General features: G+C 35.3%; 1 protein-coding gene across 5 annotated transcripts; it reads right to left on the bottom strand.

The window, feature by feature from the left end:
• Positions 1–12,405: 12,405 nt before the first annotated feature.
• LOC120767891 (CUGBP Elav-like family member 2) lies at positions 12,406–194,097 on the bottom strand. Of its 5 annotated transcripts, XM_040094217.1 has the most exons (10): positions 193,909–194,097; positions 174,260–175,661; positions 152,791–153,140; positions 149,623–149,705; positions 133,712–133,760; positions 37,248–37,426; positions 27,306–27,813; positions 17,602–18,039; positions 13,554–13,700; positions 13,168–13,439 (listed from the first exon to the last, which is right to left on the bottom strand). In XM_040094217.1, exons 2-10 carry the CDS (start codon positions 174,976–174,978, stop codon positions 13,168–13,170), a joined length of 2,745 nt encoding a protein of 914 aa, XP_039950151.1. In that variant the 5' UTR covers positions 174,979–175,661; positions 193,909–194,097. The 5 variants fall into 5 exon arrangements, with proteins under 5 accessions (XP_039950153.1, XP_039950152.1, XP_039950154.1 ...); XM_040094219.1 differs by lacking the exon at positions 17,602–18,039 and having other exon boundaries at positions 12,406–13,439; XM_040094218.1 differs by lacking the exon at positions 193,909–194,097 and having other exon boundaries at positions 12,406–13,439; positions 174,260–174,978.
• Positions 194,098–234,036: the final 39,939 nt, after the last annotated feature.

Raw genomic sequence — 234,036 nt, 5'->3', positions numbered from 1 at the left:
CTTAAATGTATATTATGGTTCCCACAAGGGTCAAATTTGAACATAAACGATAACAGTTGTAGTGAAATGGGTTCAAAAATCAGATTTTTAAAAAGTTGCTTCCTACAAGTATATCCACGCCTATTTTCAATACAAAGCCGACAGCGAGTGCACGTTCGGAACTCGCTGATTAATGTTTAGTATGTATTCTACCGAACGAAGGCTTCCAAAACATAAGGCCTATCAGAACAATTGGCTTGTAAGTGCCAAAGCTTTAACTTAACTTTTTCAATACTTTTTGGCGCACCCTGTATTGTTTCGAGAAGACAAGACTAGAAAATAATATTGGAGATGAGTTTTTAATTCGCATTACAGCTTTCAAAGTAAATAAATACGTTAATTAAAACTTTACCATAAATGCGAGAGGATTAAATTCAAGAAGTTTCTGCAATAAGTTTGCCACTACATTTCACATTTTTCATTTAAATGCAAGAATAAAGAATTAAACTGAAATTTGCTGAAAAAGGTGTGTGAGTTAACAAATAGTAACTTTGTACCGAATTTTGCAGTATTAGAAATTCTAAAATTTGAACCAAGCTATGATCACTTTAACATATGCACATGTAGGTATATATACCACTCGTGTTTAAAAAATACATACTTACATTTATGTATTTAACAAGTCATACTTCTACACATTATAGTATATTTTCTGTTTTTTGTTCTTCCCTCTCCTTCCCCTCACATATGCGCTTTTCAATTTCCAAATTCCATTGTGTTTCGACATTATGCAGCCTGTCAGCCATTGTTAGTGGCAACTTTTTTGAAAATTCACCCTTTCATTATTGAAACTTAAACTTTGTTGTTACTGTAAAATAGTTGGCCAGATTAAAAATCCCACCGACAGTGCTTTATTTCCTCCCCCCCAACAGAAAGTGGCAACGTTTGTTCATTGTGCAACATTCGGGGCAGCATATGAGTGGAAAGAAATTTTATATACATACATATGCTCATATGTATGTGTGTATCAAAAACGCTCACTTATGTGAGATTATTGTATGTGGTGGTGCTGGTTGTTGCATTCGAATATATTCATTGTTATTAAATTCTGCAGAAGGTGTGTGCTTTCATTTCTATTTAGTTTTCCAGTTCGGTAATTAAGGAAAATGAAATAACTAAAGAACTCGGAGTGGCGGAGTATTTTCAATATAGTAAATGTTGTATGTGCCAGGTATAAATGCAAGAAATATACACACACACATATTTACTCGTAGTAATTATTATTTGAAAACTTTTCACTAGATTCAATATTTTTTAGTAATTCGGAAACTCGGCCAAAAGGCACTTCGAATGCAGGAACTATACAATGGCGAGTAAATATGCGTTTTATGAAAATTCTGTTTAAAACATTTTTCATTATACGTTGAAAGCGATATCTTGATTAACGAACTTGTAGGGAAAACATTAGGTAATATTGGAACATTACAATGGCAACCGAGTAAATTAATAACAGTTGAGCGTGAGCGGGTAAAGAAATCCACAAATTGGTGCAAAGGTTTGGTAAATTCAGAAATTACTGCTATTTTTATACCGGGAAAAGGGTTTATTAAGTTTGTCTTTCACGAAATTTGGTACAGATTATTGTCAAAGGTGATGGTAAAATCTTTGCAGAAAATTCTTATATTGGACCACTATAGCTATCATACAAAATTGACGATCAAAATCAATGTCCTTTTATAACCTTTTTATGCTATAAAAAATGCACCTGAAAATAGTTGTTATAGCTTGGGTTCAGCGGATGTACATTTTTTTGCTTATTTTATTACCAAACTTTTTGCATTTGCATTTTCAACCCTTCGTTTCTAATTCGCCGAAATTCGCTTGGAAACTATGGACTAAATATCAAGTCGCTCTGTGAGATTTCGTATAAGAGAAGAGTTTTTCAAAAACTGGAGTGTTCTCTGGTTCAAAATTATCATAGGTTGACGGATCTTACTTTGACAGAATGCCACGTAAGCCACAATTTAAATTTGTGAAGTTTATGGAGCCGATACAGTATGAGTTCATGTAGCACAACGATGGTTCGCTCGCTTCCGTTCTGGAAATTTCGATTTACACTGATGAAATAAAGTCTCTAGAGGAAAAATGGCAAAAAGTGGTCGACCAAAATAATACATATTTGTATATTTATTTATTAGTTGAAGTTTGATTAGAAATTCGAAAAGACTTTTCGACTAACTAATATTAGCTATGCCACTGATACTGGCTTTGCCGGAAAGTAATAGGACTGAGTCGATTTAAAAAAATTATTGAAGGAATCGTTACAATTCTTTAAACTCTTTCAAAATAGGCACCTTCTGCGTCGATGCAGCGTTGCCAGCGTGATTTCCTAGCGTTGAAGGCGTCACGGAAGGCATTTTCCGGTATAACTTTGAGAGCCGAGGTGCCTGCTGCTTGGATCCCCTCTGTTGTCTCAAAATGCTTGCCTTTCAGCAGCCTTTTCTCGGGATCATACTCAAAGATCCATGACTCATCAAAAATTGGCGGTCACTTTCACACATGCTCAAAATTTCTTGGCACACTTCCACTCGTAGCAATTTCTGGTCGTCAGTGAACACTTTTGGTACCATCTTCGCGGACACCTTGCGCATATTCAAGTGCTCCATCACAATATCATAAGTGACACATTTTGACAAATTTGACATCTGCGCAGTTAAACGACTACTTAGTCGACGGTATGAATTCAAAACTTTGCGCACACGAGTCACATTGTCGGTGTTTGTCGAAGTTGCAAGCCTCCCAACACGGTCTTCTTCAGCGACCTCTTCCCGGTCCGCCAAAAAGGCCTGATGCCACCAAACTACACCATTTCTTGTTATAGCAACATCTGGGTAAGTGTCTATTTGCTCATATCAAATGTCTCTGAAGCAGATTTACCGAGTTTCAGACAGAATTTAATCGTGTACCTCTGCTCTAACGACGGTTTACACCACTCACAGAAACACGTCGGAAAATATTTGTCCTGACTTTCCAGGTGCTGGGAGACAACTGACCAGCCGCTCGTTCGTTAGCTAGGAACACCCCCACCGAATCCAGTCGTTGCGCGTACGCTCCGAAGTCGGGCGCGGCGGAAGAAAATCAGTCCTTTTACTTTCTGGACAAGTCCTGTATTAAGGCAGATAATATCTTCTAAGCCACTTCGCTAAGTTCATCAAAAGTGTATCTACCGAGATATTTTAATCTCACCTTGAAGACTCTCCTACCTCCATACAACATAGGCAAAGAGCGTCCGACAAAATATTTAGCCGCACTGCGTGTGAACATATTGTGCAGTGTCCAGTGAGCACACCTACCATTATGGCGATACTGAATTTGCTAAGGGTCAGAAGTTCGAAAGACCTTTTTCGGTTTTTTCGGGGCTAGAAAGCTTTCGCAGCCGCACAAATTATGGTTGTTGGCTAGTCGAGGTCACGGTGGGTGCATAGGTCCAGCGCAAAAACGCAAGACGATATCGGAAAGCCGACTCGCTTTCAATCGGAAAACATTATACCTTGAAAGTTTCTTAAAAAGAATGTCAAAAATGTACCAACTATATCATCAATATTATTTCAATTGCCGTCGGTTACAAATGTAGATCATTTTATTTTACTTATTCTTTATCTATTGCAGTGGTGTTACAGGGTCTAATCCGATCCGGTTTTAAGTCGTTTACAGTCAAAGACTGTAAAGTTGGAAGTATTATTCGCAAATATTTGCAGGTGATCTATGCCGAAAAACCGATCATTTTTACGTTTACTTTGTACTTATATAGCCACGAACGTATCCTCCTTCATAGTGTTAGCTATCTACTCCGATGCTGACTGTGCGCTCGGGAATGGTAGAAGGAATACTTCTTACCTCTGGTATCGAATAATTTAGTGATTAGACTGGTTTGGCCCCAGTGGTTGTACAGGAAACTGTAAGGCTGCTGAGCCGCAATTACTGCAGAATCAAAACGTGTAGGAGCTCCGTTGGCTTCTTGTGGTTTACTACTGCACTGTTGGGCCTGAGTTCAGCTCAGCAAGCGTTGGTCAAATATCAGCAGCTGTCTGGTCACAAGCTCCTTCTGGACTACGATCGGTCAGACAACTCTTTGCTCTTTACAAAGTTCACCTTTAAATGGTTGTATGAGTTCTAACTGGAAACTGTTTGATCGAGATTCATGCGGTAAGAATGACCATCTTACCGGTTGTCAGCTGCTTTAACTGTTTGGCAGAAAATGGGATGAAAAGATCTAAAACTTCCCTCTCGAATTGCCAGATCAATTCAATAAATTTCATAAATTCAGAGACTCAGGTGAAAAAGCGAAAATATAAATCAAGCACTTGTGTAGATTTGTGATAGGTTAAGGTCGCTTTGTTGTTGGTTAATATCCAAATACAGAATTTTTCTTCTGGCTTCAGAAATAATTGACACTACAGTCTAAGTGTGATCCTTCCGCTGAGCCCAAATCTAACCTAACCTTACATAGCCTCAATAAGGAATAATTCGCTTAAAAGACATCACCATTTGCCGTTTTTAATTTAACAAGAAAGTTCAAAGAGAGGGAAATACAGAAAAAGATCGCAGATTTTGCAGCTACTTTTGGAATGGAATGGTTAGAAAGCCCATGTTTACTGAATACATTTTTTCCATATGTTTCGAAATATTGTTATGAATAATTAAATATTGGTTAAAACCCTCTGAAAAGAAAACAAAATGAGGAGATTTTAGTAAAATATATCGAAGTATGCCGTCGCTTAGATTTTCACCTGGTCCTTGCGCTGTCACTTGAAAATCAAGATCTGCAAACATATGTGGGTGTCTCCTATAAATTTTTATTATGCTCTGATTTCCATATCGACATTTTTTTTATAACTGCATATTGCATTGTTGTTGCTCCTTTAGCTACAAATAATAAAAAATAAAATTCCTAAAAGAATTATATAAACTGTTGGCTTTAAAACACCACAATCAAATACACATGCATCTGTTATGCACTGCCACAAAACACGTTGGGTTTTCACAACCACACATAAAATACCGTTACTTGATGCTTTCTGTAAATTTGATTTACTAATAATATCAACTCCAACGAAATGTCTGTGCGGCATCCGCGAAATCAGTTTACTCGCAGGATACACAGAATATTTTTTTATATACTGTATATTTTTTATATACTGCTGTTACTAAAGTTTTTTGCTCTCCTTCAGCGTTACGCCTTCGTTTGCTGCACTTCCACCTGTAGTTGGTGGCACTTGCCACCCACCGTTGTAGACGTGCGAGTTTCGTTTGTCGTGTTCATCCGCTACAATGTTGACGTTACAGCTGTGCAGATCATGATTGCTTGCCGTTATCCTTAAAGTCATAAATCAGGCAACGGTTGTCCGTCTACTGGCGCAACAATAACGCCAACAACAACACAACCAAAGGGGCGCTGCGGCAGTAGGCCGCCAATGTTTGCTATCAACACATGAAATATTTAAACAGCAAAGCTGCGCGCTCCCTCTTAGCCGCTTTACCATGATCCGCAACCAAGCCCTCATATGTACCAACGTCCTCGCCAATCCGCCCCTCAATTCCAACCAATTGCAGTGTTTGGCAACAATTTTAATGCTTTTTTTCGCGTTTCCTTTGGTTTGAGGTGTCAAAGGTGTGTTATTGTTGCCGAAAATGCTGAAATAGTTGCAAATATTGTTGCAACACTTCGTTGTTTTTATGTCGGATTTTCGGTTTCAATAGCCATGTTGTGCTATACGAGTATATGCTTTTCATATATGTATTTCTTATTTTATTTGTTTCGATTTGTTGCAACAGCCGCTGTGTGCCGTGCCTGTAGCGCGGCCAAAGCCAGCGTATCCATCGCCGTGGCGCGGCTCGCGTTGGTGCCAGTGCCGCGGGTGATTTTCTGTTGTCGGTGTGAAAACATAAATTGGCAAGTAATTTCTTTTCACTGCTTCACTCTTATTTGTTTTCACTTTTATAGCCTGCAACTATATTCTTCGGGTTTTCCTGTTAACAGGCACAGTGGCTTAATCAGTCATATGAAGGGAAAGTAATCTGGCTTGGAGCCCAAAGCAGAGAACGACGGAAATAAAGTTTTCCAGTTACTGCTTGTTATTTATTTATAAAGTCTCAATGCAGCTATATACTGAAGCTTACTTATGAATTCTAGGAATTTTATGATTTTTTTCTTAAAATATTATTGCACTTTGGATTTTCTTATATTTAGTAACAATATTAAAACTCAAATAATTGTTATATTAAGTTCTAATGCATGTAATAAATAACATAATTATTTTTTTATGTTTATTTTTCTAAATTTTTACATAATTTTTTTGCTGAGACCAATTTTCTAAACGAAATTTTCCGTGGTTTCTGTCTCTCACGCCACACAGTCCAACGCTTGCAATTTTGTTTGCATTTAGTGTATACATATTTGTTGCACTAACAAACAATGTACGTCTCGATCCAAACAGTGACTTTTTATTAATTTTTATTTTCTCTTTAATATTTAGGTTTATAGTTACTTGCAATATTTCATTTTAGATTAACTATAGTTTGGTTTTTTTCATTATCTTAGCCTCTCTTAAAATGTGTTGTATTGTTAAGCAATTTCCGGTGCATGTAGAAATCGTAGCATATTTTTAGGCTGCACAATACCGCTATTTTCAAATTACTTATAAACTTTATTCGCATTATCAAGAATTGTCAAGTGTTCTTACCAATTATGTACATATATGAAAACTGTTAATTTTTTATCATTAGCTTGATATCGAGGTACCTCAAAAGGCTCGCGGGTGGTTGTCTACGCACACGCTGTACATCTTGTCTTTTGACAAATGGAAAATCCCTAACCCAAGTGTACCTAAATGTGGTTACTTCCAAATAAAACTGAGCTAGTTTTATCTACAAGAGATATAAAATTTCTGATATTACTCTCGCGGGGTTGGATTGGCTTGATAGGATGCTCTCATGGCGGCCAAACATCGTGAGTACAAAGTAGGAAGGGTTATTCGCCTTATTCTGTTATAGAGGAGCAATTGGCATGAGATTCCAACCTGAAGTAATATTCTGGTTCTATGAAACCGTCGATAGTATTTCATGGGGTCGTGGTCTGTAGCTAAGCAGTTGGAATGGCTTCAAAGATGGGTCTTCATCGGTAACTGTGGTACACTAAGGGCAACCTCAATAATGGTACTCAATGCCATTCTACACGTTGCATCTGTAGACATTGCTAGTAGGTGCTTGACGGCGAAATCTTCTATTATACTAAGGGAAGCTCGGTACGTGAGTGGCTCTGGACAGGAACATACTAAAAATTTCCCACTATTTCGATTGCATTTCTTACAATTTAGATCACTGCATCACGAAACCATCTCCCGACGGTTCTTTCTCAACTAGGAGGGATTTGTGGGTACGGCGAGACCGTCGGGAGTTGAGAGCGAGAGTAAGTTGTGGAGTCTTTTGCTGGCAGCTCGCCATCATATTTATTTTCAAGCTATAAAATCACTGTAGCGCCCTTCAAGCAGAGATGACTGCATTAAAGGTAGCAGTATATGTATCGTACAGCTCCAAAGTTTAGCTTCCTATAGAGAGGTGTATATTCACTTCGATAGCCGTGCGGCTATATTGGTTTTGAGCTCTTTGACTGGTTAGAGCGGAATCGCCAAAAACTGTGAAGGGCCCCTTTAACCCAATTTCATATGATTTGATGTGAGTCGGTATTCCAATGTCTTCTAGTGTTCTGGCGTTGGAATTGGAACCTCCTGTGAGCCCAAGAAGCGTTGGTCCACAACCAGAACATGTGCGACTGCGAGGTTCGTTTGGTTCAGAGTGAACCATAAGAGATCCTCCGAACTACTGGCTCTTAGCAAAGTCAATCTCGTCTCTTTTGTAGGTGTTTTGACTGGACGTTGTCCAAAAGACTCATTCGCGGGGCGGAGAAACTTAGGCAGACATGACTTTGGCAATCCCAGACAAGCTGCTCGGGTTGAAATTAACCGCCTTAATAAATTTGTGGTAAGATCAAAATGCTGCGGCGATATATAAGAATGCGGTGATCCACTTTTAGGAATTTATGGGTGCCATAAAAGACGAATGTCTGTCCAAATGCGATCTATTGACTTTAGGTCGACTCTACGATCTAACCTAACCTGACCTTGATCGCATTTTTAAGATTATATCTTAAGTTCCTATTCTTCTTACGCTCCTATTCTTCGACCTTCGATTAGATCATAAGATACCTTTGAGATATCAATGTTGTTAACTAACAATATAAGCACTTTTTTTTAGAATAGAAGGCAATATTCTGAGAAAAAGACACCAGGGCAGGGTTGAGGATAAAAGGGAAGGTTGGATGGAGAGTTTTCTGTAAGGAGCTCTCCGCCAAGTTTAGCGTTAACCTACCGTACTACTGTAATGTTTTTCAGGCAGAAGTCGTTGCTCTTAAGGTAGCAATAGACGTACATCTACAAAATCTCGGGAAGGTAAGCAAGCATTCACCCCGACAGCAAAGCGTCTGACCTCGCTAATTGTGCGATCAAACTTAGTTAAAGAGTATCCTCACTACAAACAGCAAAAAGATGTGTGTCGATCTTTCTTTTGCGGCACTTTTCCAAGATTTGGCACATGGTGAAAATCAGGTCGATTGTAGATTTTTCAGGTCTAAAGCCACACTGATAAGTTCCAATCAGTTTGTTGACGGTGGGCTTCAGTCTTTCAAACAATACGCTGGATAGGATCTATATATACAAATATATGCGATATTAAGGAGAATTATTCCATGATAATTGGAGCAGATTTCGGGGTCCACTGGTTTGTGGATTGAGCAGAGCAAACTTAAATTCCAATCGTCGGGCATGCTTTCATCCGACCATATTCTACAAAGAAGCTGATTCATGCTCCTTATCAGTACTTCGCCGCCGTATTTATATAGCTCGGCCGGTAATCCATCGGGGTCCGCCGTTTTGTTGTTTTTCAGGCGGATAATCGCTATACGAACTTCTTCATAGTTTTCAGACAACTGCTTATGTAATTAATAATAAAAATTCGCTTTCAATATATTCCCATTAATGCATTTACTAGTTTCTTTATTTTATTAAATAATAATTCAATAATACATTTATTAATATTTAATATTATGCTCTAAAAATAGTTTTCCGTTTTACAGATTTCCACAGAAAAAATAAAATTCTACAAAATTGTAGCGTTTTGTATGTAAGTATGTATATATATATTATATATTAGTATATGCATTCATATTTCACTCGTGAATATGAATCTGTCTGAAGGTTAAACACTTAATTTACCGCTATGTAAATAGTAAGTACACTTTTGATAGCACACATATACACTTATGCGCGTACATATGTATGTATATGTCTGTATGCCTACATTATAAAATTTCTAAGCGCAACAAATTGTTGCACATACATGTATATTTAACGGAAACTAAAAACACTACTAATTTACTACGAATGTTGGCCTAAGACTAAGTCACACAACTAATTTTAATTAAAAATTTGTAAATTTGATTTATGTATGTATGCGTTAAAACAAAGCGTGGCATATTCGGAGATGTTTATATAACATAACTGTATGTATGTATTTGACTCTTTGTAATTACTATGACTCAATTTGTGACCTACAAATTTTATTTTATTTTGTTGCAACTTTTATTTGGTGCGAAAGTTTCATGACTAAGAAGTGCTTGCGCTAAGAGCTTGGCTTAAACTTATTATGCAGTTAACACAAACAAAATTAAAACATATTTTAAATGTAACTGTTTAAAATATATGTGCTTACGGTTAACATTTGTGTTATGTTTACATTGATCCAGCAAGAAAAGCTCTCTTGATCACTGCATGGCTACTAAGAATGTGTGGTGTAATGTGGCAATGTTATTATATATACCGTTATTTGGTTAGCGAGTGGCAAAAGAACGCGCGCTAAAATACGAAAACGCTTTTCAAGGGATAATAGCAACTTAATCATTCATTTTGTACCAAATTAGCATAAAATACTCTGAACTTACTGCTTCTTTTGGTGAGTTTTTAAGCGAGTTGTGCGTTCTTTTGCCAGTCGCTTACTGAGAACTGGTCCTGTGTAAACTATTTTATAAAGATTTTATTTATTTTATTTGTGTAAATGTGCCATGAAATCTTTGCAGAGCTACGAATGTCTCGAGCTTAAGAGAAATGCACCCATTACATTTTGGAAAATATGTTTAATTTATTTTACTTAGAAGGTTACGTAGAAGAGAAGGCAGAATTTTAAGAAAATAAAGTAAATTATAATTTATAAAAATACTAACAAGTTATTGCCTCTAAAGCTGCCGTATAATGGTTGATGAGCTGCCAACTTTTATAGAAATAGTTATAAGAATAATTCACACGACAATTGGGTCTATGTAACCGGAACAGACCGGATTTTTTATTCGGTCAAGGACTATCATTCTCCCGCTACAACAACAACAGCAAAGAAATAAGGAACTTATCATAAAACTTGATTTGGAGTTTGATTAAATTGCTCAACTGACTTCAGAAAAATGCCTAAATTAAAAAAAAATGATACTTGAATTTTTCTTTTTACGAATAAATATTTAATTTGATTCAAATTTGTTATAAAGTTGTGTTAAAAACTATGCAAACTTATTATTTAATAAAAGAACTGAAAAAATTTTAAAATTTTGACACGTTAGGTCCAACAAACTGGTATAAAATATTAATTTAGTTGAGTCGTAACTTTATTTATCGAAAGTATGTTGTGGAGTTTAGATATGTTACAAATGAAGTTCAGAAGTTCTGTCTTTAATTTTCTGAGTTTTTGTTTTTAAGTTGTTAAAATTCTTCCTTGAACACTCATGAGAGCTGCCATTTGCCAATTCTAAGAGAGTGGCGAGGCGAACAAACTTTTGGTATAAATTACTTAAACTGGTAAAAAAAACTTAAGCTGTCAGACCACAGTAATAAGTAAGTCATAGTCTCTATACATATATTTGCGAAAACCTTCACATAAATCACGAGTGAAATTTAAAAGTTCTGTTTTAGTGTTCTAAATCTTTTGACGACAAGGTGACTTCAACGCAAAAATATTGTTCTTTTGGAATGGCCATGTTGGAAGCTGATGTAAGTCCTATTTTGGATACATGGGCTTTATTGACCGCCGAAATACTTTTTTATTACACCAACTCAATTTAATAATCGCACTTATTAATAATAATGGAAACACGTGAAAATAACTAGAAAAAAGAGAAATTTGCTTCTTTCCTATTTTTCGTAGTGGAAGGGCTATCTTTATAGCAATGAAACAAAGTGTAGAGTATTTATGTCTAATTTTTCCAAAGCTCATCAAAAAACTTTTAAAGAAATTAATTTTCAAGCGGCGAAAAGAATTTTTTTAATGAAATTGCGCTTTTTTTTGAGCTATTATTGCGCTTTTCGGCATGTTTCGGAAGTCAGTCAAAACTAAGTAACCGTAAAAATTTACAAACAGTTGTTTTGAAAAAAAATCATAATTATAGCAAATTTGGTCTTGACGCTATTTTTTTACAAAAAGTGGTTAAAAAAAATTATAGCAAATTTGGTATACAAAAAATGGGTTTGGAAAAAAAAATCAAAATTATAGCAAATTTGGTCTTGAGACTGTTTGTCAACAGAAAGTGATTTTGAAAAAAAATCAAAATTAAAGCAAATTTGGTCTGTTTACAAAAAGTGGTTTTGAAAAATATCAATTATAGCAAATTTGGCCTTGAGACTATTTGTTCACAAAAAGTGGTTTTGAAAAAAAGAATCAAAATTATAGCAAATTTGGTCTTGAGAGTAATAGTTAACAAAAAATGGTTTTGAAAATAAGTCAAAATTATGGTAAATTTGGTCTTGAGACTATTTGTTAACAAAAAGTTGTTTTGAAAAAAATCAAAATTATAGCAAATTTGGTTTTGAGGATGTTTGTTTACAAAACGTGATTTTGAAAAAAAAAATCCAAAGAATAACAAATTTCATCTTGAGAACTACAAAAAGTAGATTTGAAAAAAAAATGAATTATAGCAAATTTGTTCTTGAGACTATTTGTTTACAACAAATGGGCTTGGAAAAAAAAAATCAAAATTATAATAAATTTGGTTGAGACTTTTTGTTAACAGAAAGTGATTTTGAAAAATTATAGCAAATTTGGTCTGAGACTATTTGTTTACAAAAAACTGGGTTTGGAAAAAAATCAAAATTATAGCAAATTTGTTCTTGAGACTATTTGTTTACAAAAAATGGGTTTGAAAAAAAAAATTAAAATTATAGCAAATTTGGTCTTGAGACTGTTTGTTAACAGAAAGTGGTTTTGAAAAAAAATCTATTATACCAAATTTGGTCTTGAGACTGTTTGTTAACAGAAAGTGATTTTGAAAAAAAATCAAAATTATAGCAACTTTGGTCTTATAATATCTTAGCTAAAGCGCTGGCATTCCCTAAATCTTTTGTTTTAATTGTTCCAGATCTTTAGTTAGCTGCAGAGCATATGTTTTTTTTTTTTTTTGTTTTGCTTCGAGGCATTGAGAAATTGTGGATCGGTCTATGTGATAGCACTGTTAATAATATATATTTAAATTTGCAAAAAAAGACTTTTGAAAAAAAAAAATATGTTTTAAAACAAATCTAACACAATGAAGGTGTAATTATGGTACATTTAATTACAAGAACAAATTTTTCTTTGTAAATATGGACTTTTGTAAATATTACTATATATACTAGGTATAACAATTGATGCTGAATATATTTGTATAGTTACATTTTACACACAAAAACAAAAATCAACATTTTGGTTTGCCTTTATTTTGCTTTTTAATTTATCCCTAAACAATTCAGCAAATTTGTTTGAATGTAACCATGCTTCAGGTAAGCTACTTCCCTAACACTTTTTGCTTGCTTTGTTTTAGTTTAAGCTCTTTCTTTGGTCTTTATATTTATATATATATGCAATTAGATGTATATATGTATGTATGTGTGCTTTTAAGCACTTTGACTTGAACTTTTATTTTCACTATGAAAATTTGGGGCCTTTGGTTTATTTGTCGCTGCAGGCTATACTCTTTATCTTCTGCTACTTCCGCTTCAACGTCTCATTGATCATCCGCATTGTCACACATTAGCTGCAGGCGACTATGCTTTAGCTGCTTCAATATGGCTTAGCTGCGTCCTTGGAGCGCTTTAGTTGTACTTTCAAGCGTTTGGTGCCGATTTGGAAACCATGCATCGCCTGTATGGCCGCGCCCGCCGACAGCGGATTATCGTAGGATACAAAACCGAAACATTTGGACAGATTAGTTTGCTTGTCGATGAACACTTTGGCGGACAGCACATTGCCGAATGGTAGAAATGTGGATGCGAGATCAGTGTCGGTGAATTCCTGAGGTAGATGGTAAATGAAAAGATTACTGCCATCCGGTCCTGCAGAGAGTTGAACATATATGTATTAGTGTAAGTGCTGGTTTACTTAAAAAATCTTGAAATCTCTCTCGATATAAATTAAATAAATTTCCATATTAATTGGTATCAACTCACCTTCGACTTGTTTCCCAGCGACTCCTGCTGCCGCGGCCTGCAGTGCTGTGGTGGTTAGTGGTGTAGCAGTTGTTGCAAAGGCGGCACCGTTAGTTAAGGGGCTTAGTGTCGGTGCATAGGGTGAGGTAAGGCTTTCTCCACCGGGCCCTAGATAAAATTTTTAGCAAAATAAATTATAAAACAAAATATTACTTAAATGCTTGGAAAATCCAAATGTATATATTTTCATCATTTTTCCGCTCAAAACACGTTGTTTGTTCAGTTTGTATACACGAGCTCACTGATTTCGCAACATATCATCCACAAATGTCTGTTTGAGAAATATCAGAGCTACACAAATTCACGGGACACACAAACATACATAGCTATGTAAAGACATTAACATACACAGGTATACATAGACGTACATATAGCAGTTGACTACAACAATCTGCGCAATAAAAGTAGGAAAACATGCATTGAGGGCGATACATAATTTTCTTGCTGGGTGCGCACGATGCGATACACCTGCTTATGCGCCTACATATTGTCACCTAAAATGCGAAATAACGTAACATCACTCACATAAGTTTATAGGCGAAGGAAAAACAATATAATAGGAACCACTCATACTGAAACAAAATTTGTGTATTGGTTATAAAATGGTTATATATTGGTTACTTATTGGTTATATCTGACGACGGAAGCTGAAAATTTTATGCTACATGTTTGTAATATGATGTAGTGAACCGTAAGCAATAAAAAAATAATTTCGATTTTTTTGACGATACGTTGTTTTGCATTTTAGGTGACGATATGTACTTTATTTTTATGGTAACTAACTATTTTTTAATATTGGTTGCCTAATATCGACCTACAGTTTGGTTTTGTGGGTGGTTATCTGTATGAGTTTATGCACCTTTTTGGTTATATTGAATATGGTTGACAGCAGCAGGTTCGGCCTTTTTGTTGTATGTGAAAAATATTTTTTTTCTCTATAAAAGAATTTATGTAAAGTTTGTAATTCTTTGCTTTGTGTTAGGCAGAATATTTGCTAAAATTTTGTTTACTGTCTGCTTTTTCTTTGTGTTTAACTGTATAACCATATCGCCGTGTATGCATATATGACGCGTAAAGGGTGCTTATTTTTCTTGCCTTTCTTTTCCAAAGTATATGATTTAAAAAAATCTTAATCGTGACAAATGTACTGAATAGAATTCATTGGCATTTTTGGGCACTTAATACAGAAACTCTTAGATTTAAGCAATAAAGGAATTCCTCATCTCAATTTTATATACCAAACTAAAATAAAGTGGCCAGAGAAATAGAGAGAGAGTGCTCCCTTTAATATGAAGAATGTGTGGCCGAAAAATGTATTTTTCTCTTGGAAAATAATTGGTATGCTTAAGGATTTTGTGCATTATTAAAAATTCCTGAAGGAGAAGATTTGGAGCTTTAGAAATCTCAACTCATTAATAAAAATTCCTAAACGTCAATTGGTTAATAAAAATTTCTGAACGGGAAAATTTTCAGATTTAGAGAACTCAACTCGTTAATAAAAATATCTGAACTAGAAAATTTTGGGCTGTAGAGAACTCAACTGGTTAATAAATTTCCTGAACGAGAAGGTATTGCTCTTCAAACTCAATTTACTAAAAAAAATTCCTTACGGAGAAGATTCAGTGCTTTAGAGAACTCAACTCATTAAAAAAATGCTTGGAGGAGAATATTTTGGGCTTTAAGTAACTCAACCCTTTAATAAAATATTCTGACTCAATTCTGATTCTTTATTATTTATACATATATTACTATAGAAATTAAAAGATACAAAATAGCAACTAATTCAACTGTTTCCATAAAACCTTCTGAATAGTAAGATATCTCCAACTATTTCAATACATTTTTGAATGTCGTTGTTTGAAAGAAAAAATTTCGAAAATTATGTAAACTTGAAGCTCTACTTTGGGATTATAGTTATAGTTAATATTTTAATATTTATAACTATATTTTTCACCTCAATCCTGCTAATCTAACCTTACTTTCCCGATCTATCTATTTGATCTCGTCGAAACCTTTCGTTTTTAAATCTGTCGCACTGTTTCAATTCGAAGACAACTAACCTAATTTAAATTAAAACCAGATTACTGCTACATCATCACTCTTCCGAAAGTTTTCTTGTGTGGTCAGATTAAATCCTTACTTAGAGCATTCTTACGATGATCACATGATTAATTTTATCATTTACCTATAATTATTCGGATCATTGGTACTTTTTAAATACATAATTTGGTGCAACTTGTTGACATTGCTGTTATTTTAGAGGTATAATATAGTCCCGTAATATCGAAATATAATATGTTCCGAAACTATTGCCAAGTTACCAAAACTTGACTGATTGTTTTTTAGGAAGTATTTGAGAAACTATTTCGCCAGCGATTTTCTAAACACTTTCACTGAGAACTGGCGAATGAGAATACTTTTAAAATAAGGGTAATAGGTTGAGAACAGAGACCACAGAATTATAATATAGTGTTGAAGTCAACCGGACCCTACTTAGAATAGTTGAAATACAAAAATAAGGCTTTTGTGGGTTATGAAGACCAAATGGGAAATGAGTTAAGTTGAGAAAAAAAGTCACGTCTTTGGGGTGTTATTTTGCTCTCGTAATATTTTACACAGGTATAAGTATAATAGTTATGGTTTATATTTGTATTGCGGCTAAATTACCTTACAACTGATAAAAAAATGACGATATTTTGAATTTGTTTCAGTTGGCACTACCATTTCATGATTATACAAATGAGTTAGGTGCTTGGGAAAAATGATTTCCTGATTTTCAACTTTTAATACTTGCAGACCATACTACTTTGGTCGTGATAACTCAACATGTGTTAGTAGAATGCCCTTTGTTTGATGTATACTATCGGTGTTACTACGTGGACCTCCTTTTCTAAACAAATAATATTATACTATATGTGCCCACAACTAATTGGAGACGCTTATAACATGTTTGAATATTATACTGTTATTGCTTTTATTATTTGGTTGTATGAACGTTATTACACATTTTAAGACATGCAAATGTGCTAAACTCAACCAAGAACAAACAAAAACTAAATTTTCTATAAGATGCAGTGTTAATGAGGAACCCAAATAATAATTTTTCCAACTAAATATTACATGCGGTGCGCAACTAGGAAACGTTAAGAACATTCACGAGTATGAGACGGGAAAGTCATAAAAGCTAAACTCGAATTAAGGCAACGTTGAGTTGTGTTCAAAATATAATAGTTGTCAAAGTTGGGTTTTTTTTTTAAGTTGAGTTGTTTTCAAACTCTAGTTTTTTTCAAAATTTGTTTTTGAAGTTGAGTTGTGTTCAAAGTTGAGTTGTTTTCAAAGTTAAGTAGTGTTCAGAGTTAAATCGTTTTCAAAGTTTAGTAGTGTTCAGAGTTGAATTGTTTTAAAAGTTGAGTTGTTTTAAAAGTTAAGTTGTGTGTAAAATTGAATTGTTTTGATAGTGTGGTTCTATTCAAAATAAAGTTGTTTTAAAAGTTGAGTTGTGTTCAAATTTGAGTTGTTTTAAAAGTTTAGTTGTGTTGAAAATTAAGCTGTTGTCAAAGTTGATATATTGTCAGAGTTGAGTTGTTTTCAAAGTCGGGTTGTATTCGGAGATGAATTGTTTTCAAAGTTCAGTTGTTGTCGAAGTTGAGTTGTTTTCAAAATTGTGTAGTGTTCAGAGTTGAGTTGCTGTCAAAGTTTAGTAGTGCTCAAAGTTGAGTTGTGTTCACAGTTGAGTTGTTGTCAAAGTTGAGTTGTTTTAAAAATAAAGTTGTGTTCAAAGTTTGGTAGTGTTCAAAGTTGAGTTGTGTTAATAATTGCGTAGTTGTCATAGTTGAGTTGTGTTGTTAATTAAGTTGTTTTCAAAATTTCATTTCTCAAAATTGCTTAAATACGAGTTTAGCGTTTTATGCTTGAACTACACACATTATATATATATAATACCATATTATATAAGACTATTCAGTAAATACAGACCCCATTTCCATACTGGCAGTTGACGCATACTTACAAAGATTGGCAGCGGTGGCTCCGGTCAGCTGTGCAGTCATAGTTAGAGGCGATTGTAGTAGATGGGCCATATGCGCTTGCGCCTGCGCCTGATTGCTGGCGCTCAACGCCTGTGCGGGGGCATAAGACAGGCCGTGTATTTGACGTTGTTGCTGTTGTTGGTGTTGACTCTGTTGTTGTTGTGATGAGGGGATGAGGTGACTGTGTGACTGCAGCGCTTGATTGGGTGAATAGTTGTGCGCACCTAGTGCGGCCAGCGTTACCAGGTTCTGCATCGGAATGGATCGAGCTGAGAGTAGTCCATTGCCAACAGTGTTGCTGGGCTGGCCAGACGCATCAGCTGCACCGGCTGTGGCATGGTTGGCGGCGGCGGTGGCGGCGGCGGCAGCGGCCGATAGAGATGCGGTTGTGACACTGTGATCCGGTGGGAAATTTAGTCCTGATATTTCCATTTTATGTGTTTTTTTTTTTGGTTTTTGGTTTATCAAAGGTTTTGTATTTTGGATTTTTGGTTTTTGTTTGAATTTGTTTGTGGTTTTATGATTTTGATATTGATTTAGGTTTTTTTGGTTTTTTGTTTTTATACATGACCACAGAGTCAATCATAGAGACATACCAAAAAATGTTCAACGAATATAAAAATAAACATAGAAGAAAACACACACCCAATTGGATTATTTACATTTACAAAAAAATTATTTTTGCTATTTGCAGTTTAAGTTGTAAAATTTCAAAATTAACAAAATAATATTTCATAAAACAAATACATATAAACATACATACAAAGTGTACGGGTATAAAAAAATCATACAAAAATATATGCTACTTACATAAATAAACTGAGTAATTATAGATTAATGTAAATAATTAATGAAAGTAAAATGCATCAAAATACGCTAGTATCGAGAAAATTACAATAAAAATACAATAAAAATAAATTACAGAAAAATAAACTTTGCGAAAATGCAATGCGGTTAGCAATAACAACAACAAATACAAACTAAACTAAATGAGAACTTCAATGCGAAAATTAAAAGTGCTGCGGCGAAATCGAGACTTTGCGGTAACAACGCGCTTATTAATTTGCGCACCAGCGAATTATTTGTCACGCCAGACGCTCGTCACAGCGTAAGCGTTGTGTGTGTATTAATTAATGACATTATTGTATTAGCGTTTAAGTCAGCGCAATGCATTGTGGTACCACTACGGCGGGTCAGAGTTAATAAATAATATACAAGTATGTATGTATGCACTTATACACAGACGAAATTCAATCTAATTGCATGCTTTAATTGTAGCGAGACATTGAGGATAGAGATTTATGTTTTAAAAGTAATGAAATCATAAGAGAAATGAGAACGAGAAGAGTGGGTGGTCGAGTGGGCGGAGACAGACGATAAGCACGAGAGTGGTGGCGGAAACTGCGCTGCTAATATGACAAAGTATGTATATTGGTGTGAGGGAATAAGTATATACATATATATATATATATATAGTATATACTTATGAAAAAATTTACGAGATTTGTTCGAAAAGTATGATGAACTCTCATATTTCGCATGACACGTGATTTAAACGTCATGTGTTGTTTTTGTATTGAACTTGACCTAATCATCCATGCAGTAAGGAAAGGAAGTAAAGTTGAGAGACAGAAGTCTTGGCATTTATTAAAAAATGTAATGGACATCGATTTCGCATTCTCTAGGAATATCGCATGACGATTTATCTAAACACAGTAAACATCCAAAAGAGTGTATTATGGATGGAAATATGAAATAAATCATTAGCTGACACTCTAGAGATATCAAAGTATAATGAATTGAGCTTCGAGCTTCCCACCACCATCATATTCTACACATCAAACCGCTATTTAGAAGAAAAAAATCAATCATCAATTTTCATTGTGGTGTTTTATACGTGGCGGGTCCAAACCCAGCGCGCACTTTTGGGGAATGATGGTTCGTCTTAATACTTTAGGTCGCCTTCGAACGGATGTTCTTTGGCTACCCAGTGAATAATTGGTCTAAAACCGGAAGTCGTGAGTTTCTGGAGCCATATGTAATATGTAATAGTTTCTGGCCACTACCAAATGAATAGCAATCAGAGAACTTTCCTCACTTGCGTGGACTTCTACAAATGAGTATTATGGCTTATTAGGCGTACCGTATCGTATTTAAGGTGCGTCCAAGTTGTTTAAAAAAATGTAAGAAAGGGCTTTTCTTGAAATTATATTTGAGTATAGCCCTTAGAACCATTTGAGAATATCTTCTGAAGCTCTGAAATCGGTCTATTTATTACTTTTTAGGACACTTTCATATTAAAAGTGATCGTTGGTGGCAATATTTGGGCAGAGGTCGGTAGTTTGTGGCTCGCAATGAAAAAGTTCTGAGTTAGTTTTGAACTATGTAGCGTTTCTTTTTATTGCAAGAAAATTAAATTTTATTTGAGTGGTGTAGAATGTTTTTTGATGCTGAAATATTTGTGGAGGTATCCGTCCAGTATAACCTACATAAGTTAAAAATACTGCTTCGAGTAGGTTATCGAAGATGTGCGCGAAGCTGTCAATTATCTTCGAACCCAGCTATTCAAGATTAGATGAAAATCATGAAAGATGTGAGCAAAGTATGTTTGAAGCATAACAGATTCTCAATTAGATAAATTATTGATGATGAAGAGAGCCGTGATTTTTTTCAGACGACGTTTTGTGCAAGCAGCTTTAGTTTAAACTTAAGTTCAAAATCCTTAATATCGAACAAAAGAATTGAAGTACGAATATCGCGGCGAATGCATGTTGTGAAATGACATTAAAATATTAAATTTAAAAATATATTAAATACATTTTTTTAATTTGAATTTATGAACGTACATTATGCAATTTTTAATTCACCATATTTTTCGAACAAACCTCGTAAGTATTACTCACCACAAAAAAAAAACTTACAAAAAAAAACAGAGCAAATAATTATTTCTGCGTGGCTTATGGTTTAATTGTAATCGCCGCAATTAACTACACACACATATGAATACATACATATACAAAAGAAGTAGAGAAAAAAAGGTGTATACTTTTTTTCCAACAGAGCTGCTTTCAATTACCAAGTGTTTGCCAAAAGTCTGAGTGTAACAACAGTTGGGAGAAATATTTATAATCGGTGTTTCTTTAGTCGACTGCTATAATTGTTTTGTTTGTTTAAATATATCAAATTTATTACGAGATGTATAGCTAACCATAACTTTAAGAGTTATATATTTATTTATTATATAAAAAGATATAATTATAAATATACATACATTAAGAAATATTTTTCAATTTTCAAACTTTTCTAAATCGTTGAAGTTAATTAAAATACATATTTAAACATGTCATCATCTTCTCTCCAAAGCCTACGGCCGTAGGTATAGTATTAATATACAAATAACTTCATTTTTTATTACAGATAAACTAACTAGTTCACGAGACCTCAGTTGTAGGGCAGAGGGAATAGTAAATACACATTTAAAGAGTTCCGAAATTTCGTTTTTTCTTTTGGTAATTTTTTGACAGTAGCAATACACACGAATTGGCCGAAATGTCAATACTAGATCATTGTCGAAGAAAATAATTCAATATATATTTTAAGCAAGTAAGGAAGGGCTAAGTTCGGGTGCAACCGAACATTTTATACTCTTGCAACTTGCAAGCATTAAAGCCAGGGAAACACTATAAGCTGTAAAACCAATCACATAGAGTAAAGTCAGCCGGATGTTCGAAAATCCTGATATTAGTTATATAGCGGCTAGGCTATATTGTTATGAGTAAAACTTGGGCTCTTATTTTCATTGGGTTAACTCACATATTGGCCGATATATGCGGTACAAAGTCACCCGGAAGTTCGAAAATTCTTATATTAGCTATATGTGGGCTAAGGGAAGTATTCATCGGATTCAACCCATTTTTCACACACGGACATACCACTATTAGAGAAGGATTATCTCTTAATTTCAGTTATATCACACATTGACCGTCTTTTTCGATCAAAAGTTAACTACAGGTACCGTTATATGGCGAGTGACCGATTTCTTCCATTTTCACACTGTCAGTAGGAGCTCTTCTAGGAGCTCTTCTTCGAGTTTAGCAAATTTAGTTGTTGTATGTAGTTTTAGGACTCTTTCAGGGATTGTCATCGATCTTGTAAAACGATGGCCCTTAGTAAACCTTAATCTTTATTTTTTGGAAATAGAAAAAAGTCACATGGAGCTCTGTCTGGAGATTATGGAAGTCGGGGCATCCTCACAGTATTGTTTTCGGTCAAAAATTCACAAATAAGCAACGAAATGTAGGCTTTAAACAAACGAAAATCATCAAGCTCATAAAAACGTGTCTAACCTTAGCGACTGCTATAGACAAAATAAAGCAATGAATACTGCTGAAAAAGGAATGGAATCAAGATAATACAAAAATTTTGTCAATTGGACTCTGCGAAAACGCGAAATTTAAAATTCTCGATATTTTTCTGACACATTCGTATTTTTGGGTCCAGAATATTTTAAGGGAAAATTGAATGATATTTGAGGTAAGCAGCAGTAAGTGGAAGAAATCATGACCCCAACATGCCAATATACCAGTCGACTTTTCCCTTGCCTCTATAACTACAGTGAATATTCGAGACATTTTCAAAGATTTCACATAGACAGACAGATGGTGCTGGACGAAGATGAAAGTATAACTCAATGTGTATGTAAAATCATTTCAATAACCACAATCTGAGTGAAATAACGTAAGTTTTATTAATAGAGATGCACCAAATTTTATTTTGACTTTGAGCTCTGGAAACAAAAGTAACACATTTCTATTTATTTCACTTTGACTTTGAGCTCTAGAATCAAAAGTAACACATTTCTATTGTCCATCAAAAATTAAAACTAAATAAGCACATGACATTCTATTTAGTGCAATAACGAGAAATACTAAGAGCCTTCTGATTCCTATAAAAAGAAACAAAATGTTTTGCTGACATTAAAGTTTCTATTTCTTTCGGAAGTACCACACCAATACATAAGCAGTTTGTCGTAAGTATCCTTCAGCCTTATTGTTTCCCATGTGGCCCATACTATCTTCCCTGAAAGCTTTCATACTGCTGTCAAGCTGCAATTTTTTTTTGAAATTTTTAAAATCCTGCCGAGTCGGCACTCAACGCTGTTGACATTTTAAATATTATACATTCAAATAGTCACCTACAAAGCGCTTTCGCAAAGAGTATGGCGAACGAGTGCAAAGCACAATGGGCGTTCTTTGCAGCATTTGTACTTAGTTTGTGCTTGCACTTAAGTTAGTTGCCATGCGAGCAGGGGCCTACAGTCTTAAATACGTTCGGTGTCATTATGGTTGAAGGACAACGCTTCTGCTAAATAAATACATGAGTACACACACATATATTTCTCTTTATATTTATGAATAAGTACATAGTAAAGGAGAATAATTTTTGTTGCACATTCACATATGTACATATACATTTTTTGTGTATTTAAGTGCATGTACAGTTATAAATAAAATTAAATTTATTCTAACACAAAAAATAATTGTAAACATGTCTACAGTCATATCAGCAAAACTCAACACAGTTGTTGCCTTTCAGCTCTCCGACGGTAAATGTTCGTCTCAAACAAAGCGGAGAAAATTGCTTGAAACTGGCCAGTTCTGTGTTGTTGTAGGGGGCCCCAAAAAATGGAAATATGGTTCTAAGTGATTGACGTGACTGTCATGTTGGCGCACATGTAAGTGTGTATGCACATATGATGATCATTATGCGGGTCAGCTTTCGTCACCGGTGGTGGGTGCTGCCATGGACCCACCAAAAATGCTTCTAAGTGAATTTAAACAAAGCAGCTTTAATGCATTATGTATTTGTATCACATGTGTATGTGTTTATGTAAATGCAGTTTTTTTTGTGCTCACATACATACATACACATATTTGCATCAGTTTTATTGTACTGGCAGGTCACAGCGATGTGTGTGTGTTGGTTGCCCGTCAGTGCCTGCACATTTAATCCGATTACAAGTGTGCCGTCCATTATATTTTTTGCGCATATGTACTTGCTGGTGCTTTAAAGCATGTACTTACTAAGCATATACATTAATAATTGTAATTTGTATGTGTGGACGAGTTAATGCCTGCTGGTTTTTGTTAATCCTTGCAAAGCACTCGGAGGTTTTGTCGAAAGTCGAGCTTTTTTTAACTCGCGCTGTGGGCCAAGTAGCGCCAGTGCAAATGGAATTTTTTGAATAATCTTCGCAATTGGAATGAAAAAGATTAAGTATTACAGTTATTAAAAAATTAATAAGCCGGTTACTTAAAAAGAATCTGATATGATTTTTAGCTTTCAAAATGATTTGACGTTAATGACAGCAATGTTCGATTCGTATCTCTTATGCTCGTTATATCGCAACTCACTAAACTGTATTATTGATTTTTGTTCTATTTATTGAATATGCTTGAACATTTATTTTATGCCAATTAATTTTTAGACCACATTTAACAAAAATTATGAAAGCAAATTCTCTATAAATATACCAGTCTAACTTTTTTAGCCAGTTCATATTTATACCAGTTACTAAACTGACTAAATTTTATCAAATATATCGATTTAAACATATTCTTTGAAATTATACCAGTTTTTATCATTTTCATACCATTTCATATATATTATACCAGTTAATTTTTTGCCGTAATTTATCATGTATTTTGCAGATGTATAGATTGAAGCAACTTTTAAATATTTAAATCATTTTATAAAAATTTTATACCCATTTATATCATTTAGTTATTTTATACTAGTTGCCGAATTTGGTCACGCGTACCGCAAAGATATAAATTGCAGCATTTTATATATATTTATACCAGTTTTGTATAGAAAATTTAACTTTATACCAGTTATCTGTTTGACCACTATTCACCAAATATAGCGATTTGAAAACATTTTTATTTTTTAGATATGTATGTAAATAGTTGGAAGAAATATTTTATACCAGTTTAAATATTTTACAGTTTTTTTTATTTTATACCAATTATTTGTTTTGCCGCAATATATCATGTATGTATATCGTCATAAGAATTTCTTCATTAAATTATACCAGTGTATTAATAAATAAAATAAATTGTATTTATAAAAAAATACTTTATACCAGTTATATGTTTGACCCCAATTCATCAAATACAACAATTTGAGGATATCTTGAGTTTAGTTATGTATATTGTTGGAAGAAGTTTTTTATTTAGTTATACCAGTTTTTGTATTTTTTATACCAGTTATCTGTTTGACCACAATTCACCAAATATAGCGATTTGAAAACATCTTATATTAAATGAATATATTTTAGTTACTTTATACTAGTTGTTTTCTCTACTGTTCAAGACGGTTCAAAGAGCTCGTTAGCTTATACAATGGTCTTCTTAGTTTTAACGAGATCACAATTGAACTCCTTTTATTAGCATTCTGAGCTGACTTAGCATTTAAGTTAAGTCTCATAAAAATTAACAACAAGTTCCAAAGTGTATGATAAATAACAAATTATGTTGGATAATCAGGTGAAATGGTGATGGTAGTTTATATGAACAGTTTTTCAAGTCATTCTGATATGAAGGCCTAAAAATTGAGAGCTTCCTCCTAAAAGCGGCCGGTAAAACAATACTCAGTAAAATAACTCTGCTATTTTTTAAGTTTTGTGACTTTGATTGAAAAAACTACAACTTCAAAAAAAGAATTGTGCTGTAACTAGTGAACTTTCGAGGTAACCGAGGAAGAGTTCTCTCTTATTTCAACAATAAATAAGTGAGCGAAAGATTTTCATATCTAAAATCATACCAGAAGACTATTAGAAAGGAAAAGTTTAGTTGAATAAAGTATGCTTCTCTACCTGCTAATAGAAAGAGAGTAAAAATTGAGGTTTGGCACTGCGACCTGCGGCCTATTGTGACCTGCCCTATATCACATATTATCACCAAGGTCCAGCAACCTTAAAAATTCCAGGAGCCGGCTGTGCGCGACTGAGGTGATGTGATCCCAGTACACGTAGAATGAATCTAGAGCCTTGAGCCTGCTTCTGCAAATTGTTGGGCTAACCAGAATTAAGTGCTAATAGACCGGCCTGTTTTTTATAACCCGAAAATATGAATTGAGAGTTTGTAGCTCCGGTTTGAAGTGATGGATATGTCGATCATAAAGGAAGTTACGACGGTTTAGAAGTAGATCTTTCGTGTTATCTTGTGTAGCTCGACAATTTTGTCGGTGTTCAACTGAATATGCAAAATATGAATACACTCTCCAACTCTCTAAAGTTTGACATCCTTGACGGATTCTAAGGGTACGAAGTGATAGATTCGTCAACACAAAGTTGGCGATGCTAAAATAATTAGAAATTATTTGTAGAAACTTGGTTAGCACGATAACTTCTTCGGTGTCCAACTAAATATTCATATTAGAATAACAGTCATAAGTATATATTGCACCTTAGGTCGTGCTCAAGAATACTATAAAAACAGTTAAAAGCATAAATACACTGTGTGGCAGGTCCCTACATATAATATATAGGGTCTCTTAAGGTATACAATTAAAAAATTTTCTAATAAATCACCGAGAATTTTTGGGCATTTGATCCAGCGACTCATCTTAAAATCTTCCTGTCGGCTATATTTTTAAAATTTTTTCCAATATAATAGACATTATCTCGTTAATAACGAGAGAGGTGTTGGTTTGCTGCTGATCGCATGCAGTAGGCTTATTGAACCACATACTTTTGACGGAGTCTAAGAAAATGGCTTAGAAACTCCGAACAATTCTCAATACAAACTTTCACTTTTTGATATCACAATCAATATTTCGTAAATTGAATAGAAATGTCAAACCCAACTGCTTTATATGACAGCTGGTTTGACAGCTCTACCTCTACGAAATTTTATAGCACAAAAACATACACCCTATATTATAGCGTTTGCTCACTTAAATTCCGAAACAAAACTTTTATTGTTGACTGTCAAAATATCACCAACAAAAAATATTCTAGTTTGGCATTAACTAAAACTGTTGTTACACACTTGTGGCAACTGACTTGTTACATTTTGGCAGTTACATGAATTGCAGCTGTTTCATATGGTCGGCGGTTCATCAGTACACACTACACATACATATGTAAGTGATTACAAATACATATGTACATACATATATTGGGAGCTTACAAATCCGCATGTATAACTGTATGCTCATGCATTTGCAGGCTGTGGAGTTATTCACATGTAAATATGTTTGCACTAATAGACTCACATACGAGAAACAACAACAACAACTAAAACAAGTAATCAAGGCACAAACAAAATATAATAAACAACAAAAACTATACAAGTAGAGTGCAAAAAAAAACAAGAAAATAATTTAGTTTCTTCTAGTTAATAGACATAACTTGGAGGGAAAAGGAGGAGACAACGGTAGGGCGAATGTTGTAAATTTTGAGAGAAGACAGCGCTTCGACAACTTCGGCAATCAATGAAGTATGAAAATTAACGAATTTCGAGAAAAAAACTATGTATGTATATGCAAGACTCGCAACGTGACTAAGCTTCCCGCCAAAAGCGCCACTTTTTGGGGTTGGAGAGAAACTGCTTCACATCGCCACCTTCCTATCATAAAGAGTATAGTTGTTTGCTTTGTATGCTAGTCATTTGTCACTCACCTTGTAAATACTGCGCTGGATGTAGACCGAAGGCCTGCAATTGCTGGAATAGGTGTAGCTGTGCGGCCGACGCATTCATGGCATCCGTGGTGGTCAGGTATGGCGATGCTTGCTGCGCTGCTGTGCCGGCGGCCGTTAAAAGTGATGGCGACACTGAGATCGCTGCCGAAGTGGGTACCAAAGCGGAGGCAGGATTAGCGACAGCGGTGGGTTGTGGTGCAGCGGCCACTGCTGCCAATGCTGCCGACATTGAGGAATTTGAGCGCACGCTGGCCGCCGTTAGGGGGCTGGGTACTAGGGTGGCGCCCGAAGCCGGACTGAGGCCGTTGGTAGGCGTCGCAGCCAGACCGGCAATGCTGCCGGTAGAGGGGGTCGTCAGTGCGGTAATGCCGACAAGACTCGCCTGCAGCTGCTGCATTTTCTTTTGGTCCTTCTCCTTCTGTGTGTCGGCGAATTTGACAACGAGCGGCGCCGAACAACCCTCCATGGTGCGGCTTTGATGCAGTGCCTGAAATGGTGTGAAATAATGTGCATGAAAATCTCGTTGTAGTCAAGTGTTAAAATAGGTGTTTGTGTATGTAATACTAAACGCTGACGCGCATAAGGTTTAAATGCAGAAAGTTTTCACATTTTATTTCCGAAGTGCTGAGAAAATATGTTTTTAATTTAACGTCATGGCATAAGCTAAACGCTGGCGTATCTTTCGCAAGTGTCTATTCTATTTCGTGTATTTAAATGCATATTTCAAAGTGTGTGCATTGTCTGGTGCTTTGGTGGCAGAAATTGTCTTAAACGTTACTGCCCCACAGCTGGCGGGTTAACGCGCAGGAAATTTTCCTAATTACTCTTATGCAATGTAAGACAATACTGCAGCAAAGCCTGTGGTGGCCAGGAATTATGGTGACGGTAATTAAAGACCACTGCCGGCACACTGTCTGTGCGGAGAGTTTATTGCAGGCTACGCTAGAAATCGGCAACACGCCGCAACAAGCCCGAAACACTTCGAAGCTCTTAAACCGGCAAAGCGATCACATTACAACCGAGTTGTAGCTGCCACTTGCAGTTGAAGTAAGCATATTTGGTGTAATTAAATGGAGATAAAGAGAGAGGGAGAAAGTGCTTAGACTTTTGCAGTGCTTTTAAATTACTTTAAATATTAAAGTACATACAAGTAGCAGTTGGTAGGAAGTTTAAACACTTAAAAGTAAGCAAATGTCTACTTTGATCGACTGATCCAAGTATAGGAACTTTTTTAATAGCCTGCTTTTGACAGATCACGCGTGAGTCATGCCAAGCTGTCATGTTATATGCAATAACTGAAGTCGATCGACCTTCCCAAGCGATGGGAAAGTTCCAAGAGGATCCGACGTTATCGAGCCAAAATTTATTCAATGTTGAGGCCCGTTCCTGGCTCGATGGTTTGAAAAAAAGGAAAATTGCCGAACGAAGAGCAACTTGAAGAGGTTCATGAGCTACCATTTCATACAAAATACAACGGTTTAGTGTGGTTTGTGGGCCGATGGAATAATACGACCATATTTCTTCAAAAATAATGCCGGTGAGAACGCTCAATGACAAAGCTCGTGCTCTCGGCGATATTTGATTTCGACCACACATCAATGATTTATATAAATATTCATGCACACTGTTAGAGCCTTTCCTCTGGGCATATATAAAGTCTAAGGCCTATGTGGAGAAACCCGCTTCGATTCAGGCCATGGAGCATAATATCACGCATGTCATTCGCCAGTTACCGGTGGAAATGGTCGACTGAGTCGTCGAATATTGAACTTAACGAATGGACCATTCGAGACATAGCCGCGGCCAATATTTGAAAGAGATAACCTTCCAAAAATAAATGCCAAAGAATGTTCATTTGACTGATAATAAACATTCGCCATTAAGTTTGAAGTTTCTGTGTTTGCTTATTTTTTTTATGTAGGGAACCAAGAAATGGATCACCCTTTATAAATGAATTTCTTATTGACGTTTTGCTAGTAAAATGGAGAATGCTGGGCCAATCTTAGGGCACTTTTTCCGAGAGGATTTTTATAAGCGACAGTGATTTAGGGAACCCATGCTATCTGAAACAAGATAAAGGCGAGATTGTTTTGGAATGACATCGATGAAAATCATCTGTGCAAAATTTTGTGGTGACACCTTTTCAAATAACTGGACCTGAGTTTAATCGGTCAGTTTGGCTATTATAAGTAGTAGTTGTCCGTTCTGAACAATTTCTTCGGATATTACAGAGATGCTTTGGATTATAATCTATGCAAAACTTTGTGAAGATACCTTTGTCAACTAAACAAGTTTCCCATATAAGGTCCTGAGTTTGATCGATCAGTTTGTATTGCAGCTATATGTTATAATTGTTCGACATCAGCGATTCTAACAAATATGTAAGCAGCTTCTTGGGGTGAAATAGAAGTGTGAAAAAATTAAGGTCGATGGTGTATAAACGGACATTAGTAAGTCAACTCAGCTTGCACGGTTTTTATCATATATACTTTAAAGGGTCTTCGTCGTTGTCTTTTGAGTGTTACAAATATCGTGGAAACATTAATATACCCTGTTCGGTTATACCCCGAGCAGTTGCAATTATAAGAAAAAAATCGTACATAGTTTACCAGAAAATGGTACTGAGAAGCTACGGTCAAATTCATGGGCATACATGTTATAGTCTCCGTGTACCCTTAGTGTATGATTTTTTGATTTCAAAAATGCAGTTTCGAGAAAACGCGTTTAAAGTATGTAAGCCCTAAAGTGTACTTTTAGGTAAAAAAATGTCGATATTTCATTTGCGAAACCTTGTACTGCTCTAACATTTCAGTCAGATTATGTCACAATATGTTTAAGAAACAGAACTCTTCGGGACCTTAAAGAGCGAATGAGAGCACCTCCAAACTATATAAAAAACATCTATATACTCTTATAAATAATATCTAAAGCTATTCATTAAAAATCGATTCATCTTCATTGAAAACTAAGTATTGAAACTACTTCTACCTTTCACGTTTTTCATCTTTTCTACTTTCAATTTCTCCAAAGTCAACTTAAAGCAAACTTCTCGTAAATTCAATATGAATTTGAAACCCTTGAGAATTTCATTTCCACTATCATTTCTATTTCTATTCCTGTATATGTATTTCTAGGTTATACCTTATCGTACTTTTGAAAATTCCGTATCTTTTTGCAATAAGTCGCGGTTATATTTTTGCAGTAACTGTCAAGATGATTAATTGCACCAACACTAGTGTTGCTTGTACGCTCGTACCTAGAATATTTGCCATGCAATCGTGTGAGGCATCACGAAGCAAGCGGTAGATATGTATGTACATATATACGTATAGTTTTGACAAGGCTGGAGTATGCCCCAGCTTGCAGTCAAACTCGTAGGTATTTGCACAAACATACATGCATTTACAAGAACAGCGGAAGAGGTCAACTAATAGTACATGGGAAATGCAGTAAAATCACAAACTTCCGCTGCAGATGGACATTAAGGGACAATATACATGCAAGTACATACCTACATATTTACATAAATATTTATTCTAATGAGGGAGGCTGTACTTTTCTTGAAAATTTAAAGGGTTGAGGAGTAATTTTCCAAGGAATTATGTGAACACATTATTTATGCAACAATGGGTTTGTAATTATAATTGCTTTAAATTCAAATCTGTATTTAAGACGTTTTGTTTAAAGAGAGTAATTGCTTTCAAAAAAGTGGTGCAATAAGTATGTAGTATAACAGCTGTATATGCGAAAGGTGGTTTCGAAAGACTTCGAGATTGAAAATCTATTGTACATATTTTGTGTTATTTATAGTACTGATTGACTTTAATGCGCCAAGTTTTGTCGATAGAAAACTGGTATAAGTCATAATGTTGCACAAAGGATTTAAAATATCATGGAAAAGCTTATAAAAGTGTTATTGAGTTATTCAGACCAACTGTTCTCGATTCCACAATTCTTGGATGTAAGGTGAAAATTGGTATAAGTCCAATGACTGATTGGTATAAGTCAAATGACTGACATAGAGAAATAGAAATATAATAAAAAAGCTGTGTATTACTTTTATGAATTATTACCAAATTCCTCCGATCCTTTTAACCATGCAGATAAAAAAGTTTGTCCTTGTACGTGAAAAATTGGTATAAGTCAAAATAATGACATAAAAATATACAAAAATAATGGCAAAGCGTATACAATTTTAATGTGATATTTAGCAATAACTGTCTTGGACTCGACAATGCTGACAGATAAACAAGTAGGTTTGGAGATAAAACTTGGTAAAACTCAAAAGTTGAAAAAGTTATTGTATAAAGTCGAGTTGAAAAGTTTATTCCATTAAAATTGTAGGTATTCAGAAATAACCGTCTTCGAGTCGTCAACACTTGGAGTTAACAAAAATTAGCATAAGCCAACGGACTAGCATAGAGAAACAGAAGTAGATTGAGAGTGTAAAGAATTTTGAGCCTGTCATAAATGTATTATGATGGCTAGTGAAACGCTATGGCTCCTGGTTCAATCTTGCAAAAGCTGAACTGCAAGAGCCGGACAGCTGATGGCTGGCTGTTAACACCTCACTTCCTTCCATACCTACACGAACGAAAGATGAACTTTGTTAAAAGCAAATAACCAGTTCTACATCAACAGAATCTCGGAGTTGCTCAGAAGTCGTCGTTCAATGCTTGCAAAGTGCGTGTGAGGTTCATAGGTCCAGTGCTGGTTTTACGGACAGTTCCTTATGAGAAACTCCGGAGAGTTCCTTATAGGAATTTCTCCTCAACCTTTCCTTCTATACTTGACACATCCACGAAAAAGCTCATTACGTCACTCCTTCAGCAATTTCTCCTCATCCACATACAAGTAGAACTACACCTTTAGTGATACTCTCCACTTCTTCCTTCTTATAGCTCATCTGCAGTATTATAAGGCAATCGGTATCTTCCTTAGTATCTCCTCCATATTTGGCCCCCATGAAAGCTTTCGATGAAGAATGGGCTTTAGATGTTTCACCTTATCAACAGATTGAAGGCGTAAGTCTCCGAATGAGGAGAGAGGAACGTCTGGCACTTTATACCTTTTGGTAAATAAGACCATTTCAGTTTTACTTGGGTAAACCGCTTCTATTATTCTAATTGGATACGACGTTCAGGTGCCTTCGGCTACCTCATATGCGGTAGTTAGACAATAGTTTACTTAACTTTTGTGGTGGCGACACATGCCCGCAGGATGGGGCTGACAAATCGAGAAGACTGCAGGAACTGTCTGGTGCAAGGAAATAATGGAGCATTTCTTGTGCACTTGTGCCGCATTTGCAAAACATTCTAAACGATGACTATTCCTCTTGGACTTAGCAAGTGAACTCCATCTGGTATCATAAAGAATCTGGTATCAAAAAGAAAGAAACAAACTGGTCTATGCGTGGCTTATTGGCCTACCAGATTAACCAAACCTAACTTGAATTTAATTCCTAATAAATACAACCAACGATGCTTGCAAACTTCGCTCAGATATTGGATTTCTCTTATGTCATTGCGACCTAAAGAACACAAAACTGCATTATCTTCAAATGCTTATGCGTGTATGTTTACCCGATTTATATGGTTTGAAGGCAAGTGTCAAGCGGAATGCGGCCATGGAAGACAAAAATGTTGCCACATTTGTATTATATGCGCTTTATAATTTGTTGCCATTGGCGGAGATGCAGCAGACGTGTGTACTCAAGTGCAAATAGAGACAAACCCACACACACATACACACAAGCATGGACGTTAATACATAAAATCGATAGGAGCAAGCGATTTTTTCTCCGGCGGCACGGAACGTGCAACACATTTGCGCTATAAATTTAAAAATTCGCGTGAAAAGTTGTAAGCATAGGAAATAAGCAGCGAAACATGCCACAACTCAGTTGCACCGTGGAGTAAAACTTTATTGTGTTGCAGCGTGGAGTTGGCAGGGGTGGCAAGGATAGCGAGGGGCAAAAGCGTCCCAGGATTACGACAATGTGGGGAAGAGACGCACACCAACCCACACATAACCACAAAAAACACCAACAAGCTACACTTTTAACTGTTTATAGTTGGCGCGGCCGGAGTGCTTGCATCCTAGTTGCATTCTACTTCACGTTGCATTTAATATTTATGTGTAATGCTTATCCGTTGCAATTTATTTTCTTGTAGCGCGCCATTGCCGAGCGCGCGCTTGATGCTGTTGACGACGGCGTCGCCGGCAAGGCCTTCCGCCTACCGCACAGCCGATCAAAAGGGCTTATTTTTTATATGCCACATATTTATACAAAATATACATATATACACACACATACATAAATACACAAATATACATATATACACACATACATATATAGACATGATATATATATTTTTTTAAGGATATATGCGCGCTGGCTGCCTGATTAGGGGAGTGCGGTCGTTGCTATGGATTGCATGCAGTGCATATGGCATGCGGTACGTGGCATGTTTTGCGCCATGCAACATCGTATGATTTTGACATTGCTTGCTATTCATGTTGCAGCTTTTGTTATTGTCGCAGCGCTTTAACAATGCAATGTTGCCAGACGTAATCAGCGGAATTTATTGATCTTTATTGTTGTAGTTTATGCGACCGCGTAGTTGCAATGTTGCAAATGGAAAAGGCTTGTCATCGGTGGCTTTGAAAATTTGAGTTTATTTGTGCCGCAGGATCTAGAAGAAAGCTACGCAACTTTGCGCTTATGCTTTCCAGACATATTATGAGGAATTGCTCAAATCTGGCAAGGCTGCTGCAGCTCACTAGTATGAATATTTGTACTCATGCAACATGTTGCACAAAGTATAAGTGATTTTTTTTTTAACCAATGGTGGTTTGTTATAACTTAAACTATTCGAGACGGATGTATACTTGTATATGGATCGAGTTGAGTAAACTTGAGTATCTCAAGTTTAGTGCAGAGCTCTGATGGTAAATAAAAATTTCTTTGATTTGAAATTTGTTGAAAAGTGGGCGTGGCCTCGCTCCTGGTAGATTTATTATGTATAACTCCCAGAGTAGGAAGGTTATACATAACAGATTTTGTGGGAACATTTCGCTATGTGAAGTCGGTTCTTAACCATCTCTTATAAAAAGTTATATTGAAAACTACTAAAAAAATGTTTTTGTAGAAAAAATCGGGTATTTTGGAGAAGTGGGTGGTGCTTTGACCCCTGAGAGGTTTGATATGCATCTAAGCCAAAGTACGATCGTCAAACCACACCGATTTAGTAGGAGCATTTGTCTATCTGAAATCTGTTTTTAACCATGCCCACCATCTACATAAAAGTTGTAATGAAAACTTCTAAAATCACAATTTTATGGTCAAAAGCTTTCATCTATATGTTTCAGTTTGAGAATGATTAAAATCGGACTACAGCCACGCCTATTTCTCATAAGATACCATTAAAAATTCAACCAATTTTGTTTTCAATTGGCAATGGATAAGTCGGACAGCAAATATTTAAGAGTAACTAAAATTTGTTTAAGTGAGTATTAATAGTCGAAGGAGGATGGAGTCATATGTGGAAGTTCACGCAAGTGAGGAAAGTTCTCTGAGCGCCATTCACTTGGAAGAGGCCAGAAACGATTTCTTAAGCAGTGCATGACTTCTGATCTTAGACCAAATATCCTCTGGGTGGTCAAAGAACATCAGTTTGAAGGCGAGCTAAAGTGAGAATGCGAACAATCCCTCCCCAGAGCTTTGCGCTGGGCTTAGAACCCGCCACGTAAAAAACGATCCCAATAAAAGGGAAACAACCTACTCCAATAAAGACGAAAAAGATTAAGGATCGAAATCAGACAATGGCTTTTTAAACTCCTGATAACGAATACATTGACCTCAGTAGCAATGGCTCACATAATACGGAGCATAGTTCTTTAATTTTTACGATATTTTAATAACATCATCATATTTTCTCCCATTTGCGGTCTCTTGCTAAACCTGTATAAAAGCGGTTTGGTACTTCCTCTAGCCCCATATATTTAATTCAATGGCTTCGGAACTTCCGGTTGACTTTGTAAGGTCCATATTCGTCAATATCTAAGCTAGCTTAGAACAATATGGGAATGTTTCATATTCGATATGTTCTAATACAGTTTGACCCCAAAACTGGGTGAAATAGGTTTATGAATTACCTCAGCTTCCATATGCTTAATATTATATATCTATTTTCGACCTATTGGTTGACTATATATATTCTTTATCGTTAAACATTTTCTGATTCAAAAAATAAGTCGTATCGATCCATGAATATCCTCAGCTCCCATATAACTAAAATATTATTTTTTGGTCTTAAACATGACCTTTTCAAGCCCAAGATGCCAATTATATGGACTTCAGTGGCCGTTATAAATATTTCCATGATTCGTAAGATATTTAAATGAAATAACGTGGTAATATATCCCTAAAAATAGTGAGGTCTAGTGATAAGTCTGGATAAAATCGGTTCGATATGCCCCTAGTAGTACCATATACCTAATTTAAGAAGTCCGAAACTTTCGGTTGGCGAGATATAAGTAACCTTAGCAAAATTAAGTGAACGTATTGTCATCGACATGTCGTAGCTCGGTGCTGAAAATTTGTGAAATCGACCCATGAATTATTGCATTTGTATTACCTTATATAATAGTTTTCGAACTTTTAGTTTACTATATATATCGCTTAAAACTTGTGATGTTTTAATCAAGTTAAAAGGAGGTGACATATGTGTTAACAGTTGTATCTCGGACATATTGAGCTTTGGTGCTATATATTGAAAAAATCTATACATAATTATGTTCCACTAACCAAAAAAATATAACCACTATATAACTACTATATAACCACTATATAACCATTATATAACCACTACATATAACCATTATATAACCACTACATAACCATTATATGACCACTATATAACCAATATATTCCATATGAAATAGTTTGCAGTTTAATTTCAAACGAATCGCTATTTCGACGTAAACTGTTATTGAATTCATATACAAAGTATGTTTCGTCTGAGCCTTGCGAATTCCGAATTTACTAATTCTCCGGCTGCATCCGCACTTAGCTCCTCCCTACAATGTTTTATTTAACTTGTTACTTCATGATTTCCCGTTGCAGTTGAGCTGCATTGTGTGTGATTGAAGTAGTTGTTGTTTTATTGCTATTGCCACAGCCACTGCATTTCAGCCAAAATGATACCGTCGCCAATTTGTCAAGTGCCACACACTGAGCGCGCCACGCATAAGTCGTCGGTGGTGGCAAGTACTACATGCATTTTATTTAGCGATTTTGCTGGGTGCTCAGCATTTAACTTTTATTTTCTTGGGTCATTTACCTCACACATTTATGCGCCGCCTGCTGCAGTCGGATGTGCGCGCTTAACGCCTGCCTCCATCGTCCCCCATTCCACTTGATGGCGGCTGGTGTGTGTAGCAGTCGAGATGGTGGCTGAGTAATGCGACAGTCTGCAGCCGTTGGCGGCATTGCGGTATATCCGTGGGGATATGGCAGCGTAAGTGGGCGCTTTATGAGAAATTGCGCAAAACAAAGCGTGTAGTTGATGCAGCACGAAGCACGAGCACGAAATCTTCAAGACGAAAACCAGCAGTTTCCGGCGCTTGCTTGCAAGTGGCAAGTACGTAGCAAAGATTAAGGATACAAAAGTTCGCGGAGACCACTAGAATTGCATGTAGAGGCACACACACACGCACACTAACACTGTTGCAAGTAGAAGGGTATTTAAAAATGCTTGCGCCATAACCAAATCGCGTTCTACTTATGCGCATCGTTGATCGTTGCGGTGCCACCACAAGTGGTTAGTGGCAAGTGGCAAGTGGTGCCGGGCAACTGCGCAACACTCACTTGCTCAGCCAGTCACACACACAAACACATAAATATACACACGTACTTACCTTAATCGCTCCAATGGCATTGTGCTTCGTTGCAAACGTCACAAAAGCGCAACCTTTGCTCTGCCCATTTTGGTCGCGCAACACCGTACACTCCTCGATGGTGCCATGGCCCGTGAACAGCTGCCTCACATCGGCCTCATTATACTTTTTATTCAGCATGCCAACGAAAAGTTTACGCTCTGAAATGAGAAAAACAAAAGCGGAATGTTGAAAAGCTCTGCACAAAAAACAAGGAAAAAAAACGGTTAAAACTATCGCTGCAACGGAGGCTGCAACTCCAAAAAACACGTGTATGTTTTGGTATACTTGCAACATGCCCCAACGTACACATAAATTATATACTTATGCTTTCATATGGCCGAATATAAGCACATAATGTGCAAATTACAAACTCAAACACACCCATACACACACACTCACGAAAAATGAACTTTAAACAAACTACAAAAATAATTTGCTTCGGGAAGTGGTTGACGGACGCTGCTGTAGGGTTAGCCCGTGTAAGCACGCGCAAAAAGTAAAGAAGCAATAAACAGTAAAAAATACAGGAAAAACTGTAGTTTCATTTGCCTCAAAACTTTAATACCCTACACAAATACAAAAAGTTCAGTACAATAGATATATTTTAAACGATCAGTTTGTATGGCAGCTATATGCTATAGTGGTCCGATCCACACAATTTGCTCGGAGATTATACCGTTATCTCGGACAATAATTCAGGCCAAAATTCGTGATCATAATTCGTCAAATAAAAAATTTTTCCATATAAGGATATAATTTTTAAGGGTCAATTTGTATGGGAGCTATATGATATAGTAGTCCGATCTGAACAATTTCTTCAAAACTTATAAAGTTGCTTTAATAAATGACCCACGCCAAATTTCGCGATCATAACTCGTCAAATAAAAAATTTTTCCATAGAAGGCTATAATTTTGAACGGTCAGTTTGTATGGGAGCTATATGATATAGTGATCTGATCAAAATATTTCATACAAAATATTATAACCTATCTTTGCAGAATAACATATACCAAATTTTGCGAAGATATCTCATAAAATAAAGAAGTTTTCCATACGAAAACATGATCTTGAACCTTGAGTTTGTATGACGGCTATATGATATAGTCGTCCGATCTGAACAATTTTTTCGGAGATTACATTATTTACTTACGCAATAATTTGTGCAAAATTTCGGGAAGATAACTTGTCAATCAAAAAACTTTTCCATACAAGAACTTGATTCCGATTGTTCAGTTTGTATGGCAACTATATGATATAGTTATCCGATATCAACCGTTCCAACAAATGAGCAGCTTTTTGATGAGAAAAGGACAGTTGCAAAATTTCAGGTCGATATCTCAAAAAGTGAGAGACTAGATCGTATATATACAAGGACACTGACGGTCAGTAGACGGACATGACTAAATCGACTCATCATGACAAAATCGACACATGTCATCATTCATTATATTTATATATACATTTAATAAGGTCTCCGATATTTCCTTTCGGATGTTACAAACTTTGTGGCAAACTCTATTGAGGGTATAAAATATAAAAAATAAAAAAAAAAAAAACAAAAAAATCATAAAAATATCAAAAAAGTGTTCACCGCGCATAAACCGCAGAAAAGTTGTTTCACCATAATTGCAACAATAATGAATGCACATGAAAGCCATATTTACGAGTATTTATGAGTAGTTGACGCGCACTAGCAGCTGCGCTCCCAAAACCAAGTGTTCATTACTAAAATTACCAAAGCACACACAAACACATACATATACACACACAAATAAATAAGCGAAAGCGCTCAGGTGAAGTGGTTGCGGGGCAGTGTTGCATGCAAGGCAAGTGGTGAAAGCACACCTACAGCACTTTATAGGCAATTATTGCACCGACATTAACTGCAAGACGACTACCAAATGCCAGTGCGCCTGCGCATATGCTACGTAAAACCGGCAAGCTGCTGCACGCTCCAACTGTCGCTTGAGTACGCGCAGCGCTTGAGAACCTGTGGCCGTGGCAACTGTTATATCGACGCTGCTGATGACTGGTGGCTGTTTATATGCGACTTTTTACGCACGTTGAGTTCGACTTATTACAGCTGTTGCTTATATAGTTGCATATAAATACTATATATGTGGTAGTATTTGTAAGCGATTAAGTGCTGTGCGTGCTGCAAGTTGGTTGCAAATTATTTATTTAATGAGGCTAATGAGTGTAATTGCTATTTTCATATAATTTTGAATAATTTCCATAAATCACAATCTAGTCACTTTGATAGACTTAGCGACCAATATACTTGACTAAAGTGAGTGAAAATGAGTGGGGGTGGTTTAATTGGTTGAAAGAGGTTTCAAACTTTGAAAAGTTTCATACTAAAATAACAAAAAAAGTGCCTTCTAAAACTTGTTTAAAGAAACTACAAAAAATTTGTTTCCTCTTGAAGTAAAGTGAAAAAATTCATTAACGTTGTAGAGGCGTCTTAGAGCAACAAAAAGAGGTCCTTCAAGTCGAATATCAACACAAATAAAAAAATCCTTTGAACTTTTAATAAAGCTGGAAATAGAAGAATTGTCAGCCCCTTTTGTACATATATTTTGTATTCTAATGAAAATCCGATTAGTAATTCAGTGAGTAAAAAATCTTCATAGTAAAACATCTTTATTGAGAGTCTGTCAATTGAAGGCCTCAGACTCGTGTTCGACGATTACAGAAAAGTATTTATCAGCGGCGATAGTCCCTCTAAGATAGTGTCATATAATTCTTCACCACTTTAGATCTGTTATAAACTGCATAGAGGGGCCTTTCATATCAAATATTGTGAAAGTATAAGCAAAATTCGCTTTCTTAACTAGAAGAGTTCTAAATAGATGAAAATCTGCAGCCACTTTTTTTAGAAATCAAAATGTAGTCAATATTAGTATAGACTAAGGGAAGGTAAGAGTCAAGTTACTCAAGTTACAGCTTGCATTGACGGACGAACAGACAAACAGTCATCCGTATTTCAAGTCGTCTCGTCATCCTGATTATAATGATTCATGTATTTTGAATGAGAGTTTTTAAACGTAAGTAAAAAGTCTCAAGTTACAACAAATCGTGTTCCAAACTAACAGAAAAGTGATTAGTTCGCTGTAGACATCGTCGTAGAATTCCTTACACACCTACATATATCTTGAAGCGGAAAGGGCAGTCTTCCATGTCAAATTTTGCGATGTTTCTCAAAAAAGTTTGCTAATCAGCAGAATAGAAAAATATAATTCCGAAATTAAAGTAAGCCGCACTTAAATAACAATTGTCTCCTTGCTGGTAGTTTGCGAAGTCTAAAATCTTGAACAGTGGAACAACAACTTGAACAGAGGAATACACTTGGAGGCATCTCAGAAAAAGCTTAACCACTAGAAGAGTTGAAAAAGAAATAAAACTAGTGAAGAGATATAAGCATTTTGAAGTAGAGAACAGAGGACTGGTATCGAAACGGTCAAAAGAGAGCAAAATTATACCAATTTTTTGGAAAGTGACTTCAGAAAAGTCGCTTAGTGAGGTTGGCTAATCAGGCGGAGTTTCTGAGTAAAATTGGAATTGAAATTTCTTGCTGAGGATACAAGTAGAGATAAAAAGTTAATTACCGTTTTTTAACTAATATAAACACATACTTTTGGCTAAAACATCACAGCTGATAACTTATAAGACAACGGCTAACAGGGGAAGAAAAGTTGTTTGTATAGAAAGAGACAGTTGGTTGACGGGTTTGTCATTTGGGATATATTAGTCGTAAAGTAATTGATAACTAGTTTAAAAGTAATTGATAACTAGTCTAAAACAAATTGGTAACTAGTCGTTTTAACTACAAGTTATCATTTATAAAAAGGTAGAGGCATTTTTTTAATACTTTGCTTTGAAAGATCACGCGGGAGTCGTGTCTAGAAGATCCGACGTTTTCGAGCCAAATATATGTTCAACGATGAGGCCCATTTCCAGCTCAATGGATATGTAAAAAAGCAAAATTGCCGTATTTGGGACGAAGATCAATCTGAAGACATTCAAGAGCTGCCATTTCATCTAGAAAAACAAGATATTGGCTGATAAGCACTAGCAATTTTTGTTGGAAGTAGTACATGTATAGCATGACTTAACTTAGAATTCATACTAGTTATAAGGAAATTGGTTGACTATATGCTTTATATAGAATCATTTGGTATATACTCCAACTTTATTGCTTCAAATATTTATTTCATCATTTCTCGTGTACTTAGACTATATTTTCTCACAAAATATACATTTAAGAAGACTACATAAAACAAAAAACCAAAATATCAACTGTACACTCTACACTAAGCGCACCAAGTGCGCCAATATTTGCCCTAAATCTTTATATACGCCAGTCATTTAATTATGCAACTTAAAGTCTTGCGCCAGCTACGCTTCATTGTGTTAGTGGAAATGCGTATAAATTCTCGAAACTTTCGCATTATCACGCCGCAACTTACTTTCGTTAGTTGCACAACAAGGCAACAGCAACAAAGCAGTGTTGCAAGTTGTGTGCGCTTAAGCCAAAGTGCATTGGCAATACTACTCGTTAACAAACACTTCAATAAGAAAAATTTACCCAATAATCTAAGAACGTGTACGACTAACGGTTTATGCCACAACACACACATATACACACAAGCAAGCACAAAGTGCCAAACGAAGTGGTCGTAGACGACACTCGCAATGAAAATAAATTTTATTTCCACAACAATTTTTGCATGCGCACAAGCGGAGCGGGCGGGCTGGGGGCAGCACAAGTGACACACGTCCGAAAACTAACCTCAAATAAATTGTGTGCGCTAAGAAAGCGGCAGCAAGTAGTTGCAGCAGAAACTAAGCAATAAAAAAGCAGAGAGAGTAAGAAAGAAAGAAACGAGCGAGTGCACATATTTGTGTGAGAATAAGCGCCAGTCGTATTTTATAAACAAACAAGCTGCTCTAGAGCAAGACACAAGCACATGAACGCATATATATAATGTATATATAGATATACACAAATATATTTTCATTTATTGTCATATACAATCCAACTAAAGCGTTGAAGGAAAATTTAAGTTTGCTCCAACTGTAAGGTGGCACTCAGCGACGTGATATATGGGTCGAGGGGGTCGCTTGTTGCAAGTTGACAAAGTGAAAAAGTAAACTTTTCAGCTGCAAAACGAAACAATTTCCAATCACTTCCGTTGCTGAGATAAAAGAATTGCATGCGAGTTTATTTACGTACAACTTTTGCAGGAAAAGGCAATACGAAAGCGCGCAGAATGCGTGTAGCCAACGATTTGAGGGTGTATATGTGCGTGTGTGTGTGTGTGTGTGTGAGTAGATATGAGTATATATAAATGCATGTTGTATTAATGTTTCGAGTGACACCGAACCATATCCAACGTTACAAATTGCAATGGCGGTCACACTTGAGAGCTTACAGTTAGAATTCGCAACTGAAATTGCGTTTGTATTGCACAAGTTTCGACCGAACGTGTGATAAAGACACTGAGTCAATGTGTGTGCAGTTAGATAGATGGCAAGATAAATATTTGTTAGTATGTGGATATGTGTATGTATATATGTAAGCCAACAAAGTGTTGCATAAACTTGTGCGCATATTTAAGACAGTGCCACAGCGCGTCGAGCGATACTCAAACAAATGCATGTATGCGTGTTAGAGATGTGCAAACTTTTGTGATGATTCGATTTGCTGCAATTGTGATTTACTTTGCATGTGTTGGGCCGAAGTTTTGTCAACTGCGCTTTACATGGCGTAGACAAATGCGCAGGCAGCAACAGATACATGTATGTATATGTGTGTGCATGTATTGCTATAAATCTATCTTCGTGTATATGTGTAACGAAGGAAATGCAATAAAATGTGCAATTGCAACTGAAAACTGTTGAGTTAAGTCGGTGCTTATGCAACGGCAACTTGCCGGCGCTGCGACTTAGCTGGGGCTTTTGCGCGTCTTCCACAGCCATACCCCCACCCAAATCTCACACCAAAGCCAAGTTTTTGTCTGTAACTTCACTGCGATTGCACTGCGTAGCACTCAGTATACTTTCGGGTACAATAAGTTGCATTTATTGTTCAAGATTAAAGTTCTACGAAATATATCACGTATACGCCCCGGCTTGCCATTTGACTTGTGCACTTAAAAACAAAAGTGTTAAGCTGCTGGGGAAGGCAGCGCAGTTGCTTTATGGCGAGGATTAATTTTTAAATATGCAGATGCTGCCAATTGAGGGAGTAACGGTGTAATACACACATATACATACATACTTTCATACAAAGATTATGGGGTGTGGATTTTTTAAAGCAAAGAAATCGTAGTAGTGGTGAATTTTTTGGAATTTTCTGAGAAATTTTACAAAGTAATTTATAAAATTTTTTAAATAATTAGAAAGCAGAGTTTTTAGCGAACATAAGACCTACTAGCTTTTTTAAAAATATGGGCCTTTTAATGTGAGAAGTTTTGTTTGAAAATTAGGAAAAAAAATCATAGCAAGCAGAGATGTGCGGCATTTTTTTGAATATTCTGAGAAATTTTCCATAGCAATGTATACAGTTTTTTATACCATTTGAAAGCAGAGATTTAAGAAATATAAAGCCGACTAACTTAAAAAAAAAAAAAATAATTTTTAACACGTAAATTTTTGATAGAAAATTAGGATTTTTTGGCTTTTAAGTTCAAATAAGGTTCCTTCCTAATATTTTAAATAAAAAATACAGCGAATTACATAACATATTAAGCTATTTAAGGATTTTGCTTTTTAAAAGATTAAAATGAAAAAAAAAAACAAAAACTTGGATATTGGAATTTAGTTGAATTTTTGAGGTTATTTTAAAACTTTGTACACACACAAGTTGTAGTTTGAAATAAAATATAGTGCATTTGGGCAAAAGAAGTATATTTAAAACAAATTTTGTAATTGAAATTTTTTTATACAAAAAATATTAAAAAACCCAAACAATTTGGTTATATAAATTTTTCGTCTAAATTTTGAGATTATGTTAAAAAGGTGTCAAACGTTACAGGTATTTTCATTACCAGCAACTGTGCCATATTATTTTTTTTTTTGTTGGACTCACAGTTTTGCGGGAAATTAAGCTAAAGCGATTTTAAGCTTTTAAATTTGAATTTTTTTAGGTTAAATAGATTAATATGGTAGGCCAATAAGCCACGCATGGACTAGTTTTGTTCATTTGGATACCAATTGGAGTTCACTTACTAGGTCTATGAGATACCTCCTCTAGTGCTTCATACCGTGGGAACCCAAGATGCTTACACACTTGCTAATGCGGGACAAGTGAACAAGAGATGCTTCATCGTTTCCCTGGTGCTTTGCGCTAGACATTTCCTGCAGTCTTCTCGATCTGTCAGCCACATTTCTGAATTTCTTTTATTTTTTACCGTGTTCAAAGTGTTCTGTGCTGGTCTATTGGCGGGTTAAGGCAGCAAAGATTTTCAAGAATTGTACTTTTTTGGCACAAAGTAGATTTTAGGGTTCTGAAAACTTCATTAGATCGGCAGAATAGTGGGAAACAATTTTTTTTGTTTACCAATTCGCCGTAGCTTGAAAAAAACGAGCCAGTCGGGTGAAAGTTGAATTTTTCAAATCTTGTTATGATGAGCCTTGGAGACTATCGTACATATTTATGTGAAATAAAAACTGTAGATAAACAGAAGAATAGTATGGTATACTATGTAAAAATTTCAAAAAATTTTTGAAAAATTATTGCTAATTTTTTGGTCAAAAACTCAACATTTTTATATATTTTTACATACATTCTTTATAAGTCCGTAATTTTGGAAGCAATTTGTATTTATGTAATAATAAAGCATTATGCTGTTGAAGATGTATTTTTTTATTTCCTTTCAAATAGCAGTAGTTCCAGAATCACTATTGGCAGCGGTGGATCTCTTAAGAAAAGTGTAAAATGCTCAAATATGTGCTTACTAAAGACTTAAAGATAAAAAATCACGCTCTCCCTCCCTAATTCCATAATAAATTATCAAAGTTAGACTATTTTTGCGCACTCTATACCATACTAACCCCTCAAGCACAAAAAATGGCTGACAAAACTGCGCTGCAAGTAAAGTTATGTTCTCAAAAGCAGATACGCTATATGCATATGTCACTACAACAACAACTGCGAGGCGACGCACAAAATTACAGTGAGAAGCGTGTAAGTAAGTAATTTAAAATGCAATGTCAATTTGCAGTAATTGGTGGTGGAATTGTAATTTCATCGTAAAAAAAAATAAAGCGCAAAAAGACGTTGACTTCTGGCATATGTGTGCGTCTGTGTGTTGGTGTGCGAAAATTATAGTGCAAACGGAGCATTGCAAATGTCTCAGCAACTCATATTTGCGCGCACAACTCAGCAGTGCTACTGCAGCCGCCTTGCCTCGCCACACACACCCACATATATATGCATATGCATATGAATCCCCAGTGCCATACGTCTGTGATTGCATAGCTGCGTTTAACTTGAGACATGGTCTGCATGTAGATATATTTATGATATATACCTAGTATATATATACAAATGTGCATTTGTAGCCATGCCTTTGTGCATGCTGCATGCCACACAGGAAGCGAACTTACGCCTGCGAAATTCAAAGTGCTTCCTTGGCTGCTTATAGACATGCATACATGTTTTTGAAGTATATATATATATAAATATGTATATATACATACATATGAAGGTACATATATGCATATATATATATATATACATACATATCTCCGCCTCGTCTGCATGCTTTAATAGCTTTGATACCTGGCCAGGCAACGTCGCTTTGTGTGTGTGTGTGCTTGTGCCGCGCAATAGACATGAAATCGTAAAGAAACTTTTTTGATATGATTCACTTAAATGTCAAAAAGTTATCTCATTAAATTTCGTTATAAGGGCATAATGTGTGAGGTCGCAAAAAACTAAAAAAAAGTAACGAAAATAAAAGTTAAATAAATTCACAAGTGCAGCACTCTAATAGTTTTATGCGCGTATTTAGAGCGACTGTCGGCTTAATATATGCAACATGCCTCACGCACACTTTTGCAATTGTTTGACAGCTTGAATGCTGCAAATGGCTTTGTGAAGCCTTTTTCGCTTTGTGCAGTGCAGGAGTGCGTTTCGCAAAATACTTGCTTTGTATGCAGTTGTCACGTGCTAAGAGGTGTCGCAGTTTGAAAGCGTCGAAAAAAGAGTGAAGTTTTAATTGTCATTGATTGGAGTGATGTTTCATTTATGATGAGGACGCAGAAGAAAAAAATTCACATTCTTCATATTGCCAGTTTTTTTGTTTTAATATGGACTGATATTCTTTTTCCACTTTCAAAATTTAACGACCCACATGGGTGTCAAAATCTTTGACAATAAATTTTTTTTTCAAGAGCTGCTTGTTTGAATTTCTCAAAAATATGACTTGTTGTTTGCTGCAGTGTTGAACTTCGATTGATAAGTGAAGGTCTACATAAAGCATAGTTTCAATGCTGTCCTGTCAGTGACTGACACAGTCAGAAACTCGAAGAAATAATCACATGTAAATTGACTTTCATTTACCATATCTTTTTGAATGTAGAAACCCCAGCCTAGAAGTCCCAAATACGAACGAATAGTTCTATTGGCGACTCTAGATGTTCGCAATGCCTTCAATAGCGCGAGATGGATAATCAATGCTTTAGAAAAAAAATTTAGAATCTCCGACTACCTCAATTTGTAGTGGGGAGCTCTCTTGGTAAAAGAAAACTGCTGTACCAGTCTATGGAGGGATCACCACAAATAGAAGTTATGCCGGCAGCAGCATAAGGATCCATATTAGGCCCAGACCTGTGGAAGATTAGTTATGATGGAATGCTATGACTTGAAATACCAGACGAAACATATTTAATCTCCTACACGGACGACATAGCAGCAGTAATGATAGCCCAAGACACGGAGGAAGCCAGAAGAAAGCTGAATCCAGTCATGATTCGGACGCGCTGACTGGTATGACACACATAACCTCCAACTCGCTACAGAATAACATAGTTACTACTGGTGACGAACAAGCACATAACTCTCGTAATAAACATGCAAACGACTAAGAATATTTTAAGAACTCAAAAAGCTGTGGATCACTTAGGCGTAAGACTGGGCCCCTGATTACCCTTCTGGTTACGAAAACGGTGCCATAATTTTTTGCCAAATTTTTGTATCAAACTACGGGTGCTTAATGTTAAACTAAGCAGGCAGTATTTCTACAGAAAATATTTTACAACTAAGTGATATATTGTGTGGTTCATGAAAACTGAAGGCCAGAGGAAACTTTTGCAGATGACATGTCATAACTATGTCATTATGTCAGTCCAGCTGATCTGCTCACTTTCCAGTAGTGAGAAGCATTGTCATATTTAATACTAAATGGATGACAGCTTAAAAATGTTTGATAATTAATGTTTATTGTTAACTCAAGAAGTTTTTTTATCACGCAATGTTTTCCTTATGTCAAAATTAATTAAGTGTTTGACGTATTTAATGACAGTGTTTGTCAAATTATAATAATTTAATTTTTATATTTTTATTTCAAACAAACCAAACTAAATTTAACATGTGCGCACTATTTGTTTCAGTCTAATCATTATTGTCAAGCATACTTTCTTTCTAAAAAAACTGTAATTTACTGTCATAAATCTGTCAAAATTTCAATGATATCTGTGCGCTTTGCGACGAAGCAGCGATAGCAGCTTAAACGTATATTGTCATTATGCCAAATTTAATGAGTGTCATAGTCAAAATCAGTCGTAGTCAATTCAGCAATGCTGGTCGAATACCAGTAGCTGTGCAGTCGTAAGGTGCTTCTCTCACAGGGTAAATCGCAGGAGGTTCAGTGAATTCCTAATTCTCAGCAAATTCCGCCTTTCAATAATTGTAGGAGTTCCAAGTGGATACTGTCAGTTCGGAATTCAAGCAGCTTGAACTCCTTGCTGGATGTCAACTGCATCACATGTTTGGAAGAAGTTGGGAACAAGAATCATCTCCACTTTTCCCCATCAAAGGTCGCATTTTTCTCAGATCTAGGCAAAAACTACTAGGATGCCTTAGAAGTAATAGTATAGCAGCTAAGCAGATTTGTGACAGGAGCAGGGTGTTTTTGCTAATAGCCAATATTCAACTACATACTTTTTTTTTGTTGACAGATTTTATATGACATATGACAGATTTTTTATTTCAATCCTAACTCATATAAACTATGCTATCTACTTCCAAAGACATGGATTTTTTGTTCCTTTTGCTTCTATAACCAACTATTAAAACTCTGGTACTCTCACTTTACTATTTAAGTACTCATATACTCGTAGATGTATTGTATATCAAAACGGAATGAGTTTTAAGCTTTAGCTTCAGTTTCGGTGAAAGTGACCATTAATATTCGAAGAAAATATTTTTAAAATCAGCATGTTGTGCTGAGGCTATTTAGCCATGTTCGTCCGTCTGTCTGTCTTTCTGTCTGCTTATATGCAAACAAACATTTTTCAGATATCGATCTGAAATTTTTTCGCACGTTCTACTCTCTTTAAGAAGCTGCTCATTTGTTGAAATCGTCGATATCTGACCACTTTAGCATATAGCATACTAAGCGATCGGAATCAGATGCTTTAAGGAATTTTTTTTTAATTTACTTAGATATCTTCACCAAATTTGCATGTATTATTTTCCCAAGCAACAACGCATCTCATCTCCGAAGAAACTGTTAAGATCTGATCACAATAACAGTTAGCTGCCATACAAACTGACTCATCAAATTTAAGTTTCTGTAGATAATATTTCCTATTTTGTATGTGTGTAATATATTTTAGTTTTTTCTGGTTTTTGGTTCTCTTTGCTTATGTAGTAAACTATTAAGTTTAGTTGGATGGCCTTCCAAAAAAGCAATGCATTCCTCGGTTTCGCTGATATTGACTATAAATATTCGAACCAGCTATCTGAACAATCAATGCTTCTAATATATGAAAGAAAATATGTTTCTTTATAACAAATATTACAATAAAATCTGTATTGAAAGAGACAGAGAGAGGTAGAGATTATATAAAAAAGTATAATAGTTAAGAACTTCTATTTATTGCACACAATTTTTGGTGCAGGTTAGGAGCCACACGACAGAAAAAAAACTTTTATATTGAGATGAAAACATATATTACTTTCAGGATAGGCATCATACAAAATATTTATAAATTTAAACGCGCTTAAACAGTGAGTATGCTTCAAATATTGAAGTCATAATTGAATTAGTTCAATACAAAAAAATGCAGTGCTTTGTAAATATGGTTACCTAAAAACTTGAAGCTAATAATTTGTATATATTTTCACAATTTTTATGATTTAAATTAAACATATTTCATTTTCAGCGCTGTGATTTGGAGTAAATGCTATATGTGTCCTTTTAATAATTTTAATAAAACACACACATAGAAAACTTTGCAAATATTTGCACATGTTAGCGCATTGGCAGCCAGCAATTGAATTCAGTGTCGCCTGCCACCGCATATTCCACAGCAATGAAATGCAAACGCGCGCACTTCAACTATTAGCCTAACGAAAAAAAAATGGCGAATTTGTTGTGCGAACTATGCGCAAACATGGAAAAGTGTAAGAGAAACACGCACACACACAAAATGAAAAAGAGAAAAAACAACGCCGTTATGCATGAAAAGAATTAAAAGTGTAAAAGTATAAAACAGTGCGCTGCAAAGAATAAGTTGGGAAGTTTAAATTTACATTTTATGCAGAAATTCCAGTTTGATGGCCTCCAGGGCGTATGCGTTACAGCAATCAAGTAGACTGCCAAGTTTTGGAAAACGCCAACCCGGCAAGCGTAGATAGCTTGTGAGCGAGAGAGAGAGGGGGAGAAAAAAATACGAAGAAAATGAAAATTAATTCAATTAAGTTGTAAAATGCAGAAAACTTGCAACACCGTATATACCCTTGCCACCAAGCGGCAAGCGAGCAGTGTAAACTGCAGCAGCAGGTGTGTGGCACCTCGCCACTGTAGCAACAACTCAACTCAACTGAATTGCGACTTCACTACTCATTTTCACTCCATCAATACACTCATACATACCTCTATAAATGCATGTAAGTGTGTGTGTGTGTTGCATTTTTGTATGTGAAATATTCCGCATGTCCTTGGCGCGGTGACGTTGTCAAACTGACGACGCGGCTGCGTAGCTACGCTGGCGGAAAGACTACCGGTATGGTGAGGTGCATTATTTGCATAATTTTGCAATTATACTAAGAGGCGGAATTCATTGCCGTTGCGTACCGAATTTTTCAATTTAACAATATTTATTTATACAGACTCTCTTTTACACTCTCTACGGTGTTGTTGCTGCTTTTTTTTTTTACTTGTGACGTTAAACTCTTTTTATCTGCATTCATTGCAGTGCGTTAATGGAATTGGCGTTCACATTTAACATTTCATTTTAATAAAGCTGGAGCATTGCAGCAGGAGCTGAGGCATTTAGCAGATGCATATATTATATACAATTGAATTCGGTGTAAAAAAGGAGAGATAAAGAGATACGCTTATGCGGAACATGAAAGAATTGCCGTGGGAGTTTTGAAACAACTGGATGTTATACCGTATGGATATTGGTGATGTTGAAACTTCAAGTGGCCGAAAGCGAATGCGAATGTATGAAATAAAAATTAGAAAAAATAAAATAAAATAAAAATATAAAAAATATAATAAAAGCAAGCAAAAACACAACTTCGGTTGCACTCGGAGCCACAACAACGTTCAAATCGTTCAAAAAATCGTATGAAAAGATCTTAATGTTCATTTTGATTGTTCTGTTTATATGAGAGCTATATGTTATAGTGATCCGATGTCGAAAATTTCTTCAGAAATTGAAACTATGCATGTAAAAATAATCCATACTTAATTTCGTGCTGATAACTTTTCAAATAAAGAAGTTTTTCTTACAAGAACTTAAGTTTCAGCGTTCAGTTTATATGACAGCTATACGCTATAGTTGTCAGATCCATACAATTTCTTCATGAAATGTAGCGCTGATTTAAATAATAATATCCGCTAAATATCCTGAATATATCTAGCCAAATAAAGAAGTATTCTATACTAGGACTTAATTTTGACCGATCAGTTTGTATGGAAGCTATATGCTATAGTGATCGGATCCACACAATTTGTTCGAAGATTATACTGTTGTCAAGGACAATTATTCATGTAAAATTTGGTGAACATATCTGGTGAAATAAAACACTTTTCCATACAAGGACATAATTTTGAACGATCAGTTTATATGGGAGTTATATAATATCGTGGTCGGATCAAAACAATTTCTAACAAAAATTATATTGTTTCTTTGTAGAATTATCCATGCCAAATTCTGTGAAGATATCTCGTGAAATAAAAAAGTTTTCCCTACAAAGACATGATTTTGATCGTTCATTTTGTATGGCAGCTATATGCTATAGTGATCCGATCTAAACAATTTCTTCGGAGGTTGTATTGTTTTCTTGGATAATAGTCTGTGCCAAATTTTGGCAAGATACCTCATCAAATAAAAAAGTTGTTCATACCAGCAGTTAATTCCGATTGTTTAATTTGTACGGTAGCTATATATTATAGTTGTCCGCTACCGGCGGTTCTGACAAATATGCAGCTTTTCGGTGAGAAATGGAGGCGTGCCAAATTTCAGGTCAATATGTTACGTGGTTTACTATATATATACTTTATGGAATCCTTTCCTTTCCTTTTGGGAAAGAATCAGAAAAAATCGTATTCTTTTTCCTAGATTTTCGTTAAACTCTTTCTTGAGGGGAATTAATCACTTTAGTGAGCACACGAAGTGAGTTAGTAAGCCTCTTATAATGGAACTATCCCGCAATTATTGCCGAATACTATCTGTTAACTATCCGTTAACTATCCGATAACTCTCTGATAATCATTGAGATTCTCTTTGAAACACACATGCATGACTTTTAAGGCATCGTCAGAGAAAGAATACACGAAATAAATTCTAAATACTTTTATTTTCATCAGTTTTTTATCACGTTGTAAAGAAATCATGCATGCAATCAGTCCCATACTAATTATAATACCAATTTATATATTTATTTTCTGGCATTTAGTTGATTTGATTTCAATGAAACGTCATTGCTTTACCTTTAATTTTCTCACTTTACATGTCAATATAATGAAAGCATGCCACGGCTGGATATAAATGTGTGTTAGAATCCTTGAAACTCTCCAGAATTCCATAAGCATACGAAACATTGTCAACTAAAGCTTTGGGATGAGTTTGAGTTGAATATATTTTGAATACAAATATGATGCTGAAGTGTTTAAAAGTAGAGGGTATTAGTTGCTTGGTCAAAGAATACGTTTTTAATACTCTTTATGTTATAGAGAGTTAAGTTTGGACTCATTAAATTACAAAAGGACACAGCTTGCTCTTACATCTAATCATATTTTCGTACTTTGACAATAGCCATATGATTCCATGGTTGTCTAGCGACCAGATCTTAAGTGTCTTTCATTCCGAATTTGTAAAACCACTCTTAAAGCTTCTCTCACAATAAACTAAATGATTCCACGACAGTCTGCCGAGAGATCCTAAGTCACTTCCATTCCGAAATGATCGAGAAACTCCTCTTTCAGCTTGAGCTCATTCTTTTTTCTAATAAATAATCAGCCGAATATCCTAAACATGCCTATAGTTCACAGATACTATTCGCAGCATCTCCAAACATAACGGAATATATATGTATATATGTATATAGTGATACATTAAAACATATCTACAGCTGGCACAGGACACTACCGATTGCTGGCATTGAATTGAAAACTCAATTAACTTATTGCTTGTATAATTGAAAATACATGAAAAGTAACAGCGATGCTAACGGATAAATTTCATTGAATCAGATATTTGCAATAATGGCGTATCAAAGGCACACACACACAAGTGTAAGTAATGAAAGATATGTGGCGCAGATATATACCATATATGTATGTATATACATATATGTGGGTATATACATATATGTATGTATATACATATATGTGGGTATATACATATATAGATGAGTGATGCCACAATGCTGGTGTGCTGGTGTGCAGACAATTTGGTAAAGAGTGCTTGCTCTACAACTTTTTGCATTCATGAAAACAGTTTGATGCATTTTCCGCTTCCGCTGTTTACATTTCCGCTTGCAGCAAATATTTTATGCTCAACGAGACAACAGACAGCAAACAACAAAACCAGCTATAATCATTCATTTTGCCCAAAATAATGTAATGCACACTTGGTATTTGCGTGAATTCATAAACACAAAGCAAACGTGGCACGCACATACACATACACACATATGCAGATATATCAAAACTCATGCTATGCCACTGCGCAGCGTTGCACATCTACATTTCAGTCATAGCTCGCATAGCGCGCTCATCATTCTGGCGTTATGCAATCATATTTGTTTTGGCAGAGTTGCCAGGTGAGCAGATTTATGATTTGAGGTGTGATTAAATGTTAAAAAAACGATTTGCAAAAAAAAGTTGAAGTTTGATTAGAAATACGAAAAGACTTTTTCGACTACCCAATATATGCAGCTGCAATATTTAAAGCTTATGTAGTCTACGAAATTTTCTTAGTTATCTAGAAATATTGAAGAAATTTAAGCAATATTATCGCTGTGCGAATTTTGTTTAAACATTAATTATAGTTTTTATAAATTAAAATTTCTGCAGTGGCAACTCTGTAGATTTCCACGTATATTCTCTTACGCTGACGACAGCAACAACAACATATGCAACACAATCGTGCATTTTAGTGTTTCGAGAATGGCAAACGTAGGCAAATATGCGTAGGTGAGCGGTAAATACATGCAGATAACTGCACTCAAATATATACATATACATATATGCACCTAACCAAATATCACGATTCGCTTAACGGTATTCATAGTTTATTGATGCTTGAATGCTTGAAAACTGCGTATAAGCTAATATGAGTTCTGGTGATTGCTAGACTACAGTCTACTTAAGCGATTCTTCTTCTTCCTTATATGCGTAGACACCGGTTAGTTATTCTACGGTCATAGGGTTCTTGTCATTTCTCTTGGAATAATTAATTTAATTAAAGTTTTGACAGACCTTTGACAGACTTAAAATTATTTAGATTGATTTTATTATGTCAATAAAAGTCTTACTGAAGTGAAACCCAAACAACAATTATACCATAAGTAGGGCAGAAAAACTCAAGAAGTCATCGTATTATGCTCTCTTAAATCATTCACGATTTTAGGCTGATTAAAAAACATATTCCATTTAAGTAAACTCAAAACGCATGTTTTTTCAATATAACCTAAAATATTGCATAAGCTGTCATCTTCTGCTTTATGGATGACGAGAGAATTTACTTCGTATTTTGGAAATCCCTCTGAAGCAGGCATTTTTAACCTAATCTAACCTCAGTTATGATCACCAAATGTACTCTATAAATTTTTAGACTGCTGCTAGAGAAATATATATAATTGAAAGGATTAGCTCTTCAATTAGTATTCGCACTAAAAAATAGCGTCGGCTTTATGTTATTGTATTTTACTGTTTACGTAAATCTATGGCACATATCTACAGCTTTAAATCCGCTTAGTAACAACATATTTTAGCTGCATTCTAGAGCTGTCTTACCGCTCCTCTTGGCACTAAGCCTAATCTGTTTGCATGTGCAAATGCACATACATACTTAAATTGCATATGTGTTTGTAATAGACTGTCGGCTTGCGTGCGTGCACGCATTTTCCCTTACAATAATAACAATTTTCTTAACTCAACTAATTTACGTTGAATTGTTTGCGCAAATTGCGAACTCACATAAGTAGGGAGCTCACGTGTTTTCGGTGTTGTTGCGTTAATTGTCTTAGTATGAGTGCTTTGCATTGCAGATTGGAACGCATTGGATTGCAGCAAGGAATAGCATTTCACTTATATCTGTATATTTATAATTTTACCATGGTATATACATATGTATACATTTAATGAAAGTGTTAGGCTTATAAGTGAACAACTAATTGCGTGAAAATAAATATATATAAATATTTATACATATTTTCTGCAACTGGTATGTGTGTTAACATAGTGCGAATAGTTTTAGTAACTGTTTATTTTTGCTAGTGAAAAAATACCCGGAATAATACCCATAACCCGGTTATATACTCATTACTACTGATGTGTGTAACTTGAGTATAGCAGGCAATAAAAATTTGCTTTCGATATCAAAAATTCTATAAAAAAATTTAAAACAACAAAAAAGTGTTAACTACGGCTGCACCGAAACTATATACCTTTCACATGTGCATATTTTATGGAACAAGAGGATATAAAAAATGTATGGCAGCTATATGTTATAGTGATCCGATATGAACAAATTTTTCAGAGATTGTAGCGATACCTGAAATAATACTCTGTGCTCGATTTCGTGAAGATACCTTGTCAAATAAAATAGTTTCTCATACAAGGACTTCAGTTTCATCGGCCAGTTTATATGACAGCTATACCCTATAATTGTCGGATCTGAACAGTTTCTTCGGAGATTGTATTGATTCCTGAGGTCATAATTTGTACTTAATTTCGTGATGATATCTCTTCAAGTAAAAGAGTTTCTCTTACAAGGTTTTGAGTTCCATCGGTTAGTTTATATGATAGCTATATGATAGAGTTGTCGGTTCTGAACAGTTTCTTCGGATATTGTATTGATTCCTAAGGTCATAATTTGTACTTAATTTCATGATGATATCTCTTCAAGTAAAAGAGTTTCTCTTACCAGGTTTTGAGTTCCATCGGTTAGTTTATATGATAGCTATATGATAGAGTTGTCGGTTCTGAACACTTTCTTCCGAGATTGTAGTGATTCCTGAAGTCCTAATCTCTACTTAATTTCGTGATGATACCTTGTCAAATAAAAGAGTTTATCTTGCAAGGACTTGAGTTCTTATGGTCAGTTTACGCTACAGTAGTCGGATCGGAAGAAATTTTTCGCAAAATGGAGCGATGTATTGAATAATAATTTCTGTAGAATTTTGTGACTATATCTAGTCAAATAAAAAAGTTTTCCATACAAGAACTTGTGTTGGATTGGTAGGTTTGTATGACAGCTCTATGCTATAGTTGTTCAATATCAGTGGTTGAAACAAATGAGCAGTCTCTTGATGAGAAAAGGACGTGCATAAAATTTCAAGGCGATATCTCAAAGAATATGGGACGAATATGGCTTACCAATTATTTATCAATAATTAAATTTCATTAAATTTTCCCTAAAAATAAAGAAATTATATTTTTTGTAGCCAGCTCAACATACATACTTATAAACATATGTCTACTTGGTATGCGGCGAATTAAAAATTCACGCAGATCACGTAAATTTAATTACCTATTCGAAATGCAATTGCCATAAACGCCCCGACCGTGCAACGCCATAACAGTCTGTCCACCCAATTAATTTATACAGATTACAATTTTCAATTTTAATTTCAATTTTGCACCGAGCGCCAACCGCCCATTACACCCGCACACTTCACACACACATACAAACCTATGCACACACAGCCAGACACAAATAACGGTATGTTTGCGCTCAAGTGACACACAAATTCATTGCTCGGTGTAGAAAGAAGTAAGTGTGTGTGTTTTTTTCGCATTCGGCCAAATGATAATCGGCAAAACACTCCACAGCCAATGCCAAAGCAGGAGTAGCACTCTGCGATAATACCAATATGGCACGATAGTGAATAAAAATCACACATAATGACAATAAAAGATAATGACATTCGCCACATACGCCACAGTTGGCTCGTTGTGCCAGCGATTGGTGGCGAGCGGCGCCAAAACGAGAGCGTGAGGCGGACGAAGAGCGAAGAACGCGCGTCGAAAGGACGTGGTGACCCTTTAGCGGGTGCAAGCGCGACAATTTCTAATCAAAGCAATGAAAGAAAAAACAACAAAAACAAAAAGCGGAAAAAAATAAAACCAAAAAGCAATCGTAGCCGTTCGTTAAAATGGAGGAAAAACAAGAAAATCGAAAACAATAACGGAATTTTGCGCCAACAACGCTGTGTTGCAAGCTGCACAGCAGCAAGTTTAATCACATTGTTGTTGTTAGTTAGTTAGTCGCCCGTATTATTGGCAACATATGCCGTGCCGCAGCGCTGGCACCGCAGCTGGTGCAGTCAACACGCGCCATGCAACGCACGCAGCATGTCTGGCCGCGCGCCTACCCTCTTCCCCCGTTGCCTGTCAGGCAGGCAGGTTCATTTGTTCGAACCGCCCATTATAGCTGTAGCCTTGCTGCTGTCGGTAGCAAGTGTTGATGGTGGCCGGTGCCAAAAGTCATCAGAACCATTCGGTGTACAATCGTCGAGTCAGGCTTGCCCACATCCCGTTCGCACAATAGTTTGTATGCACAGTTATGTGCCTGCACTCCTTTCTGGCTTAGTGTGATAAAAATCATTGATCTAAAGGTTGGGTGAACGCAGGCCATACATTCTTTTGTTTTAATCGAAGTACCGCTATATTGGCAGGTGTATTGTGGGTGGAATGCACTTTCAAAGTGTTTACTTTGCTAAATGAATTAACTCAATACCCATTGGAAGTCTCGGATTTGGAAGATTTACGCTGGACGGAGGTGTGAGTATGTTTAACTAGATTGGTGTGTGGATGAGAGTGATTTAAGGTTCACTATATGTATGTGGTTGTGGTGGAATTGGGCGAAGTGAATGATATTGTGGCAGTGATAAATAAAAATAAGTGATTTTGTTTTGGAACTGTATTTGTGTTTTCGAAGAAGATACGATTGTCCTCTGTATTACAATATGTTGGAAAAATTGAAAATTTTACTTAATTTTTCAACGCTTCTGGGCTCTGTGTGATCCTTTTCGAGGTTCACCACTTTTTCAAAGAAAAAACACAAACACAGAAACTTCAAATTTAATGGGGAATGCTTGTTATCACTAGAAAGAACATTATTTTGGCTACGGCCAGATGGTCCTTTGTTAACTTCAATTGTCGATGACTCGTTCGAGCATTTCGACTGGTATCTGGCGAATGAGTTTCCAAAGACTTAATCGAAGCAGAATTGTTCGCATAGACTTTAGACTTTATCTACCTCCACAGAAAAAAATCTAACGGTGTGCTGTAACACGATCTTGGAGACCAATTGATCGGCAAAAAACGTGAAATTATTTGCTCACAGAAGTGCTCTCTTAATAGATCCATTGAATAGTGCGACGTGTGGGAAGTGGCGCCGTTTTGTTGAAACCAAGCAGCTGTTGAATCTCTACACGTTGCTCTTCGTCCCAATTGCGGCGTATCCATTGAGCCAGAAATGGATGTCTGATCGTCTCGAAACATTTCAAGAGCCCATAGAGCGAAGCGATGTCGCTTGGGCAGGTCGAGCAGCTTCAGATCATGCACAAACTGTATTTTCTATGTAGACTTTCAATTTATGATCTCAACGTAAAATGCGCCAAGTCGTTCCATACGTCAGTCTTTGGAAAGAAAGCATACTTTATAAAATATATAAATAAGTTTAATTTTTCTGACTTTAAGGTTTAACTCCAATGGCCAATTAAGGAATTAGGAAATCGGTACGGGAAAAATTACGCACATAGCACCCTGCTGAAGAAGCTGATGTAAATTAGGTTCGATCCTCTCAAGGTTAGACTTAGCCACTTCCGGGTGAGGATACCCTCTAAACTGAATGAATGTGAATGAAGAAGAGGCTTGTTAGTAGGCAACGATGAAACAACATTTATCTATATCGATGTGTCGAAAATGGACTGCAGAGTAGAGGCGGTGTTTACTCCAATGATCTCGAAATCTCTTTCTCAATCCGACTACTAAACTCAGCAAGCATCTTTCAAGTGGAAGTGCTATGCATAGAAAAGGACCGTGATGTTCTATTGAAAGAGTATGACAGTATATAGAATGCAACTATAGACATGGAGAGCTTGGAGGCATTGCTGGGCTTGTCGATGCCACTTGTTGATTTGAGCGCAGTCAACAATTTCAATAAGGACTTAAGTTCACTGGAAGGTCAACTCCACTTATTCATAATTTATTTTCTCGGCCATAAGAATATTTTCGGCAACGAAACAGCAAACGTGTTGGCTAAGACAGGAATCTCTTTAGACGAAACCGAGGCAGAGTTAATATCATGCGCGGTAGGAACTATCAAGAGAGCTTTATACGCACTTTGAACTATAGCGAGGAGCAGATGGAAATACAAGTATATAACCAATTGCAAGTTAACGGAATAGATATTAATCCAAGTGTGATAAGACTAGATCTAAGTTCACATCTTCAGGAATAGCATTTAGAGACTTGCAGCTAATTGAGTTCATAGTGACAGCTCTCGTGCCTTCTATGCGAAAAGTGATAATAAATAACAATTATGAAGGGCGGTTTTTCACTAGCTGTTTCTATTTAACAAGCCTCAGAGAGCAATTGAATCGAACAAACAACTACCACAAATTAAATAGGTCCAATCAAATACGGAAAAGCAAGAATTTCCATAACTCTCAAGAGGTTCTATTTCTAGTTTTAAATAACTCAAGGAAAATTAATTTCATGTGCAAGTTTTTTGACTAGCGAGCAGAGCCGCGGCTAACCGAAGAAGTCCAATTGCTGTAAGCCAAAGTATTGGTGACTGTAAGTCGGTAGTCTTTCTGATCAAAGTTACCCATTTAAGCACTAATGGCCGGTAAAGGGTAGCACGTTTGCACTGCATTTATGCCTCTAGTTAACCAACTGATCCACTGTTACTTGAATTAGATAGACAGCGTGATCCAAGGCATCCGTTTAGGCACTAATGGCCGCCAAAGGGTAGCACGTTTGCACTGCATAGCGCTTTTTGGCCGATTGCCACGTCCCTAGTAGAGCTCTCTAGGCGATTTATGCTAACATTAACTTACTGCTTTTACTTGTAATGTTTTACTCTACTATATTAGTCCTCAAATTTTTACTGTAACATTTTGAGTGCTAATTTTTTCCTTAATTACTCAGCACAAAATACCTTGTTCAAACAAGTAATCGCACTTAAAGGATACAAATTCAACATTCAGTAAAAAAAAAAATTATAAAAAATCTGTTGTTCCAAAAATATAGCTATCTTACTGTTTGCCATTATCCGCCCCCCAATTATGCGACCCGGAAATGTTCGATAATGCTCCGCTTGTCTGCCATCAGCGCTTGTGCTGACAATGGCGTTGCTGCTGTACGAGGACGTTCTTGGCTGTGCTCTCATAGCCACTTGAAAACTGCTGCCGCAAGCAATGATAACTACATCGAATATTACACTAAACAATTGTCGCATTTTGCCCGCAACCGCGTTCAAAACGTCAAGCACAATTCTATTCACCACTCGACCTTCAAGTGGTTGCCGGCTGGTTGGGGATTGCTGCTTGCAACAATTCTTTTCATTATTCGCGTTTATTCTCGAGCAGTTGCGCGCTATTTCTGAAAAAACTTGCTTGTTCTTCAATTTTCCCGCCGTAGATAAACTCAATAAACTTCATTTAATTCATTGCTGTGTGGCGGTACAGTGATGAGCAAATGTAATGCACTATTGGAGAGCGGTTTACAGCTGTTTACAGGTATTCATGTTATATTAGATTAGTTTCATTTACAATTTATGTGGTTATATAATATATATTGTATATATTGTATATATGGTATATTGTAAGGACTTTTATATTATGTGGACATTTTTTCTACATTTCAAGCCCAATCATGTTTTCGTTTATAGCACAGTTTTATATTTATTCAATTTTAAAATCGTAAATGTCATTAAGATAATATACAGCTTGCTCTATCCGCTGTCTAAACAGCGAATTTGACAGCAGTTCTGAGTTATGATAGCTGACGACTCATTGCTTACACTTGTCATGCGCCTGTCAATTAACTGTCAACCCTATTGCGTGAAATATTCTGTGTATTCTTACTATGAACAAAATCCAAATATTTCTCAATCAACTGCTTTAATGATAATAATCCCAAGAATTCTCAATCAACTGCTTTGAAGATAGTTGCTCAGCGCATTTGACATCTTTTCTGAGGTCTCTTATAAAAAGTGACAATATATTACGTTCACCTGCAAGTTTTCTGTCAGTTCTTTGGAAAAAATAGTGCATATATGACATCACTCACGAGTTAGTCTACCTCGTTGAAATACTACGAGGAATATTCTGTGGTTGTTAGAACCTCGCAAGTTTGAAAACCGTCAGCATAGTCACTTATGACAGCTGCGCATTTATTATTTTGACGTTTTTGTCAGTTTCTTCTAAGAAGTTGTTTTAGTACGCGACGTCGCTCAAAAAATAGTCTAGTTCAGTGGAATGTTAAGTGGTATGCTCAATTGTTCATAGATTCTCAACGCACTTGAAAGTCATGTTGTAATCGGATTGTCATTTTTCAGTCAGTGTTTTCACGGAAGTGGTGCTCAAAGCACTGACGCTTGTTTAGTGGAATATTTTGCGAAATATTGCAATCAAATTAAAAAATCTAAAGTCGGAATGATGAAAAAATGATGGTTTCTCCATGAGCTGTTACTCAATAAATTTCTCTACGAATTTCACAGACATATTTATGTCATAATGTACTATAGATTGACAACTCATTCTTCCACCTGCCAACTGGCTGTCAATTTTCTGTCATCAAGTAAGTAATGCTAGTGTGACATCACCAAAAAGCTAGCATAGAATATATTCTTTTGAGAATGCAATAAGCGCTTGGACTTTGTACTTTTTCTCTGAAGGCTGCTATAAACCCTTGGACTTCGCACTTTTTCAACTCCTCACTGTAGCATGCTGCGACTTCGAAAAAATATGGAAAATGCATTTCTTCTCGAGTGCGCACTAGTTGATTTAAGTAATAAAACAGTGCGCCCAATGCCGACAATTCAGACAAAATCAGCATCGCACGCTACTCGACGTCGCCAACTTGAGCATCACGAAGACAAAGGGAACTGAACTTAAAGTGCTTGAATGCGCCGACTGTCCGTCCGCTAGGCCAGCTAGCAGACTGTCTATGCACAATTGAAATTAGAATACAATGACGTTGATTGCTTAATCCGCTTTGACTTCGATTGTTGTTGCTATTGCTGTACGCTGCTTGTAATATGCATGCAGTTATGATGGTACGTACATACATACATATAGTCTATGCCACTATAGTACTTATATGTATATATATACTATATAGCTATATTTGGTATATACATATATTTATAGCCGCTTGCATATATATTTCGAGTTACTATGAATATATTTTTATATTTATATATATATACGTGAGTGTATGTGTGTGTTTTCGCATAGCGCCAGTACGAGTGTAGTTGTGGCAGCAATTTATTGAAAGGATCATTAAGATATCTTGCTTTTGCTGTTTTGTCTCAATGAAAAGCAGTGAATAGAAAGAGCAATTTGGCAAATGGCCTGCAATTGTTCATTTGAGGTAGTATATGCATTAACTGTGACTTTAAGAATTAATTGTGTGTGTACGTATGTATGTATGTGCGACCCTTTAATTGCCTTATCGAGAAGAAAAGCATTTGCTATCTTCATATTTCAGCTGCGTAAATATTTATACTATATATACATACATATGTACATATATAGTATTTCTATATGTCCTCACCTAAAAAGCAAACTAGTGTAACATCACTTTTCATAAGTTTACAGGTGAAGGAAAACGATGTAATAGATATGAGATAAATAGAACCAATATATAACCTACATATAACCACTTTATAACCAAAACTCAAATTTTGTTTTAATATGGACCACTATATTGAAACAAAATTTGAGTTTTGGTTATAAAGTGGTTATATATTGGTTATATATATAGGTTATACATTGGTTATATATTAGTTATACATTGGTTATATATAGGTTATATATTGGTTATATCTGACGGCTGAAGCAAAAAGTTTTGTGTAACATATTTGTAATGCAGGGAATCGTAAGCATAAAATCACATACTGAAAGAAAATTTGAGCTTTGGTTATAAAATGGTTATACATTAGTTAAAAATTGGTTATATCTGAGAGCAGGAGCTGAAAATTTTATCTTACATACTTGTATATATGTGTAATATGATGTAAGAATCATAATCAAAAACTCATATTGAAACAAAATTGAATTTTGGTTATTAAGTGGTTTTATATTGGTTACAAATTGGTTATATTCTGGTTATAACTGACAGCGAGAGCTGAAAATGAAATTACGTTACATACATATTCTATGATGTAGTGAATCGTAAGCAAGAAAAAAGCTAAATTTTAAATTTTTGATGATACGTAGTTATGCATTTTATACATATGAATATGGAAATCTGAAAGTCATTTGTTCAGCTTAATTTCGAAATTCTTATTTCAAGCGCATATTACATAAATAGTACATGTATATTTGTATATATACTTGTTTTAACCACAAAATGATTACTTATTTGCTACAACAATAACACGCCTGAGTTATGTTAGTTGTTATGCAATTTTGTATGCTGACCCAGGCGTTTGCCGTTAATGTCTGTTAATTAAATCAATTCTACGTTTGTCATTACGTAAAACCTTCAATGACACTTTGTTTATAACCACAAAGTGTGCTGAAGTGTGTATTGAAATGCTATAACGCTAATTTGTTGCTACAATAAATGCATATTACAAACACTCTGTTATATATTAATAGGTCCGTAGAAAGGGCTGGTTTGCATTGTGAATTTGAAGCTTAATTGCATCGGCAACAAATTGGCTACTTGAGCCGTAAAGCACATGTGTCAATTAATGACATTTTCAAGTGGCAAAAATGCATTTATATGCGGCTGTGTTTACAATACATATTTGCAAACAATCATTTTTAATGAGTGTACTGAATAATCCTGCTAATTATAGCACATTCAGACACTGGCATTATTCTCGCACTCTTGCTAGTGAGCGATAATAAAACATGCACTAAGGATACTAAGTGCTGCTAAAGTAATAACATAAACCAAACTACTTTGTTCGAGTTAGGTAGAAAGTGAGAGGTTATGGACAGCGATCATAGTACTCTCTGATCCTTTCATGTTTCATGCGATCCTACAGCTTTGAGAAAACTGTTCGTGTTCAATAAAAATGCTTAAAAAATAAGGTATTTATTTACTAACTAATGTTGCTATATGGTTATATGGATATTGAGAACTTTTCAAAGACCCATAGCCAAAAACTCTCAATAGACCAGCGAAAAACTGAATTGAACGTTTGCTTTGAAGCTGAGACTAGTTGCGAAAAACCTTCATAAAATTTTCTCTAAATTGAGCGAATTTTTGCCACCCACTTGCAAAATAAAATGTTCACTAAAATAAATTTCAATATAAGTATGTCCATAACTTGTCAACTGAGGTAGCAATTTTTAAAATGCTAAAATAAGTTCAATTGAGTTGATTGCTAGTCTAAAGGTACTATAGTCTTAGCAATTGAGTAGTGCATATTTGAACTAACCTCGAATAAGTAACAAATACGAGCTCTAGATACAGGGAAAGATAGTATCACGGACTCCTTACTATTCGTTTTCCTTTGGGGTATAATGCAAGTATGTAGGGCGCTTTCAGTCGAGTATGACTATTCGATTCGTCATTTTACAATATCTTTCGTAAACACAGCTGGTAACATACATAGCTAAGTTCATCTAATCGTTTAGATATGAGATATAATTCCCTTTATTAATATATCAATGTTATTTTTTTTGATTGTGGCAACCCTTATAAAAAATATTTTTAACTAAAAATTAAAATTCAGTAGGCAAAGAAATTTCAATCAATCTTTTCATTCTTTGAGATTGTCTGCAACAGGTGGCAACCACTATAAAAACCTTTTTATATATCAGATTTCTGTTTTACTTCTTCAGTTTCACTATTCAACTGTAAAAACTTTATTAACTGGAGTTTTCTTTAAATAGGTGGCAACCCTTCTCAAATTATTTCCAACCAAAATCCTTCACATTATTTTTAATTTTTGTTTGGTGTTCTAATCCCGACTATACGTTTATATTATAAAATTAATTTTCAGTTTTAAGCAGGTGGCAACCTTTCTGAAAATATATTCAACTTTAGTCTTTTATATTTAATTTTAGTCTTCTCTAGCTTGATTACGAAATTGCAATTATGTTACTTGATAAACTCATGATTTTTTGTGAGATTTTAAATAGGTGGCAACCCTTCGCAAAATATTTGTAACTAGAATCCTTAGTCACATTATTTATAATTTTAGTTTGCTATTCTAATCACGATAGTGTGTTTATATTATTACATTAATTGTCAGTTTAACTTGTGACTTTTTGCGAGATTTCTAAATAAGTGGCAACCCCTTTCAAAATATTTTTTACTAAAACTACTAATATTTTTAGCCTCGGTTGTAATTAGTCATTAATTTGATTAATTTTATATTTAGTTTTAAACAGCTGGCAACCCTTTTGATTGAAACTATTTAAGTTTTCTTGAAATAACGTCATTCTAAAATATTTTTAAGTACTCTAACTATAAAATTTGAAATGGGTTGCCACCAATTTATTTTTCTATTTTATTCGTTTTATGATCAGTTTTAAATAGGTGGCAAGCTTTATGAAAAAATCATATGTTGAGCCGCAAAATATTTTGAACTTGTTAAGTTTTATTGCCATACCGTCAATCTCTAATATTTTAAATTATTGTGACTAAAAAATTTTAAACAGCTGGCCACATTATAATTTATTTTTTTATAATCAACAATCATTATTATTCTGAAATTTTTTTAATTTGATTACACACATTCAAAAACTTAGTTTCTTTTTTCTTTTATTAACAGTTTGAAACAGGTGGCAATCTTTCTTATTATAATGTTGAATCGTAAGAAATCTTTAAGTTTAATTCTGTTACCGTTGTTCTCTTATATATTCCATTATTTTTACTTACAATTTTTGAACCGGTGGCAACCACATAACTTTTCTGTGTTATCAAAAATATGTTTTGTTATAATATTTCTTTAATTTCAGTACACAATTGTAACAGCTTGGTTACTTTTTTAATTTCGTCAACAGTTTGAGCTAGGTGGCAACCTTCTTAAATAAAATGTTGAAACGTTAGAAATCCTATTTTTTTAGTTTTATGGTCTCATAGTTGTTCTCCCATCCATTCAATAATTTTGTCGTCAAAATTTCAAACTGGTGGCAACCTCATAACTTTTTTTTGAGCAATCAGGTAGTTAGGCTATATATTTTCAATATAACAAACGTATTTTAAGTTGGTTCTGCCATTCAAACTTATTGAAGTCGAACGAGTTTACTTCACGATCAAACAAAATTTCTCTTAATTTTCGAGCATTGAATTTTTCAATAAATAAAAACAATATTTTGATGTCTACACATATCACCAATTAGCTGGATATTGTTGAAATAAGCTCCAAAGTAGTTGATGGTTTCTCAATTCCTAAAATCAATATTTTTCATTTGAAAGTGGGTAAACACTTCACATTTAATTGCCGATATTATTTTTATACACTTATACATATGTATATATATATATTTATTTATTTTAAATATTTTTTGAAGAATGCCAATACACATTTCTAGAGGCGTTGTAAGAGAATCCATGCAACATTGTATGCATACGCTTTGCAATTGGTGCAATTAACTGAAGTTTTCTTCACTTTTCCGCATAAAGTTTACGCTTTACTTCGAATTTGGTTTTGTTTAGAAGTTTCTCCGGTTACACTTTTCATTCGGTTTAATTCAAAAGAAACACGCATGATAAAATGTGCACACATAAACGCATGCGTGTGTGTGTGTGTGAATCTTTTCATTTTTATTTGGGCATAAAGTACTTCAACTCTGACCCAATTCTGCCATCATAAAATCTCATTCAACTTTGCTGCTTTGCAACAACAAACTTTTCACAACTACAAAACACGTTAACTTTTACACACACACACACACATTTACTTTTATTTATAGTACATAGTAGTAAACTCGTTTAATGTTGTATTACTCACATGCCAAGTAAATGCTTGTGCGTGTGTGTGTGTGGCAGTACACGAGTTCATAAAAGAATAAAGCTTGAAGTCATATTTCACAAATGAAAAGTAAGTTGTGAAGAAGCGTTTCTTATTTGTTAACGTGCAAGTGCACACACTCGATTTTTTATCCATGCAAATCTGCTGCTTGTTTACATCAAGTGTCGTCGCCACCGCTCAGTCGGCGCTGCTGCTGTGGGTGTGTGTTGGTGGTGTTAGTTTTGGCTTGCATGTGTGTTTTCGTGAATTTTATTTTTATTTTCGCCTAGTTCAAGGTTGTGTTAGATACGGTGCTTTGTTTGCGTCATGCCGAAAGCGTGCAGCAGAAATAATGAAATTATGAACGCGCGTATGTGTATGTGTGCGGCGCAGACAACTAGCGGAAAAACTTTTCAACTTGTTTTCAATATTGCTGTGGTTGGAAAGTAAATTTGTCGTTTTTGTTCTCGCTTTTTTTGATATTAAATAATGCTTTGCGGTTATGCAACTATGAAAGCGGTTCATAATCAAAATAAAAAGTTTTTTTAGTGGAGTAATTGTGGATAGATTCAAAAATACAAGATTTTTTTCCATAATGAACTTTAAAAACAATTTTTAATTAGACAAAATTAATAGTTTATTTTTTGTTTTTAGAAATATGTTGTAAAAATCTTATTTTTATCTCTCATAGCACAAATTTAAAAAATTTAAATATATTCAATAAAAAAGTAAAACATGTATAAGAGATTATCATTTACTCTAAAAAGAATTAAGGAAAAACTAAAATCAAAAAATTAAAAAATTACTTAATTCTAAAAAAAGAATTTAAAGGTATATAGAATTTCAGTAAATATAAAAAACTAATAATTAGTTTAAATGTAACTAATAATCATTACATAAAAACAAATATTGCAAAAAGTAAATAAAAATTAAAAAAGAAAATATAAAAAATACTTAAATATATATTATAGATTCATAAAGTTAGAAAAAAAGTAATTCTAACTTTCTTATTATATTAAAATATATTTCCAAAATCTCATAATGCCTCAATTAAAAACAAAAACATTATAACGTTAAATTTATTTATTTATTAGAAATTAATTGATTTGTAAAATTAAAAATGTTTTTTTATTACTTGAAAACAATACGTTTATTTCTAAAATTAAGAGAAAGTGAATTAAGGCCTTGTTCTTTTAGAAATTTTTTATGTAACGTTTATTTGAGGCTTATAATTTTTGTAAATTTTTTACATTTTTTAAATAATACATAAAAAATGTCTAAAAGAACAAGGCCTTAATTCACGAAATAGGACAATGATATTAAAAAAAAAGATAATTATATTTTTTATTAACATACAAAGTTATTAAATATTACTTATTGCACAGAAAAAATTAAAAAAGCATTGCCTAAAATAAAGAAATAAGGAAAAATAAAAAAAAAACATAATTAGTTTTTAAAAACACACATTGAATTGTATTTTATTATTTATTGATTTTTCTTAAATTTAAGCATATAAAAAAATTAAAAATACTAGAAAATTAAAAAAAACATTGATAAATAATTATTAAATATTAAATAAAAAAATAAAAAAAGTATGCTTAAAATTAAAAAAAAAATAATATTACGTAATATATAATTTATAGAAAAAAGTTAAAATAAGAAAAATATTATTTAAGATATAATTTAAAAAATAAAGCAGTAGGGTAAAATAAGCAAAAATTAAATAAATTATTAATTATTTTTTTTATGTTGAAATTAAATTCTTTTTTATTATTTAATATTTTTTTCCTTAAATTTAAGAGAATGCGTAAAACATTTAAATATTAGGTTATTAAAAAAAAAGTAAATAAAAAATCTTATTTATTATATAAAAATCAATAAGGAACAATGCTTAAATCAAAAAAAAAACATATTATGAAATATATAAAATAAAAAAATAAAATGAATGGCATTTAAAAAATAAAACCAAAGCAAAAAAATAAGTTTAATAATATAAAAATTGAAAATTTGAAACAAATGACACTATTATTATTATAGTTTTTTTTAATAATTAAACATTTTTTAATTTTTAATTTTTAACTCTCAACATTAAAAGATATTGTTTTTTTGTTTTTTAATTTTATAAAAATACTTAAAACTTCGCATGATGCTGAAATTAAAGAATATATAATGTAAAATGTATTGAAAAAATAATATTTTTGTTAAGTTTAGTATTAAAATCTAAAAATGAAAAACTAAAAGGTTAAAAACAAATAATAGTGAAAATTGAATAAAAAATAGGAACTATTAAAAATTAAAAAATAAAAAAAACATAAAGTAAAAGTGGAAAAAAATACCAAAATTAATTGTTCATATAAAAAACAATGTGATTTTTTCATATTTTTTCTTAAAAATTTTTCTTTTGTAAGAAGTACATTTTCCTCTTAGTTATTTGAAAAACAAATATGATTTGCTGCATGTACGAAATTTCAAAAAAAAATCTCAATTAAGCAAACTAAAAAAAAAATTAAAAAAAAAGACTATCTGAGCTTAATAACATTTCCACATTTATTATTTGAAAAAAAAGAATGCATTTGTTGCAAGCACTCCACTGCCTGATATTACTTGTCAATTGCCGACTGCTATTATAAAGCAATTGCCTACAATTCGTATGGCAGTCACGCACATTCAGTTATTGCAGAATTTATGATTTGAAAATATCACTATAAAATGATTTAAAATAATTATATACGGTTTGATTGAGTTTATAATGACAGTCATACAATTTTTAGCTGCTCGATTTGCGCTAGACTTTTTTATTAAGGAAAGAGTGATTTAAAAATAATTAAATTTTTTTAACATTCGTCAGCATTGCTGCAATTTCGGAAACGTTCAATTATTTCTGAAACTGTCTTATTTTGATTTCAGTACTGGGTCATTTAAAGAATGTTATATAGTCAAAGGAAAGCATGATTAAAACAAATCGATTTTTGCTTAGCATTCAACTTTTTTAAATTTTATTACTCAATTGTCTTCATATTGCTGCTATTGAGGACGAAAACGATTAGACTTTCAGTTTTTGAGATAACAATCTGAAAAATTGCAGGTGTTCTTTTCTCCTAAAAAATCTGCTGAGATGTCGATAGAGCCGCAATCGGACCACTATAGCAAATAGCTGTCATAGAAACGGTTTGATCAGGTTCATGTCCCTGTATGGAGCACTTTTTTATTTGGTTTATTAGATTATTGTTCAAGATCGCAATTTGATTGGATGCCAATATCTACACACATAACTATATACATATGTATTTATTGACAAATAATTTTTTGTTGAGAAATGATGTTCACGCAAATTGTCTAATATGTACTGATATTTGCTACAAACTGCAAAATCATCGCATTTTCGCTTTTATTGTATTCTCTGCTGTTATAAATATGATGTGTATAAACTGTGTTAAAACCGGTTTTGAAGCGCACGTGCTAAGCAAAGCTCATTGTAAACATTTATTCCATAAGCCCAGTGTTAATTGTAGAGGCTAGTTGCCTATGCAATGTGTAAGTAAGTATATATCTATAATATATAAATATAAAAGTAGTAATAGTAATAAATGTACGTACTCATGATTGTGGAAAAATTATAGTGATTTAAATATTATTAATTTAGTGAATAAGCAAAAAACACAAGTCTGTTGCGAAATACTGAAATCAGTCAACCTAAAAATCACTAGCTTGAATATTTTTATTTACATAAGGGACTTACATATTTATATGTACGTATGTACTTGTATAGATATTCATATTCATATATATAAATATTCATTCTATAGCCTAAATAGGTCTTTTAAATTATTTTTTTAGATTTTTATTGAACCCCGCACATGTTCCCTGTCAAAATTAAGACCGCCAGAGAGCCCAAGAGTTGAAACAAAAGGTTTTAATCTCCAAAAAGTCCCTTTATTAAATATGTTACATATTAGCACGGCATTGGGAACAAAATTTTTGAAAACATTGTTCCGTTAATATATCTACGGTGCAGTGGTTTGGGAGACAGACGTACAGAAATCCACCTACCGAAAGCCAATTAAAAGGGTTCAAAGGCTCGCTGCGCTGTACATAACGGAAGCTTTAAGAAAAACTCCAACGGCAGCTCTTGAACTGGTAATAAATCTGCAATTTATAGACCTCTTCGCTGCAAGCTGCGCAGCAAAATCAATACGACTACTGGCCGTAAGAGAACTTACATATAGCACCTTCGGGCATTGCTCAGCGGGTAATGGCGCGTTGTAAAACACCAACTAGTTTTCAACTGTGGAAAAAAGGTTCAAAGTAAATATGCTACGCGCAGCATTCTAAACATCTAAACAGATGGCTCGAAAATGGACAATAATGTTGGTGCGGAAATATACCGTCCATAGTTAGGCACAAGGCAGCCTTTAAGTTGCCGGTCCACTGCAATATATTTCAAGCTAATGTATTTGCTATTGCTAAAGCCGCATAGCTGATCTCTAATGCAAAGCAATTTCAGTGTCAACATATACGTAGACAGCCAAGCAGCAATATAGGTAGTAACCTCGTAACGCATATCGGCCAGAAGTGTTTGCGAAGCAGGGCGGCAGTGAAAAGTGTTGCCAGCAGCAATTAGCTTCACTTCTACTAATTCTCAAGCGACAAAGGCATCAAGGGCAATGAAATAGTAGACGAGATCGCCAAGAATGGTGTATGGCCAACACCCGAAAACGGGTTCAACATTGGGAACCCATACAATGTCTTTGCGATGTTCTGGATAGAAGCATGATAAAGAAAATCAAAACCCGATGGAATGAGCTACCTGGCTGCAAAAGTCATATGCAAAATGGTAGATCGGAAGGGCATAAAATTCCTATTGGCACTCGATAGAAGTGACTGTATGAACATGATCGGAATACTAACTGATCACTGTTTGTTGGCGACACGCGTCTGCAGAATTGTGCTGACAGAACGAGAAGTCTGCAGGAAATGTCTAGAGCAAGGAACCGGGGAGACAGTGGATCATCTTTTGTGCACTTGTCTCGCATTGACAAGACTACGCTTTAGGCATTTGGGGTCCTCACGGTATGATACACTGGAGGAGGTATTATTTGCTCTCTTTATACTATCAATGGATCTAGCGTCACTTATATCTGTAATCGATTTTCTTTATTAATTTCAAATAATTCTTAATAAAATTCCATCCGAACTCACTAGCTATCCACTAATTGGGCCAATAACGCACCCCAAAATAAACTACTGTTTCCAAAAATTGCAAGCTTACAACTTATTTCTCCCCAAAATTCAATCGTGTTCGTATTACGGAAATGATTATTCCACATAGCACTCGTACAACTGCCATTTATCGTTTGCAACAAGCATCAATGTAATAGGCTCACGTCAATCTGTATTGGTACTTTATGACAGGCCAATAAAAGCTGTCAGTTGGAGGCAGCAGCATTGTATTAACATTATAAAGAGCTGATGGTGCACATACATCAAACGAAAAATTTAGTGCGCACACTTGCCTACTTCTACTTCTAGGGATACAGAGTAACAAATGTAGTGTTCATACTAAATTTCGAAAGGGCTACACAACTAAATATTCCAATGCACGGCGAGTACATACTTAAATTCAGAGTTAAATCGAAATGGTTGCAAGTTTCATGTTGCACGTCACTGCTGTGTCACCGCAAGAAAATGTCAAACTGCTTGCAGCTTTTTCAACAGCAGTCAAATACCACCGGCATGAAAGCAGAATGTGTGTGCATAAAAATGTAGGCAGCACACGATAAAAGCGCACAGAGTCAAATAAAAAATGTTGCTGGAAATGTTGAAAATGTGGCAGTCAGGGTGGTAAGTTAGATACGCTGCTTTTCTAAGAAAATTAGTTTGCAGATATATCAGTGTGGTCCCAGCAAATATTTTGCTTGTAAATTATAGAAAAAAGTTTTGTAAAAATTCGCAATTTATAGAATTTCACAACATCGGTTTCTTTTTTGTGATGAACTAGACCCAAGATTCGCGTAATTTTGTAAGCCGTTTGAAAAAATATGTTTTCTGGAGCTCTTCAAAGGCCGCCGTGGCGTCGATAAGCTGTGAAATTTTCAGGTTTGGAGACGAGTAGCAGCCACATGGGATTAAATCTGGAGAATCTAGTAAATGGAGCAGCAGTGCGCACTTTAATTGGACAAATTCCTTGAGGTAACGGCAGAGAAGTGAGCGGATGTGTCGGAATAGCAAGCTTTTTTGCAAAACTTTGACCATTTTTTTCAGGTTATCTTCAAATCAGCGCAGTAATTCAGTAGAATAAATGTCTAAAGCAATTTATCCGGAGACCGCGTACAAAGATTCCGCGCCTCTCATTCACTGTTCGCTGCTATAAACCTGAAAAACATAAGGGATTTGTTTATCTCGGGACCAGCAAACATTTTACCAATAATCTAAGTCTGGGGATTAAGTGGAGAATAACTTTTTTCAACTGGAGCTACTTCAAGTTTGGTATGCAATTCAGAATCAACGAACTAAAAGTAAGCTCTATGAGTCTCTCACTATTTCCGACCCATTATATAATACGTCGCAGAAACATAGACGATGACTATCCGAGGTGAGAAAGCACCTAGAACGTTCGAGAGAACTGTTATCCACAAGATCTGTGGAGACATCCACCTGGAGGTCTCTAGGTCGAAGAAGACGGAACGATGAACTGTATGAACACTATGACGACAACGATATAGCTCAGCGCATGAACATCCAACGAATGAGTTGGTTAGGCCATTTCGTTCACTTGGAAGATATACTCCAATGAAAACCTCCTTCGATATGAGGCCTTTGGGTGAACAACGGAAGTAATAGCGCCCATGCAGTTAAGAAAAAGATTAATTCAAAGCAACCTCTCTGCACTTGGGCGTCTGTCAAACTGGCATGACCACGCAAAGAATAGAGGAAACTGGCAAGGTTTTGAGTTCTTGGTTCAGACCGACCCACAGTTACAGTGCCGAAGCAAAGAATAAGAGATCTAGGAGCATTTTTCATTTCTCCAAGTACATTTTTTTTAGTAGAAAATTTGCCAGCGATCGACTACGAGAAGCAATTTTACAATAGTAAATTTTTCTTGCAACAGTGACACTATCGGGTGGCAAAGCTAAGTCATTATCTGACCGAGTTTGTAAACTTGGATTCACATTGCTTATAGAAAAGTGAAAAATACTTGTATATAAGCTGGTTCCAACACATGTAGCTCTTCGACCTACTATGTATTTAACGAAATATCCGAAAATCGCTAAGCTTTCTCTGTGTTCCTAAAGAGACGCACGATATTATTAGACATGTGCTTCATGGTTTAGGATAACTTGGAATATTTTCAGATCAAAAAAAATAGTTATGTATCAAAATTAATAAAAAACCCTAACTGATATATTCAGATACTCTAACAAAAAGTCAGAAGCTTTTGTAGCCGCCAGTTCCTCGATCGGTCTTATAGGGCACATAAACGTCGACTATATCAATCAAAACTATATAAAAATGTCTCTACATATATACATATATATTCCTCGAATTAGAAGAGAAAATTTTACACAGCAATGCATACACGTGCCACAACTCACACACATACACACACTTTTACTTATACACGACTTTTCCGGCAGGCATTGAAGGACCTACTACAATACACTCAACGATTTCTATAAACTCAGGCGTTGTTCAACACGTGCTAGACACATTTGTGCGCCCTTCCACTAGCTATTCGCATGTATGTATGTGTGTAGATGTATAAAATTCGTGTAAGTGTGGCAACTACGCGTGCAGTGCAGAATCGTTTCCGTTTCTTCAACGACATTCATTTCCTTCTTCCTGTGCGCGCTACGTTGGTAATTTTAACAACAATTTTGTTGTTGTAAATTTTGTCTATTTGTTAAAGTGTCGTTGGCGCGAACAATAATAAAAAAAACTCAAAGTGCTACTGAACCACCAACAACAACAACAATATTGGTACATACACCTTGGAGAGCGCGCAGAAGGCAGTGGCGGGGTTAGCACAACACCTTGAGGCTGTCTTCGCTGACGTGACATTTTCGTTTGGCTGACATCTGATGTGTGGTGACATGACACGTAACGTCACGTAACGCGCAAAGCAACGTGTTTACGTTAACGCTTTCGCACTCAAATACCATTGCGACTATTTAGTTTGTCTATCCGTTCGTGTTGGCGTGTATTGTTGTAGTTGTTGCCACTGACGTTGGCAGTTAAAAGAGTTGGGTGCTCAAGCGTCGGCACAGACATATGCAAAACCATATTTTTATATGTTGGTGTTGTTAGTGCGTTCTTGGTGTTCTTGGTCGATTCATAAAGGCACTTGTGTGAGAAATGTTTTTCATTGGCGGCGCTGCGGCATAAATGCGCTCCACCTGTGGCAAGCGAGTGATGTCATTCAAGTCAAATGCATTAAGGCTGCTGCATATCTTATGAGCGTAGCCTTATATGTGTGCTTATGTATATAGTTGTTATGTATCTGGGTTTAAAGTACATAGGTGCCATAGCACACTAAGGAATTCAAGCTGCGGGTAGCGACGCTAAGGTTTCTCGTTGCAGTTTATTTATTAAAATGAATGGTATTATGCCTTTAGTTATAATATTTTCAATACATAAAAGTGCCCTAGGATACTCAAGAAGTTGCAAAGGAAAAAAATTTAATTTTTTAATGAGACCACCAGTTTCGAAAAATTTGTGCAAAGGTCAGAACGTACGTTCTTCACCAGCACATCTTCTGTAGCTTAAGGTCTCATATTATCTCTACTTGGGCCTGATCTATGGAGATCTAGCTTGGACGAAATTCTAAACGTCGGAACTCCAGACGACTATTTGATGATTATGTTCACAATATCGCCGTCGCCATAACTGGATGTAATGCCGATATAGCCAAACTAACACAAGTTACGCTGCGAACAGAGATATGTTTGGACTCACACCGCCATAGTCCAGCCGTGAAAAGAAATAAGCTGATTCTGCTTGCTACGGAACACATTCCGCTGGTGATGAACATGCAAGTTCATTCAAAAAGTACTCAAATGTCGAAAACCTTGTCGTTGTTGTTGCAGCGATAGAAATCTGCCGAGTTGACAGTCATTGACCCGATAAATCTATGGGTTCGTTCCGGTTACGTAGCCCCAACTGTCGTGAGAACGTCGAACCCCTAAAATATCTCAGTATAAAAAAAGACTATAAATTGACATACTGAGCTTAAATTCAGCATGCCGCTAAAAAGATACGCATTAAGACTTAGGAAAAATACCGGAGGTCCGGAGTCCGGTCCGGAGGATAAAACTAATGGGCATACTTGAGATACTTAGACGGAAAGTACTTGCTAAGTTGTAGAAAACAGCAGCTCTGAGAGTCGTCTCGGCGTTCCGCGCTGTATCCAAATCCGCAGTACTGGTGAGAAGTGGCGTCACTCCAATAGATTTATAGAAATGTACATATCCACCAGACAACAAGTGAGGAAGAAACCCCTTGAACTCTGTGAAGACCGGTGGACACGGAAGTTCAATGGAAGATGGACCGCCAAACTATTCAAAGGTATAGAGATGTTGCTCAGTAGGAAGCACGATGCGGTAAACTATTACTCAACACCGATGTCCTCCGGTCAGGGGAGTTTCCGCAAATCCCAAGTTGGACGTATTTACGGAGACGAACCTCTGGGTGATGAAATCCATGCTTTTTTAAGTGCCGCCTGTGGAAAGATGCACTCAGAATATTAGAAGCGTGAACAACTCATTACATAAAATTTAGTGGAAGAAATGGTAACCACAGACGAAAAGTGGCAGCGAATTGCCTCGTATGTGGCAATATGTAGTATGTTCTAAACACTAAAAAAAGGAACATAGAAACAGATTCTCCGGTTCAGTAAAATTGAAGTCAATAAATGATGAGCCAAATAGCTTGTTGCTGGATACAAAGCCCTGTACGTAATGAGAGTAGAAACCCAAAATAGATCCATCTTGGAAACTTTGCTTCAAGTAATGCGAAAGCGGTTCCAGGGCAAGGGAAAAGTCCATGATAGAAGGGGAAAGTGTTTTGGTGATTACAATACAGCAAAAAAACTCTTTTTTTTAAGACTCTCTGAATAAATGATCAAAGATAGACCTATAACCTCTTAAAACTTGAAGATATCTTATTTACTGTTTATAAGAAAAACCCAGAAAGTACTCAACCAAGCACGTTGTCACGTTGAGACACAAGTACTAAATTCGGGAGTTGTCAGATTTAGAAAAAGTAATATGAATATTTCTCTATTAAATTATTTTCCTTAGAATGGTGATTTAGTGCCAAATTTTATAATATTAGAACATTTATTAAATGAATTGAATCAATACCAAAACGTGACATCTGGCAGCTACTTTATTTGGGAGTCTGCCCTTGTTTATACATTCGACCAATGAGCGGGAGCTCAGTACGAAACTGCGTCTTTAATGCTTATTACTCTTCTACAAACTTTGTTGCATAACATGACATTACAAATTCCAAAAAAAGCAAAAAAGTATTAGTATTTTGTTGCTAAAATTTTTTCCAAAAGAGAAACTTTAGGAGCTACATTGCAATTTTAAAATCATAAATTTTCCACAATTGTAAACTGAACTTCATTCACTAAATCTGAATTTCCGAAAATTCCATATATTTCCATATGAAATAAATATTTCGGTACAAAAATACATACATACATACTCTACCTCTGCAATATGCACTCTGAATGAATATTTACAGCTTCGTAAACGCTTCTAATTGAATTACTCCCATTGTCTACGAAAAATTTCCAAAAAAAAGTTTGTATCGCTTTGTTTGCTTATCACCGGATTTTCTGAATTTTCATTCTTATTGTTTCGACAACAATATTAATGTTAATGCAAGGTACCAACTAACACCACATGGACGCCGAACCTGCGGATATTCTATGAAGTTGATACATTTGCACTACGAAAGTTTTGAAAATAAGTAACCAAAACGAATTTTTGTGGAGTTTTGTAAAATATGTATTTAAAGTGATAAGCGAGTTGGTTCAGAAATATACTGGTTGACTACTAACTACCCTACTCGAGAGTAATTTCATACTGGTGCGTATTGGGTGAGTTATAAAGTCGATACTGCGGGAGTTATGTTGTTTTTGTAGCAAAAATTTTTAAATTTTTTTAACTATTTCTAAAGCGTTAGTAAAAAAAATTACTTTGAGGAGTAGGGATCTGAAAGTTACCACCGTTAGTTCTGTCACTTACTTCAAGCTCAAATTAATATTGCTGAGGAAAACTAAGCACAAATGAGGAACGTGTCAGATAGAGCAACTAAGTAAGCAGGTCAAATGATTATGCAGTGACACTGAGGAAGAGTGAGGCTGAAACATCTCCTTCGATTCAACAAACTTCTGATAGGCTGAAATCGCTTGGTCGAATGATTAGCGTTTTCATCATCAATTGTGTAAGAGTTCTAGGTACTATAATGTACCGACGTGACGACTATATGCTGTCCAAAATAAATCCAAGTTACGATCGAGTTTAATATTCTGCTTAAAAGTTACCTTAAAATATTTAACGCTTCTAAGAGCGCCATTCACTTGAGAGTGGCCAAAACCGATTTTTTTACATATGGCTCAAACCGCTCTCGACTCTCGTCTTAAACCAAGTATCCACTGGGTAACCAAAAATTATAATTTTTAAGGCGACCTAAAGTGAAAAGGCGAAACCTCCCTCTCCAGGTTTGTGCGCTGTGTTTGGGACCCGCCACATAAAAACAATAGCCCGAATGAAAAAAAGAAAACAGCCTAGGATGAGAGACCCTATTCCAAAAGCATTTAGAATTACGATTTAAGCGCGTGCACCATTTTGAGTTAAATAAGTTGCCTTCAAAGATTCAGAGATGTTTTATTATGAATAGGACACTGACAGTGTTTTTCAAATAGCCTCTTCGAAATCTTTTGCCAATTGAGCGTTCTTTTCGCACTCGCTTTCATGCAAAGAGATTTCTGTTTCATATTTATACTTAAAAAAAATCTTACTATGTTCCAATAACTTACTTTATTCAAATCTCACAGATAGCATGTTGCCAATATTCTGAAACTCATTTTGGGATATTTTAGTCTATTTTGAATTTATTATTTCTAGATTGAAGCGCTAATTTAGTTCGATTTACGAAACAAAATAAAAATCTTATTTTACTACATAAACTCTTAATCGAATCCAAATCGAGTTGAAACTGGAATGTCAATTGAGTTGAAACCCTGTGAGTTCTTGTCCTGGCTATAAATTTGGTTGTGTGCATCGATAAAAAAGCAATCAGCTGAGGAATTTTAATCATTAGAAAAAATATAATATTAAGAATGAAAGCAACTATAACAGCTGATCGTTAAACGAGCCAATCTTTAATCGTGTAGCCGGATGTGCGAAAGCCAAAAATCGGTTTCTCAATTATAATCATAAAGTAATAAATTAATTTTTCTGAGCGAAAAGGCTGTTAATTTTTATTATTTACGAATAGATCTGGCCACTTGTTGCTGTGGTGTACATTTTATACTATTATTCATATAATAAACTATTGAATACAGTGAAAATTTCATTTACGAATGAAGATGAGAACGTTTTTGTCGGGATAAGAATCTGGGTGACTGTACTTGATGTTTAATTTTGAATATGTTCATACAAATGTCTATGGAAAAAATAACGAATTTAAGGCTGTTTTCTCAGTTAGGTTAACAGCGTCTGTCAGTTCTAGTTAAAGAAAGGTTCTTTACAGAAAGAAGGAATTTTTGTTGAGTTTACCAAGAACTTAACTGACATTGAGAAAATTGCCTTTAAAATTTGGCATTTTACTGAAAATTATAATTACAGTTGAATTTTCCTAACTCGAATCACCATGATCCACACAAAAACTACGAGTTATGGCAGGGAATTTATATGCAATTTGACTTCTTTGCTAATTCAAGAGTTCGAGTTATGAAGAAGTTCGAGTTACAGAAGTTTGAGCTATGGAAGTTTAACTCTGTTATATTTTTTTTGAGAATTGTGAATACATGCACACGTTTCGATATACATATATGCAGTGAAATCTCCCATAAACAGACACAGACGAACCAGCTTTTCTGTTAAAAATTGTACTTAATAAATATCAACAAATTGTAAGACCGTTCAATATGTTAATGAAGATGTCCGCTTAACACCGTGTTTTTCTTATTTATGAATTGTTTTGACTATTCTATCTTCTAAGTTGCTTTAAACTTAGCACACTGTAAATTTTGCTAAAATCGGTTCAGTAGTTTAGGAGTCCATCGCGGACAAACAACGTGACACGTAATTTTTATATATAATAAGATAAAAGGATTAAATGAAAAATTTAAATTTTTTCTTAATGCATGAAAATATTTTCAATTATTTTTTTAACCGAAAACTAGTAGAGACTAGTGCTCGCACAGAAAGCGCTGCTTTTAAGCTGCTCTTAAATTGCTATATTTTCATACATAAGTATATTTTTTCAATCACGAGCACATACATACAAGTATATTTACTAAACTTTAACACGCACATACACACACACACACATATATGTATGTATTTATAGTTGCCAGCAAGTTGTGGGTTGTGGAAATTCACATACACGTGTTAATTAAACAACAAAAAACGGAAAATAACAACTGTAAAAAAAAAACAATCGGAGAGCACAAAAAGTTTTCGGTGTAACTGGTGTTGGTGGCGTGTTGATATTATTTTCGTTTGTTGAGTTTTTAGTATAACCTTCGATGTGACTTTTTAGCAACAACACAAGGCACAGTCAGCATGGTTCGTGTGTATGTGTGTGTGTGTGCTTTACAACAAATAAGTAAATAAATAAATACAAATGTGAGAGTTTATGAATTTGCTCTGTTCTCTATCTGACCGAGTATTCGGTTTCGCATGCGTGCAACTCATGTTTGCATAGCCCACTTCTGCTGGTGGTGGTGCTCACACCAATATTTGCGCACATTTAAATGGAAGTTCAACACAACAAACTGGTGAAAATATTACACAATGCCATTGCACGCCACTACAAATTATGTTGGTAGAAAATATTCCATTGTTGTCGCTTTGCACTCGGTACATACCAAATATTGCTTGCCACACATATGCGTGTGCATGCGTTTGTGTATGTGTTGGTGTGCATATATTGTCTGCAGTTAATGAAACGCAACCGGCTACAGGTCTTACTGTGGCGGCATGCATTGCCGATTGCCACTGAAATTTCATGTATTCCCCAAATATACCATTGTTTAACAACCAGAAGTTCATTTAGTCGAACAAGCCCACCGACAGTGTTCAAGTAGCGCGTTGGACGCATAGACAACACTACACGACACTCGGACTTCTATTGGCCACCGTTGTAGTACACCCATGTAGTACTAGGGTTTAACTTTTGCTGAAATTCTGATGCAACTTCATAATATTCACAATACTCTTATTTGTTATGAATTCATAACGACAAATTTGTTGTTGTTGCCAGTATGGTTGTTGCATGAATTGAATTAGGTGTGTAGGTACGCCTACCGAGCATAGAGCGTTGCCTCTCCGGAAAAGTGCACTTGCTGATTGCTGTGTGCACGTAAATACAAGCATGTGTGTGTGAGTAAATATGTGCCTAGGTATGTGTGTCGGTGCGGCTATGCATAATGCAGTTAGCAGCTACAAATGAGTGTCCACTTGTCCCGGTAGAGTGTAATAGAATTTTGTCGCGATAATATTGTGAATTTTGTATTCAAATCAATTGTGTGTGCTGTTTCGATTGCATTACTAATTTGGTGGCGGTCGAGTGCAACAAAGGCACCTAAATATAAATGCATGCATGCATTTGAATTTCATATTTACAACTATTGTGTATGAGTGCTGACAAGGTGCATAAAATTTTAACTAAATTAGACACACAATAGATCGAGAGGAGATATACATACATATAAGTAAGTAGAAATAAGTCAATTTTCATATGTAGGGTGTCTTCTTAGCGCCAAATGCTTCATATTTCAAAGAAATCTCCATTATTTTGGCTTTCGTAGTTCACCAATTTCTGCTGCGTTCACATTTTGTATGGTATTTCAAGCATGTGGCAACACTGATTGCGTCTTATGAAGACTAACATGTCGAATGACCATTTCTTTCTAAATTAGCCGACATAATTTTACCAATAACGTGCTCACCAAACGTTTTTATCGAGTCTTTCCTAGGTTATTTTCCAGTACAGAGTATACATTCAAGGTACCCACATAAGAAAATTTCTTCTGATCATCAGTTCAGATCACTGAGTCAAAAAAGTAGCTTACCCAAATGCTAATTAATGGAAGCATTTCTTAATATGAAGCGGTCGACAAAGATTTGTTCTAATAAAGTGAGGTTTTCAGGTGCTGTATGGCTTGTTGCACTTAGTAAAGTGTAATTACATAGATTTTACAGCAAATCTACAAAAAGGTCAGTAAATGTTCGTTCGACACTCGTTTTCTTTTTGAGGTCCAGCAATGAAAATAAGTCAATGCCATGACGTCACGACATATAGTATATAGAGCGCCAAAACACTGACACATGACTGAAGTCCTCTTCTGTTAGTTAGAAGGTTGCCAGCTGTTTTACTTTTTATGTCCACGAAACTAATTGGACAAAAAATGGCGTGTAAGAACAAACTGGTAAGTTTTCGAAAAAGTTTTTTGGCAAGGGTTGCCACTTGTTATATTTTTTATGTCCAAGAAACTAATGGGTCTTAAAGTAGCGAGTAATAATCATGCTGGAAATTTCGGAAGACATATTTTTGAAAAAATTGTATGGCAAGGGTTGCCACCTGTTTCACGATTTAAAGCAAAAGAAACTGATTGGCCCCAAAACGGTGTGTGAATATCAATACGAGAGAATTAGGAAGGCTTAATATTAAAAATAATTAATGGCAAGCGTTGCCACATGTGTTCTTATTTGAATTGAATAGAATTAAATTTAGAAGGTTGCCACCTGTTCTACTTTTTATGTTCAAAAAAGTAATTATAAAAAAGGTGGAAAGCATCAATCTGGGAAGGTTAAGAAGGCTAATATTTAAAAAAGCTTTATTGCAAGGGTTGTCACCTGTTTAACTTTTTAAGTCCAAGCAACTGACTGGACTCAAAACGGGGTGGGAGTAGCAATCTGTGAGGGTTGAGAAGGCTTATTATTAAACATATTAAATGGCAAGCGTTGCCACCTTTGTTATAAGTCGAATCCGATAAAATTCATGCTCTAAACTAATTGCAACTTTATAATTTATTGAACTTGTAGGTAGATTATAGCATAAAATATTTTTGCGAATGACGAAGGTTGCCACCTGTTTAGCATTGAATTTTTAATTGAATAAAATTGGTATAATAAACAAATTATGGTTGGTTAATCTATAGAAGTTAACGAAAATTGTACAGTAGTAAATAGTATTGCGAATGAAGGAGGTTGCCACTTATTTAACATAAAATTTTTAATTTAATAAATCTGGTATACTAAACAAATTATGGTTGGTTAAGCTGTAGAGGTTGAAAAAACTGTATGGTGGTAACTATAATAGCAAATGAAGAAGGTTGCCAGCTGTTTAAAATTAAAATCTGATTTTAATAAAATTAGTAAAATTAACTAACTATGGTTGGTTAGCCTATAGTATAAATTAACGAAGTTGTGTAGTATTAAGTAATTTATCGAATAAAGAAGGTTGCCATCTGTTTAACAATAAATTTTTAATCTAATAAAATTGGTATAATAAACTAATTATGATTGGATAAGCTATAGAGGTTGAAGAAGCTCTACAGTAGTAAATAATTTTGAGAGTTGGAAGGTTGCCACCTGTTCAATATTAAATTTTTAATTTACTAATTGTTATGATAAACTTATTATTGTTTGAGACCCAACAGATATTGTAGAAGAAGTAGTAGAAAATAACTTCAAGAGACCTTGAGCTTTATCTACATATACATATACATGTGAATGTGAAATGGTATTCATTGGACTGAAGTCACACTTGCTCCGTTCCGACATCGACAGGCAATAATGTGGTGTAAATTCTATCTGTTGTCAATATTGACTGTTTATTTTAAAATTTTCTGTATAAACGCGTTATTTATTTCTTACTACGAAAAGTAATAATACTAATATTTTGTTTATTCTGCTTTGTTGAAAGTGTATCACTAATGGCGCGCTTCGTTTTCTCTTTTTTCATTTCTATGTTTATTGCTTACATACATAGAATTATTCTATACACCCGTCTATATATGTATGTGGTAGTAAGCTCACTAAAAGTTTACCTGCGGCAAATAGTTGGCCTATTCTGGTCGAATATTTCTACATATTTTCTTTCTATAAATAGTGACAATAAAATTCTTTGTAAGCATGTGTGTGTATGTGTGTTTCTGTGAAACGACAATGCGCAGGCAAATTGTCCCAGCAATGTAACCGTAAGTGAGGCGCAACCAAATCGAACATGACTTGCATATTAAACCATCTCAGACGAGCGCTATTACCGATATTGACATTTACATACGCGCCTAGCTCGATGCACTCAAGCGTACTAACATTTCAATATACATATGCTGTGTGTATTATACATATAAATGTATACATATAATGTAAATATGTATGTAGGTATATATGAAATTCATTAGAGTTTTCGCTCACGCCAAAATGAAAAGAATTAAACCGAAAGCTGCTCTTTATTTTCAAGTAAATTGAAGTTATTGTTTTTATTTCTTTAAATGTGTGTGTGTAAAAAGGGGTGTATTATGAGTATACATATGCTTATATAACTATCATATGTACATATGTATGATCATCATACATTATATACATACAAGTATGTACAAAATTGAATACTGTGATCATAAATGTACATATACCAATCTACACACCTATATTATGGACCGTGAAAGTTATTTGAAAATGGGTTTGTTTCATTTCTAAATATGTATGTATGTATATAACGGACTTTTTATGGTTAAAATTTGGCTTCAGAGAACAGAAGTCGATTTGAGCTTAACTGTATATCATTAAATACAAAATAATGTAAAATCACTTTTCATAAGTTTACAGGCGGAGGAAAGCGATATATCAGAAACCACTCATATTGAAACATAATTGGAATTTTGATTATAAAAAAGCGCGAAAATTTTTAAAGTTTGAAAAGTGAACTTTCTGAATATGCGATGGTTATTTTTTAGAAACGAAAATTAGTTGAAGAAATTTTAGTTTGAATAAAAAAAAACGAAAATTCTTATGTTAAATGTATATGAACCTAAAAAAAAAAAGCGATCCCTTAGAGTTAAGCTACGGCGAATGGCTTGAAGGAGGATTTTTTGTTTGTCAATCACTAATATTTGAGGGAGTAAGAGTTGAAAAAAAAAATCATAATTTTTTTTTTTTTTTCAAGCTAGTAGACACCTACCCGTTATTAAGATGGCAATGTCATCCGCATATGCCGCTATCTTAGGGGTTTTGCCTTCAAAGTTTCTTAGCAGTTCATTCACTGCTAACGTCCATAGAAGCGGAAATAGCAGTCTACCTAAGAGAGAGGACCTCTACAGATTTCCTTGGTCATTTCAGCGCCGTTCCATTCTAGTCTCATCCGTGTAGAGGTCAAAAGTCTTCTGAACCAGCGTTGTGTAGCGGGATCAACATTTACTGACTGGATACTATTCAGAATAGATTTCGTAGTTATCGATAGAGTTTCTTAGATTAAAGAGCCTTGCATAAAGTAAGTTTTACACATATTTGCTTAGGACAGGTTCGTGGGTCTATGTATTCGGGATCATCGAGCATTCAAGAAGGGTTTTGAGATTATAATAAGAAACTTGAGTGATGTGATTTATCAAATAAATTATAATATTGTAGGAAGTTAAGGAAAAGTGAAGAAAACTTTTTTCGAAAACGTCCTTTTAGCACAAGTTGGGGAGATTATTAGAGATTTTTAACATATTTTATAGAACGATCAAACAATTATAAGATGGCATATTGGCTATAAAGCACTTTGACATCAGAAGTTGTGAAAGAAAAAAGAGTATCCAGTAAAAGTCGAAGTTGATAATGATAATGACGAGATGGGAAAAGCTTTCAGAAGAAGCACACAAAAAATGTGTAATTAAATTTATCACTCTTTCATTTTTTCCGTTTCCAAAACTAAATTATCCGTTCGTCAGTCCGTGTTTTGTTAGTTAATTGAGGTTATAATAATGAAGTCATTTGGGGAACTATAATTTAAATCGACCTATATGTGTATATATGTATTTAGAATTAGATATTTGAGAACGAAACATGGGAAGAAAGAGGAGCAGGTGATTGCTTTGTCCCACCTTAACTTTTCTTGGGTTCTCGAAGTTTAAAAATCTGATTCTAGAAACGATTTATGAATATGTACTTATGTTATACATTATTAAGAGATTATAAAAAAGACGCTGAAGTAGCTTAAGGGCATCTAATTCACTATATTTTCTATGGAGTTATCCTATGTATAGACTGACTAAGGCTAATAAGCTTGCTAGAAAAGCTATATCAGTTGCAATAACGGAAACAGGTAGAATCTCCGTTGGCTTCTTGGGCTACACTATTGAGCTGTTGGGTCTCAGACTAGCTCAACAAATGTTGGTCAACTACCAGGCAGTTGTGCAGTCGTAAGGTTCTTCTGTCGCTGGGTAAATCGGAAGAGGTTTTGTGAACTTTTCCCTTTCAGCAAGGTTCACCTTTCAATATATGCAGGAGTTCAAACCGGACACTGTTGGATCGGGATTAATGCAGTAAGATAGAATATCTTATCGAATGCCAGCTGAGGAGATGGGATAGCATTATCGTAACACTTCCGTCTGGAATGTCCGGCTTTTGCCGAATCAAGCCAAAATCTCCTCGTTTTAGACAGCCAGTTGAAAAGACACTCTAAGCTGATTTGTGATAAGTCCTGGGCGTTTTATCGATAGCTAATATCCAAGTACGATAGCTGATATACAACTCATTTCCACGAGAGTCGGGTCTACGTAACTGGAACGGACACGGATTTTTATCCGGCCAAGGACTGGCAACCCGGCAAAATTTTGTCGCTACAACAACAACATACAAGTGCAAGAGTTTTTCATTCACCTTTCACCTTCCCAAAGGTCTGTGCGTAACATTCAAAGTGTGATACCCCGCTTTGGTAAGCAATTAGCCATATACTAACCCAACCTAAGTGCATTCCAGTCTCCGTAAATATAAATGGATATACCACTCTTTAAAAAATCTAGAAGGAAGTGAATGACTACTTATTTTCTGAAGAGGAATCGCTTATAAAAGTGGCAATGCTGTTTTGAAGTTTAAAAATTTCAGTTTGATGTAATTTTGCTATCCGTGGTTGGGTTCAGATTTTGCCTCTCTCACAAAATAACCAGGTTCAGGTTCAGATTTTGACACTATTACAAAAGTTATGAAAGAAATATATTTTTCAAGCGTCAAAAATCATTTTATATGATTTAAATCAAGTATTGCTATTTTTACCGTTAAATGCGCTTGCTTCAACCTCTCAAAAAACCCTGGAAACCCTTGAAATGGCCACTGTATATTCCTTTTAATGTCGGATATCCGAAAAACCAAGGGCATAATGTGCACATAAGCTAACAAATGGCTGTGTCTATTAACTAAAGCTCTCCACCGCCCCACCTCGCTGTCGCCGCACACTTGGCGCTTTGGCAATTTGTTTATTTATCCGTTGCGCGGACTTTCAATGAACTTTGTGCTTGCCAGCCGGCTAACAACGATTTTGTACTTTCATTTCCGCTCGCGCACAATACAAAGCAAACTAACTAATCTGAATAAACAACAACAGCAACAACAACAATAATAATAACAAGAACAACAAATTTAATAACGGATCTGCCGATTTGTTTGGCTATAATGTTGTTTTAGTTGCATTTGCGGTGTATTGTTAACGGGTCTCGCCCCCTCCCCGCCCACACCCACTAACGCATTAAAATGGGCGGGTCGGCCACAATGAGCGCGTACCTTTAAATTACGGTATTGTTGTATACATATACATATAAGTACATACAGTTGTGAGTTGTGTATATCTGTGCATGTGTGCGTACTTTCGTTTGTGTTTGCTAGCAATGGTCAAATTGGTTGTTGCTGTTATTGGCTTATTTGCGAATTGCGCTAATTACCTGGAACTAAATATGGCGCCGGATTTGGCGGCGGCAGCCAATATGTGGACGATATCGACGGATACAGCTGATGGCCATTTGTGGTGGTGGTGCTGTTCAAGTTGTTGCTATTGTGGCCGCTGTTGTTGTTGTTGTAACTGTTAGGTGGTGAGTGGCGGTGTTGCACGTTTGATTTGTGGTGTTGCATGGCCGCTGTTAAAATCAAAGTGCCGCCGCCAATGCCACCCATCATGCCGGCGTTGCCACCGTCAACGATGTGTCCGCCGCTGCTGCTGCCGCCATCGTTAACATTTCCACTTCCGTTTCCGGTGGTGATGCTGTTATTAATCGCGTCATTTGCTACGCCACTGTTGTTGGGAATGCTGGCGGTGTTGTTGCTGTTGGCGCTGCTGCTGGAATTGCCGTTGGAAGTGGCGTTACTGTTGTTGGCTAGTAGCAGGCTGTTGGCAGTGGTGGGGCTGCCACACTGGTTGGCTGGCGTCGGGCTCTCCAGCCTGTTCGGATTTTTCATTACGGCCCTGCTGCGTTAAACAAATTCTTTGTTTGTGTGTGTATGTGTGTTTTAATTTCGTTAAATTTTGTTTGCTGCCACAATGTTGTTGTAGTTTGGTAATATTTGTTACTTTGTTGTTGTTATTTAATTTTTTTTTTAATTTTGTTTCAACACTGTATCTGTTAAATTAATTCTTTTTTCGTTTATTTGCACGCACTTATTTATGGCTTTTAATTTATTTTATTTCACTCGTTGTTGTTGTTGTATTTATTTTTTAATTTTCACACTGCACGTACTTGGGCGCTGCGCTCTTTAGTGTAGCTAAATATTTGCATTAAAAAATATATGTATTTATATATGAAAATATATGTGTGTGTATGTGTATAAAAATCTGTATGTATGTATGTGTGTGTATGAAAATCTGTTTGCATGTATGCATGTGTGCGTGTGTGGTGAATTTCAATTTCGCAATGCCATTTGCACGCAGTTTGGCGATATTCACGTTGCGCACGTAGCGTCTGTGGTGATATTTTGTGTGCGCCTGCCTGTTGATTAAACCAATTATAATCGTCATTATTTTTCAATTTCGTGCTATTTAATTTCCTCCGTATATTTGACTAAGTAATTTCATTTCAATATGTGCCGCACTTTAATTTGCTCATTCAATTGTCGCATTAAGCCTTATTTGATGTTTTGTTTAATCAGCTTTTGCTTTGAGTACTTTCTGTTTTTGTGTGTGCTATTGAGTTGAGGTTAAAATTGTGTCGTCAAAGGTAGGCCACTGAAAGCGTGTACAAATATTTGTCTAAGAACAGGTTGAATACTTAGTGTGCACCCTATGACGTGGCCAGAAAGCCCAGCAAAGCCAGTGGAAATGTACAAAGAAGGAGAAGAAGGCTAAATATATACACAAATATGATTGATATATGTACGTATGCAAGCATATTTGTGAACAGTTACATAAATCATTCATCAAGAAAAACGTGTTTATGATATTAGTTTTCAATTGTTTTGGTCTTTAAAACACGCGATAACGCCAAAGTTTTATTAGATCTAAAACCGTTGATCCAAGCAGAGTTACTTTTTTAATAGTTTTTTTTTTACATTTTGAGACCTAGCATTCATTAGTGGATAATATTCGACCAAATAGACCACGCCCAGCATGCAGTAAAGAGCTGTAGCTGTGATTGTGCACGGAGACCGTGGAAAGTCGATTCGGCGCCGTTGCAGCAACTCGGATTGACGTATGGAACGTCTTGACGCGTTATACGCCTAGATATTAAGTTGAAAGGGTACTAAACACAGCTCGTGCAAGAACAGAGGCCGGTATAACTTCCCAAGCTTCGCACTATGGGCTCTTGAAAAGTTCTAAGTTTTCGAAATTTTGTTCAGCGATGAGGCCCATTTCTGGCTCAATAGGTAACTAATTAAGCAAAATTGCCGCATTTGGGATGAAAATTAACCAGAAGAGATCCATTTTATACAGAAAAAACAAAAGTTTGGTGTAGTCTGTAGGCCGGGAGAATCATCGGTCCATATTTCTTTGAAATTGATGGCGGTGAGAACGTAATCGTCAATGGCGACCGTTATCGCCCCATGATAATCGACTATTTGATGCCTAAAATTGAAGCTCGTGATCTCGGCGGCTTCTGGTTTCAACAAGGCGACACTACTTCCCATACATCAATCAAAGTATTTATTGAGGAAACACCTCGATGAGCAGATAATTTCACGTTTTGGGCCAGTAGATTAGCCACCAAGCGAAGTAAACTTTTGGACTGAGCAAATCCTCCCTATCAGTCGTCTTTAATAATGACGGCATCCTACTCCCTAAGTTCCCGTTTCTATCCAATACCACGGATATTCGAAATCCTAAAGAATATAACTTAAAACAGTTCTCCAATATTGCACTTACTTTGAGAGAAGACTGTGAAGAGAAGAAGGCGGATGGGCTCAAAATAGATAATGGAGTGGGAACGCCTTTTAACTTCCAGGTCACAACAAAAGTCTTCCATGTGCATATTATAGCCATTAAAGAAAACCATCTTCTTCTGACAAAGTTCATTCAAATTCAAAGTAATGACACAGACTACATATTGTAGGAGCTGTCAGGGGGTGAAAGAAGAACAGACTTAGGAACATTATATGTATGAATGTAAGGCTTCGTATTGGTAAAAAAATCGCATTTGAGGATTTATTGATGATCTCTCCAAGCTTACAGAAATAAAACTTTTTGTATTGCTGAACTTCATCAGGAGAACAGGGTGGTTCAGGGAGAATATAATAGAGTGAGGCGATTTTTGTCCTAATGGTTACACAATGGCTACTCTAAATGCCGAGTTGTGTTCTCAGACATCCACTTTAACTATCCACCTATGTATGTTCTAGTTGGACTAAGGAGTTAAAGGCGGCTAGTACGATTTTTAATACTTGATTTTGGCTTGGAAGACGAAGAGCACCCCGGGCGGCCAAAAAAGTGTGAAGATGAGGAAGAGAAGCATGTCTCTAAGAAGATTGTTGCCAAATTCAAGAAGAGCTCGCCGAATCTTTGGAAGTCACTCAAACAGTGACTTTGAAATATGTAAAATAGCTGGATATATTCAAAAGCAATAAAATTGGGTGCCTTATGATTTGAGCAAAGATACTTTGAAATACGATTTTGAAAGTCAAATATGCTGCTTGAGCGTTACAAAAAGAAATAGATTTTGTATCGAATTGTGACCTGTTATGAAGACTAGATCCATTACGACAACACTTAGCCATATATTTTGTGAGAAACCTACTCAACCAGCCAAATCAAAGAGAACGCTGAAAATACTTGACGCCCAGGTAATGCTCTGTATTTTGTGCAATCACCAGAGCATGCTGTTCTTTGAGCTACTAACACCAGGTGACAACATTAATGGAGAATGCTACATACAATAACTCAACAAATTGAAGTGAGTAATTGCCGAAAAACGCCCTAATTCGCAACTAGACCCGCGGCAATAATTTTCCATCACGACAACGATTGGCTTCATGTTGGAAGACCGGTTAAAAACTTTTGGAAAACAGATTCCGGGAAGTTTCGTCTCATCTGCTTTATAGACCAGACCATGCCTTTTCTGACTACCATTTGTTTCGGAACGCTCTCACTGGAATACGGTTAGCAATAGAACAAAATATCAAAAGTTGGCTTCAATCAATCTTTGGCCGCCAAGCTGGTACAGCTATTTCGGGATGTAGTCCGAAAAATTACCAGAAAGATTGTAAAAGCACACTGCTTAGGATGAACAATACTTTGAGTAATATTATTGCGCATGTTTTTCCAAAATTAAAACTTAATCTCTTTGTAATGATTTTTGGTTTGAAAATACATTAATATTAAACTGTCATTAGAAAAATGCAAATGCTTGGATTAAAAACCAAAAAACTACTAAATTTTGTTTCGCGACAAACTCTTATCACCCACCCTAGTAAGCAACCAGTGACCACTGAGCTTTCTCGAAATGCTGTGCCGTTTTCACTCTTTGGTTGTTTTGCTGACGAGTATTACATATTGGCACAGAAGTGCTAAAAAGCAAAGTAGTTAAAATAACATCGAGCGTACAAAAAAGTACCGAATTGAGCCGAGGACAATGGCAACCGCGTGCTTATGTGCCTCATTAGCACCTAATGAAGACGATTAGAGAAGAACAAATAAAAGAGATTATAGAGAGTTGCGGAACATAGTAGTTACAAAGCATTCGTATACGCTCGTATTAAAGTCTAATTTATAACCTGAGTATTATAAGTAAATATTGAATTACTGAAATGATGGCACAGCAAACTGAGCTGCCTGGTATCATGTGGCTACATCAGTAACTACAGTTGCTTCGATAGGAAGTTGATTTTCAAAATTTTGATAGGTAAGTAAATCAAAGAGTATTTTTCTACAATTGAAACTCTCCCATAAAAATTTGTTAAATTTTTTAGGGCCCTTCGTTTGTGCAGTGGTATCAAAATTCACAGCAAAAATTCCAGAATTGAACACTTAAGATGACTGTAACGATTTTATATTCGAACAGGGTATTTTGCCACTTGTGATACAAGGTAGAAGGAGTTCCGACGTTTCCTATAAAAGCTTTTGAGCAATGGTTCTGAAATTTTGCACAAGCCCGTTTCTACCCAAGAAATTGCTGATTTGTGGAAACCGTCTACCATAGAATATGGCTGCCGTACAAACTGAACAACCAAAATATTTTTTTTTGTATGGAAAACTTTTTATTTTATGAAATATCTTCACAAACTTAGGTACATATTATTATTTAAAAAAATAGTATAATTTTTTGTACAAATTGTTTTGATCGGATCACTCTATCATATAGCTCCCATACAATCCGACCATTCAAAATTATGTCCTTGTACGAAAAACTTTTTTAGTTCACGAGATATCTTCATAAAATTTGGTAAAAATTATTATTTAAAGCGATTGTGTGATCTCCCAAGAAATTTTTCAGATCGGCACACTATCTTATATAGCTGTCATACAAACTGAACGATCCAAATAATGTCTTTGTATGGAAAACTTTTTTAGTTGGCGAGATATCTTCACGAAATTTGGCACAGCTTATTGCTTAAAGAAACGGTACGACCATCCGAGAAATTTTCCAGATCGACACACTAAAGCATATAGCTGCCATACAAACTGATCGTTCAAAATTATATCTTTGTAAGGAAAGCTCTCTTAGTTGACAAGTAATCTTCACGAAAACTGCCACAGATTATCACACAAGGTAGCGATACCCCCTCCAAGAATTTTTTTTAGATCGGCCCACTATAAAATATAGCTGCCATACAAACTGACCGATAAAAATCAGGTTCGTATATAGAATCTTGTGCATCTGTGAAGGGTATTATAGTACTGGTGAAAGAAGTTAGCCAAATCAATGGTTATAAGAAGATAAAAATATATGATTTACCAAAAAGTCGTGATAAAGATTCGCTTTCTAATCAGCTGGTAGAAATTTCTAAGTTAACGGACTTAAAATCGTATTTCTAGTATTCCTAAGTGGTTTCGGTATATAAAATAAAATAAACATTTTACAGAATGAGCTGAGATGTTTTAATAAACGAAATTCTTGCTTTCCAGAAAGTCCAACGGTTTGCACTGTGATCTAAATAATGCCGAGAATGTGATTATCCAACATTTATAAGTTCAACAGTGCAACGGCGTACAATTTATTAAAAAACAAACAAATGTAAATCCCATTACAATATACAGATACACAAACAATTTACTTGGAATGTTCGCAGTTCCTCGAAGCTCTGGCTGTTTACTACTTGAAAATGCGCAAAAGCGAAAAGCATGAAGGCAAAGCAAAGAAGTGTACTCAAGCGATACTAAACTACATAAATCGAACGAAAATGTCTTTGTGAAAGTGATGGCGGCATAAATTGACAACTACTAGCGCACTATCTAGCCGGGCGGCTGGCTAAAAGCCGGTCAAGCAGCGCAAGTACATAGCAAAAACTATCCAAAAGTACCAGCAAGCGCGACTATGCGCTGCCTAAATGCTTGTCTGTCTGCTTCCTGCGCACACACTCTCGGACGCATATATGTACATATATATAGCGCCTGCTTGCCAACATTTGTTTTCGGCTATGTCACAATTGATTTAGTAGACTTTCGAACTTGTATCGATGCGCAGCTTTGCATCACGTCGAGAATGGCAGCATATCCGAGCATGTTAATGTACTCCAAGTGCGTCGTGTGCCTGCATGTATGCATGTGTGTGTGTTTATTGGCCATTGCCCGGCGTATGATATGCATATATGTGTGTGTGTGTAGTTGGCGGGCAGGCATTTTAAGTGGCTGTTCGTTTTGGTCAACAATGAACTTTTCAGAATCGCATACATGACCAAATGTAAACATGGAGGTTGGTATGTGTGTGTGTGTACATGTGCCTATGTGTGCATATATGCAAGTGCAGGCAACTGTCAGCTGGATTTATACGAAACTACATTATAAATAGGTAACTTTGTGCATATTTATTTTAAAGTGGCCGGTTGGAAGCATTTTTCAATGTTAAGGTGGTATAAAATCAGCTTTTTGAGGAAGCTAAATAACGGTACACGAATTGTTTTGTGAGAAATATGCAAACTCTTATATATGGTCACCTAAAATGCAAAACAGCGTATCGTCAAAATATCGAAATTCGCCAACTAATACAATAACCAATATATAACCGTTTTATAACCAAACTATGAGTGTATGATAACCAGTATTTAACTGTTTTATAACCAAAACTCAAATTTTGTTTCAATGTGAGTGTGTCATAACTAATATATAACCATTTTCTAACTAAATCTCAAATTTTATTACCACGTTTTTTTGTCTGTAAACTTATGAAAAGTGATGTTACGCTATTTTGCATTTTAGGTGACCATATATGTATGTATATATTATGTATACATGTCATATATAGTACATTAAGTATTTTGTACAAAATATTTTTCCACTTTTCCGACAAGTATAAAGAAAAACTATCAAAATACAACGCTGCATTTAGCCAAAATTTCCATTTGGGCACAATCCATACACACACACACACATCTACTATATACATACATACATACATATCTACATATGTATTTATGTATTTCTGTTTGCACAAGTGCTATGTGCGTCGCTATATAGTTATGTACATCTGAGTATATACATATTTATATATGTATACAACAATACGGAACTGCTGCTTTAGCCCAACCGTTTGCCTGTGAGTGTTTGCCGGACTGATCGTTCGACTTTTCGGTTCGTACACTTGTTTGCTCGCTATTATTGACTCAATGGGCAAATTGAAATATGGTTGATGTCAGTAAAATGACATTCGCAGTGGTTGTTGTTGGTCTTATTTTGTGTTTGTTTTTGTTGTTTCATATGAATTTGTTGTTTTTGTTGTACTTTTTTTTTTTGTTTTTGCTGTTTACTTGTTATTATTGTTTTTGTTTATGTCCTACAATTGTTGTTTTATTGTTGTTTTTGTTTTTTTTTTCTTATTATTATTGCTGTTGTTGCTACAGTACACTGCCATTGTCGATATGTTGCATTTTTGCCTCGCCGCACACTCACTTAAACTATTTTAGTTGCTATTTTTGAGTTTATAAGTGCTTGAGTGAAATAGAGCTGCCAGCTTTGGCATCTTATTGGAATTTAAGTACGTGTAAATATTCTTGCGGTGCAAGTAATTTGGCACAGTTTCGGGTGAAGAAATTTTATGCATTTTTTTCTTGGAAAATAAGAACAATAACAACAAGAGAAAAGTAATAAAAAACCAAATCAACAAAAATAGTATACGAATTTTGTTGTAGCAGAAGTGTTGATTTGTGCGCGATATTAGTCACATGCCTGCATTTTTCGTCTCATGTTAATTAAATGTTATCAAATTTGCAAAAACAAAATTATAGAAAACTATTTCGAATATTAGAAATGAGTGTTTGACCGCACAAATTTCGATGTGAACCGACAAAGAATTCATATTAGCTTGCATTGGAAGGGTTTTATATTTAGATTTTAGTTAATTATGTACTCTTAATATTTTTTCAATTTGTTTTAACGAAAGTTTAATTAATTTTTTCAATTTTTTCTTTCCATTAAATTTTTATTTATATTATAAGTGAATTTAATATTTTTACTTTTTTATTTAAATTTATTTAATTTTTTCTTTTAATACTTTAATTTGCTAAGTATATTTTAATTAGCTTAATTTATTTTATGTATATTTTTTAAATTTAATTTAATTTATTTTTATTTATTTTGTTTTATTTAATTTTTTAATTAATTAATTTTTAAATTAATTTGTGTATTTCATTTAAATTTCCTTAATTTTATTTTATTTTTATTTTTTGTTAATTGATATTATATAATTTTACTTTAATTTCATTTAATTTAAAAAATTTTATTATTTTAATTAATTTTATTAATTAATTTAAATTTATTGAATTCAATTTGCTTTACCTTATTTATACTTTATGTTTAAATATCTTTTCAATTATATTTTTTTTTATTATTTTTTTAATTCATTACAATAATTATTATTTAGTTTATTTTATTTTAATTAATTCAAATTAAATTTAAAAGCTTTAATTATTTTATTTTATTTTTACTTCATTCTTTAATATATTTTATTTGTTATTATCTTTTTTTAGTTTTATTCAATTTATTTTATTTCATTTATTTTTTTGTTTAATTTATATTTTTTTTAATTTATTTAAGTAAATTATTTTTTTAAATTTAATTCAGATGTTTTTAAGTTTTTAATTTTTTTTTTTTGAATTTCTATTATAGTATTTGTCTTTAATAATTATTATATAATTTAATAAAGTTCTTTTGAATTTTATTTAAATTTATTGAACTTTATTTATTTTATTTTATTTTTGAATATTCTTTAAATTCGATACTATACAGATAATTACATTTTATTTGGTTTAAGTTAGTTAATTTTATTTTATTTTATTTATTTGCTTTCATTTTTATTTAATATACTTTATTTTATTTTACTTAACTTTTATTTATTCTACTTTATTTCAATTTATATAATTTATTAAAGTTTTTTTTTTTTGTTTAATTTCATATTCCTTTATATCAAATTTTTTTAGTTTATAGGAATAAGTAATCTAAAAATCTTTATGAAGAACTCAAGCGACCCCTATCGCAGACCAATTTTCACCCTAGAAACCAAAAGCTTTTCCAAAAATCGAAAATTTTTTTCGCTACTTCATTGCATCCTCAATTAGGGCAAGTCAATATCATCTATACAGCCTTGTATATATTCAGTCTTGCCTTCAACAACCAACAAAGAACTATTTAGCACTTGCTTGAATAAGATCAAAATGTCGGAATTTCCCTGTATTAAGTGGCATTGCCATATTTACTTATTTACATATGCCCGCACACACACACACATGCATTTGCTACCTTGGCGACGGTGTGGGGCGTATACGTCACGCGTTTCTGAGTGCAAATATCTGTGTTATTGCCTTTTTATGCTCAAAAAGTGCATCTTAAAATGAGGTTTATGTCAATTTCTTTCATTTCACATGTCTACTTTACACACACATACATATATCTGTGCATATGTGGCTGCAAATATGCCGCGCGCCGTAAACCGTATTTATGAATATTTTATGAGTATCTGTTTACTACTCACGCCAGCACGGTTCACTGTTTGTTTTTGTACTTTTGTACTTGCAATTTACATATTTTCGGTTAATAGGGGGTGGTAGAGAATTTTTATGTGCTGCTGACGTGTCGCTTGCCTTGCTCGCACAGTGCATATATTCCGTATTTAATTGTATCTGTCAATTTGAGTTGTACTTTTCATCCAATCGTGCCCGCATACGTGTGCAAATGCCTACATATGTATGTGTGTGTGCGTGATTTTTTGCTCAAGCAGCTTCGGTCTCATTGACAAGTGACAATACACAGTTGTTGTTCACTAATTACTCGAAAAACATTTATTTTACTGGTACGAAACTGAATACAATTTAATATTTGCCTTTTAAAATGTCAGGGAAATAGTAAAGTGGTCACTAGGGTGTGTAAAATTTATTGTGAATTCGATTATTTGGCGTTTAGAGCTGCCTGTAGAATTGTGAAACTTACTAAGTTTTAGTTTGTTTCATTTTAAATCGAAAAAGAATAAACTTAATTTTTTTTAATTTTATAGCTATCTATTAATAAAAAATAATTTTTTAAAATATTCTAATTATGAATATGGCATTTAATGAAAACAATTTTGTATTTATTTGAAGAAATAACTTTTAGTAAATTTATTTAATATTCGAAACTAAAAAAGATAGTTTGAAAGTCAGAAACATACATACATATGTAGTTCTGGTTTTGAAGGTAGTTTCTTGAAGTAGTGCAAACAAAAGACTTAAGACACAAACTAAATTTTGGTTGTGTCTTTTTCTAATTGTTAAGTATATGAGTAATAACTACTGAAGCTTTATATTGATCATAAAGATTTCTTTATGATAATTTATAATTTTGTTACATTTCACCTAACTGAAATACCTTAGTTTTACTTAGCTTACTTTAATTTAATTAATATAATTATGTATTATTGTCATTTATTTTATTTTATTTTATTTTATTTTTAATTTAATTTTAGTTTAATTTAATTTAATTAAAATTTTTTATATTTTTATTTTATTTTTTTTTTCTTTAAATTTAATGTTGTTCTATTTTTATTTTTTGTTTTACTTAATTTTATTTATTATTTAATTAATTTAATTTTTTTTGTTAATTGTTAATTTCAAAACTATTTTTTATTCTAATAATTTTTTAAGATATTTTTATAAAGATTTCTAGAAACTTTTCCTTGAAGTATTCCCGGTTTTGATAATTTTAACAAAGCATTTGATTCTCTACGGTCCACCCTAGTATGTTCATGCTGTGTTAGTATGTACATATAAATAGTCAGCATGCTAAGTTCAAAGATTTCTCAAATTTCCGGTGCAAATTAAAACTGACATTGGTGCAATTTTCAAACTGAGTGAACAATAATTCTTTGTGTTTTGTTTGTTCATTGGATGTAGAAAAGTGGAATCTTTTACGAAAATTCAGTATACAATTTTTCCGAAATGAAAGTTAGAAAAAAATTACTTCATGGTGAGAAATTATTGTCTTTAAAATGAGCAATAATATTTGCTAAACTTGGTATTATAACAAACAAATTAAAAATAAAATTAATGAAAAATATTGTTCACAAAAAAAAATTTTAAAAAATTTTAAAAATTAAAAATTTAAATTAAAAAAATTAAAACTACAACAAAGATTGAAAAAATATCAAAACAATTAATTATAAATTAAGAAAAAAAATATTATAAAAATAGAAAATAATAACAAACAAGTAAGGAAGGGCTAAGTTCGGGTGTCACCGAACATTTTATACTCCCGCATGGTAAAGTGATAATCGAGATTTCATGAAAAATTATTCAAAATAATAGTAAAATTAAAAAAATATATATATTAAATATCAAAACAAAATGTGAAAAAGTTAAAATAAATTTTACGAATAAAATTATTGAAAAAATAAATAATTAAAAAGGAATTAAAAATTTTAAAATAAAAATTCAAAATTATATCAAAAATTAAATGCAAAATTAAAAAAAATTTTAAATTAACAAAAAAAATCTAAATAAAATAAAAAGTTAAAAATATATATAACAAAATGAAGTAAATAATTTTTGCCTTTAAGAAATATATGTATTTTAATAATTTAATGCTTGTTGCCTAAGTAAATTTATAATAAAAACATAAATATAATAATCGGGTAGTTAATTATTAACACGATATTTTTGAATTATCATTATGACAAACATTTTTAGTTTTTTGAAACCATTGAATTGAAATTTACTTTTTTATTTTATTACTCGCAAAGATTAAAGCAATAAAATTATTTTCACTATGATCACTCACAACTTTTATTTTAAATTAATGATTATTAAATTATATTTTTAAATTTTAAGAATTAATTAAAATAAAAAAATAGATAAATTATTAATGTAACTAAGTTTAAATTAATAATTAAGTAATTAACTTTTTTAGGTTTAATAATTAATTAATTAATTAAATAATTAAACTTAATTAAGTTTGAATTACCCCATTTAGAATTTTAAATATTGATTTCAATAAATAATTAGTCAGTAATTAATGTAATTTAAATTTTAATTAAGTTAATTTAATTAAGTTTAGAATTATGATTATTAAATTATCATATTTAGTTTCAATAATTAATTAAAAAAGAAGTAAATAGTTAATTATTAACGCAATTAATTTTAAATTAATTTTTAATTACCTGTCGTAATTCAATTCTCAATATATGAAAGCAAAATCTTTGCAACATTTGTATTACTAATCTATTATGAAGATAACTAATAGCTTTGACTTTAATTTTATGATTAATCTAATATCTGTTTTAGTTTAAATTAATTATTATTGAATTATAATTATTTAGTTAATAATTATTAATTATTATGATTTTAATTATTAACTAATTTAACAATTATTAAGTAATTTAATAATTACTAATTAATTATTATTATTTTTTAAATTAATTATCGTAATTTATTAACACAAACTCTTTGCAAAATTTTAATTAATATTTAGATAATTTAAAGCTTATAGCTTAATGATTAATTGATGATCTATCTCAGTTTAAATTAATTATTAACGAATTATTACTAATTGGTTATTAGTTAATTTTTAACTTATTACTATTTAATTATTTTTAATTAATTACCATAATTTAATACTCCAAACTACAAACTCTTTGCAAAATTTTAATTACTAATCTTGCGACGTAATCCCACACATATGAGTAATGGAGGTATGAGTATGTCACGAGAGCTGCTTGTCAGCACGAAGGCATCTTCTGACGCATATAAATAAGCAAATATATGCAAATATGTAACCATGTATGCACAAAGCAAACACTTAACTGCATGTATTTATGCGCATATTGTATGGTATGCTTTTGTAAGTATGTATTTGTATTTGAAAATGCAACGCAACGTTGCAACATACGCCGCTGCGCAAATGAACTTCAAGGTAAGGGAAAACTTAATAAACCAAAAAAAAAAAAAATAGGAGAAAAACAATGGCAACCAGCTTTGCAGCACGAGATGTTGGCAGATGAAGTCATTTGGCTACGCACACATACACACATGTGTTTAAATATTGAGTTGCTGTATTTGCTGGCGGGAGGAATCGTACACCAGTTTGTGGCAATATCATTTTACGTGGCTCATTTTCCAAAGTTTGCGCGACGCGTAACGCGAAACGACGTTTTGATTTCTTCAACAAGTTGCCAGACTTTATAAAATAAACACACACATTTTTCGCACTCGACTATATAAATAAAATTTGCGCTTTGTTGACAATTTCATTTGAAACCACACATTACAGTTTACGTTTCAGGCAAATAACGTTGAAATACTCGCACACGTGAGAACACGCAGGCATATAAATAAATTACATACATACTACATATAAATACATAAATACATATAGTATATCGTCACCTAAAATGCAAAATAACATAACGTCACTTTTCAAAAGTTTAAAGGCGAAGGTAAGATGATAAAATTGAAACCATTCATATTGAAACAAAATATGAGTTCTGGTTATAAAATGGTTATATATTGGTTAGCACACACTTGAGTTTTGGTTACATTTTGGTTATAATATACTTGAGTTTTGGTTATGAAATGGTTATATATCGGTTAGCACACACTTGAGTTTTGGTTATATAAGGGTTATATATTGGTTATTTTAACTGACAGTGATTTTCGATTTTTTTTTTTTTTGATGTTACGTTGTTTTGCATTTTTTAGTGACGATATGTAGATATGTTTATATACAATGTATGTCTAAGCCGCTGTAAATACACTTGTAAGCCAAGCAAAGTCAAACCGCACGCTTAATTGGTATGTGTGTGTTGATGTATGTATGTATGTATGTATGTATGTATATACACGTGTATTTTCTCTACGTATCTTATCACACCACTTTCGTCGCGACATACATACATACAAATGTATTTATATATTTACCACCGCGCGTGTGTAGCGTAAATCACTTAGTGTCACTAGAATAATGACAAATATTTAATGTGCTCGTTACGTGCGTGCAACTACAACAAATATGCAAACTTACACCAGCATGCAGGCGTCTATATACACATACATATATTTGCGTGTATTTGTGCTGTATGCAAACGCAACGTAGCGTTGCCACAAGGCAACAAAGCAAGACGTTGTTCAAATACACCGACTCTTACCATGTAACACACACAGCGCAGAGCTTTCTTATGCAAACACACACATACATATATATATACATATGTACTTAAGCACATTTAAGTAATGTTGTATGTTTTTATAATTGTTTAGACACTTCAAGGCACAGAAACACACGCGCGATTGCAAGCATTTTGACGTTTGAACACGCGATAAACGATTTTTGCTCGCTTTTAATGATTTTCAACTGGCACTGCTTCGTGAAAAACTAAAAAAAAATATAAACAAAAAGTTAAAAAAAATTTAAAAAAATTCAAAACAAATTTTCAAAAAAAAGTTCAAAAAAATTTTTTCAAAAAAAGTTCAAAAACAAACTTAAAAAAAATATACAAGAAAAGACAATTAACTCTTAGCTATTATTTCTGAATTCAAAGCGTCAATTTACGCTGCTGGGCGCGTATCTAGCGCGACGATTATCAGTGGCGCACTAAACTGCCACAAACTATGCCGCCGCTTCGCATTGCGCGCTCAACGCGACGAGCGCTTTCCACTTATTGAGCGCTGAGCAACAGGTAAATGCCATGTACTACAACACACTATAATAATACGACAACAACAACCACTAAGAGATACGCGCAAAATTTCATATTGTGTCTAATGGATATGACAAATTTTTTAGCACCGCCATAAATACAGCTTCGGTTCGTATATATTTATATAGTACACACACATATATACAAATATGCACACACACACGCACTCACATCTAAACGCCCGTACTCTACGTACTAAGTACTCGCCCGGCGTATGCTCACGAACACAATACAAGCCGTTGACATACAATAAATTATATACTGCACAATATTCATATAATACTTGTATGTATATATATAAGTTTGTATATAATAATATGTATATATAGCTTAGCGCCTGCTGTTGCCGGTGCGCGCTGTTTTGTTGTCGTTGACGTTGCTGATACTAGTGCTGTCGGTAGCGGTGAAATGCCGGTGTTGTCGCAGCGCTTTGTGTTCGCTTCGCTTTAAACGCTGACGAATGACAAACTGACGTGACGTTTTGCAGGCCTAGCCCATTTTAGCCAAACCCACATAGCTATATACAAGCAAACAGACATATATACACACATACATACAACCGAAAACACACAAACACACAATCAAAAACAGAAACAGAAACACAACCACACAAACAAGTAAGCGCCTATATACACCGCATATGAGTTATAAACATCCGCTCATCCAACCATCCGTCCAACCATCCATTTATCCATCCATACGTACATCGTTCGAATACGAATTACTCGCGTATTGTCTTGCCAAACGTATCGCTCGCTTGCTGCCAAATTGTTCATTTTTTTTTCATTTCCACACCGTTCTCATAGATGCGTGCACGAGCGAATGCATGTGTGGCTCTTTTTTATTGTTCCGCGCTGCTCGTTGCTCCAAGCAGCTTGCATTGGTTGAGCATATAAAACGAATATGATTTGACCACACACCAAAAATAATTTAGAAATTAGAAATAAAAGCACGTATATGTACATATATATACGTTTCTGATAAAGATTTGATAACTTTAGATAGTGGCGTTTAAGTGAAGTATTCCAGTAAAGTGAGCTTAGAAAATGAAGACTACGTATGCAGATTTCTGACCCAGTGACTTCTTTATGCTTATTGTCTTTTTTGACATCAAAGGCATCGTCCACCATGAATTTGTTCCTCTTTGACAAACCATCAACGGTAAGTTTTATATGGAAGTCCTCAAGATACGCAAACGAAGGGTCAATCGCAGCCGATTGGAAGTTGCACCACGACAACGCCCCGGCTCATACCGACTTTCTTTCAAACAGCAACCTAACCAAGGCCAGCATGCCAATGCTTCGTGGCCCCCGGACTTTTTTCGTTTCCATGCCGCAAGACGCCGATGAAAGGTAAGCATTTTAAGACGGCAGTGGGGATCCAAGCAGCATGTGCATCTCTGCTAATCCAGAGATTACCTTCCGTGACGCCTTCAATGCTCTGGTAACTGCATTGACGAAGAAGGAGCCTATTTTGAAAGTTTTTAAAGAATTGTAGTGATGGGTTCAGTAAATTTTTGTAAATCGATTCAGTCCTATTACTTTCCGGACAAACCCTGTACAACGCTATTGCTACTGTGGAGTAGAGCATCGAAAAGAACCGAATGCGGGCTTACAAACTCTAACTCGTAGCAAGAATTGAAGCCGAAAGACCATCAGGCGCATCACAAATTCTAGAATGGGCCTAAAATAGGATGGGCACTGCTCCCGATTTTTATTAAAAGAGAATTTTGGTTGAAAACAAAAATCTTGCTTTGGGAGCGATAAGAATAAATGTACGCCTTCTCGTCGTCAAAAAGTGCAACTTCTTTACGGAATGGTAAAAGCTTGGGTAATATTTGGTGGAGGGGTTTACTAACAATAGCTCTTTATCAACTGCAGCTTCAGACTTCAAAAGTTGTTGCCGTTAACGTAGCAGTAGATCTATTGGTCCAGAGTGCAGCCTGCTTCAGAGAAGTGACCATTCACTCTATACACTATCCTTGTACGCATTAATAGTGCTCGAGGATTGCCTAACCTCGATATCAATAGCATCGAGTGACTTTGTGATAAGATTCGTATGTATGCCGGGCCGCGAAATCGCAGGAAATTGCAAAGCTGATGAGCTAGAAAAGAAAGGCACCACGCTATCGGTGGAATGAGTATTGCTTAACTTATAAGTTCGAACACAGACCTTTTTTTCTAGGGCTTCACAAAGAACTACACATTGCAGTCCACGTGCGATCTTTGATCTTCCAACTTTTCTAACTTTCACCAACACCAGGAGGGGATATTGATATAGAAAATCATAATAAAGTCAAGTAAGAAGGGACTTATTTCAAATTTTTAGGTGTCAGATGACGAGGTGTGAGTTTGACGGTCTCGTATCATGGGATCTATGTACATTGTGTATATCGGTTAAAACCCTGATTGATGACACTTAAGCCAGTATAAATGTGGGAGTTCAAATGAGTTCCTTTGATGCTTTTATTTATTTCAAATTTCCATATCACAACCGCAGTGGAAACTTTGACTAAATTCCTGCATCTTGAACTAATTAAAATTGTCTAGTCATAACTGGTCATATCTGAGAACATACTCGTAGTGTATATGCAATATGTGTTCTGTAATTTTTTTTACAATATTATAGTCTATGTAAAACCAGAGAAAAAAATTGAATCACTATTAAAGTTCTATAATTTTATTTAACATATTGATGCTTATTATAATAATTGTGAATTTCTCAAAATCAATTATTACAGTTATTTATTTCCATTAATTAATTATTTATATAAATTCCATATAAATAAAGTATATTAAAAAAAAGGAAAGAAAATATATTAGAAATTAAAAATATATATTTATTAGCGAGCAGCTGCAAGCAGTTCTCCTATTTGAACTAAATGTGCGAAAAAACAACAATTACTACTCAAGCCTTGAACTTAATTATTGTGCACTGACTTCGGCAATAAAAGCTTCAACGGTGGGTAGTCTGTGTCATGAAATTTTTGTAAATTCCGGAAACCTTAAAATTTGTAGAACAATTTTCCATAATGCCTTGAAAAAGTGCCTTCATTTCGGCTGTAAATGCTTACTCGACAAACACTCTATTTATTTTTATAACTTTTGTTATTATATACAACTTATACAACATACATACATACATATAGTTGTGAGTTGTTGCAGTTATTATTGTTGTTGTACAGAGTTTATCGTATTTCAGTAATTTTAATTTTTAGTTTCGTTTAAGTGTCATTTTTTACTCAAGGTGCTTGTAAGATTATATACTCGCTCTTGAATATATGTGCACATATGTGCGTTTGTGTGCGTGCTCATGAATGTATTAATAGAAGACAGATGTGCGCGTGTTTTCTTTGGCAATTGGTTAACTAAAGGCAAATTGCACACGTTTTCAAATATGAGTTACAAATGAACATATTTGCTCGGATTTTAAGTAATAACTAAAAAAATTTTAATGAATTTTAGTTTTTGCTGGAAGCTATCGAACTATTCTTAATTTTTAAATTTTTTCGAAACTAATATTTACAAAAGTTTGAGTAGAAAATATGTTTTTGAACTTGAACAATTGTTTACCATAAAAATATGTTCACAAACTTTTACTCTAAAAAATGATATTTTTTTTTATAAAATGAGAAAAAAATGCAACAAGAAGTACAAATGTATATTGAAAGAATTATTAATTTTGAATATCTGTCTGAATATGTATTTGTGCATTGTTGCTATGTCATATTATTTACATACATATAGTTATAAATGTTTGTTTTTCTACCCTGCCGGAAAAATTAATATAAAACCAAGTGAAAAGGCTCGACAAGCTCGATATTTCTAGGCAAAAGATCGTTTTGTGGCCTTAAATTCTTTACAAGTACATGTAACAAAACAAAACTAAGGGGCTTGTATGCCCGTTATTGGCATTTAAACCAGAGTACTGATTTTATATCAGTTAATTCTACTTATACCAGTTGACTTTTTATTTGTAACAAACAAAACTAAGGGGCTGGTATTCCAGTTATTGGCATCTACACCTGTTTACTGAATTTATACCAGTTCATTCTACTTATACCGGTTGACTTTTCATTCGCTTCTTCAACAAGTTATACAATACAATAAAAAAACATTTTCTATTTATTTATTCCAATCAATAAAAATTATATCAGTTTATTGTTTGACTCGCCATTATTAAGGCTTCAAAAAGAATCGTAGCCTGATTTGATTTGATTATAATATTTTGTCATATGCACCGCTTTATTGAATTAATACCAGGCAACTATATTTATACCAGTTGGCTTTTTTATTCGCTTGTTCAAAAAGTTATCAATACAAAAACATTTTATATTTATTTTATCTAATTAATAAAAATTATACCAGTTTATTGTTTGACTCGCCATTATTAAGGCTTCATATTGTTGATTATATTGATTATATTATTTTTTCATATATGTATATTATAAAGCGGCGTTTATTGAATTTATACCAGTCAACTATATTTATACCAGTTGACTTTTTATTCGCTTCTTCAACAAGTTATACAATACAATCAAAAAACATTTTCTATTTCTTTATTTCAATCAATAAAAAATTATACCAGTTCATTGTTTGACTCGCTATTATTAAGGCTTTAAAATGAATCGTAGCCTAATTTGATCCGATTATAACATTTTGTCATATACACCGCTTTATTGAATTAATACCAGTCAACTATATTTATACCAGTTGGCTTTTTTATTCGCTTGTTCAAAAAGTTATCAATACTAAAACATTTTCTATTTATTTTATCTAATTAATAAAAATTATACCAGTTTATTGTTTGACTCGCCATTATTAAGGCTTCATATTATTGATTATATTGATTATATTATTTTGTCATATATGTATATTATAAAGCGGTGTTTATTGAATTTATACCAGTCAACTATATTTATACCAGTTGGCTTTTTTATTCTCTTGTTCAACAAGTTATCAATACAAAAACATTTTATATTTATTTTATCCAATAAATTCAAAATATACCAGTTTTACTCGCCATTCTTAAGGCGTAGCAAATCTTCGACTGATTTGATATGATTATTGATATTTATAATTAATTTCAGTTTGTTGAGTTTATACCAGTTCAATGCATTTATACCCGTTGGCTTTTCTATTCGCTAGTTCAACAAGTTGTAAATTCAAAAATATTTTCAATTTAATTTTGACAATCCATTATCGTAATATAAATTTATACCAGTTTATTATTTTACTCGTCAGTCTTAGGGCGCAGATAAACGAAGACTGTATTAAACTGATTATATATTTTTGACATTTATACCATTTTATTAAAATTATACCAGTTAATTATATTTATACTAGTTATTTTTCTCACGCTTCTTCAACTAGTGGACAATTCAAATACATATTCCGTAGATTTTTTGTCGTTCTATTTATTTTATACCAGTTTCTCGATGGATACCAGTTATTTCTTTTCAAGTTAGCGTTCTTGCCGGGCTATTTATGTTGCACCCGTTTTTCAAGCAAACACTTTTCTAGAAATTTTATATCAGTTCATTACATTTATGCCAGTTTATTGTTTGATTTGAAACTAGTGGTTAGAGATTTGAAAACAAATTTTATTTGAACATAAAACTCTGTTTGATTTATACCAGTAATTTGTGCACTTCGCATTTCTACAAGGTTTAATGTACTTGACAGCTTCTACCAATGCCTATCGGAATTATACCAGTTGTTGTATGATAAGCATCTCTAAGCTTTTGTGAATCAAGCACAGATTTATGCAAATATGCTCACGATACATTTCCCAGAGAGTACCATTGGTAATTTTCTGCTTGGGATGCTGAAAATACTTATATATATGTATGTATAAACCACGTGATCATGCATGTCAACAGCAACGAACCGTAATAAATGAAAACACTTGTTTAAATAAGAGTAGAATTTCTTTATATCTATATACATATACATTGAAGTATATACATATGTATATACGCATCTATCTATAGTATACCTATATATAAAATTTGAGTTGTTTATAAGTAAACGATCATAATTTATATAATTCTTCAATTTCAAGTTCAAATTTTGTTTTGTGAAGATTGAATGACTTTAAAACGAGAGAGAGGTTTCATAAACTCGCAAAAATTTCACAATTTCTTGAAATGACAGAAAGAGACAGTATCACTCCATCAAGCTTGAAAAGACAGATATAAACTGCTGATAGCTTTAAAGCTTTATATCTAACTTTTTCAAGAATATAGATGTACATATGTATATCATGGCAGGCTATACTTATAACTGTGATTGAATTTTCTTAATTCAATTTTAATAAACTCTCAATATTGCTTACTCTAGAGGTTCGAGAATAATTTCATCACTTGGCGATTAAATCACAAATCAAAAAGCTTACATACATATATATATGTAACTCGATTATGGATCTCATATCCGAAAATTTATTAAATACGCCCACAAATATTTCTTTAATTGAAATGCAAAACGCGCGTTCAAGTAAAAGCCAAAACAACTGATATCCAAAAATGATTTGACGTTGCATATAATTTGTCAAAAAAGGGATGAACAATGCAAATGCAACAAAAGGCTGTAGAGTAAGGAGAAATGACACACCCTAACGATGGCAGCTCAAACCGAAAAATCAATTAAAAAATACAGTACTGATTAATAGAGCGTCGATAAAACTGCAAAAAAATTCAAAGAACATCGGCGAGAAGTCACAATAATAATTTAAATTTGACTTACGCTGTTTTGGGAGATATGGAGAAATCATAAATGGTATCTTTAAATCATGTGTGTGTGCCCTATAGGAAATAAAGGACTTGTGAAATCTATTAATTCCATACAGGTTTTATATCGATACAAGCGCAGCCACCTTTAGCGCTAGCAAATCACACAAATTAGTCCACGGCAGCCGCTATTTGTTGGGCATGCGCGAAGTGTTTAACATCACTGAAGTACCCACACACACACACATGTATATATGAATGAATATATATCTGCACATCTATGTATGAGGTATCTATGTGCATATGCATGTGGCCGGCATGCTGACTGAAACGACCTAGTCACAAGTGCTTCTCAATCAGAATTTTAATTATTATTTTCAATTATCGAAATGTGCGCGCCCGCTTTGTGGGGCCAAGTGGCAAAGACGCCAGATTCAAGCATCGCAACTACGTCAGCAAACTGAATGGATATGCGCCGGTTCTGTGCGCGCTATCAAAGGCACACACATAGAGTATGGAACTGAATATTACTAGCGTAGCATTTCATTCTCCCCATCACACCGCATTATAGTGTGCGCTGAAGCCACTGCCGAACTCATATTACACATTTTGCAGGGCTCATTGATTTCGTTTATGACCGCCATTTGGAATGCGATTTTAATCGCATGTACCTCATGGACGAATACAAGGCATATGGTTTGTTTTAATTAGATTTTTAATGAAATACACACTTCAACATTCTGTTTTCATAGAAAATTTGTCCGCAATCAATTGGAAAAAATGTGTATTGTCGAACAGAGGTTTATATATATAATAACTGTGCTACATAACAGCGCCCCATATATACAGAAATATCACAAAGCTCAGTGATTTCCACAAATACATTCGCTTGCATTTGTGGTGCAGTAAAAAATGGGCGTCTGACTTCCAGTTTTGCATTATTTTGCTTAACTAGAAAGAGTCAATGCACGATCTACTTTTAAATGAAGATTGATTGACGGGTATCATTAAGGGAGGTCAGCGTAATTGAAGACCTGTGTATTTAACTGACTTATTAATCTTTAAAATGCTAGAAATTAGATGATAAGTACTCCTTATTTGTTGGAATACTTTGTACCAACAGTAATATGAGAGCCCAAGTGTTCTTCCACCAAGCTACGGAAAGTTTTTTTTTTGTTTGGGAATATCACTCACCATAGAGCTTAAGTGTAATCCAAAGAAAATAACATTACAAGAGTTTTCCGTAGAAGTGAACGAACACTTATGGGACCTCATACTTACCTGTATATAAGTACATAAAAACAAGCTGACAAACACAAAGCGGAGTTGAAACTCTTTCCAGAGTTTAACCGATAGTTTAAGCCTCAATATATTTAAAAGTATTTGTCATATCTGTTCAGCAAAAACTGAGATATATTGGGAACAGATAACATGTTAAGAAATCATATGTTTTAAAGACAAGCAGGCACGGTTAAAACATTAGCTTCTTAAAAGAAAGGTCATTGGAATAACTTTGAGAATAAAACTATGCCATCTCTCACTTATTGAAAAAAGCTTTATATTGAGCTGAATCGAACAAACAACTGGTATAAATACATCCGAATGGCATAATTAAGAGAGCAGCGCACAAAAATAACCAGTAAAATGGCAAACTGAAAGCACTTATTAAATAATTGGTGAGTTAAAAGCTGATTTTACAATATAAATATCCTGAGCCACATTCACATACAAAATAAAGTTTTTTTGGAGTCATTCGCTCGGATTTATGATCTGTATACATATAGCGGAATCACTCATAGAAGAGGTCACAAATGATAACCGCCATAGAGGTCAGAAATTTGTTAATTAATTTGTAGGGTCATAAAGAGGAGCTTATTTTTTCTTGATATTAAGGAAAAAATTGAATATTTGGATATGAAATTTTCATGAATCTAATTTTCATTATTGGTTGGTTGGTTGAAAAGGTGGCATCTCAATGGATTTCTTAAGAAACATGGTTTTTTCCACCCCAGCTACTCTATGTCTCTTAAATTGCAGCATTGGGAGTCATAAAATATATTTGTCTTTGCATTCCGCCGAATTTGAAGGTGGGATCTTTTAGCTAGGTGCCCTGTGATGGCCCATATAATGTTACTAAGTTCCATTTTGCCAAAGTGTAAAAGGTTTTTGGTCTGGTGTGCCAGTTCGTCTGCCTTTCCATTGCCTTATATTACTAATGACTGATGATATGATGCCGAGTTACCTATGGAGATTTGAGTTATTCCCGATTTGCATGTCCTAACGCAGAGTGACTCAGTATTGGACGCTACAGTTAGTGCTAATTGATGCTTAATTGTTTACGGACTTGCTGGTTAGAGCCGAAGTCCACTTGGCACCTTCTGTTATGCGCACAACTTTGGCCTAAAAGGCTGAATTGTAGTTATTTAGTTTGAAGCTACCTCTTGTGTATGGATTACCACAGAAGAAGCCAGCTTCTGTACCTATTTCACCTTTTGATTCGTCAGTAATATAAATATACATATGTAGACTTCGCGTTTGGTATTGTTGATCACAGAACCACTGATCCATTCTTCCCTACTGGGGAATGAAACTATTATGATTAATTCCTCATGGAGACCTTTTTCTCGATCGCTTTGTAAATTTAGGTGATCCGAGTTCACTAACGAGGTCTACCTGATTGTTGTGCTTGTAGCAACAGAAAATATTCCTGAAGTAATTTTGAGGCATCGTATCGAGTTGACAGACCTTGGCCGGATAAAATTGCGGGTCCGTTCCGATTACTTAGACGTAGACTGCCGTGGGAACGAGCTGGTCGTGTATTTTGCCTAATACCTACTCATATGTTAATATTAAATACAAATTTATTTAATCGCAACCGATTTTTAAGAACTTCGGCTTTATTGAGCCTAGCCTTGACTTTACAAAATGGCTAGAACTATAGCTGGCGCGTGATAGCAAGTAATAAGCAACCAAGTTATGGTGACAAAAATTAAATTAGTTCGGATTTCTACGACGAAACTCTCCACTACGATAAATTTCTATGACAAGGAGTGTTTATTTGAAGGGTGATATATTAAGAAAATTGGTGCCAGTTGAAATTATATGTCTATAGACAGTTGTGCTTAATGCAGTGATGCATAACTGGTGCTATAATAAACTCTCTTCACTTTCAGAATATTTAGAAAGATTCAAGTTTCTGGAAAAAGTTTTGAAGATTCACTAGTGAGGTCTTGAATGAAAGTTTTACAAAAGGAAACAGTAAAGACTATTATGCTTAACAAAAGCAGAATCCCTGTCTATCAATCAGCTTTGATACGGCAAATATGGAGGTGTTACATAACTAGGCAATCGGCCAACCGACGCTCATATGTACAGCTAGGCCTAAGCTCGTACATTTAAGCCCGTTCGTGCCCGTGAGATCGCATGTCATTGGCGTATTCCGACGTATCTCTGTCATAAACGTACTAATTTTCCGCCAGATGATTGATTTCAACGCATACATATCGCTAACTTTGCGCCGAGCGAAATTCGAGCTGGCGCATTATAATTGCCACCGATTGTTGCTGCAATGCAATTGACACAACTCGGCTCCCCTACTGCAAGCGGCTGGTGTTACAAATTGTTTTTCCAACTTGTCTTCCAGTTTTTTTTTGCGTTTTTGATGCAAAATGCACTTTGATTAGGAAGCGAGAGAGCAAATGAGCTGCAACGAGGCGGCAGTAGCAGCAACAACAACAAACAATAAACAACAAAATTGGCATTTAGGCGCTACAAGAGTACATAAGTGGATGCTTGTATGTGTGTGTTTACATATATATTGTGTGTGTGTGTGTGTTTGCAGCACAACTCGCCTCGCTGCAACTGGTGATGCTGTGCGAATTCCAACGCCGCTGTGAATCAAAACAAAAACAGAAACAGCTGATCGAGTTGCAAACAGGTTTGCGAGTGCTGACGCGCTTCTCTCGCTCCGACGTTGTGTTAAAAGAAAAAGATGAAATCAAATGAATTTATAAGAAAATAACAAACATTTGAGGCGAGTTTTTTGCGTTGTTGCGATTTTTACATATTTAACCAGCTGTATGCTTGTTGTTGTACATTGTATGTATGTATGCCTGTATTTCGAGTAGCAACGCAATTATTTGACGCTGAAATTGATGATGTTTTTGACTTCAGCGGATAAGTGGCTATGATACATTTTTGATACGATATTTTCTCAGATTTTTGTTTCATTTCATGCCATTTCACTTCATTTATTTTCAAATAGCAGACACTGAGCGCGCGGTGTACCGGGGGAGAGCCCGCGAGTGCGAGGCTTCAAACGAGTTACATGCATTAGCAAATTGATGCTTCGTTCGTACGATTGAACTGCCACAACGGCGGCGACGTTGGAATATTAAGTGATTGACTGTTGACTCGTAAGTCGAGGTCGCAAGGTGTGCAAATGAACGTTAAGTAGAATTTAAATTTATTTATTGTTTGTGAATTATTATTTTAGAGGTTGTCGCCTTGTCGAGGGGTAAAGCGGGTTTAGAGCCCCGAAAAAAGGCATAACTGCCACAATTTATGCTTGGAATGAAAAATAAGAATTACGTGTCTGCTTCTTTTATACTTGAAAATTTCATTACATTTGAAAGCAAAATGATAAAAGTTGGGTCAATATTAGTAATATTTTTTTCCGTAGAGCCTCTATGTTCGACGGTGATTCTCGGAACATATAATATACGGAAAAGAAAGAAAAATGGTACCCTAATCTGCGTAAAACTTGCCAATAAAATACGAAAATTTTTTGATTGAAATATTTCGTTTTCAAAATGGCGGACTTGTGAGAAAGACAGACATTTTTTTATCGATGAAAGTATGTAGTTTAATAAGTTTATAAAAAATGCAATAAAAGCAGAGAACGTATGGGATGTAAAGCAGATTCATCTGGGCGCATTGCTTCCACGCCAAATTAGCCTCGGCCTCCGCGGTCTTGTTGAACTCCAGTTGACCATCAAACTCTAAACAAGCCGGAGTATGTATGGTAGGAACTCTGCCATCTTAGTGTGTAGAGTTGACACTCTACAGAAATGGCTGGTGAGTTAGTGACAAGACTGCCACCATCCCGTTAAACTCCGGGCATATCTCAGAGTACGTTCCCTTCCGGTCATCATTCACTTGTTGCGGTAGGTACAAATTGAGTTGGCTCTGAATACACTGCATTATAAAGGGTCGCGTCAGCCTTTGCTTTGGCCTGTTCACTGAGACAACCTTAAGATCCCGAAAGTTAGTCGCCTTACCTTTCCGGGAAGTCGACAGCGGCTCTGAGTTGGGGACCCTTAAAGCATGGAAACTAAAACAAGCTCGAACAATGACATGGGAGGCGAAACAAGTAAGAATCTACCACTTCAAAGGCTCGAAGACTATAAAGCCCTACGGTGGTAAGAATGTTGGACAGGAGGTTGAACAGCATTCTAGCACATTTAAAGTGTTTAAGAGGCTGCTGAGTGAAGTGGATGGAAACAGGGTGGGATCGAGTGATATTCAATCTGCTTTAAGGTGACAGAGGTCGCAGGAGGGACAGCCTCTTTAGATAATAGGCAATATACAGAAGCGGCAGCAACGTGTAGCGAAAACTAACAGGTTCCATTGAATTCGGAGTATTTGGACGGAGGGGGGGAAAATGGAACCCTCTTCCATGATGGGTGGAAGTGGATGCTTTATGTGCAGTCTGTATGAGGGTGGTCAGGTGGAGACCCAAGCCACCTCCGAGGTGCAAGAGTGCCGGATGGCACCATAGCCTCCACAGCTGATAAAGTGTGCTGAAGAACGATCGGAATCTCACTACAAAGAAGGTGTCCCAAGGGTTGGGGAGAAAGTTAGACTAGAGGCAGTGGCTAAAGTGGTTCTTCCACTACGCCTTCGACCACGTGTCTGATTCCCAGATGAACCCTGCACCCCACAGAAAATTGAGGAAATGTTGCGATACTGCAATCCTTCTCTAGCCCCTCACGCCTGGAGAGAACTAAAGAACTATTTCGACAAATGCTGATTCTCCTAAATAAGGAGTCCCACGATCCGCTTAGCGACATCAAGGTGGCCATAAGCGACGATCAGAAGATGGTTTTGCGGATCCTTTCAAAAGAGGTGATCCACTAGACCGGATGAACCAAAGCCTCCAGAAGTGCCTGGAGAGAAGCGATGCTATATCTAAACAGACACGACAATCCAACCATTCCTTCGCACGAGGTAATTCGTTAGACATTTTGCTCGCTACTGTATATATACAATATACATACGGTATATAAAATGACATATACACACACATATAGATAAGTACATGTGCATTTGGAATTTTCTCCGAACTTTTAATACGCTTTGCATTTGTTCGTGCTTTGCATACATACATATTTATATGCACCTACATTTATACAAACATACACCTCTACTGAATCTACATATGCAAGTGGAAAAGTCGTAATTAGCATACCAAATCGCTTCTAGAACGCTAGCAAACAAAGCTCAAAGGTACTTATATAAATGTAGTACACAGGTATTTTACACACACATACACACATAGCTTGTGTGTTGATGAGTACAATTACTGCTGTACGCAAAACAATAGATTTGTGGCCGCGAACGCGCCGTGAATACCCAAGTCACATTGCCGTGCTCATTTCAATGTGCATTTAAAGTGTCACTTCAATTTCCATATTGTCTAGTTCGATACAACGCACTTGCGCGATACACAGCGCGAAGCTCCTACTGTTTTGTGCTACTTTGGGGAAAAAATGCTAATATCACTTATACGAGTACATATGTGTGTGTGTAGATAGATAGCATGCGAAATTATCACCGGCGGGTTAATGTATGCACAGTGCCGTGCATAAATTAGGCATATCACATGCCAACAGTCCACCGGTTAATATGCCATGGCGCTGTTAAAAAAACTAGATTAGTTACTATATTGAAAAATGTACGCAAATATTTGTAGATACATACATATGTATGTATGTTTGACTAGAGCGTCACCGTAGATGCGACGCTGGGTGGTTCAATGGTAAACTAGCGCCGGTTGGCACAACGCAGTGAATCAGCAGCAGCAGCAGCAGCAAGTGAGCTTCAGTGTCAGCAACGGCATTGTGAGCATCGCTGCCATAAAATATCTGCTTATAAACATACATCCATACATACCAACCTACAAACAAGCTATCATCGATGGCCACTTAAAGTGGATATTCGCATTTCGTCAATTCGCATTTTTCAAGAGTCATCGCTGAGGTATGTATGCACACACAGCTAAAAATATATGTGCATACACATATCCATATATGCATGTGTAGATATTTGTTTGTGTGCCTGTGTAGGTATGCATTTAGGTATATGTGTGTGTTTGCTGGCATTTTTATTGGCGCTGATGCTGTGCTTTTGTTGCTGTTGTTCACGCTTTTGCTTTCGATCGATGAATCGATTCGATATAAAATTGCTTTTAATTGAGTTGCCAATCGAAAAAAGTTCATTTAGCTTATTGTTTTCTACTATTTTGTAGTTTATCACGGACAAACTGTGCATTGAAGCGCAAAGTTTGTCGTTGACATGCATGGAGTACACATAAATTTGTATATATTCATTGATTTAGGTACTAATACTCACTAGAACAAGCGCTAGGCAAAGAAGAAATCGAGAAAAAGTTTTGAAAAGTTTATAAAAAATTTGAACTTTTTTTATTTTTTCAATATAAAAACAAAAACAAATTAGAAAAAATTAATAAAGGCAAACATTAAAATTAAAAAAAAATTAACAGAAAACTTAAAAAAATTGCTTACTAATAACAAAAAAAACAAAAATTAAAAAAATTAAAATTTGAGAAATATTCCAAAAAAATTTAACTACAAGCAAAATTATTTAACAAAATTCAATTAACAAAATTTAAGTAATAAAAAAAAATAAAAAATTTATTTACCAAAAAAAATATTAATTCAAATAAATGAATTAAAATAATTTAATTTGAAAATTACTAAAAGAATTTAAAAATTATGGAAAAAATTATAAAATAATTAAAAAAATATTAAAAATGAAAAAAGTTAAAAAACTAAAAAATATATATATGTTAAGAAACTTATAAAAAAATTTTAAAATATTTAAAAAATTACCAAAAAGTGAATATAAAAAAAATTTACAATAAAAAAATTTAAATTAAACAAATTAACAGAAAATTCAAAAAGTTTACTTATCAAAAAAAACTAATATTTAAAAAAAATTTAATTCGAAACAAACTAAAAAAATTCAAAATTATAAAAAAAGTTAAAAATACTATACAATATTAAAAAAAAATTAAATGAAAAACAATTAATTTAATTTAAAAAATATTTAAAATGAATTATTAGACAGAAAAACTTTGTTAAAAAATGTGCTCTTCCGATCATATAAATTAAATTTAATTAAAAAAGATTTAATATATGGAAAACTTAATAAAACCACAAAACAACAACAACGCAATCGGAAATACAAAATTTAAACACAAATTTAAAATTTATCAGAAACAAAAAACATACAAATATTTTGGAAAAAATGTATTTATTAAAAATTAAAATCAAAAAAATTAAGAAAAAAAATAGAATTACCAAAAAAACTTAATAATTATAAAATCAAAATTTGAAAAATACCACAAAAAAATTTATAAAAGAGTAAAAACAGAAATTAAAATATTTAAAGTACTAAATAAAAATATTTTAAAAAAATTTAAGAAAAAATTTAAATTAAAAAAAATTTGAAAAAATATTCTAAAAGTATTATTAACACAGTCAGAGAAAAATTGTTTAAATGAAAAAAAATAAAAAAAATTATATTTGTACGTTAAAAAAGATAATTATATGCAAAATTTGGATAAAACCCCAAAACAACAACAATACAAACAAAATAACACAAAAAACGCCAATTATTTGAGCAGTCGCTTCGCCTACGCCATTGACAAAACTCCACAGATAATGTTGGGAAATCTATACACAACGTTAGTTAACTCAATGTATGCACCAATTGTTGTATTTTTTACAGAAAGTTGCACAAAAACTTCAGCAAAGAATTCAACACACGACAACGCAAAGTACGCGGGCGCAGCGCGTTCATCACGAGTGCGACACATACAAGATCACAAGAGACACAGACAACAACTTGCATATAAGTAAATATGTCACAGCAACATTGTTGCACTACTATTGCCACAACACACTGCCACAATAGTTGCACAATAAATTTAAAATTATTTTCAAAATTAATTAAAAAACAATGTAAGTAAACCAACACTTTTCGTTGAGAATTCGAACTTTGCTGCGCGTTTAATTCAATCAAACGCTGAACGCATCCGCACTTCTAATAAAACAGAGCGCAACGTATTACAATAACAATACAGCAAATTGTAGAACAGCACATCCGACACGAATTCGAATTGAAATCTATAACGTACCGCCGTCAAGTACCGTCACTGATGGCGCACTTACATCGATTGCGCATCGAAACCGATCGAACGTATAAACCTGCAATATCCATACGACCATACAAGCTTGCCTAACGACAGACAAACATACATACATACATGTATACCTATGTATAAACGGTATAAACATATGTAAGTATGTGTTATACAAATATTCCCCACTGGTATTCACTTATGCCGGTGGTTGTTGGCTTTTGTATTGTCGGCGTTTGTTATTTAGTTTGTTTTGGCGCTGTCGTTGCTTGATTGATGTCGCTGGAGCGCAACGTTAACTACTACGTATGGCGATGTTTTGCTGCGCTCTGGCAATGCCGCTCGCCGTAATTGATCAATGAGCAGACCTCGAAGATAGCGAGAGTGAGAGCGCATACGAATACTGTCGCTGGTTGATCACATGAATGTTGTGTTGTAGTTGCCAGATGACAAAATTATAATACTTTATAATTTTTGATGGCGGTTAATATTACTTATATAAAAGCTTTAAGGTGAAAATAATTAAATGCCTGGTATAAAGTGTGGGTTAACTTACTTCTTTTGTTGCATTGCGATAATCGTCACGATCACTTGATTTATATTTTACAGTCTGTTTCTTTTGCGAGCGGTAAAATAATACCGAACAATTTTAGGGCTCTTGACAATTTTATGCCGTTGAAAAATATGTTCCAAAGATTGAGGTATTTGAGATTGGGATATTTGAATTTTCGTTTTAACATCTGAAACATAACCAATACTTTCGCGTCCGTTATGAGGCCTTTCATGAAATCACGATCATTTTTAAGGTTATCAGAAAGGCTGTGCTGTTTACAAGATAAGATTTCTTACTAAAATTGAGACTCAGTTTTGAGTTGAATTTTTTGGTGGTCGATGTTTCGGCATCATAGCCATATACCCTTGATTTTTCACTGGTTCTGTCCTCTTTTTTGGAAATCACTAACGTTATTATGGTTATTTCAGAGATTCTGCAAATAATAAGACCGCGGTTCTTATTGAAACCTGAGACTAACTTTGGAGGTAAACTCCGCTGCATACGTTCCTATACTTCTCTAATGTTGAGGCGACGATTTCTTTCTCATTTTTTCCAATGCTGCATGATTAGGCTAGTACCGCCCATTGCGAGGGTCGTTACTGCTACCTTAAAACTTTTACATTAGATTTACTTATAGTAAATTCTTCATAATTTTTGTAAGCTTCTTCATCAATTCCTTTATAATTCCAATTTTCATTCCATTATTTTTTATATAGTGATTTATCGTCAGTTTCTTTTGCACTTTCAATTAAAAAGCACAAGCCACTATTTATTATAAGTTAATTTAATTTTTTTAACCGCTTCTTTTAATGCTATTAGCCAATTTCTCAGTTACGAAGCTTCTAATAATTCGATATCCAATGTCTCAGTTACGACGGTTTCGCTTTCGAATCATGTGGCAACTTCTCCTGCATGCTCTTTATGCATATAAAGAAACTTCTCACATTGTTTCTCTTAAATTTTGTCAACCTTTTGTTTTGACTCTTCGATCAGCTGCTTGTTGTGGGAGTGTTTAGTGAAGAGTTAACACACAAATGATTACATACACATATATAATATATGTATAAACGTCATTGCGTTTATTGAAATATATGAATCTGCTACATGTATGATGGGATGACACACGTGTGCTGTTGCTGTTGTTGGTATAGGTGAATGTATACATAGATATATGAACTGCAATCAAGTGCTGATATCACTCAATTCACTTTTGTTTAATATGTTTTGTTTTAAGCTATTAGGGTGGGACTATATAATTGAATATTAAGTCTAGTTTTATATTAATACCCTTATTGGAGTCCCCTTATCAAACTACCGAGTTTTCTAATAGCGTTATGTTTCTGAATGTCGTTTAGGTCATGTTTAATATGTCATGACCTGAGTTTTTTTTTCAATGTATTCAGTAATGTTTACAATTTCATCATGGAAAGAGATACGCACGACAAAGTTTACAAATTTTTCAATTTTATCATCAAAATAATCGCTCTCCATTGCAAGTTTTCGTGCGCTTTTGCCAGTTTGTGGTGGTAATAATCATCCACCTCTGCTCGCTATTCGACGAGTTGTGCCAATAAGACAAAGATTTGCTCAAAGGAAAAAAAAATTGCTGCAGTTCAAGCTAGTTTGCTAAAGACCACAATTTGTCGACTCCAAGACGTTCTCAAGTATTGGGACTGTCTCAAACCACAACCTGAATTTGGGCTTGCAACCGTATAAAAATGTTCTCACTAAAGAACTGACGTCATTGAACCACCGTAAATGACGTAAATTTACAGATTTTGTCTTGAAACAACATAAAAAACAAAACGATTTTTTTAAGAAATTCATCTTCACCGATGAGGCTCACTCTCATCTCAATGGCGCAGGAAATAAACAAATGTGTTGATTTTGGTGCGAAGAAAATCCACAAATTATTCATTAGCAACCATTACGTTTACTAAAATTGACAGTTTGACAGTTTGCTGTGGTTTGTGTTCTGTTGAATGGACTGATGGGTTCGTACTTGTTTCAAAATGAAGCTGGAGATACTGTTGCTGGACTATTTTTCCCTGGTTTTATTTGTTGAAAAAGGTTTTTGTTTCATCTCAAGAATTATCATTATACTTTATTCATTTCGAAAAGCGCCAAACAATTTTCTCACTTAAGGATAGTTGTATCCACCTTAAAAAAATCTGCCAAATTCTTGTCTTTTCGAAGTATACCAAGTGCATTGGGCGATTTTTACGTAAAAATTGAGTGAAATTATTTGACAAAGAGGTTCCATTAAATTTTGTATGCGGAATGAAATTTCTGGTGCCGAAACGTTCAGAATGTAGGAAAAGGCCTTCGGTGATAATTGTTTGTCGCGAGCAAGTGTTTTTGTTTGGTACAAATTATTCAAAGAGGTTCGAGAACGCGTTAATGACGAACCATGTCCAGGACGGCCATCAACATCAACTGATGATCAACCCACCAATAAAATAAAGGAATTGGTGCTTAAGAAGCGACGGTTAACAGCCAGAGGTCTTACTGACATCGTTGAAATATCAGAAGGATCAGTGAAAAGCATTTTGGAAGATCATTTGAACCTGAAGAAAGTGAAAGCATGATTGCTTCTAAAATCACTACATTTTTTCGTAAAACGGCGGCGTGTTAACGTCTGTGAAAGAATGTTTTCCAGCTACCATCATGTCATGAAACTTATTATTATTTGCGATGAGTCTTGGATTGATGCTTACGACCCAGAAACAGACGAACAATCGGCCGAATGTTGTGGCAAGGGTGAGTCCAAGCCGAAAAACCACGTCAAAGCAGTTCAAAAATGAAGGTCATGTTGAGAGTTTTCTTCGCTTATCGAGGTGCAAAGGCCAAACCGCCAACAGGGAATACCATTTGATTGTTATGCGTCGTTTGCGCCCTGCTATAGTAAAAAGAGGCAGGAATTAAGAGACGACAACTCTTGGTTTTCGCAACACGATAATGCACCGTCGCATATAGCATTGATTCTTCGTGAGTTTTTCGCAAAACTCGCAATCACCGTGCTCGTCTGATATACATATAATATGTTGCTTCGCGTGACTTCTGTCTATTCAGAGAGCACAAACTACCGCTCCGGTGAAAGTCCAAATCGACTTATTTCGAGGATTTGAAAAAAACGTTGGCACAAATGCACTTAGGTAAAGTGGAACTTACTTTGAGGTGAGATTTAGAAGAGTAAATTAAGAATTTTAAAAGTATGAACAAAGTCTTACTATTTTTTGCCCAGAGTAGTACATAGTATATGTACAAGCACTATCCACTATGTATATGTTCTTATTTCTTCTAAGTTGGTTTTATTAATTATCCGCACTTAATTAATTACAACCACCAAACATATGAAAATCACTTATGTTCCACACACATACGTGCACACATGCAAATGCATATATTCGGAAATTTGTACGAATTTGCTTATGTAAATATGTGCTTGTGTGCACAGCAAAGATTTGTTAGAGCCAGCACGTCCCGAAAGGCGTCTTCAAATTGCTCATAATTAATTGCCCCCTAACGGAGAACAAATGTTTGCATGCCTCTAATGATTTGCAAGCACCGTTCTTCATTCCCCATTGCCGGCGCAAACGGTGCGCCAGCATAATTTGGCACGCGAACGACACGAGCGCAAGTACGCGGCGCGGCGCGCAGGCAGGCTGGCGACGCTGGCGCGATAGCGGCAAAATTTAAGTGGTGACGCCGTTATTTAGTGATTGATTTAATGCGCCGACAATTGTTGATTTAAAATTTAATAAAGTCATTCATTAAACATGGCAGCAGGAACTAATTAGCGGGAAAAATAAATAAATATGCTTACAGTGCGCAGCACACACACGAATGAGCGCGCACTTACACACACTCAAATATATATATATGCGAATGCGTCAATATATGCAAGTGTGAGTGCGCGCGTATGCAATTGCAGTTGTTGGCAGCCGCGCGGGGTCGCCGGCGACGGCCGCAACGTGTGGCTATGATTTTATATGCTTAATTTGCGCTTATCACGCGTTCAGTTGGCGATTAAGCGCAAAATCAACAGCAACTTTGGCGACGTTGTTTGCCGGCGCGCCGTGCGTCGCGCGCGTGTGGGCGTTTATTTTGAGGGCGTTGCGGTGCAACACAGAGGTGTTATTGCCGACGCGCTGCAGCGAACATGCTGCAATTTTCAATTAATTAAACGTGAAAACTACAACAACAACATGCAGTAAAGTGCGCTGGGGGAAAAAAGCCCCAATAACGTTACAACAACAACAATACAACAACGTGAAAACAGCATTTGTGGCATTTAATTTGCCTGATTAAAATTTGCTTATGCAAAAAAAAAAGATACGCAAAAAGTTTGCGGCTGCAAAAGGCTAGCAAAAATACAATACAAGTGTGCGTGTGTATGTGTAGATACATAAAACATAGAATAGAGTATATGTTTGTGTTTTTTCATAAAGTTGGCAGTTTGTCAATGCGCACTAAAGCGCTCAACATCCGCATTTAATTTGGTTATTTCGAAAAGTTTTTCGCGAAAAGCGCTTAAATATATAGGAAAATGACATATATACTGCTATATAGCTATGTATATATGTATATACTACATACATATTAACTGCTACTATATATGCAATGATCTATTGAGGTGAAAGCTGTTTTGAAAAGTATAATAACTAAAAACATAGACACTAACCTATATTAATATATGTTTCTAACCACACCGTCACACACACACATACAGTCATACCCACACATACACATGCACACCTTAAAAATATGGGTCCCCAAAATCCGCTTGGCGCTACTTAAATGTTTCGTTTATATTCTTCTGGCCGTGAGCGCAAATATATATGCGGCAGCTGGTTTGGGCGCGCTAATGCGTGTGATGTCACTGGTGCGATTCACTTTTGGCGCAATTTGAAGTGATATATTAGTATTTAATTTAGCGGTTGACAGCAAGATTTCAGCGTTGATGTTTTCGAAATGTTTACACTTGAAATGCTTATGTATATGTATATTTACATAAGAGTTTAGGTAATCATGTATAAAATCTGTGGTTTACTGTGATGGAATTGAAAAATTTTTCCTACAGATACAGGGTGCTCTAATAGGTGCATAGTTTTAATTTTTTGAGTGTTTAGGTAATTATGTATAAAATCATTGCTTAAGTTTGCTGAAAGTGAGATATTTAAAAAAAAATACAGGATGCTCTAATAACAAAATTTTAATTTAAAGTATATTTAGGTAATTATGAATAAAATCCTTGGTTAACTTTGATGAAATTGGCTAATTTTTCCTAAAAATACAGGGTGATTTTATAGGTACATAATTTAAATTTTTGGAGTGTTTAGGTAATCATGTATAAAATCATTGATTAACTTTGATGGAATTGACAAATTTTGTCTAAAACCACAGGGTGCTCTAATAGGTACTTAATTTTAATTTATAGAGCATTTTGGTAACCATGAATAAAATCTTTGGTTAATTTTCATAGAATTGACAAATTTTTCCTATAAATACAGGGTGCTCTTATACGTACATACATAATTTTAATTTATAGATATTACCAAATTTAAGTTATTTTCTTACTAAAAACGGATGTCTATACAGGCGTCTACTTCAAATAATTTGCATTTCATTAACTTTATGCTTGTTGCCCATTTTTTAGTATTTTGTTAGTGTTAAGTGGCAAATTTTTTTCAAAATTAGTAAAAAAAATCTTTCTTAATTTCCGGTTGGATTTTCAACATTCCAAACGATTTCGCATACATTTTGAAATTTTTGGCATTTCCTTGTTTTTTAAATGGCAACCTCGTTTTCACAATTTCTACAAATTCGTGATTTACTTAAAAAAATTTGATATATTTTAAGAAATCCTTATGTGCTTAAGTGAACACTATTCGCAATATTAACAGTTTTCTACGAAAGGTGGCAACACTTTTCACAAATCATGCAAACTCAAAATTTCTAAAATATTTTGTCATAGATTTAAGTGACCGCTATTTATTCTTATAGATTTTGTAATCAGTCATTAGTTTTCAGTTTCGCTTTTTAGATAGATGGCAACTCTACTGCAATATGTATGTCAATTCAAAACCTTCCTTCACATTTCGGCAAGTAGTCCTCAATGCTTTATAATTGGACACATTTTTCAATGTTTTCTGATTTACTTAATAGATACATATGTGGCAACTCTATTTATGATTTTAAATAATTTATGCATATTATTAATACTTTCCCAGTGGTTTTCTTACCTGTTCTAGATTTGTGCAGATTCTACAATATTTTCAGTTATATTAAATAAATATGTGGCAACCCTGCTTCAAAATTTTATAAATTCAAGACTTTCACATCACTTTCTGTTAAGTTCTGCTATTGCTTTTATGTTTGCAGCCATTTTGCAGTATTTTAATTTTAATTTCATAGATGGGTGGTAACTCTGTTCGAAACTTTTTATAAACTCAAAACCTTTCTGATAAAATTCTCGAAACGCTTTAAGCTTGAATAAATTTTAAAAAGGTTTACTTCCACTGATAGGTGGCAACTCCTCTTTTTCTTACAAAAATGAAGATTTTCGGAATACTTGTAGTCAGATAGCTTATTGCAGCATTTAAGCTCTGCAATTACTACTTTAGACCCATTTCTCGGGCACATTTTAGCTCTGGGAGTAACAGTAACTTCAACACTATCTTCAACCTGAAAAAAACTGTAATACTCTCTTCTAACATATTTTTGGCTACCGGTCATTATTGTGTCTATAATTTCGTTAGAGAAGTTCCTAAACCGATTTGATTCCTTTCCGGTTATCTTTTGAGATACAACTCTTCTAAAATATTTCTATATAAAAATTTAAAAGATCTGCACTTATTTTCCATCTAAGATACTTAGATTTATTCACAGCCATTTAGGATCGGTCTTAGAACTTCGTTCTCGGGCTTTGAGGTTATAACCTGATCGTCATACGCTGCTGTCAGGAGATGAAGATAGGGATAATGAAAATATGTATTTTTATGACTTTGGTGTTCCTGAACACTACCAATGTTGGCCGTGGAGCTTGATCTTAATGTTGACCTTAAATCAACCTTTTGAAGAAGCGTGATTACTTTTATACCCAAGCACTATTCTATATATATACACACAAATTAAAGTTATCACATAAAACTTTACGAAGACGCACATTTCCCTTATTTCCCATCAATGCACAGCAATTTCCCAGCCGTCCATTTCAAAGCAGCCGCCGCAAATCCCACATTGCCACTCAATAAAAGCGTAAACATATTTTTCAAGGCGCTCACGTCTGCTTAAATCGTAATTATACACTGACTTACACGTGTTCGGGCACGCATACTTAAACGAATGTGTAATTACATATCTGGCCAGTAGAAGATTCCACACTTTGCGCACGTTTGCCTTGTAAAGGTTATTTTGAAAAGGCGCCGTTAAATAAATATGCAACAACTGCAACAGCAGCGATAACTATTACAATAACAATAATAATAAAAGTGTAGTATTGGGTCCTTGTACTAACGGAAACACACGGAAGAAATAGAAGTTCCGGCTAAAGGAAGTGAGAGAAAACATTGTTGCATAATGATTGTTTTAAATGGGTGCGCAAGGAGTAAGTGTGTTTATACTCGTATATAGTATATAGAGGAGTAGGGTGTATGACGAAGTTTGCACGAGCTTAATGCTTGAGAGGCTTTATTTTTTGTTATTTTTAGTAAGTATTGGGTTGTTGTTAGCAATGTATTTTAGTTTAAAAGCGCTTGAGAGTCTAACTCCAAATATGTTTATGAATTATGCTCGAAATTCAGATAGAGAAGACTGCAAGGAATTTCTAGAGCAAGGAACCAGGGAAACAATGGAGCATCTCTTGCGTACTTGTTCCACATTGACAGGACTACGCTGTAAGAATCTGGGGTCCATACCGTGTACACTTCACTGGAGAAGGTATGGATAGTGAGGCCGCAGAGTCTCCGTCAAGCGTAGGCATCCTAAAAGAGCAACTCTAGCAACTGAAATACATCTGGTATCGCAAAGGACCAAAACTGGTCTATGTGTGGCTCGTGCGATTATCAGGTTAACCTAACCTATGTTCGAGTTTAGATTTGGTTAGGTTATTTTAGTTTATGTTAGACGAAATTTCGATACGTATGTCGTGAGTGTTTTTCATTTCGATATTTTGTGTGTGATAAGCTCTATCTTATCCCAGGTTTCGTTATACTTTTATGAACCAAATTTATTCTATATGGAGATCATATTTCAAATTTGTTATCCTTGTTTTTTTTAAGTCATTTTTGGATCGTAAGTGGAATCATATCTAAAAGGAAATATATATGCTTTTCAATCTCAAAAACATTATTTACTTTCTGCTATAATATTAAGATTTTATATGAATTGATTATATATTTTTTATATGAGTTAATACAAAATTATTAGATGACCTAATAAAATTCATAAAATAACAAAAAACAAATATAAATTTTATGAATTTATTTTAATTAACGGCAAAGTTTTTGCCTCGAGTAACCACATTTTTCACCGCGTTCAGGGTTCTATCTCGCTGTGTACGCGGCACTGCGCTAAAAACTGTCTTACATAACGGGTGTTTTCATACTGAACAGACTGCAAAAAATCTATTTACAATATTACAGTCAATAGAGAACGCTATGGAGCCAAGATCAGAGTCAATTTCTGCATTGAATTGGAAAAGATTGACCTGAACAAGCTTTGGTTCCCACAAGACAGCGCTACTTGCCTTATAGACAACGAAGCAAACAATCTATCGAAGGAAACTTTTGGAGAACGTGTTAAGTCGCATTATGGGTTTGCGGCGTAGGATCCAAGATCATGCGATTTTGCAGCGCTCGGCTATTTACTGTGAGGTCATCTGAAGTCGCTAGTCCAAGCAGATAAGCTCGAGATAACTGACGTATTAGAAGAGAATATTCGGCACGTTCTTGCTGGCATGCGACAAAAGGTGGTTGAAAATTGCGCCTCTAGGCTGGAATTTATTTGAGTCAGCAGGGGCGGTCACTGGCCCGAAACATGATGGTAAACCTTTACCTTTATAACAAAGATAAATTCTTTGCCATAACATTAAATTAGTTGGGTACTATTATTTTCTTGCAAACACATGTCTAGAAAAAACACCCTTTATATATTAAATATACAAGAGTGGTCATTTACGTGAAAACTTTCGTTCAACAACCGTTAGTGTGGTTAACTACAGCAATGTGGCGCAAACTGCTCCTGCAAATATTATAGTTGCATTGACTTTAGTATTGCTTCAACTCTCTCGTGTTTCACTAACGGCGGTTGTTGGCCACTGTGGAGTACGCGCACCGACATCGCAACAAATATGGTAGTATTCGCTGTTGTAAAGTTGCTGGTCAATAACAATATTGGCTTGCCAGTTAGCTCAGCTGCGCGATACTTGCAAATATCGGATGAGTGGCGCTTGAAAATATATGCAGACAGATTTTTCTAAATCCTTGTATATAGTACAAAACCATATGTGTAGTTGGTATGTAAAAGCGTACTCTTCTTGTAGCAGAAGACAACATGCAAGATTGTAAAAGATAAGCACTTGGTCCCGCTTTGTATGCTATCAACTCTATGCTTTTTCTGTAACAAGTGTATGCGAGGGTGTCTATTGTTTAACTTGTTAGTGTTAATGTACGTACGTACATATGAGAGCATTTATATGTACACTGTGCATTGATATAAACCCTTTTATAAGTGGATACTGCAAGGAATGAATTTACTGGAGGTCTAAAACAGTTCATCCAAAAGACGCGTGAGACGCGTTTCATACCCAAAATATCCACCAAAATGTCTTGCCATCTCTCTGAAACTTGCATGATGATTTGTAAAAGTGATGGATTAAACTTTTTTAATAATTTCATCAGTTGAAGAGGTCGAAGAGGATCGTTCAGAGCAAGGTATGTCTTCAACGATCTCTCGACCGTCTTTGAAGGCTTTGTACCATTCGTAGGCTTGTGTTTTTGATAAAACTGAGTCAATTTCAGAGGAGTTCGGCAAGCGCCAGGCAACCACTAGAACTGGCGTGGCCTGAAGGCCCTTTTGGCCTAAATTATATAACAAGAGGCGCTTTCAATTAAGTAGGACTTTCCCTACTTGTTGAAGTATTAACTAGTCATTGCCCTTTCGCAGTGTTACCAGATGCCAGTTATGCTCTTCGGAAGAAGAGACGACATACATAGAAGCTCTGAATATATCCTTTTTGATGGCCGCGACAATGCGAGGTCAAACCTAAACCACTTCGACATCCAGGAGAACAAGTGGGAATAGAAGTAAAACGCAATGGAAGATTTGTGACCAAATTCTATGAGAGTAATTTATGGCTTTTCAAAGAACTGTATATAGCAGTCCAAGTGCAAACCTCACGTTGAGTATCAGCCATAAAATTCAATCATACCTATCCTGGGGAAAAGAAAATCCAACTATTCGAGATGGTGGAAATGACTTCATATGACCCAAAAGTGACTGATAGGAACGGTACTCGATTAAACACAATCACAGGGCTATACTTTTAAAACAAAATAAAGTCAGCGACATCTTTGTCAAGCTTTCAGTTTCTACAAAAAAGTTCCCTGAACGTCTGTTATTAAAATGAGCTGCGTGGACAGAACATTCATTTCTCCAGATTTGGCTGTCCCTAACTTTTTTTAAGTGATATTTAAAAAGTAAAATAGTACATTAGTAAACTTCGCACCATTGAGAAGCTCAAGAGAGACATTCGTGCTGAACTTATCGTTGTTTGAGGTGATCTAAAAACTAATAGGCACCTCAGGAAATGAAAAATTAATTTTGGTGCGACCAATTAAGTAGACTAGCAATACAACAAAAATCCTCTAGAATGCACTACTTCCAATTGTTTTTATCTTTAGCTTTGTGTGTAGGCGAGCGCGTCTGGCTGCTGTTTCACTACTCAAACACATACTACTTATCGAAAATATATCCTTGAACGCAGCGCATTGTATCCCTATATAGACATCCTTATCAAAATATGTTACTACTTGTACGTGGCCGTTTTCATGGCAGCGCATACTTTCGAACTTATTGCAACTCGTTGACTACTGCAGTTGTTGTTGCTTTTGTTGTTTGTGTTAGTCTTTGGCATGCGGCATATCAGTGATACTTGGGAATGTTTATTGGAATCGTTTCGCAGATAAACACGAATTCAAGGCTTGAGCTGCGAAATTGCCGAACATTTCGCAAAGGCGGCAGGCAAAACCGGTTTATTGCTAAGAAATGATATTGAATTTTCACTCGTTTTGACTGTTACGACTGTGAAATACATTATTTCGGCATATTTTAACGAGCTTTTAAATACACACACACACAGATGCATGCATGAACAGCAAATGCGAAATATGGAAAACCATTTTGAACAGTTGCAACGGTTGGTATGAAAAAGTACTGCATATATACGCATACATATGGATATGTAATTAAGTTTTGACTTCTTATTGGAATTTTACCATTAGTGTTTGCCTTGAATTAACGGTAACTAAGTTTTTTACATCAATATATGTATGCGACTTGGAGGGTTTTCGCTGGCAACTGCTCTATTTAAACTATCCTCACTATCGATATATTCTAGCTACAGTAAGCAGACCCTTGACGAGATGCATAAATCTGATTGAGTGAAGGCTTAAGGCTCTGATATGTTGCGATTAAGTGCTCTGCTTAACAGCGTGCTATAGCTGATCTAATGCTAAATGTAGTCCTTTGTGTAGCCATAAAAATAGAACTTCTGCAACCAGCCCTATATCTAAGTCAGCAAAAGCATTGTGGCCAGTCAGTACAAATTTGCTTTCACGTTTAATTTGTATTTCCACTAGCTTGGTGGGACATTGGAAAGTATAAACTCCCAAGTTTTTAAGCCTTTATCCCAAAAACCCGGGCAATTGAGAGGGTTTGAGATCTTTTCATCTAGTATTATGTTATATAGCTTTTGAAGCTGACTTTCAGTAGGATTCTCAAAGTAGATACGCTGACCTGCTTTTATAAAACACACTCACTGTTGGAATCAGGTTAATCTTACTGAGGGTAAAGAGCACCCAGGGTGCCTTACCATCGCTATAGGGTCGAGAAAATCTTGCGACAGCACATGAACCGATAGAAGCCCTGCGCCGGACAAGCTCACGCGAAGCCGAGCTATCTAGAAGTATAAATCACGATGAAAGCTCGCCAGCTTTATGATTTTGCTGTGGGCTGACACCCAAACTAGTCTTATCGCAAAGTAACTCGATGTCATTGATAACGAGGTAAGGCAATACGCCTTGAATGCTCATTTTATGAGCTCAAACTTGTGTTTGATATGTAGAAAGCGACCTGCATAAATATATCATTGCAAATGCCTACATATATAATGCCATGTAAGATCCCTATAAATGAACAGAGTATTAACTCCCAACACTTAATGGAAAGGGTCTGTATAAAAGGAAAACTGGCGATGAACTAATTTCTTGGAGAGGTAATCCATCGCCAAAAAACATATTTCAAACACGAACTATAGCGATATATTTCAGCAATCGTGGACAGTCACGACAAGCGGGCTTTCACAACGAGACTTCCAGCAACAAATTAATGAAACAGACCTCGTTGGATATGAAAGAGATTTTGTTTCAGTTTAAAAAAGTATACCAAGATATAGTATGTGGCTCTCTGTTGGCTAAATTGAGATATCATTATGTTTATAAGGTATGAAAAATATGGTTCCAGAGGGTTTAACAGTGGATCTGATAGTTATTTACTGGCAGTCAAGATAAGTATTCTTCTAAATACAATTTAATATGTGTTTTCAAAAACCATAGGAACGTGCAGCAGCTGCAACAGCAATAAAGAGGCGTAAAAGTTTTACATAGTAGACACGCCCTCTCTGAGGGCACAATAGACTTTAGGTCGCGGTGCAATTCTCATTTACTTATCTATCTCTCTCTATCTCTCTCTCTCTCTCTCTCTTATCTTCTTCTAAATGCAGTGTCGTTAGTTTTTCAGCTCTGTCTGTGTGTTCATATCATACCGCATGGAGACAAATTTTCATGTGATTAATACAAATGAGTAAGAATCCTTTTGGCAAGAAAAAAGTTAGTGAATAAGAGAAACAGAAACATGACATGAGTGTCATGAAGAAGAGAGTCTAGAAAAGAAAGAAATAATATACAATAACCATCGATCATATATCTTCATTTTTGATAAAGAAAAGTCCTCAAATAGCATTTTGCTTATGCTTTTATCTTCGATACTTCGATATTGTGGACAATTAGTTTATATGACAATACCTTTTTTCCTTTATCACCAAAACATTTTAACAATTTTAGGAACTTTTATAGTATTGACAAATACAAAAGGCACAATCATCTTTACCATCTAGTCAATTTTTTAATAATATAAGCAAATAAGATAATAACTATAAGAGATGATCTATGGTAAATCTTTCCAGAGAACAATCATAGTGCAACAGTTTTTCACACCTTCAATTTTTTTTATAATTTAAAATTTAAATAAACAGTTGAAATTGATCCCAACCATAACTCAGTACTTAATACTTTGATCTCTTTAGAAAAATAACAAAAAAAAAAAAACACAAAAATAATAAACACCATATACAACTTACCATTTCTATTTTCGCTATCAGCCGGCTTCATTTGAATGGGATGATGCATCTGCAAAGAAAAAAAACAGCAAAAAACAATCCAATAAAAAATGATTTAATCAATTCGCAAATGTAAATGCAAACTTTACAAAGGTTTAGCACAGATTGGTATGAACAAAAAACAACAACAGCAACAACAACAAAAGCACAGAGCAATGATATAACAGTAACAACATCATTCTTTCATTTTCCACATTCATGCAACCATTACCATTGACTGCCGGACGAACGCTCCGAATACAAACAGAAACTCAATAACAACGCCAATTGTATGCTCTAAGCCAGAGTTGCTACCCCTCCCACCATTTCTTTGCATTCTCATAAAAGGTGTACAACGTGAAGAGCACAATTGGCCAAAGTAGTCGATCAGTTCGGCATTTTGAAAGGCTTTTGATTACTTTTTCATCCACTACTTTTTCCACTTACCAGCCAATGCACTGTCTAACAACGCTGCATGTTTGTGGACTCTTGATGAAAATAGCTGGTATGTGTTAGTCAGTAGCTGTTTGCTTGCTATAGTGGTGTGTGTTGTGTTATCGAATGACTGGCGATATTTATCGATAATTAAAAGTAGGTTTTTAATACTTTGTTTGGGGAAATATGGTTAAGAAAGTTGTACCAATAACATTTAAAAATGATAACATTTCCAGTTTTAAATTGCTATCGAATTTTTCTAGAAATATTCAAGGTCAAATATGATATAATATGCCATGCCTGCTTGTGGACTATTGACGAAAATAGTTGTTTATCTAAGTCAGAACCTTTTTGGAGTTGTGGAGTGTGATGATATTTTGAAATACGATAACGCCTGAATAATCGATACTGCAGGGTAAAGTTTTGAAAAAGGAAGATAAACAAATTTTTTTGTTGTAATAAAAACCAAGAAATAAAAGTAAATTATATTTTTAATCAATTTGTTAACGAAATCTATTTATTGTATTATCATACAAGCCCTAAATGGTTAAGTTATCGAAATTTACGATATGTATCGATAACTGAAAGTAAATATTCGTTATAAAAATTTAAAAGTTTACAACAAACATTGATTGTCAAAAGAGATGTGCTATCGAAAGTTATTGAAAGTGCCGATACATATGTATATCGATAAAGTAGAATAAATAAAATCGTAGATTCGCTATAAATATTCACTATCTAAAGCCGATAAATAATTGAAAGTGAATATTTTTAAATTAATTTGAAAACAAATTTTATTTTCAAATTCTTAAGGTCAGAGGTGTTATGTTATCGAAAGTGACGGTATGTACGTTAGTGAAAAATAAATATTCATAATACAAATCCACATACTTTCAATAGTTCAATTAGTTCAAAAACTATTTCATAAGCCAAAACATATCTGCTATCGAAAGTTCTGATTCCATATCGAAAATAATCGAAAGTTATTATTGTATATCGAAAATAATCGAAAGTTATAATTGTATATCGAAAATTATCGAAAGAGCTTATTTCACATCGATAATGAAAAGTAGAAAAATCTTTGGTCAAAAGCCGATTGGATACTAAAATTTCGGAGGAAAAATTTTTCTGTAATTATCGATTGTGACAGTATGTATTGATGATAGAAAATGATGGTATTACAAATTTAAAATTTTTTTTATTAAAACTTTATTCAATTTTCTGTATTAACATGTAAAGCTGAAAGCTATCGAAAGTTATCGAAGGTTTATCGTTAATAACAAACAAGAAAGATTGGAGATTTCCAAAACATATTAAAAGTCTATATTTAATTTTGAACTTTTCTATAAATATACATACAAAGTCGAAAGCGACGTTTTGTCGAAAATTATCGAAAGTGCCGATATATATTGATAACAATAAAACATTTTTGGCGAAAATTATGGATGTGGTCTAGGAAGAGGAATTTCTCCATAATCATTTGGTTGACTTCAGCAACCATTTTGTATAGCCCATTTAAGGCAAATAAATACCAATTATTAGAAATTTTGTAATTTTTGTATACCTTTATTCTAAAGAATATTTTTCCGTTTGTTCGATAAAAAATATCTACTCGTTTTAGGCAATTTATCGAGGAAAGTTACTTGAGCATTGTCATAAAAAGAGTTCGAAGCATTTTGTTTACCGCTTAAATTGCCTTTTGAAGACCAGTAACGTAATTTTTTATGAAAAGAAGTATTTTGTAGTTTTTATTAGCGATTTCTTAACAAATAAACGCCAATATTTCATTCGAAGTCTTGCGCAACACCATGCATCCACTAAACGTTGTTAAAAAAAGCCTCCCATCTCTAGCCTATAGTATATCCAACAGCACATGTATGCCAACACATGCATTCGTTTGAGGCTATGCCTCGTAGAGCACACTAAAGGAGTCTACAAGTACATTTGCATGTATGTATGTATGCGCTACTACTTTTGTTTCGTAAGGACTGCTTTTATCTCTTGGTGTTGCTCTATTTGAAGTAACAAATGGCTGATTACTTTACAATACAAAGCGTTTCGTACGAATTCGCTCGCAACTCTCACCCTAAACATGCACAATCAAAGGCAATTAAAAAGAAAATGTGTGCGTTCGATGACAGTAAATGATGGCGACGAAGAAAATGTAGGCAAGCATGCTTAGTAAGTAATGAAATCATGGTTATGAAACAGTTTTAAGGACAGCTAAAGTGCAAATTTCGAACTGAGTGACACTTTTGGTATGTGAAGTGGGTTAGGGCTACACGAATAATTAACCGAAATATAAAAGTTGCGAATTTTGAAAAATTGTAAATTTAAAAAAATTGCAAATTTTGAAAAATTGCAAATTGTGAAAAATTGTAAATTTTGAAAAATTGCAAATTTCGAATAACTTAAAATTTAAAAAAATTGCAAACTTTGGAAAACTGAAAATTTTGAAAAATTGTTAATTTTGAAAAATTGCAAATTTTGAAAAACTGAATATTTTGAAAAATATCCAATTTTGGCGCTAGAAAGTAATGAACATTAAATTAGAAACCAGCAAAAACGTTAAGTTCGGCTTTGTAGAAGTTAGAATTCCATACACATAAGTTACACATACATATGTAAGTACATATAAGGAAGTTTCCATACCTGAACTTTATTCGGCCATTTTGTGTGGCAGCTTTATGTTATATATCGGCTATATATTATAGTAATCCGATCGGGAAAATTTCTTCAGATGTTTTAATGTTATCTTCGGAAATATCTCGAGATCTCGACAAATAAACAATTTTTCCATACATGGACAGGTATTTGATCGTTTAGTTTGTATGGCAGCCATATGCTACAGTAGTCCGATCTAAACAAATTCTTCTGATATCATAGCGTTATTTTAGAAAATATTCTACTCCTAATTAAATGAAGATATTTTGTCAAATAAAAAAGGTTTTTCATATAAGAACTTGATTTTGATCTTTCGGTTTGTATGGCAGCTATATGCTATAGTAGTTCGATTTAGAAAATTTCTTCAAGTATTATAGCCTTATATTTGAAAATAATTTGCGCCAAATTTGGTCACGATATCTCTGCAAATAAAAAAGTTTTCCTTACAAGGACAGGTATTTGATCGTTCCGTTTGTATGGCAGCTATATGCTATAATAGTCCGATCTAAAACTTTTCTTCAGATATCGTAGCCTTGCTTTAGTAAATAATCTATACTAAATTTCGTAAAGATAACTCGCCAAATAAAAAGGTTTTCCGTATAAGAACTTGCTATTGAGCACCATCTTGGAGAGAAAAGATCGTGTGCCAAATTCCAGATCGACATCTCAAAAACTCAGTCTAAATTTAATTTCGATATTTTCTGATATCAATATTCTGGCATTTATATTTACTTATTTTCGTTTTATTGCCTTATTATTAAACGCAATTAATTTTATAAATTTTTAAATTAAATTTAAAATGTTTACTCAAGCAATTTATAATATTCTTGGTTGTGTTGTTAGGTAAACATATCACATGCCAACACATTTGCCGCCAATACATACATATACGCACACTAATGCGCACACATATGCGGTGATTTGTGAGTACATAAACAAGCGTTGATCAGATGTACTCAAAGCTCGGTTATGTGTTTGCTTAATGACTAGGCAATTAGTTGATTCAATTACTGGGCATAATCCTATTGTAAGTGTACGACACTTGTATGCAAATAACCGCATACAAACTTAGAACCTATGCCACAGCGCTACAAACACAACCAGACACACGTGAATGCAAACGGCAATATACATACATATTTATATGTAGTATGTGTTAAGTAAGTAGAGTGCCTGCGTTGCTATAATGTTTTTGTAAACAGATTTACATATTCAAATTGTTAATGGAAAATCGAAGTATATGGTGTGGAATAGACTTTAGCCGCTGCCATTTCCTGCAAAAAAAACACAAAACATTACGTATACGACACGTTGTACCCTTGCACCCATAGCAGCACAGGCACTACTTTATATGTATGCATGTATGTGTATGACTATCTGCATGGGTGCATGTACGTGTATCACAATCTGCATGCATGTATGTGTATGTGTGCTAAATTGAGTGCGTGCAATGCCACGTGTAATTGCGCAAACCAATGGTCAGCTTCGCATAATACTCGGGCAGCGCCCACATTTGCGTCACAAGCCATGACCAAGTGGCGTCATTTCCAATCCCTTTTTATGCACTGAAAAGTCCGTGCGCAAGCACTCAACTGCACTTAAACACTGGTGAGGGTGTGAGTGTGTACCTGTGCTTGCGCTCACCTAGCCGCTATGTGTGTGTTCGTGTTGTGAGTAACCAGCAGCTGCCGACTCATTCGTTAACTACGGAGTAAAATTAAACCCCAACAAATGGCTACGCATGCACGGTAGTGTGTGTGTGTGTTTGTGCTATTACTTAAATGCATGCAAGCACACACATATATATATGTGCCATACATACACGTACGTACGTGGTTGCATGTACTTGGAGCTACTTAATTTACCTGAAATAATCGAAATGACAAACATGCATTAAAAGCTTGACATTTTCTCGCACGTCAACGGAAAAAATCAATTCCTCTTCTGGCTGTATGACGTTGCTGCCGCGTAGAAATGCTGTATCTTCGCTTTTGTTGGGATCAGCCGCACTCTTTATACACACAGATACAGATGTATGCATGTATGTAAGTGAGTGTGTGGAATAACTAAAATGTTCATTAAAGCAACTGACAGGCGTATACTTGTCGTGCAGTTTTCACTATTTCCGTGCATCTGATTCCAAACTAAATAACGCTGCACTTATCGAATGCCTATATACCCTGTAGAAAATCGTACTACTTTGCAACTGGTGTGGAAATAGCTCTTTTAAGGGTTATGCTGGTTTTAGTTTTTCATGGGTGCTTCAGTAGTTATTTAGATTACCAAAAAATGAGTTTTTTTATTACCGGCGAGTCTCATTATAGTTCGATGCACCTGATCAAGCGATGCCCAAACATTTTTTACTCATCTGATGATCTGCCAAATAGGCTTCCATAATTCAGTCATTCATTTGACCCATTTGAGTGACTTTTTCTTACTCGGACCTCATCCAGCGATTCCCAAACTTTTTTTACCTATCTGAAAATGGGCTTCCATAATTGCGATAACCATCTCATTTGACTAATTTGAGTGAATTTTTCTTCTTCGAAAACAAAAAGAAGCAACGCGACACCAAATCTAGAAAACATGGATGACGACGCCATGAGTTCGACTTCCTTCGCCAATTCGGATTGCTTTATATCCACTTCAGCATCGAGTTGATGTGAAAAGTGGTTTTTGGTTTATGGTCGACTAGAAAGTCTTTGCTTTCTTTGATGTCTGTTCGCCAATGAGGTCCATTGATTTGATTGCTCCTAAGTCTGTATTATATACCAGTGGATCCCAAGCATCGTCGACGAAACAAATGCAGAAACCCTTTCGGATTCGGGGTGGCCAATGCGATATTCATCGCGCGATCACAATTTATTTGTCCAATAGTTTATGCAGTATATGAATAACACGGTCTTTTGAGGTGACAACAGTCTAAGCCTCTCCGTGGTAGTTAGCAAACAACGAGTTGTCACCTCCTTAAACAAATTTTTGTCAGTCCATTTCAAAGTGGAAGAGTTACCCTATATAGCATTCAAGCGATTTCTCTTCCGTGGTGTTATTGGGCAGAAAAACTGTGTTTTATCTAGGGTTGGGTTAGGTTATGTTAAAGGATCGATTCAAATAGGGTTATCACTTGGACAGCTAAGTACTCCCGTGATCTGTTTTTTTCCTAAAACTCCTTTATAATAGGTCATAAGGCTTTACAAATCGACAATGCCCAGTATGAACCTCACACTATTATTGCGCTAATATTAACTCTCTTAAGGGTAAGTATTTCAGAAGTTCTCCAGCGTTCTGCGGAGAAAATCGTGGACCAGAGCTTACTAAGCGCACACGAGATCCATTGGCTCAGTACAAAATTACAAAACGCCAATGAAGATCCAATTTGGTTTCATTCGGATATGACCAGGGTAAGAATGCCGCCTCTAGGTAGCTCATCGACTTTACAGTTTCCAGCGTTTTCCGCTAGGACTCAAATGAATCTGACGATAAAACAGCTAGAACCTATTTCTAGTGAAAACTGGCACTCCTTGACTAGCTCAGCAAGCACAGTGCTAGTAATGTCGGTCAGCATTCCGAGTGATTGTTTCCTGAACTTCCCTGAAGGTTGCTACACTTCGTATAAGTACGTCTATCATCACCTTAATATCAGGCACTGCCTGAAAGACACTACAGAGGTTCGTAATATTAAAGCCAAAATTGACGGGGAGTTGCTTACAGAAGACTCCTCTCCGACTTTCCTCCTAGGTTCGATCCATCCTTAAAAAAGCTCACCACGCCTTTTCTCCAGCGACTCCTCCCATCCACCAATCCGTCGTCGGTATGTGAGCGGAGAAAAGGCTGCCACGAGTAGCCTCTGCGTTACAATAATCTATGTTTTGAGGAATGCATGAGGTAATTTCGAAGTGTCCTTGTTTTGTCCCCTTCAAATTTCAGCGTCCTTGAGCCTTACAGCGCACATTGCAGTACAGCACTTGGCGGCAGTATCCACGGATAATATGTGTAATATGGCATTAAGAGCTATTGTTGGTGTATTTAACAGAACACCAGAAATACCTATGAGAGCGACTCTTTGTACACGTTAAAGCTTTATCTGACCGAAATCCTAATCTAATGATTTCACGGTATTTTAACTTGTCGGTGACTAAAAAGAGGCAACATACCCCTTTCCTTGAACTGTAGCCCTAATCTCTGATTACGAATTTTATTCTGACTTTGTTCGTGAGTATAAAGAATACCAAAACTGCCTGCAGGACGCATAAAATGAGTCTCCACTAAGCCACTTTTCTACCATTTTCAGTCAGTTCTACACAAGCCTCAAAATCTCGAGACCCCAACTAACGCTTTGTTTAATTGTCTTCATTTTTCCCACTGGGCTGTGACATGCTTAATTCATTTGCGCAAATGTATTTACTATTTTTGTGTTCGGTTCGGCGTTTGTTCACACATACACACATACACATATGGCCCGTGGCTGTATGTGTTAAATGTAAATGAATTTCGTAGCGCTCCACCTGTGCCGGAGCTGGCGCAAATCTCTGCAGCTGACTCTCTCTGTCTGTCTGGCTATGTAAATGTAGTTGTATACGTTATAAGTGCAGGTGTGTGAGTGGGTGTGTGCACACTTGTAGTATTTGAAAGGATTTTTCACAGGTTGTTTACTTTGCATTTAAATGCTGTTTTGACAGCTAATTGCATTGGAGTATTTACGCTCAGCAAAAGTCACACTGTGTTTGTCAAATAAAGTGGAGTTTTGTTTTTGCATGACAGCTGAAATGACAGTCAAATGTGAATTGTATGTTAAGCTGACTCACTCACCAACACACACACACACATATATTTATACATATGTGTAAACTTTGAACAATAGAACCATCAAATGCACGTGCCGTGTTCATTGTGTGTCGGTGAAAGGAAAAATCGATTCGAAAAAACATTTAATTTAATTACCAAAATATGTTCGAAACTGCTTAACTGCTTAACTGCTAATGTGCTGTTTATGCCAACAATTAATAATCCAACATAAAGTGGAATTAGTGGCTAATTTTATGGTTATTTTATATTGTGGCGAAATAAAGCTGTGGATAGCGTTTGTATTGGACTGTTGATATAATTTTTGTAACTTTTAACCAGACAATGGCTAATTATGTTTTGGCAATTATGACATCACGAAAAACACACATATCACACTGGATATCCTGACTTGGTCCCTATTGATGGGTCTCCACACACTAATTTTATATAAAATCTTTCAGCTTTCTTAATATATATAAAGATAAGGAGTGTTATATCCTATATATCAACGATTCAGCTTCCTAAGCAACCCTTATGATGAGTTTAAGAGTGCTTCACACGATATTTGGGTCTAAGTAATCGGAAGGCACTCGCAATTTTATCCGACCAAGTATTGTCAACTTGGCACAATTACTTGAGGATTTTTTTCTGCCGCGGTGATAACAACAACGAGCTTAAAATAAATGAGAATTCATACCGAAAGCTGTGCAAAAACATGAAAAAGGCTTAGTACAAAAATATAATTAAATGAAAATTTTCAAAACAGAGCTCTGAAATTTTTTAAATTTTAAATTCAGAATTGACCCTTTGATATTATTAAAAAACATTCCTTATATTTCATAGAAAAACAATTTATTTATAAAAATTTTTACTACGGTGACCTAATTAGTTTTCTAGACTTGCGTATGAAATTGTTTAGGATTGAGTTAAAATCATTTTGATATTACTAAAAAAATTTCAAAGTTTTCTAAATCAAAAACGTTTTTATATGAATAATTTCAAGCGTTTTTAAATATTTTTATGAATTGTTCCATTTTTATTATTATTCTTTCTTTTAATTTTTTATACGAAGAATCAATTGTATATAGCAATTTTCAAAACCGGGAATTTTTTTTTTTTAACTTGAATTTAAGAGTTAAACGTTTATTATTATTAAAAAATTTTCCAAACTCTTCATAGCAAACATATATTTAGTGACAACTTTGAAAACGGTGGCCTAATTATTTTTCTAAGCCCGAGGTTCAGAATTTAGGAAAACTTGAAAAATTCAAATTAATTTAAAAATTTCAAAACTGTTATCCCTTTTGTTTAACTCGAATTTCCGATTAATCTTATTAGTCTTTTTTAGATTTTCTGTGCAATATTTTTGAAAAACGAGTTTCAGAATTTACAAAAGCTGGAGTTCAAGGTATTATATAAATAATATATACATAGTATATAAAATTTCAAAATTTTCTATATAAAAAAAGTTTATTTGGAAATTTCTAAAACCATGATACAAAAATTTTTTCAGCCTCAAGTTTCAGAACTATGATATTTTTATAAAAAATAATTTTAAAACTTCTTGACGAAAAAAAAAATTTTATTTCCAAATTTTCCGAACTCGAGTTTTAGAATTTTTATCTGAAAAATATTTTTATTTTTAAAGTTTCTGTACGAAAAAGTTTTTTATAAGTAATTTTTCAAATTTTACTTTCAATATCATTATCCTATTAATAAAAAAATTTTACATATCCTATAAAAAAAATATACATACATACATATATCACAGTTTTCAAAAACCCAGTTTCAGAATTATTTTCTCACTATTAAAAAAAACTTTAATTTTCTGCTTGAATATAGTTTTCTAAGAAAATTTTAAAAAAGATAACCTCAAGTATTTTTCGAACTCGTGTGTATAAATTTACGCAAAATTCAAAATAAAGTTTAAAAAAAAATTTACATAACCTATAAAAATAAATTGTGTATGAAATTTTTCAAAAATTCGGTTTCAGCACCATTTTCTTATTATTAAAAAATTTAATTTTCTATTCGAAAACAGTTTTCTAAGAAAATTTTTAAATAGCAAAACTCAAAGAGTTTTCAACCTCGTGCTTCATAACATTGATGTTTTTGAAATTTCTTTACGCAAAATACTTTTATATGAAAAATTTCCAAATACGCGTTTAAGAATTATTATCTTAATATTAAAAAAATTTTAAAACTTTCTATACGAAAATGTTTTATTAAAGTTTTAGAAAAGTTTCTAAAATTTGACTTTCAGAATTATTATCCTGTTTTTAAAAATTTTACATATCTTCTAAAAAAACTTTATATATACATACACATAATTTAGCAAAAATTCAGTTTCAGAATTATTTTGTTATTATTAAAACAAAACATTTAACATTCTATACGAAAATAGTTTTCGAAAGAAAATTTCAAAAAAGTAACCTCAAACATTTTTTAAACTCGAGTATCAGAATTTACTAAGTTCAAGTTTCATGCTATGAGTTATTTATTGAACTCCAAATGTGAAAGCAATAATTTATATAGCGCCTCTCTTCTTATACAGTCAGATGTGTAGTCTGTTGTCGAAAATCTTAACCTTTCTCTTAATAGTATATGGGGTATTCCATACCGAATAGACCACTTTTGAACTCGACCCCTTTAGATTTGGCTGAAACTTATCCATCCTTTTCTACCCTTTGAAAAACATATTTGAGAATTTTTTCAAAATTTGTTGTCCAACTTTAAAAAAAGTTATGAATTTTTCAAAAAAAAACCCTTTTTTATTTTCAAATAGCCATAACCTTTGTAGAAATTGACTTTTGGGGACCTTTTTTTTTAATTTTTGTTTTTGAATGAACTTTTCGAAAAAATACACGAAAAAAATTTAACGCGATCAACTATATAAAATAATCGGTTTTTTAAGTAAAATCGTCATTTTCTGAAAGTTCGCCATTTTTTTATTCCTCAAAGAAAACTACAATTAATTTGACAACTATCCCTTCTAATCCCGCAGTGGGCCGATTTTTTTTATATTTTTTTATTTATTTCAAAAAAAATTGTCAAATTTTTAAGTTTATTTTGCATTTAATATAGGTTGTTTGCATGTTGATAGGTTGTATATATCATATATGTAGTCTGTACTGTTCTTGTAGAGGTGAATAGCTTTTTGTCGACACCTCTATAAGTACAATACAAGAGTGAGAATACTTCATCCAGCCATGCATTAACAAGTCCTTGTATCGCCTGAAGACATCAATATAGCTAGTAAATCTAACTTCTCACATTGACACCAACAAAATGTTAATTTTTGTTACATATTTCGTTCTCCAACGCATTTAATGAAAAAGAATTCAAGTGGTTCTTTTGAAATTGTTGCAAATATATTCCATGTATTTTATTCCATGTATGTTTGTGTATGCGTATTTACTGGTATGTACATATGGACACATTGTATGCGAACTCAGCATTGCACAGAATGCCACAATGAGATAGAAATTTCAATAAGCTAACTATGATTTTTTTTCGAACTCCACTGCATTCGTATTCGCAAATATATCAGAGCAGTAAAGTTAATTAATTAAAACTGGTATGAAAAAAATACATATATAACATTACTCACATTCCTTGCAGCGTTACAGTAACTCATGTGATGCGAAAAATTTCAAAAATCCTTTATTTTTTAACTTTTTAAAATCAGTTACAGATGAAAAATTTTTAAAAACCTTTATAAATGAAACTTTTGAAATCATATTGATTAAATTTAAACAATTAATTAATTAACATATTCTATTGTTAATATTTTTTATTATTTAAACATTCAACAGTTGGTTGAACACATTGCTTGTTTAGTAGCACTATTTTGACACATTTTTGCTAGGAAAATTTAAATGAACTAATAGCTTAAAATGTTATAATAATTATTTACTCACAGCTTAAGTTTTTTGTACTTTCTATTTCTTTACAAAAAAAAAAAAAAATACATAAATGGAAATTGATTTTTCGATTTTTCAAAATTTTTCATGATTTAACACAATAATCCATATTAGTACACACTAAGGATTTATAGTTTTGGCTATAGCGGGTACAGAACTTCTCTCTGGGAGATTTTTCCTTTCTACATACACATTTCTAATATGACGATGTTGCTTCAAATATTTCTTTTGAATTTGAATTAAAGTTATTTTCCTCGCTCTGATTTTATAATAGTAGCGGATTCTATGAATTGAACTATTGACTATATAAATGTTATTTGGTAATGTTTTGTTAATTTATTATTATTACTGAGCTTTCGTTCACTGCCTTTTAAGCTTAGGTTGGGATAATGGTTTGATCCCTGTATATCTGCTACTGGCTTCTATGAAAGTATATGAATATTTATATGAAAGTATAGGAATTTGGATAAGGAGTTACATACAGTTAGAATTTTCAAAAAATAATTTTTTTACTTTTTTTTTTAATGAAAATATATTTGAGAATACACACTGAAAATTTCATATAGTTGCGGTGAATATCTTCAAAGTTACACCCAAATTTGGAAAGACATTTTTCGGCCTTCTAACCGTATGTAACCCCTTAAATCTCCAAATTATTGCATTACTCATACGACTCGGTGTCTCATAATTACACTTTATGGTGTGTACCGACATCTCACACATATTCGCAGCTCGTTGATACCTACGATATTGTTTCACTACTCACTATTTTGAAAAACTACACTTTTGCCTGAAAGTATGCTATATTTTTGATAGCATTCAATAAATTGGGTACTCAGCACCATTTATTCAATGCTTGCCTAACATTCCAAATAATTTAGAAAAAAATATTGAAAGTTTATTATTTAATTAAAATAATATCAGAATATATAACTAAATGATTCGTTCTAGTACCTTTTGTAGAAATATACTAGTAAATGAGGAACAACTCTTTTGTTAACTGCTGCAAACCAACACCTAACAACCTTTGTAGGCAGTACTACAAAATAATTGAAAAAGAGTTGCAGATTTGAAATGCTGATAAATTTTGAGGTTAACTCGAAATAATAGGGATTTAAGCAGCTCATAAAAACTGAGTATTTATATGCCAAAAATCGAACTAGTTGTACATAGTTTCTTTAGTGCTTTTACTATATAAAAAATGTTGAAGAGAAGTCTACTATAGTTGAAAGCAATTCTGTGTTTTTGATGTTAATCCAACGTCGGTAAAGAGTGGAATATACATATTAATATAGAGATACTGGTAAGAAGATACGTCGAAAAAAGACCTCAGGAGAGTACCTCTAACACCGGGTTAGGTATTTTTGATAAGGAAAGAAATTTCATAAACGTTGCAGCAAACTTCTGAATACTTTTTTTAAATAATTTTTAAATTACAATGACTTTTAAAGAATTAAAAAAACGAGTTAAAGATGGATGTAATATAAATTATACTGAAAGTGCGTATGAGAAGAAATTTACATTGATACCTGTTTGGTTATAGACAATAAAAGAAATAAAAAAAAGAACACTTACTCTGGACTAGAAATCTGCAAAAAGAGGTTTCAGTAAATACCTTTACAAAATCGGGTTTATACTCCGCCAAAATGCCAGATCAGTCACACACCATATTAAAAACTACCAAAAATGAAGCTTACTTCTAAGTCAGCGACAAAACGAACGCTTGCTAAAAAAGTTAAGGTAATTTAAAAGTAGCATACCAATATTCTTCAGAGTTTACGGAACGTAGTTGAAAGAGGCTGCAAAGTAAATATGCAATATCAACTACAAAAAATGGATGACATGTTTGGCAATTGTGATTTTAACTTGGTTGTTGCATATCTTTAGGAGATTTTCAGTCGTGCTGAGCATTCTTTTGCAACTCATTTAGGGGGCTAGGTGAAGTCAGAATTTTTCAATTCTATTAGAATACAATATCTCTCTGGAAAATGTAATTAAATCCGAAAAATACTTTTCGGTTTATTAGATCATTACAAAAGGGTTCTCGGCTGCTCCGGAATAATCCTGTAAAACTTCGAATGCTTTTCCACAAACCCATGCTTTCTGTGCTACTAACCACGGTCGCTCGAAAACCGCACTTTTTTGAAAATATGAAACTTATTTAAAAATGATGTAGTTTTTTTTTTCTAATTACGACTGGGTAAAAACAACTAACTGCTGCTTTTTTTACAGAAAAGTTTAAAAAATTCATGAAGCCGTCATTGTCTTAATAAAATTAAAAAATCAAATCAGACACTAGATTTTATATTAATAGAACCGTATTTTTTCGTTCGTGGTGCTCACCGCAAAGAGCCTTGGCTGGAACTGGATCAACAAAAAATTATCAAATTTCTATCAAGTCAAGTCGAAGTCTTGTATATAATGCTTTTTAATTTTTAGTTTTATAAAAAAAAAATATTAACTGGCCAAAAAAGTATTTAAAATTGTTATTTTTTCATATGTCTAACTACACCTAAACCATTATTTATAATATTAAATTGGTCTTCGGAATATATCTCTGAGAAATTTAAAGTCGCTAAACAAAGTATATGTAATATAATATATGTGATGATTATTGTTGCTTTGCAATTATAATTATATGCGAAATTTAAGACAGATAATCTTAAAGGTACTACAAGCAAATGTGAACCATGCAGAGACAAAACTATTCGAAAAACACTACAGTTTACTTTTAATAAATATTGATATTATGAAAACTTATAATTAACACGGGTAATGATTTTTTTAAGATTTTGATCCGCTAATAAAATAAAAAAATGATAATGCTTGAAGTTAAAATTACGCGGTATACTACTGAGGGCAAAAAATAGTAAGACTTTTTAATTTTAATTTATTCTTCTATGTTGGTATGACCTTTAGTGACATCTGTGCAAAACGTCATATCAAAATAATCATTAGTGTTCAGTATACGCATGTCCATCCTAAGTACAGAAAGTGCATTCGGCGATTTTTACAATGGGCGACATTATTCAAGAAGAAGTTCCATTAAATTTTGTGTGCGGAATCAAAATTTCTGGTGACAAAATGTTCAGAATGTTGGAAAAGGCCTTCGGCGTTAATTTCTTGTCGCGATTGATTAGTACAAAATATTCATGGAGGGTCGAGAACTGATGATCAACACGTCAATAAAATAAAGGAATTGGTGCTTGAGAATTTACGATTATCAGTCAGAGATCTTACTGGCATCTTTGGAAGATCGGAAGGATCAGTGAAAACCATTTCGAAAGATTATTTGGGCCTAAGAAAAGTGAAGGCACATTGCATCCAAAATCATTAAATTTGTTCGAAAACCAGCGTCGCATCTGTGAAAAAATACTTTCCAACTACCAGGATGTCATAAAACGTACTATTATTGACGATAAGTCTTGTAACTATGCTAACGACTCGGAAACAGATGATCAATCGGCCGAATATCGTGGCAAAATGTGGTGAAGACAAAAAAAAACACATGAAAGCAGGTCAAAAATCACGGCTATGTTGCCAATTTTCTTCTGTTATCGAGGTGTGGTGCACTCCGAATTAACAACTGTTTTAGAGATTGAGTAGAGGTGCCAATTCGAATTACTTTGAGCGGATCGACATAGATTTTGAAGAAAAAATTAAGAATTTGAAAATTATGAATAAAATTTTATTATTTAATATTTATGTTTTTTTTTTTAATTCATTTTTCTCTGGTTTATTTTTGTGCAGACGGTTTAGCTAATCAAAGCACTGTTCTTCCGCATATAATTTCGATTTCGAGCTAATTTTTCTTTCAATTGAAAGTAACACAAAAATGCAATTACATTTACGTTTTCTCTTACATTAACACTATTGCAATCTAACGGAATCTCTGCAGTCAAAAGCATACTGAAATTTCATTTCGTATTATAGAACAAAAAAAAAAACGAATCGAACTCTTCGTAAACTGAGCACATCACACACAAGACAAAAATTTAAATGAACATAACAGCAAAAGGGGGCGGCGGATAAACAATACTAAACAGTAATGATAATGGCAACTCTATGTATGTACTAGGTACTTACCCCTTCGAGTGTTTTTATGTTATGTAAGGCATCTTGTGCCTTCAAAGCAGCCTTGCGTGTATAATACGTAACAAAACAGCACCCTGCAACACAGAAAAAAGCGGAAAAGAAGAACGAAAATACATAGATCAGAAAACAAACGTGGACAGTTCAAGACAATGGATACTCGCTACTTGGTAAAATGCAATTAGTCAATTTAAATAATTCAATACTCAATACAAATTGCCAACATTAATGTTTAATAAGCGCCGCATGCAATTCTTCAAAACACTTCGCTTTAATTATCTCAAATGCTGGCAGACACTGGGTGTATTTTTAATTTAATTATATATTCATTATAATATGCGGCATGGCATGCAACAAACTTGAACAATTAAAACTGAACAACATTTACATTACTGTGGCTAAAAGCTAAGTATTACTCATACGTGGACTTGACACTTGACATTGAATCGCATCCGAACAAGGATTACATGCACTAGAATTCAATGTGGCTTATTGCATTAAAGGTATCATACCTTAATAATATTATTTTAAATACTTATTTTTATATATAATAACTACAAGTTAATAAAAATATATATAAATATTATATACTATAATAAATTAATATGATTTGTGTATATAATGCGAGAGTAAGGTTACCAGAGTACAATGACAGCATGTTAATTTTTTATTTATGGGTTAAGATTTACGACTCCAGGCACTAAGATATCGATCAAAGCTCAATATAGTAACTGATGTTTGTCATATTAAGACATAACTTCCTTATCATGATCTTCATATTCCTTATTCTGCTTAGCTGAATAAGTATTGAATGCCAAAGCGTTTACAAATTTTCTATGGAGTAACAGTCTCACAAAGTAAAGCGTTTTTATTATATTCGAAGTTTCTTTAGCTTGACTTCTGTCGATATTTTACTACAGTCTTATGATAAGAATAGAGCCATGTAGACGAAATTCATCTAAACACGGATCGAAAAGTGTTCGGTGTTAAAGCTGATTGCTTTCTATGCGTTATGTTCGAGACAATCAACAGATATATACTTTTCAAGGCAGAATGCATCTTAGTGGAAGTAAAAGTTGTTGTGCAAGTAAGACCGCATCATTGAGGTGTAACAAATTACCACTTCGCAATACGGATAAAAATCTAGTGGTAACCCTGAATATTAAGCTTTTTTGGAACATAAATATCTTTCAGGCGATTCACTGGTTACAGCAGAATCATCGACTGTTTCTTGTTCTCAGATTTGAAAAGAGTTCTTGCTGGAAAGAAATTTTCGCCGAATGAAGCAGTAATCACCGTAACTGAAGCCTTTTTTGAAGCAAAGGACACACACAAGGACGTACTACAAAAACGAAAACTTTATTGAATAAGGAAAAAACAAATTTTGCCAAAAAATGTGTTTTATTATGGTAAATATGCGCATGGGCGATGATCTCATGGAATAAGTGGTGGATACAGATAGTATGAAGGATGGGCAAAGCCACTAAATAATGTAAGTTTTTCATCATTTCTGTTTAAAGCCCACCTTTAAGCCAATTGACTACAAATACCTTCAAAATGTCTCATAGTTATCACTAAATCTGCAACCGCTTGTATAAATAATACAAAAGTAAAGCTTTGCTTGCCCTAAAATAATGCCTTCCGAGAGAGGAACGATCTTCTAGCTGCGGTTTTGAAAGAATTAAAAACCTTATTAAAGGTTGAATAGAATATAAATTAAACTGAAAGCTTGTCGGAGAAGAAATTTATTCGATCGATACAGATTTATAACCATGAAATTTTGTGCAGCTTGATAATTTAATGTTGATTTAATCTTAAGTATGAGTTTTCTTATTCAATATTTCTTATGCATAACCTTTCCTGAAAATCCAACTAAATATTTATAGTAATCGGAACGCATTTTTCAGGATTATTGCCACATGTGCATATTGAATATTGCTCATCATTACCACAAATTGTGTGTTACTGCGGCAATCAGGCTACGGTAATTGCTCCTTTACATAACTCAGGTCCGGACGATTGGCTATAATTGTGGAGCACTAAAAATTGTGTGACCGGCTCAGCTGAAAAGCACCTTTTAGTTTCACACTTTTGAAGCGATTCAAATCGCTTTCTTTTCCAAACGCAGCTGGTACTTTGAAGGCAGGTGACTTCGGAAACATAATGATACTATGCTTTAATACATTGAAACACCTAACACTATCACATAGTGTACTATTAAATGCAGAGTCGTGTACTTACTACATAAGCGCATATGTATCTTTCATTAAATATGTAGAGACTCATATCAATATTTTATTTTATGCTCTTGTAAGAACGATGCTCATATTTCTTTAAGAGTCGGTCAATTTCTATGTGTTTATATTGGCTGAAAACCCGGTTTTCACTATGCGACCACCCGCCTAAAAGTATGCTAAATAATCACATGTGGATACCTGCCTTATATGCAGATCACCTGGTTTTAAACTAGTTCTCAATTAGTATCATATGCATATCTCAATTAGTATTAGAACTTAACTAGTCTTTTCTGGATTGAGTAAATATAACATTTTGTGCTACAAGATGATAAATGTCATAATTCTGGTAAAGGTATGACACATAAAATATTATCAGTTGTGTCAAAATGAGTCAACTAGTGGAAATAAGTTCAATTGCGAGTCACGTAGGGACCAATCATTGTTTGCTTTTTACTGTTTAAGGTCAATTGGGTAGAATAGTATTACGTAGTCTAGAGGGGATATTCTGGATATATCACTATTTATTTGCAGAGGATGTTGAAAATTTTGAAAAAAAAACAGCTAATTGGTTAGAAGCTCCTAAACCCTTCATTAGAATTTGTATGAATACTTCGCATTCAACTCAAATTTTAGCAATACCTGTATGTACAAATATACATAAATCTGATATGAGTAATAGGAGCTTGCTAATAAAGCATGTTTTAACAACTCTCAAAGGTCTGCCTGTAAGATAGCCATTATGTAGTACAATTAGGAGTTGTTAATCCTACTAGAGATCGCCTGATCATTATTTATTAAATTCAAGAAATATATATTTATGCATGTGCTTGTGTACAAATTGTATACGTTATTTCTTAGAAACTATACTCACATCACTTTGATTTCTTTCTGTAAAATATTCTAAACACTATTGTGTATAACTCACCTCTGCTCACCGACGTCACCTTGTCACGCAGCACGTTCAAAGTATGCACGCGTCCATATTGCTCGAACATTTTACGTAATTGCGCCTCATCCCAGGACTTGGGTATTTGACCGACAAACATTTTAATATTATCCGGATCCGGTTGATCTTTGTTGAATTCATTTTCTACGGTGGCATCACCATTTGTGTTATCCACTGCATTGCCATTTGTGCAATTATTGTTCGAAAGGGCTATTAAATTTGAGCAATCATCGGTCAGCATCGACTCGGCATAAGCTTCAGTGGCACGATTAGGTTCGCTACTGCTTGGTTGAGCGCTATTAATGTCCTCATTTTCGGACATTAATTCACTATTGAAAGGGTGGGGAAAAATGTAAGAAAGTGGGGTTAGTTAGTTTGTGTAAAGTGAGTAACGATCTGAGATATGAAAGTACATAGAACATAGTGGTCTTAAATTTATTTTTTATTAAAAATATACACATTTTTAGCCAAAAATTCACATAAACTGTGCACGCAAGCCGACAAAATATTTTTTACCAGATTCTCGTTGATATCCGTGCGAATTTTGATCTCCATATGTCAGTTAGTGTGTGTTTGTCAGGCATGGAAAAATAGTGAACAACGAGCTTGCTTGAAATTTTGTGTTTTCAATAGAATCAGTACTATAAAATAACTGAAGGTGTTGTTGAAGTGTTTTGGGGAATCTACTTGCTGAAGAACACAAGTGTTTGAGTAGTCGTCATTGAAGCTCATGATGTAGATAAATATTAAAGAAACGGTGCTTCAGAGTTGTCGTGTTGAAATCAGAGGGATGGCAGAGTTTCTCAACAACTCTTATGTATTGACTCAATACATATTACTTAATGTTTTGGGTATAATTTTTGGTAAAGCCTTGTTTAGTATATACTTTCGGGTATATTTTTATACTCTCGCAACAATGTTGCTAACGAGAGTATTATAGTTTTGTTCACATAACGGTTGTTTGTAAGTCCTAAAACTAAAAGAGTCAGATATAGGGTTATGTGTACCAAAGTGATCAGGGTGACGAGTAGAGTTGAAATCCGGATGTCTGTCTGTCCGTCCGTCCGTCCGTCCGTCCGTCCGTGCAAGGTGTAACTTGAGTAAAAATTGAGATATCATGATCAAACTTGGTACACGTATTCCTTGGCTCCATAAGAAGGTTAAGTTCGAAGATGGGCCAAATCGACCCACTGCCACGCCCACAAAATGGCGGAAACCGAAAACCTATAAAGTGTCATAACTAAGCCATAAATAAAGATATTAAAGTGAAATTTGGCACAAAGGATCGCATTAGAGAGGGGCATATTTGGACCCAATTGTTTTGGAAAAGTGGGCGTGGCCCCGCCCCCTACTAAGTTTTTTGTACATATCTCGGAAACTACTATAGCTATGTCAACCAAACTCTACAGAGCCGTTTTTTTAAGGCATTTCCATATACAGTTCAAAAATGGAAGAAATCGGATAATAACCACGCCCACCTCCCATACAAAGGTTATGTTGAAAATCACTAAAAGTGCGTTAACCGACTCATAAAAAACGTCAGAAACACTAAATTTTACGGAAGAAGTGGCAGATGGAAGCTGCGCCCAGGCTTTTTTTAAAAATTGAAAATGGGCGTGGCGCCGCCCACTTATGGACCAAGAACCATATCTCAGGAACTACTAGACCGATTTCGGTATATAATATTTTCTTAACACCCTGATGACATGTACGAAATATGGGTGAAATCGGTTCAAAACCACGCCTTCTTCCAATATAAAGCTATTTTGAATTCCATCTGATGCCTTCTTTGTATAATACGAGTATAAACATTAGGAACCAATGATGATAGCGGAATAGAACTTTACACAAATACTGTATTTGAAAAATATGTAAATGACGGATAATGAAATCTCGATTATCACTTTACCATGCGAGAGTATAAAATGTTCGGTGACACCCGAACTTAGCCCTTCCTTACTTGTTTGGGTATAATTTTTGGTAAAGCTTTGTTTAGTATATAGTTTCGGGTATATTTTTGGATATATTTTTAGTTATAGCTTTCTGTAAGTTTCAAGCATAGGCTAGATCTGTACCAAAAGACCTGAATATTTTGAGAAAAAACGACGTCAAGTTGAGTTCACAAAAGTAATGATTGGTAACGCAGCTGAAAAGCTGTCATTCATCTAACGCAACACTACTATAAATAAGACGTTGACGTTGAATTGACCAACAGTCCTTCGAAAGGCGCTACAAAAATTATTTAAAACCCTATTTAGGTCCTCCCAGCCGAGGTTTATAACAAGCGTATGAAGAATTGGATTAAGCGTTGGTGCACTTGGCATGGCTCAGAAGCCTATTTTGAGAGCGATAACAAACTTCTTTATTAAAATACGTGAAAATGTATTTATGGTCAGTCCGGATCAATTTTGATCATGGGAAAAACGCTATAGCCGCTATTACTATTATAGCTTTAGTGTCAGGTTGTCAAATTCCAACATGGTTTTTAATCAAACAGAGTATCTTTGATCCCTGTTCCGAATTGGAGAAATTATAAAATCAAAGAAGTTGCAATTTTTTTCCTGAAATTGTTTTATTTTAAATTTCCATTTGGATTATTTCATCATTCCACAAATATAGCACAATTCTTTGCCACTTGTTGGAGGAAAGTAAAAATCGGAGGTTCTGTCCACTTCTGCAACAAATTACTTGGTCTCTAGAAACTCCTTGCAAACCATCGCTGCTTCGAAGTGAAGTCCCTTATACCCAAAAAGTCTATTAAGTTGTTTCTCGTACTTCGGCACCACACTCACCACTCATATCACACATACGGACACGCTTATGCGCTTGTGAGTGAGCTTTCCTTGCCCCAATTCCTCCGCACCGTTGGCCAATTGTAATCGCCCGGCAACTAATCCCGCAAAGTAAAACTGTTTACAACTTTTAGATTAGATTAGTTCGGTAATAACAATTAGTAGCTACATTTTATAGTAATGTATTGCCGTTGCTGTTGTTGTAGCAGTAGCTGCCGTTTGTTTCTTTATTTTATTTGTTTGTTGCCATTGCGAGCGCTTTCGTATTCAATGCGATTTCGCCAGTGTCACCGACTTATTGCCATGTTATTGCCTGTGCAGTGCTGCCACTACATGCCAAACACATATGTGTGTATATGTATGTGACTGTTGTTGCCACTGTATTTGTTTTTTATTGTCATTAGCAAATGAAGTTGGAATAACAATTGCCGCAGTACAAATATACTGTAACTGCAGGTCTATCTAATAAAAGTTTGTTAAAAAGTTTAGCGATTGGTTTTGATGTTGCGCTTGTTGTTGCTTTGGTTGTTGCGATTGTTGTTGTGCTCGTGCCAAATGATTGGAAATGTTGTGCAACAAATAAAATGGAAATAAATACTTGTGTAATAAAATAATATAAAACTCGACGTGGCTTGTGGCTGTGGTTGGGGAGTCAAAACTGGGGCACAACGAATGTGTGGTGAAGTGGATTTTTTTTCGTTTTCGGTTTCGAAAATTTCGCCGTTTCCAACTTTTGGTAGATAAAACAAACTTATTTGTGAATATGTGTATGTGTATTTGAGATCATTAAAGAGACGAGAATTACCATATATTGGTTGAAAATTTAAAATTTTAAAGAATGTGACTAATTTAAGAAATAAAATTAATAAAATAATTGCCTTAAAGATGTGTTTAGTTTTAGCTTTTTTTCCTCGAAAATAAAGAAATCAGTCAAAATGCCACAATCGTGAACCCATTTCTAATTTAAGGAATTAAGACATTAGAAATTATCTGATGAATCTCAACTATCGATACTTCGTGAATAACATCAATTTACAATTATGTAGAATGGAGATATATCATAATCTCTTTTTATAATTTTTTTTATATGCGTTTAAATCATTCTGCCACTTAACAATCTATAAAATCTAAATGGATTGCGGTATAAATCTTCCGCAGAACCTTTCTCTCTAAAAGTCGTAACGTTGACTCGTCAGATGTTGTCATCCAACATGCCACTGCACGATATAGCAGAACGGAGACGATTCAAGATTTGGCGCATGGTGAATATCTGGTCGGTTGTTGATTTTCCAGGTCTAAAGCCACATTAATAAGGTTCAATCAGTTTTTGGCATTAATCTTTCACACAATACTCTTGATAGAACCTTATACGCCAGCTTAAGACTTATCCCACAGTAGTTGACGCAGATTGTGGGGTCTCCCCTTTTGTGGATTGGGCAGAGCACACTTAAAATCCACTCGTTGGGCATGCTTTCGTCCGACTATATTTTACAGAGAAGCTGATGAGATGCTGTCCCTTATACCGAGTTGCTGATGAGTGCTCTCCAAGAGGAGGAATACAAGTCGAGTTGCAAATTATTCGGCTGTCTGTTGTGATTGCAACTTCTCGACGTCTAACCTGCCTTGTGTTTGTTGACATTAATTTTTTGCTGCACAGAAGCGGGTGCTGAGTCATGTCGTCCGAATGGATGAATACACTCCAGCTCTGAGAGTATTGGACGCAGTGCCCGCCGAAGGAAGTAGAGGAAGAGAAAAACCGCCAATCCCTTGGAAAGATAAGGCAGAAAAGGATCTGGATAAACATGGAATCTCCAATTGGCGCTAAACATCGAAAAGGAAGAACGACCCTAAACTCTGCTGTTAACGCCTAAGCGGTGTCTACGCCAATAAAGAAGAAGAAAAATATTATTTAACTTGGGTGAGAATATTTCAGTTGAAGTGAACCGAAATCCCAATAATAGAAATATAAATGAAAAGAGAAACACAAATTGATTTGCGAAAGAAAGAGAGAGAGAGAAAGGCAGAGAGCATACAAACTAGCGTTACTATGAAGTGAAGAAGATAAAAAGCCCATTTTATTGAAAGCAACCGTGGACCGCTTGTAGTGGCTTCTTTTCTGCTCATATACCTACGAGGGATATGTAGATGAGTAGAAGTCGCCAGAGAAGAGGCGCAGTAAACTTGTTTACGGATGCGTCGAAGCTAGGAGGGAAGGTTGGAGGAGAAGTTTTTTAAACGAAACTCTCCTTCAACCATACCCTTATGCTACCCGACCACTGCTATGAAGTGCAGCTTCTCTCAGGACGGAGACCATTCACTTCGACAGCAGAGCGGCTATACTAGCTCTGAGCTCGCTAGCTTTGAGCTCAAAACTAGTCAAGAAGTGTCTGTCCTCACTAGAAACATCATCAAGCTATTTCATCACCAGATGCGCTAGTAGATGAACAGCTTCTGCGCGACTGCGATATCCGTTGGCACTTAAACAGAACGCTGAAGAGCTACTGAACTACTTGCCCAGAGCAAAGTTCAGCTTCCCGTAATCGTAAGATTTCTTAATAGACACTATCCAATAAGCATCCAAGCGATAAGGCTAAGAATCTTGGCGGAAGCTAGTTTCTAAAGTTGAATGGAGCATAGTAAGGTGGAAACATCTAATGACTTTCTTTTTCATTGTTCAGCCTTAACACGACTAAGGATGAAACATATCAGTACTGTTTTCTTCGGCAAACCGTAAGATGTAGCCAAAACTGATAGCTAACTTTTAGGTTTGTGGTAAGTTTAAAGCGTTTTATTGCATTGTGAGGGTCTTATGATCCAATATTTAGAAATTTGTTGAGTCGACAGCGTTCTAAGCTATCCAAGTGAGATCCCCTGTTAGAATCGGCATCTTAACCCAACCTAACTGCTATCGCTGAGCGAACGATGATGCGAACCGTGGGAAAATCAAGGTGAGCACACATGCATTTGAAAGATAAATGAAGGCGACATTAGATTATATTTTGCCAAATAAACCATAACATGTTTTTGTTTTCCAACCTTCTGCACAAAATTTGTACATTTTTGCCCCATTTTGGGTTGTCCACCATTAAAAAATACTCGTATGCATAACACATGGTCGCAATAAATTAGGACATAAAATACCTAAAATTTTATTTCGTGTTTATTTTGCGCAATCATAAATATGCGTACAACAACCACAATTTAACACCCTAAATCATCTTGTACCTTCTCGTATATATCTGTAGACGGCGTCAATTTGAGATAAATAAAAATCAAAAGTAGTAAAATATTTATGTGACCAAATTGAATATCCATGTAAAGTGTGTGTAAGACTTCATTCGTACACCCATCACAAGCGTCGTTAAAATTGTTTTCGACATGAAATAATATCGCAATAAAAATGGAGAGCGTTACAATAAAAATGGGGAAATTCGGTGTGGGGAGTTTCGTGTGCCAAAAAGGCCATAAGTTACAAGATGAAATGTGACACCTTTGCTACAGAGGAAGACTGTCAACAAAATCAAGCAGGCAAAGCTTAAGTTAAGAAAGGGGTGGCAGGATGCCATTTGTTTTGGAGGAGTTCGAAAATTTGTATTTTAGTATATATTTTTTGTATTGTATAGATACAAGGTACTGTAGGTCGCAGTACCAAGCCTCACTTTCTATGCAAAATGTATGCAAAAATATACATAATAAAAATATTTTAGAAAAGAGTGTTTAAGGATAAGAATGAGACTATAAAAAATTGCCCGATTCAAGTTGCCGGATTTGTGTGAATGCTATGAACAATACCAGAAGAAAAATTATCGATAATAAGCGATAAAAGGCCACGCCCAAGCCTAAGAGTCATATCAGTATGTGTTGGAAAACATCGCTGAATTAATTATCTACTTCTTTGTTTGTCTTGCTATCTACTTTGTTTGAGCTCTGATCTCTTTTGATTCCAATAGTGTATAGGAAACTAATAAGCTACAAATGAGTTAAAAAGGTCTTTTCAAATTCGTAAGTTTTCGTAGTTTTCCATTATTTTCTATTAATCCAATAGAGCCAGTCAAGAAAAACTTAAGAGGGGCTCGGCAATTGTAAACATGGAATATTTTGACTTTTGAAATCTAAGGCAGATTCGTTGCTAAAAGTACACCTAAAGAGTACTTCTAACATACGTACAAATAGTACATAAAATAAGCATAGCCGAGTCTCAGCGGAATTAATCCCTGATTTGCACGACAAGCAGGCAAACGTGGCATGAACGGGATATGGGCCGCACGTACCGACTATTAAACTTCAAAGGAAATTACATAGGAATTTTAGTAAGACTACTAACAGGTCACTGTGTAATAGGCAGACATGCCATTAGACTGGAAATGCCATATTACGGCTAGTGTAGTAGCTGTCAGGGTAGAAGAAGAGTAGACAAATAAATGAAAATATTAGCAACTATTGATCGGGTGTTTTTTGATAACATCTCTGAAGTTACGCAGATAAAACTTTTCGTACTTATGAACTTTATCAGCAGCACGGGATGGTTCAGAGAGAAGCATATATGTATATTGACGGTTTTTTATTTCCAGTGGTACCACAATGGGCCTGCTAAATGCCTAGGTGCGTCGTTAGATAGCCATTACAACAACCTAGCTGCTAGCCATCGGCTACTCATCTCATCGTCAAGAAAGTTTGATTTTTACTGTTAAAAATTATGATTGAATATGTGTGCTGGGCAAACATTTCTATATTTTAATTTGCAGTAGATCTGAATATAATGTTTCTCTGTTATCACAAAGAAATACATAAAACGTTTGAATTGATTTTTCATTTCTTTTCGCAATGCTGCTTCCTTGTAGGAATAATGCCTTTGACAAAGCTAAGTTTTCTTCAAGCAATTGAACAATGAGCAAACCCATATCTTCGAATTTATAATCACCAATCTGTGGTAAACATAAAGCTCTAGCGGTTATCATCGACATGCGGCCAAAACACATACAAATGAGGTACGAAACAATGCTTACGCCCAGCCGGCTTCAGATTTTAGGTCAATAGAGTCAGATTTGCCATCATCACGGAAATGTTGTTATACTCAAACTTGTTAGTGAACTCTGGCTGAATTGGCAATGTAATCGAGAATGGGAAAACCATGAGGTAGTAAACACAACGTTCTCAATACCTAATAGAAAGTAAGTACCCAGTGGTGATGAACAGTCCCAACGTCAAAATCTGCATATTCATCGACGGCTCAAAGAGTGAAATATGAACAGAAGCTATCGTCTTTTGTGATTATCCATATATGCACCGAAGGTAGCTTCAATCTCAATGACTACCATTCAGTCTTTCACGCAGAAAATGTGGCAAGTGGATTTCTGTTTTAACCATCAAATCCATTAACCTTCTAGTGTATAGCCAAGCGGCAATCTCTGGCGCCAATACCATGGCACACTGTTAGGTTATAGAAACAGGCAATAACTAGACTCTAAAAAGGTTACGCGTTTAGTATCATCAACTGTGTACCGGGTCGTATAGTAATATAGGCAAATGAAAAGGCAGACGAGCTGGCCTGCTTGGGGACAGCCGGAGATAAAACTCCCTTAAGCTGCAGCCCAGGCCTTTCAGTTCTTTCAAGGATTGTTTGAAACAATAGTCTCAGATCTTGTAACACAAGCCAGACAGGAAATACCACAAAGTTACTTTGGAGTTGTGTCGCTGATGAACAGACCAAAAAGCTTCTACTTCTAGGCAAACTAACAAACTAGTAACATTTTAGCGGTTATCACAAGACACCTACACTTAAGATCGCTCCTTCATAAAATGAGGAAAGTGAGGGCATTGGGATAATCGGGAGGAAAATAATCATTTCAACCAAATTCACTGAGTTGCTGGAGTGCAAAGAGAGCTTGTAATCTGCAAAGTTAGTTCGTTAAATATGAATTGTTACGTAGAAGTGGTGGCGTATAAGTAACTTACTTGCCAGTCGTAGAATAGTTCAAAATAATAATTTTTATATTTTTAAGGTTAAAGTACTGACGGTTTATGGGCAGAATTCTGCAAATCTCAACATTACGGTTGTACTTCGGGGCTTCGAAAATGAGCTGATATCACACTGTTTGTTTTGACATTATTTGATGAACGATTTTCAGTTATAAAAATAGCAACAGAGCGTATATTCTGTTTATTAAGGTAACGATACAAATCAAATATCTTATCATAAACATCGACTGCTTTTAATAAAACTATTAAACTAATTATAATTAATATTAAATTATCTCCCATATTTATATATTTTTTGTTATTTATCGAAGTACTCGATTCGGTTATCAGATATTGGTTTTCTGATAAGCATAATTAAATAAAACATATAAAACCACTTAGCAATGTTGAATTCGTATCGGCAGTAAGTAAATTGCTTCAATACCCATACTTTAAATCTCATGCCATAAGTAATCATAATAAATAATAATCATCGTTTTTAAGCAAAACAAGCTTAAATTCTTATATTTAAAACAGAAATCCACAACAAAATCGTTCAACTTATGCATAATAGAGCAGCACATGTCCACAACAACAAGCTAAAAGCAAAAACAAAAGAAAGACTTCAAGCCACCCACTAATCATTCCGGAAGGCGGTTTCAAAAGCCGCAGTAATGATAATTACGTGCTATTAATATCATTAATTATAAATGTCTTGGCGTTGGTGGTGGCTACAAGCGGTTGGTCGGCGGCTGCTCGTTCGACACAATGCTGACGACAATATTTATAATCATAAAGTTGCCTTCGAACGGCACTTAACACCCGGCACCTTGCAGCGGCACCAACAATAATTTCTCTGCATTTTACAACAACAACAATGTTACACATTGAAGTCAAGGCTATTGCAATTATGCTTGTTGTTGTGTCCCTATTATTTAGTTTCCTTTCAGTGTCTAATTGGCTTTCCCTACACACCGGGCGCAGCAGACAATTTCGCTATCTGGCTGTGTGTGAGTGTTGATGAGACAATTAGACGAAGTGACACATTGAAATCAACACGAATGATAGAACGACTAATAACTATATATATCTGTATATATATGTCAATATAAAGTAGGTATGTAAATGTCCAGACAGGCCTACATATTAAGACATATTTTACTCGCATTCAGCGCGCTGGAGCGTAGAGCGGGCGCTATGTGGGTCGACGGGTCGCCGAGTCATACCGTCGGCAGCAGCAGCGCTCTCGCCATCGTCGTAAAATTACATATAAGTGAGAAATGATTTAGCCCAGTGTCGTAGAACTATGATGGATTAAAAATGGAAGTAGATGAAAATATGAAAAGCAGAAAAAATAAGAAAGCGCAGCATAAAGACAAAGTCATATTCTACTTACAGCAGATACTCGCAGATTTATAGCCGCGCGCGCGATGTGAGCGGTGCGAGATATTAAATAAAATAGTAGACTAAAAATACCGAGTACAACGGCGCGCAGTGCCTAGGTCCGCGCGTAAGGTGAGGCGAAGTGTGGTGTAAATAAAATGTTTTGCTGCCATTAAGTAATAAAGCAAGAATATTAAATTTATGATGGGTCATTTTTATGTAGACTGTTGTGACAGAAACACCGTAACAAACTGCTGTAATAAATTAAACGCGCCGCTGTGCTGCTCAGCTTTGGCGCGAGTAATAAGGCGGCGGTAGCGCGCCGTATATCACTTACGGGAGAGTTGGCAGAAAGTGAGGCAGCGCTCCTTACGAATTTGAAAAGACAATTGCAGGTCGCATCCCACCTCCAACAGCCGCTTTTAGTCTCATCCGCAAATTTTGGGGGCAAGCAGGGATGCATAGCATGGTTTTATATATTTATTTATGGCATATTTGCTTGGAATTTAACTTGTGGAGGTATTATTGGTTTGCTATGTAATATTGAAACACAGCTGAGTAGAAAGTTGTGTCGTATAAAAGTCATTCAAGGCCAAGCCGAAGATAATGGAATTTTTAGATAAGCACCATTCCAAAGAAAATCGAATATCTTAATTTATGCGTGGCACGCGGAGACGTAAATGAGAAAAAACAAACACATGTATTAGGCTAATCGCGCTCAACCAAATTTTAGAAAAAAAAAGCACTCTAATCGTTACATACTTTGTCAATTAAAATAGAGGACTTGTGTTTTAAACAACGTGGACATGCAAATTTTTAATATTTTTTTAATTTTTGAATCTTATTTAAGAAAAGCGTTTACATGACTAGCCATTGTCAACTTCCTAAAGACAATTCAATAATAACATTAGCTCTCTTTGGTTTATCAAACACTTGCTTGCAGCGTATCGAACAAACAAACTGGTACAAGGAAAATGGACTGGCATAAAAACAGTTTTAGCTATTATACCCAAGATATACTGCTTTACTTCAGAATTAAAATGAAGTATATTATTATTTAGTATCTTTTGCATGTAGTTCTCGGTCTTACAAGAGAACTGAGCCGAAAGTTTCTTTTCATCCTGTTAGAACAGCTTATAAGGTCTTTGGTGCTCAATACTATTTGCACCAAATGCGCGACTAACTCAATATTTTTCATAAGATGTTATGTGTTCTCATAATATCGATAAATTATATTTGTTCATGAAATAAGTTGGCATCGAGTCCATTGAAAGAAAAAGATAGATTATGTTATGTTCTATATGAGGTGGTCAAAAACTGAGCTAAATCGCAAGCTTATTCCATTGCTCATCTTCCACTCTTGGCCTATATATCGTTAGTTATTGCTCAGTAGAATTAGCCATTATTCGAAAAGAAATTTCCAGAGTACCACTGTTGAAAAATACTTATCAAATTATACTTTTCAGAGATCATAGAACAAGACGGTTCGCATAAGGGTGTGTTAACTGCGCGCGACATGTTAAACATTTATATGGATGGCTAGAAATTGGAAGACATAGATGGTGCGGAAATATACTGTTCAGAGTTAGGCATACGTCAGCCTTTTAAGTTGCTGGATCACTGCAGTACATTTCAAACAGAGGATAGCCGCAGGGCTAGCCTCTTATGCATCAACTAGCAGCCTCAGAATCAACATCTACGTAGACAACCAACCAGCAGCAATCAAAGCCGTGGTGCCCTGCAGTAGCAAGGCAACGCTTCAAACATTTGATGGCCCACGGAATATGCGTGTTTGACGACCCTTCCAGACTAATCTAACCTTTAGGAATCACGTGTGGTCTTTTTGATTACCAAATATAATTAAGTTGATACTCCAGATAATTTTTGAGACGAAAATGTGTTTTCTCAACAACAAGCTTTTGGAAACTTAGCACGCTTTGACCTTTACAACTGTCACTCTTCAAAGCTGTCGCTGTCAAAATAACGTATTCCAAACTATAAACTAACGGGTTTTCCAATAAGATCGCTACGGTTTGGAATATCAATGAAATTCTTTATTCCTGTGAAATGAACTAGATTTCTTTTGCATAGCAACAACGGGCACGCTTAGAAAACCCCAGACCTTTAACCCAATTTTCGACTGTTTTCAAGTTTAAATCGCCGGATATTGCTGTAATTTCACGTTCGAACTTCGTACGAAGTTCTTCAATTGTCGCTGGCTTGTTGGCATTGACGTAGCCCCAAAGGAAATAGACTAACACATTCACCATCAATTTTCCGTAAATCGACTGTAACATTCACTGTGTGGCTTCTGGCGTTGTCCTGTTGGAATTACAAATTGTACATACAAGCCCATATCATCCAATTCGGGTTAAAAATCTTAGGTGTTCATTGAGCGGTAGCGATTTCCATTCACAGTAACGTGTCGGTCTAGATCATCACGGAAGAAGTACGGCCCAATGACGCCGCCGGCGCATAAACCGCACCAAACCGTAATTTTTTTGGGATGCAATGGCGACTCATGGAGTACGTGTGTTTTGCTTATTGACGAAACCATGCCAGAAATGATCTCATCGCTTTTTCGGATCATTTTCAAGTTATTGCTCAGCCCAATTCACGAACATATAGTACGACGATACGGGTGGTCAAGTAGCTTCAGTTTTTCCGTCAATTTGATCTTTTAAGGATGTAGACCAAGATATTTTCGCACAATTTGCCTCAACGACGTCACAGAGATGCCCAACGTTAGAGAATGAGGTGTGAGAGACTTATTTGTGTCTTCCTCAATTGATGCACTGGCGGCAACAATATTCTCGACATGGGAATTCTGGCACGGGAAAATTTTGAACTGTGTCTGTGGATTCAAATTTTTCAACTAGACGCTCAATTGTTGATCTGACAGGACGATTATTACCATTAATTGGACGTAGCGCTCTTAAAGTTGAGGCTACTGACTCCGAATTTCGGTAGTAAATTTTAATAAATTGGACTCGTTGTTGGATCGTATATCTTTCCTTTTTGAAAAGAAATATCATAAAGAGCGGCAAAAAATCTGGCGTCGTTTGCTGTCACTATCACTCTAGTTTTAGTTCATTTTGAGGGAAGCTCATTGATTTAAAGAAACAAAGCAGAGAAGTAGTCTTGCAAACGATATTAACTGAAGTATTAAAATTACGAGGCTGCAGCAGTTAAGCGAGCTAAGTATCTACAAGAACCGCTCTATGCAGATTAAAAAATCTTGCTATTTATTTTATGGTATGAAGTCTTAAAAATTAAATCAGATATTGTAGCATTCTCCTGCGGAATTGTTTTTTACCCCCAAATAATTTTGTTAGGAATAAATAAATTTCATTTAGCAAAATCAGCGTGGTGTCATCTCATAAATCACCGCAGGTCGTAAGTGCGTCCCACATACACTGACTTTGGCACTCATTTCTCCTTGTACTTTAGTACTTCCTTGCCCTTGCCTTACTTGACACAGCTAATAGCAACCCTGATAGGCTTAACCACCTTCTCATTTAAGATTTTGATTTCTCCCCTTATTATTTATGTGTTAGTGCCGTACGCAAGAGATTCCCCGAATGCCTGAACGGCTTTAGCAAGACACTACGCAACTGCGCCACTTTGGAATAAATCTTTTTATATCGAAATAATTCACTAAAAAACGAGTATATTTAAATTATCGCTATTAAATTGCGAAACAAAAAACGCTGTCATGTGCCTGGCTACAACCTACGGGGATTTGGTATCCGCGTGAAATATTTGCCATAACCACTCCACACACTAAACGAAGATAATCACATGGCGAAGTGCGGGGAGTACGACAACAAAGCCGCCTGTGCCACCACAGGCGATTTTCTCATTAAGCGACTGCTATGTGTGTGCGCGCCTGTATGTATGCTAGGACAGGGAGTGAGCAGCTCATCCAGCTTGCTATTTGGCTGTACGTAGCGCTTTTGTTTTGTCTTGTCGCAGCTATGCGCCTCGTGTCTGCGTTGCGGCGGCTGCTGACATCTTCATTGCCATTGCAGCGCTCGCATTTGAATATCCTGAATTATTAATATGCCAGCAAGCGAGGAAAGAGGGCGCACTGGCATTGGCATCTTCCGAACGCGTGCCGCTCGTCGAGTTGACTACGCTGCGGGCGATGTGTGATGCTGATTTAGAGTTTGATACGCAACAACCGGTCGCCGCGCGCTGCGTTAGCGGCGCGTTCAAGCGTACAACAGGAAGCGGATGAGGAAGCTTGGAGCGCACACTTGTAATGCCAATGCAATTTCCAGCACGTTTATTGCCTAGCGGCAAACTGACAGGTGGGTGGTGGCGCCACATACATACATACCTTTTAAATGCGCGGCAGCTACAACTAAAGCGCGAAGCGTCTTGCAAAGAAATGGAAAAATCCGTAGAAGCAACACTTACGGTCTAAAAGCTAACCCTGCAGCTGGCCCCAAAAAGCAGCCACACTATTAGCGCGCAAGTAGCTGTGTTGTTGCGGTTCACACGGCATTTGAGCGGACTTGTAACTGCGTTTGTCAGCGTGTATGTGCGCGCGCTTCGATTGAGAATTTAAATTTCCGACAATAAATTTTCGCAGCAAAAGAAATTTTTTATGGCTGAATTATGCAAATGCGCACACAAACAAGCGGCGCTGCCAATTATACCAATACTTAGCGCAATTCTTATAACAATACTCATAGCAATACTCACAGCAATTCTTACTAGCATACTCATTCCACATACTTGTATACTTATACTACAAACATACTAACATCTAGCCAAAGTCGCAGCTTAAATCAATAAGACTCTTGGCCCGCGCGCTGCTTATCGCGAATATCATATTCCTCGGCCCCAGCCGCTTCAATACGCGCATTCAAATGTTATTTTTGTAATATTTGCATTTTAAGCGAAATTATACTATTCCAGCAGACACGTAGCGTGTTCTAGGGTGCGTTGCACAATGTATTTGCAGACGCCTCCCAGCGCGGCGCTTCCACTCAACGCAGTCAGTGGGTAAAATGTGGCAATTAAATGAGTTTATCATGGCGTAAGCGCAAACGTGCCTCTAAAGCGATAAGTTAGCTGCCTGCAGGGCAGCACAGCTCCGCCACAATCGTCACCTGACAGTTGGCGCCGTCGCCGCCGCCGCTGACTGCATGTTAAAGTATGAAAAATGATGATGAGATACGAAATTAAATTAAATTGTCAAATTTTCATTTATTAATTATGAATTCCACAAGCGCTGACAACCGCAGGTGTCAGTTGTTGCCGTTCATAAGGCAATAGGGCGGTGCGGTGTGTTGTGGTAGTTGTGTTAGTGTAGGCTTGTCTTATTACCATTTCAGTTCGAACACCGTCTGTGAATGCATGATAAATCATAGCAAAGCGAGAACTAATTTTATATTCGACTTTAAACATATTTCGATTTAATTAGCTTTCTTCAAAGTATTTGTACAGTAAATTGTAAGTGAAGAGAGTAAAATATAAATTGAATTATAAGTTTTGAATATTTGGCAATAAACTTGTTGCTGTTGCTACCTCTGCTCCAGCAGATGGCGCTGGCGCTGCTGCCGAAAAGTCTTCCTTTCCAAAAAGCAGGAGTCGGAGTCAGAGAAAGACGACGATATGGGTTTCTATCTCTTCGACCAAACAGCTCAACTCAATTGTTATTTTTTACATTAGATCTGAATATGGTATTTGCTCGGTTATCGCAATGAAGGACATACAACGTTTGAATTGATTTTTCATGTCTCTTCCCAATGATGCCTCCTTATAAAGAGCAGTCCTTTAACAAAGCTAAGCTTTTTTCAAAAAATTTAATACAATATGAGCAAATCTATATCTTCAAATTTTTAAACATCAATGAATAGTAAACCTTAAGCTCTGTAAGTTTTCCTCGACATCCGGCCAATACCCCTACAAATGAGGTACTATGCTTACCGTCAGCCGTTTCAAGAGTTTTAGGCCAATAGAGTCAGATTCGGCATTAGTACGGACATGGTTCATCGACGGATCATAGAGTGAAATAGGAACAGCAGCGGTCTTCTAGTCTTCTTTTGAAGTAATATGTAGTATATGTACTTGTATACAAGCTACTTTCAAAAAAGGGGCTACAATTCAGTCTTTCACGCGGAAATTGTGGGCATAACAAGGTGTGGTAAGTGGAATTCTGCTCTAACCAGCAAGTCCATAACCCTTGTAGTGATTAGCCAACCGGTAATTAAGACTATCCGTGGCGCCAACATCATATCACACTGCGTTAGGTTATGGAAGCATTCAATTACTAGACTCTCAAAAGGTAACGTGTTTAGTATCATCATCTGGGTATCCAGTCTTATTGGAATAGAAGGAAATGAAAAGGCGGACGAGCTGGACCGCTTGCAATGGTTGTTTGAAGCAATGGTCTTACGACCAACACCTCAGGTCTGGAAACCAAAGCAACACAGGGCATATCACAAAGCTACTTTGGAGCAGTGTTGATGGTGAATAGACCAAAAAGCTCCTATTTCTAGGCAAAGCGGAGATTAGTAACAGTTTAGGGGTTATCACGGGGCAGCTACACTTAAGATGCCTTCCTCATAAAATGGGAAAAGTGGAGACATTGAAAGAATGGGGTGGAAAATAATCAGGATTTCTACCAAATCCACTGAGTTGGATAACAAACCTTTTACATAGCTTGTAATCTGCGAAGATAATTCGTAATATATGAATTTTTACATAGACAGAAGTGGTGGCGTATAAGTAACTTATTTGCGAGTCGTAGAATATAATAGTTGGAAAGCCTTAAAACACAAAAAAAAGAATAATAATAATAATAATAAAAAACAAGAAAATACGTTAACTTCGGCAGCACCGAACCGTTCTCAGGTGCATTTCTTTTAGTGGCTATGTGTTCAGTTTGTATCTAAGCTATATGCTATAGTAATCCAATCTGAGATTGTGTTATTACCTTAAGCAGTAATCCATGTCAAATTTCGTGAAAATACCACGTCAAATGCGAAAGTTTTCCATACAAGCCCTTGAATCCGAACATTCAGTTTGCATGGCAGCTATATGCTATAGTTAACCGATCTGAATAATTTCTTCGAAGATTATATTGTTGTCTTAGAAAATAACTTGTGCCAACTTTTGTGAAAATAATTTGTTAAATGTGAAAGTTTTCCGTACAAGAACTTGATTCCGATCATTCAGTTTGTATGGCAGCTATATGTTATAGTGGTCCGATATCGGCAGTTCCGACAAATGAGCAGTTTCTTGAAGAGAAAATGACGGTTGCAAAATTTCAAAACGATATCTTAAAAACTGAGGGACTAGTTCGTATATATACAGACAGACGGACGGATAGAGAGACAGACGGGCATGGCTTTATAGGCTCTCCGATGCTTCCTTCTGGATGTTACAAACTTCCTGACAAACTTAATATGTATCTCCTGTCCAGGGTATAATGATTTGCCACTATTTATCGAATGCCTAACGAATAACTTTTTTTCATTCTGATTACTTTTTTTTTAAATTATGGTTTCTGTTGATGAAAAGTGGGTCACTTACGACAGCAACCAGCGAAAACGTAGTCGAATAGTGAAGAGCCTACGCCAAAGTTGGTCAAGCCAGGATTGACGGTCAAACTCTTTATTCGAATCTGTAGTGTACACTTGTACTGTCTAAAGGAAACAATCGTTTATAAGCGGCCAGCTTTCACTATTGGGAGAGGAGTTTGTGTTCCATGCAGACAACTCATCAATAGTGAGTAATCAGAAGCACCGAAGCTTGTTTGGAAGCTTCTTAAACATATATCTTATACATAGTGCGAACTGGGCACCAAGGGGTTGCAATCTCTTTACTTCTATGGCGAAAGATTTTACTGGTGAATAATTAGTCTCTAAAAAAGCTAGTGAAAGTAGACTAGACCGGTAGTGGAAGCTACCTTCAAGATGGCAACTAGTTATCAAACAAAATGGTCTATTCTTGATCTTAGAAGGACTCTACGAACTACCATCGCCATTTGTAGTATACTATATATTGTAGTGCATTATGTATTATTTTTATTAACATATTTATCAATTTTTAGTTGTCAATTTTTATAATTGAGACAAAGAGCTGTATTCTTCTAAGCTGACAATTAAAAAAAATATTTCAGATTACTTAAAAAACCGACAGTAATCGATTTTTAATGTCTTTCATGCAATCCATGTAATTCATGTTCGAAAGGTAATTTTTATTGAGAATATAGCTGTACATACATATATACATATGTCTGTGTATGTGGCATTTTTACAACCCTAAGCTTGTTCACTGTGAATTTGTGTAAGTACAAGTAGCCCACCTATACACACAAAAACGGCTTATTTTGTCTGTTTCTGTGGAAATGACTGTAAAATACTTTGCCCTACTTTATGCTCTACTTCAAGCCTTCTTTCCCACAATTACATTTCTACCTATTAATTAATCATAAGCCCTGCAATTGTAATTGTACTATTTTCAACTAAAATCGATTTCAATTTAAAAGTCAGGTGCACTTTTTCATATTTTCATTGCTTAACCCTTAGTTGGACAAGTGTATACTATACATTTTGAAAGTGGTGAAAAAGTTTTAGAAAAGGTTTAGAAAAGGTAGGACTTTGAGCTAAGATAAGAAAAAATGTTAACTTCGGTGGCTCCTGAGCTATAATATCCTACACAGCTGCATATTTTATAGCATAAAAAATAGTACAAAAATATGCTTATCTTGATTTTGATAGACCAGTGCAAATGACTGCTTTATGCTATTGTGATCCGATCTGTATTCTTAGGTTTTACAGTGCTGTCAAATAAAAAAAGTTTTCCTTACAAGGACTGTAGTTGAATCGGTCAGTTTGTTATATACCGTTGTCCGATCTAAAAAATGTCTACCGAAATTTTGACTATGTCTTGGATAATAACTTGTACCAAATTTCTTGAAAATATTTTCGGTTAAGTACCTCTCTCCCTCTCGCATGCACTGGTGATGCATAGCTATTGTAAGGTGTAGTAGAATGGTGGATAGGCGTACGGAAAACTACCTACCTGAAAACGATGAAAAGGGTTCAGAGACTCGCTTCGCTGTTCATAAAAGGAGCTTTAAAAACAACTCCGACTGCGGCTCTTGAACTGGTTCTAAGCATGCCACCTATAGACCCTTTCGCTGAAAACTGTGTAGGAAAATCAGCGTAACGACTACAAGCTGCAGAAGAATGAAATACTGCACGAGATCGCCAGGAATGGTGTACGGTAACATCCGAACACGTGATAAACATTGGGAAACCCAAACAATTTCTATGCGAAGTTTTGGCCAGAAGCATCATAAAGAAAATCAAAAACACGATGGAACGAGCTACCTGAGTACAAAACTGCAAAAGTCATGTGCAAAATGACAGATCGGAAGTACACAAAATTTCTATTAGCACTTCAAAGAAGAGGCTGTAAGAACATAATGGGAATACTAATATATCATCGGCCTCAACACCCGCGCCGTTAGTTCTGCTTTCTCCAGGCTGGACAAGGAAGCACAGAAAATGGGTCTGGCAGTGAACGGGGGCAAGACGAAATATCTCCTGTCATCAAACAAACAGTCGTCGCACTCGCGACTTGGCTCTCACGTCACTGTTGACAGTTATAACTTTGAAGTTGTAGATAATTTCGTCTATTTAGGAACCAGCATTAACATCACCAACAATGTCAGCCTGGAAATCCAACGCAGGATTGCTCTTGCCAACAGGTGCTACTTCGGACTGAGTAGGCAATTGAAAAGTAAAGTCCTCTCTCGACGAACAAAAGCTAAACTCTATAAGTCGTTCATAATTCCCGTCCTGCTATATGGTGCAGAGGCTTGGACGATGTCAACAACTGATGAGCCGACGTTGCGAGTTTTCGTGAGAAAAATTCTGCGAAAGATTTATGGTCCTTTGCGCATTGGCCACGGCGAATATCGCATTCGATGGAGCGATGAGCTGTACGAGATATACGACGACATTGACATAGTTCAGCGAATTAAAAGACAGCGGCTACGCTGGCTAGGTCAAGTTGTCCGAATGGACGAAAACACTCCAGCTCTGAAAGTATTCGACGCTGTACCCGCCGGGGGAAGCAGAGGAAGAGGAAGACCTCCACTCCGTTGGAAGGACCAAGTGGAGAAGGACCTGGCTTCGCTTGGAATATCCAATTGCCGCCACGTAGCGAAAAGAAGAAACGACTGGCGCGCTGTTGTTAACTCGGCTATAATCGCGTAAACGGTGTCTACGCCAATTAAAAAGAAGAAGAAGAACTGGTCACTATTTGATGGCGATACACACCCGCAGAATGGGACTGATAGATCAAGAAGACTGCAAGAAATGTCCAGAGCAGGGCACCAGGAAAACAATTGAGCATCTCTTGTGCACTTGACGCGCAAGGATGACTACTCCTCATGGACCTTGCAACTGAACTACATCTGGTGCCGCAAAGAACCAAAACTGGACTATGCGTGGCTTATTGGTTGGCCAATAAGTTTGACCTAACCTAACTTAACCTTCGTGAAGATAACTCGTCAAACAAACAAGTTTTTCTTACAAGGACTTAAGTTGGTTCGCTCGGTTTGTATGGCAGCATATTTTACAGATGTCTGATATCAATGGTTCCAAAAAATGAGCAGTTTATTGGTGAGAGAAAGACGTTTCTCAAGAATTAGTTTGGGCAAATATTCAGATAACGGACAGACAAAAAGATGGATATAGCAAAATCAACTCAGCTCATCACGTTGATCACTTATAGTATTCGTATGTATATACTTTGTAGGGTTCCTACCTTTTCACTTGGGTATTACGAACATCGTGGCTATGTGAAAAAAACAGAAGCATTTAGGCATTTCTCTTGTATTGCCTGCTTTTGCTACACATAGGTTAAAATTTCTCGGTAGACAGAATTGGAGCAAACCCAGAAACGTTTCCTCGATCTAAAGCGGTATTTCAATTCATATTTAGGATGTATGGGGTATCACAAAGGAACTGCGTTCGTATACCTTACGATGCTTAGAAACTCTATTAAACCATGGTATGTGTGTCTAAACAAGTGTTAAGGCAGATGCATTGAGGTATTAGAAATAAAAGAGGTCACCAATATGATAAAATACAATACTTTCATTTTAGATGTGAGCACTCGTAGGCTCTGACTATAGAAGCCTTTCGGTTTCTATAACACATAAGCCATTTTGAAAACCACTGCTAACTGCAAACACATTTAATTGCGCATTAACATTCATATTCATATGCCGTTAACCATAAAATCCGTTATCTTAAATGCTAGGCTGGGCAGACTGTACTTACCTTGCGAAGCGCGCTGTTGTGTAGTTGTTGCCAACGCCGCCGTTGCCATTACCAAAGCTAGCATCGGAATTAATGAATGCCGCTGCTGTAGCTGACGCGCTGTTGTTGTTGCTGTTGGTGGTGGTGGTGTTCGAAACGGCTGTCAGTGGCGTTGTTGGCAAAGTAAGTAATCCACTCGGTGCTGTCGTGGCGTTAACAGCGCCGCCAACAACCGCTGTGGTTACAGTTGTTTTGTTGGCGGCAACGTTGGAATTTACCGTACTTTGAAATGCGGGAAACAGTGTTGCCGCAAATGCACTTGTACCCGCCACAGTTGGCGAGCTGCACGAATTCTCGTTGGCCAACACTGCCGTCGGACGCAAATATGGATGGAATTTCGAGGCAGTCGGCGCTTCCAAATATTTGCCTTGATACTGATGAAGTTGCCGATGCACGATACCATTGCTGCTGCTATTGTTGTTGCCGCTGTTAATATTACCATTGCTGACTAGGCTGGCGATGCTGGCGATGCTGGCGGCCGTGTTGCTAGTATTTAAATTATTATTATCCGAAATGGCAGCATTGGCATTTGCATTTACAATGGCAACAGGTGTTGGCAATGTTGCCGACGGATTAGCAACGCGCATTGCTGCTGCTGTTGCCGCTGCTGTGGCCTCCGTAGGTGTTGCTGTTATGCCATTGAGCTGATCGGCGCACAATTTCATGGAGTGCAACATCATTTACGCGGTTTGTTTGCAAATTTTATTGGCGTTTGTGGTGGTTTTTCTTCACTTTACATACACACGCGAACACGCGCACACTCATACACTAATACACTCAAATACACTTAATGCATATATGCCGTTATTACACCTACGCACTGGTGGCGCGCTATTAAATATGCCGTTATTTCCGCTATTTGCACAAAGCGCGCATGCATATGTGTGTGTGTGTGTGTGTATGTGTGTGTGACTAGCGCTCGGTTGGTTGCTTTTGGTTTGAGCAGCAAAAATTAACTGCCGCGGTTTTCAGCGAATTGCTAATAATAAACGGTAGTTGGCTACTGCTCTTGTCATATGGCACTGGGTAACACTCTATTATTATCACAATAGTTGCACAAATTCAGCAAATATTTACACACTTTATCAGTTTAATATGATTTTTATCAGTTTTTGTATTTTTCTGTTTTTTTTTTTGTTGTTTTTTGTCAGATAAGACGCGTCGTAATTAAAGCTAATTGCCTGGTCCTTACGCTGCAGTTAAAGTTCAATGATGTTGACTCAGATTTTCAGCACTGCTGTAACTGCCATTATATGTTTGCACACCGTTATGTACATACATATATGTACTTGTATATCTACTTTATATTTATCTTTTCAGCAGATAAGTTAGGCAAATGGCACACAGTAGAGTTAGTAGTTAGCTGTAATAAAAAGCAAAAAACAATCTTAGTTTAATAAATAAATTTGTAAATAATGCGTTATATATTATATGTATATATGATATGTGCAATGTATAGTGTAGCACAGGATATATATGAGTATGTATGAGTAGTTTAAAATTGTTCATAACTAAAAATATATATTTAAATATTTTCATTAGCTCAAAGATTGCTCATCCGTGACAAAAGTGTATTCAAAATAATATTGTTTCCCTAGGTAAAAAACAGCCTTTTTTCAAAATTTTTTTCTCACATAATAAATGAAATATTTTATTAGTATTTTTTATTGTTACAAACATACACTACTAACAAAAAAAATCTGAAATTTATGCAAAAACAAATTTTAAAATCGGCAATTGCGACGATATTTCCAGTGACCCCTCGGAAAAAGAAGCGCCCGCGTTGGCAGGATAACTACTCTCAGGATCATCTAAAGTGAGAAATACCTGTTTTAATTAACACCTTAACTTAGAGCTTGGAAGAAGGAAAAAACTATAAATTGGATTTTTGACAGACATTTTTACAAAAAAAAAATGAAAACTTCACGTAATATTTCGCGACATTTTTTTTTCAAATAGTTGAAATCACAAAAAAAACATTCATCTAAATCTCTAAGAATTTTATCTCAAAGACCTATGTAAAATTTCATGAAGTTCAGTTGAATAATCCACAAGAGATCTTGCCAACCCACTTCATAGACACAGTTTCGAGAAAAACGTGTTGAAGGACCTAGAAGCCTAGATAGCTTCGAGCGCACAAGTTCTCAAGGCTGCATCTCCGAAACTATTGCTCAGATCAAATTGAAAATTTTAGAAAATATTCTAGAGGTGTTGTAGATATTAATAAGACAATGAAAATATTCGATTTTTTGAAACTCGTTAACCCATGTAACCCCTTAAAATATGCTTAAGCAACTTAGCCAGTACAAAGCAATAAAAATGGCCTAATTTTAAATTTAGTCAAAAAGGAATCGAACCCTTTTCTTCGTGGATTCATTAAACTCATATTTGAATACACAAAAATAATTTCAGATATTATGATACAAAATGGTGGCTCCTGGGCCAACCTTCGCAACCACATTGCTCCAAATATCCTCGACCGGTACCTGTGGTTCATGAATCATACCAAACATTGATGGCCCAAGCCAAAGTAGGAGAGCTCTGCTGGCTATAATTTGCCTGGCAATGCTTATGAACGTAGATCCCCGAAAGCGGGACAGCCCTGCCACAAAAAGAAAGTGTCAATAAGGCAACGGCTGTGTGCAGGTTATGCGCCTTTAGAGTTGCCTGTGCGTTTAGAACGGTCTCGAAAGAAACGATTGCTATCATATGTGGTCTTATGCCACCGCATATAAGGGCCTCTGAGTTAAGTAGAATCTATCGTAAAACAAAAGATACGAAGAGGCACCTAACAGCCGACGAGCGCAAAACGGAGAAAAAGACAAGTCTCGATCAGTGACAAATGCAATGGAATGCGGCAGATAAAGAGAGATGGACACATATTGGCTAATTAAGAAGGTACCAGCCTGAATTGAGAGACAATACCGTGCGGCAGACATCTATTAAATTCAGTTCTTGTCGGCCCATGGCTCGTTCAGGTAATACCTTCACAAATTTACCAACGATGACGAAACACAAGTTCTTTCTGCAGAAATGTCACATAAAACGCAGAGCACATCTCTTTCTCCTGCTCGAGGTATGTGGAGTGAACGTACATAGAAGAACGTTCAAACGAAGGCATGACGCTTGACAACATAGTGAGTCACATGCTGCGCTCAGAGTTGGTGTGGGCTTAAATGAATGAATGGGTTGCAATATCGTTCCACAAACTAAGAATGAAAGAACTGCAGCGCAAAAGCATAAGACAATTTAAAAAACCCTGGAGGGAGGGTGTGATGAATAATATGAATCATGCAGCACCTTTGGTAGATTTTTCTTTCGGAAACATACAAAGTTACCCGCGCTATGAGTTGCCTAAGATAGTAACCCATGCTAATTTTAGGGAGTTTCTTTTGGCAAATAAAAACATTTTGTATATAAGATCTTAATTTTGATCATTCAGTTCGTACATAGTACCGATGCCCAGGTGCAGATATATAAGCAGCTTCTTTGGAAGAAAAATACGAGGGACTAGTTCACGCATGTACAGACAGATGAACAAATGGACATGGCGAAATCGACTCAGCTCATCACGCTGTTCGTTTAGTGTTAAATATTTTCATATAAAGATTTTATAATTTTTGTCATTTTCAATTTCCAAAAAAAAATGTTTCAAAATATTTTTTTACTAAAGAATTCTAATTAAAATTTTATAATATTGTGTTTTTAGCTGCTACTTTAAAAGTTATGCACTTTAATTTCTTATGTTAAATTTGGTTCATTTCATATTAATTTTTATTTTTTTTTATATTTTTCCAAATAAGTAAAAAAAACTAATAAAGCTTTATATTTTGATTGTTTAAACTTTAATTTTTAGAATCAATAATTTTTTCAGAAAGTTTTATCTCATAATGTCTGAGGAATTTTAAAATTATTAGCCTTCCTCCATATATTCCGCCACTTATCAAGGACATTCCGTACAGTCCTTTTACATTTAATTCTGTATACCTTGAATTACTACTAATTACCATCGCATGTATGTACTACATACGTATGTATATGTAAAGTAGGTACGAATGCAGCATATGTTTGGCTAATTTATTTAATTGAAATCGAATTATTTGCTGTCGCACTTGAAATACCGCAGGCGCAGCTTAATTATCGGTCAATTGCTGAAATGTAAACTTTACACGCTTCGCTTTACACAAGCACCATTAAGAGTGAACTCAGTGAGCTTATTGAACAACAGCGACAATGTTGCCACACACAACGAAAAAATTATAATGGAATTAATAACAACAAGAACGCCAACTTCGGTTTCTCCGAAGCCATAATACCCTTCATAGCTGCTTTTTTAGCGTAAAAGGGTGTAAACAGATCTGATTTGTTAGTTTGGATTGTAGTTATAAGCTTAAGAAGGCCTATTTGCACAATATGTTCAGGGATTGTAACGATGGCGTGAAGATTTCTCGTCAAATGGAAACACTTTCATAAAAAAATGAACCCTAGCGTTCATTATTGGATTATATTCAACTGAATGGACCACGTCCAGCCCGCAGTGAAGAAAATGTTGCAGCCGTAGCTGAGAGTGTACACAAAGGCTGTGGAGAGTCGGTTTGGTGCCGTTCGCAGCAACTCGGACTGTTTATGATGTATGGAACGACGGCGCATTTTACGTAGAGATCTTAAATTGAAAGTGTAAAAAATATAGCTTGTGCAAGAATTGAAATCGCTCGACCTTCCCAATTGATATCGCTTAGCTCTATGGGTTCTTGAAAAGTTCTGTAAAGATCCGACGCTTTCAAAGCGTCAAGCCAAATTCGGTTCAGCCCCGTTTCCGGCTCAACGCGTATGTAAACCAGTAAAATTGTCGCATTTAGGACGAAGAGCAACCTGAAAAGATTCAGGAACTGCTATTTTATCAAAAAACAAAAAAAAGATTTGTTTTGGTTTCTTCGAAATTGATGGCGGTGAGAACGTAATCATCAATGGCGACGGTTATCTCGCCATGATAACCGACTATTTGATGCCTACAATCAAAGCTCGTGATTTCGGCGACACTTGGTTTCAAAAAGACGGCGTCACTTCCTACACATCGCATCAATCAATAATTTTTTGGAAAACACTTAAGTAAGTAGGTAATTTCACGTTTTGGGCCGATCGATTGACCATCAAGATCGTTTGATATCACACCGTTAGACTATTCCCTTTGGGGATATGTAAAGTCTAAAGTCCATGCAAACAATACCGCTTCGATTCAGGACTTGACTAATCGAAATGCTTGAATGGGCTTTCGAAAATTGAACTCAACGGATGGATCATCTGAGACGTAGCCACTGCCAATATTTGAAAGAGATAATCTTCAAGAAATAAATGCCAAAAAATGTTCTTTCGAATGATAATAAACCGTCCTCATTAATTTTGAATTTTATGTGTTTTTTCTTGAAAAAAATGTAGGTAATCTCGAAACGGATTTGCCTCTAAAATCCGATGATATTTTCAGCTGTATTCATCGTTTACTTTGTTTGCAGCCTTGGAAAAAGCGCTGACATAACTGCATAACATCCAATGGGGACTATATTAAAGCCGACAAACTTTTATAATAGACGCATGAATAATTTTTTTACTTTCAAAAAATGAAAATATCTGCTTTGAACACACCTCTTATGTGTGAATAGTGCTTTTAGACCTTTGACAGTTTGATTGGTCTCCTTACCATTCGACGGTTCGTTCGGTTCCAAATAGGATGGTATTTCTTATATCTGAACCTATTAATCCAGAACCCAACTTTATCGGTAGCTATAACTTCGAAAATAAGAACATAAAACTAGTTTTGAAAAATTGTTTCATTGCATCTTGACAGTATTATTGAACTCCCGAATGCGACCCTTTATATTTTAATCATGTACCACGGTCGAAAATTAAAAGAAAATCATATAATTTTGATATTGTTCCTTATGATCTTTAAGAAGAACATTGAAGTAATTGTGATAAACTTTTCATAAAAATTAATCTAATCAGCTAAAAATAAATTTGGTGTAGATACCGGTTATAACATTTTTCCCGAATTGGTGGCAACACTAATTCAACGCACACAATCACTATGAACTATTAACACACACACATGCGCGTATCGTCAATAAATCGCGTTATGGCAAACATTCAGCGAGGAGTTTCATGTGTATTGTTGCCATTAAAGAGAGTATGCGCTCGTGTGCTGCGAGCACTTGGCATTATCGATATTGTTTAACTTACTCACAATTAGGCTGTTGTTGGCTAATAATGCTTACTCTACCAAGGGGAGATACCCAACTTAATATATATGTTATATCACATACATATTTGCAATATATATGTGCATACATATTTATGTATTTATAATCACCAACTATATATGAGAAATCACACTACTTGCGCCATTAATCACCTTGTATAACCAATAATTCGTTTGCAACAACAACACTTAGCGAAAGCACGATTGCAACATTATCGCACGGCTATCGTTCCACCGATAACAAGCTAATTTAATTATTTCGTGTTGAACCTTTTCCCACTGCAACGGTGAATTTACTTGCGCGTCAGAGCTGAGTTTACAATTTTGTTGTCACCTGCCGCCGCCATGTGCGATACTGTTGTACTTTCAATCAAATTGAACACTTTTTGTTGCACCTTCGCCGTTGCTGGCTGTCAGTTGGGTTTTTGCCGTTTTCTTTGCTGTTTCGCCTTTGTTTTTCCTGTTTTGCCTCGAAGGATGAGCAAACATCGTATTACGGTGTCTACAGTTACTCAATATAAGCTTAACAATGTGTGTAACAGTATTTGTTGTGCTACTTGTGTTTGTTGTAAACTGATAATTTATTCAGCACACAATAAAGAACGGCACTCTAATGCCGCCTGCCACTGCCAAGCACGCCTGTGTGTGTGTGTGTGTGTTTACATGCAAGTATGTCAATGTGATGCGTTGCATGGCTGTGTTTGTGTGTGTCTGTTTACAGATAACCATTTTATCTGCAGCCGCCAGTGTACAACCCACTCCCCCCTCTCCGCCTAGCTTGCCTTCCTGCCTTCACTCGCCTTCACTTTAAATATGCGCTTCTGGCTTGTTTGTTTTCTTGAGTATTCTATAAATAGTTTTACGTTGATTGTTGTTGTTATTTTGTTTGTCCTGTTGCTGTTGGTGGTGTTGCTGTTGCTGCTGTTTCTGCTGCTGGCAACTTGTAAATCTATTTATCTACCAGATATTGGTTATTGGTTTTATCTTTTCTATTTATCTATCTATTGTACATTTTTGTATGAATATTCCTTTTTGTCACCGCCACACGCTCGTCTTAGCTTACGGACAAACGCACTGGCATACATATGCACACACATACAAACAGTCGTTCTATTTTCTTTTATGCTTCCAATTTTGCAGCCCTCGGGGTTTACAATGTTGCCACACTCTGCCTAGCTGTGCGAATGGCTTTGCTCGCTTGTTGCAAGGAGCGGATTCAGATTCAATGGTCCATGGGGTGGCTCATTTTCGCACAGCTTGAGTTCATTTGCTTGTCGGCAACAAGTTTTTAATTCATTCTTGCTATTATTCGCCGAGTATTTCTAAATAAAAAACATGCCTAAGAGTTTTAAATTAAAAATATATACTCGTATTAGCAAAAACATCCTCCATACCATACTTGCTCTATCGTCATATTAGCTCCATTTAACAAAAAGCAATAAGAAATTACTTTGCGTCGATGACTTGTAGGATTTTTGTACTAGCCCGAAAATTTCGGAACGACTTTAACGCTTATATTGACCAAAGTTAAAAAAATACTAGCATTACCTTGCTCCACACCCACACAAGCAGTTTAGATTAAAAAAAAAATCTCTAGAAATATACAGAAGTACAGTAGAAAACTCCATAAGCTACTGGCCTGTACAATAGTATGAAATATAATACCGCAAAACCTAGACTTATTAGCTTTGTATCAACTACAGTCAAGATCTACTGAAGTATCCGTACTAACGAAGGTATTTGGCTGCCTAGGACATACACTATGCTAGAATATTGATGAGGTTTCCAGTACTACTTTCATTGGAACCCATTCGAGCCTGACATTGAGCAATACTAAAAGCTCCATCAGAATCGGGGAGGATCTCTCCGAACCGTTGGATAGCAAACGAGGCGACTCCCTACTGTGCGACATCTTCGATCTATTGCTGAAGAAAGTAATTCGAGCTGTAGAGCTGAATAGAGAAGGTACAATCTTCAAAAAGAGGGTAAAACTGCTGGCGTACAACCGCGCAGAATAACTTTTGCCAACAGGTTCTTCTTTAGACTTAGTAGGCAATTGAGAATTAAAGTAATCTCTCGATGAACAAAGACCAAATTGTACGTCCTGTTATATGGTGCAGACCATGACAACATCTGATGAGTCGACGTTACGAGTTTTCGTGACAAAGGTTCTGCGAAAGACTTATAGTCCTTTGGCCATTAGCAACGGCGAATTTCGTATTCGATGGAAGGACCAGCTGAACGAGTTACACGTTGACATGTACATGGTTTAGCGAATTAAAAGACAGTGGCTACGCTGGCTATGTCCTATCGTCCGAATGGACGAAAACACTTCAGCTCTAAAGGTATTCGACGCAGTATACGCCGGGGGAAGCAGAGAAAGGGGAAGACCTCCACTCCGTTGGAAAGACCAGCTGGAGAATAACTTGGCTACACTTGGAATATCGAATTGGCGCCAATACCAATCTCTTAGGTGTGCCCCAAGCGCTCATAGAAGGCATCTTTGGTCACATCGTCCTTCTCTTCTGTCGAGGGGTGTGCGCAAGTCAGCGATGTGTTGAAGAACTTCGCTTCGATGCGGGTTGTGGCTAGACATTCATCCACCGGGGTGAATGCCAGGACTCGGTGATGGAGTCTCTCTCCCACCACGAATCCCACACCGAATTTGCGTTCCTTTATATGGCCACTGTAGTAAATGCCAACAAGGATCTACCTGTCTCAGTCTTTGTCCCGTCCATCACACCTCTTGGACAGCGGTGATGTCAGCCCTTATTTTAACGAGGACATCAACCAGTTGGGCAGCATTCCCGATAAAGGGACCGGACATTCCAGCTACCCCAAACTCAGCGCACAACCCTGAGGAGGGCTGGTTCGCCTTCTCATTTTAGCTCGCCTTCAAATGGATGTTCTTTGGCTGCCCAGAGGATACTTGGTCTAAGACCGTGCTTGCACCATATGTAAAAGAATCGTTTCTGGCCTCTTCAAAGTGGAAAAGTCGCTTTCCTAATGAAGAAATTGTTATAGCAAATCAGAGTTCAATCGGTTTGTATATGTAATCTCTCCTTCTTCTTTATAATAAAAAATGTTAAAAATGACGATTACGTCAGTTTCGTTTCGTTACTTTTTATACACCGATCAGGGGTACAACGATGTTTGTAACACGTAGAAGGAAAAATCGGAGACCCAATAATATATATAGATATATATACTCGTATATACTTATATCTATATATATATATATAAATGATCAGCATGACGACCTGAATCGATTTAGCCATATCCGGTTACCTGTCCGTCTATCTACTTATATGCGAACTAGTCCCTCAGTTTTTGAGATATCGATCTGAAAGTTTGCACAGGTCTTTTTCTTCCCAAGAAGCTGCTCATTTGTCGATATCGGAACACTATTACAAATAGCTGTCGTTTGAGCCGAAGATCGAAATCAAGTGTTTGTATGGGAAATTTTATCATTTGAAGAGTTATCTGCACCAAATTTGGCATATGTAACGCAACGCTAATATATCCGAACACGTTTTTCAAAGCGGACCACTATATCATATAGCTGTCATACTATACAATATGAACAACCAAAATCAAGCTTTTGTATGAAAACTTCTTTATATGTGAAGGGTATTCTAGCTTATTTGACAGAAAATACATGCATTCATGGCTACATGAACGAAGGGAGCTATATAAAGATTTATAGCTGGTATTAATGATTCACGTTTTGTTTCGTTGTCTCTATAAATTATAGGTTATTTGCAGTAAAATATGTTTCCTTAAAAATAATTTATTTTTCAAGAACTTGAAATATTAAAAAAAATTGTACAAATTTCTATATTAGTGCGCAACCACCTTTCCTATCTTCCTCCCACTTTACCACCCCTCTCTCTCTGACGCCACCAAAAAGTTCATGATTTTGATTTCAAATTCATGACTATTTCTCCGCTTTAATGGCCCCCATTCATTATTGCACTTTTATTAAACTAATAAATGAACTATTTTTGTCAACGGAAAAATAATAATTTCATTTTATAGCTGTCACACAAAGTATGCGCTGACTGTGAGTGGCCTCACCGGCTGATTGCCTACGAACCGCTACTGTAAAGCGATTTCCAAATGCATACCAGGTGATGCTCATAAAAATATCAACAGCGGCCGAGCCAAATATGTCGTCCGCAGTTGTCGCGTCTGCCAATGCATGGCCACCAGTGGCATTCAAGAGTGCTGCGCATCTCCTGCCGGCACGACCGTACAGCACTCACACTCAACTACTTTGTACTAGCGCTTGTGTGTGCTTAGACATGTGTAGAAGCGCACACAAACAAGGCAATCGAGGTTTCTCCCATGCATGAATAGCAGACTGCAGCCGAACTGACACACACGACACGTGAGCGCCTCGGCTACACATGTGTTTGGATGTCTTTCCACACACACACACGCCCAGGCGCACATGTGCATGGGTTTTGTGATCAGCGCATCATAGTAATAAGAACAACATCAGCACGTACAACACACACATACACACACAGCCACGCGCAAGAAACAAAAGCAAACTTAAATGCATTTTTAATCTGGTCTTTATTTTTGGTTTATTTTATCTGAATGCACTTGAATAAGTTTGCTGCTGCCTCCACCTCACTGACACCCATTATATTTACTGTATGTGCTCAAGTGTGTGTGTGTATTTGTCTTTTAGTTTTATTTTTATTTTTTGGTTTTTATTTTTTATTTTTTAGATTGCACTTTTGGTTTTGATGTCGCTATCTGCTGGCGCTATCGTTTTTTGTCCTCTATCTGCTGCTGTTGAAAGGTGTTACAGTTAGGAAAGGACATTACGTCCTCTGTATGTGTGTGTAGTTCATTTATTTTTATTTTATGCACATATGAACTCGGCGACTTGCGAATGTGTGTGTAAATACATTTGTATATATTTTATTGTCGTGCATTTTTATGTGTTTGCATGTGTGCGTGTCAGCTTATTTACATGTACTGTCTATATGTATGTGTGAGCAGTTTTGTACGCCATTTATTTTATTGTGTTCATATGCACTTACAGTTATGTGAAAATTAATAGACTACAGACGATAAAGTTAATGTATGGAATGATGCAGATTCAGCGCTGATTTCATTTGAATTATGCAATATTTCAATTGAATTGAATCTAAGTTTTTAAATTATACATTTTATTTTTATCAAACACAAATCAATCTAAAACAAGAAAAAACCTTAAATTCGGTTGCACCGAAGCTCAGATACCCTTCATAGGTGCATTTCTTTTAGTAACTATGTGCTTAGTTTATATGGAAACTATATGCTATAGTTAACCGATCTAAACAATTTTTTCGAAGATTACATTGTTGCCTTAGAAAATAATCTATACCAAATTAAGACTTTTGTGTTTTTTTCAATACGCCATTTCCCTAGTAGTTTCTGCGCTCTTGTCATAAATTTTTTTTATTCATCTAAGAGTAAAGCAGTTGCCGCATTAAAGTGTTATAGCCGTTATGCATATTTTATTTTGCAAATTTTAACACAACAACAAAAACAAACGATTATGACAACAAAAAATAATTTCTACACCAGATGCTTAGACAAGTGGACAAGAGATGATCCACTGTTTTCCTGGCGCCCTGCTCTAAACATTTTCTACAGTCGCGATGTGTCATCCTCTTCCTGCGGCGTGTGCCGCCACAGTTTACATTGCTGCCCTGCTTCCCAAGAAATTTCTGACCGATGTGCTAAACAAGGTTATTGCCTTGATTGCTGCTTGACTGTCTACGTAGATGTTGAGTCTGGAATTGCCTGCAGGTGCATAAGGGGACAGCTCCGCTGCTTTCGCAATAGCAAAGGCCTCAGCTTGAAATATGCTGTACACAAAGTCACACTGTGCTACATAGTCATCTGGCAACTTTAAAGTTTGTATATTCACGCACTAACTCCATCGTCCATTTTTGAGCCATCCGTATAAATGTTAAGAGTGTTGCGCTTAGCTAACATAGCCTTACGCCAGCCGACAGTTTATAAAACATTCATATTTATGAAACAATTTTATTTCGAGATTATATTCCAATTCTGTACTAAAATTAGATTATATTAAACTAAACATAGAAACATACTCCGAATTTTAGTACTCTCAAAACAAAAGGTGTACGGCAGTTGAACAACTTGTCTACTATGTGTTTGTTGGCTATTTTGGTGTATCTCATAAAAATGCATTGTATATCAAATTAATCATACTGTCTATAATATAGTAAGTATCTTTTCCAAAAAAACTAAAATTTGTATATTTTGTTAATTTTTCACGCCTAAGCGAGCTTGTGGCGCAATGGCCGTCATCGATTCGTCATTTCTCTGCTAATTAACTTTCAACGCTGCTCACTTGCCAAAAAATTTGGAAGTAAAAGCAATATACGAGTAAAACTTAAAGTGGTAGAATATTATATAGTGGAATGAAAGAGAGTGAAACTGAGAGAAAGAGAGCGACAGATACTCGTATAGAGCGGTGTGGATAAGGCATTAAGAGTAGACAAAAGTAACTATCAATACTATGCAGTTTTAGTTTAAAGTTTTGAGACAAGTTATACTATTGTGAATGACAGAAATGACAAATTACTGTCTAAGCTACTTACACGTTTTTTTTTTTAATCAAACTTACACAATTATTTTTATAGAAATTAAAATTTATTTCACAATTATTTTATGAAAAAATTTAATATTTTAATCTTAGCTATCGACTTTTATGCAAAATGAACACTAATTATTCAACAGCACAAAACTTTAAAGTTATTATTTAATTTCAGAAAAGTATTTAACATTTGTAAAAGTATTATAGCATTCCTGTTAAACGTTCTCATAACATAACTTTAACTGTAAAGCTGTGTGTTTAGTACTAAAATATGTTATTTCAAGCAAGGACGCGTTGGAGGCCCTATGAAATATGAATATATAGTACATATAACGATCAGCATGACGAGCTGAGTCGATTTAGTCATGTCACGTATAGTATATACGTGAAATAGTCTCTAAGCTACTGACTTGTCGAAACCATTTCATTGTAAGGAGAACTTTTCTATTTGACAAGATATCTTCATGAAACTTATTATCTAAAGCAAGGGTATAACCTCCGAAAAAATCTTTCAAATCGGACAACTATATCATATAGCTGCCATACAAACTGAACAATCAAAATCAAGTTCTCTATGGAAATCTTCTTAATTTTGCGAGACATTTTCATTAAATTTAGCAAGAGTTATCACCTAATAAATTGCTGTAATCTGTGGAGAAATTTTTCAGCTCGGCTCACTATAACACATACCTTCCATACAAACTAAAAGATCGAAATCAAGCTCTTGTATGACAAATTTTTTATTTGACGAGATATCTTCACGAATTTTTTTACGAATCATTGCCGAAAACAACGCCACTATCCCCGCAAAAATTTTTAAAATCGAACCACTATAGAATGTAGCTGCCATACAAACTTGTCAATCAAATTCAAGTTCTTGTATGGAAACTGTTGTATAAGCGAAGCGATAAGCGTTTTATACCTAGCTCCGCTGCAACTGAATTTAAAGCTTTTTCAAGTTTTATTCTATTTACATATTTTTCTTGTTTTACAATATTTTTAATTTTTTTTTTATTTGTTATTATATTTTACTATTTTTTCTTTTCATTATATTTTTAAATTTTTGTATTATATTTTCTTGCAAAACATCCCAAAAGTAAAATTCTTCCCTTTATAAACTCGTCAGCGCTTATATAATAGGTTTCTACTTTATTTTCATAACTCACGCACACCTATTATTTCGCACAACACTGTCAGCCAGCCATGCATTTACCTGGGAACGCACATATGCAAGCGCTACCTTCGCAGCACTTTATTGGCACACAAATTACAAAAAGAAAATAATACGTGCGCAAAGCTACAAAAAAAACAGTTATATTTATATGTGTGTATAAGTAATAGTGTGGCACACAAAAGCCGGAAAAATCGATGCAACGTATCCATTATTTTTGTAGATCAGTGACACAAAAACGAGTTCATCCACTGACTCTGTGACTGGGCGACTTAGAACTGGTGTGTCAGTGTTAGCTATTGTGTGTTTTACATGTGTGTGTATATTTTTTCATGTGTGTGTATGTGTACTTTTACATCAGTGTGTGTATAAGCAAATAATTGTGTGTGTGCTTGTGTTATTGGCATTGTGTGCGACCGAGTGTTGTTATGCACTTTGGCTTTTCCGAATGGCTTTTCATATGCAATCAGTGGAACACTGGTCAGCCTGTAGTTAATCCTGCCGGCTATGGCTCTAGCCAACAACAAAACTTTTATGCGCTGTATTATTATACAATTTTTTCTAACAGTTATATAGATACATATGTATATGTATAGATATTTTTCCATTATTTTCTATTCACTCACGTTAGTTTTTGCACTCCAATGATTCTATATTTGAATTATAATTCGATTACTTTGAACGCGAGTTGTTGCTGGGATTTAGATTTGAGCTCGAACTCGCTTTTAAATTTAGTTTAGAAAGAGTTTATAGTTTTATATATATTTATATATACATAGATATGAGTGTGTGTGTAAGCACTAGTATTTTTCATTAACTACTGATTTTCGTATATCGAACCTTTGCCGCAGAAGACACGAACTTCAACTAACTCGAAAAATATTTCTCTGACGCTGACGCTGCTCCAGTTTCGTTTATTGCTATATATGAGTAGTGTATTGTTTTATCTGCGTCCATTTAGATAAGAATAATCTTATCATTTCGTCGATAAGCGTATATAGCGCGCTCTTATCTCAAAGCAAATTGTTGATCGTTGCCGCTGGTGAACCATAAAGCAACACTACAGATATTTGTTTAGTGAATGAGCGAGCATGTGTGTGTATATATGTATGTGTATGTATGAAAATATATATACATATACGTGCATAAATATGTGTGTGTGAGCAGTTTGTGAGTGTTTGTGTTAATGCCAGCGCGCACATGAGCCACAACACAGCAGTGAGTATGCACTTTAAAAACCACACACACATACATATTTATATAAGTACATATAAACATATACATATATTTATGTATATATAGTTTTCGTCCACACAACGGTACAGGTAATTCAAGTGACATTTATCGCATTTTTTTCAGACGCGTCGCCCGTTCCACGCATTGTTTGGTTTGCAAGTAGATTTTGTACGTCCGGAAACCCAAGCGGATCCATACAAAAATGACTTCGAAATTGTTAGTATATTGTTAGTGCGTGTGTATGTGTTTGTTTGCTGGCAGCTCATAGCTGTCTACTTGTTTCCCTCATTTGTGGGTGTAAACATTTACAAGTGTGCGATTAAGTAGAAACGTGAGTTTATGGCAGTTCGTTGTGCGTCCGTCCTCCCCTCCTTCGGTGCTGACTAATTTCATAAATTTTACATATCAAATGTTATTTAGATAAGATTAAATTTCGTAAGTGCAATACTTTTGTTTTGCGGTAAGTTGAGTGTATAGTGTCGCTTTAATAACGCCCTAGTTGATAGGCCTTTATTCGAGGGATTTTCTAAACTGCAGCAATACTAAATAGTATAAAGTCTAAATGAAAATAATAAATATGTATAAGGCAGTGATTTCGGTTAGAACATACTTTAAATTTCTCTCGTTGCCTGCAGCTACTTAAAATACATGACAGAAGACAATATTTCCTGCTATTTACTGTATATATGTACATGTATACCATTCGATAGTAAATATCAGTTAGCATAAGCTTAACATTGAAATTGTGCAACAGATTGATGGATTCGCAAAGCAGAATTTGCTAATATTTCGGGATATAACATATGGCCTTGAAGGTTTATAGCGCTGGAAACAAAACTGTTTATACCCTGAACAAGATCCGTCTGTGTCAGTATATACATACATCAGCTAGACCCTCGGTTTTGAGATATCGTTCTGAAATTTTTCGCACGATCTTTTGCATCCAAGAGGCGGCTTATTTATAGGAACCGCCGATATCGCAACAATACGAGTATAGCGAAAAGCTGCCATACAAAATGAACCATGAAAATCAAGTTCTTGTTTGTAAAACTTTTTCTATTGTAAAGGTTATTATAATAAAAATGTTTTTTCCTTTTTGGTACCAAAAATCAAGCGAACTTCCTACAAGTAGATACCAGTTTTCATAGAATAAGACATACTTGCTTCAAAATAGACATCAATATCGACATCTGCAATATTTGCATTGTTGGGATTTGAAAACCAGAATAAAGCACTAGGTCATAGGACCGCAGCATAGCAAGGAACAAGTGGGATGCATAAGTAATTCGAAGTTTATTTTTTCAAATAATTCAATGTGTCTTTAATTTAAGACATGGAAAAAAGTTAGTTGAACATAGACCTGCAGCTTTTCATATTCTCAGTTTACTGTAGAGGCAAATAATAAATAATAGTTCAAAAAATCTATTTTTTATTACCTTATTAAATTTTACAAGACCTCAAGAATATTATCCTAAATTTCCAAGTTGATCCGAGAAATAGTTTCAGCACCGTTTTTAAACGTGTTTTTCTCGAAACAGTGTTTTAGAAGTTGATTTCTCGAACACAATTCAACAGATACTCACGAAATATTACCCAAATCTTTGAGATACAGTTTTTTCCTTCTTTCAAGGATTTTTTTTCGATTACAGCTATTTGAAAAAAAAATGTCGCGTAATTTTAATTTTTTTTGTTTAAATGCCAAAAATTTAATTTTCACTTTTGTTCCCCTTTGTCTTAATTTTAAACTAAGGTGTTACTAAAACACGTAGCTTTTCGCTTTAGTTGATCCTGTAAGGAGTTATCCTGCCAACGCGGGCACATATTTTTCCGAGAGGTCACAGGAAATGGCATCGCAATGGCCGACTTTAAAATATTTTTTCTAAAAATTTCAGAATTTCTTTGTTAGTAGTGTATGGTTGTAACAATAAAAAATTCTAATAAAATATTTAATTTTTGATATAAGAAAGCCATGTAACCTCTTAATGTTTTGTATATAATACATAAGTTTTATGCAATCCATCAAATTATTAGCATCATATCCTACTTTCAGTTACCTACCATCATCCAACTCTAAAAAGTTACCTGAACATAAAAAATATTTACAAAAATTATACATATCTCCAATAATTACGTCATAAGGTTTAAAGTGATTTGTTTCATAGCTTGGTCTCTAACCTTATACCGAAAATATCATACAGGGTATCTTTATCTGTCATATACATATGTGAAATAATCTACATGGTAGTAAATAGAGTCATTAACACCGATTATTTTGGTGTTGAATATATTAATAATTGGGCAAACCTTCTCTCAACCCCCTACCCTTCACTATGCCATAATATTTTCTCCTGATTGATTTTATTTTATACTTATTACTTACAGAATATATCTTAACATAGCCTTAGTATTATGTGATTTGGTGTAAATTTTTTTTATTTATATATATTTTAGACCAATGAATGGTTTAAGTGAAAAATGAAACATATTTCTATTTTTCCTTGTATTTTTGAAACTTAAGACTTAAAATTCAATATAAGTAGCAACTCATAGAAAACAAAACTAAACGTTGATTGCAATTTTTATTTTTTAACACGGAAAAAATTACTTATCCACTAAATAAGAACCTTAAGGGCATTACGTATACCTCAGCAGACGTGTTAGCGCAAGGGTGTATCACAAGTGCTGACCGTTTTAAAGCATCTCTTAGAGTTTGTTCGATTCGCTGAAGAGTAAAGTTTCGCAAGTCGAAGACAACTATAGTTCCCAATTATGAGTCGAAGTCGTGTTGAGTTCGATACTGTCTAAATCAAATTTATAGCTCTTTTTAAGGGTTTACGCTTCTCTTAGTAGTTTTAGTATTGGGCTCGACAAGACTCTGATGACATTTTATGTCATCTATGTACTCCATAGAAGTAAATATAGTAATTTAAATAAGTTGATCAAAATTAATGGCAAAAATTTTAGTTAATGTGGAAAACTTGTTCAAGAAACAACGTTGATTTTTGTTTTTTTCTAAAAAAAATACCACTAATCGGATAGTGTATAATCTGCTGAGAATCTAGATGTGAAAATATCATGACTGTCATATAAGACTAACTTTGTTGAATTGAACTTTCTTAGTACAAAAGAAAGACCACCAAAAGCAGCAGTATTCATTCACTAAACTAATTAGTAACATCGATTCGGTAATTCGAATATATACAGTACATGTTTTCTCATTATGTTGCTTAATACCACCGTTAAATCAAGTCTTGTAAGTCGTCTTCGATTCAAAATAGTAAATCGTTTATTACTAGAATACCGTTACTAACGTAGTTGCATTCGGTTATGATAAGGCATGCGCATTATCGTCGCGTATGTTGCCACACATCTTCTAAGCTTTATATGCAGTGAAAATAGAACTACAACCCAAATAGGCTAGATAATGTAGGTTAAAATGACTGAACCATAGTTAAAAACAAAACAATATTATACGATCTTAACTAATGTAAGTGTTCGTGGACTGGAGTTCGAAGTGTTGTTTTCATTAGAACCAAGATTCAGCACTGTATTTACATGAGAAAGAGATCTTAATATAGGGTTTTGGCGGTATAGGACTGTTGATCTAAAAACCTTTAGAGATTATTAAAAATTGTATTTAATTACTAAGATAAGTGCTTTAACGTATATAGTTGAGTTCCTCATATCCGGACACCCACTGTTGCAGGATTTTTGTCCGCCTATAAGAACTGTTCAAGTATGGGGGCGTGGAAGAAACGAGTGCTTAAAATTTTTTCTTAGAGTCAGATTTAGCAATTCAGAACTATGTTTCTACTGAACTAATAAAAGGGTGCAGATGTCAGGCAGGAGTGAATGAATGACAATTGTGCCATTAGTTTCGCTTAAGCCAACGCGAACCAGTGAGCAAGTCAATTAGATTGCTGTGATCATTCTGCGTATTGTTCTTAAAAAACTGTCTCAAAAGTCCACAAATTATTGAGAATTATAAAAAAAACCGGGACTACATATTCTCAATAATTTTCTTTTTCACGTTTTATGAAATCTTGTGCGTTTAATAGAGATAATTCTCACGAAAAATTAGCTAAATAATTTTCAAGTCCGTTTCTTGGAACATATTCATGTCCGATTATGGGAATGGTTTTGTATGAAAGTATGAATGAAGACGTTATTTTCATGAATTTTGTTCAGTTATGAGAGGTGTCCTGTTATCAGGGCTGTCCATAATGGAAATTACACTGTGTATTTGTACTGTAAATATATATATGTTAGGATTTGTGAGTCTACTATGTTTTTAGTAATATAATATAAATGCTTCAACTTACTTATTTTCACTAGTATCTCTCTTTTCAAACACTATACTTCTAAAAACATTCAAAACGTTCGTCCTATAAACCGTTAAAAACACTCGTATTATTGGATTATTGCTTTTTGTGGTTCATAATGACTCTATTTTAATAATATGAAACGCATTTGATTTTTCTGTTATTTATGTAGGCCGGTTACGCGCGCGATATCCGCTCGATAATGGTAATAAATATAAACTAAACTCAACCGTTCAATAAAAACAAAAAAATACCAATACCAAAGTCAACAGCAAGCGACGTTCAACGAAATTATACGATTACATTGGAAATGGATTGAAGTGCCGGCCACTGGCAGGACACACACCAACAGGAGCTGCACGGATGTACGGGTGGAGGTGTGCATTTTTATATGTATATATGTATGGGTGTGTTGGTATGAGTATGTGTTAAGTATAGCGCAAGGGTTGTGTGCTGAAGGCGTGGGTGTGCGGTGTGGTGGCGCCGTATGCGCGTTCACATTAATCGTGGAAATAATCGAATTGTGATGGACAGGAAAACAACTTATTGGTATACGGTACTTATGTGCATACAACCATATATACCCCACATATGCAAGTGTGTGTTTATGTGCGCATATTAAACGGCATATATGAAGTATAGGGCCAGCTTTTTCATATAGATATGTGCTTGGCGGCGCATACATACTTACATTACAGCACTTACAGAAATATGTAGCGGGAAGTGGGAGGCACGTGAGTGAAAGTTGCATTAAATTGCTTTCTACAATGTTGTGGGCAGATACATTTTAAATGGGCTGGCAGTCGCCACATAGGCACATACTTATGTACCTATGGTTGGTGGTGGCAGAGGGGGGCACTTTTCCACATATTTACATCCATTTAGGCATAAATAATAATTATTTCAAATATGTCTATGCCTAAGTGCTTATACGGTATAGACTAATGCTTCTAAAACAATAATCAATGCATTGGAAAGCGTATTTACTACGTCTTTTTGGGACACGCGGGTATATAATTTTTTTCTGAAATTTTTATTGGGTGTTTATGGCTTTAATAATTCTACATATGTAGGTGCATACAGATGTATGTGTATTGTTAATTTTGTTTCAATATTTTTTTTTTAATTATTAAATTATATAAATATGTCTCAACTGAGTCCCTAGTACTATGTATGAGTAGACATTTCAATCCCATTCCTACATACTTGTTCAAATATTTTACGTATAGTAAAACACATATTTGGATTTCTGTATATAGTAACCTTATAATAAAAGTACACACTGAAATTTAAATTTTGAGATTTTAAAGGCGCGCGTACTTTCTTTATTATACATATAATAATAAATACATATGGAACATACAAATACATAAATGTACGTGTGTTCCCAAGTAAACAGGACTTTTTGAATTTAGCGCCCCCAGATGGCGCCATCTATATGTCGACTGTGCTAGAATCTGCTATCTTTATCGATTGTCTAGTGAGAACTTCATGACATTTCATGGATTGGAAGTTATTGCGTTTTAAGTGTCAGTACGTTTATGTTATCGGTGCGAAAATGAGCTTCGAACAAAGAGCCAACATTAAATTTGGTTTTAAGATTGGTAAAACTTTTACCAAAATGTTTCAATTGATGAAACAACCTTATGGCACTGATTGCCTATCCCATAGTAGAGTGCACGAGTGGTTTTAACGTTTTCGAAGTGGTTGTGAGGACATAAATGGCGATCAACAAGTGGGCGAATCAAAATCCGTGATCACCGGAACTTCCATTGGATCTGAGCGTGAATTCATCAAAAATTAGCCAAAATCATCATTGAAATTCATGGATATGGAATTGAACATCTTCAAAACATTGACTTATCGCATTTTGATCAAATATTTGGGCTTACGAAAGGTGTGTGCACGGTTTGTCCCGCACAAATTGACTGATGATCATTCGATCGACGCTTGTGACCGATTATTTGACCAAAAATTACATTTTAACCATTAATCATTCCCCGTATTCACCTGATATGGTACCGTGCGATATCTTCCATTTCGGTAAAATGCATTTGCCCATGAAGGAAAGCGTTATGCAGACTTAGAGAAAAAAACATTTTTTCTGTTTTTTTTAAGTCCTGTTTACTTGGGAACGCACCTTGTATATAATACATATCTCAATTCCTGTGTATCGAAACCTTACAATCAAAGAGCACGTTGAAAATTTAATTGTGAGACTTTAAAGGCAATTTCAGCCATGAATTAGTCGGCTATCATGGCGCAATAAGGGTCGTAATTGACGGTGAATTCCTCACCGGCATAATTTTTAAAGAAATATGGGCCAAAGATTCCACCGGCAAACAAACCAACTTGTTCTTCGTCCTAAATGCAGCAATTCCGCTTGCTTACATACCCATGGAACCAGAAATAGGCCTCATCGCAACATCGGATCTTCTCGGAATTTTCTAGATAGCCCAGTCGAGCGGCTTCAGTTCTTGTGCAAGCTAAATTTTGTACGCTATCAGTTAAAGAATTCAATTGAATTCAAGAAATAAAATGCGCCAAACCGTTCCATACGTAAATCCGATTTGTTGGGAAAGGCGCCGTCTTCGTGTACACTCTTAGCTATGTCTACTTTATTTTCTTCACTACGTGCTGAGAGTGATCTATTCGGTCGAAAATTATCCAATGATAAATGCTCGGTCTCAAGATGGGTTGTGATGTTGCAAACGGTACGCTCAGTGGGCCGATTGTGTTGACCATAAGTTGAGCGATCGCATTCTTTACAAAACGTTACCGAATTGTAAACATTTTTCAGGCATAAGTTATCAATATTGAAGAAAAATAAAATGACAGCTTGATACGACTCACGTATAATCTCAAAAAAGCCTATTGAAAAGAGTACTTCTACTTTAATCACCCGTTATAAGTATATACCTTATAGGACCTTCCACGTTTTCTTCTGATCGTTACAAACTTTTTGACAAACCTAATGTGTTCTGTTCAGTAGACAAGGATTACCTGAATCTATTGTGAGCGCACATGGGAGTTTAACTAACTGGCTAACTAGAGGCGGAAACTTAATTGAAATTAAAAGCCATATTTAATAACTGGCTTATGGCTAAAGTGGGGATACAAATATAAATGGTAGCGTATTTGAAAGCACTTTGTTTATAGATATAAAGAGCCCTTACATTACTTTTGAAGGGGTGGTTTTTAAATGGAGTGAATTCGAACATAGAATTTAATTACAGTGGTTTACCAATAATTGTTGCTAAGCTCAAATTTAATAATAACTTGTTAAACTTAAAGACCTTTCCTCAAGTTAAGGCAACTATTTATAGCTTTTACAAAAAATTTCTTAGAGGGTTAGCTGTCAAACTAGCTGTCAGAGTGAACATATGCTTTTGACATTTATGTTCCGTAAGCTTTCAAATGCTACCCTGAGAGAGACTTAAACTGAAATAAATTTTAAAAGTTACTAAAATTGATTTTTAAAATGATGTGCAAAATTGAGTTTAAGTTCTCAACGTTAAATAATCTTCATCGTCTGCTTTAGCAAATATTTTTCTTAAGGGATAAGTAGAAAAGATAATTTGCGATTTGTGCAGTAAAATACAATCCAGAAGAGACTCTGAAAGCAGACTCACTTACATCGAAAAGCTTACCTTCTCAAAGTTGGGTTACATGCCAAGAGTAATATTGGTTAACACGTTTTTAGAGCTGAAGTTGGACCAACTTTTTGCTTATGGAGAGTAAAAATAGAGAGTGCACAGGCTTACTGATATTTTGGCTTTTGAAGTTTATGGTTCTATATGGTAGGGCAATAGGCAATTTTACAAGTGAAATCTCTACTTTTTTCTGAATAAATTTATGGACTGAATCATATCAAGAAATGAGAAAAAATACACCACCAAGGTCACGTGACTTAGCTTTAATAAAGTCACTTTTTGTGCATCTAATATGCCAAAAAAATGCGTTTAAGAAATTGGATAATTATTGCACGTTTAGAAATTGGATAATTATTGCAGAAAGAATATGTTAATATCACGAAAAAAGTGAATGTTCCTTTTTGTTGTTCCCTAGATCTTTTTGGAATATGCTGTCAAGTCCTTGACCAAATAAAAGTCCGCTTTCGTTTCGATTATTCTGACTTAACTGTTGTGAGACCGTTTCTAAATTCCCACAAGTGCTGACAGTCAGTGGAAAACTCGAATTTCTATTAGTCAGCGTAACTATAGAAAATATTATGCTTTGCATTTCCACTTGCACCTTATAGGAAAGGCGCCAATATCGTACCTGGGCATGCAGTGTTTACCCCAAGTCACCAAGGCACTGACGGAAAATGTCACTTGTGCCAGTTATTGTTCGATAATTCATTATAAATTTATATAAGAAAAAGTTAAGTGCCGGCCACAAGGAAAAACCCACAACTAACCGCAAGCTAACCAAAGTTAAATCTATGTGTGTTTGTATGTATATATATATAATGTATAAGTGTGTGTGAGTATGTGCATATGCTTAAGAATTGCCGCATTCAAAATGTCACCCGCAAATCAAAGGCAAATGCCAAACCAGCAAACCAATAAGGATCCGGTGGTCGGAGTGTCCTTTCAAAGTCAAAACACAATTTCGTGGCTTGTTGACCACAACTAATAACATACAATGAGCGGATACGAATTTGGTTCAGATCCAAAATAAATGCTTCGCATATATTGGTTTGTACCGCAGTTGGGTACCACATATGCCCTGCGGCAGCTTCTCCGTCTGTCAGTTGGGGTGCTCCCCGCTATATGTCTCTTTCAATTCGATTATCTCAGCAGGAGCGGATTAGTTTCGAATTAATTTCTGGTCTTCTTACACGATGGAAAGTATTATTTATGCAAGTAGTGACCTATTTGAGAGACATATGTGTATGACAGCCCCGGTTTGACATCCAGAAAATTTCTGTTTGTTAACACACAACTAAAATATTCTCGAATCTAGAAGAAGCGGTTGACGTATTATAAAGGAGAGTCAGAGTTATGTATATTCATCAGCTCAGACAAAGACCTTACGAAATTGTATTGCGGATCGTAACCTCAAAATACAAAAATAGTTTGAAATGAAATTATATGTATTTATATCCATCTACCTTCGGAAAACGTACACGAGTTAGAAAATATTACTCATATAAGTAAATCATTATTTCTTGCAGGAAATTCGGCCATAACCTTAAGTTCTATGGCATCCGCCCACGTTCGATTGCATTCTGCTTCTGCGGTTAATAGTAAACAAATAGCCATAGAACAATAAGACAATTGTTACTATAGGCATAGCAATTTGTCAAGCAGGTATTTGAAGAAGATGAAGGTGGGGTATATTGCAAGGACATTTGTGTATAGCGTCGTCAATGGTAGCTAAATGTATGATATTTATTGATTTCTACGTATATTTATGTAATTATATCCCACGTAGCAAAAATAGACGCCGAATTTTTAATTTAGAAAATCTGGATTAGGAAGAGGAGGAAAATTTGAGAACACTCTTTGCGATAACAAAGGGTACAAGACCTGGTCAAGGAATGGTGTAGAGGTATCAACTCCTTGAAGATGACCATCGTCCCATTTACGAGACGCAGGTCTCTGCCTGGTCTCAGAAACTTAACTTCCGGGGGCAGAGAGAGAGAGAGAGAGGACTAATATGGTCAAATATCTTGGTCCCACGTTGGACTCCACTCTGCGCTGGAAGCAGCATGTTCAATCGGCTTGCTGGTAGATCCTGAGGCTGCAAGTCAAGGATTGTCAAGTGGCTATACACCATGATCCTGCGACCGATTATCACATATTGAGGAAATCGAAGCTGCAAGGCGAGTGCCTGCGTCCTGTGTATCGGGTGCCATGTGCACATGTCCGAAAGCAGCACTTGAAGTCTTGCTGGAACCCGGTTGCTTCGGTCATGTCGCCAAAATCACATTGCTCCATATGACAGCAGAAGGGTTTGGCAGAGGTAATATCTTTCCAACGCATGAAGGACCTAAGTGGCGAAATAGCAGTGGCTCACCTTCCAAGGGATAGCATTACCAAAAGTCTTCACTTCAATAGGAATTTTAAACTTACTTTCAGCAGTAAGACCTAATGGAAGGCGTCCGCTCTCGAGCTACTGCTTAGGGACATAACAATCAAGTGGTATACCGACGGCTCGAAAACGTTGAAGGGAATGGGCGCATAGGTCGCAGGACTACGCAAAAAACTCTCCATAGCTGTGGGTAGTTTTCCGAGCATATTCCAAGCTTGGGTCTTTACTATAAGTCGGTGCGTAGAGTTAAACATCCAACGCAACTACCGCAATGACACAATGAACGTGCTAAGCGGCACTCAAAGCCATCTCTGCGTACGATATCAAAACGCTATTGGTGCAGGAATGTATAGAACGACTGTATAGTAACCAGAACCTTATTTGGGTGCCAGGTCAAAAAGGTATAGTCGAAGATGAAGCCGGAGAGCTTGTCCGCAGCATCCACCAACATGGTTGGACCGAAACCTTTAAAGGCCCTTGGATCCATGTTTCCGTATAGAGATAACATCACCTCAATAGCACCTAATTTATCAATTTGCTGCGGCTAGGTGAGACGTTTTGACTAAGGAGAAGGCACAATAGACTCTAGGCCTATCTAGGTTTATAATATTTTATATATAATATGATCTTCCTAAACAAATCGCTGTGAAAATATGCTTTTCAAATAATAAATAAAATACTCCTAATCACAGAAATTTATGCACCTAGCTATACAAGTTTGGGCACCACTGCTGTTCGGCTATAAAATTACTCACACATGTAAATCCTTATTCTGCTTTACTGGGTTAACTCAATTTGAGCGCCATTTAACCGCCATTCGATGCAGGCACAATAATTATTTTCGACAACCAAAGGATTTTACCGCAGTTACGTCGATTCTCCTTGTTAGATTGACTTGACTTCGGTTATTTTTGTAACTGATTGCATGCCGTTCGACCACGAGAATATGTTTTATGATGCATACAACTGTACATTTGTTTTCTTACATGGTATAGCTATACTATATAGAGCAATGTTTGCTGTAAGCTGTCGACCACAAAACCGGTAACGAAGGGAAGTGTTCATTTAGCTGGTCAATAATTTTGTGACAAGTTTGCTGTAATTACCGCATACAAGTGAAGCATACTCTGTGTATTAACCATACAAAATGGTTGTGATGTGTGCGTATTAGGGTGTACGAGTATAATATATTGTTGTTTTCGCTGTTTGAATTTTGTATAGCAATTTATTGACGAGTCATGCGTTGACGTGGACTATAGATGAGTGGTTGGTCGTTGGCTATGTGGCTACCACGCGCTTAGTTGCGACTTCGAAGCGTGTTGCGGACAAACTTTAAAATTGAAATGAAAGTTGTTTCTGGGGCATTAGCGAACACTTGGCAAGTAATTTGGACTCTAATTGGAATATTTTAGTTTGGAAAATCATTGGCGAAAGCCAGCCGGCGTTAAATGTAAGAAGTGTCACCATTTGTGTAGGATAAGATATCGCACAAAACATATTCAAGGCGCAAATTAATAACTGCAGCACTTAGCTGGGATAATTAAGCACCGAATGAGGTGTTCACACACATTTTAATAAGTTTTCATAATATGAAAATATTAGATTGTCAAATATCTCTATTTTGCTTTTTTCTCTTTATTCAATGCTTTATAAAAAGTGTTAGAGTGATCGGTTTTAGTTCAAATATGCGACGTTTCGTTCGATACTCTGTTTCCATCTAGACGGCAACTTCATAACAGCCCCCTCCTTATTTGCGAAGAACTCGGACAGCCACTTTTCACAAGCCTCTTCAACTTTACACTAACAAGGGCGTTCCCCATGGACAGAAACAGGTGGTAATCACTTGGCGCTATGTCTGGGCTATATGGTGGATGCGATAAAACCACCCATCCCAGCTCCTGTAGCTTTTGACGAGTCATCAACGAAGTGTATGGTCTGGCGTTGTCCTGATGGAACACTACACCCTTCACTTTTGGCCAATTCTGGACGCTTCTGGTCGATCACCTGCTTCAAGCGGTCCAGTTGTTTACAGTAGATGGTAGAATTAAGCGTAGATTATTTCCTTCCAATCCCACCAAACACCCAGCAAAACCTTCCTGGTCACTGACTTGGCCACTGTTTGGGACGATTCACCGGCCTTCAACCACGACCGCTTGATATTGTCGTATGTGATCCATTTTTCGTCACCAGTCACCGTGCGCTTCAAAAATGTGTCGAGTTCGTTCCGTTTCAGCAGCACATCGCAGGCGTTGATTCGGTCCAGAAGGTTTTTTGCGTCAAATCATGCGGCACCAAAACATCACGCTTTTCTGTGTATCCAGTCTTCTGCAGATGGTTTAAAATGGTTTGGTGACTAACTCCCATCTTCTGGGCGATGTCACGAGATGCTACATGCCGGTCTTACTCGATGTTTCCCATGATTTGATTCGTCGTCATAGGTCTTCCGGCCTGAATCGTCGAAACCATACCTCCGCAGTTCGAAGTAATAGAGTACCATCCCCCAAAACACCATTAATCTCACGGAACGTTTCTCTAGCGGATTTGCTTTAACGAAGGAAAACTTTAAAATAGCATGAATTTCGGCGTTAGTGAACTCCATGTTTACACGTCTGTAACAGTTGAACGCAATATCCAAACTAATCACGCATAGCGTCGTTTTGTAGGTTATATCAAGAACTTTCAAAGATATATAGTACGAGTATTGCCAGGCAGCGCTTTATATATAGCCGCAAAATTCAAAAGACAAAAAAGGCGGACGGGAGATATTTGACAACCTAATATGATGTACTTAACAGTGAATCGAACTTTATTAATTTTGAAGAGAAATATGTCAAATTTTTATAACCAGGTTAACGGAATCTATGCGTTTTTTAAGGAGGGTCTATTGAAAGGTCCTGATCATGAAATAACCGCTCTGAATCTGATATAATTTATTAGAAAAGCAGTAACTTAAGACTAAGAAGCACCAACGAAAAAATCAATAGGTCTAAGAAGGAGTGTTCGCAGGCAACCATCTCAAAGTTTTAGGTAACAAAATATTCACTCAAAATACGACTTCATACCAGATCTAGCTATAGAGCTCTGGGTAAAACTTCTGGAAATATTGAAAATATCACTTTACACGCAAGCCGAAGGGCATGTGTCGATGTGAGAAGAGGAAGGATATTGACCGCAACAAATTCACGAATGAATAACAATTTGGATACGTCATTTAGCAGGGCGTACCTTTTGCAACCCCTATACAGAAGGGTCTCAACTTCATGATATTAACTAAAAACGTCTTTCATAGCAAAGACTTGAATACAAAAAAAAGTTTAATTAGAACTTGTCAGATAACACAATCAGTTCAGTGATTGTTTCCAGCGAACCGCTTTTATATCCAGAGCAGGGAATATTTAATTTGCTATAATGTTTGCAACACCTTAACAGGAAACGTCTAAGGCCTTATAAAGTATATATAGTTGTATAAATGATATTGCCCTTAGGATGGTAAGGATTAGATAAGTTGTTATCGAGGCTTAGCAGACGTGCTGTTTCGACGGAGTCGGATCAACGGGAGGCGAGTGTCAGATGTGTAAGATAAGCATGGCATGCAAAAAGGTGGCTAGTGTCATCAGGGACTCATTGTACGCTGGACATATATTTTATATGACAGGGTCTATTCAGGATAAGTAGGAGTTTAACCTGCTACAGCATCCAGCACGAAACTGCGCAAGGGTCAGTCTCGTGGCAATTCGAGTTAGTGGCTCAATTGTGAATGGCGGTCAGTGCATGTCTGAAGTTAGTTGCATTCGGAGTCTGGTCGGCGAATTATTTTACATCGTCGATGTAATTGAGAAAGGTTCCCTTGATGCGAAAGCACCCTAGTGGAAACTGCTTGCAGAGGAGTCCGTTATGCTCCTTAACTGGGAACATGCGGGCCTCACTATACAAGGGTTTCGTTGGGAGACATCAAGAGGCATCCCGTCGTAATCCGGAGTGAGGTATTCTGACATGTTTGCGTTTCACTGCATTAAGGTGACCATATAGCCAATTGCCTTGTATGTTGGCAACAACGTTTATTTTGTATTTGTCCCATGTGCTACCGGTTAGCGACTTTAGGATTTTTTTGCTGTTCTGTACTTTGGCAATAATCACGGTCGAGTGAGGAATTAAGGATCACAGGTTACATCTAAAATCTTAGGTTTATTCATAGTCGGAATCTTAACGTCATCGACTGCAATATGAAGATCAAGTCTGTACCCCTTCGCCCAGTTTATGAATATAATCGCTATGGATTTAGTGCAGGAGAGTTTTAAGTTCCCTGCAGCGAGGAAACGAGAAAGTTCGAAGAGATAGCGCTTGAGCACATGCCATCGATGCCATTGCCCGACGTCATTATCGTGAAATCATCAGCGTACGAGGTGATGGAAATTCCCTTTGGTGGTTGCGAGAGTTTTGAGATGTGGAAGTTAAACAGAAATGAGAAGAGGACACCACCTGCGGAACTCCTTGTTTAATTCTTCTTAGTTTGGAGTTTTTACCTCTAAATGGTACGGATGATTGACGACCCTTCAGATAGTTCAAAGTCCACCTCTTCGTTGCTGGAGAGAGCGTACATTTTTTGATGTCCTCAAGTAGCGCTGTGTGATTGACTATGTCAAAGGCTTTTGATAAGTCCAACACAACCAAGATCGTCCACTCGCATGGTGGTTTCTGGGTAAGGCCATAAACTATCTGGACGTTTATGACGTTAATCAATGGCGTGGTGCTCTGCACTTCTCGGAAGCCATCAAGGCCTCAAGTGTCTTGACTACTGGGCAGAGAAGAGTTATCGGATGAATCGACTCCCCTTTGTAAGCAGGTTTGCTAGGTTTAAGTAGTGGAACGGTTTGAACTTTTTATAATCCTTTAAGCTCTAAAGTATGCACCTATTAAGGGTAGTTTCAGTGCAGGCAATGTTTACGTTTTTATCTTGTTTCGTCTACCCTTTCAAAAAACGGACTATGATGATTCTTTGACAAGTTTTTAAATGCCATAAGTTTTTAAATTTGTTGTCAAAGCTGCTATTTTTAAATTGTCTTATTGGTGCATGTTGTATTATTATGTTCTGATATGCAAAATTGTTTAACTCACTGAGAAGCGAGCGCTTAATAGTTTCCTAGCAGTTAATATACACAAAGTCAGAGTTTCTTATAAATTTTCTGCTAAATTTTTGTTGTAGCGGAGATTCACAAAATCCAGATGTTAAAAAACTAATGTGTATCATAAAAATATCAAACATATGTCATAATTTTTAATATTTTTGAGATATTATGACTGGTTTTATAGTTGCGGTCCACTACTTTTCACAGTTCATGGCGAGCTAGAAGACATTAAAACAATTCAAGACTTCATAAAAGTTTTTTATATGAATTTTATGAATAAGAACAGCAATTATAATTCGAGATAGTGAAACATGCCAACTGCAATATTTTTACAATTTTTTTTGCAGAATTTTGAAATATTTCGTTTTGCTGAATTTTTAATTTTTTTCCCAAAATTTGAGTTTTTTGTTTTTTTTTGCATTTTCGAAATTTTGCCAAAAGTATCGTAACTCAATATTGACATATATAACTATATATAGATGTATATATGCACTACCCAGTACACAACCATATATCTGTCAATTCGTGCCACTTATTGGCACCGGCAATGCAAAATAAAAATTACCAATAAAAAGAACTTATGCTTTCCTTTTGCACACTCACCTACCAATCGCTGGCTCACACTCGTAAGTGCTCGCGTTCGATGCGAATTAATTACTTATCAAAAAAAAAAAGGAAGAAAACGTCATAAATTTTTGAAATTTATGCCATACATTTGTTGTGGATCGGCGAATGGCAAATCGAATTGAGGGAAAATTTAAAATATAGCACACATCTGCAGCGGAAAGCAACGCACATACACACACACACATGAATATATGTATATATATATATATATATATGAATGCAAATGGAAAAACACATCTTTTTACTTAATTGCTTTGCTTGATTTTAATTTTTCCATTTTCCTTTTTCTAATTTGTTTGAATTATGTCGCATTTTTTCGCTTTCAACAACATATTGTGGGCCGGTTTGTATATTTGTAGGTATGATTGTGTGTATATATGTATGCATGCAGGTATATACATATGTATGTTTGTAGATATGTATCTGTGTCGGTTTAATTTTGTGATTATTTGTCAATTTGTGCCGCCAACGCATTCCCGACGACCTGTCGGTCAACTGCGACGGAAAAAGAGGCAAAAGCTAAGCGATTTGGATTCTTAAGCAGAATACATACATACATATGTATATACATATGGGTATACAAACATATTTCTATACAATGTACCGCAAATATTTGAATGTTTCTGTCAAAATAATATAAGCAAAATTTGAGAATATGCATATTACTTTGAAGGGGCTTTTGGAGGGATTTGAAGTATTTTTTGTTTATAAAATTGTTATACTTTTGTTATTATTATTATTATTATTGTAAAAATTTATAAGCAATATTTTTTTATTTTTTCTATTGTGAATAATATGAATTTTTTAATTTTCAAGTATACAGAAAATAATGGTCTCAAGTCAGCTCTTCGGTACCAACAAACATCATTTTTGACTTGCAGTTTGTTTTTGAAAATATTCTGAATAACATATCGTGAAATTAAGTTTTTTATTGCTTACAATTCACTACATCATATTACAGCTTCCGCTGTAAGATATAACCTATGTATGTATATATAACCAACTTATAACCTATATATAACCAATATATAACCAACTTATAACCAATATACAACCACTTTATAACCAAAACTCAAATTTTGTTTCAATACGACTGGTCCCTATTACATCGTTTTTCCCTCATCTGTAAACTAATTAAAAGTGATGTTACGTCATTATAAATCTTAGTTGACAATAAGTATATATATGAATAAAATTATGTGGCAGCACTTTTAACCACTCCATTGAGTATCATCTTGAACCCATTTCGTTCTAAACAATTGTCACAAAGTGGTCCAAGACCCACTCGTTTATATACCAGCGCCACTGTTTCTGTTATGTTTAGTTGGAGAACATGACATATGCGCTTCCTCCACCATTCAAAAATAGTGTTTCTATTAATAATCCGTATGTTATTAAAATTAGATATATTGACTTTTCGTTCGCATACTGAATCTACATCTGTGGGTGTTTCCAAATATTGTTTTTGTTTTCGAAAAGTGTTTTTGTTTTCGAAAAATAAATACCAGATTGTGTACGTGACAAAGCAAAACTTAAAAATGGCTTGTAATGAGTTGCGGCATTTTCCATATGCATGTAGCGGTAAATTTTCCGGTATTTTTCCAACGCTGACAATAGTTTTGAAATTAATTGGACATCGAGCATTCTATATGAGGCGCTTGCTTTAACTATATTTTCAACCACTTTCTAATAATTCTTGATAGTATTCAAAAAGGCATAGAGAAATTGTGTCTGCAGAGTATAAGAGTTGTGAAGCAATATTTTAAAGTTAGATTCTCGATCTAGGCTTCTTACATATAAATATTGATATCACTGCAGTTTCAGATAATGTGAAAGTTTAGGTTAAATGATTGATCTTAATAAGTATAATATATCTGATAAAAAGTAAAATATCTTAGGTTAAGTTAGATTAGGTTAGAGGGCTAATCAAAGATCGCATCTGAACTTCTATATGTAGTCCTTGTGAAAATATAGAGGAATTCTGTGCTCGAACTTATAAATTAGCAGAACGCTTCGTAGCCCATACAAATTTTCACAGGGGTTTAATTTCCACACCCGCCAGTTCGGTGGGATGTCTGAAGGTAGGCGCTCCCAAGTGTTTAAGTCTTGACCGCCCGCGAAAAATCCCGAAACGCGGGATAGTCAATAAGGAACTGTTGAGTTGTTTCCACCTCATCTTCTTCCATACAGCTTCTGCATATGGCATCTGGTAGGTTCCCAATCTTACAGCATTGAAGCTAAAGGGAAATGGCCTGTTAAAAGCCCCTCAACTAGCAAGAGACCAGCCTTACTGAGAGCAAAGCGATCACTAGATCTCTTGCGACAACGCATGTACCGATGGTGGCCCAGCGCTGGCCAAGCTTCAGCGAAGCCCAGCTAGTCCCAGTAGTAGAACACAAGAGATAAGGGAGCACCGACTCGCTCCTATTCTACCGATAGCGGTTCTAGGTTGCCTTTCCTTCCTAGCTCATCCGCTTTGCAATTTCCTGCGATTCCTCTACGGTCTGACACCCATACCAGTCTTATAACAAAGACACTCGATGCTAAGTTAGACACTCTTCGCCCAACTCTGAACGCACAGTTAATGAGTTTAAGGCTAGTATCGCTGCTCTGCTATCTAAGTGAATGATTACTTCTCTGAAGAAGGCTGCACTCCGGAGCAGTAGATCTGCTACTACCTTAATGGCCGAGGTTGGCTTGGAAGATCTTAAATTTCCTAAAAAATGTTTTGAAAAACGTTATCAGATAGCATTAGTTATAGTATTATAGTATCGTACCCTCGATAAAGGTGGGAAATTGTTCGGCTTTTGTGAAATAACGAAAGAAACATTTCGGATCTTTTATCTTCAGCCATCGTTGTGAACTCTAATAGAAATTCTGATAGAATTGTAATGAATTCAAGCCGCTTTTTAAACACATGAGAGTTCATGAGACACGAGAGTTCGAGAACGTGTGGTTTTCAATGAGACAATACCTTTTCATAATTGATCTTTATGACAGCTATACCTGATTTACATTCAGTTTGATTGACCATTTCATAATGAATATAACTTCAAAAAGTCACTTATCCACGCAATTTACGAAGAGACGATTGACGGATTGGGTAAGAACATTTGGCGCGTTATTGCTGACATACATACGTTCTCCCAATTGGTCGGGAATTGAGTATCTCGGCTAGAATTTTTTCGAGACCTTGCATAGGGGTCCATAGAAATGTATACTTTTCTCAAAAGTATTTGAATGCTTCGCTGATTGTAAAAAGCAAGCAAAATATAATTTCAACCTAGTGCCTCGTTCTTGTGTAAATAGGTTACCACCATAACAATCGGTTCGCATTTCATGAAGATCGTAAGCGATATTTGTGGTACAAGCAATAAAAAATTCTAAAATCACTTAAAAGAAATCATCTTAGTGAACATAAATAGAACTGTAGAGCAAAATAGTGGGCAAGCAAGCACAGCAACAGTCTTTATATTTTTGGTCGATTGGGTTGAAAGATTTTGCTTACCTGCATCGGAAATAAATCACTTAATATAAATCACTTGAATTTCACTCACTGACTCATTTAAATAATTAGCAATGAGACTTGCATAAATAGACTAGAACTAGAAAGACACCGCGAGAAAACACCGACAAAGTAAAATTGCAAAAAGCCGCATAGAAAAACACAAACACAGCGTTATAGAAAATAAACAACAACAAAATAATATTGCTTCTCTTTACCACTTGACTGATGAAGTGCGAGGTCACATCTTCGGTACAAGCAATTATACTACAAAGAGTACACAAAAACACGACACGAGTGAACACATTGACAACGGTCTACACACGCCGATCACAACAAACACTTTATAAATAGCACATACTACACGAAATTTTCCATTTGACGCTATTTACACTTTATGAATTTTCGTTTTTATTATTTTTGTAAAAAATATACACTTCTCCTAAGTGCAGGCTACTTGAGGACGAGTTTCCATTATGTTTGCACTATGCGCGATGCGATTTCGGAATGAATTAAATTGATTGGATGTGCTTTTGCTGCGCGCCAACACTTCCCGAACGCGAGTGGTCGCAAGCACAACGGCATTGCCGAGAGTTGTGCCAGTGGCAAGCGGCACTTTGGAAGCACATGTCGGTATGTAGCAGATGCGACAGCGAACACAACGCGAATAGCAAATGCGTAGCGAGTGCGACAGCGATCAGGATCGTTGAGTGACACTCGTAGGGGGTGCGTGTCATATACGAGTGCCGATGTTTTGATCGACAAGCGACACGCAACAACAACGCGTTTGACAGATGCGCCACGGAACGTTGCACTGCTGACGATTGACAGAGATCACAGCCGGAACTATTAAATGAGGATGATATGCACTTCGACGGTAGATCGGCGAGTACGCGAAGACGTGTTGAACTGCTCAAGCGGGAGGAGAAGTCAAGTGACTTACACCTTAAAGCGCATACGATTTTTATTTCTATTATATTAATAGATATAAATTATTGTCATAAATAGAACAGTTGGCGTTTTCGGACGCGAATGAGAGAAAGACACAAACAACTTGTGCGCTGCAGGTAAGACAATCAGCGTCAGCGCGAATTCACTATAATAGACAGCGACTTTTTGATTGCGCTCCACGCTCACGCTGCCTCGCCGCGCCAATGCTGCCTACATAATATATACATACATACATATATTCGAGTGGGCTAATCAAACGCAAGTGGCGCGCCCCCAGCGCTCACGAATGCCGCCACAATTTCTTTACAAATTTCATACGAAATCATTTCGGTTTTTTCTTTGCGCTGTTGTTGGCGCAACTATGTCTTCTTTTTTGTAAGAATATTTATGAGTTATTTTGCAGAACGTAGCGTCACCTCCGTTTCTGGTCCGCCGCAATCGCCCAAAACGTTCCATAGATTCGTTTAATTTTTTCCGGTTGCTTCCCGGCAGCTATGCGATCGTTCGTAGTCGTCGTCGCCGCCGAAAATGTCTTGAATGCGTTGATCATGATCATAATAACAACTTTGTATATGTTTTTATTGCTACTAGGTGACATCGCGCGATCGCGTTCGTCGGCTCTCATTTTCACTATATATGCTCGTATGCTCGGTGGAGTATATCTCTGCGGCATTGGACTCTGCTCTGTGCTCGGGAACTGTCGCTGGTGTATAGTAAAACGTTTTATGGCTGCGGTGACGCTGCAATACAGCCGGGCGGTGACAGATATCAAACAGAAGAATTTAATTAAATTATGTTTAATTCAGGCGAAAGCAACAAAGTTGAAGCGAAAATAAATCGTTTTAAATAGCTGCTGTTGTATGGAGCGCAATAAATCAGCACAAGACAATTTGGCATTAACGCCGCGATTGACTTGGTATTAAAGTATTTTTGGATTAAGGTACGAATATAAAAAAGAATTATTACAAATAAAAAAAAGTAAATACCTTCTTAAATTATGTGTGTTTATTATAAAAGCATAAGGCATTTTTTTCTACATACATACATATGTGATACCGTGAAGAAAAAGACAACAGAGTGGTAGAGTAGTAAGTGTAAATGTTCTGTTCCAAGAGGAAGAAATTTATCTAGATATCTATTTTAATTTATAAAAAAACCAAACTTTACCTTAATAGATGGGCTGAAAAGTTCGTAGACTGATATAAATATGGTACTACTAATCTTAAATCCGTAAGATTCTTAATCAGCCTCTACCTCAAAACATACGTGCACAAATTTGACAGCTATGGAATTATTAGTTTATGAGTTATAAAATTAACAGTGAAACAACTTGTATTGACGCCAATGTTTGGTCTTATGAACATTATTTGTACTCTGCACTAGGCAAATTGGAAAGTGGTTTGCTAAGTTTGAAGCAGGCGAAATGAGCACCGGGGACGTTGCAGGCAGAGGTCGATCCAAAGAGGCTGTTAAAAACGAAGACCACAAAAAAGTCCTTCAAAATAATTTCGCATGACAGCAAAGTGAAGTTATTCGATAAAGCTGAGACTCTGAAGATATCAAAGTTACGATAAGATAAAGGTATCAAAAGTACATTTTGGTTATATTGTGAATGAATATTGCACACGCGAACGCTCTATGCAAAGTGGCAACCGCACGTGCTCACAATCCATCAAAAGCAAAAGCGAATTTAAGATGCTGTGCAGTGTTTGGAACTGTTCAATGGTAATAAAATCAAATTTTTGCGTCTATATATAAGAATAGAAGAAGCATGGCTGCATAATTTCACACCGGAGTTCTATCGACGGTCAGCCGACTGGACTTGTAGGCTTATTTTGCTGCTTAAGGCAAATGTATTTAATAAAAATGGTTTTGAAAAATTGTATGACCCCTATAGTCGTTGTATCGCCTTTATTATAAGAATAAAAGTAAATTCCAGCCGAGCCGCCTAATATTAGACCAGCAATTGATGCCGTATGTTAGCAATAACGAGCCGATTAATTCCTTCCAAGGCGTGAAAGGTCCCGGTTTCATCGGCACAGATAAGCAACTTCACACAACCCCACAAAAAATAGTACAGAAATGTGATATCGCGCGATCTTGGAGACCACGCCACAGGCAGCGTCATTTTGTTGGAACCGAAGGTCACCTACGTTAACATCATCCAGTTCTGTAATGAAAAAGGTATTAATCATGGCTCTATAGCGTTCCTCAATGACTGCCGGCTTAATTTCTGAAGAAATTTGGACCAATTCGCTCTGCCCGTGAAGCACACCAAACAGTGCTTTGTAACGGTCTCACAACAATGGCTTGTGAATCGTCATCACTTCTGCTTTTATTAACGTAATCATTCAACTACAAGTGAGCTTCATCATTGAGCAAAATATTTTCTGGCGTAAATCGGAATTGGTGGTCAATTGGTTTTAAACGCAATCACCGACTGCGACGCGCTTCATGGTCGATCGGATTCAATTCTTGCACGAGTTGAATTTTTGGTAATAGTATATAACACGATTTTAGAATTATTTCGTGTAGTTGACCTTGGCTATCAATTTCCTTTTAGATTGGAGCAATTTATTTGGTTGGAAGCCATTAATTATATTCCAAGTTTTCGACATTATGTTTCTAGAGATGAGATCGATGCAACTTTTCCTAATTTTTTAAATAAAGTAAAATGATTGATAAACTGGTCATTTATGGAAAATAGTGTATATATATTTATATTTCGCTATTCTTTGACCCTAATTTCTAAATCTTACGCAGATTAAAAGTAAGAGAAGTTGATAATATATATAAATACATTATATATAGATAAAAATTCTTTCTATTTCTTCTTCAAAAGCACACCACCACTAAAAATAGTCCATCAAAATCAATAAATTGCGCCTTACCAACTCGTGGAGCAACGCCGTTGCAAATTCAAACTTTCCCTTCTTCCTCGCGCTTCCTTTGTCAGTTCGTCATTTTTGGCTTCATAAAACTGGCAAATTTTCACTTTTGTCGAAGTAAATTCTAAAAACGGCAATAATTTGTGACGTGTTTCGAATAGTAAATACTTGTGGCAAGGAAAAGTTGATAACAACTTTGCACACAATTCATGCAGTTGAGCAAATTCTTTGTTAAAACATTCGATAACATTGTTCGTTAGCGCGAAATGGCTTAAATGCTTAACGAAGAAGATGTTGAGATGCTGCACGAAAAAAGCCGGCAATAAAACGAAAATGAGAATAAAATAAAATAAGCTAACAAAATAAATCGTCTGAGTGGCAAGAAACTGGGCAAGTAAATACTTATAGGCGTCGGTGAGTGCGAAAAGTTTGCCTAATGCCTGGCAAAGTAAAGTTTACGGCGACGTTATAGCGCCAGAAGTTGGGGGAGGGACAGCGGTGAGACGCTGGTTGGTACAGATGGCAACAGCTGTGGTCACCATGTCGCCTGTTGGAGTAGATAGCTCGTCCGCCTAAGCCGAACTTGATGTGTAAGTGTGTACAGTTACATATACTCGGCAATAGCGCGCTGGCGTTGTGGTCCTAATAAATTAGTATGCAGTGCAAGCGTTTGCGCAAAAACTTTTCTACAAATTTATAACAATCTGGCAAGGTGCTAAACGTAGGGTGGGGGGCGTGGTGCGTGGCGCGCGCTGGTCGCATGGTCAGTGAAGACAAATCAGCATGAAATTATTTCACTTTCACGCTGCTCAATTATTTGCTTGTATCTCGCTGGCGATTGTTATTACCTGCCTTTGGGCTGGATTCTTTAATTTCCTCGCGCATTTATTATTCGTGAATGGCGTTCGGCAGTTCAATAAAGTTGATTTTTCTTTTTTTTGTTTGTTGCTGTTGCTTACACACAATGAACAATCAAAGTTTGGCTACAAATTGGAAATTTTGTTGGAAGAAACAACAACTTTGCTTAATAACAAAATCGTGGGTTTACTCAGTAACAAGTAAGAACGCTGAATTCGTACGAAACCGAATATAAAATACGCTCTCTTAAATCATTAGGCAAAAACAGTTTAAGCTGGTTGCAAAATTTGCTAAAAAAACTTGACATTGAAAGTAAGTAATCATTACTAGATAGACCTATTGACCGATTGTGCATCTTATCAAGGTCATTTATAAAATTTTACATATCTTCGAGGGTATCCAAACTAATGTATTACTTTTTTTTCGAAGTCGAAGATTTTTAACTACCTGTATGTATAAATTTTTCGAAATCGAAATTAATTATTACTTAAATAACTTAAATTTTGGTATCAATATCTACTTCTTCAATTTTATTACTTTCCTTAGTAACCTCAATTATTTTTCGAAGTAAAATTTTTTTAATTACATGGTTATTATAACTCTTTAAATTCTTCAAATATCCTTCGATTTATGATTTTAACTTGCTACTTTTCTAACGAACTTCGAAAAAAAATTTTCGAAATCGAAATTAATTATTAATGTGATACTATTTGTACACAAATATTTTGTATTGCAGGGAAATATTTTAGTACCAAAATGTTTATGAGTTGCAACTTGTTGTTTTTTTTCGAACTTCGAATAACATTCTTCGAACACGAAATTTATTATTTCCTTAAAATCACAAAACCTTTTATATCCAGGTGTGCACCTATCAGAACAAAATTAATTAAGTAGTCTCTAGTAGTATCTAGTTTATGCATTTATTTTTTAGATGTGTATATCTTTCGTTGTTAAAATCTCTAAGAATGACATTTCATTGCATTATTTAGGAATCTCGGTATATTCAAAACAAATATGCCGAAGCTTCGAATAAAAAGTTTCGAATTCGAAATAAATAATTATTTTGACTCCACGAACTAAACTGAACTCTACATAGGCATATTTAAATCAGATGTGCAAAAGCTGAAATAAAAATTTTCGTATTCGAAATAAAGTCCAGGTATCTTTGGAACCCACATACATGTGTACATATTTTCATTTTTTTTTTATGAACATCAAATACAAGTTTTCGCAATCGGGAATAGTTATTACTCAGGAATATGTTATCCCTTGCTTATCAGAATAATCAAGGTATATCTTTCGATGGCAAAATATTTTAGAACTTCTCGTTACCTTGTTACAAACTTCGAATACGTTTTTTGAATTCTAAATGAATTATTAATTTTAATGCGGTGCACTATCTTTTATTCCAGTTACATCTTTCGAAACGAAGATCTCTTTATGCTTTTTACTTTCCTCACAAACCTGGAGTAAAATTTCTTCAAAACCAAATGAATTGCTATGAAACTCGAATTAAATTTTTCGAATATATTTAAAAGCTGTTTTAAGTTCTGGGAATACAATTCACGAAAATAACTAAGAATTATTTTTACTACGAACTTCGAAAAATATTTTCGAAATCGAATTAAATTATTATAAACGTTTTTTTTATTCTAGGTATGTCTTTGCTTTCCTTACAGCAGTATAAAACATTTCGAAAAGGAATTGAATTGCTACAAAACACGTATAAGATTTTTCGAAAACGAAAATAATAAATAATCGATATAATATTTTTTTTAGGTTCCAAGTACATCTTTAAAAAAATAAGTAAGAATTATTTCCATTACGAACTTCGAAAAATATTTTTCGAACTCGAATTATATTATTAAATAAATTCGGTAAAGTCTTTTTATTCCATGTAAATCGTTTTCTTTCTTTACAAAACTCGAAAAAAATTTTCGAAAACAAAATTTCGAAATTAATAAATAATCGATATAACATACTATTTTAGGTACATCTTTTGAAAAAATAACTAAGAATTGTCTTTCTTACGAACTTCGAATTAAATTTTTCGAAATCGAAATGAATGAACACTAAGATTGCATGAAAAATTTTGTATCGCAGTTACAAGTTTCGAAGTTAAATTAGAATTACCTCTTTTACTTATTTTTTTCAAAAATATTGTGAAAAATGTTTCGAAATTGCAAAAAATTTATGTTTTGATTTAAAAAGTTTGACCGAATGAAAAAATATTATACCGAAATATATTCGAATATAATACCGAAATAAGTTCGAATGTGAACTAACCCAATAAATACTATTTCGAACATAAATTCGAAATTACCTGTAATTGAATGAAGTAAGAAACATCAGCAAAACATCGTGCGAGCTGATTTACGCATATGAATAAAAACCGAAAAGGCTTAATTGGGCTGTTTATCAGATAATTTTAATATTTATATTATACATTGTAAGCCTACGCATATATTCATATATCTAATTAGTAACATAATTTAGATAAACCTCTCTTATTCTGAACAAAATGGTTAATGTATTACTTCTAATAATGACATGATTCCCTTATAATGCTTTAAAATAAGCGCCGAGTAATAGGCATCATAAATACATATGTATGTATATACATATATACTTTACCACACACAAATGTGCATTCAACTTCGAGTAATAACATCATGTTGTTATGCTTTGCAGAGCAAACTTCTTCCTGACCCTTATTGCTTAAGAGGCTTACTGGACCTTCAATTCTGAATGACAAGTTAATAATTTAAAATTCTATTAAATGACGTTGTCAATTCAAGCATAAAACAATCCATGAGCTTCTGCAACACGCAGTCGCTCTATCTCTCCCTCTCACACAACCATGCTGCGCCTGAAAGTAGGCAACAATTGCCTGCAGTGGCGTTTGTGCGGATCGAGAAACAATTGCACTTTTGAAAAAGGAAGCCGCCGCCGTTATTCAACACACACAGACAATCACACTGATACTGTTGCCCACACACACACACACGGACACGTAAGTGAGTGAGTGGGTAAAGCGAGAGGGCATCGTTTCCGGTCGCAGACATTGCTGGAACGAGCAACAATGGCATCAGTTGTCCGTGATTGTTGCTACGTGACTCAATTTCTTAACATTTTCGTTGCCCAGCAAGTTCGCTGCGTGTGAGCACTTGCCATTTATGTGCATATATATACATACACATATACACATACACATATTGACTATGTGTTTGGGAACATTAGCGATTGCCGCATGTCATTTGGACAAACGCGCACACACATACACATACTTCGTTTCTACATGCAATCGGCTCGCATTATTGAACCTTGTGTAGATAAACGTACTTTCGACACCAACAGCTTACTTTTTTTGGGTGAGTTATGGAAATGTGTATTAAAAAATATGTTTCTGCATTGCAGCGCTTTAAAAATTGAACTTGCAGTGTGCGGTGTAATTAGCAATTTCTGGGTTGTACTGATTTTTGCCTTATAAATTTAAGAGGACAATTCAAAATACGATGTGTGTTGAAAAAATAACAAAAATTTTCGTTTTTTAAAAAATATGCATTTGCAATAATGTGAATTGAATAATGTCGACTATAAAATAGTTCACACTAAAAATTATGTACATATGCTAGCGTCTTCTCCAATTGTCCAAACACTTCTCAAACACGATTTTTGTCTCTTTCAGCGACGACAGTCTCTTAAATTTCGCTTCACTTTTAGAAATCGAAAAAAAGTCACACGGAGCCATGTCTAGCGAATATGCCAACTGGCGTATTGTTACTGTATTATTTGTCCAAAAAAAATTCACGTACAGTCGACGAAGTGTCAGCATTTAACAAACGAAAATCGCCCAGCGATTTAAAACCCGTCTAAACATAGCGGCTGCTACACGCAAAGGTAGCATTCAATATCGTACTTCAGTATATCAATGTAATAAAAATGTGTTTGAACTCTCCAAACTCGCAACATTTTTAAATCCTCGATATTTTGTGATCAAACCTCTACACAATATAAAGGTTGTTATTATAATAATCCGATAGTCTATGTTTAAGCGTTTTGAACTTTATTGGTAAAAATAATTTAGTAATAAAAATGTATTTAAAAATTTTCACAACAAGAAAACAAAATTGATATTTTTTGTGCAGAAAAGTATCCCACATTATCGTGTTGCAAAATCTAAGAGTTGTCGACCCATAATTCCAGCCTCTTTTTACCAATAGTTTCGCGCTAACGACGCATAACACTGAAGTACCAATCATTGTTGATAGCTTGTCTGGTCGGCTTCAGCTCACCTTTGTCACAATATTCGTTCGATCGATCGTCTATTTCCAGGTCGCAAGCATAGATCCAAGGCTCATCGCCACTACTAATACGTTTCATGCCATGGTGTTATTCGGTAAGCATTGTTTCACAGAAGATCACGCGACGCTGTTTTTCGCGAAAATTTAGTGATTTTACAACCAATCGTGCTTTCACTTTTCTTAGGCTCAAATGATCTTTCAAAATGGTTTCCACTGAACCTTCCGATATTCCAACGAATGCCAGTAAGATCTCTGATCGTCGATTCTCAAGCATTAATTCCTTTATTGACATGTTAATGGCCTCTACCAAACAAAAAAAACACCTGCTCGTGGCAAACAATTATCACTGAAGACCTGTTTCAACATTCTGAAAGTTTCGGCACCACAAATTTGATTCAGCACACGAAAAATAGAAAATAACGTCTTTGTTGAATAATTTCACTTATCAGCACAGCTTTCACTGGCATTCATACCAAGCTAGAAAAAAAAATTCAACGCAAGGGTTTTCGCGCTAAATTCAAATTAAAGTGTCTTACTATTTTTTGCCCACAGTAGTATATATTGGAATTGTGTGAATATTGTTTAAAGAACCATTATTCATGTACTTTAAAGACAACTTTATAAATAATCTCGGACTTACAAGAGTGCAGAAGGTGAGATCCTTCTGTGACTCGCTACAACTCTCTTCAAAACTTTGACAGCAAAAACTAAATTTTTTCCGGTTTTATGGCATTTAATACAAGAGAGTAAGTCGCTCCAAGATTGATCGAGTAGAAACAGATAGAACGAAACAAGGGGTTATACCCATTTACAATTACTAATAAGGTTTAATTATTTCTTATTGAACTCGCCCATTCTTTATTTTATAAGGTAGCACAAAAAAAACATCGAAATCTGGAACTCATTTCTATTGGTGATGTTTATTTGAGAAATTATCTCTATGACTCACGCGAGTTGCTTGTTTGATTCAGGATTCCACAAATTTTGCGAATCGAAGACTGATATACATATTTAATAGCTCACCTTGATATTTTAAATATGCAGGTATAACTTCCACATTGACACATTCCTATTGGTAGAGTTTTATTGAAAACTGAAAGAAAAATGACTCCGCAACATTTAACTGGCATGTCACTCATGCTAGTAATTGCCGAAAACAAGTAAGTCAAGAAATACTCTTGCTAAATCCACTCACTCGTACATAGCGCGAAACAATCAACAACAAAAATCAGATTTAAGTGTAGCCAATTCGATTTATATGAATTGTGCGTGTTCAATTACTTACAACCCAACTTCACACGCACACTCACACACCCCTGATATATATAATCAGCTTGCGTAACCTTTCTTGTAGGCGGTACTTGTCGTTGTAAGCATTTTTACGGATATTTTCCACACATTAACTTTGCGAATGTGTTTGCATTACAAGCGTAAATGATTTCTTCGGGTTTATTGCTCGTGCATTTTGTTGCGCCGAATCTTTACTGCGTACGTGTTGATTGCAATCTGGCCGTTTCCTTTGGCTCCTTCTAATCAACAAAGTTATGCGTATGATTTCACTAATTCTGATTAACACAAATATGATTATTAGCAAACGTGACGGTTGTAAGTGAAACCGAAAAGCGCCAGGCAGCACTGGGTTGGGAGTGGAATGTTATAGTATATATTTGCATAATTGGTGTAATTTACATACTTATGAATGTAGCGTAGTTTAATATTAGTAGGTTAAGGGGTTACATGGGTTTGCTCGGGGAAAAAAAGACATTTTTCAACATTTTTTTTCTCATATAAAAAATTAAATATTTTATTAGAACTTTTTCTTTGTACAAATCTAAACTATTTATAAAGAAATTCTGAAGTTTTTGGAAATAAATAATATATTTTAAACTCGGCCACTGAGACACCATTTTCGGTGACGCCTCGAAAAAATGCACCCGCTTTAGCAGGAAAACTCCTTACAGGACTTTCTAAAATGAAAAAAATATGTGTTTTAGTTAAGACTTTAACTTAAAAAAAAACTGAAAATATGATTTTTGACAGACATTGTTACAAAAAAATTAAAATTTCAGTGAAACTTTCACGACATTATTTTTTTGAAATAGTTGTGATCGAAAAAAATCCTTAGTCCAAGTCTATAAGAACTGTATCTCAAAAAGCTGTGAAATATTTCATGAAGTTCAGTTGAATAATCCACGAGAAATCTTGCCAGCCGACTTCAAAAACACAGTTTCGAGAAAAACGCGTTGAAGGAAGGCGCACTTAGCCTAGCTAGTGTCGAGCGCACAAGTTCTCAAGGTTGCATCTCCGAAACTATTACTCAGATCAAATTGAAAATTTAAGACAATATACTAGAGGTATTGTAGAATTTAATAAGACAATAAAAAACTTCGGTTTTTTGAAACCCTTAAGCCCATGGAACCCCTTAAACCTTTATAAATACAATATTAAAAGTTCAAGGGAATACTTTATATAATTTTTAGTTAAACACTTTCTCAGTGTAGCCGCTTAGTTCAGTCAGTTCCGTCAGTTTATTTTTAACACATCTTTCTCGAAACAGCATTTTTCGAATTTGCTGCAGTGGCCTTCCACAACTGAACAAAAATCGGATTTTGGCAGGCTCAACTAAAGATGTAGGTAAAAGACCAAAAGGTTTGGTTATCTTTTCAGATTTTTTCGACCAAAGGCAATTGTACAGACAATATTCCTGGTTTTTAGGTTTCATTCTTTTCTTCTTCTTCTTTACTGGCGTAGACACCGTTTACGCGACTATAGCCGATTTGACATCAACGCGCGGGACCGTTTTTACGTGGCGGGTCCCAAACCTAGCTCACAACCCTGGAGAGGTTGGTTCGCCTTTTCATTTTAACTCGCATTCAAATGGATGTTCTTTCGTTACCCAGAGGATACTTGGCTTAAGACCGGAAGTCGTGAGCTGCATGAGCCATATGTAAGAGAATCATTTCTAGCCACTCCCAAGGGAATGACCATTAGAGAACTACATGACTCCATTCTCCTTTCATTTCAGGCTTTTAGAATGCCGAATTCACTGCAGCTGTGGAGGACGTTGCTTTTATTGTTTGGGTTGTTTTAATTCCCAAAGCCATATTTTTAGGCTGTGCCCTTTACTCTTTTAAAATAAATTTGTTCATTTTATGCTTATGGTTTGGGCGACATCTTCTACCGCGTCCTTTAATCGGCACCGCTTTTATGTATTCACGCATATATTTAAGCACCTCGTGGCACCAAAGATGTGAAGTCATACATATGCATGAGGCAGTGGCGCCAAAAAGCACACTTCCATTTATTGCGAGCGTCACTTTTGCGCCTTCTCTACCAATTCAATGTTTATTCATTTCATGTGCATTTTTGACTACCTCAAACAAACAAAGAAAGGTTGTTTGGTATGAGGTAACATACCTTAAGTCCGCATATGAATACAGGTACTCAACACGCAACTCCTGTTACACCTGTTAAACATAGATGCGGCAATCAACCGATAAGGCACAAATAAATGCAAGGAATTTTGGCTGGTGTCACATTGATTTATATAATCGGTGCCCTGTCCCGAAATACAGATTGAAATTTTAGTGAAATTGTAACAGAATTCAACAAAATCGTCTTACTATATGTATGTGTATGCACGTTAATCCGGAAACTTCATTCGTTGTAGCTTTCTATGCAGATTATAAGTTTGAGAGTACACAGAACTATTGTATGGAACACCTAAAACTACAAATAAAATTTTACGATGAGCAAGGTATAAAAATCACCCACCAGAAATGGGTCTCTTCACAAGAAGGACGAACATTTTGCAATTTAATCTCCGCACATAAAGGGGTAGAACCATATCACCTTCGAGCTCGTTCAAATATCTCGGTGTTATCCCAGATAAAAAACTATGCCAAGTGTCCCATACGAGTACTTACATATCATGCAGCAGTGTGATTGGAGAGACTATAGAAAAGGTGCCGTATTAAACCGCTGGTTTAATGGACTTGTTTGCTGGGGATTACGGGTGAAATGAAAACTATTTCAACAAGGCTCTGGATGATATCCTTGACATCCGGTCATTACACATTCTAGTGAGGTTTGAGACAATGCTTACGACCAGCCGGCTTATGATTTTAGGCCATGGCATCTTATTCGACCTTGTTAATGAACTTGGGTTAAGTTGGCAATGTGACTGAGTTAAGGAGACCCAATAGAAACTAAATACAACGTTTGCATTCCTCAGTTGATAAGTATGGACCAATAGTTCTGGGATCGACAGTTTCAATTAGAAAACTTATATTCTGTATTAGCCAACGGTTCAAAAGGTGAAATTAGAACAGCAGCATTTCATAAACTGAAAACAGCTTCAAACAAAATTACCACAATAAGGTCTTTCACGTAGAAATCGTTAGCATAACAGAGAGTGACAAGTAGGCTTCTGCTCTAAGCACAAGTCCATGAACATTCTAGTGGATAGTTTAGCGGCAATTAAGGTCATCCGTAGTGCCAACACAAAGTCTTATTGCGTTAGGTTATGCAAGAGGGCAATCAATAAGCTGTTAGCAGGAAGCACATTTAATATATCATCTGGATACTTGGTCATATACTATGCACAAAATTAAAAGAAAAGGCAGATGAGCTGACCTGCTTGGGAGCAACTGGAGACACAATCCCCCTGAGCTGCTACTTCAAGGGTTATTTGAAGCAATGGATACCAGAGGAACACATCAGTTCAAGTAACACAGGGCATACCACAAAGATAATTTGGGACATACCAAAGTGCTCTTACTTTTAGGTAAAAGGAAGCTTAGCAACATTGTAGAGGTAATCAAAGAGATACATATATCTTGTTTTCAAAAATGGGGAAACAAATTTGGCGGAATGCAGGTCATGCGCGGAAGATGATGAGACAATGGAATATTATCTAAGCGAATGCCCAGCTTTCAGCTGGATGAGAAGGGATATATTCCATCATATTTTAACTTAAAAGACATTCGGCAGCTGTGGAGGAAAATAATCAGCTCTTTTACAAAATCTATGAAGTTGCTGGATAATGCTTAAATTGATTACCTTCCGGGGCCACAATGAGCCTAACGCTGGCCTGAGTGCGCCGCATGCGGTCCGATCTATGGTTGTTTGAATTGCCGACTGTACTAGGCGATTATATAGACCGAATATTGAACCAGTCGCGCGGACCGAACCATTATATTGTTAATAAATTTATATGCAAACGTTGTTCCGGAGTAAGACTGCTTATTATGAAGTGGCAGGCCAAACTGAGCACAAATCAAGTAGAAGAGCAACTTGCCAGTTGCCTCAGTGAAAACCACGCATCTAAAAAACCATCTTTTCTTATATGTAGTAAACCTTTGAAAAATGTTCCCATTAATTAGCATCCAGTTAGATGTTGAAGTGTACACCGATTTTCCCATCCATTTTGAGGGTTTTTATTATTTATTTTTCTATAAGCTTCAATGCAATGGTACATACATATACAAAGTTAACCTAAACTATTCGAAAACTTATTGATTTTACCAGAAATACCATTTGACATATTTCAATTAGTCAAAAGTTTATTTAATTGTGACAGTAACAAAAGCCCGCAAATGCGAAAAGGGCAAAAACGAAAACTCACCGCAACACTTAAGAAACTTTAGAAGATTAATTATCAGCAGTGAAGAAGGCGAATGCCACAGAAAGGAGTAATGTAAGTTTATATATAATATATTAAGTGGATTACAGTGAAGCTCATAAATATTTGTATAAATAATATCGACTTCGGTGAAACTCCTCAATATGTATCAAAAGAACAGAAATTTTTTGGTCAAAATTTTTGAACAATACTTCCATATAGATCTTATGCTAGTCTATACACTTTATCCAGAGGCTCAGCAATGTAAATAGGAGTAATAGAAGCTGAGGTAGGTTATGTCATTTTCGAGTGAAAATTCAAAGTAGTGAGCACAATCAATTACAAATCGAAGCCTTTAAAAATGAGGTAAACCCAAAGTCGGTCCACAAGCCTGTTCCTTAAATAATATATATATTTGCTCTTTCAAAGAACGGATTAGCTTGAGAATATTTTGTGTTCAAACAAGAAAAAACTTTGGCTTCCGTTGTAACGAAGCACTAATATCGTTCAAAAATATAAACGATTCTATGAAAGAACTTCCGATCGTTCTGTTTGTATGGCAGTTACAGAAGTATGATGAAGTGGTCCGGCACCGCCACTTCTTTTTCACAAATTTATGGGGAAAAAAGGAAGTGTGGAAAATTTCAGATCGATGATATATATCTATCACTTTCTAACTTTCTGATTTATAAAAAAAATCAAGTCAGTTTCTCTAGCACAAATTTAGTCCTTTTACCTAAAAAAAAGATGCCAAAAAACTGAAAAAAATTATCATAAATGTTCAACTCTGAAAAACCTAAGTGTAATCGAGTAAAAAATCATGCAAATTGAAAGTGGAAATTTGGTTATAAATTTTAACAACGTCAAACATGAAAATTGGCCAAAATGAACTCCGCACAGCCTCCAGCAGCCACGAGTGCAAAGTGCGCACGTGTCGCACCAGCGCCGCAATCAACTTTCAAACAGCTCGACTAGATCTGTCTCACTCTCTTTGCAGCTTGGCGGCTTTCTGTGAGCCGCTATTTATGGTTTTTGAACGTGACTAACCGGGGGCACACACAGATTTTTACGGCCGATAAGAGCCCAGTTTTGCTGCTGCTTTTTATGCAATCTAAGCAATTGTGAATTTTTCCATTTCTTTGCTGGCTAAAAGTGCTGAAAGCAGTAAAAGCGGCACACTCTCGGCCAGTTGGCGAAAAAGGGGCATCTCGGGGTGGCCCACGCCTATGACAGGTCTTTAACACTTAACTTGCTGACCAAACTGCTATTTTTGCTATTGTGGCCGCTGGCGGCTGAGCGCTCGTCTCAACTCTCCTGGGACTTTCGCTCATACAAACGACCAATTACTGAGGCGAAACCGTGCTACTGGTATGTCACGGACCACCAGCGTGTATTGGCGTTGCTTTTGTACAAATAGCAGTGTGTGTGTGTGGGTGAGTGGTGGGGTTGGTGCTCAAGCTGATGGCCAAGTGAAAAAGAGTGTTAAAAGTTTTGCGTATAAATCAAGAAATTAATTAAATTTGACATGCATTTTCGAAAGTGGTCTCATGAACAGCTTGCGACTGGAATGCCAAGTCGTTCCCGCTCTGTGGCCAGCTCGGACCACCACCGCCAACGCCCGCTCGGCGCGCTGTTTTGCCTGTTTGTCGAGCGCATTCGTGGGCGACGCGTGTGTGCGGGTGTTTAAAATTAAAACTAACAGCGTGAAAAGTGGGCAAAAGTTTTGCTGCTTTTTGTTTCAAGAGTTTTTGTTAAATGTTGCGGTATTGCTGGCAAAGTGAAATGAAAATGGTTCGAAGTTCGACCAAAGAATTGCGAAGTAAACGCAAGCAACTCGAAAAATGAGCAAAACTGCTGCGCGGCGTTGAGTTACTGGAGAGAGAGGAAGGCAAGTTTGAAATATGAGTGCAACTCATAACGGTGTGTGATGCGAGCGGAAGGCGAACGGGAACGAGAAGTACGGTTAGTCAAGAGCATGGTTGCAACTGAAGTGTGCCAACTTTCTTAACGTACTCCTCAAGCATATATATAGCATATATATACGAATGATTTTTATGAGTTTCTTGATAAGTTCTAAGTTTTGCTGATAAAGTGAGTCACAGTTGTTGTGGGTAAAAGCGAAAATAATTAATATCCGCACTTCGCAGCTCATTAAGATCACGGCAGCGGTGATGAGCTGGGTTTAGAGGCGCTGCTGGTTGGCAAATGTAGGTTATTCGGCAATCCGGGTGTACTTTGAAATGTAATTTAAAAATTTTGACAAGATGATATGAGAGCGTAAGCCTCAATACCGTAAAAAAAACTAAAATGTATAAAGGAAAGCCGAGTGAATTCGCTGTAGCTACTTCAATGCCCTGAACCTCCTTTGAGAAAGTAGTCAAATGGTGAGAAAGGACATAGAGAGATCAGTTCAAATTTGACTCTCTTGGAATAAAGATATTCTGGTCATCAAAGGCTACAAATTTTGCAGATATTGTGTTCAGCTACCGCCAGGGTGTAGAAAAAAAAACAAAATTCAAACAAAAATGAAAAAATTCACATGAAATACCGAATCTCTTTATGTCAGCTTAAAACTTGTAGGTTCTTTTATTTTGCATAGATCATTTTATGAAATTTCTTTGTTGATTTTATATATGCTGAATTTATATGAGCTGTGCGCTTTCACCACAAAGTTTGACGGGGCGCTTAAGGCTATCAAGAGAGTTTGGAAAACCTTTTCATAAGGTTCCGAAAACTTTCTAATGTATCGTAAATTAATTGTATTAATTTGTTTGGTTCTTGTCTTTCTCTGCAAGGTTCTTCGAATTAATGACAATATACTCATTTATACCAGATCCTCAACTGATTTCGCACAATGCGTATATGACCAAATTAGATCAAAAGTGCTTCGTAATATACATAAGTAGAAGTAATTGATGTCTGTTATATCAAAATGGCGTAAGTGCTGGTATTTTATTTTTATTTATACCAGTTTTTGAGATTTATACCAGTTTAATTTTTCTACTCTTTATATCTTGCTGCTTGTCTGTTTACAGCCTACAATAAATTTTATGGAACTATATTTGATTGTACAAGTTTTTTCCATTTATACCAATTTTTTATACTATTCAAAACATTGTTAATGTTTGAGAATATAGCGGTGGTTGCTGTCTGTTAATGCCTTACGAATATGGTATAAGCGCTGGTATTTTATCGCCATTTATTCTATTATACCCGTTTTGCGATTTATACCAGTTTAATGTTTCTACTCGTTACATCTTCCATTCTGCATGTTTTAACCTTACTATAACTATGCAAGCTTCATGTATTTTATGTCTGGTTTATTATACCAGTTTGTCCGATGTATACCAGTTTTTGTTTCTACTCTTTGAAACATTGCGTATTAAATAATGTCTATATTCACTGAGTTTAATTGAATTAATTGTATATATTTATACCAGTTTTGTATCAAGGCGCTACACTCATACAGATTTGTTGTATTTAAGACTTTTGTTAAGAACACTGTGACTAGAAAATTTGAAAATGCCAATATATAATAATATGGTAAATGTAACAGAATATGGTCCAGCTCTGAAAGTATTCGAAGCAGTACCCGCCGGGGGAAGCAGAGGAAGAGGAAGACCTCCACTTCGTTGGAAGGACCATGTGGAGAAGGACCTGACTTCGCTTGGAATATCCAATTGGCGCCACGTAGCGAAAAGAAGAAACGACTGGCGCGCTGCTGTTAACTCGGCTATAATCGGTCTACGCCAATTAAGAAGAAGAAGAACAGAATATGGGAGTTGAGCTATCTCCATATCATCTGGTCTAAAGTCGTCTAAAGTGGTATAAATGCTTACTTTTTATCGCTATTTCGTTATACAAGTAGTAAAATTGTATAATCCCTTGACTTATAATATTTTTTTATTAAACCACTTTGTTTAGTTTGTACCAGTTATTTGTTCGATTCGCAACTTTCCAAAGTTTTGCCGAACTGATGAGATTCAATATGTGCAACAATGTCGCGAAGCTGTGAGCGGCTCATTCTGATATAATCACTTTCGATGAAAACAAAGGAAAGGCTTTGATGTTTACATTTCGCTTTTACGGAAGTGAAGCCGTATTAACTGTATAGACTCAATACACATCGATGTGTGTATTATAGGATCGCAAAAGTTTGCAAAGGACGTACGTATATTATATACAATCATATATAAATATATGTGTACTGAGGGCAACCGATAAAAGGTAGCTAAGCCCACCCAGAATACTTTGCGGTCAATCTCCTATCACACGTACACAGATGTAACTGCAAATACAAGATTTTTGAGAATAGCCAGCTTAAAAAAATCCGGCCATAATACAATGAATACATTTTAAAGCAGATACGAGCATGTGCGTTGTTGTTCGGCAGATTTCTTAAAGTATTAAACTTTGTGTAAAAGGAACGCACAAACAATGCTTATGTGGCTAATCTTCGGAAAGTGTTAAAAAGGTGCCGAAAGCAACGAAATTCCCTCTTCAGGCGAACTAATACTTTTGTACATATTTGCATAGGCGGAAATAGAGTTTAGAATTGGCAAAACCGTAAGGATACATGTTTACAAAATCAGCTTTACGAGGGTTGCCAAGGATTTACTTTTGCCAAAGGCCTCGATGAGATTTGAGAAGGTTTGGAAAGATAGGATGCAATTTAAAATTCTGCTTTGGTATGTGTAGAGAAATGCTTCACACAATGCTTTTAATTCATTGGTATATTTATTTAGAGCTCGCCATATATTATAAGGGGTGCATTTCCAAGTCTAAAGAAGCCTAAGTAACCCATATCATATATGTATATTGTTGAATGAAGTCATTGAAACCTTAACTTACTAAAAAAATATATACAAAACAAACAATAAATCTGCTTATTTTACTCCAAAATTCACAGTTCAAAAATATTTCCTGAGAAATTCACTATATTTGATTAACTGAAAACAAAATTCAGACTCCATTTGATAATGTCGACAAATTTCCAACCTGATTCTTTCTTTATAAAATTTTTTTTGCTACTATCCAAATATGTCAAGAAGCCGATGTCAGTTTTTTTTCTTAAAATTGATCTCATTCTTCAAAGCACTTCAATAAGTTTCCGACATTGCAAATACCGTTCAAATAAGTATTGATCCCCGTGTAGAATAATCACTAGAGCGGGTTGATTTACAGAAAAAACTGAAAAAACGCGTATGCGTGAAATGTTCTATGGATCATTCTGCACAACATTGTCTAAGAGACTATATGTACATAGGTATAAAACAGGTTTCGAGCCAAGGATTGTTAAAGCGAAGTTGTTAAGGGATCATTAGTGTGTTTTTGAGTCATCGAAAGTTCTTTCTGAGATATGAAATTTAGTATGTAACTGCATTTTAATAATCGATTGATCATTCATCGCAATCGGTCAGTTTATACAAATCTAACATATCACTCACACAACCGATTATTCAGTTTTTTAAATTTCCTCATAATAATCGCTATCCCGAAATCTGTTACAGACTCTCTTCGGCAAAGTTGTGCGGAATCTTGCGTAGAATTTTTCCCGCAATTCTATAGAAAAAAATAGACCCGCTTTAATATACACGCATATGCATAATAATATGCTTCAGTGTTGCTAATTAGTACTTAATTGCTAATAAATTAATTTCCCTTTGCAACCCTGCGCGTTTAATTTAATTAATAAGGGCTAATTGAATTCTACTTCAATAAACAAGAAAGTAATGAGTATTAAATATTAAGGCTATTTCTTTGAAAGGCGATTTTTTGATATTATGAAAGAAGAAACGTTAACTTCGGTTATGGAGCCCTTCACAGGTACATTTCTTATGCCACAAAAGGTTATAAAATGACCAATAAATTTATAAGGCCGCTAGATATAGTACGATCTGAATAATTTTTTCGATAATTATGACGTTGAGTGTGAGAAGAATCCGTGCTATAGCGATCCGACGGACGGTTCTGACAAATGAGTAGAATCCGTGGGAGAAAAGGACGTACTGAGGTGCTAATTCGCGTACATACAAGCGGATGGACGGTTAGATGAATGAAGATGGCCAAATTCCGCACAGCTCGTCACACTAATCATTTACATATATAAGTATATATACTTTATGGAAACTGCGATGTTACTTTTTTGAATTCCGTGGTACTCTAGGTATAAAATGTTTGAAGAAAAAAAAAATGTTAGTCACAACCAAAAATTGTCCGTACAAAGGCCTAGCTCAATCATTATATTACGTATATGGGGTACACCGTAAACGTCGTGGCTTCGCTGATTTTGCCTTGGAGCAACTTGAAAACGATAACGATGTTTTTAAGAAAATCATTTTCCTCGTTGAGCGTCACATCCAACTGAGTTGAGCGGTAAATAAACAAAGCTGTCTATTCTGCTGCGCAGTAAATTCAAAAATTGTTCCCGTACAACCATTACATTCACCTAAATTGACAGTTTGCTGTTGTGTTTGACCTGGTGTAATCATCGGTCCGTACTTCTATCGAAATGACGCTAGTAATACCGTTGTCGTCAATGAAGAGCGTCATAGATCGATGGTAACCAACTTTTTATGACTACAATTGGAAGCAGTTAATCGTGACAACATCTGGTTCCAACAAGATGGGGCGACGTGCCACACATCACGTGCAACATTCGAATTATTGCGAGAAAATTTTGGAGATTCTATTATTTCAAGAAATTGTTATATTGAATGCCCTCCGAGAGCCTCCAAGAAGTTATGACACCATTACACTACTTCTTGTGGAGTTATTTAAAGTCATTGGTCTTCAGAAATAAAGCAGACGCTCTTTTAGCTGTAGAAATAAATATTGAACACGCTATTCATGACATAAGACACAATTTAGTGGAAAAAGTACTCGAAAATTAGGTTCATCGAAGTCGTTCCTGCAAAAGAAGTCGTGAAGACCGTGACTTCACATTGCATAAAAAACTTTTGGGTTTTCCTGACAATTAGTGTCTATTTTTTTTTAAGAAATCATATCGCTCTTATTGTAAAACGCTGTGGAAGAAGAATTCAAAAATTGTTCGTTTAACTTACTTTCTCTGGTACGTAATTTTAAACCTAACAAAAAAAATCACTTAATTTTTTTCTCTTATTTCAATTTCCAATTAGCAAGTTATTAGCACTAAAAAATAGTGACATAAAAAATAATTTATTTGAGTCAATTAAGCTGTTTGAAACGCCTTTTTCTATGCATGCACTTACTTTTCTTCCATTTCTTACACCGAAGTTTTAAAGCTTTGCTGTTAGCTATCAAAAGCTAAATGGAATGTATGGGAATAGCAAATTTTTCAATTCAATTTATGAGCTAATTACCTCAGCTAATTACCTGACCGAAAACACTGAATTTAACTAGCTTGCTTAGCAATTTTTGTTGGTGGTAAATACTTAATTTCATATAAAAAGTATATGTTATTTCAGCTGTCATATGTCAACTGTATGTAAAATGAGTGCTTCCGAATACTAGCATTTACAACTTTATTTATGCCTAATAGCTTCAGCTAACCAACTGAGTGGTAATAGTAGATTTGGCTTTCTTACTTTGACAATTTTTCTTAAGTTAAGTCCTGACCAGGCGATATAAAATCTACTTTGCTGTCAACTGTCAAATTGTAATTGTACACTTAGCATACTAATAGACCACCAATAGATACCAAACTTTTCAACTCAATTAATGACTTAATTATTCAAGCAAACTGTTGAGTGAAAACTTAAAATTTGGCTTAATTGGCACGTTTTTTATGCGCAAAGTTTTCAAGAGACAATGCTAAAGTATTTTGCTCTCAGCTGTCTGCTATCACAATCTAATGCTAAAGTACTTTGCTGTCAGCTGTCAAATGCTAATTGTAAATTGGTTAAACTAAACAGTAACCCTAGTGTCTTAACCCAGCTGCTTACATGTTAGATATGTTCGTATGTATATACGCTCTCCTACATACCTTGTTTTCATTTGTTAGGCATTTCCTAACGGATAATTTCGTTGCTTTATGGCAAGCTTATTTTGGCATTTTCTTTTCTTTTGTCACTAAATCGCATGACCGAAATAAACCCCCTAAAGATTTTGGTCAGATAAAAGCTTGCCAATACCTTTATATTACACACACACCCGCACACCAATTTACAAGTGGGTGAAGAATATTTCATGTTGCAATTGATTTATAAGCTGGCGGATTTGCACAAGCAAGGGCTGCCAAATCAAGTGTTAATATATAAATGTATTTTCCTGATAATGCTCATCCATAATGTGTGCTCCAACACTAGTTCTGAGTTTGGGTATGTGCTGCTAGTTTACTCTACTCATCTTTGGCATAGCTAAATCGAGCTGTCAGTGTGCCTAAGCGGCGATGTTTTTATGACAGTGATCTCCGGTTTTACTTTTTTTGTGTCATGCGATTTTTTTTCCTGAAGAGCAACACAGCAGCTGGCCTTTGTGGATGTGTGTAAATATTTGTGTTTGTTTATAAGTGAATTTTTGCTTCGATACGAGTTAGTATTGCTAAGTAATGAAATTTTCATTTCAATTTGAATTTGATTTCTGTGACATGAGCTGACAGTAGGCACGCAACATCCAATATATGACAAGCAGACACAACGGAGACCGAAATGTCCCAAATTATTAGTTGATGCCCGGCTGAAGCCGCCTGAAACCACAGAAAAATTGAAAAGTAGAAAAAATTGACTGCTGAAAAAATGTCGCATTACAGTTATATAACGGAGCTACACATAAGTGACGTTGAAACACACCTTCAAACGAATGAAAACAAACGTGCACATGTGGTTGTATTGTGGGCTTGTGAGCCTTTGAGCCCACCGTTGCCGGCCCAGCTGACAAACCAAGTTCGACATAATGCCCACTAAACTGCGCTTAATGTCCGGAGAGAAGCTAAATGGCCAGCAAGCAAAATGCCAAACTTTTATATGCGCGGCTTTATAGGAAGACAACAAAACGGCTGGTCCACTCTTCACTCATTCGTGTGCATCTTTTTTTTTGGGTTTGCTGTCGTATGTTGACTCCGACACACTGAAAAACGAAGGCAAATGTAACATTTTCATTGAGGAAATATTTGAAATTTTTGTGCCTCGTGAAAAGCGTAAAAATAAAACTCATCACACCACAATAAAAATAGACGGAAATGACGGCGCATGGTAGTTGGGTGTGAAGGTAAAGGTAATACATTACCAAATGGGTGCATACATGTGACTATGTGTCGTCGTGTGTGCGCTCTAATCCGCTTTTGCGCCGCGTTCAGTAGACTGCACGAGACTGCCATGCATGTTGACGCTGATGTCCATATTGATTTAAATCCCCATATGTCCAACTGTGACGGGTAAAAAGTTTTTTACCTCTGACCGCAGCCTGGTGCGGATTCCCGATAGAATTTTTTGTCAAATGCTCAACTATATGTACTTATTACATACTATATATACCGACATCGTCGCACATAGGCGCGACTTTGTTTGATGGTATTAAGTGCAAACTTTTTTCCCAAGCTTAGCTTTTTAACTGATAACTGTTCAGTGGCAGTCCTTGCTGTTATAAATTCATTAGAGTAATACGGATTTGTCAATCTCTAATTTCTCTATTTGCCGAGTATATGTCAATAAAAAGCATAATAAATAGTGAGTTAGGCAAAAGCTACGTTTTAAGTAAGTTAGTTTTACATTTAAGGAATTTTCAAAAAACTAAAAAATGTTCTGCGTTCTAACTAATTGAAAAACTATTCAAAAATAGATTTCCGACTAATGAAACTAGTTTACTCCGAATATTTAAAGAAATAGGCCCCAGAAGCACTTCATGCAGCGGCTGTACAGGTACCAAAAATTTAAGGCTTGTTTCGTGGAAACTATTTTTTTTTTATCCGCCATTATTATTATTATTATTTAACCGATTTACTTGCACTGAAACGTATTTTATGAACAATTTTGTACCCAAGTGCGTGATAGGGCGCTTCTCCGAGAAAAATGGCATTTTGCCAGTTGTTTAACTATTTTGATGTCGAAAAACACAGGTAAAAATGACACTTTTTACAAAATCCAGTCCTACAGGTACATCTCCAATTTGTCGCAAGTCTCAAAACCGCTCCACTATGCACTTAATAAAAGCTTCCTGATTGAAAAAAATTTAATTTTTTCGTTTCAGATAAGAAGCGTAGCCAGGAAGTTGAAGTTGCCCCAAAAAA

Source organism: Bactrocera tryoni, chromosome 2 (assembly GCF_016617805.1).
Source record: "Bactrocera tryoni isolate S06 chromosome 2, CSIRO_BtryS06_freeze2, whole genome shotgun sequence".
In the NCBI taxonomy this organism is placed as follows: domain Eukaryota; kingdom Metazoa; phylum Arthropoda; class Insecta; order Diptera; family Tephritidae; genus Bactrocera; species Bactrocera tryoni.
Note: the sequence above shows the minus strand (reverse complement) of the source record. Positions and strands in the feature narration are given on the sequence as shown.

Coding starts and splice junctions, on each gene's coding strand:
- LOC120767891 (XM_040094217.1), bottom strand. CDS start 174,978: ATGATGTTGCACTCCATGAAATTGTGCGCCGATCAGCTCAATGGCATA. Junction 13,701..17,601: donor AGCCACCGCTGCCAATCTTT/GTAAGTATGCGT, acceptor AATTTTATCTAG/GGCCCGGTGGAGAAAGCCTT. Junction 13,440..13,553: donor CGCTGGGAAACAAGTCGAAG/GTGAGTTGATAC, acceptor AACTCTCTGCAG/GACCGGATGGCAGTAATCTT.